This window comes from Lissotriton helveticus, chromosome 7 (genome assembly GCF_964261635.1).
Source record: "Lissotriton helveticus chromosome 7, aLisHel1.1, whole genome shotgun sequence".
Classification (NCBI taxonomy): domain Eukaryota; kingdom Metazoa; phylum Chordata; class Amphibia; order Caudata; family Salamandridae; genus Lissotriton; species Lissotriton helveticus.
The window spans coordinates 368,363,282-368,651,639 of NC_136068.1; the positions used below are offsets into that span (position 1 = coordinate 368,363,282).

The 288,358-nt window shown below is 43.7% G+C and overlaps 1 protein-coding gene across 1 annotated transcript; it reads left to right on the top strand.

Moving 5' to 3' along the window:
* The first annotated feature begins 30,577 nt into the window (after window positions 1–30,577).
* Window positions 30,578–212,835, top strand: LOC144769096 (vomeronasal type-2 receptor 26-like). The gene is made up of 3 exons (XM_078653095.1): window positions 30,578–30,586; window positions 33,542–33,665; window positions 211,937–212,835. Exons 1-3 carry the CDS (start codon window positions 30,578–30,580, stop codon window positions 212,833–212,835), a joined length of 1,032 nt encoding a protein of 343 aa, XP_078509221.1.
* The last annotated feature ends 75,523 nt before the right edge of the window (window positions 212,836–288,358 follow it).

Here is a 288,358-nt window from a genome sequence, read left to right on the forward strand (position 1 = left end):
AGTTTAGGGCCTTGTCAGTTTTGATTTTCCAAGCCAGAATTATTCCTGCACTTTCTCCAAACTCAAATTGGGAAGATTTACTCGCTTCCCACCTTCTGTTTATTCTCTCCTGCAGAGTATATTCTAACTCCGCTTTCAACTCAGCCATTTGTTCTTGTTCTTCAGCTGTTCTTAGTGGCAAAGCCATTTTTAACTCTAAAGTTTTCATGTCTTGTTCTATTCTTTTTATCTTGTCAAAGTATAACTTCCGCCTATAGGAGGCTCTGTTGGTAATTTGCCCTCTTAAAAACACTTTAAATGTCTCCCAGATGATTGTTGGGGTGGCTGAATTTCTATTTAGGTCAAAGAAAGTTATAGATTCCTTAATTAAGAAGTTGATTTCCTCTTCTTCAAGTAGGAGTGTCCTATCAAAGGACCATGAAGGGTGTTTGACAGAGGTTTCGGACTTAAGAGTAAATTCTAACGCCGAGTGGTCTGACAGATGTGATGGTAGATATTCTATTGATTCTAAAATATCTTTTAGGCAATAGCTGAAAAGGCATAGTCTATTCTGGATTTATGTTTAAACCTACTATTCTTATAGGACACCCCAATCTTTTTACCCACTTTTTCCCTCCAAAGATCAGCCAGACCCATATGCGTCATAATTGCTTTAAGTGTTTCTCTGGATTTAATCGAGCCAATATTTTTATATCTTGTTGATTTATCTAATTTAGGATCGAGCACAATATTAAAGTCACTCATCCAGATTATTGGCTCTTGCACTGTTAGTAGTTGATTCCTTATTGCATCTAGATATGAAGGGTCATCTGAATTTGGACCATAGTAACCCACCAAAATTCTAGTATGACTATCAAGCGAAACTCTTATCATTAGCCATCTCCCGGATTGGTCTTCCCTGCTCTCTAATATTTCTGCCTTTGCAGATTTTTTAAAAATGAACACTACTCCTCTTATATTAGCGTTGTGGTCTGTGGAACAAAATTTAGCAATCCATCTATGTTTACTTAGTATAGTATTTGCCTCTATTTTGAGAAGGTGTGTTTCCTGTAACACAATGACCTGCGCCGGTGAGTCTCTCAAATATTGTAGAATTCGCTCACGTCTTCCTCTCACGCGCAGACCATTTACGTTCCAGGACAAAAATTTAGTACATGTCATAGTTTGTATCTTCCCCTAACGCCGCTCGTTTTTTTTTATATTTATATGGAATTTTCTTAGACCTAAGATGAAAAAGAGCCTGTTTTAGTAAAATTCGTGATATTAGATATTTAAGCCAACAATTGAGGAGCACAAATGAGGATTTTTTTTTCCATTCTACCCCCCCCCCCCTACCCTTACCCTGGGAAACCCCCCCATGTTTACTCTGGCTTGGTCTTTGGCCAGGTTAACGCCCGCCTACAGCCGATCCATAGGCTACTACTGCTACCTGTTATTATAGGAGTATATTGGTCTATGAGGAGGTAGGAAAAAGCAAGGCCTTCCCAAAAAAAAAACAGAGAAAAAGGAAGCTTGTTTTCCCTTATTTTTATTCTACCTCTTTAAAGTACTCGTAGGCGGTAGTTAAGAGGGAGCTTTAAGTGCTATTTTCTTATCTATACACATATATATACATATATATATATATCTATATGTGCATGCATTGTTTTTTTTTTTTTTTTTTTTTATTATTTTTTTTTAATTTTTTAATTTACTTTTTATTTTTTTCTCCCTTTTTTTTCCTTCTCTCTTCTTTCTTTTTTATTTATTTGTTTATTCATTCCTGCCTATCCCTGTGTATAATCTCCCGTGACTATCTACATTTATTGTGAGTATATATTTTTTTCCTTTTCCTCCTTCCTCCTTTCCTCTTTTTCCCCTTCTTCCCCTTTTTCCCTTTCCCTCTTCTCTTTTTCCTGCCTTCATTTTCCGACTTTTTTTTTTTTTAACCGTTTCCCTACTTAAGTATTAAGTTCCTCCTTTTTCATTTTTTTTTTTTTTTGTATAAGGTTGGTTTCTACGCCTTGTGATGGTGAGCCTGGTCGTGGGCTTGGGTTTGGGCATGATCTCGAATGGACTCTAACAGCTCATCTGCGTCATGTGTAGTGCGAACATTATGCATTTTGTTATTATACATGATGCGCAGGAATGCGGGGAATCTCATCTGCACCGTAGCCCCATAAGATCTAAATTTATCCATGCGCTGCCCCAATTCCCACTGTCTGTCCAGTGTGGTTTTTGAAAGGTCAGAGCGGATTTGAAAAGAAAAATCAGGACCTTTTATTGTTCCAGCTTTCAGAGCTAGGTTTAGTATTTTCTCCTTGAGAGTATACGTCAGGAAGTTTACCAATACTTTCCTCGGTTTGGTCCTTGCTGGGTTCAAGCGAAATGGGTCTCTATGTATCCGTTGGATGTCCTTGCCAAGTTCTTCAACCGTCTCCTCCAAATTCAGTGCCTCTTTTATTAGTTTGGTTATGTACCCCTTGAGATCTCCACTTTCCTTCCCTTCCGGGATCTTCAATAGTCGAATGTTGTTTTGTCTGGAAAATTTTTCCAACACTTCTATTCGCTCTTTCATGTTTTCTCCCTCTTTTTGAAGATTGTATATTTTTGACCTGGCGCCCTCCAGATTGTCTGTTAGTAGACCCACAGAATTTGCTAGAGTCTCAGTCCTCTCATAGATTTCATCAACCTTATGACCTAACTCCTCACAGGTTGTTCTTATTTCATTTTGATTAACTTTAGAGACTACAAATTCCTGTTTAATCTCTTCTCTCATTGTTGCGATGGAGGAGACTATAGCCTCAAGCGATTTACCAAGGTTTAGAACTATGTTTTGTTCAGCCTCCTTTCCACCTGATGCATCCAGAAACATCCCCTCTTGTGATAATGTGCTATGAGCTCCCTTCTCTGCAGGGGTTTTTGAAGCCAGAGGTGTGGGTGGAATAGCTAAAGCTAAAGCCATAGCTTCAGTCCCTCGTTCCTCATCTTGTTGCATCATAGGTCCACCCCCGGTTGATAGTGAGTCAGGGTTGCTCTGCATTTGCTTATTGCTCTCTAACGCAGCTGCTGCCATATCTTGGGTAATCTGCAGGACTTTTGGTAAGGCTCTAAAATATGAGCGCAATGATGGTGTAATATCACCCGGGGCTTTCAAACTCTTATTCTTGAGTTTATTCTTATTTCTCTGGTATTTTTTAGTGTCTAGAACTGATTCAGATTTTTTTTTTAATTCCTGTGCTTTCTTGTGAACCTCCCCCCAAGTGCACACTGGGTCCTGTAGTTCTTTTCCTGAAAATTTGGCCTTGCTCCTTGTTACTCTCACTTGAGATTCCTTGGTCTGATCCTCCCTATAGCCTCTTTTACAATCGCTATTTGTGACCCCCCTTGTGTTAGTTAACCCGACCTTACTTGGGCGAGTGTTGGTATCACCTTGATCCTCCAGTTCGGCCGGTTCTTTTTTAGCTTCTTTCGTTTTTCCGTCTATTTCAGCATCTATCTCATCTTCTACCGCATCTATTGCCTTGCGGTGCTTTTCCTTGCTCCCTCCGCCGTTCTCTGCCACCGTGTGAAATCTCCGTGCAACGGCCACCCGGCCGCGCCTTATCTCCGCTGCCGCCAGCCACCAACACATTACTTATTACACAACTATCCTTTGAGGCACATGAATGCGTCCTGCCACCTGCAAATTGGATTGTGGGCACTAGCACTGATTAACTTGTGGGGAGGGGTAACACACGGGGTCTGAAAGAAGGGCGTATTTGGGACACTTGATAGCTTGTTTTCCAACTTTTCCTATTGGTTAGCTTTATATGCATTGGGAGTATATATTGTAAATATGTGTGCTATAAAGGATTGTGCGGTACAAAAGGGGGTGGTGATGGACGGAGCATCTGAATCAATCAAACACTCACGCCCAGTCAAAAGATCTGGGTTGAATCCATCACCATTCTTTAGCCAACTCTGCCACCCCAGTTCATACATGGCTATATGCAAATCAGTCTGACCCTGTGCCTCATGGGAACAGTCCATTTAACGACAACAAGGGACCCCAAAATAAGTCAGCAGGGACCATGGGGAGCATACTTTTATACAACAACATCGGTCCCCAACATTGAGGAATTTAGCACAAGAATAAAATATAGACAGAGTCAATCTATATTTTTAGAAAGACATGTCCAGCCGGACAGTGGTCTTTCAGAGATTTTACTCAGAGTTTATGTATTAAGATCACATAGAGATACCTTCCAACAATCAACCAGTGTGGACCACAAGCCTGTGTCCAGTACTAACAGAGCAGGTACAAAGGGTTGATGTAGACAGCAGAGAAGGGCTTTGTAAGGCGAAAACACATTACTCTATCAACAGTACAATTGTACAGAGTATAACAGTCATGCACTTGACATTCAGTAGTAATCACAATTAGGTTCCAGTGCATTTAAGGTCGACGGCGTTTCGGACCCCTATTAAATCTCAGGGACCATCATCAGGACAAATACAATGAAAAGCCTTAGGGTAATTAAGTCTCTAAGGGCCAGATGTAGGTAAAATTATTTTACCACCTCTTAAATACCGAATCATACCGATTCGGTATTTAAGAAGTGGTAAAATATAAGTACCGAGATGTAGGTAAATACAGATGTGCATTTACCGAATCGGTAAAATTCGGTATTTACCGATTCGGTAAATACCGACCGGTAAATGCCCATTCATTCCTATGGGCTTTGAAGCCCATAGGAATGATTGGGCATTTACCGGTCGGTATTTACCGAATCGGTAAATACCGAATTTCACAAGGGTGCAGGGGGTGTCACTTTGACACCCTCTAGCACCCCCAAAACGGGTTCAGGTGCCATGTGGCAGGCATACCTGCCCTAAGGGCAGGTCTGCCTGTCATATGGCACAGGTGTGCATGCACACATGTGCATGCACACCTGAATCGGTATTTTACCATCAACTTGTATTTGATGGTAAAATACCGATTTTGTAGGGCTTGTGGGACTCAGAAGAGTCCCACCTACATCTCGATTTTACCGATTCTGTAAAAATACCGGTCGGTAAATTTACCGACCGGTATATTTACAGATTCGGTAAAATTACCGAAATGGCCTGTTTTCAGGCACCTACATCTCAAAAGCCAAATACCGGTCGGTAACGGCCGAATTCGGCCGTTACCGACCGGTATTTGGCTACCTACATCTGGCCCTAAATGCCTAAAGGGGGGAAAAGGAGATATTCAAAATAAGTACAAGAACAACGTTAGCATGATAAGGAACATAGTAAGGAAACAGTGACTTGAGTGTGACCAGTGAGCGGCACAGTACCGGTCAATTATATCAAGTGAACTATGGTGATCGGTGCATGAATATTTAAGACCGTGATCAGCGCGGAGGTACAGTAAGTACGGCAGTGAAGGTGTCCAGTGAAGGCGGAATTGCAGTCAAGTCCGTCGTGGCTCACAACAATACCGCAGTGACTGAATTGGAATTATCTCGCAGTAAGGGAGTGACGACTGGTGACAGGAGAGCAGGCGGTATCTAAAACGAGATGCGTGATAGTAAACAGTTAAACGAAGTGGACGGCGGGGGCCAAACTAAGCAGAAGGTCAAGCTGAGGATTTCCCAACTTAGAAGCCGTATCAGGTGTAAAACACCCAACGCCCCTTTGGTGGAACATTTCTTGGAGAAAGGACACTCGGAGAATGATATCCGATGGACTGTGATTTCACAAATCATCATCTCACCCAGGGGTGGTGATCTCACACGCCTCTTGAACAGGGAGGAATTGAAATGGATTTTGAAGACTGACAGTCTTAACTCTGGGCTTAACCTTCAAGATGAATGGACTGCCCTCATTTGATACTTGCTGCTGTTTGGAGTCAGACCTACTTTTCTGTTGTAAATATGTATCTGAATTGCAATATTTATGTGTTTCCCCTAAGCATTCATCAAGAACTGGATGCTTTCTGTAGTAAGACCCGTATTCTATTGTAAATATGTATTTTAACTTCACCACTCACAGGCTTTCTTTTAAGCACGTCAATGTCTTTTCGCGTCACCACTTGTACCCTTCACATCCACTGTCCTAAGATGGCGCCTATGGGAGTCCGTCATCGATTTTCATGCCCTACCTTGGGACCAATCAGAAGCTAACATATTGCTTGCTGAATCACTCCGCTCTGAGCACCCCAGGAAGTGTTTCTTCAGACCGACTAACCCGGTAAGCGGAATCCCTTTACCCTCCCTACCCGTGTTAAACTACCGGTTTTGATACAGATTGGTAACTCGTTCCCCTTCCACCAGGTACCCTGGCAGCCGACGGATTTCATTCGATTCCGCGGCTCTCGCCACCCGATTTTGGTAAGTGAGACACTCCCACCTTGAAGTCTTCGCGCTCTGTTTTTACTGTTACGAAATTGTTCGCAACTAATTCCTCCGCCTTTTCAGGGTGATCGTGTGCCATTCTGCTTCCCGAGGAGCAAGCCTCTATACCTTGAGGTGCCCCGGTGAGAATTGGTCCCATTTTTGACTCCCGCCGTCCACTTCGTTTAACTGTTTACTATCACGCATCTCGTTTTAGATACCGCCTGCTCTCCTGTCACCAGTCGTCACTCCCTTACTGCGAGATAATTCCAATTCAGTCACTGCGGTATTGTTGTGAGCCACGACGGACTTGACTGCAATTCCGCCTTCACTGGACACCTTCACTGCCGTACTTACTGTACCTCCGCGCTGATCACGGTCTTAAATATTCATGCACCGATCACCATAGTTCACTTGATATAATTGGCCGGTACTGTGCCGCTCACTGGTCACACTCAAGTCACTGTTTCCTTACTTTGTTCCTTATCATGCTAACGTTGTTCTTGTACTTATTTTGAATATCTCCTTTTCCCCCCTTTAGGCATATAGAGGCTTAATTACCCTAAGGCTTTTCATTGTATTTGTCCTGATGATGGTCCCTGAGATTTAATAGGGGTCCAAAACGCCGTCGACCTTAAATGCACTGGAACCTAATTGTGATTACTACTGAATGTCAAGTGCATGACTGTTATACTCTGTACAATTGTACTGTTGATAGAGTAATGTGTTTTCGCCTTACAAAGCCCTTCTCTGCTGTCTACATCAACCCTTTGTACCTGCTCTGTTAGTACTGGACACAGGCTTGTGGTCCACACTGGTTGATTGTTGGAAGGTATCTCTATGTGATCTTAATACATAAACTCTGAGTAAAATCTCTGAAAGACCACTGTCCGGCTGGACATGTCTTTCTAAAAATATAGATTGACTCTGTCTATATTTTATTCTTGTGCTAAATTCCTCAATGTTGGGGACCGATGTTGTCAAGGGAACAGTCCAGCCCGAACTGCCAAGCCATCTCTTCCCTGGACCGGAAACAAGCTTCCGAGGACCGGTTTCTGGCATTCCAGCCGTCTTCAGCCCGGCTTGCTTGAATCCAGTGGCAAAGTGAGCAAGGGACTCACGTCTGAGCATACCCTGCCACACTTATGGCGGCCAAAAGCGGTACAAAAGGGGGTGGTGATGGACGGAGCATCTGAATCAATCAAACACTCACGCCCAGTCATAAGATCTGGGTTGAATCCATCACCGTTCTTTAGCCCACTCTGCCACCCCAGTTCAGACATGGCTATATGCAAATCAGTCTGACCCTGTGCCTCATGGGAACAGTCCAGCCCGAACACCCAAGCCATGTCTTCCCTGGACCGGAAACAAGCTTCCGAGAACCGGTTTCTGGCATTCCAGCCGTCTTCAGCCCGGCTTGCTTGAATCCAGTGGCAAAGTGAGCAAGGGACTCACGTCTGAGCATACCCTGCCACACTTATGGCGGCCAAAAGCGGTACAAAAGGGGGTGGTGACGGACGGAGCATCTGAATCAATCAAACACTCACGCCCAGTCAAAATATCTGGGTTGAATCCATCACCGTTCTTTAGCCCACTCTGCCACCCCAGTTCAGACATGGCTATATGCAAATCAGTTTGACCCTGTGCCTCATGGGAACAGTCCAGCCCGAACTGCCAAGCCATGTCTTCCCTGGACCGGAAACAAGCTTCCGAGGACCGGTTTCTGGCATTCCAGCCGTCTTCAGCCCGGCTTGCTTGAATGCAGTGGCAAAGTGAGCAAGGGGCTCACGTCTGAGCATACCCTGCCACACTTATGGCGGCCAAAAGCTGTACAAAAGGGGGTGGTGATGGACGGAGCATCTGAATCAATCAAACACTCACGCCCAGTCAAAAGATCTGGGTTGAATCCATCACCGTTCTTTAGCCCACTCTGCCACCCCAGTTAAGACATCGCTATATGCAAATCAGTCTGACCCTGTGCCTCCTTGGAACAGTCCAGCCCGAACTGCCAAGCCATGTCTTCCCTGGACCGGAAACAAGCTTCCGAGGACCGGTTTCTGGCATTCCAGCCGTCTTCAGCCCGGCTTGCTTGAATCCAGTGGCAAAGTGAGCAAGGGACTCACGTCTGAGCATACCCTGCCACACTTATGGCGGCCAAAAGCAGTACAAAGGGGGTGGTGATGGACTGAGCATCTGAATCAATCAAACACTCACGCCCAGTCAAAAGATCTGGGTTGAATCCATCACCGTTCTTGAGCCCACTCTGCCACCCCAGTTCAGACATGGCTATATGCAAATCAGTCTGACCCTGTGCCTCCTTGGAACAGTCCAGCCCGAACTGCCAAGCCATGTCTTCCCTGGACCGGAAACAAGCTTCCGAGGACCGGTTTCTGGCATTCCAGCCGTCTTCAGCCCGGCTTGCTTGAATCCAGTGGCAAAGTGAGCAAGGAACTCACGTCTGAGCATACCCTGCCACACTTATGGCGGCCAAAAGCGGTACAAAAGGGGGTGGTGATGCACGCCACGGAATGAAGTGGCAGTCTCCTAAGAACCTACCCTTGTACTTCTTGGATAACTGTGCTTAGCTGCAGCTAATAAACCTGATTTTCTACGCCTAACAGAGTGTCTTGTGTCTCTGTCTGACAAGGCAGGTGAACCCGGAGATATTAGGCGTGCCCTGCGCCGCTCGGCCCATAAGGCCCGGTTCTCCAACTGGCGCCACACATGTGGGCGGCTTCAGTGGTAGCGGTTCAGCTCGAGGATCGTGAAGAGCCTCGCAAAAATTTCTGGAGGATTCGCGAACCACGTCAAGCGACCCCTGCATGTCGAAGTGGACCGAAAGTCTTTTGCAGCGTGGCTATTCCTTCCCGACAACTGTTGATGACTGCTACCCTGACTGCCGCCCTGCCTTGGCCCTCTGGTGATGATTGGTATCGCGAGACGTTAGACGGACATCTGTTGGCGTGAGAAAACACTTAGTTAAGTATTCGTGGTTAGCGCCCACCCTTTTGTCTTGTTTTTGTTATTCGACTTTTGCACTAGTCGAAGCCAAGGGGTAAGTACGTTTGTGCTGTGCTCATTGCTTTTAACCCCCTTGACGTTTGTGAACAGTCCAGTTCGTTACGAAATGCCTGGGCTCAGTAAGTTTAGGAAGTCTTGCTGTTTTGACTGTAATAGGGATTCCCAGCTCGAGGACTCTTGTCCAATTCCTCCGGTTGGAACTCCTACTTATGAGCTCTATTCGAAACATGGTCTTGGCCCTATTATTTTTAATGAAACATGGATCCGATATATGAAGAAAGATGGTGTTCTGCAGTGGCCACAAAACGGTAGTTTTGAGCCTGACATATTAGATAACTTGGAAGCAATTTTGTTTAAGAGAAAAGCCCGACCGGGAATGTCTGACTCTTTCCGCCTCTGGCGTAAGGAAGCCAAACAGAAAGAAATTAAACAAGCAAAAAGAGATAAGAAAGCACAAGATATGACGATTTTACAGGCTGCTCAACAGCTTGAGAATAATGAGACTGATCAGATGATTGAAGTCTCAGAAAGACAGCATCGTATGGCAATAGATAGATGTTATCCTGTGTTGCCTACTTCCACACAGAATAAGGATCTTGATGAAGATCCCTTAATGTCCCATTTGATGAGATTACCTCTGCCTTATGTACTAGGTGCTAATGCACCCCCATTACAACCTGTTGGCCAGCAACCTGTTGTTCAGCCAGTTGTTCCGTTTCTTCCACAATTGCCTCTTCCAGTATTTCCACCTCCGCCTCCTTTGCCACCGACTTCTGTACCTCAGTCTCCTTTGCCATCAGTTCCTCTCGTCACTGTTGGCTCTTCTCCTGCTGTGATTAATACATTGTCTCCTGTTTTACTGTGAGATTCTCCTACAGCTCGTAAACGATTAGTCGATACTGTTTCTGGTCTTCTCTCACCTTTCTTTGGGTCTCTTAACTTGACTCCTGTTTTGGCCCGAAGGCAATCCCGTAGTCAAATTCCAGACTCTGAAGAGCGAGTTAAGTTGGACTCTCTTGCACACAATTGGATCATGAGTGGTCCGCAGTATAGCGTGCGCGATATTTTGGACACTTTTCTTCAGTGGAATGCGCCTACGCAGAGATATGTTTTTAAAGAGATGTGTGATACTCTTGTTAAAGGATGGGGAGATATGGATTTGGATTTACCTCCACAGGGTTTGTTTGACATACAGGCCAAATTTGATAAAGGACTTATTGTGGATTCCGAAGTTGAGGACGCCATAAAGGCACTTGTCACTTTTAGGTCTTCCTTTTTCTCTCAAGTGGAGAAGTGTGGCTCAATGGTTAGAGCGGCAGACCCTGATGCAGAGGTCTAGCCCGGGACCAGGGTTCATTTCCCAGCCTCGGCGGGTCTTGGGCTCAAAATTCCACGGACCTGATAATTCTCGCCTCGGTGCCTATTCCAATCATGGAGTCCCACTCTGCAACTCTGAGCAATAACTTGCTTATTCTCCACAACGGCCCCCACAACGCTAAGGATGCCTTGCCTCCACCTTGGGGGTGCCCAGAAGTGGGCGCCTCACAGGGAAAGCCAGGATGGGTTCCACAGCGGTATTCGTACAAGCGCCTTGAGACCCTTGCGGGTAAGTAGTGCGCTATACAAGTATCAATTTACAGCTTCTCTATAACCTGATCCTGCGGTTCGGCATAAAGTTAAACACTATCCTATGCGAGAAGTTCCTCCGGTATGGAGAGATGCGGTTCCACAGGCAGGCAATATTCCGGGTGTCCCAGCTCATTTCCAGCGTATATGGGTACATGTCCCTTGGAAACAATCGGAAGTCTTGGCGCTCAAACAGTCTTTACCGGACCCTCGTAACAATCCTGCTGGGTATTATAAAGAGCTGTCCCAGACTGATGATGCGTGTATTATGAATTTGGCAGATATTGATTTACTGATGGTAAATGTAGTCCCTCAGGCATTGTGGGCTCGGATTCGTAGGGAAGATCACAACCAAGCTCTAGGTGGTAATTGGGCTGCTATAACTGCTGTGGATACAGCACAAGTAGGTGGTGCTAAACCCGATGATTTGATTACTCAATTGCCTGGTAGAATAATAGCTCTAATGAAAACGATGATGCCCGCCTTGCGCGTTAATTGGGATAAGTTAGCTACGTGTAAACAGAAGAGAGATGAGAGTGTCTCCGATTTCTTTACCCGTTTTTGAGGAGACGTTCATCGACCACAGTGGTCAAGATATGAGTATTGAGGGTGGACAGCGATTTTTTGTGGATACATTTGTATTCAATTTACTTCCAGAATTATCGCACAAATTGAAGGACTCCGAGAGTTTGTGGGCCATTTCTTCGTCTGCCCAGATATTAGCTACTGCTCAGTATTACGAGAATAGGGATAAGGAGGAAAAGGAGAAAATGGAGAAAAAGACTAAAGAATTAAAAACTAAGGCTCTTTTGCAACAAGCTTATCCCCCTCGTTCTGCTCAGCACCAATTGAAACAGCCTCCACAATTTCAAAGACTGTTACAGAAACCCGCACCTTTTGTTCTGCGCCCTTTGCTGGGTCCTAATCAATGTGCCTATTGTAAGGAGGAAGGTCATTTTAAGAGTAGTTGTCCGGTTTTATTGCAGCGTAATGGTGGACTGCCAGGGCCACGAGGCCGTGGTGGTTTCCAGTCAGTACCTAGGGGTAGAGGGTGAGGTGCTTTGTCTCAGGGACAGCGTTCTTTTCCCCTCACAATTCTATGAATTATTTTGATCAGCAGAATTCTCAGTCTGCCCAATATTACAATGACGATTATTGTACTGAAAGTGACAATCAGGACTTTCATACTAGCTAGGACAGCCATGGACAAAGCAAGGGAGTCGTTTCAGATCCAGTGGATCAGGATGGACCTTATGTTAATGTTGTTGCATTGGGTGTTTCAGAGCCATTTCTTTTGGATACTGGTGCAATGAGAAGTTCTATCATTCACTCCAGACTCCCTGGGGCACCTTTGTCTGGCTTAACAAATGTTTCTGTAGGATTCTCTGGCGACCCAGTTCGCAACCCGGTTTCTTGCCCTTTACCTATATCCATTGGTCCTTATAATTTGGAAGCTCCGCTCATTTTAACGACTGGTTGCGGCGATAATTTGTTGGGTCTGGATTTATTGAAACGTCTACATGCAACATTGTATTGATCCCCCTCTGGTGTACATCTCACTTTAGGTGATAAATTGGTTTCTCCCATGTATTTGTTTAAGGATCAATTGCCACTTGAATTCCGTTCACTTCCTGCTACGCTTTGGGCCACGGGTCCGAATGATGTTGGTTTGCTCAAAATTCCACCTTACGTGATTACTGTCAAGCCTGATGTTAAATTACCACGCATTCCTCAGTATAAGATTTCTAACGATGGCGAAAGAGCTCTGTTGGCTATTATTTATGATCTAGTTCAGAAGGGTGTGGTTGAGGAAACAAGAGGAAATGTTTGCAATAGTCCTGTTCTGCCTGTTCTTAAACGTACTGATCCTTCTAAGCCTCCTGTATACCGTTTTGTGATCGATCTTCGAGAGGTCAACAAAATTGTTGTCCCTCAGTTTCCTGTTGTCCCGGATATCACTGCTTTGCTCACAATGATACCTGCTTCGGCTGTTTGGTTCTCAGTTATTGATCTAAAAAATACTTTCTTTAGCATTCCTATTGCTGAGGAGAGTAGGGATCTCTTTGGTTTCTCTCTTGGAGGCTGAAGTTTTCGATTTAAGCGTGCACCTCAAGGTTATTGTGAAAGTCCCTCCATTTATAGTCAGGCTTTGAAATCTCAGCTTGACACTTTTTCTTTGCCTCCAGGTGCTACTCTTATTCAGTACGTGGATGATCTGTTAGTAGCTGCCGATTCGGAGGGTGTTTGTAAAAATGCGACTGTTTTGCTTTTGCGTCATCTGTCTGATTTACATCATAAGGTGTCACCTTCTAAATTACAATATTGTCGCCAAGAGGTTACCTATTTAGGTCATCTCTTGTCGAAGGAGGGAAGGCGATTGACCCCAGAACATATTCAAGCGATTGCATGAATGTCTGTACCATCCACACAAAGGGAGGTGCGTGCCTTTCTGGGCATTACCTCTTATTGTAGACAGTGGATTCCAAATTTTTCTTTGTTGGCTAAACCTTTGCCAAAAGATACACCCCAACCTGTTCCTTGGACTGATGAATGTCAGAAGAGTTTTTCTGATTTACGTACTGCTTTGTGTTCTGCTCCTGTGTTGGGTACTCCAGATTATAGTAAACCTTTCACACTCTATGTACATGAAGGAGAAGGTTGTGCATTGTCAGTTTTAACGCAACAATTTGGAGACAAACAAAGGCCATGTGCCTATTTTTCAGCGAGACAGCCCAGAAGGACGTCTGGAGTACCGACCGGAAGTGCGGGGCTCCATTTACCTGCGCTGTGGCCAGGTGGGGGTGGAGTTTTCTCTCCTTCAAATTTGAAGCGAGGAGAATGAAGATCCATTAAATACCCAGGTGATAGTTTTCCTTTTCTTTCACCGTTTTATTGAGCAGTCGCGATCATGGTCCTGAAGAAAGCAGCAGGATACCTTATAGGCTCCACTTTAGTCTGCAAAAACATGTTGACCGCACATAAGAATTAGTGGTTATATGTTGAAGCCACCATTATCGCACACATTTTATTGATTTGGGAGTACTAAGGTGTATAATAAAGTTTCTCATCCTTTCTACTACCCAATTTTATTGATTCACATCACAGTTCACTTTTCTCACTCTTTATTTGCACTGCTCTACAGTTGTCTGTTCATACCCTTGTACATGATAACACTCACTGGGTCCCACTGGCTAGACAAATTTGTCAGCTTTGGCTGTCTACAGTGGGTACTCAAATCCTACCTTCCCGTTGTGAAGGAACCCAGATGATGAAAAGGGCGGCAAGGATCGACAACTGATGGGTATTTTTCCACACAGGAAAGATACTGACATGTAGATAACATCCCTACACGTAGTTTGAGTTTAGGTTCACTATCTTCTGTTGGGTGTCACATTTTTCAGATGCATAATTTGAGTTAGTTAGTTAATGACCCACTGCTACTCTTTGTTTGTATACCTATTTTTCGGCTACATTGGACCCAGTAGCCAAGGCATTGCCTAGTTGTCTCAGAGCAACAGCAGCAGCAGCGATCTCCATTCGTCAATCTGCTGGATTGGTGCTGGATCACACTCTTGTTGTTGTGGTACCACATTCAGTGGATACTCTCTTGAACAGAACGAAAACGCAACATCTCACGAGTGCTCGCTTGTCTGGGTATGAGTTGACGCTTTTGGCTAGTCATATTCATATCAAGCGATGTAATGTTTTAAATCCAGCAACTTTGTTACCTATTCCAGAAGAGAAAGATACACAAGAACAGCATGATTGTTTTCTCCGTACAGAAGAGGAAACTAAAGGCAGAATAGATTTAAAAGATACACCACTCGTGGACCCGGATAGGATCCTATAGGTAGATGGGTCTTGTTTCAAGCTTCCTAATGGCGAGACGACTGCAGCCTATGCTGTAACTACTTTGTATACAGCAGTAGAGACTGCACGCATTTCACATACTTCCGCTCAAGCAGCTGAGTTGATTGCATTGACGAGAGCGTGTGTGTTGGCAAAGGGAAGGAGAGTGACTGTTTACACTGATAGCCAATACGCCTTTGGCGTGGCTCATAGCTTCGGTCGTTTGTGGAAGGAAAGAGGATTCTTTACTTCCCATGGGACCAAAATACAGCATGGTCAGTTGGTAATTGACCTTCTGGAATCACTTGTCTTGCCTACTCAGATAGCAATTGTGAAGTGCAGTGCACAAAAAAGGATCACTGATGATGTGGGTCGTGGGAATGCTTTTGCAGACGAGGTAGCATAAGAAACAGCGAAAGATGTTAAGAGTCGTATGTATGTTGCAGGTCCTGCAAAATGGGTTAGAGAAGTAGGTATGTGTGAGGACACAGTAGAAAGTGTGAGAATGATTCAAGAAGAAGCAACAGAGAAGGAATTAAGTAAGTGGAGAGAGAGTACGGGAATGTTGGACGCGACAGGATGTTGGACGGAGTTGTCAGAACATCAACGTTGGTTGTTACCGGATGCCTATGTACTGCCTGTAGTTACTATGGCGCATGGTCCAGCTCATATCAGTGTGAAAGGAATATGCAAGCTTCTGGCCTCAGTATGGCAGAATGAAGGAATTCCTAAATGTGAGGAAAATGTGGTGAAGCATTGTATCGTTTGTTTGATGCATAATCCAGGAACGGGAACCACAACTCCGGCAGGTCATTTTGCTCCCCCTGCGTATCCTTTTGAGGTGTTACAAATTGATTACAGTCACATGGAACGTTCCAATAACCTTGAGTATGTTCTGGTGGTGGTCTGTGCCTTTTCCAGATGGATAGAGGCCTACCCCCTAAAGGATAATACTGCTTTGTCTACTGCCACAGTTCTCTTGAAGGAATTCTTCCCGAGGTTCGGTTTGCCGCGCATTGTCTGGAGTGACAATGGAAGTGAATTTGTAGGCCAAATTATGCAGAAGGTGTGTGCGGGTCTTGGTATTAGGCAGAAATTCCATGCGGCAAACCACCCTCAGCCAGCGGGTTTGGTAGAGTGCTATAATGGTACTCTCAAGCTCAAATTAGCGAAGATTCAGGCCAGCACGGGTCTTGCTTGGCCCAATGCTTTGCCTTTGGCACTTTTCTCTACGAGAACAACTATACATTGTCGTTTAGGACTCAGTCCTTATGAGGTCGTTTTTGGGTGCCCAGCTAATGTCTGGGGAGTCCCTCGACCTAAAAAGTATTCCGATATTCCATACCCATTGTTGGTTGATTACTTGCATGACCTCACCACTAAATTACGTGTTATTCATCAACAGGTTCAAAACGCTTTGTCGGAGGCTTCCTCAGATCCAGGTCATTCCATTCAACCCAGAGACTTTGTCTGTCTGAAGAATTTTCAGAGGAAGAAGAATTTGGAACCTCGTTGGGGATCACCGCGACAGGTGCTCCTCGTCACACGTACAGCAGTAAAGGTCATTGGAAAGAAATATTGGGTCCCCGGCGTGCACTGTAGTAGGGTACCTTTACCTTTGCCCTACAACCAGTGGGTCCGAGAAGGTGTAGGTGACAGTGAGAGTGGAAAAGTACCCCGATTTGTAACTTTCAGTAGTGCACGCCTGGACTTGACAGGTTCTGAGAAATAAGATGACGACGTGTTGCAAGAAGCTGTACCATCACATTTGCGATTGAATGCAACAAACCCAGAGACTTTGTTTCGAGACCAAACGGTACCTGGCAAGACACGGTACAACCTAAGACCTAGGTTGACTAAAGAGAATTGAACTTTTTTTGGTTACACTTTTTGAAAGACATTCCTTTTTTCACTATTCATCAAGTTGTAGGGTCACGGTAGGAGTCTTAGGCTGTGACCTGAGTAGTGACATAGGTCTGCAGGACTTTCAGTGTCATAGGACGGCTAATAACCACAACTAAGTGATCCAGGAAGATTAGAGTATGGATAATAAAGTGGAAGGGAATGATAGAAAGGTTCAAATGAAAAATAAGTATAAGAAATTATTGTTCAGTCGATGTGGCGTAGCATTGTGTATTTTAGTATGTTTATGTAGTTTATTAGCTTGTGTGGGTTGGGTTGTCCACACAATGCAGCAAGCACCTGTTCCCACTTCTGTTTCTGTACCTTTTTCTACTACTACCTCCCCGCATAAGTTCTATACGCTCCCAGATCATGAGCAAATTAGGAGAAAAGAATATTTTAACAATTCATTCATCCAGTTGTTACATCAGCATCAACTGGTAGTCAACACTACTGACTGTTGGGTTTGTGGGCTTATGCCCCATAACGCAGAGAAAGGGATGCCATATTTAGTCCATCCGTTTTCTTATGAAGGTTCCGCTTGGACTTATTTGGCTATGTTTTCTAATGCATACCAGAATCAACTTCGATATTCTCCTGGTGGTCCATATAATGGTGGAGCAGATTTTAGTCATAGTTCTTTGATAAAGGGAATAGTGACTATGGCTAAAGTTGCAGAAATTGGTAAGATTCCCGTTGATGAGAAACGAGCATATGATGATTGGAACGTGACTCGTTACGTTACTAGCCTCACTGATAAGGCTAGACAAAGAAGATCTTTGCCAATTTTGACCATACCTCATTGAGGTAACTTATGTCTGCAGATAAATGGTCAGAATAATAAGAACAAACAGGAAGAGAGTGTTTGTTCCCACACATACATCTATTCGCCCCTGATTTCTTCACCGTTGGTACCATCTCAAGGTACATATTTTGTTTGTCATGATAGAGCCTATACATGGCTTCCCACTTATTTCTCAGGAACATGTTATGTGGCTTTTCTTCTTCCCCCGACATATACAGCTCCTTCAGGTCATCACAGAAAAAGATATGGCAGAGGGAATATTGATTCTAAAGACACAGCTGGACAAGAGGGAGGAGACTTTCTTAAAGGGTTTCTTCCTTTTTGGGGCCCAATGGCCAATAGCAGAAACATTAGACAGTTGGTTCGTGTTGTTGAGGCTATGATAAATGTGACTTCGGGAGCCTTGAGTAATCTGACAGCCGAACTTCAGGCGGATCGTCTTTTGACTTTGCAAAACCGAATGGTTTTAGACATTGTCCTTGCAGATAGAGGAGGAGTCTGTAAATTGATTGGGTCTAGTTGCTGCATTTATATTCCTGATAACGCCCCTACAGTATACCAAGCCATCTCTAAACTGCACGCGATTTCCGAGTCTATTCACCAGGAAACAGGAAATTGGTCTGTGATGGGATGGTTTTGGGGACTACTGTCCACATGGGGATAGAAGGTATTAACCTTCCTAGGAATGGTTTTGGCCATCATTTTCTCTTGTTGTCTTTGTTTACAGTATGCCCCCTCCATCTGTGGTCTTTGTGCCACCTTGTTTGTCCCAAAGCCTGTGTCACAGAAAACAGAGAACATTAAAATGATGATGCAGCAACAACTCAATGACCTCATGACCATTGACATTGACTCAGACTAACTTGAGTCCTTTGTGGTTTGCCTGAGTAATGGCAAAAGGAGGGCCTGAGGTTCTGTGGTTTTCGACTTCGCTTTATGCGGCCGCCATTTTGTGTCCAGCCGCCATTTTGTGTTGCCCTCACTCAGGCAGCACGGTGAAAGAAGTGTTTTTGCCTGCTCCAGCTGCTACGTGTCTTTCCTGTTAAAAAGTAATTCCCTGCCCTTGTTTACGAAACCGATGTCAGGGTCTGGCCGAGTCTACTAATCCATGTCTAGGCTGATTGATCCCTGTCTCGACTGACTGTTTGGCTTTACCAATTCTTCCCTTACTCTATCTCATCCGACTGGCCTTCGCTATTCTCTCTGTGTATTCTCATATTACACAACTATCCTTTGAGGCACATGAATGCGTCCTGCTACCTGCAAATTGGATTGTGGGCACTAGCACTGATTACCTTGTGTGGAGGGGCAACACACGGGGTCTGAAAGAAGGGCGTATTTGGGACACTTGATAGCTTGTTTTCTAACTTTTCCTATTGGTTAGCTTCATATGCATTGGGAGTATACATTATAAATAAGTGTGCTATAAAAGATTGTGCGATACAAAAGGGGATGATGGACGGAGCGTTTGAGCAAATCAAACACTCACCCCCAGTCAATTGATCTGGGTTTAATCCATCACCATTCTTTAGCCCACTCAGCCACCCCAGTTCAGACATGGCTATATGCAAATCAGTCTGACCCTGTGCCTCATGGGAACAGTCCAGCCCGAACTGCCAAGCCATGTCTTCCCTGGACCGGAAACAAGCATCCTGGGACCGGTTTCGGATTCATAATCCTCATCTGCCAGGCTATCTTGAATCCAGTGGCCAAGTGAGCAAGGGACTCACGTCTGAGCATACCCTGCCACACTTAGGGTGAACAAAGTGATACAAAAGGGGATGATGGACGGAGCGTTTGAGCAAATCAAACACTCACCCCCAGTCAACTGATCTGGTTTTAATTCATCACCATTCTTTAGCCCACTCAGCCACCCCAGTTCAGACATGGCTATATGGAAATCAGTCTGACCTTGCATGACCTCACCACTAAATTACGTGTTATTCATCAACAGGTTCAAAACGCTTTGTCGGAGGCTTCCTCAGATCCAGGTCATTCCATTCAACCCAGAGACTTTGTCTGTCTGAAGAATTTTCAGAGGAAGAAGAATTTGGAACCTCGTTGGGGATCACCGCGACAGGTGCTCCTCGTCACACGTACAGCAGTAAAGGTCATTGGAAAGAAATATTGGGTCCCCGGCGTGCACTGTAGTAGGGTACCTTTACCTTTGCCCTACAACCAGTGGGTCCGAGAAGGTGTAGGTGACAGTGAGAGTGAAAAAGTACCCCGATTTGTAACTTTCAGTAGTGCACGCCTGGACTTGACAGGTTCTGAGAAATAAGATGACGACGTGTTGCAAGAAGCTGTACCATCACATTTGCGATTGAATGCAACAAACCCAGAGACTTTGTTTCGAGACCAAACGGTACCTGGCAAGACACGGTACAACCTAAGACCTAGATTGACTAAAGAGAATTGAACTTTTTTTGGTTACACTTTTTGAAAGACATTCCTTTTTTCACTATTCATCAAGTTGTAGGGTCACGGTAAGAGTCTTAGGCTGTGACCTGAGTAGTGACATAGGTCTGAAGGACTTGCAGTGTCATAGGACGGCTAATAACCACAACTAAGTGATCCAGGAAGATTAGAGTATGGATAATAAAGTGGAAGGGAATGATAGAAAGGTTCAAATGAAAAATAAGTATAAGAAATTATTGTTCAGTCGATGTGGCGTAGCATTGTGTATTTTAGTATGTTTATGTAGTTTATTAGCTTGTGTGGGTTGGGTTGTCCACACAATGCAGCAAGCACCTGTTCCCACTTCTGTTTCTGTACCTTTTTCTACTACTACCTCCCCGCATAAGTTCTATACGCTCCCAGATCATGAGCAAATTAGGAGAAAAGAATATTTTAACAATTCATTCATCCAGTTGTTACATCAGCATCAACTGGTAGTCAACACTACTGACTGTTGGGTTTGTGGGCTTATGCCCCATAACGCAGAGAAAGGGATGCCATATTTAGTCCATCCGTTTTCTTATGAAGGTTCCGCTTGGACTTATTTGGCTATGTTTTCTAATGCATACCAGAATCAACTTCGATATTCTCCTGGTGGTCCATATAATGGTGGAGCAGATTTTAGTCATAGTTCTTTGATAAAGGGAATAGTGACTATGGCTAAAGTTGCAGAAATTGGTAAGATTCCCGTTGATGAGAAACGAGCATATGATGAATGGAACGTGACTCGTTACGTTACTAGCCTCACTGATAAGGCTAGACAAAGAAGATCTTTGCCAATTTGGACCATACCTCATTGAGGTAACTTATGTCTGCAGATAAATGGTCAGAATAATAAGAATAAACAGGAAGAGAGTGTTTGTTCCCACACATACATCTATTCGCCCCTGATTTCTTCACCGTTGGTACCATCTCAAGGTACATATTTTGTTTGTCATGATAGAGCCTATACATGGCTTCCCACTTATTTCTCAGGAACATGTTATGTGGCTTTTCTTCTTCCCCCGACATATACAGCTCCTTCAGGTCATCACAGAAAAAGATATGGCAGAGGGAATATTGATTCTAAAGACACAGCTGGACAAGAGGGAGGAGACTTTCTTAAAGGGTTTCTTCCTTTTTGGGGCCCAATGGCCAATAGCAGAAACATTAGACAGTTGGTTCGTGTTGTTGAGGCTATGATAAATGTGACTTCGGGAGCCTTGAGTAATCTGACAGCCGAACTTCAGGCGGATCGTCTTTTGACTTTGCAAAACCGAATGGTTTTAGACATTGTCCTTGCAGATAGAGGAGGAGTCTGTAAATTGATTGGGTCTAGTTGCTGCATTTATATTCCTGATAACGCCCCTACAGTATACCAAGCCATCTCTAAACTGCACGCGATTTCCGAGTCTATTCACCAGGAAACAGGAAATTGGTCTGTGATGGGATGGTTTTGGGGACTACTGTCCACATGGGGATAGAAGGTATTAACCTTCCTAGGAATGGTTTTGGCCATCATTTTCTCTTGTTGTCTTTGTTTACAGTATGCCCCCTCCATCTGTGGTCTTTGTGCCACCTTGTTTGTCCCAAAGCCTGTGTCACAGAAAACAGAGAACATTAAAATGATGATGCAGCAACAACTCAATGACCTCATGACCATTGACATTGACTCAGACTAACTTGAGTCCTTTGTGTTTTGCCTGAGTAATGGCAAAAGGAGGGCCTGAGGTTCTGTGGTTTTCGACTTCGCTTTATGCGGCCGCCATTTTGTGTCCAGCCGCCATTTTGTGTTGCCCTCACTCAGGCAGCACGGTGAAAGAAGTGTTTTTGCCTGCTCCAGCTGCTACGTGTCTTTCCTGTTAAAAAGTAATTCCCTGCCCTTGTTTACGAAACCGATGTCAGGGTCTGGCCGAGTCTACTAATCCATGTCTAGGCTGATTGATCCCTGTCTCGACTGACTGTTTGGCTTTCCCAATTCTTCCCTTACTCTATCTCATCCGACTGGCCTTCGCTATTCTCTCTGTGTATTCTCATATTACACAACTATCCTTTGAGGCACATGAATGCGTCCTGCTACCTGCAAATTGGATTGTGGGCACTAGCACTGATTACCTTGTGTGGAGGGGCAACACACGGGGTCTGAAAGAAGGGCGTATTTGGGACACTTGATAGCTTGTTTTTTAACTTTTCCTATTGGTTAGCTTCATATGCATTGGGAGTATACATTATAAATATGTGTGCTATAAAAGATTGTGCGATACAAAAGGGGATGATGGACGGAGCGTTTGAGCAAATCAAACACTCACCCCCAGTCAATTGATCTGGGTTTAATCCATCACCATTCTTTAGCCCACTCAGCCACCCCAGTTCAGACATGGCTATATGCAAATCAGTCTGACCCTGTGCCTCATGGGAACAGTCCAGCCCGAACTGCCAAGCCATGTCTTCCCTGGACCGGAAACAAGCATCCTGGGACCGGTTTCGGATTCATAATCCTCATCTGCCAGGCTATCTTGAATCCAGTGGCCAAGTGAGCAAGGGACTCACGTCTGAGCATACCCTGCCACCCTTAGGGTGAACAAAGTGATACAAAAGGGGATGATGGACGGAGCGTTTGAGCAAATCAAACACTCACCCCAGTCAACTGATCTGGGTTTAATTCATCACCATTCTTTAGCCCACTCAGCCACCCCAGTTCAGACATGGCTATATGGAAATCAGTCTGACCCTGTGCCTCATGGGAACAGTCCAGCCCGAACTGCCAAGCCATGTCTTCCCTGGACCGGAAACAAGCATCCTGGGACCGGTTTCAGATTCATAATCCTCATCAGCCAGGCTATCTTGAATCCAGTGGCCAAGTGAGCAAGGGACTCACGTCTGAGCATACCCTGCCACACTTAGGGGGAACAAAGCGATACAAAAGGGGATGATGGACGGAGCGTTTGAGCAAATCAAACACTCACCCTCGGTCAACTGCTCTGGGTTGAATCCATCACCATTCTTTAGCCCACTCAGCCACCCCCGTTCAGACATGGCTATATGCAAATCAGTCTGACCCTGTGTCTCATGGGAACAGTCCAGCCCGAACTGCCAAGCCATGTCTGCCCCGGACCGGAAACAAGCATCCTGGGACCGGTTTCGGGATCATAATTTGTTCAAGCGCTCCTTCCATCATCCCCTTTTGTATCGCTTTGTTCGCCCTAAGTGTGGCTGGGTATGCTCAGACGTGAGTCCCTTGTTCACTTGGCCACTGGATTCAAGATAGCCTGGCTGATGAGGATTATGAATCCAAAACCGGTCCCAGGATGCTTGTTTCCGGTCCAGGGAAGACATGGCTTGGCAGTTCGGGCTGGACTGTTCCCATGAGGCACAGGGTCAGACTGATTTGCATATAGCCATGTCTGAACTGGGGTGGCTGAGTGAACTAAAGAATGGTGATGGATTAAACCCAGATCAGTTGACTGGGGGTGAGTGTTTGATTTGTTCAAGCGCTCCGTCCATCATCCCCTTTTGTATCGCTTTGTTCGCCCTAAGTGTGGCAGGGTATGCTCAGATGTAAGTCCCTTGTTCACTTGGCCACTGGATTCAAGATAGCCTGGCTGATGAGGATTATGAATCCGAAACCGGTCCCAGGATGCTTGTTTCCGGTCCAGGGAAGACATGGCTTGGCAGTTCGGGCTGGACTGTTCCCATGAGGCACAGGGTCAGACTGATTTGCATATAGCCATGTCTGATCTGGGGTGGCTGAGTGAACTAAAGAATGGTGATGGATTAAACCCAGATCAGTTGACTGTGGGTGAGTGTTTGATTTGTTCAAGCGCTCCGTCCATCATCCCCTTTTGTATCACTTTGTTCGCCCTAAGTGTGGCAGGGTATGCTCAGACGTGAGTCCCTTGTTCACTTGGCCACTGGATTCAAGATAGCCAGGCTGATGAGGATTATGAATCCGAAACCGGTCTCAGGATGCTTGTTTCCGGTCTAGGGAAGACATGGCTTGGCAGTTCGGGCTGGACTGTTCCCATGAGGCACAGGGTCAGACTGATTTGCATATAGCCATGTCTGAACTGGGGTGGCTGAGTGAACTAAAGAATGGTGATGGATTAAACCCAGATCAGTTAACTGGGGGTGAGTGTTTGATTTGTTCAAGCGCCCCGTCCATTATCCCCTTTTGTATCGCTTTGTTCGCCCTAAGTGTGGCAGGGTATGCTCAGACGTGAGTCCCTTGTTCACTTGGCCACTGGATTCAAGATAGCCTGGCTGATGAGGATTATGAATCCGAAACCGGTCCCAGGATGCTTGTTTCCGATCCAGGGAAGACATGACTTGGCAGTTCGGGCTGGACTGTTCCCATGAGGCACAGGGTCAGACTGATTTGCATATAGCCATGTCTGAACTGGGGTGGCTGAGCGAACTAAAGAATGGTGATGGATTAAACCCAGATCAGTTGACTGGGGGTGAGTGTTTGATTTGTTCAAGCGCTCCGTCCATCATCCCCTTTTGTATCGCTTTCTTCGCCCTAAGTGTGGCAGGGTCTGCTCAGACGTGAGTCCCTTGTTCACTTGGCCACTGGATTCAAGATAGCCTGGCTGTTGAGGATTATGAATCCGAAACCGGTTCCAGGATGCTTGTTTCCGGTCCAGGGAAGACATGGCTTGGCAGTTCGGGCTGGACTGTTCCCATGAGGCACAGGGTCAGACTGATTTGCATATAGCCATGTCTGAACTGGGGTGGCTGAGTGAACTAAAGAATGTTGATGGATTAAACCCAGATCAGTTGACTGGGGGTGAGTGTTTGATTTGTTCAAGCGCTCCATCCATCATCCCCTTTTGTATCGCATAAAAGATTGTGCGCCACGGAATGAAGTGGCACTCTCCTTAGAACCTACCCTTGTACTTCTTGGATAACTGTGCTTAGCTGCAGCTAATAAACCTGATTTTCTATGCCTAACAGAGTGTCTCGTGTCTCTGTCTGACAAGGCAGGTGAACCCGGAGATATTAGGCGTGCCCTGCGCCGCTCGATCCATAAGGCCCGGTTCTCCAACAGAAGGTTCTAAAAAGGTTCAGATTGGCGTAGAACTGGAATATGCCCCTGCTGTTGCGGGCCAAGGTCCATGTTCTATCGCTCAAAGCAGAGAAGCCCATCAAGGTAGTGATTGGTCTACCCCGTGTTTTGGCTGGAAGGGGGTTGTGTTGAACTTGGCGCTTTTTGCAGGGGCATCCCTGAACTTTTTGCCTTCCTCCTGTATTTTGTCTGACCTGTTTTTGTTGGTTTTATGACTCTAGGCACTTTACCACTGCTGATCCGTGCTAAAGTGCATAAGATTTCCCTATTGTAAATTGATGTATGGATTCGTGACTCCATGATTGGCTTATTTGATTTACTGTCAGACCCTAGACCCTAGTCCATCTGTAGTGCTGTCACTGGGTTACTGTAAGTGTTCACAAATGCTTTACACACAGCCTCTGAGATAAGCCTATCTGCTCGTGCCAAGCTACCCAGGGGGTGATCAGGGTTTATTTTAGGAGTGTACCCCCTTACCCTGACGAGACGCAAGGGTCCCTATTTGGTCAAATGTACCTACCTCTGCCAACTAGAGACCCCAAAATACAGTTTTACATAAAGATCTACTTCAAATTTCGAATTACAGTCTCTAATTTCGATATTAAGAAACTCAATCTTGTGATTGCTGCTGTTGGGGGTAAATTTCAAATTTTTATCACAATGATTGATACACTCAAGGAAGTCATTAAGGGTGTCTAGCTCTCCGCACCGGATAAAGAAAATGACATCGATACAATGTGACCAATGATTAATGGACTCAAAAAAGGGAACTATTTCATTAGAGATAAAATTCTGTTCAAAGTGGGCCATGTAGATGTTAGCTACTGCGGGAGCACACAAGGCTCCCATGCTAGCTCCTTTAACTTGTCTGTAAAAGTTGCCATTGAACTCAAATGTGTTTTCTTCTAACACCACTCGTAGGATGTCTATATTGAAAGTAGCACAACAATCTAATCGGGTTACGGTGTAAGGCATGGCCTTCTGTATGTATAATGATAGATGCCATCTCATTGGCTTAACAGCACAGTCTGTATTTCTAATTCACCACTTTGCCTTCATTTTCTGGTAAGGTTAAATTTCTTAATTGGAGTTTCTTGGGTCTCTTTCCTTCGCAATTGATATTATGCTGGGTATATGTGTTCTGACTTTCAGAGGGACTATCTATACTACTATTATAAAGAGAGAACACAAACCTTTGAGCCAGGTAAACTCATAAAGTACTGCACCAATCACTACACCCAATACACCATTTGAAAGGGGAGATGTAGCAGAAGGACATAGGCTATAGATGTGGACACCATATACATTAAAAAAGCAAAAACGCCAAAAGTGGGAAAGTAGTCCCTTGTGGGCGTTAGCGTGGGCGTGTCAAAGAAAAGATGTGGGCGTTTAGAGGGGCGTGTCAAACAAAAGCTGTGGGCGTTTACAGGGGCATGGCCCAAAGTACAAACAATAAACATATGCCAAACGATTTCACTGATTTCACTGTGCAAGGCACACACTTCACCACACACTTCAATGTGCATAGCGCAAATGCGATTTCAATGATTTCACTGTGCAAGGCACACACTTAACTGTGCATCCCGCGCATTTGCAAAGGGCCGCCTATCACTCGCCTTGACATTCGCGCATTCGTCGGCGTTACCCTTCAAACATTAACGCCTTCGTGGGATGACATCCAAAAAGGTGCGCGCCTTCCATAAAAATACAGTGCCACAGGGGGCAGGCTTACAAAAAGGGGCGCCTATCATTTGCATTGCTTCGCACAGCCCACCAATCACGACACACAATGATTAACACACACACGAGTTGCGATACAAAAATATAACAAATGTTTAACCATTTGACAAACGACAACTTTGTCACAGAGGGAGGAACGTAAACAAAAGAGGCGCCCATTTCTTAGACAAGAAAGCCAATCGACGGAACATGAACGAGACTTTACTCACAAGGCTCCGAATAATTACGTATGCTGCGGACAAAATTTAAAACTTACACAAACACTTGCGAATTTCAAACACTCTGCGTTATCAGTGGAACACTGCCAGTAGTTGCGCCGATAAAAATGAAAAAAAAAGACATCAGTAAAGGGATCGAAAACGTAAACATGGAAAGCCCCTTTCACAAACACAAACAAGCAATTTCAGGCAAAAACATCTGAGCGACCACTGTAACACTTGCTGCACTTGCGGCGCAAATTACAACATTTGGGAAACAACAACATTCGCACACAGGGGGAACACTCTCAACAAGGACAGCAAAACAAAATTAGGTGTGGCTCAATGAAAACCTGCGGATGAATTAAACACACATTACTACGCAAACAAAAAGTAAAGGCTGAGGCAACACTGTACATCGGCCATCCCCGTACAACGTCGGGATGGGCTGCTAGTATATATATTTTTTTTTTATCCACTGATAATATGAAATTGTTATATGTGGCTTTTTCTGATTAGACACTTCTGTGCCGAAATGTGCGAAGATACCACCTGGGTTCCAGCCACTGACTGTTGCTGAAATGAATCATTATTAATCAGCTTCTGACTGTTATTAAAACCGAATTAGGCTTCCAGTCATTCATGATGATATCATATACCATGTAGACAAAATAGACTATTAGGATTAAATATCATTATAAATGAGAAACTAATAGACATTCTTTTGTGAATGTTGTCATCGTTTATGTCTATGTATTTCTCATCTCTATTTACAGAATGATGATAGAGTGAATGTTGATACAACTGAAGTATGCCTGTGGATTGTTTTTGTCTTTCATTTTATTGTATTACTTTAATAAAATTAACTTTTGTATTTGTTTATAACGTGGTGTTTGTTCCTGGAGCCAGCAATGTAGATTAAGCAGGATCTTATGAAGTTTGGTTCTCACTTTCCAGGCAAGTTCCTATCTCAAAAAGATAAACTATTTGAAATAGTGGGAGGTGTCGTAGGTTATAATCTAAGATTAATTCAGCTGTTTCTGAATGAAAAGTGGGGTGTGCAGGGACACCTGACTTGATGCACCCATTTAATGATCTCAACCCCAGGTGGTACAAATTATCCACATGAACCTGACCTCTGACGTCCTTTATTTGTGTTCACGGGTGAAGCAAAGGGATTTGCCACATCTGGCTTTAGATGTCCTGCAATTGTTCATTCTTAACTTCCTGCTGCAGATTCATGTTAAACTTGCCTGTCAAGATAATATGCGGGATTGGTTGACATTTGATCTGTAATAAATGATAATAGTTGCGCAGTGGTTTCCTTCTCCTTTGCAAGTGTGGGATGCATGTAGAAACTTAATATCAGCAGGGGGATATTGGTGTTGTTGAAGAGTTTAGATTGTCACACAGCTTGAATCTTCTATTTTGGCGTTGATGTCATCCATTGCATAGATGGCTAGGCCCCCAGTAGGTCGTCCTAGTAAGTGAGTTTTTACTGGCGGTTTGTTGAATCCTAGGAAAGCCGGTATTGTCAAGGAGGGAAAATAAACACGTTTCTTGAAAAATTATCAGATGGAGGGACTTTATATAAGCTAAGAAGAATGAGTCATCAATTTTTTTTGCAGGCCCTCCTTGTTCAATGTGCTCGACTTTTCCTCGATGACATGTCGGGTGGAGGTGTTTCAAAGCTCATCATGTTTGGCAGTAGCCTACTCAGGAGCCATGCCCAATCATTTGGAACTTGACTGATCGGCCACTTCATATTGTCCTTATTGCTGATGTTATTAGCCTTGGGGCTTTCAGTTGAGATTGATTGACACCTTGCCCCACTGAGGTCTGACACAGTCTGGGGATGGCCATGGAGTGGAACAAAAGCCTTTTGTGAGCTCTTTATTCTAAGTGAAGTTGTGAGAGACTGCCTTTGATCGGGCAGCTAGTCATTAAGAATTGAGGATATAATACCTCCACACAATGTCCCATTTCCCAAAAGTCAGTTTCTCATTCCAGACCTGCTCGACAAGTGATTGGTTTGCCCAGGTGATTACAGTGGATTCGTCTGTGTTGGTTGTAGGACTGCAGCAGAAAGTGACTGTGTGGATGTCTGTTGTTTTGATGTGCCATAAAGATAATATTTCCTGGAGCATGTGGAGCATTGTGTCTCTATTAATTATGTCAAACTGCCCATGTAATTTATATAATGTAGTGAAGGTTAATTTGCATAACTTCTCTGGTATTTTGTGGTCCTTTAATTCTATTTTCTTGCCAGGTTGCGTTCTGTCCTCGAAGACTGGTACAGACTTAATAGTTACTAGAGGGTCAGATCTCATGACAGCAGACGTCTCTGTCACACCCTTTAGGGAAAAAGGAGAGCCATCGGTGACGGATTAATCTGCTGTCTTTCTCTCTTGAGTGTTTGACATGAATAGTTAATTCTGCATTCTTCCTTTTGAGGTGACATAGGCCTGCTTGTGAGAATTGTGCACCTATAAAGGTACTTCTTGTGCCAGAGGGCTTCCTGCCTCATCTAGAGTCGATGTGCTAGCTGGCCTGGTTGGGGGCTCTTGATCTTCCGGCTTTACGGGTTGGTTTATTCTTGAAGTTGAGGGTTTTCTTTTGCTCAAGAGTGAATCTGGCTGTGTCTGTGTTGCCTTTATCTATATTGTTGGGTATTGTTCCACCAGACAAATTCCCTTCAAGGTCTAATGAAAACCCCTCTGCTGGTGAGTCATTGACTATAGCTTGTTCTTAGAGGCTGGTCTGAAGATAGAATATATGTGTTCATGCTGTATAGTTGACACTCCTTTTGTAGGCTTGTTTTTTTCTTGGAAGCACTGTTAGAAATGGGGTCTCTAGTTGGCAGAGGTAGGTACATTTGTCCAAGCAGGGACCCTTTTTCCTAGTCAGGGTAAGGTAGTTACACTCCTAAAATAACCCCTGCTCACTCCCTTGGTAGCTTGGCACAATCAGTCAGGCAGTGTAAAAACCATTTGCACATTACCAACTGTAATACAGTGAAAACACTACAAACTGACAACACACCAGACCAGTTAAAAAATATACAATACTTTGTATGTTTTAAAACAATACCAGAACAATAAAAATCCAACATAAAGGCACTTAAAAAAAAGTGAAGTTCCTTAAAGTCGGTAGCACCGTCCAGTGCTACTGCGGTACTAAAATTAAAAGATTTCAACAGTTCTGTCTGACTGCATCGGTCAGGGGTGTTGGCAGACTCGTAACTAGTACTTTTTGTGTTGCAGCTGACTCATTGGGGCGGGCTGGTCGAGGCAACTGTCGCGGTTGCGGTGTGAAGCATACCAGTGCAGCATGATGTGCCCTCAAAGTGCAGTGTAGGCAGTGGCTTGGTGACGATCTTCCAGTGGCGTCAGCCAGACAAGGGCTGTCGTGCGGAGTGAAGGTGGTGCTCGATGTGGTGCTTACAGATCACGGTGTAGGCGGCAGAGCCGACTGTGGGGAGCTGGCCTTCGGTTGGTCCGGACTGTGGTGTCTGACAGGGCAGTGTGGATTAAGACTTACGAGCGGTGCCCCAAAGCCACGATGTGGTCACAGAGGCTGCGGTCAGTGTGCAGCGATGGAGTCGGTGAGTTCAGGGTGGCAAAGTGAAGTGAGGCAGTGCAGAGTGCAGTGCCCACAGCTCAAGGTGCAAGCAGAGGCTTGCTGGAGGCGGTGACTGTCGATGAGACCAGGGTTGCGGTGCAAGATGTGGGTGTGCCCTCTATGGTGCCTTCAGGACACAGAGTCATCAAAGGACTCGGTGACAGAATCGTCTGCTATACCCCTTCTGTGGCAATTGAAACAACAGTTCTAGAAGCAGTACCCAGAGGTCGGTGAAGACTTTGCTGTTCCGGATGTGGAAATAACCTTCTGCTGGGATTGCCACTGCCAAAGCTTGTTGGTAGTCAGTACGGCGACCACCCCCTTTACTCAACACTGCTTCTCAAGGGAATGCAGCACAACCTTCATCCAAAGTCAGCAGTGGCTTTGTTTAGTTTTTGCATCCTGTTCCCCACCAGCAACATGTAAGCAGTAAACCAGCTGCCCCGCAGCTCCCGCTTCCGCCCCAAGGACAGCCAGGACAACTCTGCTGCACCCGGGCTTTTCGAACCAGGTAAAATTGAACTGGCTGTCGTGGTTTGGTCTCAGGACCGGCATCACCTGTACCCTCCTTGGGTTCCCCACAACTCAACGTGCAAGTGACCGATTGTCACTCGTGCTTTTTACCATTGACCACAATAATAAAGTTTTGCAGTGCTGTTTTGCACTGATTTAATATTGCTTCTAAAATCCATACCTCCAGTTATACTTATCTAATTTACTTCATTTTGGTGTCTAAATTTACAGAACAATCTGCTTTATTGTTATAAATTTGTGTTGTATTTCTTTTGAGTCGTGTCAATTAGTTATTGTCCATGATGGTACCTTGAAATGCTTAACACATGTTCCTCTAGTAAAGCCTGACTACACTTTGAGACTCAACCAGGATTGAACTAAGAATTTACTATTATGACTCCAAGGACCATCTTTGGGGTATTGTTAGAGTATTGGATGGTGAAGCATAACCAGCATCGCCACATCATACTCCACCTTCCTACATAGTCCAAAACCCTATTGACCTGACTGAAGCCCCGCTGGTGACATTACATTTTACAGAAAGCTTGAATCATGACAGCCTAACAAAAGAACACTGAACATTCAACAACCCACACACCTAGACACAGGGCATGAAAAACAGGGTGATGGATAGAATACTTGAATTAATCTCAGCCAGTGGTGATCTCTGTAGGCCACATCCCAATCCATCATTTATCGCACACCATGAAACCTCAGTTTAGAGCTTAGCAAATTAACATACTCCATAAACTTTTACTGTTTATGCACCTGCCCATGATAAATCAGAGACTGAGTAAAACCAAAACAGTACACATTTCTAATGCACTAACTTTATACCATAAAGATGGTATATATATGTACATTGCAATAGTGTTTGTTTTTATTCTTGAATTGAAGATTTATGTGTGGCACAACCGCTTTCCATAAAATACACAGTATTCATATATGAAACTGGATTCAATTTTATTTGAAGGGGTCATGAAAGGAGATGAGAGACTAAAAAAGAGATGCATACTCATAAATTGGCTAAATAAAAGATGTTCAAATTGTAATTTCTATAATTTAAAACCATGATAGAATACAATAAATGTATTTAGTTGTTTTGAAGTGACTTGAAAACTGCTGTTAGCTCCCAGATGCCAAGAAGGTCCCATCACTGCATGTTTTAAACAAAACAGTTGCCACACGGACACCCAATGTGAAGCATCTGCACACAGACACACATACATACCCAACACAGTCACACATGCATGCCCACACTCAAGCACTGGTGCAAGTGACATGTTTTATATGACCCAATGTTATTTCATTCAGATCTACAAGGCACAGGCTAGGGGTGCGACCATGTACGGGGCGGAACTGTGGGGACACATATCTTGTCGCAGTCTGTCCGTAACGGAGAACAACTTTATTAGACAGATAACCGCACTTCTGCCCAGCACCCCTCTTCTTCCTCTGAGGCTGGATCTTGGTCTGCGACCAATAGCGGACGAATTAGGTCTGAGACCCATAGCTTTCTGGCGGAGGCTATGGAGCAGTGTTGATCTATCTGCCTATAGGGCGGAATTGAGGGAGCTACTGACCCATCCAAAAGCGCTCCGAATCCCCTGGATAAAACACATCCAAAATACTTGTATGACATTGGGGTTTCCTGAACTTTGGTCCAATCCCGCCAACGCCTCACTGACTATTTCTAAGAGAGCCCTGGCCAATGCATATCACGAACAAAAACTAGCTATGACTATAGACAGCCAGGGTGAAGGGTCATTAGCTTCTGCATTTGTACAAAGCAAGGACCTGTACAGGTTTGAGACTGTTCTGGATGATATTTCCCCTGTGTTGTCCAGGAAGCTATTTCTCCAATGGAGATATGGCACGCTACCCATACGATCTTTCTCCAGCTCCTGGTCAATACCCCCCTCCACTAAGCAGTGCCCGGCTTGCACTGCCGCGGAGGAAAGCGACTTGCACGTGGCCTTGTTCTGTCCAGCCTATAAAGCAGCGAGGAAGTATTGGCTTCTCCCATTGATTAGGAATTTGGGTGGTAGGAAGTATCTTCCTATGTACAGAATTTTAAAAACTGATGCCACAAGCTTAACTGTGTTCGCACTTGCAAAATTCTTTACCAATGTTTGGCATATTCGCAACCGTATTTTGAAAATGCAGGCTCTATTGTAACTGTAAAACCGCAGTTTTTAAATGAGATTTTTAGTATCACTACTGGAGATTTTATACTGTTAACTGTGTATTGAGTGATTAAGAATGTTGATTTTATAGTAATTGTATGTATTTTAATGCATATCTTTGATGGCCTACGGCCGAAATAAAGATTGGATAATAACAGAATATTTCATTAAACACCTTGGTCTATTAAAATGTTATATGAAATTTTGGAAAGCAATTCTTTAAAACATTGTCCCCTCAGGTTCCTCGGTCTGTGTGCAGTGACAGCTGCTCTCCTGGATATAGGAAGGTTCCTCGACAAGGGCAGCCATATTGCTGCTTTGACTGCATTCCATGCACTGAAGGAGAGATTTCAACACAGAGAGGTAAGAAGAGAAAATCATTGCTAAGAATTGTGGGTCACAGGAGTTGATTAATGCCAAAATTCCAAGTGTCCATAGCGAACTGTTTCAGGGGCTTAAAAAGTTATTCACTAAGAACATATCTAATCGGGGCAGGAAAAGCACACCAAGAATTGCTACTTGGTACGATGAGAAGTGTAGTCAGTCCCAAGGAGAACTGTTCTTAGCAATTAAATCAAAAGCTCACGGTCAAATTCGAATCTGTAGAGCTGCTTACAAAGAAGCACAAAAAAAATGCTGAAATAAAATGGGATGAGGATCGCTGGAAGGCCCTCACCGAGGCGTGTGGTGGTAGAAATATGCAACAGTTCTGGCATCTCCTTAAATGGGGTAAATGCCTAGATGACCGACTAAGCTCCACTTTCGTGGACCAACAGCAATGGGTAAGCTTTTTTGAAAAACAGTTTAGGACGAATAATGATGCTGTGGTAGTTTTACCCCCCACCCCCAAATTTTGATGAACCGCTCATATTTACCCATTCTGAGGTTAAGTATATTTTGAAATCTATTCCAAGTGGGAAAGCCCCAGGCCCTGACTGTATTCCTGCTGACCTTTTTCTGCAGGAGCAGGACCTCTGGGTGCCTTATATTACTATCTTGGCTAATGCCCTAGCATCTGGTGTGCAGGTCCCCGATTCTTGGTACGGGGCAGAAATGTTACCGATTTACAAGAAGGGCGATCGTTCTGTCCCGTCCAATTATCGGCCGATCAGCCTTATAGATGCGGTGCAAAAAATAACTGCCCACCTAGTTTTGGGACGTATCCAGTTATGGATTACCAAATTTGATATTCTGATGTAGTGTAGTTCCTATATTCCCAATAGGCTCTGCGCATTCGAATAATATCTTCAGTAGTGTAGACGTAGGACAGAGGTTAACTAGGTCTCTACTGACTATATTAGACTTAAGTTTTCTTTGCCAGCTAGCTCAGAGTTCACTAGAAACTTTCTCGAATAGGCTAGGAGGAGTTTAACCTCCCTGGATAGACAAGAAGGGATTTAGTTTCTGACAACCATAGAACATGACAACTTTGCTCTCCCTGATTAAGAGTGTATCTCTAGAGTCGTGTGAAAACAAAAGACAGCTATTTCACTCAGTCAATAAGTGCGTACTTAGTTTCACCAGATTGCAGAGAAAAAGAGAGACGGGCGTTTTCAATAAAAGGTGTTATTTATTGAGCAGTCTCTTTTCTCATACAAGAGAAATTAATCGCTACAATTGCAATACGTATAGTAAAGTAAAGTGCATATAGTAAAAGCAGGATTATGAAATAATACTGTAAAAGCATGGATATGGTTTCTTAGCCATATGATACTTTAAAATGGATAAAATAGATACATACATATATATATTGACTAATCGTACTCAACTGGTGCTTCTAACTACGCCTACCCCGGTGTACCTGACCTAAGCCTAATACGTGGGAGGGAGTAAGTAAGCAGCAGTTTAAGTTAAGTTTGTTTTACTCAAGAATTCTCTGTAAGGGTTTAGTCAGTTCAGTACCTGGGTATTTATTTATTTATTTATAGGCTTATATAGCGCTCTGAATAAACTCCCAAGGGAGTATCTCCGCGCTGTAACTGCCGGTACAGAACTAAAAAAAGGAGCAGATCATTAAAGTACTGTGAGCAAGGAAACAATTAAAATGAACCAAACAGAAATGTTTTTAAATGTTTTCTAAATTGACGGTGGTCATTACATTGCCTTAATGACAACGGAAGTGAGTTCCATAATTTGGGACCCACGACAGATAAGGCTCTACCACCCAACCTGGTTTTAGTGATCTTGGGAACATTTAGTAACAATTGGTCACTGGATCTAAGGGCACGGATGGGAACATAAGGAATAAATTTGTTCGCCAAGTACTCAGGTCCCAATTGGTTGAGGCCCTTATGGATAGTACAACAAGTCTTAAACTTCACTCGTTGTTGTATTGGCAACCAGTGGAGCTTAAGAAGTAACGGTCTAGAGGGAGATCTAGGGGGTGCATTTAGCACCAGCCTGGCTGCCGTATTTTGCACCACCTGCAAACGGTCCAAAACCTCCTCACTTGCACCTGCCAGGAGCCCGTTACAATAGTCAAGCCGACTGATGATCAGAGCCTGAACAAGGGTTTTCCTATGAGAGTCAGGGAGGAAAGGAAAGATTTTACGAAGAAGGCCAATCACATGGAAGCAAGATCCTACAGTGATGTTAACGTTTTGCTTCATGGTTAGCTCTGGTTCCAATCTGACGCCCAAGTTCTTGACTATTGTTTTTGGCACAGGGACCGGCCCCAGATCAGAGGGCCACCAATCAGGGGACCATTGAATCCTGGCTTCACCAAAGAGCATCACCTCTGTCTTTCCAACATTGCATTGTAAAAAGTTGGATGACATCCACCTTGCAACTGCCTTCATCCCATCGGAAAAGGATTGTAAAATTTCCGGGGTAAGAGTTTTAAAAGGGAAGAGCAGCTGCGTATCGTCTGCGTAGGACACTGGACAAAAACCAAAAGCTCTAGTAACACCTGCCAAGGGGGCCACATAGGTGTTAAATAGCGTTGGGCTCAAACATGAGCCCTGTGGAACCCCCTTGGAAATGTTAACTTCCTCCGATTTAAAGTCGCCCATGGTGACAGATTGGGTGCGATTGGAGAGAAAGCTTCTGATCCAGTCCAGTGCCCTTCCGCCGATTAGAAGGCAGGAGGGCTGGTATCTCTCTCTCAGGACTCGGTATCCCAGTCACCCACAAAGGTGGGCTGGAAACGCCGGAGGCTGGATTTCTTGGCAAGAGAAAAGACAGCGTCTCTCTCAGCGCGTCAAAAGGGAGGGGCAGCGTCCGTGGGCTCTCGCATCAGCAGGGCTCTTCGGAAGTAGATAGCTGCTCTGCTCCAGGATTACCACCGTGTGTTTGCTTAAGGCAGCGTTGGTACATTTATACCTGAAAGGTGCCGGGTTTGACGTAAGGATGGACATAAGACGTCAATAAAGATGTCACTAAGAACTGGTCGTTCTTGCAGTGCTTTACATGAGTTCTCGGACGAAATCAAAACAATAGCAGGCGGGGATTTCCCAGGTTGCTGGAGGCTTGGATTTGTTTAAGAACTCGTTGTGCTTTCTAGGGGGCTGGAGGAATAGTGCTTGCTTAATGTGACAGCATGCACTATGACTGAATTTATGAAAAGGGTTTCTATGCCGTTGTAGGGATATTATTGATTTATAACCGGACAAGGGCAAAGAATAGGAATATCGATACAGGTACCTAGATAAACACACTACACCCACTCCACGAATTCATGTCCATAATTACTAAAACTAAGCAATAGTAAACATATCTAATGGTGCATGTGTATACCGATCCACCCCAAAAATACATTTTTTGCATTTGAAATGGTATATGCAAAATACACGAAAAATCAGTATAGGTACAGTATTTCAAGCAGAGTAATCATTCATTAAATAGGATGCATATATCAGCGGAATGATTTTGTGAAATTACACATGAAATGGCTCTTAATACAGAAAAAGTGCGAGACCACTTCATCACATATAAATACAGTTATTTGTAAATATGCTAGAGGCTGAGGTAATATATTGTCTCTAGAGTTCCTAAAAATAGAAGCTCTGTTCTCTAAGAATAGTTCTACTTTAAGCAGAGGATGAGTGCCAAAAAAAAAAAGTAAATATTTTGGAATCGGGGAAAAAATAATTTCGTTTTCACGGGAAGAAGAAAAAACAGTTCCAAATATTTCCAGTAGCTTTTGTTTGTCAAAGCTGAAGGCCAAATTCAGAGTTCAGGGAACGCTGTGTGCTCGTTTGCTTAAAAGTTATTCTTTTTGTTCGGGTGAAAATATAATTTCAGACAGACTATCAAAAAAGCAGTTTACCGCTTCAGGTGAAAGTTCGACCAAGTTGGAGAATGTCGCTATCATGCAGTCGTGAGCATGATCGCTTTCATCGATGTTTTGATCAGCATTGCTTACAGAAGGTCGTACCTGGTTGATGCTGCTCTCATCTTGTACTTCACTACCCTTCAATCGCAGTGGTGAAGTTTCCACGAATGCCGTCATCAGGATAGGTAACCACTGGGGACAACACGATGCATGAGCCTTTACGGGACTTGGCAAAGTATCTGTATCCAATGGTACTTCGGATTGTAGTGTGAGACAGATGTCCAACATGCATTCTTCGCCGCACAGCATACATCTTAACACAGGTAAGATACAATTCTGCCATATGGGTCTGAATGAAAGAAACCAGGTCATATTCAGATCTCTTAGCCGGGATAATCCAAGGACTTTAGTTTTGCGGTCCCGATAGCGTATAGCTAGGATCGTTTCTTCCATTGTTGCTGGAGTCTTGTCTGTGACATGGCTTGTCATAACGAATCAGGAGTATCAAAAATAAAATGCCTGCTACGAGTCCCAACAGGAGTGGAAGTCCGCCAAAGATCGAATGGACAAAATTAGGAAAAATGCCCAGGACTTCTTTAAATGGTGTCAACAGGCCCGAAAAAATTGTCTTAAATACACTAGGGATACCATTAGTATCAGAAATGTTTAAGATTCGGTTTAGCATTTCTGCGAAATGAAGGGGGCAATTTGTTGATAATAATGCATGTATCTCTGTCGTCCTTGCAACTTGGAGATCATACGTTTCTTTCGATGACGTCAAGGGCACAGGCATCTGTAGAAGAACAGACTTCATTCTGCTTAAAGTATCAATTCGAATAGAAGAGATTTTCAAACTGGGCCAAATTCTTCCCTCCCTGTCTGGAGTGTCGTTCGGAAACAATACTTGCATACAACAAGTGACCATGGATGAAACGCTTACTAGATAAGCTTTTCCTGGCACCAAGCCACAACATCTGTGGTGCACAATTAGAATGTAGCTCCCGTTAGAAAGCCGTCTAAAGAATGGCTCTATTCAAATTGCAGGTGAGCCAAGCTGGTGACATGAAAGGTTATTTGAAGTCCCCTCACAGGCCCCATGTAAATTTTTACCCTGACACAGAAGTATACCACTTAGTGATTTTTCGCAATTATTACCACTAAGAAATACACTCTGTCCTTTTTCACTATAACATGTGTGTGTGTAAGGTAATTTCCATGTTGACTTAATGTATCCTTTACCCAACCTTTCATACTGGCCTGCCTGTATATACTTTTGGCAGTATCGAAATTGGAAAGTTGTTATCGGAATAGTTATGATTCTGTGTATTATCCTTTCAATGACAGGTCGTTCTGACATTGTCCATGGTAATCTCTTAAGTTTTTCAATGCTCAGAATTGTATATTCTGCTCCCTTTTGTGCCAAGCTGATTTGTGTATCAGTAAGGTTAAAGATAGAGAATAATGACGTTGTGTTGATTAAACGCCAAGGCACGTAGCCTGAACGCAGATTTTGTAACGTCCAGCCAAGCTGTACAATAGAACGCAATTGGGACGGACCGTGTTGTAACATTAGTAAGTCCTGCTCTATTATATCGATTGCAGATGATACAATACTGTCCAGTGAATATATTCTGGAAGACAGAGTCATTAACCCATTGTCCACAACAGAAAGTGATTTTTCCAAATTAATACGGTCAATTTCCCGTATTTTCTCTGCTGTTTCAATTTGAGTTTCTTTCCAAGCTTCGTTGTAAGCTGCATATATAGAGGCCGCTATGAAACGTTTTTGACGCTGTTTGCGCGGTCCCATTATGAAATCACGCAAGTCAGCACCTTCTTTAAGTAAGGTCAAGTGTTGATTAATTTCTGCCAGTGTGGATGTCTGTAGCCATTCTAGGCAGAGTTTTCCTTCACTGTATGATGTTACAATCCCTGGATGTTGTTTCTGGGAGTATCTAGGGTCTGGCCTGGTCAATTTGAACCCCTGTATTTTGTTCAGGAATCTATCTTGACAGTTATTTGTGTCTGTGGGCCAGATCAACCATTTCTTCCAATCAGGATGTGTTCTGTTTTGGTTTAAAATATGGGATACGTCTATATCAACATCTGTAGTGCTATTACTGTCATGTGTTGGCTTTGGAATAGACGGTTTGTTTAAGTCTTTAATTTTGGCTAGGCCAAGACAGGTTGTCTGTTGAATTGTGTCATTCAAGAATATAATTTGTTCTGGGATCATGCAGGCTCTGAATAATGATTCTATACCTTGGACCTGCCAATCTTTGGTATCCCAGATGGTTTTTGTTTCAATATTATTGTTCCAAAAATCAAAACCAAATGTATTCATTTTTTCAAAAAATGTTTCTGAATAGATTAATTTTGTGTTTGTCAGCATGGTTTTCATTCCTGTCTTATTTAACAGTTTGAAATAAAACGTTTCTGCATCACTTGTGTTAAACCCTGAGAAGTATGGGAATTTATCATAAAATGTTTTTGAACTGCCTTTTGGTGGAGTTGCACAATGTTCCCATTGATTATAATTAAAAACATTTCTAGGTTGAGCAGATTTATGCAAATAATGGTTAGCATAGTGATTGTAACAGTACATCTGGTCATAATTAGACGAACCCTGTAAATAATCATGTTCTGTAAGTTTTGCTGACATAACTAAGTCTGACATCATATCATTAATACTTTCAAAGTCCCAATCATCAGAAAATGTGCTCGGTTTTACAAAGTCACTTAAAGAAATCTTAAATTGGTGAGGATACTTCAAGAGTTCGACCGGGCCATAGATTTCGTAATCAGTTTTGTCCCAAGCTACCCCACCGGGTCTTGGATTGGCTGTGAAATTTACTGAAGAAAGTTCTCTTTTCTCGATGTGTGAAGACTTGTGTGGCTTTAGGACCAAGTTGATATTCTGACTTGCTGTGTCCATTGTAACATATTTTCCCTCAATGAAATGTCCCAAGCATAGTACCATGATGAGCCAAAGTATGAGGACAAATACACCTAGCGCCACCCAAAATTCAATCCATGGAGAAATCAGATAGGTTGCTTTGAGTTGATGAAAGAGTTCTTTTGCTTTGTCTTTAAGGGCCAGATGTAGGTAGGGTTTTACCGGTCGGTAACGGCCGAATTCGGCCGTTACCGATCGGTAAAAGGAATTTGAGATGTAGGGGGCAGAATCGGTAAATTTACCGTTCGGTAAATTTACCGATCGGTAATTTTACCGAATCTGTAAATATACCGGTCGGTAAATTTACCGACCGGTATATTTACAGAATCTGTAAAATCGATATGTAGGTGGGACTCTTATGAGTCCCACAAGGCCTAAGAAATTGGTATTTTACCATCAAATTCAATTTGATGGTGAAATACCGATTCAGGTGTGCATGCACATGTGTGCATGCACACCTGTGCCATATGACAGGCAGACCTGCCCTTAGGGCAGGTATGCCTGCCATATGGCCCCCGAACCTTTTTTGGGGGTGCTAGAGGGTGTCAAAGTGACACCCCCTGCACCCTTGCCAAAAATCGGTATTTACCGATCGGTAAATACCGACCGGTAATGCCCCATTCATTCCTATGGGCTTCAAAGCCCATAGGAATGAATGGGGCATTACCGGTCGGTATTTACCGAATCGGTAAATACCGATTCTTAACGATTCGGTAAATGGAACATCTGGATGTTCCTACATACCCCCACTTCTTATTTACCGATTCTTAATTACCGAATCGGTAAAATTCGGTAATTAAGAATCGGTAAATAAGTTTTACCTACATCTGGGCCTAAGAGTCTTTGAAGTTGTTGGCTGTTCCTCAGGTTCGCTCGGATCCTCAGAAAAGTCATCGAAATTGATGAAGTAGCCTGATGCAGTTCTGTCAATTGTTTCAATTGCTTCTGGATTTCCTTTTGCTTTTGGAATTTTCTTTGTTTCATTAGCATAGTCTGTGGCTACATCATTGTAGACTGGTGTTTCTTGATGCATTATTGTAATTTGGGTTTCAAGAGGCTTAAGTTCCATGGCTTTGTTGCATAGTCCTTGTTGATTCACTGTAAGTTTATCAAATGTGATTAGTCTCTCAGTTTGAACCTCTTGATTTGTAGCAAACTTTGGTGTTCTGCTATTTATTGGGAGTCCACTTGGCCTACTACTTATTATTGGCCACATGATTGTGGTTTAACCAGATCGATGGATACAACTCGGTTCTCCTTTTTACCAGCAAGGGGCGGTAGTACAACTGATCTTGTTCCGTTGACAGCTAAGACAGGTACTGTTTTTCTGTAAGAAGGCCCAAATTCCTTCTTCACCGCGATTTTCTCTCTGACCATATCCCCAATCTTTGGAATCCAGACAGGCCTTGCTGGGACAGGTGGTTTCTCTTCAGTGGCTGTTGGCTGTTGTTTCAACTTTATGTTGCTCAGGTTTTTCTTTTTTCATTTAAGTCCTGTAAAATAGCCAAACGATCTTTGATCTCAAAGCATTTTCCTTCTACCACTGAAGTTTGACTATCGAGGTCCTGGATTTGCATTCTAGTCCCAAGCAATAGTTCGTACGGACTGAAACCTTTTAGAGAATTTCTTGGCAGATTGTTAGGACTACGTTGGACACTTATTAAATGTTTGACCCACCCAACACCCGAACCTAATACCTTTGCCGTTATAGATTGCTTTATGTCTCGGTTTTTTCTTTCCACAATCCCGTTTCCCTCAGGATGGAAGGGACAAGAGTACTGCAATACAATGCCCATGCTGGTCATGGCCTCCTTATAAGCTCGAGAGCTAAAAGCAGGACCCTGGTCAGAATGTAGCATGCCAATTGCGTCTATGCCGCTATAGACTCGCAAATCTTTATATAACAGTTCAGACGTCAGCCGAGAGCTGGGGTCTACATTTCAAGTGAAACTAGTCTCTATTTACCTCCGCGTGACACGTTTTTAACAATCTCGCATGTGGCGTTATAGGCTTGCTTTCCCCAAACTGAGGGTTGTGCGTATCCATCTGTATATATCACACAGGCGTACTGTTGTATGGGCAGAATGCCGATTGGCAGAGGATATTCTCTTTCATATTCTAGATTTTTTAATCTTTTCATGTTCGGGCCAAAATAGTATTTCACTTTGTCTGTAGCAAGAGAATTTTCCCATTGTATCCATTTTGGATTTAATGCCATGGTAGTTAAATTACATGGGCTTGTTAATGCTTCAAAGGCTGATTCTGCTGTTATAACAGTAATCTGTCTGCCTTGGGCTTGGTCTCTTTCTTTTGCTACAGCTGTTTGAACCGCATGTACAATGTTTTCCTTAATACTGTATGTTTTTTCAGCTTCTGTGTACAAATGTGATTTGTATGCTATTGGTACCGTTTCTCCCTCATTAGAGGTTAGGTACGTGAATACGCATCTTCCTGGGATGACTCGAATCACAAGGTTGCGTGTGTTATCGCGTGTTTGCAATTTTGTTTTAGCTAACATGTCTGTTTGCAATGATCTCAAAATGTCTGTGTGTTTTTGAGTCCAATTGATTGTTTTAAAATCTGGTTTTATTAGTTCATAGAGTGGTTTAACCCTCTCTGCATAATTTAGAATGTAAGTTCTTCAGAAATTCAGGAAACCTAGAATTGATTGTAAGTTTTTCAGCGTTCTTGGTGCTTGGATTACAGCACATTTCTCTAAGAAATTGTCTGCCAGGCTTTTGCCTTCACTTGATAGTTCATATCCTAAAAACAGGACAGTTAGATGGGCAATTCATGATTTTTTAAAGTTGAATTTGTAACCCTCTGCTGCAAGCCCAAGTATTATGGTGTTCTCTCTTTTCAAGTGAGTATCCAAGGCATCATCTGTTAGATAGATGTCATCGACATAAGATAATGCCTCATCATCATACATTTGTAGTAACTCTGTTACTCTTGCTGAGAATAATCCTGGGCTGTTCTTGAACCCCATTGGGAGTCGACAGAATTTTCTGCGAGCCCATTATTAAGAAAGCGGTTAAGTATCTGCTTTTAGGTGCTATGTTTTGACAAAAAGAATCCATTAGAGATGTCTAATGTTGTTTTGTATTTTTTGCGCACTATGTTATTCATTAGTGCTGCACTGTGTGAATTTTGTACTGCAAAATTTTTGCCACATGAGTTTAGATGTCTGTAGTCCAAAACTAGACGATATGAATCGTCTGGCTTGGAGACAGGAAACAAAGGATTGTTCATTTGTGAGGTGCAAATTTCAATCACCCCCTGGTATTCAAGTTGATCTAAGATCTCCTTGACCTGTTTTTTAGCTTCTTGCTTAATTGGGTACTGTCTCTGTGCAGTTGGTTGAGATTTTAACTGGATTTTGTGAGGAGGAGAGTCCTCATCCCATCCAACATGGTTTTTATATAATGCAGGAGCTTGGGCTACTGCCCACTTTCTTGCATATAAAGCTTTTTTATGAATTGAAATGTGATTCGAGAAGGCAGGCATAATCATTTCTTCGCCATGAGGGCACTCCCTGACAAACTCCGGTGGCCAGTCTTTTTCAGCTAAAAGGATGTCATAGCCTTTGGAGAGGTTATCCCAAAATAGACCCCTTATTTTCCTAGTCTTATCTCCCTCTATACGTAATGTTATTTCGTATATTTTATGAGGTTTGCTAACTCTGGTATCTGCAGTTTCCACCTGAATGTATTCATTCGTGTCCACTGTCTCCAGATGATTCATCAGGATCTTGCGAGCTATGCTCACTTCTGCTGAGCTGTCTAGCATTGTCTGAGCCCACTCTCCGTTTTTCAGCTGTGTCCTCAGTATCCTCGGCATGTTTGATTACTTTAATACTGGCTACCTTCTTTTTTGGAAATTGTAATTTTTTACTTTGATGAGCAGGTTCCTTGTCTTTGGACTTGACATGCTCTTCCCTGTGTTCTGACCGTCCTCTTCTTTCCGATTTCTGCGAGGAAGTCTGAAAAGATCGAGAGGGACGTGTATCAATATCTTGATATCTATCAGGTTTCTTCAAATTATCCCTATTTCTAAGGTTGTATTTTTTCTCAGAGGGCTCCCTCTGGGGAGACTTGTGTCCTTGTTCCGGAGATCTTTCTCTCCGCCGAGGAGACCTTCCTCTCCACTGGAATCTTTTTTCTTTGGGAGTGGATTGTTTATTTCCATCCCAGCTCTTTTTTTGAGTGTTTAGATTATTTTTAATAAATATCTTTTCAGGATTTTTAGTTAGTTGGGGTTTTACTGGTTTCCCACCCAAACTATCTCTTCCTAGTTCTTCATAGGATTTTTCTATGATTCTGGCAAGTTCAAATGGTTGTTCTGCAATATCTGTTTCTTTCAACTTCTGGCAGATCGCCACAGATGCTGCTTCTCCTTTTATGTTGGATAACAATAAAGCTGAGACCTGCTTGAAGTCTTTCAGTAATTTCATACCCAGAGTTAAAGCAGGTTCTGGACCGTATTCATTTTGAATCTGTTTTAGCACATCTGGTATTACCGCCATAGACGGAACACCATGTGTTTTTGTGTAGATGGAAGCAAAGACTGTGCCCCAAGTGTCACAGTCCTCCACATGTGGTGCGATCCCCATTGGAAGACAGATAGTCAGAATTCTGTGTTTCTCAACCGGGGTAGTATCCGGAAATACCGCCTCTATTTGAGTGATTTTTTTGTGCTAACCAGAATGGAATTTGTTCCCGTTTTATGGATACTTTACCTAGACATGACTGTATGTTCTGTGGTGTGATTTTATGTATGTTCCCCTGATGAGGGGTCTGCTGTGGAATGTTAATAGCTGGTTGGACTGTTGAAGTCCGCATTACATATTGAACTAATTGTCTATGTATTTTAATCAGTATTTTTAGCTGTGCTAAAAGATCTGGTATTGACATTTTTTCAATGTCTGGATGTGGTGTGTAGCTGGCTAGAACCGGCCATGTTGCTCCTGGTATACCTAGTGGACCGAGCCTGGTGATGTGATCATTATGTTTTAGGGCACCTTTAAACCAGAGCAGGTGCTCTTCGTATTTTAATGGGATTTCCACCTCCTCGAAAGGAGTGTACTCATCCGGAGGTTCCCCTATTTTGTAATAGTGGAATTCTTTTGTGACAGCGTTTGCTGCTGGAAAGTTTATCCATGAATAGAATACCTCTGTCTGCCGATATTCATGTGCCTCAATTACGAATATGACTGTACCACCTCTTGGTGTTAGTCCATTTTCTATAAGTTTAAGTGTTATAGTTTTTCTTATGTTGACCGGGATGAGTATTGCGTCCGGGTCAGTCTGCAGGAGACTTGTGTCATCCGCTGGGAGTTGAGCTGCTATTCTAGCTGCCTCCCTTTCTCCTTCGTTGTCTGACATTTTACTGACAGGAAGGTTTTTTGTTGCAGATCAAGTTTCAAGGAAACAAAGATCAGGTGCACAATATTTTGGAACACTGTATCCTTCAACGTTGAATAAACCAAAAATTATACATAGAAATCTCTTCCTACTAAGTTTCGGCGGATTTTGAACTTTTACCCACTCCAGACGTCTTTGGAGTATTTACGGGAGAAAGGGTCTGTGTGAAAAAGCACGACTGAGTTACTCTAATGCCTTGCGTTAGATTTATCGCCTTACCAAACCGTTGGGCGCCATGTAGTGTAGTTCCTATATTCCCAATAGGCTCTGCGCATTGGAATAATATCTTCAGTAGTGTAGACGTAGGACAGAGGTTAACTAGGTCTCTACTGACTATATTAGACTTAGGTTTTCTTTGCCACCTAGCTCTGAGTTCACTAGAAACTTTCTCGAATAGGCTAGGAGGAGTTTAACCTCCCTGGATAGACAAGAAGGGATTTAGTTTCTGACAACCATAGAACATGACAACTTTGCTCTCCCTGATTAAGAGTGTATCTCTAGAGTCGTGTGAAAACAAAACACAGCTATTTCACTCAGTCAATAAGTGCGTACTTAGTTTCACCAGATTGCAGAGAAAAAGAGAGACTGGCGTCTTCAATAAAAGGTGTTATTTATTGAGCAGTCTCTTTTCTCATACAAGACAAATGAATCGCTACAATTGCAATACTTATAGTAAAGTAAAGAGCATATAGTAAAAGCAGGATTATGAAATAATACCGTAAAAGCATGGATATGGTTTCTTAGCCATATGATACTTTAAAATGGATAAAATAGATACATACATATATATATATTGACTAATCGTACTCAACTGGTGCTTCTAACTACGCCTACCCCGGTGTACCTGACCTAAGCCTAATACGTGGGAGGGAGTAAGTAAGTAGCAGTTTAAGTTAAGTTTGTTTTGCCAAGGATCTGACTCGAGAATTCTCTGTAAGGGTTTAGCCAGTTCAGTACCTGGGTATTAGAAGGCAGGAGGGCTGGTATCTCTCTCTCAGGACTCGGTATCCCAGTCACCCGCAAAGGTGGGCTGGAAACGGCGGAGGCTGGATTTCTCGGCAAGAGAAAAGACAGCGTCTCTCTCAGCGCGTCAAAAGGGAGGGGCAGCGTCCATGGGCTCTCGCATCAGCTGGGCTCTTCGGAAGTAGATAGCTGCTCTGCTCCAGGATTACCACTGTGTGTTTGCTTAAGGCAGCGTTGGTATATTTATACCTGAAAGGTGCCGGGTTTGACGTAAGGATGGACATAAGACGTAAGGATGGACATAAGACGTCAATAAAGATGTCACTAAGAACTGGTCGTTCTTACAGTGCTTTACATGAGTTCTCGGACGAAATCAAAACAATAGCAGGCGGGGATTTCCCAGGTTGCTGGAGGCTTGGATTTGTTTAAGAACTCGTTGTGCTCTCTAGGGGGCTGGAGGAATAGTGCTTGCTTAATGTGACAGCATGCGCTATGACTGAATTTATGAAAAGGGTTTCTATGCCGTTGTAGGGATATTATTGATTTATAACCGGACAAGGGCAAAGAATAGGAATATCGATACAGGTACCTAGATAAACACACTACACTGACACCACTGCAGGCGGGATTCCACAGCCACTTGTGCACCATTGACCAAGCATTCCGGTTTGTGTTGCTTTACTGGAAGTCAGTTTTTATTGGGGGGGCAAACTATATGCGGCCTTTGTGGATCTTAGGTCCGCTTTCGACCTTGTCCCGAGGGCAAAGCTGTTTGGAATGTTTACTGAAATTGGGTAATTCGTGTGCAAGACTTATAATTGCCAGAGCTTGGATTCAGAAAAAATACGGCAACTGTTATGGAATGGTGGAGCTTTGTTAAAGAAATTTATGCTATGGAGACCACTCTTGCCAATTCAAAGGGCCTTCGGGCTAAACAAAAAACGGACAAAATCTGGGGAACATTTATGTCTTAATTACTGGCATCTTTTTTTTTCTTTTTCTTCTTTTTCTTTTCTTTTTACATGACCGTATTTTCGTCTGTGATTAATGTAATGCCTAAATGTGATTTTTGTATATTTTTGACTTGGTCTTTTTGTTTTGGTGTACTTTTGATGCAAATAAAATATAAAAAAAAAAAATGAAATTGGGTATGCCAGCTGAACTGGTGAGGCTCTTGGTGAATCTCCATGCCCAAACATTCGCACAAGTACGCTGGGGCAAACCTGGAGAGGTGACTGATAGATTTGCAGTGGCAAAAGGTGTAAGACAAGGGTGTGTATTGGCCCCTACCCTTTTTTCTTTATTTAATAATGGGGTCACAAATTACTTCTTTAATTACCCTACAGACGCCCCAACCCTGGCAGGGATAAAAATACCATTCCTCATGTTCGTGGACGATACGCTGTTAATATCGAAAACGAGACAGGGTCTACAGTTGGCCCTGTATAGGTTTGTATTGTTTTGTCGAGAGCATGAGTTAGAGGTAAATGTATCCAAAACCAAGTTTATGGTTTTACGTGGGAAGAACTCTGTCACAGCCAGGGTAACAATGGGTGGAACCACCCTTGAACAGACCTCTCTATTTACATAACTCGGCGTAACCTTTAGTGAGAACCTTAGCTGGATCCCGCAGATTGATCTTCTAGCCCTAAAACATGCTCAAATTGGTGGAGCCCTACTAAAAGAACACAAAAGCTCCTATACAAGGCCTATGTCTCCACTTATGAAGATCTACGGCTCAAAAATGTTACCTTCAGTGCTGTATGGTGCAGAGCTATGGGGCTTTAGTAACTTAGACCCCCTAAAAAGTGGCCCAAAACAAATTTCTAAGGGCGGCAGTAGACTACCACAATCCACACCACGTATACCCCTTCTTTATGATCTAGGGTGTCAACCAGTGGAGGATACAGCAAGATATAGACCCATAGCGTTCTGGCGGCGCTTGTGGATTACGCCAGAACTATCGCTTTATGCGAAAGCGTGTCTGGAAGTTAAGGATCTCCAGGGCTCCCATAAGATAGGCTGGTTGAGAGACCTAAGAACTACCCTATATGACATGGGGCTGGGGGAATTGTGGTCTGACCCGGACACAGCTACTTTTCCCACGAAAAAAGTGTTGAGAAGCATGTACTGGGAGTGGATTGTTTGTAAAAGGCATTCCATAATGGCAGATGGTTCTCTTACGGCATCCTTTGTGTTAGTGAAGGATGCCAGCCAGCTGGAAAACTATTGGGATGGTATCACTAGGCCTATTGACCGTAAGTTATTCCATCAACTTAGAGTTGGGTCACTTCCGCTTAGGGGCCTAACTAGATCTTGGGGCCATGGTGGTGTGGGCCACTGCCCACTGTGCTTAGGGTTGGGCGAAACAGTCGATCATTTTCTTTTTGTCTGCCCTTTGTAACACGCACCGAGACAAAAGTGGTTACGCCCAGTATGTAGAACACTGGGCACACGTTCAGCAAAAACAGCCAGTAGAATTTTAAAAACAGATACATCATCACTGGTTGTAATTGGGGTTGCGAAATTCCTGGGCTGGGCATGGATCCTATGGGCAAGGCTGATCAAGTCTCTTTCGACTGCTGCGTAAACTGCTGGCTGGAACAGTAGTCTGTTGTGCCAATGAATGATATTGTCTCTTTTTGAACTGTTTTTATAACTGGATTTTTATTATGTTAATGAAGTCTTGACACCTGTGATTTAATACTACTCTTAGCTTGTTCTTAATTGTATATTAATTTATTGTCTTAACACACTGCTCACATTCTTTTATCTGTACTTTTTAGCTGTAATTTTGATATATTATTGGATATGTAGCATGTTGTGTAGCATGTATTTTATGATGAAATATTGAATAAAGACTTCTTTGACTTGACTTGAAAATCATTGCAATATGGCAGTAGAGTGAAAAACAGTGTATATATCACATTTACTGTGAAAACAAATTGTGGAGTTGTCTGTGACCATCTACAGCAAAAAGTCTCAGAAGAATTTCCTTAATAAAATTAATCTAACCCTTGATCAGAATTCCATCATGGACGACACAAGAAAATCATGCTTTGAAACCCTGGACAAAGGAGCTCAGCTTTTCAAAAAGGTAGTGAAACCCAAGATGTCCCACAGTGCGGTGCGTTTCCATGTAGTGGTGTAGAAAGCAACAACAACAGATCTGCCTAGGACTGAATGCCTATTACACATGCTGAGAAGGTGAAGCAGCAGTACTTCCATCAAGAGCGCCTGATCTGGATCAGTCCTTATAATTCTTGAAAGTGAATGGTACCATATTCAGGTAGGGCCTTCTCCCAATCTAGAACTGCCAGCAATAGTATGAGTAACATTATCAGAACCATGACCACCAACATCTCTGTGGTATCTACTACCATCACCATGTATTAAAAAGTCACCAATCCTTAATTTGAGCCAGTTGTTGCAGGTGGGGGCCACCTGCACTCATTTTTAAGGACCAGGGTTAGTTTTTGATCATAAGACTTTGACCTAGAACAAAGAAAAGAAAAGCAGAAAAGGGGGAAAGACAACAAACAAAATGGGAACACAGTAACACATGGAGAAAGCAGGGATGGAAAAGAACCTGCAAGTATGAGAGAAAGGTACAGGGAGAGTATGTTGTTGGATTAAAGAGAGATGAGTTGGAAGCTAGACTAGGCAGCCTTGGTATTTGGCAACCCTGACATCTGGGAATGCCAGTGGTAGGCTTCTGAAAAACTTTTTGGGCCCTGGCCCATAGGGCCTGATCTAGATCTTGGCTGTAAAGCCCGCCTTCACTTTTTTGATGGATACACCCCCCACCTACTTAGCAGTCCACCCGCCTACTTTATTTAGATGTTGGCAGGTCCATGGACAGAAGACCGCCAGAGTCCGATCCGCTCTGCCACGAATACTCACCCGCATTGACGGCATCATAGGCAGAAAAAGCTGTCGGCAGGAGTACAGTCAAGAAGACCTCCAAACTAATCACGATTTGGCTTTCCGTCAAGACAACTGTGGCAGGAATTCCTCCTATTTTAATGAAATGAGGTAAAAATGTACCTTTTTAGTTGTTTTTTACTTCTATTTTTGTCTTGGACCATATCGTCCATGTCCTTTCTTTACTGGTGCAACACCACCACAATGCCAAATGACTCCATTGTCTCCGAGATCTAAGGTAAGCCACTTTTACAAATGTCCTACTGTAGGAAAGTGCCTCTTTTGACATGGTTAGCCCCGACCATTTGTCTGGATCATAATGTAGTTTCGACAGGAAGTGCACAGGGTCCCTGCCAAACAGGTCTCCTGTGCCAGACTCCTTCCCAAAACTGTACCTTTTGTTTCCACAATTGGCACCCTTTTAGCTCACATATAAGTCCCTTGTAAATGGCAACTGTGGTACCAAGGGGCTTGTGATTAAAGAGGGTCTCTAAGGGCTGCAGCACGAATTGTGCCACCCTAAGGGACCTCACGCCAAGCACATGCACATTGCCAATGCAGCCTGCGTGTCCTGGTGCAGACAAAACCGAAGAGTGAACACGGCATACATCCATGTGTGCCATGCCCATCGACACTTCATGAGATATAGGTTAGACACTCCTGTAGCAGGCCTTAGTCAAGGTCAAGGTCAAGGTCAAAAGGTAAGTTTATTTAGATCATAATCTTTAAACCAATACACAGTGCTTGCTTGCAATAAAATATCATCAGTCAACAAAATTCATACAAAATTATCATTAAATTTTATTCCTTTAAAATGACGGTGTAAATGGACCTTCCCCAGGCAAATGACAATTGACACCAGGTACACATATTATCAACAATTCCAATGGTTTTCCTAATAAAACTCATAAAACCAATTATCTCTAGACAATTCTATTTAAAACATTAAAATCTATAACTGATTTATTATAACACTATGTACACTTTTTAAAAATGTCCCAAGTGCGATTGTGATATCAATGCTTGGAGGTTCTGTTATTAGCTCAAGTGCTTGTCTCCTGTTCTTTATATCATATTTTATAAATATTGGGCGCAGCCAAAGTTTACGCTGTTCTAAATTATTTAAACAGTCTAGCAAAAAGTGCACAATGTCCCCTTTTGTGCCCAGCCTGCATTTGCAGTGCCCATTAGGGTCGAACATTTTGGTTTTAAATTCTTTATTTGATATCCATGGGTTGATCCCAATACGTAATCTTAGGATCTCTTGTCTAAACCACGTGTTAGGCAATAGATCCAAGTAAGGGAACCAGGATTCCTTTGCCCATGCCTTCATCATGAAATCCACTGATATTTTCTTCCCTAGATATTCCCTATCCATACTTCTTGTAGACATTTGTCCATTAGTACGTAGTTCCTGTTTTGAGCACTCTATAGTTAGCGCCTCACAAGACATATCCACTTTTATATTTTCGCAGGCCTGTAACATTCTCTTCTCACACATTTTAGCCCATTTTAGGTCACTTCGTTGTATTTCGTTCCGGCACCAATGTGCAATTTTTTGATCGTTTTCTAGGCGTTTCCAGAAACAAATTACTGCACATTGCGCCTGAACTCCCCAATCTGTTGTCCCTAGCTCTGTTCTTATGGCTTGTACCATTGCCGATGTGGGTAGGGATAAGAGCTTTTTCATGCATTTTCCTTCCTCTATGTCCCAGGCTCCCTTACCGCTCAAATAAAGGACCTCCGCTCCATAGAGGACTTGTGGTGGAATCATTGCGTTAAATGCTTTCAATAATGGCCGATGAGACTTATCCCCATAATCCCGGTTAAACATTTTTAAACCAGCGTTTGAGGTTTGTGACTTCGCTTTTTAGGCTTCAAGGTGTGTTTGCCAATTTAAGTTTTTTATCGAACCACACACCTAGAAATCGGTATTCATTTACGGATTCTAGTTTAAGATCCCCTAAAAACCAATTAAACTTGATCGCTTTTTTCCCAAAGCATAAGGTTTTTGTTTTGTCTAGATTTACCTTTAAAAACAACTTTTTACAATATTCATTAAAAGAATTCAGTTTCCTTTGAAGGCCAATTTCTGTTTGATCCACTATCACTAGATCATCTGCATATAGCAGACACGACACCTTTTTGCCATCCATTCTTGGACTGGCACTACCCTTTACTTCGAGGTATTTCGGTAATTCAGATAGAAAGATGGAGAATAACTGGGGGGCCAGTACTCAGCCTTGCCGCAGGCCATTTCCAATGGTGATTTTTGGCGTTAGTGTCCCCTCCATATCCCTGATAACTTGGGCCCAATTTTCCCGGTGCAATTCTTTTAATACCGTCAACAAGTCTCTTGGGATATTTTTCTTAATTAGTATTTCCCAGAGACAGTCCCGGTCCACCGAGTCAAATGCGGCTCGGAATTCCACGAAGCAGCAACAGAGTTTTCCATTCTGTTCCGTCGACTTCCTCGCCATTGCCCATAGGGAGAAGCAGTGATCTATTGTTGAATGACCTGCTCTAAACCCTCCCTGTACGATTGGTTTTATTGAGTACTCCTCCACCCAGACATTCATTCTGTTAAGGACAAGTTTTGAAAAGTCTTTTGCCCCTATGTCCAGGAGATTTATCAATCTGTAATTTTGCGGTTCCCCTGGGCTACCTTTTTTGTGGATAGGTCTGATTATTGCCCCCTTCCAGTTTGATGGCATTTTTCCCTCTGTTAGGATTAATTGGAAGAGGTTTGAGAAAAACTGTGCCCACCATTTTGTTTGGGATTTAAGGATTATAGCTGGGAGATTATCCGGCCCTGCTGCTCTAGTTAGGTTCAACTTCTTAATTATTTCTCCAATGTGGTCTTCTGTGAAATCTAATTTAAATTCGTCTGAGATTTCCTGCCACCCTGGTAGTACTCTTACTCCTGAGACTAATCTTGCTTCATACAGTTCCCTTATATATTTGTCCCAGGCTGCCTCACTTACGACACATATCATTTCTCCCGCAGGGGGAGACGATGCTGCTTTTATCAATTTCCAAAATTGTCTCAAATTCTTATTTTCAATTGAATCTAGCAGCTCTCCCCAGCATTTCTCTTTGTACTCCATTTTTGCATCAAGGGCATCTTCTTAAGCTCTACTTTTAGAGAGATTATATATTTTTTCCTCTCTAGGTTAAATTATTTCCTTTGTTTTCTAGCTTCTGCCCTTATTTCTCTTTTTTTAGTTTCGCAGTCCATTGAGAACCATTTCAGACGGCTGGCACGATTTATTTGACCTTTACTTTTATTATTCTTTAGTTCTATCCTAAGACATTCGACTAATTGGGCAATTTTCTCCTCGTACCATTTTAGATTTAAGTTTTCTAGGTTTACCAGTTCTATCTTTTGTTGGAATGATTTTACTTTTCCACATAATCTTCGGTTACTATGGTTGTTGCCCTTTTTGGGTAATCTAATTCTTGGTGAATCACCTTTTCCCTTGGTTCCAACCTTCCCCATTTTAAACTTACCGAGAGCAGATTATGGTCGCTACCTTCACCATGCAGTACTTTAAAGTCCTGCACTAAGTGGAAGTTCCAGGCTGGTATAAAGACATAGTCAATTGGAGAGTTTTGTAGGCCTTTTTAAAAAGTCTTCTTTGCAGGGCAGTCTGATTTAAACCTGCCATTTAGGCAAAAGAGTCCCTTTTCCCCCAAATATTTGACCGATTCCCAATCCAGCTTTGAGGGGTCACATGTTGGAAACTTTGCATATGTTATTCCATAGGCGTCTAATAGTTCTGTGCACCAACGATCGGTCTTCCTTGGGTATAGTTTATGATTAAAATCCCCTAAAATTAACAATATGTCTGAAGTGTACCTTTCAAAAATATGATCTACGTCCTGTTTGAAGTTTCCCATCTCTCTTGCATAGTCATCTACATTGTCCCATTGTATATATACATTTACAACAATTATCTTTGCTTATGACTTATCCAGGCAGAGATGGTTTATCCTACATGCCAATAACCATTTACACTTTACTTTTAACATTGTCACATTTCTTAGTATCTTTGTTGAGATAAGCGTCATTATTCCCCCCGAGGGGCGACCAAATCTTTGTCTCGTTGCCGGTCGATTTAGTTGATAATATCCCTCAAAGATGGGGGTTTCGCCGAATGCCCAAGTCTCTTGTAGGCAGGCAATTGCTACTTCGTTTATACGAAGCTTTATCTGTTCCCTTTTTAAATCATTGCCTAGCCCGTTTATGTTCCACGTTAAGAGACTTAGGGATTACTTTGACCTTTGAACGTTGCTGCTTACGCACCTGCCTGCTGCTGCCATCGTTTTCAGCCCTTCTGCCATAGGGGTTAATTGACACTCCTCGCAGCGCGGCGTCTTTACAGGGGCTGCTGCTTCTGGACAGGCACACCTACTGTCGACCGGCAGGGCTGCGAGCTGGTAGCAGGCACTCCGTGGACCAGGAGCCCCTGCGAGCCTCATCGTCATCAGCTGGGCTGCTCTCCCTGCCGGCCCCGCCCACAGCCCACGGAATATAACAGGGGGGACTCTGAATCTGCAAGTGGAATTACTTTGACCTTTGAACGTTGCTGCTTACGCACCTGCCTGCTGCTGCCATCGTTTTCAGCCCTTCTGCCATAGGGGTTAATTGACACTCCTCGCAGCGCGGCGTCTTTACAGGGGCTGCTGCTTCTGGACAGGCACACCTACTGTCGACCGGCAGGGCTGCGAGCTGGTAGCAGGGACTCCGTGGACCAGGAGCCCCTGCAAGCCTCATCGTCATCAGCTGGGCTGCTCTCCCTGCCGGACCCGCCCACAGCCCATAACGTTCCTCGTTATTTAAAGACCATTGCATACCCGCTGCGCGGGAGCACGCGGGAGAAGCCCGGGACAAGGGCGGGACTGTCTGTGGCCGTCCGGGGCCGCAGGAGGCCGGGCTGGGCCTGGTCTCTGACATTTTGCCCCTTGTACATTAATACAATGTGATCTGCGCCTGTGGAGTTATAAATTGCGAGGTTCTTAACTGTTATTGTTTCTATCGAGTTAGATATGTCTAACTCTCTTCCATCCAGTGTTGGTGTATCCCTTCTTGGGCCTCTCGATAAATATTTCGAGAAAGCCAGCAAGGCGATAGACAAAGAGTTGTTACTAGCCGAGAAACGGGCGGTGCGTCGCCGCTCCATAGAACATCTAAAAAATTTACCACTGCCTATCCAACCTGATTAAAACATTTTACCTGACACTGCCAACACTGGCAAGGCGACAGGCGACACGGATATTTTTAACATCGACCAAATCCCATGCATTTTCCGGCCTTCAGATATTTCCCTCCCACTCTCCGTAACTAGTAGCGAGGATCACATTTGTAGCCATTCCAACGCCTCTATTAGTCTTATTGATCTTAATTTTACTATTTTGCAGACTACTACGCACAACCCCTTTTTAATATCTACCAACCACTCAGTAGGTGGTGTTGGTACAAGCGAAAATAACCGGCTCCCCACTACGACTAGTGTGTCTGGTACCATGGTTGAGAATCCTAAGAGGGGTGTGAGTTCTCCCCCAAGGAAAAGGAGGAAAAGGGGCTGTGCTAAAAGGAAAAGAACTAACAACTTAGTTATTACACCGCCTATAGTTGCCCCGCCTCTAGATACTTTAATTTCTCCAAATAGGGTACCTATTGTGTCCGCGGACCAAGTAGCGACTTCTCCACTAACATCCCCCTCCCATGATAATGTAAATGGGCAACACAAGGAGCTATTCGAAATGTTTTAGAAACTTCTCAAATCATATATGCTCCCATTGCTAGAGAGGGTAAGGATCTTGGGAGACAAGTTGGATTGCATCTCCGGTACAGCTGTAACACCACTGTTAAAGAGTTCTTCTTCTCATCCCAATTCACAAGCCATAACTAGTGTTAATATAGCTGGTCTTAGCAACTTACCCAAGAAACATAGTCAATCTAACAACATTATTAATAAACCAAATGTCCCACAACTGATACCAAAACCACTGAGTTTAAACACCCCCATTTTAGTCAAGCCCGTGCCAGTTTCAAATAAGCCATCTCATACGGGAGGTATTCATGACGCTAAGCAAGTGATTCCTAAATCCACTAACACCACTTCTGGATACAATAAAACCCCTAAGAATGTTGTAGACCTTCCCCCAGACTCAACTAGTTTTGTCATTGTATTGACGGGTGTGCCCCCAATTTCAAGTGGTAAATGGGAAAATGTTACTAATTTAAAAAACAAAGTGATTTATTGGCTGAAATCTAACAGACCAATCCCAGCCCACTTAAATGGGGACATTATCTCAGTCAGAAGATGCGAATGGGTGGGTCCTCGTCCCAAGGACATAGAGGGTGACATTGTGATTATTAATTTTAAAGACCACAGAGTTGTTACCCACATTAGTGATTGGCATCTGGGAAATAACGTGGGTGGCATATCGACACGGAATTTAACATATTTCTATCCAGAGAGTCTGATTAAACCACACGTTCACCCACGTATTAACAAGACATCTCACCCCCTGAATTGGCCTACTTTTATGCCCAGCCCCCCAGGACCATCTGTAAATATGGAGGCTTGGCATGGACCCTATATCCAAGCTAGTCATAATTGGTTAACACATGCTCCAAACATGGTCAATTACAACCCTTTTTATCAAGAATACCCTTCAAAATCTATTCCCCAATGCCCGCGTCAGTATAATGGGTGGAACACCCTTCCAAATCACATTGCCAATCGATTCCAAATGAACCCGTATTGGAACATTCCTTTGAGTAATTTTTACGATCCTCTCTCGGGGTTGGACCACAACGATTGACCATCCACTTTACATCCAGATGGTAAGGGAAACATAGTTTGTTTGGGTAATGCTGTAATCCCAGTTGAAGCACCCTGCCACTGTGATGAACCTGTGGGCCAGTTTACTAAGAGTATTAATGAATGTCCTATTGCTCTGAGTGCTTTGAGTGGGAGTGGGGATTCTATCTTAGTATCAGATCTGGTGCCATGTGTTGACCCAACTGCTGAGGATGCTGTAAGGGTGCCCAATGTTTTGGGATGTCCTGCTCGGTCCATTGACAAAAGGAATGTTGATGTTACAGTAAACGTTGTGCACACGTTATATATTGCCTCCTCTCCCCCCAAAACCAACCCTAGTGCCTTGGCTGGTCCTACAGTCAAATCTAGTGTCATGGTTGACCCCAGTGGTCTCAAGTTAGGTAGTTGGAACACAGCGGGCCTTGCCTCCCGCATGTGTAACCCGGACTGGGTGATTTTTGTTGAGCGAGTTGACATATGGTCCTTCCAAGAAACCTGGGCTCTTTCACCATTGTTCCTCCCAGGTTACTTGAATTTTAGCAAACCTGCCAGCAAAGGTCACAGAGGACGAGCTAGGGGTGGTTTGACTGTTTGGGTTCGCCAGCAAGAGGGTGTGACAGCTGAAGAAATGTTTATTGACAGTCCTGATATTTTATCTGTCAAAATTAAATCTAGAAGTGGATTGAACATCTTACTAATTAATATCTATGTTAGGGGTACTCAGGGTGGTAGGGTTTCGCCAACACTTTTAGTATTGGATGACTTTTTAAGTGGAGCACCGTCAGGATGTAATAAAGTTGTTATGGGTGATTTTAACACTTGTTTCGAACCATTGAGTGTGGACGATGGTCTAATAACCGAGGCTGAAGATCAGGCATTTGGGATTCCCCAACTTGAGCTAGCCCCGATAAAAAAATGGACACAAGCAGCTATCTACATTAAAGGTTTGTGTTTGGATCAGGGTTTGCGTGCCCTTAATGGTAGAGTGCGCTCTGACAGGTCAGGTAGTCACACTTTTAGCAACGGTAGATTCAGCAGCCGAATTGATTATATACTGATCGATGTTACAATGTGGGCGGTTGTTTTGGATATGGAGGTTAAGTCCCGCCCAGAAAGTGATCATGATCCTCTGGTGGCGGAACTTAGGGATTTTAGTTTTTTGGGTCAAATACAAAGCCCGTCAAACATAATTCAGGATGAAGTAGTATTAGCCAATGATATGAGAAGGGTTTGTTGGCCTAAAATTGCTGCAGATGTTGAAGCATGCAAAATGATTAGATCCCTGGTTCTCAACTCACTTGTTGATATTTCAAAATGTGATTCCAGGGAGGGCCTAAATGCTGCTATTACAGATATCCATTTAAAACTCTTTACCGAATTAAAAAAACTGTTTATAAAGTCTATTTCTAAACGGGGTAATAGGGGGAAAATGAAAAGCAATAATTGGTTTAACGACGATTGCCGTCGAACCCATGAAGACCTGTTTAAAGCACTAAAGCTTAAGAGCCTCATTTTAATCAGGTCTTGTAGGAAGGCATTCAACGCAGCTAAACGCAATGTTAAGGCGAAATGGGATGAGGAACGATGGGTTTCGCTGACAGAAGCATGTAGTATTAGGAACTTACAACAATTCTGGCACCTCTTAAAATGGGGTTCCTCGCAGGAAGATCGACCAAGCCCAGCTGCGGTGGGTCAAAGCCAGTGGGTCCTATATTTTAAGGAACAATTTAGGTGCTGTGATAGTGCATCTGACCCTACCATCTGTCATTTGCCCGGCGACCCTCTTGAGTTCACTGCAGGAGAAGTTAAAACTGTTCTGCAATCCATCCCAAGGGGTAAGGCACCAGGTCCAGATTGTATTCCAGTCGACCTTTTTCTTCAGGATCTGGACTTATGGGTTCCCTATTTAGTGCAATTGATCAACGCTCTGGCCACAGGAGCAAAGGTCCCAGAGTCCTGGGTAGGGGCTGAGATCCTGCCAATATATAAGAAAGGCGATCGGTCTGTTCCATCTAATTACAGGCCGATCAGCCTTATAGACGCGGTACAAAAAATAGCAGCCAGTCTTGTACTTGGCAGGACCCAGGACTGGATAGATGAATTCAATATCCTTACCCCGCTCCAAGCCGGTTTTAGGGCTCATGTGAGCACGTTAGACCAGGCCTTCCGTTTTATACTCCTTTATTGGAAGACGGTGCTCCTTGGCAAAGGTATCCTTTATGCAGCCTTCGTGGACCTTAGGTCTGCATTTGACCTTGTCCCGAGGGCTGGGTTGTGGAAATGTCTAGTAGAGCAGGGCATGCCAGCTCCCCTTGTACGTTTTCTTGTGAGCTTACACACAATACCTTTGCCCAAGTACGTTGGGGCAAACCCGGGGAGGTAACGGACAGGTTTCCTGTTGCCAAAGGTGTTAGGCAAGGATGCGTACTAGCACCTACCCTTTTCTCTTTATATATTAATAGGGTTATTAAGTACTACGATAATTCCCCGACGGATGCCCCATCATTAAACGGTATGAAAATCCCCTTGCTCATGTTCGCTGACGACACTCTTCTGATCTCGCAGACCAGACAGGGTCTCCAGCAGGCGCTGACGAGGTTTGAATTGTTTTGCAGCGAACATGAGCTTGAGGTGAATGTTTCCAAGACCAAGTTTATGGTTTTAAGAGGTAATAAACCAATTTCTGCAAGGGTTACTATGGGGGGTACCCCCTTGGAGCAAACAAAATTGTTTACTTACCTGGGAGTGACCATCAGTGAGACCTTAAACTGGTCTCATCAGGTTGATATTATGGCCCTTAAGCAGCTAGGTGGAGCACTGACCAAAGAGCACAAAGGCTCACACACCCGGCCAATTTCCCCGTTAGTGAAAATATATGGATCTAAGATACTTCCCTCTGTTCTTTACGGGGCTGAACTTTGGGGATTTAGCAAACTGGACCCATTGAGAACTGCCCAAAATAAATTTCTCAGGGTAGTAACGGGATTACGGCAATCAACATCAATGATCCCCCTCCTGTATGACCTTGGGCTTCAGCCTGTGGAGGACCAGGCAAGGTTTCATCCTCTAGCATTCTGGCGTCGACTATGGACAACGCCTGAACTCCATCTTTATGCTAGCGCTTGTTTAGATGTTATAGAGCGTCCGGATGCACATGATATAGGCTGGTTTAGGGATCTAAGAACCACTTTGAACTCCATGGGGTATGGCGAATTATGGTCAGACCCTGTAAATGTAACATTCCCACCTAAGAGGGTTTTTAAACATCGCTATTGGGAATGGGTGGTTCAAACAAGACATTCAAGATTGAGCTCCGGCTCTCTTGCTAGTCAGTTTGTGGTCATTAAGGATGTCTCTATTTTGGAGAAATACTGGGACTCCATAACAAAGCCATTGGACCGTAAACTATTCCATCAATTCAGATGCGGTTCCTTGCCTTTGTAGGTATTCACTAAGCAGGGGGGCTCAGGTGGGACCGGGTACTGTCCCAGGTGTCCGGGTCATAGTGAAAGTGTAAGCCACTTTTTGTTTGTTTGCCCTTTGTATGATGCCCCCAGAGCAAGATGGTTGAAACCGGTTTGTAGAACCCTGGGAACGACGTCGGCGGGTACGGCTAGCAGAATACTAAAATCAAATGTGTCACCATTAATTGTAACCGGCGTAGCAAAATTCCTTGGTTGGGCCTGGATTCTTAGAACCAGGTTCATTAAGGCTCCCTAGGTGGTTATTATACACATTAATAAATTGCTGCTTGATTTTCCTTGGGTAGCTGTATTATGTATGATATGTGTTTATACTTATTTTATATTTTTGTATGAAGTCTGTATAATGCAATTTAATATGGTTTTAGAGGTTTTATTCTATTATCTGTATTTTTTTTTCCGTTTTATCTAATTGTATGTTATGTAATGTACGTCTTTTATGATGAACTAATCGAATAAAGACTTCATGAATTGAATTGACTTAGGGCAGTCGGCGACCCTTTCTCCTATTCTATTTCGCTAAGTCTCCCGTCTACCTCACTTTCCTCCAAATCGCACTCGATTGAGTCCCCTAGATAGCTGCATTGACTCCAATTGCCCCACCAATCCTCTTTCGCTGTGTTATTTATCACCACCTTTAGACGGTTATCCCCTTCCTCTTTACCCTGGTGTATTCTCACCTGTCTCTTTCCCAGACCTGCGTGGCAGCTTAGGAAGTCCCTTCCTGTGAGTACTTTTCCCCTTAGGTCTTTTTCAGTCAGTACTTTTACTCCTTCTTGGAGAATCTCACTGGCTGCCCTCAGAATTGCCTTTTTTACCAGATCTGAGTGTAACAATACTTTTGTTATTTCCCCACCTGTGGCGCTGTCTATAAAGCCCACCTGTCTTAAATCTTTTGTATCAATCTCACTCAGGCTTACACATTTTGAGAAGATCGCCAAAATTTGTGATCTATTTAGGGGGTTTATTTTTCTTGACTTCTTACCCCTTTGGCCTTCTTCTGCTGGTTCTAGGTAGACCCATTTATTGTTCCCCTGATCATATCCTTTCTCTGGGAACTCTATAGTTTTCTGTCTTGGTCCTTTCATCCCTGTTACTCCCGTTTCTATCTCTTGTGGCTGGGAAATTTCTTCCAGGTTCCTGTGTCTCAGGGGGGTCTGCCTTTGGCTTTTTAATGAGGGGGTTATTCTCTGGCTTATGGGTTTATTCTTTTGTACTGTCCCTTTTGGGTCCTTGCCTATCTGACTCTTTTCTTGTATGTTTTGAGCCTTCCTTAATGTTTCTATTTCCGAAGGTCTGGTCGGGACAAAAGCCCGAGCCATAATGTTTAGTGCATCTCCGGTTTCTTTTCCCTTCGTCTTCTCCTTTGGCCCTACCTATGTGGCCTGCTTTTTTCCCGCTCTACCTTTGGTGTGAGTTATTACATGGTCACATCTCCTTCTTAGCAACATTGGGAGCCTAGAGATATAGACATTATCTGGAGGCTCTATCCGACTATTTTCCAAGCTTTGTTCCGTAGCTTGGGGGGTTCCTACTGGTCTTATCAGGGTAGACATTTGGCCTTTGATTCCAGTCAACGCATCCTCTGTCTTCTTTAGGTGTTGCTTTTGGGAATTCAGAACTCCATTGTTCAGCAATGAGACTTCGAGGATCCCTTGCAGAGTTTTTTGCAACATTAATAGAAGGTCCATCATTGAGGTGGTAGGGGCCATTGAGAGATCAGGGTCATGTTGACTATTTCTCTCTGGGATTATGTGGCTTCTGATTTTCCCAGTATTCTGCAAATTTGAGTTATTTCCCCTTTCTTCACTCAATGGTACTCGGCTGGGGGATGCCTCCCAAACAATGCTTGTCTCCAGGCTGACTCTTCTCACTTGGTCTTCGTTCCCCGATACTTGGGGGGAGACAGTTTTGGGGATGAAGATAGCCGAGGTACCAGCAAATTTGAATTCTGACTGTTTAGTATTAGATTTATTAATAGGGGATCCTCCCGCTCTTCTTCCTGTTCTTTTTCTGGCGTTCCTCTCCGGTTTTGATCCACTTGAAGCACGTTATCTGTTTCTCTATTTGTTGTCTCGGGGTCCTCCTCCTCATCAGAGTCCACATTAATTGTCCTTGGCTTTTGGATTTTATAGTGTTTACGTAAGAAGTCCTTTACTGGGGTTGAGGGCTCTGTAGTCTGTTTTTAAGGGATGTTAAAGAGCACCCTTTTTTTACTTGCGGGGCCTTTTTTGGTCCTTTTTTACATTTCCCCTTCTTGCGTCTCTCCACGGAGATATCCTCCTGGGAAGTCAGACTCTCTTGGCTCTCTTCCCTTAAACTGGACTCAACCGGTTGTTCGCTCGTCTCCAGGCTGGAGTCTTGTGCCTCCTTCCGCGCTTTCTTTCTTAATTTGCGGCCCATACCCTTTTATAGGATTAAACTGGTGGGGCTTTGTTTTATCCCTGCTAGGCTTGCTTTCTTTTTACAGTACAGTGTGGGTTACTAATCACCAATTAATATTCATATATTCTGGCTTAAGCATACACTCCTCCACACTCCTCTGCACTGTAGCCAACTTACCTCTGTTGAGCACTATCCACCAACCTGCCTTGCCAAGGATTAATGATGCAAATCTCTTCCTTTATCTCCTTCTCTGGGGGTGTTTCAGTATTTCAGTGTTTCAGTATTTTCAATGTTTTCCCCCAGTTGGGGCGCCCAGAGGCTCACTGGTCCGGGCTTAAAGGTCAACTCTCGGGGGTCCCAAGTATCCGTTTTACAATGCTCCCCCTAGGGACACAGTTTGCCGCTTCTCGTGCCTTTCTGCGTCTCCCGGTCCCAGGTTTCTCTGGCCACGACCAGGGGTGCCCAAAGCTTTGCCGACTTGGCTTCACCCAAGAGGCGCGGAAGTGAGGGTGGGATCGATTGCTTTCACCACTCCGCTGTACCGTGCCTCGCAGCACAAACAGTCCAGACAGCTGCGGGGGACACACCCCTCGGCTCGCGTCTCCAGTCGCACAGAGCGCGGCGCATCGGCGTCCAAAGACAGAGCATGCCTCCTGGTTTCGCTGGGCGTTTTTCGTCGCTTTTCTCCGCGACAATCCCTGGTACGGCTCCCGGCTCCCAGCTCTGAGTTTCCGCTACGTCCGCAGCGTTTTCGCGCCGTTTGGTCCGGCGTCTATCTCGTGATACTCCTCCTCCTCTGGAGCTTCAGGCAAGGCGAGGCGGGGCGTGGCGGCAACAGAGGATCAGTGTACTGCAGCGCTAATCACCCAGGCATTAGTCCTAAGGCAGGGTGCACTATATCCCCTGTGAGGGCATATCTGCATGAGCTGATGCACCCCTGCAATATCTTTTTGATTCAAGGACATGGGCTGGACACTTGTCATTTTGAACTCCCCAGCTCAATTTTGGCTTCACTGAAATATGGGATGTTAGGTACCAAACATCTCAGCATAATAAACCTACACTGATTTCAGTGTCAACTTTATTGAAAAGTGCACACAGAAGTCCCCTTAGAGGGTTCTCCTGAAACGTGCCAATCAATAGTGTGGTCACCGACTGGCCTAAGCCCACCTGCTACCACCAGACAGTGGTCTGATCACATGGGGAGAGTGCCTGAACACTCTGAGGCTGATAACAATGCCTTTCCTAGGTGGAGGTTGGTCAGGAAGAGCCATCCATGGTGGGGAGCTTCAAAACCCTTGCCACCTTTGTAATGCAACCCCAGCCTCTCCTGTTAGAGGGAGCAGGACCCCTTCCTGTTCTCATCCCATTCATGGTGGGAGGACAGGCGGGAACAATTAGAAAGAATAGGTGGCGTGCCGCCCTCTGTCAACTCCACCTCTCAGGTGCTGGAGGTGACGTGAAGTACACTTTTTAGTGCCCATCACCTTGAAGATGGTGGGTCTTACCCAATCATGGCTATGACCCCCTCCCACAGGTGGGTATAATAGAGAGTGTAGATACCACATATAAGGGGCCCATTGATCACTTCATGTCACTCCCTTGTAATGACCCTAAATTTAGTATTTAAGTGGCATCCTCAGATCCTGAACTTCAGTTCCTGATAAACTAAGATAATCCAGACACTACAGAGTTGCACCAGCAGAGAAGACTGCAGACACCAGACGGCTTGGCCTCAGCCCTACTAGCCTGTCAGCAGCCCTTGATGATCGTGCCCCAAAAGATGACCCGTCCTTCATCCCGGCAACCTGCAAAGCCTTGCAACAAAGATCAAGACTCCCGAGAACAGCAGACCTGTTCACCCAGCGGCCATCTTTAAAGTAAAGAATTTGTGACCTGAAAAACTGCCAAGCCTGTCCCTCATTACAACTCTGAACCTGATGCCTTTGGCCTAAGTCCAAGTGATCGAATGATTCCACCATGACCTGACCTCTCCTGAATACTCCTCAATGTCGCCTGCAACCTCTGCACAGAAACTCCCCCAACCGTGACCTGCTCTGGTAAGCTATTTCCAACACCACAAGACACCCCTGCACCTGTCCGTACTGGGCCTTGGTGAAGAGGAGACAAGTTGTCTCTCCATCTCCAAGAATCGCAACTAACCATTGCAGCTGTAGGTTGTCTTCGACTGGCATCCTTTCCTGAGTATTCAGCCTGTTTCCGATGTTGACTTTCTCCATTGCTTTGCATAGGGCCCCCGATGCTCTGTACTGTGTTGGCACCCTGAACCCAGCGGCCCCTGTGCTGCTGGCGGTGTATTGTTAGTGCTGCCTTGGATAGGTCTAGTGCTTGCTTCAACCCCCGGAGACTGGCCCCCCAAGCCACTGCTACTTACCTGTAAACAGCCTCTGACTAATTGCCTCCAATCTCTATTGGTTTGTATCAGTTGCCCAACCTTGAACTTGCACCCTGCACCCGGCTGCCCTTGTGCCGTTGGTGGTGTACTGTTGGTGCTGAACTGAATCTTGCCCGATACTTAGCTCAACTTCTGAAGACTAGTTTTGCAAGTTGATGTTAGCCCTATGCATACTGAAAGTTTTCTTCATCTCATGGGTTAACATTGCAAAATCGCACTGTGTCCATTTTTTTAACCGAAAAAGTATTTATTTTGTAAAATGTATTTACCTAGTTCTATGGTTCTGCACAATAAATATAACCAAGTTCTATTTTTAAAAAATTGGTCTCAAATGTATTCATTGAGTGTGTGTCTCATTTGTTGCTGCCTTGTGTACAACACTGCCCTCTAATAAGCCTAACTGCTTGCCCACACTACCACAAAAGAGAACATTAGTATTATCTACGTTGGCCCCTGTTAAGCCTCTGGGGATCCACTGACCTATCTGCAAACTATATCTTATTATGGTATAGTATATAGAGATCCAGCATCCTACAATTACAGTTAATAGTGTGTTGGTAGTTGCTGTAGCCTCGTTTATTTTTGTATTGCTCTTACATACAATTTTTCTTAGGTGTAATGCAGTAGTGTTCATTTCCCAACTTATCAAGGCAAACCTATATTGTCACTTAAAAATATATTGTTTTGCTGTGGTTGTGGGTGTTGTGCTTGTGGTGCATGTGGGTGTGCATTTAATAGTGAGTGTATGTTGTTTGTATAGCATGCAATATGTAACAAAAAGGGCCATAACACATTACTGCCATATGTATTTGAGGAAAGTAAAACATATATGTGTATTGACGGAAAAATAAGTTGTTCTTACCAGTCTCAACGAGACCGGAGACTCGCTCATCAGAAAAACACCATTAGGACAACACCAGCACAACAGGGAACTCTAAATCGGTTCAGCACAAACCCTCCTGCTTGATGACAATGTAATAATGTAAGCCATCAATGGAGCTTGCCGCGTCGACTAACTTTTGCCGCTTACGTGATGGTAAGCCGTCTGTCGATGCAGATGGTGGTGCAGCCAGCACACATCTAAATATGGTGGGCAGGACTCCATCAATTCGAAGGAGTACTTGAACCCGCCACCAACGAGGGACAGCTGAAGTACTGCCAAGATCTAAATCAGGCCTTTAGTCTTTTACACCTCCAGCTTTTTCTGACTAAGTTTTTCCTAGCTTTAGGAATCTGGGCACTTTGCTACTGCTAACCACTGCGAAAGTGATTGTGCTCTTTGCTTAAAACACAGCAACATTGGTTTATCCACAATTGGCATATTTGGTTTGAATATAAGTCCCTAGTAAAGTGAACTACATGTGCCCAGGGCTTAGGTACAAGAAAAAATATCCTTGCAACTACCTTCATAATTGAACAAAGCAAAAGCTCAAAGAAGAAATTACATTTCAGCTTTGTTGATCATGAAGCCGCTTTCAAATATCAGCAGAAGGTCACTCTGAAACAAAATAAGGAAATGGGGAATTCCCTCTAAGCTGTTTGAGCAATAGAACAGCTCTATTCAGAATCTTGGATTCAAGTGAAAATTGGTGATGCGCAACAATATCCAGGAAAATACCAACCAACCAAGGATTTAAGCAGGGATGCGTATTCCTGCCTAATCTTTTTAATCTATTCATGGCAGCTCTTTCCCCAGCCGTGAATCAGGTAAATTCTTATCCGCTCAGCTGGGTCTGCTCCACCTCTCTCATCTGTCTGATGCAGACAAAATCCATCTGCTCAGCATAACAACAGTGGACCTACAAAGATTAGAAAATGCATTGGCCACGTATGTCAATAGCAACCATTTAGAGGTAAACACAGCAAATCCAATCTCTATCTCCAACCAAGCAGTCTTCCTGACTAACACTCCTCTGGAAGCGGTAGGCAGCTACAAGTACTTACTTGGCTTTATACAGGGACTCAAAGGGCAGCTTTTCCCACCACAAAAAAAATATGGCAATGAAAGGGAATGCCCTAACCGAAGCCTTCAGTACGTTAGTGAAAAAACTGGTTGGTCCCTCCTTTTGTTCGCTTTTAGCAGTAATCACTGCCAAGTTACTCTCAACAATCACATATGCAGATGCAGCCATGAGAGGACAAGATGCCGTTTTACTGGATGAACTGCAGACCATTGCTTCTAGGATAACATTTTCCTTGCCTCGAACATCATCCCCAGCACAAATCCACATTGAGTTTGGACTCAAAAATGCAAGACCTGTATAGAATATTAACTACAATAAAAAGCTGGTCAAGATACGGCAAACACCAGACGCCCTACTAAACAGCGCCCTATGGAAGCCTGAAAAGTGACCTGCAGACGACCTATTGTAAATACTTAGCAAAAATCCATCAAACAGTTGTACTGAATTATGTGCATGAACCAGTGATATGATATTATTATAAGGGTGACAAGCAAAGCTGTAAAATTGCAACCGAGCCTGGCAGAAAAAAATAAACTACTTGCTCAACCCCATGTCTGGATGGTGATTTAACACTTTGGTGCCCTGAAACCAGTGGCGTATCTTCCAAGAGGACATAGAACACAGATTAATGGCCCTGCGCTTTGGCAAATTATCAGCATTGTCGAGTCGGCCAACATGTTACTACAGCGCACTCACAGAATGCAGACACTGTAAAGCTAACAACAAGGAGGACTTAATCCACCTGGCCTGTATCCATCCTAACTGACACACTCTTCAATCACTGTTATTGAAAAAGGCCTTTAAGGACAGAGAAATTCGATCATGCAGAGCGATTCTCAAGCCTGACGACTAGCAAATTAAATTTAAATTCCTGAAAATGGCTTCCATCTGATACACCTCTAAATAATGGCTTGCCTTAGTCCTGGAGGCAGAGGGATTGATGGGGAGGTTAGTTTCTTTTAATGTAATGTGCATGTGGTTTTAGGTGTTTCTCTTTGATTCATAACTTCTAAGAGAAGTGAGTCGGCACGTCATTATACCCAGTTGCACTTTCACTCATCTTATTTTAGATTGCATTTGTAATAACAAACTATTGTTATAGATTTAATTAACTAAAACAATAACAAACGCTTTCATTTGATATTTAATTTACCTATAACTCACTGGTAAAGTGCATTAGTTATGCACAGGGGCTATAAATCAAATGCCACGAGTGAGCCTGCAGCACTGCCTTCCACTTAAATAGCCCTTAAAAGATGTCATAGGCCTGCCACTGCAAGCCTTTGTGTGCAGTTTGAAACTTCCATGTCAACCTGGCATTTTAATCTACTTGCCCATCCCAAACCTTCCTTTGCAGTATATATAGGTCACCCGTCGACCCCGAGCAGCCCATGGGCAGGGTGCAGTGTATTTAAAAAGTGGGACATGTATTTTTGAGTTTTACATGTCCTAGTGGTGAAATACTCTTAAATCTGTGGTTCACTATTGGAAGGCCTATCTCTCCCATACTAATAATAGAAGCTATTTTCTAAGGTGTTGTGGAGGATTTTTACAGTGTTTTCCTTGTATTTCTGTTGGAAGTGTTCTACAAATACTTTACACATTTCCTTGAAAGTTAAGCTTGACTGCTTTGAGACCAGCTATTAGAGGGTGAGCACAGGTTAATTTGAAGTGTGTTACTAACTTACCCTGACTATGATTTTGGTTCTTGGTTGGAGAGGGTACATACCTCACATCAGTCGGGCAGCAACTGCACCCAATGATTCAAAGATGGCCACTGCCTTAGCCACAAGCAAGAGAGCTGCAGCACTCCAGTTGCTCAGCTGAACGTCATGGGGCCGCTGAAACAAGCCGGCACCAGAAAGGAAGTAGCACCATGCTTTGGTTGTGTAGGCATTTTGGGGGTGGCAAATCCCGACGTGTGCTGCAAAGGGAGGATGGAGAGGGCGGACCAATACCTGCAGGAGGGGAACATGGTAGAAGATGCCAAGAATGGGTGTGGATAGGACAAAGAAGGAGACACAAAGGACAGGCGTGAAGCAGACCTGGACGAAGACACCAAGGACAGGCGTGGTTAGGACAGAGGTGGAGAGGGTGGAAATGAGAAAGCGAGCTGTATCAAGACTGCTCCCAAGTCCAGCGGTCCAAAGTAGGAGGCGGACACTGTGGATCTAGTTGCCACGTCCATGTAGTGCAGTGGCTTCAGACAAGTCCCGATTTTTCATATATATGCTTTGAGGATATGTTAGACCAGTAAATGTTCTCTGCAGCAGAGTTACTTAGGAATGGAAGAGCACTTATAAAAGGAGGCAGCACCACTTGTTTCACAGACATGGTGATGGTACAGGACTTAATATACCTGAAAATGGCATTGGCTTTGTCATTGATTTTGTTTCCCTTGTATGGTTTGCTTTGAGGGCCACAAGATGCCTCAGCTTTGCACCTGGAAAGGATAGAGAGGGCAGAGAGGACTTGGAAGGTCATACAGGACCTACTCAGGATAACCACAGTTCCAGAAGATAAAACAGAATGAGCCAGGGAGGAGAACCTTGCCCTTTTATAGGGAACAACCTCAGAGACTGTGCTAGCTGCTCAAAAGGGTGGCAAATAAGGAAACTAAAACCTTTCCACGACTGGGCATACCTCTAGTAGGGAAGGTGGGGTATAGGAGAGTAGGGTCTGCTATCCTATGGTCACCCCAATTTTTGCTTTTTGCTTCACTAGTTTTCGACTTAATGTGGCTGTGGACCTGCTAATCAGACCCACAGCCTGCTGTTCTCTCTCTAAATTCACAGACATGTACTATAGGTACATCACCAATTTGGTACTGGACACCTTGTCAGCCCCTGTACCATGCACTATAGGTGCTCAGGGCATAGGTGCATCCAAGGCCTACCAGGGGCTGCATCATATCTTTTGCCACCCCTGGCTGGGACTTAAATCGACACAACAGGCTGTTCACACAGCTGGGGCGAGGTAGTGTACTCACCCCTTGCTTAGATATAGTATACCTATGTCTAAACCTATATACACCTATAAGTCACTCCTATGGCAGGCCTTTACAATCCTGGAGGCAGAGTGCTTGGCTTTATGTGAGATGGTGCTCTAGCATGAGCTGAACCTGTCTGCAGTTTTCAGAACCAATTCCTTACTGCTGTTCCAGAGATACTGCCATACCATATACTCTTAAGTGCATTATAATCCTCACGGTTAATGCTAACTTTGGTTTGGCTTCATCAAAACATGTCGTGTTTGGTGTCATACACTTTGGAATACTACCCCCTCGCCAGTTCTGGCGACGGGGGTAGCATTCCACCCTTCTAAATGGAGAAGACATGTTACTTTACTTAAAACGCGGTTAATCCTAACCAGAGCCTCAGCATCACAAAATGGATGCTGCTGCCCCCACACAAGTCTGACCTCCTGCTGCTGACCGAAACTTGGCAGGGGAGGCCTGGACAAAGGGTTTCCTGTCACAGGGAGGTGCTACACCACCCCAGACAGGAGATCGTGGATTGGAGCAGGGAGGGCTGAAAGAAACTAGACACTGCCTGGGGCGCACAAGGTGTCCCAGGCAAAATCCAGTCAAACCCGGTTCTGGGGCACTCCAGCCCCAGCTCTGGCATGAAACTGGACAAAGGAAAAGGGGTGTGACCACCCCCTTCCTGGGTCCCACCCATAGGAGGGACCTAGCAGGTAATCCAACCCCTTGATTTGGAATAAAGGTAGGAGCTGTGCAGATGCACATCAGATTATCCTGACTGAAACTTATGAAACGAAACTCTGGACCCTTCGACATCCCGCTCGACGTGGAAGACTGAAGAATCTCCTTTGTGGTCAACGAGTGCCCACCCTGTGCAAACAGGCACCATCCAGCACCTCAATGTTTGTTTTGTTGCAGTTCCCGCCGGAACTCGAGCAACAGAGATCAACAAGACCCAGCGTGCCTGGCTTTTAACAGCTCGATACACAGCCCCTGCAAAGCTGAGACCCGTGGAGGCGACCTGAAGCGTGGGGACGGTCATCTTGGAAAAACTACAAAGTGCTGACCGTGCAGCACCCGAGGCTCCCTCGAAGCTGTGCATTGGAGTTTAAGAAGCTCCAGCCCCAGGCAGCATTTGCCCTGAAGCTCACCCCTCCACACTCATCGAGTGTTGCGTGGGGCCCTTTTGCATCTTCCTGCTTGACGCGTTGGTCCGGTCGCTTGCCCATTGGCTAGTGGCCCCAGTACAGATGAACCTTTAAATTTGCTCTGCTAGTCTGGTTGCTCCAGATTGGTCCTCGCTCCCCTGAAAAAGAGCACCCGCTCAGACCTTGCTGGTTTGAGTAAGAAGCGATCTTTGAATCCTGCATGGGTTGCATTTGCCAAGGCCTGTTGGCTCCAATCTTGAAGCCGACACCGCCGACAATGAGAACCTTTGTGGAAAAGCTTGAGATTCACTCCAGGACATCCTCAGTTCCCCAGAGACCACGTGGTAGTGGAGACAAGCTTCACAACAACCACCTGATTGCGCCCGACATTGCCTGGTTCCTTCCTGGTTCCTTCCTGGTCACTGGCTAGTGACCCAGACTCTGTCCCCTCTGCTTTCAGGTACTCTACATCTTCGATCCACCTTTGGATCACACCGGACACTTCTCTTCTGGACGCCTACAGCATCTTCATCTCCAGGCACCATAGATCTTCGTGACGAAACCCGACACATCTTTGCACCTGTGCACCCGCTTCCTGTGGGTGAGGTAACTCTTGAACGCCGGTGCTCCTGTAGTTGTTTACACCTCTAGTGTCTAAGTCTAAAGTTTTGTCCTTCTAGTCCGGTCGGAAGACTCTTAAAACTGTAACTCGATAACTTTTACGCACCATTGACTTTGCATTGGTGCATGCGTCTGCTTTTAGCGCTGCACCCGAATCCCGCGGGCTACTCCCGTCCTAACTGCTGTTAGTCCAGTGTAGTCCCAGCGATTCCCAAGGCCCTAGGCCTTACCACTGATCGAATAGTGATACTTATACCACTTTTTTGATATATGATTTGAGTGGCCACCGGCCTCATCCATAATTGTGCAACTTTCATATGTTATACTGTGCTTTTGTTTAAACGCTTGTGCTTCTATACTCATAAAGAGTACAGGGGATTATTCTGAGAATAAATACATATATTGCTATAATATATAACTTGTGTGGTATCCTTTCATTTGATATTACAGGATTGCATATGATAAAACAGCTGGCTTCACATGTCCTCTTGAGTTAAGCCTTTAGGCTGCTTAGTCCATGCTACCTCTAGGATAGCTTGTCTTTAAGGTTGACTTACAACCACCACCATTAGGGATTGTTTGGACTGATATAAGGTGCCCCCAGAATTGGAGACATCATACATCAGGCCAACTTCTCACATTGGTGAGCTGCGGTACGGATTTGAGCTTGCTGTTGTTTTACCATTGCAATCTTTTATCAAATTGAAAGATCACATTAAGTACCATAGGTACATATAAACAAAGCTTAGCATATTTAAGTTCTACTGAACTTAGTAGTTGTAGGTAGAAGGGCTTAGAACACCGTGACTACAATCACTAGCAAGGTACAGTAGGAAAACACTTAGTGTAGGTAAGTGCATCACTTACACCAAACTAGAGTCATGTCTGGCACAGGTGAAGCTCCAAGCTCTCTACCTGTGGTGGTTGACCCTCCACAGGCAACCTCCAGCTATGACAAATTCAGCCACAGATACTTGAGTGCCTTGTGCACTGCAAGGAGGCTGAAAAAGGGTCACAACCCTACCATTCCTGTCCTGATAGCCATCCAGGAGAAGGATGTTCTTGAGAAAGGAAGAATAGTTCCCTCAGGGTCAGGAGAAGGAGTGAACCCCCCAGATACTGAGAACACCGCCCCAGAAGTAGAAGTAGAAGGTGAGGAGGTGGACCCTGAATCAGAAGGTGAAGAGTCAGATCAGGATTAGAGGGAAAACCAGGTACCAGTTGGAAGGCTTAGCCAAGTCATCTTGGTCCTACATGGGAATGGAGAAGGGAATCAATTTCCCAGACCCAATGGCAGACTTCTCCCAGGCAATAGAAGAGAGAGATCTCCTTCCAAGGATTCTCACATTTCTAGTGCATCAAGAGAATCTCAGAGAGGAATGACTTCCCCTCAGAGGAAAGAGCATAAGGCCAGGATGAGAGCTGTTAGACTCCAAATAGAGAGGGAGGAAGTAGCCCTGGCCCAAGCTAGACTTGCTTTGGCAAGAGAACAGAGATTGAGTGGGGAGACTCCCACTGGTGGCAGCATTATCCCTAAGGATAAAGACAGGTCCTATGAAAATAGAAACCTGAGTAAGATTGTGCCCCCCTACAGAGATGGGGATGATATCCATAAATGGATAACTGCTCTGGAGAGGGCCTGCATGGTACAGCACGTCCCTCAAGATCAGTGGGCAGCAATCTTGTGGCTCTCCTTTTCTGAGAAAGGGAGAGATAAGCTCCTCACTGTTAGACCTGAGGATGCTAAAAACTACTCTGTCTTGAAGAGTGCTCTTATTGAAGGGTTTGGCCTAACCACTGAGCAATACAGGTTGTTGTTCAGAGACACCCAAAAAGCACAGACTCAAGACTGGACTGATTTTGTTGATTGTGCCACTAAGGCTCTGGAGGGTTGGTTGCAGGGAAGTAAAGTCTCAGACTATACAGGATTGTGCAATCTTATAATGAGAGAACAGATCCTTAATAACTGTCAGAACCAGCAATTGCATCAACACCTTATTGACTCAGATCTGACCTCTCCCCAAGAATTGGGTAAGAAGGCAGACAAATGGGTCAGAACAAGGGTTAAGCAGAAACCCCAGAACCAAGGAGGTGATCAGAAGAAAGCAGACCAGAAGGGTGGAGATAAGAAAGAAAAATACCAGAAGTCTTCTACAGGCCCCCAAAATAATTCTAATAAGGAGGGTGGTTCCCAAAATGGAAACAAGAAAAAGAAAGTTGATGGCCCAAGGAAACCTTGGTGCAATACTTGTAAGTCCTCTTCCCACTGGGGGAGTGAATGCACTAAGAGAAATCCAGTTCCTACCACTGCAGCCCCTAAGGCACATGCACCCCCTAGTACAGTTAGCAGTGGTAGTGCACAACCCAAGGGGATAGTAGGGTTAACCCTGGGGACTGAGATGGAGTCTGGCTTAGTCAGAATCCCTACTCAGGCAATTCTGATCTGTGATGGGGACATAGCTATGTCCTCTACTATACGTCCTAATACTTTGGGCAAGTACAGGCAGACGCATTTAATCAATAAGAAACTGGCTCAGGCCTACAGGGACACTTGTGCCAGTGTCACTATGGTGACACCTAACTTTGTGGACCCTGAACAGATGATACTAGGTGAGAAATACCTAGTGACCAATGCTAGCAATGCCACTACTACACATAGTGTGGCTGTTGTTAATTTCTCCTGGGGAGGGGTAACTGGCCTCAAGAAAGTTGTTGTTAGTGCAGACCTCCCAGTTGACTGTCTTTTGGGCAATGATCTTGAGGAATCCTTATGGTCAGAAGTGGAGTACAGGACTCATGCAGAAATGCTAGGGATTTCAGCACATGTCCTTGCTGTAACCAGGTCCCAGGCTAAGAAGAGCCTACCTGAACCTGTGGTGGATCTTTAAACAATAGACCAACCACAACCCAAGAGAAAGAGCAAGAGGGTCAAGGCAGTGCCTTCCCACTTTCCCCAGGTTGAGGATCAGACCTCACAGGAGGGTGATTCTGAGATTCAAGAGGAGACGGTCCCAGAAGGGCTTGAACCTGATCAGGTTGAGTTTCTTGGGGCAGGGGGACCCTCAAGGGCAGGCTCAATTAACTTGCCCTTCTCTTGAACCCCTCAGACAGCAAGCTGCTGCTGAGGCTGCTGGGAATGCTCAAGGTACCCATAGAGTGTATTGGGATGATGGGCTCCTTTATTTAGAGGCTAGATACCCCAAGCCTGGTGCAACCAGGAGGTTTGTTATACCTCTGCAATTTAGGGGATTCCTTCTAACCTTGGCCCATGATATTCCCCTTGCAGGACACTTAGGCCAGAACAAGACTTGGGACAGGCTTGTCCCTCACTTTCACTGGCCTCACATGTCAGAGGATACCAAGGGGTTTTGTCGCTCCTGTGACACCTGCCAAGCCAGTGGCAAATCAGGTGGCACCACAAAGGCCCCCCTTATACCTCTACCTGTGGTGGGGGTGCCCTTTGAGAGAGTTGGGATTTACATTGTTGGACCAATGGATCCCCAAACAGCATCTGGGCACAGATTTATCCTGGTGATAGTGGATCATGCCACCAGGTACCCAGAGGCAATTCCCCTGAGGACCACAACAGCTCCTGTTGTGGCAAGGGCCTTACTTGGAGTTTTCTCCAGAGTGGGCTTTCCAAAGGAGGTACTTTCAGACAGAGGTGCCTACTTCATGTCTGGATACTTAAAAGCAATGTGGAAAGAGTGTGGAGTGAACTATAAGTTCACCACACCCTATCATCCTCAGTGCAATGGGCTTGTGGAGAGATTCAACAAGACCCTAAAGAGAATGATAAAAGGATTACCTGAAAAGCTCAGGCGTAGATGGGATATCCTTTTACCCTGCTTACTCTTTGCTTACAGAGAGGTCCCACAGAAGGGGGTTGGCTACAGCCCTTTTGAACTTTTGTTTGGCCACCCTGTGAGGGGTCCATTGTGTCTTGTGAATGAAGGATGGGAGTTACCTCTCAAAAAGCCTAAACTTGATATTGTGGACTATGTACTTGGTCCCCGCTCCAGGATGGCTGAGTATATGGAGAAAGCATCCAAAAACCTGGAGGCCAGCCAAGAATTACAGAAAGCTTGGCATGACCAAAAGGCTGTCCTGACTGAGTACCAGCCTGGACAGAAGGTGTGGGTGTTGGAGCCAGTGGCCCTAGCAGCCCTCCAGGACAAATGGTCTGGACCCCACACAATACCTGAGAAAAAGGGAGAGGTCACCTACTTGGTGGACCTTGGCACCCCTAGGAGCCCCCACAGGGTGCTCCATGCAAACAGATTGAAACCATATGTGGACAGGGCAGACATGGGTTTACTCATGGCTACAGATGGGGAACAGGAGGAAGAGAGTGACCCTCTCCCAGACTTGTTATCCCAAAACCCTGATGATGGCTCAGTTGATGGAGTAGCCTTGGCAGGCAGCCTCTCTGACCAGCAACAGATGGACTGCAGACAGGTGTTGCAGGCCCATAGACATATGTTTTCTTTTACACCCAGTCAAACTAACTGGTGCACCCATGTGGTGGACACTGGTGACAGTCTGCCTGTGAAGAACACGATCTACAGGCAACCTGACCATGTCAGGGATTGTATAAAGGCTGAGGTGCAGAAAATGTTAGAACTTGGAGTGATTGAGCCATCAGAGAGCCCCTGGGCCAGCCCAGTAGTCCTTGTGCCAAAACCTCATACCAAAGATGGAAAGAGAGAAATGAGATTTTATGTGGACTATAGAGGTCTCAATGCTGTCACTAGGACAGATGCGCTCATCCCATTCCAAAGGCAGATGAGCTCATTGATAAATTGGCTTCTGCCAAATATCTGAGCACATTTGATTTGGCAGCTGGCTATTGGCAAATCAGGTTATCTGAGGAGTCTAAAGCCAAAACAGCATTCTCTACCCCCAGTGGACATTATCAGTTTGTGGTGATGCCCTTTGGTTTGAGGAATGCACCTGCCACCTTCCAAAGGTTGGTGAATCCAGTCCTTTCTGGGTTGGATGACTTTTGTGCAGCATATCTAGATGATATTGATGTATTTAGCTCCACCTGGGAGGATCACCTGATCCACCTGAAGAAGGTTCTGGAGGCCCTGCAAAAAGCAGGCCTGACTATCAAGGCTACCAAGTGCCAGATAGGGCAGAGCAAGGTTGCGTACTTGGCCACCTAGTAGGAGGAGGCCAAGTTTAACCATTGGAGAGCAAGATCCAGGCCATACAGGACTGGGCTCCTCCAACTACCCAGACACAAGTCAGAGCCTTCTTGGGCCTGACTGGGTATTACAGGAAATTTGTAAAGAACTATGGGTCCATTGTGACACCATTGAATGATCTGACATCCAAGAAGATGCCCAAAAAGGTTCAGTGGACAGTTAGCTGTCAAAGGGCATTTCAAGACTTGAAGACTTGCTCTGCACCAATCCTTAAGAGTCCTGACTACTCCAAACAGTTCATTGTTCAGACAGATGCTTCTGAGTTGGGGGTGGGAGCTGTGCTTTCTAAGCATGGGCGGATTTTGCGGATCCACGATTCGCGGATTTGCGGATTCACGGATCGTGGATCCGCAAAATCCGCGGATTATGCGGATCGGCGGATTTGGGGGCGGGGCTTCCTCGAGTGTGTGGGCGGGGCCAAACGGACGGGGCTTCCATGCGAGCGCACATGCCGCTTGTGTGTATAACAGGTCAGAGACCGATCAGAGCAGCAGATTAAGAGACAGAAGCTCGGGCGGGGCCAAACGGACGGGGCTTCCATGCGAGCGCACATGCCGCTTGTGTGTATAAAAGCCGATCAGAGCAGCAGATTAAGAGACAGAAGCCCCTGGTCACAGGAACAGCACGGGGATTCCGCTCGTCAAAGTCAAAGATGCAAATGCCTCTGGCCAGCATCACAGCGGATTTTCGATGGTATATTTGGGAACAAGGCACACCTGCCCAGCCTCCACAACGCTCACGATTATTTATTTTTGGGCTGATGAATGAGTCACTGCATTTGCGCTTCAACTAGGGCACATGCTTTATTGATATCTGTTGAGGTTTATTTTTTGTGCCAGGACCGTCGTGCCCGAATGAACCCTGCCCTTCATATTTATTCAAGAAGACACCACCATTTAAATAATTTACGATGGCGCCGGCAAGCTGCCAGCGCCATCCTGCAAAAGTTACTTAATTAGCTTCTACAGGAAGCTCCAACTGATAAAATAAAGCAGGCGCTCGAGCCCTTGCTTTATCTTATCTGTTAGAGCTTCCTGTCGAAGCTAATTAAGTAACCATTTGAGGATGGCGCTGGCAGCTTGCCGGCGCCATCGTAAATTATGTTAGGCTTGAACTTTTGACCGCAAAATCCGCTCCGATCGCGGATTGCGGATTCTCGGTAAATTCGCGAGAGTTCGCGGATCGCGGATTTACCGAAAATCCGCAAAATCCGCGATCGGAGCGGATTTTGCGCTCATGCTTAGTGCTTTCACAACTTAATGTAGATGGCCAAGACCAGCCCATTGCTTTCATTAGCAGAAGGCTGACCCCCAGGGAGAAACGTTGGTCAGCCATTGAGAGGGAGGCCTTTGCTGTGGTTTGGGCCCTGAAGAAGTTGAGGCCATAGTTGTTTGGTACTCACTTCCTAATTCAGACAGACCATAAGCCCCTCTTGTGGCTCAATCAGATGAAGGGTTAAAACCCCAAACTACACAGGTGGTCCATTTCCCTACAGGGGATGGACTTTACAGTGGAGCACAGACGAGGGACTGACCATGGTAATGCAGATGGTCTCTCCAGGTACTTCCGCTTAGAACATGAAGACTTATCTGGTCAAGGTTAAGTTTAATGTCCCTGCGTTTGGGGGGGGGGTTGTGCAGGAGAGTAGGGTCTGCTATCCTATGGTCACCCCAATTTTTGCTTTTTGCTTCACTGGTTTTCGACTTAATGTGGCTGTGGGCCTGCTAATCAGACCCACAGCATGCTGTTCTCTCTCTAAATTCACAGACATGTACTATAGGTACATCACCAATTTGGTACTGGACACCTTGTCAGCCCCTGTACCATGCACTATAGGTGCTCAGGGCATAGGTGCATCCAAGGCCTACCAGGGGCTGCAGCATATCTTTTGCCACCCCTGGCTGGGACTTAAATCGACACAACTGGCTGTTCACACAGCTGGGGCAAGGTGGTGTACTCACCCCTTGCTTAGATGTAGTATACCTATGTCTAAACCTATATCTGGACACATATACACCTATAAGTCACTCCTATGGCAGGCCTTTAAAATCCTGGAGGCAGAGTGCTTGGTTTTATGTGAGATGGTGCTCTAGCATGAGCTGAGCCTGTCTGCAGTGTTCGGAACCAATTCCTTACTGCTGTTCCAGTGATACTGCCATACCATATACTCTTAAGTGCATTATAATCGTCGCGGTTAATGCGTGTTTGGTGTCATACACTTTGGAATACTACCCCCTCGCCAGTTCTGGCGACGGGGGTAGCATTCCACCCTTCTAGAGGGAGAAGACATGTTACTTTACTTAAAACGCGGTTAATCCTAACCAGAGCCTCAGCATCATAAAATGGATGCTGCTGCCCCGACACAAATCTGACCTCCTGCTGCTGACCGAAACTTGGCAGGGGAGGCCTGGACAAAGGGTTTCCTGTCACAGGGAGGTGCTACACCACCCCAGACAGGAGATCGTGGATTGGAGCAGGGAGGGCTGAAAGAAACTAGACACTGCCTGGGGCGCACAAGGTGTCCCGGGCAAAATCCAGTCAAACCGGTTCTGGGGCACTCCAGCCCCAGCTCTGGCGCGAAACTGGACAAAGGGAAAGGGGTGTAACCACCCCCTTCCTGGGTCCCACCCATAGGAGGGACCTAGCAGGTAATCCAGCCCCTTGATTTGGAATAAAGGTAGGAGCTGGGCAGATGCACATCAGATTATCCTGACTGAAACTTTTGAAACAAAACTCTGGACCCTTCGACATCCCACTCGACGTGGAAGACTGAAGAATCTCCCTTGTGGTCAAGGAGTGACCACCCTGTGCAAACAGGCACCATCCAGCGCCTCAACGTTTGCTTTGTTGCAGTTCCTGCCGGAACTCGAGCAACAGAGATGGACAAGACCCAGCATGCCTGCCTTCTAACAGCCTGATCCACAGTCCCTGCAAAGCTGAGACCTGTGGAGGTGACCTGAAGCGTGGGGCCGGCTATCTTGGAAAAACTACAAAGCGCAGACCGTGCAGCACCCGAGGCTCCCTCGAAGCGTTGCTTTGGAGTTTGAGAAGCTCTAGCCCTGAGCAGCTTTTGCACCGAAGCTCACCCCTCCACACTCATCGAGTGCTTAGTGGGGCCCTTTTGCATCTTCCTGCTTGACGCGTTGGTCTGGTCGCTTGCCCGTTGGCTAGTGGCCCCAGTACCGACGAACCTTTAAATTTGCTCTGCTAGTCTGGTTGCTCCAGACTGGCCCTAGCTCCCCTGAAAAGGAGCACCCGCTCAGACCTTGCTGGTCTGAGTAAGAAGCGATCTTCGAATCCTGCGTGGGTTGCATTTGCCAAGGCCTGTTGACTCTGATCTTGAAGCCAACACCGAGAACCTTCGTAAGACAGCTCGTGATTCACTCCAGGACATCCTCTGTGCCCCAGAGACCACGTGGCAGTGGAGACAAGCTTCACGACAACCACCTGATTGCGCCCAACATAGCCTGGTTCCTTCCTGGTTCCTTCCTGGTCACTGGCTAGTGACCCACACTCTGTCCCCTCTGCTTTCAGGTACTCTACATCTTCGATCCACCCTTGGATCACACCGGACACTTCTCTTCTGGATGCCTGCAGCATCTTCATCCCCAGGCACCATAGATCTTCGTGACGAAACCTGGCACATCTTTGCACCTGTGCACCCGCTTCCTGTGGGTGAGGTAACTCTTGTAAGCCGGTGCTCCTGTAGTGGTTTACACCTCTAGTGTCTAAGTCTAAAGTTTTGTCCTTCTAGTCCGGTCGGAAGACCCTCAAAACTGTAACTCGATAACTTTTACGCACCATTGACTTTGCATTGGTGCATGCGTGTGCTTTTAGCGCTGCACCCGAATCCCGCGGGCTACTCCCGTCCTAACTGCTGTTAGTCCAGTGTAGTCCCAGCGATTCCCAAGGCCCTAGGCCTTACCACTGATCGAATAGTGATACTTATACCACTTTTTTGATATATGGTTTGAGTGGCCACCGGCCTCATCCATAATTGTGCAACTTTCATATGTTATACTGTGCTTTTGTTTAAACGCTTGTGCTTCTATACTCATAAAGAGTACAGGGGATTATTCTGAGAATAAATACATATATTTTTATAATATATAACGTGTGTGGTGTCCTTTCATTTGATATTACAGGATTGCATATGATAAAACAGCTGGCTTCACATGTCCTCTTGAGTTAAGCCTTTAGTCTGCTTAGTCCATGCTACCTCTAGGATAGCTTGTCTTTAAGGTTGACTTACAACCACCACTATAAGGGATTGTTTGGACCGATATAAGGTGCCCCCAGAATTGGAGACATCATACATCAGGCCAACTTCTCACATGGGGTGACTACAATGGTGTCAGCAGTGGTATATCGTTTCATCTGTAACAATGACACAACCCATAACAATGGAGGCAATGGTCACCCAGATAGGAAAAGGTTAATGTCACCTATAATTTGTACTGGGCAGCAGTCCCAAAACACCCAAAAAGAGAGGCTTTTCAGGTGGCTTTAAAGGACCAGACAATTTTGCTAGCTACCAATCAGCAGGTCCAGGACACAGCTATTTCTGTCTTACAGATGCAATCTCTAGTGCATGAGTGCAGCCCAACTTGACCTGGGAGTATGTTACAAAATTCCAGGAAGGGAATGATATGGACTATTTTTTGGTGAATTTCGAAAAAGGTGCCTCTACAGCGACCTGGCCTCCCGAACAATAGGGCCAATACATGGCCTTTCTTTTGTCTGGTAAACTGCAGGCCGCATAGCAGGTAGAAAACCCTGCTTGAGTGACAGCATATGCTGACATAAAAAAGGCCACCCTGGAGAGTTTGGGGTGTCACCTAGAGTATTGTTGGAACTGATTCTGAAAAGAGAGGTGCAACACTGGGACAACCCGAGGGCCTTCTATTATAGAAGAAGGGACCTGGGAAACCGATGGCTTTAACCCACTACTGCAACCATTGAGGAGATAACTGAGAGAGTTTACTTAGAACAATACCTCAAGGCCTTGCCCACCAACATCTGGTCCTGGTTGAAGAAACATTTCAATCGCACGGTGCACACAGCAGTTGAACTAGCCTGTACATATCACTGTTCCCCTGAGTTTAGAACACCTCCCCCTAGATCTCCTGTAGTTCCGACCAAAACACCATCAAGGGGTGAGGGAGAACAGGGTGCCTACTCAGTTGAGGTGACCAGTAAAGACACCTACGAAGGGTCTGGACAACATCAGGTACCTCAATGCTTCTATTTTGCTGAATGGGGACACATAGCTCGTCACTGTCCCCTTCAAATGACCTCTATTGAGCCCATGCAAGTTAGGTACACCAGGGGTAGGATCCTGGTTACTGGTGGGGAGCCTGAGCACTATAAAAAGAGGATCCATAAAATGGCAGAACGATGGACGCATTTATATTTGGTAAAGTGCGGTCACATAACCCCCTTAAGCGTTTCAAGGCACTGGAGGCTGTCGGGGATATTAAGTGAGCTATTTTTCCAGAGTCGCATGATGCTGAGCTGATGCGGGTGCCGGGGATTGAACCATGAGCCCCACGCTCTGGAGTCATCCACTCTGGCCACTGGCCAAACTTCTCCCCTCCTCGATACAGGATGCCATTATATAGTGGTCAGCAAAGAGTTAGTATCCTCAACCCAAATCAGGAATTGGGAATTTGAACATGTGTCCTGTATACATGGAGGTGTAAAGTCCTACCCCTTGGCTGAAGTTCTGATTGAGGTGGACAGCGACCCCCAGGTACATAAAGTAGGTATTGTCCCCTCACAGAACAAGAAAGTGCTCCTGGGATCAAACTTGCCTCGGTGTGATGAGTATTTGTCCAAATCAACATTCCATAAATCTATTTAAGGATGGCTCTGGGAGGCTCCCTTCTGCATGACAGAAATAAAAACCCACTGGTGAAGGCGGTAAAAGTACAAAGCAAGAAAAATAGGAAAGGGACAGGGCATTGAATGGTATTCCAACATGCTGTTGCTTGTGCTCTTTCCTCTCCAGCGGTTAGCCAGACTCCTTCAAGGAGTTTTCAGTCAGCCGAGAAAGATGATAGTGCCCTGATACATGTGTGGGAGCAAGTAAAGGAGGACGAGCATGATCAGGTAGGCCCTTTCTTTTGTGTTAAACGATGTCTGTTGTAGAGGGTCACTCAGAGACACACACACCAAGCAGAATAATTACTAGCTACCCCTAGCCTTCTAAGAGCAGACCATGCATCTCACTCACAGTCAGACATGGGGTGGCCACATACGGGCAGGAAAATACCTTGAAATACTTACTTGAACATTTATTGGCCATTTGTGTATCCTAAAGTAGCAAAGTACTGTGCAGCCTGGTATTGGGTGACTATGAGACCCGCTATCCTGAGGCAATACCCTTGGCCAGTATAAGCACCCTGATTGTTGCTGAAGTTGTGGTGTCCTTCCTTTCCTGAGTGGGTTTTCCCCAGTAAATACTGAACAACCTTTGGTACCCCCTTTATGTCCCACCTAAACTAGCAGATTGAGCTATGAACTGCCATCAAAGAGCTGCATTCAACCTGCATCTTACAAGTTAGTTAGTTATGTTTTCTCTCAGTCTTTGATTATACTGATGCCGCTAATAAAGGTTTATTTGGGTAGAAATAAATTCTCATTATTAACGTCGATGCTAACCACTATGTTATGTTCTGAATCTTGAGTTTGTGCTTCTCCAGACCAAGTACTCCTAAAAAATGCCTACCTGTGTAGATGACATGTGAATCCTACACCTTGAAGTCCCCTTTGCCTTATGTAACATTTTCTTTACACTGATTTACACATGTATGATCCATTGTCTCTGCCATACCCTGGTATGAGAGATGTTATAAAACAAATGCAATACATGTGACAGAGGGGCTATGGAGAGATAAGAGGCACTGTTGGAGGGTGATAGTGAGGGAATCCTTGCAGAGCCCTAACAAAGATTGTTGTATCCTGGTACACAGTAAGGTCATCATTTACTATGCTTTAAAAGCTAATACGATTCAATATATAATAACAAATATAGGTGTAATGCACCATTTTTCTCTAATTTATTTAGATGAAGAGTCCCCCAAAGCTCTGTTTGCAGTAGTCGGGCTCACTCACTGTACTTGCTACATGACGTACAGCGACTGGTCTGGCAACATTTGCGACGGCTGGTTTGGGTTTCCAGTATGGCCCTGGAGCCATGTATTGCAAAATAAAAGCAAACATTGAAAAGTTAGTCGCTGAGGTGCAGCACCAACCTTATCATTAAAAGCTCAAGAGACCTTCTATAGTTTTATAATACATAGTTCCTAGATAGGGAGGGTGCTTTAAATAGGCGCTTTTTATCACCTGTTTGCACTATCATTGTAACATGATTCCTCCTTTTGTATTTTATGGAATTGTAACCATGCTGTCCGTATCATTATTATCCATATGTATGCTGATGTTGATTAAAATACTGCGCTTAAGATCACTTTGTTAAAATAAACTTTTTAACCTTACCGTGTCTCTATTTTACTCCTGTTGTGGACTGGTATGAGCGTATAACAAGAGTGTTCTCTCTTCCCACCATTCATGAAATGGTCCTAAGTCGTATGTTCTAGGTTGTCTAATCATTGGTTTCTTTGCTATAGGACGAAGAGATAATGTGACACTGATTGCTAGTCTAGTAGGGGATTTTGGGTACTAGGGTGAGTTTTGGCACACCCTAATTTACTGATGTCCTAAGTCTCTGTGCACAGTTCTGTATTTGCGCAGAATCCCTGTTACAGAGCAAGGGCCCTCACACACCCCGAGGGGCTGTATGCTTCATCATACGGCAGCTCGTCGTTGGGCCGGTGCTGCAATGCCCAACGGGCCCCGCAGGGGGGCTCTTGCCAGAGGTCATCTCGGTTTTGACGTTGTGAAGCTGAATATTGTTATGTGAGGGGAGACCTATGTGGCGTGGGTATGGTTTAAAATTGGCTCCTTGAGTCTCCAAAAAAGAGTTTATTCGAGGAGTACCTGGGCCATGAGTAACAACCGACTGAAAAGTCATGAACTGAGAGGGGAAAATTAGACCTGTGTCAGTTTACCATCTAGCTTCACAACGGCAAAACCGAGAAGACCTCGGCAAAGAGCCCTCCTGCAGGGCCAGTTGGTCATTGCAGCACCCGCCTAAGGCCGCCTAAGGAAAAGCTGCCCTATGATGAAGCATGACACCCCTCCGATGTGTGAGGGCTCTTGCTCCTTATTGGAGCTATCCCTGGACGAGCACTAACTACCCTGTCCTGCCGTGTGCTACAGGGGAAGGATGGAGAGAGCGGATCGAGATGTGCAGGAGGTGAATGTGATAGGAGACGCCAAAGACAGGCGTGGAGAGGAAGAAGAAGAAAAGATCAAAGATGGACGGGTAGCAGACGTGGAAGGAGACGCCAAAGATGGGAGTAGAGAGGACTGAGGTGGAGGAGATGGAAAGAGTGCTGTAATAGCACTGCTCTGAAATCCATCAGTCCTAGAAAGGAGGTGGACGGTGTGGCTCCATTCACCACGACCCTGGAAGGACGTGGCTTCCGGCAAGTCCTGGTTCTTAGGGGGTTTGCTTTGAGAAGGTAGTGGGGGGGTATACAATCACCTCAGCGGGATCACTTGGGAAGGGAAGAGCACTTATAATAGAAGGTAGATGCTGCTTGTTTAATGGGCATGGTGGTATCTCAATTCTTAGGGTCCTCGAAAAAGTTATTGGCTTTGTCATTGATTTTGTTTCCCTTTTATGGTTTGCTATGAGGGCCACAAGATGCCTCATCTCTGTACCTGGAGAGGATGGGGAGGACTCAGAAGGGGAGGCAGGACCTACCTGGATACCCACAATTACAGAGGCGAAAACAGGACGAGCCAGAGAGTAGAACCTTGCCTTTTTGTAAGGAACAACCTCAGATTATGTGCAAGCATCTCAGATAAGTGCTGAATAAAGAAACTAAAACCTGCCCTAACTGGGCGCGTATCTAGTAAGGAAGGTGGGGTGACCACACTCTGCCAACCAGAAACCCAATTTCTTCTAACACGCACCAATTTGGAAGATTTGGTCCCAATAAGTAACTGTTCAAAGCCACTCCTGGTTAATATAATCACTATCCCTAGGTAGAGGCTGGAGGATTCCAGTTCACTGCCGCCATGGCAGGACTTTAGCCACACAGGAGAAAGCCAAAATCTCCACTACACTTAGAGCAGACTGGAAAGGTGAATGTTTTCCCCCTTTATGGAGCAGAGTATAGGGAATGCTACAACTGCATCCTTTTCTGGTTTCATAGCTCAAGTAATAAATAATATGTATTGACATGGACATACACGTGGGTTGTTATCGCATGTGAAGCTTTAATAAAGAAAGTTAACAGAACAAAAAAAGAATACATCATACACAATGAATGAGTTGTCTGTATTGCCAAACACATTTATTATCTATTCTATACTGCCCTTAGATATTTTGAAAGGTTTTCATTTGTTCCCAAACAGCTGATCTATTATGCCCTTACATACCCAATGTTTCTAATGTATCTCTCTCCTTCAAATATAAATGTTAGTGTTATTCTATATAGTAGACTCGGAGTTGACCAACAACTTGTAGCAGGAGACCAATTAATGAACAGAGCTGATATTACTGGGTCTTTCTCAGCAGTGGGCGTGATTTTATGTTTATATAGTAGATCTGTACCGGTGATGAAGCCTAGTATAGCCCTCTCCAATCGCACCCAGGCCTGTGGGGTTTCTTGGTGCGACAGGGAATTTCTCAGTTGTGGGAGTTGATGTGCAATGTATTAGCTTTTCATGTGTGGTAGCCTCAGACTACCCCACCTCTGCTTCTGCATGTACATGCAACTTGGTTGGTTTTGGCCTCATTTTCAAGCCCCTTTTTACGTCTTTCTCTGTGCGGTTCAAAATTTTCCTGTGGACCAGGGGAGGTAGCATACCAAAAAAGATGATTATAATACAGCACTATAGTTATTTTAATCATATGTATTCTCTTCTCTAAGGAACAAACTGTTTCAAACGGAATATGCAATTTTGTGCTTTGAACATAAGGGGTTCGTTCCTGATTGTCTATTACCATATTTTCCATTCCAGGATTTGATTAAATTCACAAATAGTTTTGACCTTTTGGCCTCCATTTTATATTATTAATAGATATGCTTGCTTTGGCAGTCATGTAGGAGACTGGTAAGGCCTCGCACTTGCTCCGTAATATTTTATAATCGAGAATCAGGAAAAAAACACAAGTTCATCTTATAATAAACATAAAATAAATGCACAAGGCATATGTCAGAGCTGTAATTCTCAGTAAAAACTGCCAGGAAGTGAACAAAAATTGCCTTAGAGGTGTAGCAGAGGAAGAAGCCTTCATACACACGATATGGCAATGTGAATGCCCGATCGATAACAACTTCTGGGGCCACATTATCAATACACTACAGTCTGAGAAGTGGGTCCCATCTTGGCATTAGAACAAAAACAATGGGGCTAGAACAAAAACAATGGGGCATATGTATAAAGAAATGGTGGAGTGAGGCATTACCCATCATGGCTTAACGCCTCACTCCGCCACTTCAGAAACACAAGTCATGGAAGTTACAATTTTTTTTTTAAACATTGTTCATGTGCAGGTAGGTGCACCTTCCTACACAAAAACAAAACAAGGCATTTTTCTTTTGTTCAGATTTGCTGCACAAGGCAGCACACATGAAAAAAGCAAAAACTAGGAGAAATAAAGCATTTCTCCTCATCTTGCCAAGTTAAGACCGGGTTTTCCATGGTGGTAATTTTGACACTGCCTCCTATTTATGCCACCCTTGTAAACATGGGGCAGCGTCAAAATCAATGGGTGTTGCGGTGGAACCCCCACCGCAGCACCTATTGCCCACCCCTTTCACGCTAAGCATTGAAGGGGGCCTTATTTACAAGGCAGCGTTAAGCCACCTTAAGTGGCTTAATGCTGCCTTTTAAATAAGGTGAAGCCCCTATCCCCACAGGAATGACTTTCCTGTGGTGATAGGGGCTTGTACATATACCCCAATGTATACAAGGCTACAGCAGAAAACTTAGAAAAACGAAGTCTTATTTTAATCTAATCTTAAAACTGGTTTTATCTGTAATTTTAACCATTGTAAGTATGAAGACAAATGAAATCAATAATTCATGTCATAAATTTGCAATCAAATCTTTTGCTGTTTTAAAAAATCTGTATTGTATTGTATTTTGTCCTTTTATGATTTTTACAAAAATCGAATAAAGTGTATTTTGACTGAAAAACGAATGCAGCGCTGACTGGTGGCACTGGGATTGGAATTAGCACATAGACCAATAGTGATGCATTGAAATATCCTTACGGATGATAGACATTGCAGAATCGATGCAAGCAGAGGAAGTCTGAATGACATCTGTCCGGGACAGAACACAAACTAGACAAAGATCTGCAGACTTGGAAGCAATTAATGAACTCACTCACTCCTCAATAAAATCGAAATAATTCCAATTAATCGATAACTATGTCTAAATGCCAAAAATATCAAATTCTGAAACATGCTGTGATAGTACTTAATGTAGTCTGTAATGATAGGAAAAGAGTAAGAAATAGGTAAATGCTGAATCTGTGGGCCAAAAGCACACATATTGTTAGTTTGAAGTAAGGTTGTATTTGAAATCTATAATGAGACTAAAACAAAAGTAATACATGAAAAGAGATTTACAAAAATCTGTTGTTTTGGGTTGTATATGGCATAGAAAAGACCTATTGGCCACTTACAAGTTATTGTTATAGACAACAATTAGAATATGAGCAGACAACTAAATTAATGTGATTTAGTCAAATTTGAGGTATAAGCTTGAAATTGTGGCATGTAACTGAAAAAGCAATTCAACCTAACTACATATGAAATCATTCGCAAGGACAAACTGATTTATTATGTGGCATGTGCTACTGAAAGGCAAGTCAATGAAAAGGTTAGCAGGTTTTCTGATGTTAGGGATAAAAAAGAGTTGTTACCATGTGAAATCAGTATTGTCAGCATACCCAAAGAAGAGGCAACTAGTAATGTATTTGGTATGTCACAGAAAAAGGTGTTGTAGTTTCCAGAACTCATAAAAAGAGGCAGTAGAGTTTAATTGTGGTCTAAAGTTTGTTGTGTGCACCTCATTTGTGGAGGCCAGGAAGCTGCAACAGAGAAGTTTTCAAGTTTTGGAATGTAGATTTTCCACAGCCTTGGTGGCCTGAAAATCTGGATTTAATTAAAGACATAGGCTAATATTATGCAATAAATCGTGTATTGCTACTACTCAGCAGCATGTTAAAAGCTTCTGGAATAAAGAATATAGAACTTTAAACAAACATTTCACATCAATAAAAGTCCCCAGCAACCATCTATCTCCCTTCCTTTAAGGTCTGCGAAATGAAAAACAACTAAAAACTTAAAGGAAAACTTAAAGTCTTTAACAATCCAAAAGGATGAAAAATCAGCTTCTTGCTTCGAAAACCTTGATGAAGATAAGCTGATAAACTCCAAGATGCTTCATTCAGCTTAAGCTTGACCTGTACAAATAAGAAACAGATAACATCAGGGTTAGGAACACAAAGGGAGGGTTAATATTAGCCTCCGTGTATTTAATAAAATCCAGATTTACAGCCCACCAAGGCTGTGGAAAATCTATATTTTATGTCAAGACCCGGAGACCAATATTATGCAAATTGAAAGCATATTGACCAAGCATCTTGCCGCATTATCAATGGGTTTGAAATAAAATCGGCTAAACAAAGAATCAGAAGACCAATCACCACAACGAATAATGTCCTGCTGGCTTCCACCCATGACACATGCTTTAGAAGCAGCCGCACCACGAACTGAATGTGCTCCAAACATACTAATATCGATACTAGGTTTCTTCATCAACTCTTTTACCCATCTTGCCAGAGTTGGAGAAGACACAGCCTTATATGGATGTCTAAAAGAAATGATCCATTGTTCCACACCAGGCGGTCTCAAAGACACCATCCTGCGTTAATACTCCTTGAAGCAACGCACAACACAAAGCTTCTCCTTTTCATTCAAGTAGGAATAAAAAATAGAGGAAGAATTTGTTTTAGTTCTTTGTTTAATATGGAAACAAATACCCTCAGGAGTGAAACACCTACTAAAGACTTCTAAAGCTCAAACATCAGAGACTCTACGGAAAGAAAGGAGGCATAGCAGCATAGTTAACTTGAAGGACAAATCCTTCAAATTCAACCCTACATTATCGTTCCAGGATTCCAGAAAAACAAGAATATGAGAAATATCCCAGAGAGTTGAATATCTAAAACCTGTAGGTTTAGCCAACCTAATGCTCCTCAACAACCTACGCACCATAACATCAAGGGCCGGACTGGGAACTGAAAGCAGCCCCCATCAGGCGCGTAGCGAGCAAGCGCAGCGAGCGAGCACGACGGCTACTAGGGGGGTTTGAGGGGAATTCTCCCCCCAAGAACATTTTGGAAAAGACAGACCAAAATGGTGAATTTTAAAGCACATTTTCCATTACATATTCATTTGTATCAACTTTCAAAGCACAGTAAATAGTAGATGATGACCTTAAAGAGCACCAGGTAACCCACCCTGTCACATTATGTACCCATAGACATTCTTTCAGAGAGCACCAAAAATAGACACGAGTAGTGAATCAGAGAGAACAAAGAAAATGTGAGACCAGCCCCCACATGGTGTCTAGCGAGCAAGCCTGACGACTACTAGGAGGGTTTGGGGGGGGTTTCCCCAAGAATATTTTGGAAAAATACCAAAATGGTGAATTTGACAGCACCTAGGCACTGACCCAGGCCTGGTCACACCAGGCCAGAAAGCATGGAAACCTCACACATAAGCACCCAGGCCACTAATCATGAAAATGTCACACATGAGCCTCCAGGTCACTGAGGCCAGAAACTATGGAAATAGCACACATAGGCACCCAGGTCAGAAAGAATGGAAACATCACACATAAGCACCCAGGCTGCCTGAAGTCATGGAAATGTCTCCTATGATGCACCTAGCAGAAAGCATGACAAATTCACACAAAGGCACCCAGGCCAGTGGCACTGGAACACTTTTCAGAGTGTTGGTGCTACCATCAATGTTGCCTGTACATCACTGAAGTGTGAAAAATTAAAGAATCACACAAAGAATAAGGGTAGCAATTCCGCCTTGCCTGTTGAGGGACATATAAAACTTAAAATTGTATGCCAAACCATTGAAATACACTGCACTCTGCATACTGCACCCTGCCTTATGGAAAGGGCTTGCGCTAGTGGTGGCATCCTGGTGACATATGTGTAAAAGGGAATATATTGAGGCCTGGCAAAAGGTTCCTTTTGCCAGGTCAAAATGGCAGTTTTACAACTGCACAGGCAGACTACAATGACAGTACAAAAGGGGGTGGTGATGGACGGAGCATCTGAACCAATCAAACACTCACACCCAGTCACAAGATCTGGGTTTGATCCATCACCGTTCTTTAGCCCACTCTGCCACCCCAGTTTAGACATGGCTATATGCAAATCAGTCTGACCCTGTGCCTCATGGGAACAGTCTAGCCCGAACTGCCAAGCCATGCCTTCCCTGGACCGGAAACAGGCTTCCAAGGACCGGTTTCTGGCATTACAGCCGTCTTCAGCCCGGCTTCCTTCAATCCAGTGCCAAAGTGAGCAAGGGACTCACGTCTGAGCATACCCTGCCACACATATGGCGGCCAAAGCGGTACAAAAGGGGGTGGTGATGGACGGAGCATCTGAACTAATCAAACACTCACACCCAGTCACAAGATCTGGGTTTGATCCATCACCGTTCTTTAGCCCACTCTGCCACCCCAGTTCAGACATGGCTATATGCAAATCAGTCTGACCCTGTGCCTCATGGGAACAGTCCAGCCCGAACTGCCAAGCCATGCCTTCCCTGGACCGGAAACAAGCTTCTGAGGACCGGTTTCTGGCATTACAGCCGTCTTCAGCCCGGCTTGCTTGAACCCAGTGGCAAAGTAAGCAAGCAAGGGACTCACGTCTGAACATACCCTGCCGCAGCGAGCGACCACGACGGCTACTAGGGGGGTTTGAGGGGAATTCTCCCCCCAAGAAAATTTTGGAAAAAGACAGACCAAAATGGTGAATTTTAAAGCACATTTTCCATTACATATTCATTTGTATCAACTTTCAAAGCACAGTAAATAGTAGATGATGACCTTAAAGAGCACCAGGTCACCCACCCTGTCACATCATGTACCCATAGACATTCTTTCCGAGAGCACCAAAAATAGACACGAGTAGTGAATCAGAGAAAACAAAGAAAATGTGAGACCAGCCCCCACATGGTGCGTAGCGAGCAAGCCCGACGACTACTAGGAGGGTTTGGGGGGGTTTTCCCCAATAATATTTTGGAAAAAGTCCAAAATGGTGAATTTTACAGCACCTAGGCACTGACCCAGGCCTGGCCACACCAGGCCAGAAAGCATGGAAACCTCACACATAAGCACCCAGGCCACCAATCATGAAAATGTCACACATGAGCCTCCAGGTCACTGAGGCCAGAAACTATGGAAATAGCACACATAAGCACCCAGGTCAGAAAGAATGGAAACATCACACATAAGCACCCAGGCTGCCAGAAGTCATAGAAATGTCTCATATGATGCACCTAGCAGAAAGCATGAAAAATTCACACAAAGGCACCCAGGCCAGTGGCACTGGAACACTTTTCAGAGTGTTGGTGCTACCATCAATGTTGCCTGTACATCACTGAAGTGTGACAAATTAAAGAATCACACAAAGAACAAGGGTAGCAATTCCGCCTTGCCTATTCAGGGACATATAGAACTTAAAATTGTATGCCAAACCATTGAAATACACTGCACTCTGCATACTGCACCCTGCCTTATGGAAAGGGCTTGCGCTAGTGGTGACATCCTGGTGACAATGTGTAAAAGGGAATATATTTAGGCCTGGCAAAAGGTTCCTTTTGCCAGGTCAAAATGGCAGTTTTACAACTGCACAGGCAGACTACAATGACAGGCTTGGCCTTGACACATGTTTAAATAGGCTACTTACGTGGGTGGCGCAATAAGTGTTGCAGGCCCACTAGCAGCATTTAATTTGCAGTCCCTGGGTACATGTAGAATCACATTTCTAGGGACTTACATGTAAATTAAATTTTTCAATTTGGTGTAAGCCAATTTTACCTTGTTTGAAGGAAGGAGTACAAGCACTTTAGCACTGGTTAGCGGTGGTAAAGTGCAGTGAGGCCTAAGAGCCAACAAAAATGCCCTTAGTTTTTTGATGTAATAAAGCAGATCAAACCTGAATTTAATTTGGAGGAATCGGAGGCCGGAAAGGACTTATCTAACCATGTCTCAGCAGTCAGTATGAAAAATATGTATCTAAAAAACACTTCACAAGGAAGGCCTGCGGAAGACTAGTGCTATTGCAGCGTACCATCCTTGAAGAGCATCTCCCCATGAAGCCCCAGTATCATTTTGAATGTTTAACACAGGAGAGAGTTTAGGGATGCACATTCTTCAAAGTTATTTTAAAGTATTCTGAGTGTTATGTGAAGCAGATTAGCAGATATGTTTGTCCATTTACTTTAAAGAGTTAATAATTGGCATATCCCACTGCCGTTGTATCAGCAGCAAATAGTTACAGACCCTACCACCAACCATTTAGCCCAACCGTGAACATGAAGCATAGGTTGTCCTCAAGGGCACTTATGTGACAATTCACTTGTGTGACAACTTGTAGGATACTTTATGACAGGCATGTGCTTTACCTGTGCATCGCATGTGCGCAGCCTTTTGAATCTCAAAAGAACCTGGAGGGGACTATGAGAGAGTAATCCCATTTAAATGGATATATATGGATGGATAGATGAATGAATGGATAGATGGATGGACGGATGGATGAGCTTTGATGATAGGACTAAGATGTCTGCGAAGGACATTGTAAGAGTTAGGCCTGACAGCTTTATCACAGTATATCTAAGATAAAGCCCTCACAGATTCAAAATACAAACAGTGCACCATCATATATTATAATCGCTCTGCCTATGCACCCATTATGTTAATGCAGTCAATTAAAAAATATGGGTTTACAATCCGGCATATATCTGTTCCGTCTCCCACCCGTACAAAGAAGATTAAAAGTGTAGTAACCATCTCCACTTCTTATTAGGGCAGACACTAGACACAATGCCTGTGCGCATCAAATCAAAAATGTTAATTATGATGATTGTCACATTGCCAAGGTATTTAAAATGATCATTTGCCCTTACAAGGGTAGACACTTCCTCTACGTCTGTATGTTCACCTGCTATCAGCTTATACATAATTTTTTTCCCATTTAAGTAAGAATTCAGACATATCCCCTCATATATCCCATACATGTAAGGAAATGTGGGCAAAGATTGTCTTTGCTTATTAAAATATTATCCACATTTAGCAACATCTTGTTTCCCTTGAATGACCCTTCACCTAAACAAATGATCTACACAATTGTAACACAAGCCTTAATAAATGCACCAAGCTGTAAATGTGCCGACAGACGTCATTTGCCAAGTATCACAAACATAAAGCAATCCTTTCTTTTCGATTAAGCAATAATAAAGTGCCCAGAAAGCATTTAAAGTAAGGGTCAAGGGACTTTCCCAAGCAGTTGTCTCTCTCTCTCCCTCTCTCTCTCAGCAACATATTTAAATTCCCAAAGATAATTCTACAAAACAGAAAGAGGCAATTTACAAGCAAAACAAGCTGGAAATGACACGGAAGTGAAATCTCTCTGGGTGAATTCCAGCGCCATCCATCTTAACAGAAGCTATTAAAACTTCACCTTATCTCTTAATTCAGCACAACTTTCAGGAGTCCTTTTTCATACCTCCAATGGTGAATTTATGACTACCTACTTATCTCTGAATGCTGTTAAAAACAGATGCTTTTTGAACCAGCCTGCCCCTGCTTTGGTCCTGTGTGGAAACCAACACAGGCGAGGGAGCGTCTCAAACATAAATGCAATTCATTATAAACTTAGCACAAAGCTTCTGCTTTACACATCTCTGGAATCCGTTTCCATTACACAGTGAGACTGGAGAGGCCTACTGCCCAGTGCTCCTACTGTAAAAGGGTCCAGGTCGGGTGATCACACAAATTGGCGCTGGGAAGAAGGGGAGGATGGCTCGTCGTCTATGTGTGACATGGCTTGCCATGCTGATTGAAGGCCGGGAGCTGGTCAGGGTTCAGGGCAAAGCAGAAGGAAAAGGCAACCCGAGTTCACAGAAGCAGACTGACGTACATGCAGTGTGACGTGGTGGATCTGTGATTCACATATCCATCCACCACGTCACACTGCATGTACATCAGTCTGCTTCTGCTGGCACGTCATTCACACCCTGCACTGCACTCCATCACTAGCAGCAATCAGGCCTGGCGCTGGAAGCAATGAAAGTCCCAGATGCGCACTGCTTTATTACAAGTGTGTTCTGTGACTGTGACGCAGTCAGTAGTGTGTCAGTAGTCGAAGTGGGGGTAAATAGTAGGGGAACTGTGGGCGGAGAATCAGAGGGTGGGAATAACCCGTGGATTAGGTCAGAGGTATGGCAGAAAGAGCAAAATATCCCAATTTTTGTATTTGTTTGCCATTTCACTAACCGGTTCCAGCTTATTACGTTTTTAATTTAACCAATGGATTCACATGTTTATTTAAGGTTTAATATGAGTTATTGACATTAAAATACATTCACAAAGTGGGATATGTTTCCAATCACAAAATGTCCCAAATATCCTTAAAAGTGGAATCGCATGCCATTTGTCTCCCAGCCATGGAGTTTCTGTCATCAACATTTCTCCTTCCTTTTTCCACAAGAGCAGTTCAAACATGAATGGCAAAATATCCTAGTTTTCAAATGTTTTCCAGGTAATTATGGCTCTGCCATATTTGACACATAATACATCATCTGCTGCATAATCTGACCACTTTAACTAGTAAATTGTTTATGGTTCAAACGGATCAAAAGTTCCTAAAAAATGTGGCTTGTGCTGCTGTGAAGTGGAGGGCCCTTTGCAAAGGTTGACTGGTCACCTTTCTCATTGCTGCAGTTGTATGTTCCACTGGTACTAATAAGGAACAATCTTTGCAAAGACTTTTAGCATGTATAAAAATGACAAAATAATGAAGTATCAGAAAATTGACAGCACCACTAGTACCAGTGTAGGGTGTCAGAGCATTTTACATCACACATATTATACAGAGAAAATCAATCATACGTGTGTAAATCACTGTATAGGAAATGTTACACAAGACAAAGGACTACAAGGTGTAGGAGTCACATAACAACCATACTAGTAGGCATCATAGTTTAATAGTGATTGGTCTGGAGAAACACAAACTCAGAATTTAAAACGTAATACCATGGTTGGTGCTTCTCTTTAATAATCAGAATTGATTTCTACCCAAATGAACCCTTTTTCTGCAACATTAGGATAATCAAAGACTGGAGGAAAAAACATAACGCTCTAATTTATACATTGCAGTTTGCATGCAGCTCTTACATGACAGTTAAGCGCTCACTGTTCTATGTTAGGATTTTAACGTATTAACTGCAAGTAGCAATAGGGTCTGGTCTCTCTGACAAAAGCAGTAACCCACTGACCTATTTACATTATGTGCACTTTATGATCTGCATTTTACATGTTGTTTGCAGCAGGTACATTAACCCTCTGCGTTTCCTTTCCATGAGTCAAAACGTCCACTAGACAAAATACCATCTCTCTACTAAGAACATTAATCACTGGAGTTATCATGACATTTTTATTGTGGCCGATATTTGTTGGAGGCCAGGAAGGAGGCAGCAAGTGCTTTTAAAACCATTTCATACTTGCAAACACGACGCCCCCACCTGAAATCAGCGCCAGCCGCGGTCCATGCAGGTAACAGCGGTGGGGAGGTGGGGCCGGGTATGGGGAGGGATTTTGACAGACGATGCAGAGGGAAAATCAGTTATTTATTTAATTTTCCCTCTGCATCGCCCCTCGAAATCCCCCCTCACCCGGCCCCTCAACCCCAACGTTGTTACCTGCACGGACCACGGCTGATCAGCGCCTGGTGCGGTCGCACTGCCCTAGAGCCACCCTGTTCAAGGGTCCTGTGACCTCAGTGACAGAGTCACTGTAACTCTATGGTGTGCTGCTTCATAGACCTTGTGTTTAGGTGTTAATAAATAATTCTGGCCAACTTGCAAACACTCTGTCTTGCTTTAGTTAATTAGTTAGTTATTTTTCATATTTTGAATGTTTTATTTCACTGCACCCCGAGGCTGCACTTAAAAATTGAAAAATGGCAGAAAAAGACGACGTTTTTAGATCCATTTCACAGGGGAGCAAAGAAACGAAAAGAGGAAAGAGAAGGTAATACCGGTTTTTTGAAGTCTCAGTTTTCACTATATGAGGAGGAGCGAGACAAAAGAGAGGGGAGAGGGGGAACAAAAGGGAGGGGGCAGCTGCCAACGGCAGGAGAACTGTACACTGGCATCTCCTTTGGACAGGAAAGCAAAGACAGTCCTTTTCCTTTTATGCCCGTTTTGCCCTCCCCCAAAAGCCGAGCCTTAACCATCGGCCTTGGCGATTTCTGCCGTCCGGGATGCATGCTTCAAATAATAAAGTAGGGGCAGGCCTCGATGAAATTAAGGAAGTGGGGGCACAACGGCCCGTGCCCGGCCGATCCCGCCCACTGGTCACTCAATGCTGGTGCGGGTGCGCTCGGAGGATAATGCCGGTTAAATACAAACGACTAATGCGAATTGCTGGCTGGCTGGTCCCAAATAAATGGGAGGTGATGCGACAAATGATTTACCCCTGCCATGGATCGTGGGTGGCCCGTTGTGTAACCCCAGTTGCCTAGCATTGCATATATGATCTGGCATCTGCTGTGCGTGCCGCTCGCTCCGACCTCATAGTATGAGGCTCATAGGCATAGCCTCTCAGCCACCACCACCACCTCACTCCGCCAGCAGTCCCCTACTCACAACAAATCCTTAATCCACCCTGCGGTCGAGGAACTGGGCCGGGGCCTAACCAGGCTTTTGCTTTTAATTCCGGCCTGGGCACGACGCCCCCAGACAGTGCCATAATCAGGGTGAGATAAGGATTGCATGCAAACCATGACTGTCTCTCTGGACAGACACTCAGGAGAGGAGAGTATATATATATAGACTCACCTGCGGGCGCCGGGCGGCAGGCACGGGGGCAGTGCAGGCTAGAAATAATGAAATTGTGGGGTGGGTGCCTCCAGCCTCTCTTTCACTTTCTCAGTCGACTCGTCTCTGGCCAAATGCCTGCCTGCCTGCCTCCTCGACTTCACCTCGCAGTCATGCGCACTTGTTATTGCGCAACCCCCAATGCACGTGATTCTGTCCAAAGACCCCACCCTAACTTCCCTAACTGTGAACTGTACCGTGGCGCGCAGACGCGGCGTCGAAGAGTAGTAGACATCACTGCGCGCTGCCTTGTGCAGGCAGCCAGCCAGGTAGTGGATTTTTAATGAATAATAATAGCCTAAATAAAATCGGGTCACTCACGGAGCAGCAGCTGCATTTTATGCAGATAGTTGATTATACTTGTTTGCTTTAGTTAGGCCAGGGAGGGTTCCTTTTGTGACAGGGGGCCAGTTTTGTTGCTGGGGCTGAATTGGAGTCCAAATCGTCCCCAGCAACAAAACCGGCCCCCTATCCCAAAACGGGCCACCACCCCATCCAGCCTACCGGTGTATTCCACGGTGCCCGGAAGTACCAGTCCGGCCCTGATAACATCCTGCCTAACAGTAAAACCGTTCATCAGAACATGACCAGCCGAAATGGCTGATCTATATAAATGTACAAATCTGTAAGCTAAACCCTTATAAAACAGATCTGTGAAACTGAAACACCTGAACTATATCCGCTGATACAGGATCCAGGTCCCTTTCCATACACCAACCATTCCATCTGTTCCAAGATGATTTGTAAGCCTTCCTAGTTCCAGGTGCCCAGGATTCTTCAATGAGTTTTGAAGCCTCTGATGAAAGTCCTGTCTTTCTCCAAACACCGCTGAAAGTTTCCATGCCACTAGTTGAAGCTGACCTGATTCTACCAGGCAATGAAACTCTCTTAGAGGACCCCGTAATATCCCTTGAACATGGGAAGAAGTACTGGGTAATACACACTCTTCTCTAAAAACATAGGGTACCAAGCTTGCAAACTTCAAAATGGGGTGATCACTACCACTGTCTCTCTCCATTTGCGAATCATCCCTGTTACTCTGCTGATTATCGCAAAAGGTGGGAAAGCATAAGGATAAAGACCCCCTCCAATCCTGCAGAAAAGCATCTATTCCGGCCGCCTTTGGATCTGGGTGCCAACTGAAGAACCTCTCTAGTTGAACGTTGACTCTGCTCGTAAAAAGGTTTTCTTGAAAAGCGCCCACAGAAGATTCAATTTCGAGAAAACTATTCTGTCTAAGGTCCAATCGCTGGAATCGTAAAAATTCAGAGAATACCAATCTGCCACCGAATTGGACTTGCCTGGAATGTGTTCTGCTTGCACATAAATGTTCCTCTCCATTAAGTACTCCCAAAACACTTTAGCTAAGTCTGCTAGACCCTTTAAACGAGGTCCACCCAATCTGTTTACATACCTCACAGCAGAAACATTTTCCATCCTCAAAACAACAGAGCATGCAGTCTGATGCCCAAAACATTTTATCGCAAAGGAGCCTGCCAACAACTCTAAACAGTTTATATGTAGCTTCTTTTTCTGCTCAGTCCATCTTCCGCCAGTAATCTGCAATCCGCAGCTTGCACCCCATCCTCCAAACTTGCATCCGCTTCTACAAACAGATCCGCATGCATTCCAAAAATTGCACGCCCATTCCAGGCTTCCATATTTCTTAACCACCAAGTCAATTCCTGTTTTGCTTTTAGAGAAAGACAAGCATTCTCTGAATATTTTAAACCATTCCTCAAATGAAAAGCCTTTAATATCTACAAGGCCCTGTAGTACAAAGGCCCCAGAAAAATAGCCTGAATTATGGATGACAGAAGTCCAACAATACGAGCTAACACTCTTAAAGAAACACAGTTCAACCTGAGGACATTCTTTATTTTCTTTTGGATTCTCTTTAATTTCTCCCTGGGTAACTTCAACACTCCTACCTTTGTATCTACCACAAAACCAAAGTATTGTGTCTGCTGACTTGGTAAAAAATGACATTTTTTTCCTGTTCACCACAAAACCCGGGGATTCAAGTAAATCTACAGCTAGTTTTGCATGCGAAAGAAGAGTCTTCCTGTCTTGATCCATAATCAGAATGTTGTCAAAATAAATTAACAGACACACACCTCTCTCTCTTAGATACACAACTACCAGCCTCAGAACCTTCATAAAATACCCTGGTGCTGACGATAGGCCGAAAGGCAACCAAACAAACTTTCACATCTGATGCTTCCATACAAACCTCAAAGACCTCTGATGATCCATGCAAATTGGAATTGTCAGCTAGGCGTCCTTTAAGTCCAAATGTGTCATGCAATTGCCATTCTACAACACATCCTTTATCAAGTGTATCCCCTCCATTTTGAAATGGTGGTACACCACCCAATTGCTCAATTCTCGCAGATTTATCACTGGATGCATACCTTTCTCCTTCTATACTACCAAAAATATGTTGCTCACAAACACACTGACACTGTCTCTCTCTTTTACTACTGCCCCTTAGTTTATTAATTCTTGTACCTCTACATCTATCAAGGTCATTTGATCCTTTGGGAAAACTAGTACTCTTGGTAGTACATTTTGAACAGGATAAGCTATAAACTCTATCCGAAACCCCTGTACAGTTTCTAAAACCCAAGGGTCCCTTGTGATCTGAAACCATACATGATGAATTTGGGAAAGTATGCCGCCCAATTTTAAGGGGATAACAGAAAGGTCTAGACTTACCAGACTGTCCTCTGAACCGCATGTCTCCATGATTATTTCTTCCCCTTGATCTTTGTCTCGGGGTAAAATCAGCCACTGCTGAATGATTGTTGGCCCTGGTATCCTCTGAAGCCACATGAAAAGGAACCTCTAGTGATGCCTTTTCCTCCGCCGGGGAACCAGTTCCGCGTTCTCCTGGCCGACCCAAATACATGATCATTAAATACTTTTTTTATTTCTCTCTGAGATTTATGAAGTGAGCTAAAAGCTCCAACAAATCTCGAAAGGTCCTTTATAAATGCCTCTCCAGAAAGGAGACCATTCTCTGCTGGCCCTTCTTCCTTAGAAGTCAAATCAACCAATTTCGGATCTATCTTCAACCAAATTCCTTTACATCTTTCCATAGAAAGTGCAGTAATAGTGCTACCTAACAAACAAAACGCTCTTTGTATCCACTGTCGCATTTCCTCAACATCAACATTGCTCTTGCCAACATATGCTTTCTCAGTCATTTCAAAAATCTTAGCCAAAGGACCAACTATATCCAACAATCTGTCCTGACAGGTCTTTTTCAATCCCCTTCCTTGGATCACCACCCCCTTTAGCAATAAATTCAATGATCTCAGAATCAAGCTTTGGAGTCACCAGCACTTTATTCTCAATTGTAGGTCTTGGCCACTCCAACCTGAGTCTAACACGCACTTCCTTAGGAATTTCCTTCCTGATCCAGTGCTGAATATAATCAGCCACATGTTCTGAAGGGGTCCATTCAGTCGACAGGGACGGACCTATTTTGACCCAGAGAGTCTAACAGCACGCCAGTTTCCTTAGTCACATTGTCTTACTTAAACAATCTAATATTGTATGAGGTGTCATCCTCAGAGTCGAAATTGGAAGAACAGCTAATTTCTACATCCCCACATCCGGAGGATTGTGGTAAATAAAATATTACCCTGGCTTAATTTCTAGGCATTAACAATTATCATGCATCAAGTGAGAAGCAGAGTCCGTGGTATCTGAGTTAAAATGGGCTTTATTCCAATAACTCGAGTCAAAGGGAGAATATGTTCCATCACCTCTGAGGTTCAGGAAGAGTCTTCTAACATTTAATAACAATGAACAGAATATATACATTTTACTCCTTGTACATAGGGAGGAGCGCTCCAGGCAGAGCAAGAAAGAAAGAGATAAGAGCATGTGGGCGTGTATGAGGTTGCATGAGGGTGTACACTTGATGAGTCATAGGTAGGTGATAGGTAGGTGTCATAGGTGGGTGGGTACTTAGAGGAGGAGTTTGCATGACCAGCTGGAACTCTGCCCTAATTGTGCAACTTGAGCATGGCGTGCAATTGACGTGTAACTGGGAGGAGAGCTGACTTCCAGCCTAGCAGAGAAATCTCTTGTGTCAGGGCGAAAAGCACATCTTGTACAATCTGATATGATAGGGGATGTATTGTCTGAAGCAAAAGGTTGTTCACCACTAAGAATCAGAAAAAGCATATATTTCTCCGTTCATTGCATGGGGGCTGAGACAGAGAGCTAGGCCTTATCTGTCGCGGACGGGTTCTGTTTACATTTCCTCACCGGGCAGGGATGCCACTCTGTACAGCAAAACAGATAACTGTTATTCATAACACTGTCTTGGCAGGCTTCTTGCTGACGTGACTGCAGTTTTCAGTGTGCCAGGAGTCATGAAAACAATATTTCAGAAAGTGGTTTCAGGCTCAACCACAAAAAAAGGGCTCAGTACGATATTTATTTAAAAGTGCACAATGCAAAATGCAAAATACATTGGCCTTCATTTTAGCTTAACGTTTGGGAGACTTTGATGACTTGACTTGCAGAACATGTTTGTAGAGGCCTAGTGATTCAGGCCACTACGAGAAATATGCATGGGTGACATGCACATATATGTAACATAGGGTGTATGTAGTGGACATTTTTGGTCAGGCAAAATATAATTTTCCTCATTCCCTCCTTGTCTCCTACAAAACCCTTTAGGATACATCTATATTCATGAGACCGTATAGCTGATCATACAGAATCATTTCTGCATCTTTTCCCCTTTTCACATGTGGATGGGGAACACAGGCAGTGGCACAAAGGCCGCAAATCGCCAGGCCACACTGCAGACAGAGATAGTATCATGGCAAACTGCTCCTGGATCAAGTCGCCAGGGCAGATGCAGTCACATTCACTACTGCTTCAAGGGTTCTTGTTAATTTGCGTATCAGTTTACTATTTTGGACGGGGCCAACAAAGAAAAAGAAACCTTTGTTGAAATCTGTATATTGCTCCCACGCTGTTTCTGTCTGCTATATACCAAGTCCCACCCCAGTCTAAGGGCATATGTACATAGGCTGTCTGACCGCAAATGAAATAGGTATGGCGTGATGTTTTGAAAGAAGAAAGTCCGTCTGAGAGTGACGTTCCTTGTAAATAGCTCCTTGTAAATATGGTTTATGAAGAGCATGTCATTATTATAACTTGTTGAGTTTCTTGTAAATATGGCTTGTGAATAGCGCCATGTGGATATGGTTTGTGCAGAGTATGTTGTCATTACGTTAGGCAGGAGAGAGCTGGATCTCTTTCAAGTGCTTGGAGAAAACGTTTTGAAGATGTGCGTACGTGTTATGTGATATCGTGGAGAGATGAGTTCATGACTTTCCCATGTACTGCAGTCATTGGGGAAAGATTGTGCTTCAGCTGCCACAGAGGGAATCTCTTGTATTGAGAAGGCAGTATTTGTTTTAACATGCTGTTTAACAAGGTGTTGAGGGATTTTGGCGTTGTTTGGCGTTTGCGGGGGGCGTGTTTTTGAGCGGAAATTCGTACCCGTTCCAGTGGAGGGATTTGGTTGCTTTTTGGTGAGGATGTAGGGAATCGCTTGCACTACTGTGATGCCAAATTTGAAAAGGATCTGAGCTTATTTCGGCTGAACTCCCTTTGTTTTCTGATAAGGGGGTAGTTGGCCACATACCCAGCAATCAGTTGCATTGCTGGTCTGGTGAGAATGGTGTAACATTTGAATAAAAGTATCGTTACGCAAGGCAAGTCGATATGACAATTCATGAGGTGGCAGGTCACTAAATGTATGCATACTGGATGAATGTATATGTGAGGAAATGGGAAAGAAAACATGTAGCAATAAACTAACACCAATTATAACAATGCACAGGATAAAAAGAATGATCAAGGTAACAATACATCTACTGCGTAATGTCTTGCAGTATTTTTCCTTTTCTTGCTATTCTCATATGTGATCTTATACATGTCAGAAACCAGTCTAACCGATTCACCACCGGGTGGGCTTAAACAATTAAACTACGTCTGACGTACTAGATCTTAATTTGGACCTATACTCTTGCTGAGGGGTCTTTTCAAGCAAAGGCGGCACAAAGTCTGTATTGTCATTAAAGTCAATGTTCTTTGCAAATGTTCCACATTGTCCAAAATACCGCTTAACGTGATGGGCATGGATCAGCGCGGTCCTCGTGGTAAGAAGCACCAATTTCGGGGTCTTCCAGCGCGGCTCGAGGGGGCTGGAACGATCAAAATTCCGGATGCACACAAAGTCCCCTGGGACTATGGCGTGTTCCTTGACCTGGGTGTTGTCAGGGAAGGCGGCAGCAACCTCTGAACGACAAGAGAGTAGTGCAGACATCAAGGAAGCCAGGTAATCTGTCAGCATGTTACTGTCAACATCAGTTATCTTTCTGGGCATAGGCGTACCCCACATATTTGGCGGTCTACCGAAAACCACTTCATACAGAGATAGGCCTGTTCTGGAATGTGCTACCATACGCATGTAAAAGAGGGCAACCGGCAAGGCTACCATCCAATCCACGCCTTTTTCTGCACAGACCTTTGCTAATTTCGTCTTGAGGGTCTGATTATGTCTTTCTACAAGGCCTGCTGCTTCTGGGTGTCGGACACAATGGAACTTCCATGTATAACCTAACAGAAGAGACACTTGTTTCATTAATTCAGAAGAGAATGGCTGGCCGTTGTCTGAATAGATCACCCGAGGTAATCCATACCTGGGGAAGTACTCGCGTACTAACTGTCTGGCTGTTGTTACAGCAGTATAATCTGGAACTGGATAAGCTTCTGTCCATCTAGATAGTGCACACACTACTACCAAGACATACTTGTAACCTCTACATCTGTCCATTTGGATATAATCCATCTGTAGAACCTCAAAAGGGTGGTCAGGAGGATGAAATCCGCCTTGTTCCACCGGGATGCCTTTACCTGGATTGAACTGACAACAGATCATACATGTTCGTACTTTCTGCTTCGCTGCTGCACGCATGTGCTTGTTAAACCAGATGTTCTGTAAGCTGTCTAACATTGCTTTTTCTCCTAAGTGTGCTGGACTATGGGCTGTATTTATGGTTACTTGTACCATGGAATCTGGGAGAAACCACGAGCTTTTTCCCTTAGTCATCCAACCTTGGTCAGTCTGGACCCCTCCTTGTTCAGTCCATTTCTTTATCTCATCTGTGGTGGCATGTGTCTGTATGTCAAGTACATCTTGTGTGGGATCCCTGACTGTCATACTTGTTGTCAGTAATGGTACCTCTGTCTTTGTCGTGTCTGTTGGTGTCTGTGCTGTAAGTTTAGCTGTTCGGTCTGCCAGGTCATTACCCTGGGAAATGGTGTCTGTAACTTTGGTGTGAGCTTTGCACTTCAGGATAGAAATGGCTGTAGGTAAATGTATGGCTTCTAACAGGGCTTGAATAAGCTGGCCATGCTGAATCTTGGTCCCATGAGAGGTCAGGAAACCTCTCTCCCTCCATAAGACCCCGAAATCATGAACAACGCCAAAGGCATATTGTGAATCAGTATAAATGTTTACTTTCAGGTGCTTAGCTCTTATGCAGGCTTGTGTCAGAGCGATGAGCTCTGCTGCTTGTGCTGACAATGTGTCTATTTTCTGTGTCTCTATGACCTCTGTAGCAGTGGTCACAGCATAGGCTGCTACTAACTCTCCTGCACTCGTTCTCATGCATGATCCATCTACATAGAGCGTTAAGTCTGGTTCTGGAAGTGCAATATCTGTCAGGTCTTGTCTTGGCTTTGTCACTATATTCATTATTTCCACACAGTCATGTGGTGGTGCATTTACTGTACTTGAGGGCAAAAGTGTTGCAGGATTCAGAATGTTACAACGTCTGATCTCTATGTGTGGCTGAAATATTGTCAGTTCATATCCTGTCAGTCTTGCTACAGTCAGGTGTTGTGTCTGTGTTCTGTTTAAGAGAACCTCCACTGCATGTGGAACCTGTACTGTCAGAGGGTGACCCAGCACTATGGAGTCACTTTGTCTTATGGCTAGGGCTGTTGCTGCAACTGATTTCAGGCATGCAGGCAGAGCCTGGGCCACTGGGTCTAGCGTGCTAGAAAAATAAGCACAAGGCTTGTGTTTTCCTGCTTGATCTTGTGTGAGAACAGATAACGCTGTTCCTTCTCTTTCAGTTACAAAAAGCATAAAAGGTTTGCTGTAACATGGAGTCGTTAAAACTGGCGCTTGACATAATGCTCTTTTTAATTCCTCAAATGCCAAGGTGTGTTCTTGTGTCCAAGGGAGGACAGTCCCCCCTGCCTCCTGTGTAGTTAACTGTATGAGTGGTTTGGCTAGAAAGGCATACTGGCGAATCCATTGCCTACAGTATGAAGTGAGGCCAAAAAGGCACGTACTTCCTTTTGTGTCTTGGGTTGTGAAAGGTTAGCAATGAGCTGTATACGGTCTTGTGTTAGCTGTCTCCCCTCTTTGGAAAGCAAGTGTCCTAGGTACACTACTTGCTTTTCACAGAATTGCAGCTTCGAAGGCGACACCTTGTGCCCCTTGTCTGCCAGAAAGTGTAAAACTGTCAATGAAGCATTTTCGCATTCTTTTTCTGAACGTGCTGTAATTAGGATGTCATCTACGTACTGGAGTAGGGCAGTGTTAGTAGGCATGTGAACACTGTCTAGCTGTCTTTTTAATGCCTGACTGTAAATACTAGGGCTTTCTGTAAAACCTTGAGGAGCTCTTGTAAAGACAAAGCTACGACCTTTTAATGAAAATCCGAACAGGTACTGGCTGTCTGGATGGATGGGAACACTAAAGAAAGCGTTCTTTAAGTCTATGACAGTGAAGAACGTGGCCTCAGAATCAATGGCAGTCAGTAATGAAGAAATGTCTGGAACCACTGGATATTGTGGTACTACACATTTGTTCAAATCTCGTAGGTCAATAATTAGTCGGTACACTGGCAGTACACTAGGGTCAGATCTTTTAAGGATAGGAATGACAGGTGAGTTACATACATTTGAGACTGTCTCTACCACTACTCCTCGTGCAATAAGTTCGTCAACTAATTTCAATAAGGCTGTTTCGGCGTCAGGTGGTAACTTGTATTGTCTAATACGTGGAAGTACTACTCCTGCTTTGAGTGTGACATGGTGAGGCGTAATGTCCATGTAACCTATGTCAGTCGGTCCTTGTGCCCATAGGATCTGTGGCACGTTCTTGAGTCTGTGGTCAAAATCAGTCAGTACATAATGTCCCTTAAAATCACGTAAGAACAGGCGTACTCCTTCTGGAGAACAGCAGATAACTGCTCCTAGATCTTTTAATGTCTTCATACCAAGTAAGTTTTCTGGACATGACTTAGTAAGTAGCAAGTCAGTGGTACGTGACAGTGGACCAACCCCTAGGGAGACTGGTTTTGATACTTCATTAACAATAGGCTTTCCTGAAAATCCCAGGGAAACATTCTGTGAGCCTGAGAGAGGTGCCCCTGGAACCTCGTCATGACTGATGGTAGTTCTGCTCGCCCCTGTGTCAATCAGAAACTTTCGATCCTGACCTAGAACACGACTATGTACATATGGACCCTCTTGATCTACAGGAACCTCAATAAGGGGCAAGCCTACTTCCCTCTCGAGGCTGTTTCATGAGAACTGTTGATATTCTGGATAGTCAGACTGTGTGTACTGATACATTTGTGGTGTGGCGTTAACAGGCGGTGGTGGAGGATAATTCGCTACTGTCTGTTGCGTGTTATTCTGTCTAGGAGTGTACTGTCGCTCCTTTGTCTTGCCTGTAGCAATGTTGTGTTTCAGAACAGTGCAGTCCTTTACAAAGTGACCTGGTTGTTTGCAATAATTACAGTTCCCTTTGACAGGTGTCGTGTTATGTTTGTTTGAAGTCGCCGGTACCGTTTGGGCAACCAGCACCGTCATTTTGGTCTCTTTCATGCGTCTCTTTTCATGATCCTGCTCTTCCCTAATCCTGTTCTGGTGATACTGTAACATCTGTAACATTTGTGAAGGGCTGTTTGCTTGCCAAGTACTCTCAACCTTCAGTACTCTACTCTTGATCTGGGGTAAGGAATTCTCTACTAATTTGCTCACAAAAAGATGTGGAAATGACTCACTACCTGGCTTAAGGCCACTATTAATAGTAAAACATTTCTCAAATCTAGAATAGAAATCACTTGTGTCCTCGTCTTGCTTTTGTTTACATGCTGAAATAGCATCCCAATCTTCCTTTTTAGTAATCAATAATCTTGGCAAAACTTGTATCAGGAATTCAGGTAGTTCTCTAGCTCTATCTCCAAGACCAACTCCTGGGAGCCTGCCCTTCTCTTCTGTTTCCATTGCTTCCCAACTTAACTTTTTCTCACCCACTTCCCAGTCTTTTTCCTTAAGCTTTTCATAAATCCCTGCAGGTAACAGTACTTTTAATAGCTTCAGAATGTCAGCGTACGTATAATCTCCTATGCGGAGGATGTCTTTTAATTCACGGTGAAATCCCCCATGGTCTTTATCATGGCAAGGCAACATCTTTTTCATTTCTAAAATCTCTAGTTTCGTTAAGGGGGTGTAAACATACACCCGTTGTAACTCATTGGCCGCATTCTTGACGGGATGAACCTCTCGTAGGGGGTTCTGTCTGTCTATGTGTACGTTATGTCTGTCATGGTGTAAGACTGGAGGCATGTATGTAGTCAGAGAATCTATGTACTTATGTCGTTGATCCAGGATTACATTAATTAATTCAGTACCTAAACCTGTCCATCTATCTAGTAAAATGTCATCAAGTATTTTATGCAAGTGACCAGGATCAGAATGCTGACTTTTATACAACGTTATCAAGTGTTGAACCATGTAAATACCAGCCAAACGCTGTTCGTTCGGTGGAAGGCTTAAGAAAGTCTGAGCCACTATATCACTTCTATATATATTGGCATTGGACACCCACTGGGTGGCTGACCGGGCCAACTCTATTTCGTGTTGTGTGGGAGGTCTCTCACTCCCTATCCATTGTTTCAGTGCTTTTTCAGTAGCCTGGAATAGAGCTTCAAGGGAATATCTTTCTTTTATAGCTGGCCCTTGTTTACAGTAATCAAGGCACTTGGGTCTGTCAAACTGTCGCGCTTTTCCTACATAATTAATCTTGCCTTTCGGATCCTGACGATCCTCTACCTCTTCCGCTGATGACTCGCCCTTCTCGTCAGACTCTTTTCTGTGCCTTTCTATTATTTCCTTCCGTATTTTCTTGTACATGGCATCTATCTGTCCCTGTTTCTCATGTCTACCGGCATCTATGTGATCACTCCATTCTATCAATCCTGATTTTACATCTCCGTCACCTTCGTCTTGTTCCCTTATCAGGCAGTTAATAATAAAACGTAAGACATGGTTCTTAACCCCTACTTTTCTCTGTGCCATGGCTTGTGCTATACTATCTGGTCCCTCCCCCGTTCTAATAAAACGATACATGCTATCTAGGTGATCTTTCATGTCTGGTAATATCTCTAGATATGCAACAGCTTGTCTTAGTCTACGTGAAATCACGACCATTGAACCCTTTCCTGGTTCTGGATCATATACACAAAATGGAATGGCTGCATCTACAGTAGGCACCCCTCCCACTGCCCCGGGACCTACGTCATCTTTTGCTAGCTGCTGCTGAAGTTGCTGGAGCTGATCTGCTGGTGGGGGTGGAGGAAAACCTGCATTAACGTAGTCCGGGAGGGAATCGTCTAGATACGAGGAAATGAATGCTTCAGATGCTGTCGGCTTTATTCTATGTACTCTATATGGTACAGGTGGTGGCGTTCGCGACCTACTGGGTCTCTCTGAGGTGTTCACTGTAGCTAGTTCTTCTGACAGAACGGGATAAATACCATTAATGACGGCGTTTCTTTCCCTATCAGTCTGTTCTGTTTTGACACGTTCCCCCTCCTCCCGCAGTTCCTTTTCTCTGGCTTTTTCCCCAGCTTGTCTAGTTCTATCTGCTTTATTCAATTCTTTCTCTGTTCTCCTATGTGACTCTTTGCGCCACAATTCAATGGCATCTTTCTGAGAGGGTCTTGACTTCTTTTTCCATAGCGCTTCCTCTACTCTCATAATGCATTCAGAATCCCATGTACCCGAGACAGGCCATCTATACTTTTCCTCCAAGTCCTTGGTGTAGTCTACCCATAAATCTAAAAACAAAATGGCGTCTAGCTCATGCTTATTATACATATAATGACCAGGTGTGTCTCTAGGCGGGATGTTAACTGACTCTTCTAGTATACCTTTTCTGGTCCCTATCTGACGTAATTTTGAAAACAGTGGCATGTTTGAAACCAATATTCACAAAAATAGACTGAAACAATCAACAATCATTCACACACAAACAAATATTAAACACTAAAACAGTTACAACCTAAACTGATACAGAGAGCTAAACATGTACTTGAAAAACTTTATGCACTGAAATACAGTACAACCATACCGGTCTCAAAAATGAGACACGTCTTGACCGTTCCCACGTTTAACCGTGGGCCCGTCTTTACCGGTCTCACATGAATGAGACACGTCTTGACCGCGCCCACGTTTACCATGGACACGTCTTGACCGTTTTAATTTAAAATGAACCCGTCTTGAATCTTGATGCATTCCCCATAGTGGTACTCACCGTGAAGCAGCAGAACTTGAAACTTGAAGGCCTCGGACTTCTACGCATGCGCCTTGGAACAGGTGGACCTCTGGAGACCTCGGACCTTGCTCTCTCACGGGCTGGGCTCTGGTTTGAGACGATCCGCGTTCCTCACCGCCTCACATGGATGCCTGGTCGCAGTCCGTCCTCCTCCTGGGCCTGAGGGAGTAGCGGGAAATCCCAATGGCGTGTACACTTTAAAGTCCGTCACGGCTGTGGAAGGGGGCAAAGACTAGACCAACAACTCCGGCGAGTGGGGAAAGGGACATGTGCCTGTTCGGGCGCCAATTAATGTGGTAAATAAAATATTACCCTGGCTTAATTTCTAGGCATTAACAATTATCATGCATCAAGTGAGAAGCAGAGTCCGTGGTATCTGAGTTAAAATGGGCTTTATTCCAATAACTCGAGTCAAAGGGAGAATATGTTCCATCACCTCTGAGGTTCAGGAAGAGTCTTCTAACATTTAATAACAATGAACAGAATATATACATTTTACTCCTTGTACATAGGGAGGAGCGCTCCAGGCAGAGCAAGAAAGAAAGAGATAAGAGCATGTGGGCGTGTATGAGGGTGCATGAGGGTGTACACTTGATGAGTCATAGGTAGGTGATAGGTAGGTGTCATAGGTGGGTGGGTACTTAGAGGAGGAGTTTGCATGACCAGCTGGAACTCTGCCCTAATTGTGCAACTTGAGCATGGCGTGCAATTGACGTGTAACTGGGAGGAGAGCTGACTTCCAGCCTAGCAGAGAAATCTCTTGTGTCAGGGCGAAAAGCACATCTTGTGCAATCTGATATGATAGGGGATGTATTGTCTGAAGCAAAAGGTTGTTCACCACTAAGAATCAGAAAAAGCATATATTTCTCAGTTCATTGCATGGGGGCTGAGACAGAGAGCTAGGCCTTATCTGTCGCGGACGGGTTCTGTTTACATTTCCTCACCGGGCAGGGATGCCACTCTGTACAGCAAAACAGATAACTGTCATTCATAACACTGTCTTGGCAGGCTTCTTGCTGACGTGACTGCAGTTTTCAGTGTGCCAGGAGTCATGAAAACAATATTTCAGAAAGTGGTTTCAGGCTCAACCACAAAAAAAAGGGCTCAGTACGATATTTATTTAAAAGTGCACAATGCAAAATGCAAAATACATGGGCCTTCATTTTAGCTTAACGTTTGGGAGACTTTGATGACTTGACTTGCAGAACATGTTTGCAGAGGCCTAGTGATTCAGGCCACTACGAGAAATATGCATGGGTGACATGCACATATATGTAACATAGGGTGTATGTAGTGGACATTTTTGGTCAGGCAAAATATAATTTTCCTCAGGATTCATCACAAATCACAACTTTATGTCTACGACCCTTCTTTATTAATTCTTTTTGTGGGCCTTTTGTTTGCCCATCCTTGATGCCCATGGCATCTTCCTCTTGCCTGTCAATACAGCAAACGTGCTCTACAGTAGTAGACCTCTTTCTCTTAGACAGTAGGATACTAGAAGCCACATGCTTCCTTTTTCTATAAACTTTCTTTGATCCATGTGCATGCTCAGATTCTGGCGCTGACCAGAAACATTCTTCTTCCATCCTAAAAGATTTAGCCAAAAGTTCTAATTTCTTTTCCATTCTAAGTGACACCTCACTTGTAATTTTTTCAATAGCCTTATTGAGCTCATCTTCAATGGACCCCTCGCCTGGTTCCATTCAAAACAATCAATAACATAAATAATACAACATTTGACATGAAATTCCTTAAAACAACCAAATTAAATAATATAGGGGCAGGAAACTGCTGCTAAAATGGCGATAATGGGCTTGCTAATATGCGTTGTAAAATTCCAATAGAAGCCCAGGTTAGATGTGCACTTACTAAAATAAAAAACCTTTCTAAATGTTTTAAATATTTAAACCACTTTTGTACAAAAGTAATTCTGTTTCAATTCTATTTAATCAAAATCTCTGTGAGAAATCTCCAAAAGGACAAACAATGTGCTTTAAAAGTTAATCTGACACGATAACACTCATCAGTCAGCCGATCGGTTGTTGACCGTACTCCGACAGAAATCTCCTGTCAGAGGACTGACGTTCTAATTAACCACTACGGAAACAGCATTCAAACAAAATATTTCCCCATTGTCAAAATCAAAACAAAACGCATGCACGAACAGCGTCGTCATGCACACAATGCAAATGGATAATACCAACTTTAGAGCGAGAGCGCTCTACTCAGGAACCAGACTCCGGACTCTGTCACAACCTTCAAAAACTGTGCCAGCTACGAATGATGCAACAAGGCAAAGGTGAGGAGACAATGGCTTGTGAAGAGGTTTCCATGGGAACCGATCCGCGAGCTCCCTCTCATGAAATACAACCAGAAATGAAAGTTTAAAAATGGGCCTCCTAAAGTGAAAAAGGCTCTGTTTTTAATCACCCGCTTTCACCAAAAATTCCTGAAATTGCCAAGGGCAGTATTTAAAAAAGGCACAAGGCTATCCCCAAAATACTTTTACTCTAACAATATTCGACAAAAAACAAACAGGCCCATATGTAAATAACTGAAACTATCTAGCTAAACTCAAGACAGATATAATCCTGCTACAGAAAATGAAAGTCACCCATAAAGAGCTGTGTGAAGAAGTACAGAAGGCAGGTGGATGAGCTGATTAACACCTTTATTCAAGTATCTGGTACAGCAACGTCCTATCCACAAGACACCCATCAGAAACTGAATGTTAGCACTTAGTAACACACACAAAGCTCTATACATTTAGAGTCCACGTAGACAGGGTTCTACAAGGAAGCAGTCAGCTAGTGCACAGCAATATGTAGTGCAAATACCAAACCTTCCCCCAAACCTAAAACACAATATGTTAACCCAACAAAAGGAAAGAGAAAGTTAATACCAAAGAAGCATAATCAATTCAAAACATAGTTGCGCAGAATCTCTCTGGAGCTTTGCGTGTGTGAGAGCTCCTGCGTAGAGGAAAGACAGCTTTGGAGAAAGATTACTGGACACTTTTATTAGAATAGAGGATAGAATGCATGGGAGCAATCCTACCCAAGTTCCAAATGCACCCATCCTCAAGTTTCACAGCATTGTGAAACAGCGTGATCACCCTAAAGGGAGAAGGGACTCTCACTCCAGCAGTCTTCTGAGGAAAACGCACCTTGACAAGGTCACCCACACGGACCGAAGTTTGAGAGGCAGAATACCTGAGATCCAAGTTGGCCTTCCTCTTGGCAGACTTGAGATCTTGTAAAGCCCACCACTGAGGATCCTCACGAACCTCATCATCAACACCTTTCCCTCTCATCCAACTCTGGAACATATAAGTGTCTGGAGTGCGGCCCCTAAACAACTCAAAGGGGACTTTTTCAGTGGTGGAGTGAGGAGTCAAGCGGTAAACCATGACTCTCTCGAGTATTACAGATCTCCAGTTGCCTTGTTGTTTGGCCAATTGAATTGACTCTTTCAGTACATGATTGAACTCCTCCACCATACCATTACACTTAGGATAATAGAGGGAACAAAGCTTGCGCTCAATCCCTTTATTCACAAAAAACTATTCTATTTCCCTGGACACCAGCGGAACACCATTATCAGTGAGAAGAGATTCTAGCTGACCCTCCCTGTAGAAAATGTCTTCCAAATATGTGGTAACATCACTGGTCTCTATACTCTGAGTCACTTTGACTTCAGGCCATCTTGAGTGCATGTTAATAAAGACAAGGACATAAGATTGTCCCGCCTTACTTAAAATGGTAGGCAGACAAAATATCGAATTTTTAATATCGACCTACAATAATATCAATGTTTTAAAATCGAAGGGACAGAATATAGAAGGTAAGTAATATCGAATTTTTTAATATCGAAGGGACAGAATATCGAAGGTAAGTAATATTGATTTTGTTTATCGATGTAAGTGATATCGATGTTACTAATATTGATGTTAGTAATATCGATGTTACTAATATCGATTGTTATATGATTTTTATGTATAATATGTATTTAATATGGATTTTTTAAATGTAATTTAAGTAAATTTTGTATTTTAGTACCGTAGCGGGTTGTGGGTTTATAGGGGTATAGGGCGGAAAGTAATTTATTTATACTAAATTATTTATTAATTTTTAGTAATGATTAATTCATTTTAATTAATTGGTAATTCATTTTTATTAATTGGGGATTTATAGGGGAATAGGGTGGGAAGTAATTTAATTATAATAAACTATTAATTTTTAGGAATTATAAATTAATTTTAATTAATTGGTAAATAATTTTTATTAATTGGTAAAAATGTTTAATTAATTGATTAATTGATAATTATGTTCTGTAGCGGGCTGTGGGTTTATAGGGGAATAGGGTGGGAAGTAATTTAATCATACTAAATTATTTATTAATTTTTAGGAATTATAAATTAAATTTAATTATTTGGTAATACATTTTTATTAAGTGGTAAAAATGTTTAATTAATTGATTAATTGATAATTATGTTCTGTATTGGGTTATGGGTTTATAGGGGGATAGGGTGGGAAGTACTTTAAATGTAATTGAGTAATAATTTATTTTCAATAATTGTGTTTGCTAATTATATTATCTTGAATTAATTATTAATTGGTAATTAATTTTTTATTAATTGGTAATGAATTTTTCTTAATTGATTTATTGATAATTATGCTAAGTGTATTATTTTATTATTGGCGTTTGTTGTGCGTTTATAGGGTAATAGTGTGTAAAGAAATTGATATGTAATTAAGTATTTATTAAATGTATAGTTGTGTATTAATAATTAATTTATTGGATATTAATTATTCATTGGTAATTATGTTTTACTCATTATTTATTGATATTTGTAAATAGTTTAGATATATTTAATAATGAATTTATTAAATATTTATTTATTTATAAGTATGTTATTTTTTAACTTCTACGCTAGCCAACACTTTCCCTACTGTTGCACTCTCTGGAGTTGGAATAGCAATTTTTACCCCTACGCTATCCAACACTTTCCCTACTGTTGCCCTCTCTGGAGTTGGAATTGTAAGTTTTACCTCCTACGCTATCCAACACTTTCCCTACTGTTGCACTCTCTGGAGTTGGAATAGTAATTTTTACCCCTATGCTATCCAACAGTTTCCTTACTGTTGAAATCTCTGGAGTGGGAATAGTCATTTTTACCCCTTCGATATCCAACACTTTCCCTAGTCTTGCACTCTCTGGAGTTGGAATAGTAAGTTTTACCCCCACGATATCCAAAACTTTCCCTGCTGTTGCACTCTCTGGAGTTGGAATAGTAATTTGTACCCCTAAGCTATCCTACACTTTCCCTACTGTTGCACTCTCTGGAGTTGGAATAGTAAATTTTACCCCTACACTAACCAACACTTTCTCTACTGTTGCACTCTCTGGAGTGGGAATAGTAATTTTTACCCCTACGCTATCCAACACTTTCCCTACTGTTGCACTCTCTGGAGTTGGAATAGTCATTTTTACCCCTACGCTATCCAACAATTTCCCTACTGTTGCACTCTTTGGAGTGGGAATAGTAATTTTTACCCCTACGCTATCCAACATTTTCCTTACTGTTGTTTTTTTGGGAGTTGTAATAGTATTTTATTCCCTCTGTTATTTAATATTGTTTGTATTGGTTTAGTTAATTTAGTATTTAATTAATTTAAAAAATATTAAGAGTACATTTTTTTTTTATTTGTTTGCATAATTATTTAATTTGTATGTTAATATTTTATGTGTATAGATGAATTTGTAATTTATAATATTTATAATTATGCATACGTTATTATAATAATTATTAAAATTGATTATTAAGTATCTATATTACATCTTATATGTAAATGTTTAATTAATTATGTAATTACATTTTGTATATTACTTAATTTTTAAATATTTAAAAATATTTGTAACTATGTTTATTATATTTTTAAGTATTATATACTTTATTTTACATATTTTGTTTAATTAAAAAAATGATATTTAAAAAAACGATATATTTGACATCAATAATTTTTTTCTCGATATTTTTGTACTTACCATGTTGTAGATAGGATGTCGATATTGTTGACATCGATATGTTTGCGCCAATATTTTTGTAGGTCAATATTTTGTCTTTCTATATTTTGTCAGATATTCACTTAAAATAGGCCCCAAGAGATCTAAGGCTACATGCTGCCAACCCTGCTTGTGAGCATCTTGTATAACCATAGGTTGTGCCCTAGTCTTACAAGCCATATCACAGGAGTTGCACTCCATGCAGTCTCTCACCTTTCTTTCCATCAAGATATCAATACCCGGCCCCCAGAAATGCAAACAAACTCTTCCTACATTTTCAAGATGCCCTGGTGCCCCTGGTGAGCCAAGTGAACAATTTTTGCTCTAAGAGATAACGGAGGAACCAAAAGTGTGCCCCTCAAAATTAAATCACTATCCACGGAAAGCTCATCACGAACATTCCGGAATTTCCAGACATTTTCAGTCAGGGTCTTGATATTAGTCCAACCTTCAGACACCAACCAGCACACCTCTTGCATACCAATATCACTCTTCATAGCATCTTTCATTCAGCCTCAGAAACTACACCTTCCACTATCTTGCATACCTTGAAATCATCAATTTCCCAAGAATCTTCATCAAGTGAGGCTTCCTCACCCTGTTTAGGCACTAAATGAGTGAGACAGTCGGTGACCTTGTTATTCGCCCCAGGTATATATTTTACAACAAAATCAAAATCTTGCAGTGCAATCACCCACTTACAAATTCTAGGGGAAACAGCGTTTAGAGCCTTTTTACTGAACAAATCCTTTAAAGGTGTATGATCTGATTGAACCACAAATGAGCTTCCCCAGAGGAACTTTTTCAATTTCTTGAAGGCCCAGAATATACACAGTGCTTCCTTCTCAATGACGGAATACTGAAGTTCTGGACCAACAAGAGCTCTGTAGAGAAACATATGGTGACTTCCTTTCCATCCTTCTCTTGCTTGAGAACAGTGCCTAATCCCTTAGAACTGGCATCAGTAACCATGATAGAGTTCAAAGCAGTGTTGAAACTCTGGAGGGAGGGAGCTGAACTCAGAGCCTTTTTGACATCCTCTAATTCTGATTGACACTGAGAACACCAAGAGAACTTCACACCTTTCTTCAAGAGGGATTTCAAGGTGAATACCAGGCAAGCAAACCAGGGAACAAATTTGTTGTAGTACTCTGCCGTCCCTAAAAAAGTGACCAGTTCATCTCTAGACTGCGGGACGGGAAGATCCTTGATGCTCCTCACCAGACAATCCCTATGTCTGACTCCACCCACAGTTAGACAATGACCTAGGTAATCGCTCTCAGAGAGGTTAAATCTGTATTTGTTTTTACGCAAAGTCAAACCTCTCACACTAAAAAGTGTCCAAGAACGGTCCTCAGTCTCACATCATGTTCTTCTTGAGATGTACCATGGACCAAGACGTCGTCTTGGTATATCTTGACTCCCTCCTCACCATTCAACACGTCTTCCATGACCCTTTGGAATACAGGGGCGTGAAGTCCAAACCGTAGGAAGACAAGTGAACTTATAAGTTCCAAAAGGAGTGATGAAGGCAGTGAAATTCATGGACTCGTCATCAATTTTAACCTGATGGTAGGCCGTCTAGTGTAGAGAAAATGCATGTATCTCCCAATTGGGCCAACATCTCATTGATGTTAGGGAGAGAGTACTTGTCAGCTACAACTGCACGGTTAAGAGCACGGAGGTCCACACACAAACGTAATTCACCAGAGGCCTTGCGTGCAAGCACGACTGGAGCCAACCATTTACTGGCCTCCGTCTTCACAATGATCCGTTTCTACTTTCATTTTTCAAGTTCAGAGGGCATTGACTCCCTCATAGACAGAGATACGCTGGGCAATTTACATGTCACTGGAACAGCATCAGGTTTTAGCATAATTTTATGAGTGTACCTCGAGAAGAAATCCAACTTCTCGCTGAAGACTTCTTTAAACCTAGCACGTAAAGAAGAGCTATGCACAATTTCACTTGTAAAAATACTTGTACCAACCTCGTTTGAAACAACATTCAAAGGAACTGGGCGTGGAGAGATGTCTCTGAGGACAATAAAGGGATCACCACCAGGAATCAAGGAAACACCCAGATCAGCCTGGTAAAACCAGCTAATTATGCTATCACCTCTAAAAGATATATATATATTCCCAGCAGTTAGTCTCCCATTATACTCAATATCCCCTATGAAATACCCAAACAATATTATGGGTTGACTACCATACGCTAGGGACTTTATATCTGGTTTGTAAACTTTCACCTTCCCATGCAGCTTTGTGTCATAGAAGTCCTTGGGGATAAGAAAGATTTTTGCCCCTGAGTCAAAAAACAGTTTAATGTTGCAATCATTCACCTGCACCACATCAACAGGCCCTTTACCCTTTTAGTGACCATCAAGTATTTAAACCTCCCCACAATGTAACTCATCATAGTATGAGTCACTTCCACTCTCAAGTGAAACTTCCTTCACCCTCTTGCTCATCTTATTCTTTAGTGCTCTGCAAGCCTTGGCCAAGTGACCAATCTTCCCACAATTGAGACATTTAAAGGAGATAGCAGTGCATAACTTGTCATTGGCGAGATGACCGAACATGTCACATCTGTAACATTTTATTTTATAGCCGCCCTTCGGTTTAGAGCTAGAATAGGAACGAGTAGGTTCACATTGCTTCCAAACGTGCTTAATGGGATTTTTAGAAACAGAGTGAACCTTCTCCTCCATGATGCTCTTCTCTTTGTAAATGAACTGAACACAAGGGAGAGAGTGTTCAATCCTCTTGGCTATTGTAACAACATCATCGAGCTTGGGATCATCTTTTTGCCAAAGTTTGTTTTAAATGTTTTCAACATTTCAACCAAGCATAAACTGATCACAGATGCGTTCTTGCAGAGACGCATCAAATTTACAAGTGGCACCCAACTTACCCAAGGCAGTAATGTATGTCACAACGGACTCTTCATGTTTTTGCACTTGTTCCCAAAATGATATCGTTCCAGGATGGTTCTAATTTTCGGAAAATAATGCTTATCAAGTTTTTTAGATAAAGTTCGAACTCATGAAGACGATCTGATTAGCTGTTGTTAAGGTCTAGAAGAGGTTCAAACACTTCTGGTCTCTCTGAATCCAGACAGTGTAATAGTAAGGCAGATTTTTCCTCTGCACTCAGTGATACGCCACAAACCCTTGCATAGTTAAGAAAAATCTTTTAAAATTTTGACCAACGTAACACAGGATCAGCAGGGTTGGAAAGAAAGAAGGGAGGAGTAACATTTTGCATTGTGAACTATGTTTTAGAAATTTTGAATGGGCTTATAAAATAAATATTTAATTTACTTAATGTCCCACTTTGTTGTGCACTTTATGCAAAATTAGAGTATACATTTCAAGTTGTGTGCGCCAGAGATGAGGAGATAAACACACCGAGATTGCACACAGTACAGAGAAATAAAAAAAATGAATGGCTAATTGAGTGACTAAGCTGGTCAAAGCTGAAAGAGAAAGCTTCAAAATTAGAAGAATGTTGTGTAAAATATATTATATGCTGTGCGTATCAGCGTAGCTAAGCAAAAGGTGAAGACACGCAAAATGCTGTGCGTATCAGCATCGTGCAGAAAATGAGGAAATATCTTGTATGTTGTGTGTATCAACGTGTTCAAGCAGAAGATGGACACACACAAAATGCTGTGCGTATCAGCATGATGGTTAAAACTGTGGAAACATATAGTATGCTGTGCGTATATTCGTAGCCAAAGAAGAGATGAAGAAACGCAAAATGCTGTGCGTATCAGCGCAGTGAAGCAAACCGTGTGAACAAAACTTGTGCTGAGCGTATCAGCGTAGACAGAAGTAAATCAACATTTTAGTCTTTATGGATTGACACACCAAGTGCTGTGCGCATCAGCGTATAGACTTAAATCCGTAGTGAAGGACGTGAAAAATATCCGTCAATAGACCCTGGTTGCCTAGCAACAAGGTTGAGTTTTGGGTTTAGAAACATTGGACGTCATGAGGATGATGATGACGGTCTGATTGAGAATGGCAGACACGTCGGCAGAAGCGAGGACAGCGTTCGCTGTATGCACCAGACGAATGCGCGAGCAGGTAACTTCAGTTTTGAATAATGCTCTTAGTTTTGCTCTAGTAATGAAGGTGAAAAGAGCAAAATCAGTGAAAGAGCTGCAATATGTGCGGTGTAATGATATCAAGTGCTCTAAATGAAGGGTGCCTGCAGAACGTGTGGTGCTTTAAGGAGGTAACGGGGTCATCAAATGATGATAGAGACCTGCAGCGTGTTAATTGAGGAGAGAGGTAGCAGGGTACAACGCTTTGGCAGAGTAATAGACGCACAGTAGGCTTGACAGGCTATAAAGTCTTGAAGAGTAGCAAGCCCACAGTACCTTGAAGTGTCACAGAAAACGTATCCGTGTTAGGACATTTGCTGTTAACCGTATAGTAGAGTTCTTCTTCGCTTGTATTAAGGTGATGATGATAGGATGCAGTCTTCTTCGCTCGTCGCCAGTGTGAAGAAGTACAGGAGGCAGGTGGATGAAGAGATGAACAGCTTTATTCAAGTATATGATACAGCAGCGTCCCATCCACAAGGCTCCCATCAGAAACTGAATGTGAGCACTTAGCAACACACACAAAGCTGTATACATTCTAGAGTCCAAGTAGAGAAGGTTCTACAAGGAAGCAGTCAACTAGTGCACAACAATATGTAAGGCAAATACCCCAGGCTGACTACTTTTGAGAAGAGTTGGATCAGTGACGTGCTCTACTCCCATGCCAATAATAAAAAGGGAGGTGTAGTCATGTTGCTATGTTTGAGTCAATGGCTTGACCATTGACTCAAACATAACTGATGATAAAGGAAGATAGGTTTTGTCGAAATTCTCCAAAATTGCCAAGTCCCTCGACTTTCCTAATGTGTATGGTCCAAACTTGGACGTCCCAGAATTCTGGGACTCCTTCCTCCTTTCCTTAGGTCAGATCCCAAGCAACAACCTTATTATCTTAGGCGGTGACCTAAATCTCCCTTTGGATATAACCATTGAAAGAGAGTCCAGATCTCCCCTACAGCGCTCTAGGTCTCACAAATCAATTCACTAACTATGCACCAGATTCTGTCTCCTTGATACTTGGAGATTAAAATATCCTGACACTAGGGATTATACCTTTTTCTACAACCCTAACAATTCCTACTCCAGGATTGAATTCCTTCCGATCTCAAAAGCCCACATTCACTTAACTGACCAGACAGATATACTGCCAAGATTAGTGTCTGACCACTCTGCCATTACTCAATCTCTCACTGGCTCAAGTATGAGAACCAAGCAAAAACAAGGAGATGATGGACAGAGCGCTGAAACTTTTCCGACACTCACACCCAGTCACTGTTAGATCTGGGTTGAGTCCATCATTGTTTTTTAGCTCACCTTGCCCCCCCAGTTCTGACCCAGCCATATGCAAATCAGTATTGACCCTGTTTCTTAAGGGAATAGTCCAGTTCGAACTGCTAAGCCAGGTCTTCCCTGAACCGGAAACAAGCATCCTGGGACCGGTTTTGGGGTAACACTCCTCTTCAGCCAGGCTAGCTTGAATTCAGTGGAAAAGTGAGCAAGGGACCCACATCTGGCAACACCCTGCCAACCGAGGGCGAACAAGGCAAACACAAGGAGATGATGGACAGAGGGCTGAAACTTTAGATCTGGGTTGAATCCATCATCGTCTCACAAATCAATTCACTAACTATGCACCAGATTCTGTCTCCTTGATACTTGGAGATTCAAATATCCTGACACTAGGGATTATACCTTTTTCTACAACCCTAACAATTCCTACTCCAGGATTGACTTCTTCTGATCTCAAAAGCCCACATTCACCTGACTGACCAGACAGATATACTGTCAAGATTAGTGTCTGACCACTCTGCCATTACTCAATCTCGCACTGGCTCAAGTATCAGAACCAAGCAAACACAAGGAGATGATGGACAGAGCGCTGAAACTTTTCCGACACTCACACCCAGTCACTGCTAGATCTGGGTTGAGTCCATCATCGTTTTTTAGCTCACCTTGCCCCCCCAGTTCTGACCCAGCCATATGAAAATCAGTATTGACCCTGTTTCTTAAGGGAACAGTCCAGTCCGAACTGCTAAGCCAGGTCTTCCCTGGACAGGAAACAAGCATCCTGGGACTGGTTTTGGGGTAACACTACTCTTCAGCCAGGCTAGCTTGAATTCAGTGGCAAAGTGAGCAAGGGACCCACTTCTGGCAAAGCCCTGCCAACCGAGGGCGAAGAAAGCAAACACAAGGAGATGATGGACAGAGGGCTGAAACTTTAAATCTGGGTTGAAACCATCATCATCTTTTAGCTCACTTCGCCACCGTAGTTCAGACCCTGCGATATGCAAATCAGTCTTGACCCTGTTCCTCATGGGAACAGTCCAGCCCAAATTTGATAGTGACTGGGGTGAGTGTCTGAAAAATGTCAACGCTCTGTCCATTATCTTATTATATTTGTATTGTTCAACTTAAGTTGGCTGGGTAGGCCCAGACGTTTACCATCCCTATACAAAGACGACTCAGATGCTTCTGCAGCGACCTGTAAAGCCTATTTACATAAAAACCTATCTTACTATCATGGGCCAGGAGAAGGAGAAGCCCTTAGAAAGATTTTACCTTGTATCCCCATTGCCCTTATTAGATCTAGCGGGGGTCTTCCTTCCATTTTTTGCTGTTGCCTCTTATGTTTTTGCTGGTTTTAGATGGTTTTGGACACTGTGCCACTGCTGTTCAGTACCACAGTGCAAGTGCTCCCTATGGTAAATTGATGTATGGATTAGTGACTCCATGATTGCCTTGTTTGGTTTACTTGTCAGACCCTAGTACAGTGCACTGCATGTGCCCAGGGCTTGTAAATCAAATGCGGCTGGTGGGCTTGCAGCACTGATTGTGCCACCCACCGGAGCAGCTTGTAAAGTGTGTCTCAGGTCTGCCATTGCAGAGCCTGTGTGCAGTCTGGTACTGCCATGTTGACTGGGCAAGTGTACCCACCTGCCAATCCCTGAACCTTCACTTATGTACATATTAGTCACCCCTAAGGTAGGCCTAAGAGCAGGGTGCATTGTAGGTAAACAGTAGGACATGCCCTGATGTGTATGGCATGTCCTAATAGTGAATTAGCCATTTCCGTTTTTCACTATTGCAAGGCTACCTGTTCCCCATAGGCCAGAATGGGCAGTTTGATTATGACATATTATAGTTCTAACTGACTCAGGGAACTAGGTAGAAATTAAAGTTTAGTATGCCTGAACTCAGAATGATAAAATACATATTTTAGTGAAGTTGGTTTTGACATTCTGTGTTTGAAAATACCACTTTTAGAAAGTAAGGTAAAACTTGTAAATTAAAACTTTATATGCATAGTTACTTAAAACCATTGCAATACATACAAACAATAAAACCATGTTTAAAATGTTCGTGGTCCCTCATTAGCGTCGCAGCGTGAATGTCTAAAAACACTTCTGTGTCCTTACAGTTATAGCGTCCCAACTGATTGTGCCTTTGCGACCTATAAGGAAGATGCGATCCGTTGTCACAGTTAGTCGACCATGTAATAAGATTACCCCCGTAAACAGATACCCTGCACCTTAAGAATCAGTTTGGCATTTTTGCCCGAGCTGCTTCAAGGAATTTGACTAGCCTTGTGTTCAATTGTGGCGATGAGGGATCAAAGCATGCCAGAACTGCTTGTCTCATTGTCCTGATCCCTCTTTGATTAAAGGGAATTTTTAGCAGCTGCCTCCTTTCTTGACACATCTCTGTGCAAATGCAAATGATGTGTGTGATGTCGCCCTAATCCTTTTTGCAGAGGCTGCATAAAGAGAAAGCCTGCACCCTTTGCCAGGGATGGAGCAGCTGCGTGGCCTAGTCGGAACTTTAAGAATTTTAATTTCAGTATTTTTGGATATCCCAAATTGAAGTAGTGTTGAGGGGCTAGGGACATATATGTGGCCAAAGTCATCCAGGCGTGCGCTCTGACAGAAAAGGTCGCCTTTTCCGTAAGCAAAGAGTGTATCTTCAGTGTCTTCCACACTGTTTTTTTGAACGCTGAATGGAGGCAGTGTGTGTCCCATAAGGGGGAAAGGCCTGTGATTGTCAAAGACTCCTGGAGATATTGACCTGCCGGTGAGTTCTGCCTCTGTTGGATTTCTTGCCAGAGGAGATGGTTTAGTGTGTTAGGGTTTGCTGACCTAATCTTGTGCCAGCAGTTGATGAAAGCTCCATAGCTGGCCCAGGTTTGCTTCACGAGACCAAACTCCAATCGAATTTGTGCCGGTGAGGTGTAGGTCGGGAGGCTGAACATTGTTCTATATGCTTTGACAAGTGTTTTATCCAGGAGGTTACTAGCTCTCCCACTTAGTGCCTCAGTACCGTAAGTAATAGTAGGTAGTATTTTAGCCCGGGCTACCATCAAGAGTGGGCTCAGAGTAGGGCCGAGCAGTTTAGCTGATAAACCTTTCAAAGAAAGTGCAAGGATCATCCCTTTCCTTTTGATCTCCTCTTGCTGGCGACTAAATAAACCTTGTTTGTTTCTGTACATTTCTAAGTACTTGTAAGCCTCTGCTGTTTCAATGTATTTGTTACCCAGGTACCAGTGATGTATTTTTTTTCGTTTCTTGTTGATTGTCATGGTCCTTGTTTTGCTTAAGTTTATAAAGAGACTGTTTTCTTCTACATAGACCTCTAGGCAATTCAGGAGATGTTGCAGGCCCACTGCCGTGTGGCTGAGTAGGACAACATCGTCCGCGTAAGGTAAATTAGATATTGGGGAGCCCCCTAATCTGGGTGCATGCGAATCGCAGTTATTGAGTGAGTGCCAGGATTAAGTCTGCCATGAATAGATTGAATAACATAGGGGCGAGGACGCAGCCCTGTTTGAGACCTTTCATGTTTTAATTTTTCTTGAGAGATGCGTTCCTGAGTCCAGTTTGACTTGAACCCAGGTGTTGGAATGTAGGAGCATGATCATTGTTAAAAGGTTATTGGGGATGCCCCATCCGGCTAGCTTAGACCATAGTTTGGGCCTCTCCACATTGTCAAACGCGGCATTATAGTCAATGAAGCAGACATGGAGCTGAGTTTTCCTGAGTTTTGCCATGTCCATTAACAGTGACATTGCCATGATATTGGTTATTGTGCCGCAGCTTTTTTTTAATCCTGTCTGGTTTAGCGGGATTATTATGTTATTTTCTGCCCAGCTTGACAGCTCCTCCAGCAATGTGCCCGCAAAGTATTTTGTTTCATTATCAATCAGAGCTACTAACCGGTAATTAGCTGGTAAATTCTTGCTGCCCGATTTGTGTATTGGGACGATAGTCAACCCTTTCCATGAATCTGGAATTATGCCCAGATGTCGTACTTCCTGAAATAGTGAATGGAGTATTTTTGCCCAGTCCTCCGGCTTTTCCTTAAACACTGCTGGTGGGATTCCGTTCGGCCCTGGCGCTCCCTCCTTTTTTCCCTTCTTGATCTGTTTTTTGATTAAGAGCTGTTCAGTGGCGGGTGAGCCTTTGTCGCTGTGTAGCTTTCCTCCGGCTTGTTGAGATGTGCTGATTGCCTTTAAACATAAACCTGCTTCGGGGTTTGAAGGAGGGGAGCTACCGCTTTCCCTGCTCCAAATGATGGTATCAACTGCATCCCTGGCTGTTTTGTTCTTTACCGGCATTACATCAATGACACTTTGGCTATTAAAGTGGGATTTTAGATAGCTTGCCCATGTTTCCTCTATTTTGAAGGAGGTGAGGCCCCCATGGTTCGGGTGTATTATCTTATTTACTGTTTTCCAGAATTGGTCACTGGCCTTATGCTTGATCTTGAGAAAGAGTTTAGCCCATAGGTCCTGTTCGTTGTTGTTGTTAATAGTCCATTTCAACCTCTTCAATTTGGTTCTCTGTTCCCGCACATTAGAAATAAGCGATAAATTGCCTGGGTCATGGGGTGAAGATCTTAGCAAGCCATTTATTGATTTTTTAAGTCCTTTTAGTTGTAATCTTTGACTCGTAGATAGTTTATTCTGTTGTGACTGTCCAAGAGAGAACCTTGATTTTATAACTGTTGCCTTTAGAGGGCTGAGGTTGGTTGTGAAATGTTCCCAGGAGTGAATCTGGTTCGTGCCAGGTGATTGGACAGATATGAGATTGATTGCTGTATCTGTCAAGGTCTTTATGGATTCTGTCGAGAACGTAATCCTCTTATAGTTTGTTGTGTAGCTTGTGCCTAATTGTAAAGCAGGAAAGATGCTATGCGTAGTCGTGCCCGCTAGAGTAGCCTCCTGTAGGCGGTGATCACTATCCCCTATATCGCCCATTTTGAGGCCTGTTACGTATTGCAACAGTGAAAGGCTGACAAAGGTATAGTCTATAAGTGAGCTTGTAAGCTCAGTGTCGTAGCTTGCCGCTGGGCGAGTGTCATTGACTGTCCTTCCGTTAAGGGCCCTCAGGTTTAGGTGTTCCAGATCTTCCAAGAATTGTCGGTTTAGCTTGTTCGGCCTCCCAGGCATAAAGGAACCTTGCTGAGGTAAATTGTAGTGTGTTGATTGGAGACAGACTTCCTTTGACTCAGATGTTCCCATTAGAAATAGGTTCATCTCCCATGATAGAATAAAGTTTGAGGCTTCCGAGCAGTCTGCATACGAACTTACTAGTTCAGTTATTTTTACTGTGTCAGTTGTTATTCGTTTCGGATGGAAGTAAACATTGAACAGGATTACTTCGGCCTTTGCCTCTGCCCATGGGAGAGTGAGTTTCACTGCAAGTGCTACATCCATTTCCGGCCCTGTTACTTCCGCTGTTTGTAAGGATGTTATTGAAATGTAGGTCGCCAGCCCTCCTGAAGCGTGGCCCATTTTGCTGCCCTTGGTGGCGGGACGGGCGAAACAGCGAAATCCGTGGATGTGCCGTGGTACCGTGAGCCATGTTTCCCGTAGCATGATGATGTCAAAGTTGTTAAGATTTTGAAGGAAGTCTGGATCCTGGGTTTTTGTTGCCAAACCATTTACGTTCCACGAACGAAGGTGTATCATTGCTTCTTTTGGCGCGACTTTATCCTGGTCTGCGTAGTTATTGTGTCATTGGATCGCTGTTGCAAGGATTATTGTTCTAACACATTGGTCGGCAAACCCGGAGCTCCGGCTGCTTGAAAATTCCGCCCTTAGAGGCGCAAATTGTTTAGCTTGGTTAAAAGCCCTTCTAGGCTCTGAACAACTGAGAGCCCCTTTTAGTGCCGAGGTGGAGGGCCGAGAGCATTTTTGTGATACTTGTCTTGGACTCATGGTTAATAGTGGTGCCGGATAAGCTGGCAAATGATAGGGGCTGATTTGAATGCCCCAGTCTTTAAAGGTGGTATAGTGATTTAGTACTCTTTGCGCTGTAGCCGCTGATTTCCATAGTGCCCTTGTTATTTCCGGATTTGCTGGATTGTCTGCGGGGAGGAACTCAATTGCAAGCAGATCAGAAGTATTCAGGTCATTCAAGTAGTTTTAAAATATTCCCGCGATTCAGCAGATCATGGCGACCTTTTGTGGCATACTCTGGTTTGAGCAATATATAGCTCTGATGGTGCATCCAATCATTTGATGTATAAATTATGCTTTCCCAATACCCTAGTTGGTTGGCAGCGATTTTTAGCTGTGATGGCCAGTAGGGCACTTTCTGGTCTTGGTGCACAGCTTCACATTGATCATTGGGGCCTTTTCCTGTGAATGTTGTCAAGGTTGGAGTTCCCGGAGGTATCTGAGCTTGCCCAAAAAGAGCAGGCTGTAATAGTCGGTCGGGGGCTATCCTCACTTGAATCCCCTCCGTACAGAGTGCCACTGCCTGGGGTATCCAGGACTTTCTCTTTGCCGATTCATTGTTTCCGGCTGGTGTGGATGTTGTGCCCGGCTGAGTCTGATCGTGCCGGAGGAAAGGGTGCTGAATCAGCTGGTTGAGGGTTGTCCTTGCTTGGTTCCCTTCTGAAACGGATGCCACTCTCTGGAATGTGCCAGTCTTCTTCTCTCCCATTGCTTCATTGCCCACTGGGTAGTCAATTGTTTTTTGCCCGGTTGCTTGCCAGGTGCTCATGTGGGGAGACTCCTCATCTTGGGGCGTTAGTTCAATTTGCCTAGACAGACCCGCTTGGCTATGTATCTCGAAGCTGGTGTTAAGAGGCGGAGGGCCAAAAACAGTTGTATTGGATGTTTTTTCATTTGCTGAGCCTAGGTCTATGTCTTCTTGCTTAAGAGGGTCTTCTTTTATTCCTTTTGGCTGCTGACTGGGTTAAGGAGTGCTGCTGTGTGAGGATGAAAACCTGTGAGGGTCGTTTTTTCTTGCCTGCCATCCTCTTTGGAAGCTGTAATTAAGTTTGGGCTCTGTTTGGTGAAGATTGGGTAGGTCTGTGTGGTGAAGATTGGGTAAGTCTGTGCTTGCTTGAGTGGCAGTAATTTCTGATTGCGACCTTTTCTTTTCAGCTGACGGCGTTGTTTTGCGTTCAAACACCCATAGTTGCTGTTGCTACCTTTGGAGAGTCGCCGCTGCTGTTCAGAATGCTTACCCTTTGCAGTGAGCCAGTAGCAATTTGTTTGCAGGGTTTCTCAATTTTTATTTCTGCTCTCGGGAATGCGTTGCTGTCGTTAGTGGGGTAATTGACCCTAGCAGTGCCGGCTGGTTTTTCCTTCAGCTCATTGAGCACGGTAGAGAGCATTGCCGGGAGGGTTGATAGCTTGTCCACATATTGACTGCACCTGCATTGAAGATATGATGCTGTTTGTGCCCTTCTTATTAGTGAGCTGAGATCCCCTAGTTTTTCGTCAATCCCTGATGTAAACACTGCCAGTGTGTTTAATAATGTGAGCTGTATGTTCATCTTATCAGATTGATATTCTAGTGCCTTCACTGACAATTGCATAGTTTTTAGGAGGGAGGCCCAAGCCCCTCCATTTTGCGCATTTGGGTCACCTCGCTCCTAAAGCCCTCTTCCCTCGTCCCCCGGGCGACTGAGAGTCTGCTAATCGAATCTGTTGGCGGTTCAGCTTCGGCGAGAGAGGGACCTGGTGTTGGACTGGGGAGTATGCTGCCAGCATATCCTCCCATTCCTGAGTTCCTAAGTATGACAAAGCAGTCCTATCTTCCTCCTGCATTAAAGGTTTTGAGTTGACTGGCGGGGGTGTGGGCTCTGGGTGATTTAGGTGGTGGATCAGATGTCGTCGCTGAGTGTAACGTTCCTTTCATCATTGTGATCCTTAGAATCCTCGTGGCCAAAGGCCACCCCTTCTGTGGCCACAGGGGAGTCCTGTTTAGTCAGCTTGTTTTCTAGACTGAAGGGTGCTGAACCCGGCTGCTTTCTATGGTTAGCCTGTAGGTTTATTTCCTTTAGCAGTGGCTGACCTTCTCCAATTGAGGGCTTCGGGGCCTGAAGGGATTCAGGAGTTTCTGCTGTTGTCGATAAAGTTGTTGCCAGTGTGACGCTGGTTGCTGATAGTGAGTGCTGTGCTACTAGTTGCAGAGATGGCTGAGGCTCCTTGGGTCCTAGCGCCTTTGTTAATGCCTCAGGATCACTTTGGGTTGAACCAGTAGGTTTTGCGTCTCCTGTAGATTGTGTGAACTGCGCAGTGCGATGCACTGAAGGACTGACTAAAAAGTTGGTTCTAGAGGTTCCACTTTATATTGATTTGAAAAGTTCTCAGTGCTGATTTTGGTTGGAAGCCCTTCGTTTTTAGAAACCATCATTATAGGTGAAGTTGTATTAGCGTGCAGAACAGTTGATAAATGAAATGCGGGGGTCTCCATCTTGTCTGGCACGACGTAATTATGAACTTGATTGTGCACTTGTGCAGTAATTTGCTGCTTCTGCTGGGTTTGTAAAGTTGACTGGCTTCGCTGCCCTTGCGGTGGTACTGGATCTGGTGCTTGGTCTGATAATAAGGGCATCTGAAGGCTTTTCTCCATGTTGATACTGGAGTACAGGGCGGCCCCTACATCCTTTATGAAGTTACATTTTTTTAATATTTTTGGTTGGACCAGTGGTGCTTTAGGCTTCGCTCTTTGTGTCTCTCCTGCACTTGGGTCGCTTACTAATGAGATTAAAGCTGATTCCTCGCTACTTCAATAGGAGGAGTCCAAAGAGGGGCCTGCTTTGCCCTTTTTTCTCCGAGCTTCGGGCTTCGGGCAACTGCTCACCCGAACCCAACCTGACCTCATGGTGAGCAAGCAGAAAGACTTGCTACACAGGCCAGCTACTATCTGGGAGCCAATGCTGCTCCAAATGCCCACTACTCTTAAACTGCCCCCCACTTGCTACCACTGCAGATTCGGAAGAAGCAGTGTCCGCACAGAGGTCAGCGCAGAGGTATGTATTCATGGGGCGGTGGATGTGTGCTTTTCTGTAGAGCAGACGAGTGGGGCACGCACTGCAGAATGCAGGCTTCTCCCGACCTAGTCAGGCCACCTCAGCAGGATCTGCCACGGGAACACACTTACTGCCTGCCAACTAATAACGGCCGCGCTCGCCCAGCCTACCTTGCTCACTGGCTCTCAGTCCTGGCCGGTGCTGGTTGGGAGGTTAGAAGGCTGAAAGGCTGGAAGGCTCCGCTGCGCCCCCCCCCGGTGAAAAGCGGCACAAGTCCCGGTAACCGCGCCGGCTGTTCAGCCCTCAGAAGCCGGCATGTCATGGGGGACGGGAACTGCAGGACACCGGCAAGAAGGGTCACAAAGTGAGCTGCCTCGGGCTGGCTGTGAGCTGTGCAGGCCGTGGGGGGGAGTGGCGGGGGGGCGGGCAGCGGGCAGTACAGGCTCACCCCGCCTATCGGTCCCGCCTCGCCTCGCTCGCTCCTCCAGCACGCCTCGTGCACGTCCCGCCTCGCTGCCTCACTACCTCAACTGGAGCGGCTGAGCAGCTGTGAGCAAGACGAAAGTCAGGTCGAAAGTCAGGTCTGGATTTTCCTCAGCCTTGTGTTTGTCAAAATCGAAAAGATGAGGCCAAAACTTTTAGAAAGTAGGTATTTTCTTCCCTAACTATACAAGCCTGCCTCTGCTAGGTTGTGTATTCCTTGTCTAGAGTTTGAGTGACAGGGGCTGGAGGATTCCAGGAGACAGAATGAGTCAGCACAGGGCTGAATAGAGAGATCTGCATGCTGATGGGAGGCAGGAGTTGCACCTAGAATTTGAATAGGGCTGTACCTTCCCTCCACAATGCTGGCTCCACCTCCTGTGGTGCGTCTGTCCCTGGCCTACACTGAGAAAGGAAAGAAGGAGTCTTGTCAACAAAGTGCTCCAGGACTGACCAGAACTGGTTTGGACTATGCAAAGACTTCTCTGCCTTCAGAGTACAAAGGGAAAATGAGTATAAATATTGGGACACAGACCCAATAACTTTTGATCACTTCTGGGAATCAAGACAAACCTTTGCTGAGGAGAAGAACCAGGAAGCTGAGGAGGAGACTACCCCTGTGCTGTGTGTTTGGGAGGTGGCTTGCAGTGGTTGCTTCATTGCCAAAGAAAGCAGAAAAGGACTGAGTGTGCTTTTTATCAACTTGAAGAAGAATCTCCAAGGGCTTGAACTAGAACTTGCAACCTGCCTGAAGTCTCAGGGATACTAGACTTCACCAACCAGCTCCCACCTAAATTCCCTTGCTGGGAATTGAAGTGCCTGCTGTTTAGCTGGGGCTTCTTAGAAACTGCATGTCGCTGGGAGCTGGAAGTGTGACGCAACAATGAGAAGCGTGTCGCCGCCGCAACAGCTGTCATCGCATCGCCAAATAAGCGTGCTGCCGCTGTCATCATCACACCGCTGAAGCGCGGTGCATCACCGGAGAAGTGTGCCACCGCTACAGAGGTCTCCGTTGCATCACCGGAGAAGCGTGTCGCAGGGCCTGTCGTGGCTCCAAAGATCATCGAGTCGCCGCACGGCCGTCGGGCGTTCACGCATTGCACCAACATTGTTGCATCGTAACCAAAATCCCATTTTGTCGCATCTCACCAGAGAAGAGTATCACATTGAGGTGCCATCTTGTTGCATCTTACCGGAGAGCAGTAATAAACCGACGCATTACCTCCCCACACAGTATGGAAGCAAGCATCAACACCCCTGCGCAGCAGTAAGGTAACCGATGCATCCACTCCCCTGCGTGTAAAGAACTGACGCACCACCTTCCCTGTGACCCTATTGTTTTCTTTGCGTTATGCATTCAAGGTGCATTGAGAGTAAAGTGTTGCATTTACAACTTGAGAGAACTGAGCTATTTTCTAATATTTTATAGTCTGTTTCTGAATACAGTATTGTGGATTTTTAGCATTTGGTCTTGTGTTAAGTCTGTATAAAAATACTTATTTTTATAATACAACCTGTATTACTGTATGTGTTCACAAATGCTTTACATATTGCCTCTGAGATAAGCCTGCCTGCTTGTGCCAAGCTACCAAGGGAGTGAGCAGGGGTTATTTTAGAAGTGTAGCCCCTTACCCTGACTAGATGCAAGGGTCCCTATTTGGTCAAAGGTACCTACCTCTGCCAACTAGAGACCCCCAAATCTAACAGACCTCAAAGAGAGGGTTATTACGGCCTTGAAAATGTCTACAATAGATGTTTGTAATGCTCTCTATTTGGGAGCAAAGAAGAGCGTGATACGTAAATTACAGACGCTACAAAATGCAGCGGCACGTTTACTTCTTAAAATTCCAAAGTTTAGCCCCAAAAGCCATGCCATTCGAGACCTGCAGTGGCTACCAGTACAGGCAAGGGTTCACTTTAAATCTATGTGCATTCTGCATAAGATTATCCATGGGGCTGGCTCAGCCTACCTTAATTCACATATCAGGCGCTACACACCACAACGGGAGCTTATGTCCGCAACCGCCTCTCTGCTGGTGGTTTCAAGGATAAAAACATTAAAGTAGGGTGACAGAAGTGTTCTACATCTGGCCCTAAAACTGTGGAACACGATGCCTATTAATCTCAGGAAACAAACCAATCTGTTAATGTTCAGAAAGGCATTGAAAACATGGCTGTTCGCTCACATAGTTAAGCCCACTAGCCCGACTCCTTGCACAGACACTGGACAGCTAGCGCTAAGACGCCACAGCAAACACGAGCTCTATAAAACCCCTCATTTTATTTCAAGATGGATATCTGTGCCCCAGTTACGGCAGAGAAACTGGATTCAGCCATTAATTAACTAAAACCACATAAGACACTGGGCCTGGATGGCTACACTCCCCTATACTTAAAACAATCCTATTGACCCTATACCAACACTATGCTGACTCAGTGAGGCCACCATAGTGGTAATCCCAGAATACAGCAAGGACCCAAAGCAGGTGAAAAATAATAGACCAATCTCATTCTCATCAAAAATATAGTGTAAGAGGCTTAAACAACTACTCCCACGCCTGATTGACCAAACACAAGTGGGATGCCTGAAGAATAGGCTATTGAATGATAACACCTGCCTCTTTTGTTACATCATGGAGATAGCTAAAGGGGGCGTGGCTTGCCAGTCAAGGTGGAGGACACAAATTAACTCCTGGAATCATGACAATACTAAACTATCAGCAGCTGTGGGAGCTACTCTGAAGCTACCCACCTTGAAACCATGGGGGATCGTATCTACGGTCCCGCCCAAGACGGCACAGCAAATAGTGGGACTCCAGCTCAAGCCAGACGCCTGAATCCTGGGGGTGCAATGTTCAAGCTGCGGGTCAGTTCTGTAGTGGACAGAGTGCGGCTGCATCACACTGTCAGGAACTTTCCTGCTTAAGGAGGTCTGGTGCCTGGGGAGCTTCAGCAGCACTGAATTTAAGGCCTGGTGGCGCATGAACACTCAGGGCCACTCCTAGGCCTTGCAAGATGGTAGTGTGTGCTGCACTGGCTTGCTGTCTGATAGTTGGCAGATCGAGGCACACAGCTGGAATGCGTCTGAGGGCTGCGCCTTGTACTCGGCCTGCGACACCCACTCTTTGCCCCTGGTTGGGGACAGTGATGCAAGTTACCAACGCCCTAGTGGTGCTTGTTGCTGAGATCGATAGCCTGGTGACGTTCCTGCCATCCTGAGGCGAGTCACCTGCTGTGTTTCTCCTGCTTAAGACCCGGGGTTGGTGGGCGGGGGCCTAGAGGCCGGTTCAGGCCTAGGCCCCTGCACCTAATGGCTACGCTTGCCACAGATGCACCGGCAGGGCCCTCTTTCACCAACGCCTGGGGCTGCGAGTCCCCTCTAGAACCAACCATTACCTTAGACAGCAGTGGCCCACTCAACAACACATCCTACAATGGAGGATGCCACGACTCATGCTACACATAGACTGCCTCCTTGGCTACTGGCCTTGGTTGGTCCAGGGGCGACCCGGGGGGCCGTGTCTGGATTAGGGCGCCCCATCCATTATCTGCTGGCATCAGATATGGCCCTGATTGTGCATACCACCCTTCCTATTTTCCTTCTTGCTTCCCCCCTTCTGCAGCAACCTACTGGGACAACTCACACTCTTCCAAGCTAGGTACACCCAACCGCAGCAACTCGCGACATCCACAGCAGGACAGTGCCTGAGTATCTTGGCCTGGTGCATGCCCCAGGTGCATTGACATAAGGGGCCACACTGGAGTGCACTCCCCTGTAGGTCTCCACATTGAACCAGCCCCCAGATCAGATCACTCTACAAAACAGAGCTGCAAGTGGATACTTATACGACATTTAGCCAATGTCAGCCTCCCCAGTTATTATAGGGATCATAGCCACCCCTTTAACCCAATTATCTGCATTGCCTGTTTGTTGACAAATCTGATGCCCCCCCTGGAACAGCCCTGTACCCACTTGCTAAAGCCCCCTGCACAACCATCCGTCATGGGTCACCTACGATCTAAAAATTGGCATGCAGCGGTGCACCCTGAGCCAAGTGACGCACCGCAGACAGATGGTGACAGACCCCAGAGCTTGATCACTCAACACTGGATACCAAGCTGGACACACTCTTGGCCGCTGTTGAAAAAATAGGCATGACTTTAGTAATCCTGGGCGGAGTTAGCGGAGTTCCCCCACGTGGAACTCTGCAACGTGTAAAAAACACACTGCTGCACTACGCGAAGCTCAGTGAGCAGCAGAGTGCGGTAGATAAATGCTGTTTCAGTGCTAGGTGCTTGTCCGCACTGTTCAATGATCACGAATGGCACCATGCACAGTGCAAACAGGCACTGCTTCCTTTCTGCTGCTCGAGTTCATTTTTACTCGAGCGGCAGCTTTCTCAACATGAACGGACGGTTTCTCAATGTGAGGGGTCGCGAGCATACGCAACCACTCGCATTGATAAATCTGACTGCCTACGTTGAGAAATCTCGCTGGGATGTTGATCTTCCATGCTTGCGCTCTCCAACTTGATGTTGACGTCTTGAACAAGGAAAAATCTCGCCGGGAGGTGGATTTTCTTCGCTTGCCAACTTGACGTTAACGAACAAGAGCGAGGAAAAAAACTCTGTTCCGCCATGCAATGCAGAGTTTTTCAGAACTCTGCGAACTCCGGGTAACGCAGAGTGCAGAAAACTCCAGAAACTCAGTGAACAGAGTTCCCCACCCAGACCTAGACTTTAGACCAAACGCGCATGTCACTGGAGTAAAAAATTGATAAAGTTGCATCAGACTTCATGCTCCTGAAGGCTGACCATCTGAAGCTTGCTGAGAAAGTCCATGCCAATGAACTTGTTTTATCAGATTTACAACCCACGACTCACACCCACACAGCTAAGCTAAAAGAACTGCTGGACCGTGTCTGCACATTGGAAGACAAGCTTGAAGATGAGGAAGGATGTTCCTGCTGCAACAATATGAGGGTGGTAGGCCTACCAGGGGCACAGAGGGGCAGGATCCGGTAGCCTATGTGGAGCGCTGGTTGATGGAACTCCACCCCGTGAGGGCGCTTTTTCCTCAATTTGTGGTAGAACATGCACACAGGGTGCCAGGAGCTAACCCGCTCCCTCTCTTATTCAAGCTATTGAATTTTAGAGACAGGGACACTATCCTGAGAGAAGCTTGCAAACTAAATGACCTCAAAGCTTAAAATATCCCAGTTATGCTGTTTCCTGACTATACCACCCAGGTACATAAACGTCAGACTTCGTTCAGTGCTGTGAAGCGTTAGCTCTGTGAACTGAATGCATGTTCCTCCCTGCTGTGCGCAGCCGGCCTACTGGTGGAAGCAAACAGCCCCACCTCTTTCTTTGACGCACCATCACACAGTGACTCTCTGGCACTGAAATGAAACAAAAAGGCCAACGTAAGGGCAGAGGAGGTGGATCGCACCCTGTCGTTATCAGCTCCTGACCACAAATACATTCTTATGGAAAGACGAGTGGGCCTTCACACGGCAGCATTGCTCCTCTTCACAATTCATTCAACGGACCAAGAGGTGGAGTCCCTCAAGTCACTCAGCAAAGATGACTCTACCCGCGTGTGGTCCGGGGACCTGGACTTATCCCGCCCTCTGGCCGTCACTCCTCAGACATCTGACGATATAATCTAAAAAATTGTAAAAATCAAACTATCAATACCCTGCCCTGCAGAGTACACCTATGTGTTTCTTAAGGGATGACTATCAGCCGGACTCGTACATGTTGTGCAAGTGGGTAATGGTGGGCCACTCTATTAGGGGGGCTAGGATATGTAGGGAACTAACACTGGCACTACCCTCCTATCTGATATAGGCCATGTTAATTTCTGTTACTGGGTACCCTTGGTATTGATCCCAGCTTTTAAGGAGTGGACAAACAACTATACTATGCAGCGCACCACCCCCACAATCAGATGCTGATACATGTAATAGATGTCATGGTTAAGTGCTATTATTTGGGCAAAGTCCTGCTGCAAGTTTGCTCTTATGAAGTTACCCACAGCACACTTTTGACCACCATTTTCTTTTATAGCCCCAAGTAGCACCGCTCAATCTCCTGCTCCCATACTACATATTTGCATCACCTGTCGACCACAAACACCACTACTATCTAAAATTGCGCACGCAAATGTTATCACATGGAATGTGAGGGGCCTACCTTACTGGCGCACAGTTACTCTATTTACTCCTATCTGAGTCGTAGGGCCACTAGCATTGCTCTTCTCCAGGAAACTCACCTGACTCTCTTGGAGGCGGACTGTCTCCGCTGACACCGGAGAGGGCAAGTACATAGTACTAATTACTTCTCCCAAGCTAAAGGGACCCTGATATGGGTGAAGGCAGCAGTTCCTTACAAAGTAGAGGAGGTTGAAACAGATGCAGAGGGTAGGTACGTGTTCATTAGAGGTAGGATGAATGGCCAAACCCTCCCCATGGGCTCCATTTAGGCCCCTAACGTGGAGCAAAGCTAATTTCTTTGTAAGTTGACTGAGATACTTGTGCACTGGAGCGGTATCTCCTGGCTAATAGGTAGTGACTTCAATTCAACAATTGATGTATTGCTTGATCGTTCATTCCCACCCCCGTCAAGCACCTTGGCTGCCTCCAACACAAAAATATTAACATAATGGCCCACCCACTGGTCCCTGATTGACATATGGCATGCTCGCTATCGCAACACATGCATATACTCCTACTACTCTTCAGTCTATGAACTCCATGAACGATTAAATCACATTGTAGGGTTTCCCTCCCTGCTTCCTCTAATCAGCTGTATTGAATACCTGGGATGGACACACTCTGATCATAACCCACAACTTCTAAAGCTTAACTGGGAAGTAGGAGGATCAACAGTTCCTACTTGGTGCCTGCAACCAGTGGCGTTAGAAGATCAGCCATTCCGGGTGTCCATGGGAGTCATGACTACTGAATACTTTGAAATAAATAACAACTGCACCGGTGTCACACTACTAGAGTGGGAAGCTTTCAAGATGACTATCAGGGGGCACTGCCTAGGACTCACATGGAATATTTGCAAACAACTGAACAACTCACTCAGTGCCATAAAACATGAGCTCCTATGTCACGAAACAGATGTTGCCACACATCATGGGGACATAAGACGATTGGATGAATTACGCAGTGACCATGTAACATTACTGGACATGCTTCCTGTCCTAACTATCTAGCACATTCAGCTCGCACAGACACCACATCTGACAGAGCAGGTAGATTGTTGGCTTGGCTGCTGTGCCAGGAGCTTCCTCACCGGCCCATAAATGCCATACGGGATGACACTGGACACATGCTATACATGCAACACGAAATTCACGCAGCACTGAGAAGACACCATGCAACGTTTTACAAATCCTCAGGTTGCAGTGAAAAAAGGCGGCTGAGCGCCTTTCTGGATTCGGTGAACCTGCCCACTATAACCCCAGAAACAGTGCATGGCACTCAATGCCCCAATCAAACTCGATGAAATACACAATGCAATCACTGCACTGGTGACAGGTAAGATACCTGGACCCGATGGGCATCCAGCAGACTGTTATAAAACATATGTCACCACTCTGACTTCTTGCCTGCACGTCCTTTATACAGCTGTATTAGAAGAATTGATACTACCCGCATCGATGCATGAAGCTAGCTTAGTATCCCATTTGAAACCTGATAGCCACCCCAAAGACCTATGATCCTATAGACCACTGGCCATACTGAACCTGGATTACAAAGTGCTGCCAAAAATCCTCGCAGACCGGCTGGCACTTCACATACCCATCCTAGTTCACTCAGACCAAAAATGGGTTTGTTTCCTCCCGCAGGACCTCCCTAAATCTCTGGTGTTTATTCAGGGTCACCGCATATGTGATATATCACTGGCCGCATTTTGGATGTTTAATACTAGATCTGGAGAAAGCCTTTGACTCCCTTGAAGGGGACGGTCTGGGTGAAGACAGGCCCAGACATCATATCAGTGGGATGGGGAACCAGACTGGGATGCCTATTATCCCATATTCTCTTTTCCCTAACCATGGGGCCCCTGACGGAGGCCATTCGCACTAAGGTGGATGTTGGTATTCCCCTCGGGGACAGACAGCACACAATCTCACTACATACTGATGATATCCTGATGTATGTGAGAGACATCTGATCTATTTCCTCATCGCTAGCACATTTCCTAGGAGAATCTGCTGACCTGTCTGGGCTAAGGGTCAATGCGGCGAAAACCTGCCTATACCCCTTTAGCGCTGCCTGCCAGGACCAGTATATGTCCTGAATAGGGACAATAGAATGCCAAAACCTTCCACTACCTTGGCATCTGCATTTGACACCAGGAAGCGGACCTCTTAGATGGCAACCTTGGTACAGCATTGACTGCCATCCTCTCTCAAATCTCCTTCTGGAGCACACTCCCATTATATGTGACCAGCAGGATTGCCCTCACCAAAATAGTTATCCTGCTGCAATTTGTATATTACTTTACAATCTTGCCCTTGTGCCTCTCTCTGCCCTTTTTAACACACTTGATAAGACAGTCGGGATTTTAGCTGGGGCAACTCTCGCCATCGAGTGGCCATTAAAAAACTCTACCTACCTACAGACCGTTGCTACCTTGCAGCACCTAATATGGATCATTACTATCTCACAGAACAGCTACAGTAGGTGACCAGATGGCTAGCTTCCAGCCAACTTTGTGACACGGCAACCACATGTCCATTCCTGTTTTTAGCCTTTCTGCTCCACTTATTCCACCCATGTCAAAAACCCATTGCACTTGAGCCTTTACTTCTTAGAGTGGCGTAGGAGATGCTACAGCAGATGCTTATACATTACCCAAAACATGGCACAATATGCACCCACCATACCACTCCTAGGAACACCCAGAGCTCAAGTAGTCACTACAGCAGTCGAACTACACAGCTGGGGTGAAGCAGGTATCCAAGACATAGGAGACCTGTACCGAGATGGAGCCTTGATACCATATGCTACCTTAGTTGAGGAGGACGGGATACACCACGTCCAATTCCTACTTCATCATTCACTCCTGGCAGCTCTCACAACCCGATGGGGAGATTTGAGTAACGATCCTATGACACACTTTCCTATTCAGTACTTGCATGTGATGGGACATGGAGGGCACCTCACTCAGGGGTTGCCACTTCCCTTCGATAACACTCTGCGATCACATTGGCACCACTATGGCTCTGCTGAGAAGGGGACCTAAACCGCCCGTTCACTGACCCCGAATGGGTAGCAGTACTAGAGAGCCCTACACACATCCCAGAAACATGTGCTTCCGCCAGATTCAGTATTATATTACACATAGAGCATGCCTATCCCCCATCTATGATCAACAGATATTTCCATCATATCAAGGCTGCTTGCCCTCATTGCAACTTTGTTGATGCAGACCATTTACACATGTTGTGGGAATGTACAGCCCTTCAAAAATATTGGAGCACGATTGCAGATGCCCTCTCCCGAAGCACGGAACGTGACATCCCTTTCCAATGGGAAAGTTATATCCTACACCTTTATAGTAAAAACAAGAAGCATAAACAAACATCTAATTTCCTAGACTTAGGCCTGGCAACAGCTAAAAGACCCTGAGCCCTCATATGTGCTAGCGTGGCGTCTTACCATACTGATATGGGCTAAAGCAGAAAGCATTGCCCTGCATCGGGAGGACATGCTGGCCATTTGCAGACTCCCCATAGTGACAAATTAGGATACAATAATGGTTGAATTACAAAACATACACAATGTTGAGGTGGATATGTCAGTTTGAGAGATGATGCAGCCCCTGAACATGCATGTACGGGCTTATCCAACACTTGGTGCGGCTGTGGTGTGGTGCACTGGTGGGATTACATGCTTTGACATGATGCAGAGCAGGAATATCGACGTAGAAATATCGAGGGACCTAAATATTGCTGTAAAAATGTTGTGGAGAAGAAATATCGACAACAGAAATATTGTGGACAAGAATATCGACTGACAGGTAATTAATATTGATTTCCAAAATATTGATGTACCAAATATCGTTTACAAAAATATAGTTGGCAAAAATATCTAACTAGTAATAATGTTATGTATTTTTTGGTGTTAATGAGAATTGTTAGTCATTTTATTGTGTTTTAAAATTTTAGTAGTTATTAATTTATTTAAAGTTTCATTTTGTGTTTTTAGTTCTGTAGCGGGTTTATAGGGGAATAGGGTGGGAAGTAATTTAATTATATAGATTTAAATAATAATTTATAGTACTTAATATTTCTTTTGAATTAGAATTTTGTGTTTTTAGTTCCATAGCGGGCTGTGAGTTAATAGGGGAATAGGGTGGGAAGTACTTTAATTATATAACATTTATAGAATAATTAATGTATTAAATAATTAATAAAAGTGAATAATTAGTTGTTAATTAATTTCAATTAACCAATTAATAATGAATTATGTTAATTGTTTAATTAATTTTAGATGTGTGTTGTGGTATTTATATGTGTAAATGGTTTGAAGGGTGGTAAGTAATTAATTGTTATTGACTAATTATTAAATATTTAGGAATTAATTTCTATTAATTAATTAGTCATTAGTAATTGTAATTGTGTAATTAATTTTAGGTGTGTGTTGTGGTGCATATGTGTGTAAATGGTGTAAAGGGTGGTTATTAATTTTTATTGATTAATTATTAAATATTTATGAATTAATTTCTAATAATGAATTCCTGATTATTAATTGTAATTGTGTAATTAATTTGAGGTATGTGTTGTAGATATTATAGTGTCAATTAATGTGTAATGAATACATTTGTATTCTCTTTGTTGATAATAATATATTTAATTTTATATATTTATTATGTTAATATTCGAATTTACATTTAATAAAAATGTTGATGTTTTTCATTTTTATTGTTTTGGGATCCAGAACTTTCGCTACTGTTGCACTCATTAGAGTGGGAATAGTAACTTTTACCCCTATGCTATCCAACGCTTTCCATACTGTTGCACTCACTGGAGTGGGAGTAGTAATTTTTACCCCTACTGTTGCACACACTGGAGTGGGAATAGTAATTTTTACCCCTACGCTATCCAGCGCTTTCCCTACTGTTGCACTCACTGGAGTGGGAATAGTCATTTTTACCCCTCCGCTATCCAGTCCTTTCCCTACTGTTGCACTCACTAGAATGGGAATAGTAATTTTTACCCCCTTGCTATTCAACGTTTCCACTACTATTGGGTTTATTTTTTTATTAAATGTATTTTTTTTAATAGTTTAATGTGTTAATTAAATATAGAATATTTTATTTCATTTTAAATTATTTATATATTTGTATATTTTATTTTTATATAATTTAAAACGTTTATAAATTAAATAAAGATAATAGTTAATAAAATATATTTAAGTAAATACATGTATATGTACACATGTTTGTGTGTTTATATTTATTAAATTAAGTTTATTAGTTATAATTAGTTAACATTTATAGTAAATGTATTTGATTTGGTTAATAATATTAATATTATTTAAATAATTTTATTTAAGTTATGTAAGTTTTTTTAAGTCAATATTTTTTACTTCTATATTTGTTACATTGATATTTTTGTGTTGATATTATTTTACTTACCTGTTTATGTATAGGAAGTCGATATTTTTGTTATCGATAATTTCACATTGATATTTTTTTCATCGATATTTTTAACATTGATATTTTAACATGGAACCCTTCTCCATGACTGTGCATATCTTAGAGTAAGCACTGAATAACTTACAGGGCATAGATGGACCGGTTGGGAGGGCGGTAAGGGTAATAAGAAAGTGCTCCAGTTCCATTTGCAAACCCTACATTGTGTTTAAAATTGAAGTTACCTCCTGTAGTCAACTGTGATATGATTCTACTTTCATGTTGCTCATGATTGCATGCTGTTGGACATAGACACTTGTTGACATGTCTTCTTCATATCTGTATCACTCTTTGCTATCCATCAATGCTACTTACATCATATGTCGGGGGCAGACAGTGTGTTATGCTGAATACTTCTATGTTCTTAATAAAAAAATAAAAAACACATTCAAAGAAAAAAATCACGGAGATTGCCAAATCTGCAACCACTGAAACAGTTGTGGTTACCCTAGATGCTGAGAAAGCATTCAATAGGGTCTCCTGGACATTTTTCTGTGAACCCCATCTGAGATATAACTTAGGTGAGACCTTCACTAAAATGCTCATGGCTCTGTATAGTGGTCCCTCTGCCAAAAGGGAAACCTGGCGGTCGGCTATCGCCTGCCTTAAATCTGGAAAGAGGTACTAGGCATGGTTGTTTCCTCCCCCGCTTCTCCATTTATCCCAAGCCAGGAACCTTTACTCCACAAGATTAGAAATAATCCTTCAATCACCAGCATATCTGTTAATAACAGCATTGTAAAGTTAGAGGCTTCTTCGATGATATTTTAATTATGAACAAAATGCATCCCAATCTATTCCCCTCTTACTACAGACAATAGACGGATACGCCTGAGTTGCGAGCTATAACGTTAATAGGGAAGAATCTGAAATCTTGGGCCTAAACAATCTCTGTACCAGCGATCTCTTCAAAACTACTGGGCTGTCCTGGGAACCACATTTTATAAAATATTTAGGTCTTGAGTTTAACTCAAATGTATTATTATCACTTCACAATAATATAGACCTAACTCTGAGAAAAATAGGGTCTTTATTAGAGGGTTGGAGTCCCAAATTCGTCACTTGTCGGGATCGTATCAAGATGTTTACGTCGATACCTCATTTATATCTTACCTCTAGTATTATCCAAAGAATTCCTCCTGTAACTCGACAGGCTGCTAAACAAGTATATTTGGCAAAATAAATGACCTAGAATCTCAACTAAAAAAATTATGCTTATCTGTACAGCTAGGAGGTGTTCATATCGCAGACTTCATTACATACTGTGAGACGGTGCCCCGGGCCCCACTGAAAGGAAGTCGCCCTCCCCCACACGTACCTCCTTCCTTTTCGCCACGACAGCAACCCCAAAGACACAGTCCCGCTCCAGCGACGGGACGCGAAGCAGCAGCCATAACCCACAGACCCCCGCCCTTTTCTCTATTGCAGGGACCAACCAGAGCCCTGATACCGGAGGAAGTACATCCCATCAACCCCGGAAGTCCCGCCCCCACGGCAGCGCCAGAACAGGGAAAAGCCGACCCCAGGAAACAGAACGCCGTCGGAGCATCGTGGCAGGACACTCGGACTGGACCTGGAGAAGGAGAGGAGGCGTGCGAGGAAGAAGTGTGGACCGAAGAGTGGTGGAGCCCTCAGGAGGTGGCTGAAGAGCGGCCGTGACTCACTGGAGAGTTACGGCGGACCGCGTGAGTACCCTAGAGTCTTCTTCCCATAGCTCATTAGGAGCCCGTTGTATAGCCCCTGTAAATATCTCCTTACTCAGTAGTCTCACATCCCTTGCACTGTAGTATACTTGTAAAGCACTATCACCGTGTACAGAGCCTTCCACGCCCGACCGAGCAACACCCTTTTCTATCTGCCGTCCTGTCTTTCCTCCACCCCGAGTCCTTCCTTATCTCACTGGTTCCTTTCTGTCCCCCTCACTGCCCGGGTGACGGTGTTTTGGTACTTGCCTGCCCAAAGGCTCAAGACAGGACTAACGGTCCCTTGTTTTTTCTCCTCTTGCTGCCCTCCGTGGATCCTCCCCACTACCGGAGCCATCGACGGACGTCCTGAAGATCCGGACCCGATCCCAAGAACCGGAACGTACAGCGACATCCTCCCCTGGACCTCCTTACTTCTTTTTGGGACTTTGTTTTCTGTCTTGGTGCAATAAACGAACAGTATAGCCCACTATATACGGCCTCCTTGCCTGCTTTACCGGCCTGCGACCGACCCACCATCACACATACCAAACGACCTTTCTGGTAAAACAAGGTACTCTTTGGTTTTCCCTGCAACTGGGTTATACCACCACATGGTTATTAATTGAAAAGGAAATTCTAGGAGATGCCCACCCAATAACTCTGTTGACTAGCAAAACAAAACCCCCTTTATCGGCCAAATATATTGCTAACAATACCAAAAGTGCTCTGCTGAAAATTAACAGGCTCCTTGAGACCCTGATTACCCAATCTAACATGATCTCACTCTGGGAAAACCCCAAAATCTAAATCCATGGGGAACACGTATTTGGGGGCATTTAGGCAGCTAAGGGCATCCAGTTTTTAAAACACCCTTGCTCCCCAAGACACCTCTCTAATTCAGAGAATTATTACAACATTACAACCTGCTAGACGTAGACATTTGCGACTTCCTTAAACTTAAAGTCAGCTAATCTAAGATCAAGTGCTCTGTAAGAGATCCCTCTCTCCTCAGGACCATACTGTCCTTTACCAAAACTAGCCACCAATCTTCTAATTTCTATCACCTCTTAAAACCAATGTCTACTTACCTGACCCTGAAACTTCAAACAAAATGTGATTCCACAGAGTCTATCACTCCAGACTCATGGCAGCTAATTTGAAAGTCAGTTGTCACCCACAAAATGTTGCCCTCCCTCTCCCAAACAAAAGTCTTGCTCTTTCATAGGACATTTTGGATTCTTTCCCATCTCCATAAATTGTCCCTTAGAGAGAATCCAATGTGTTGGAACTCTAACAAAGATATGGGGGACCTCCCCATCTACTTTTCCACTGCAGCAAGGTCTCCCCATTCTGGGATTGCACATTTGACTTCATCCATACTCTGCTCTGAGTTCATCTGAAAATAATTTTTCTTTCCCTAATTCAGAGATTCCTAGACCCACAAATTATATCAGACAATGATAGACTTCTCTTAGACATTCTACTGATTGTGGCCTGTAAGTCTGTGCTTGCAAATTGGGAAAATACAGCGGCTACCTTGTTTTGACCCTGGTTGAATTGGGTTGCTTACCTGAGAGGGGCAGATAACATCTCTTTTCAAAGCTCTACATGGAGATCTCGTAACAATGCCACTACTTTGCCATTACGAAACCTCCATAAACTCCCCATATATGTTTTATGACTTGCTAATTATTTGTCTGATGAAAGGTATCTGGAAATTTCTCAATATGTATTTTATTGGAGCTTTATTGGCAATATGTACCAGATTGTATGCTTTTAGTGCCCATTGATGGAAACCGCATGAGCCCACTACCTGTTTATTTATCACCTCATCTGTTTCTCCTTCTAGAATGTTTTTGATTGGATTTGATTTGGTTTTCTTCCCTTCCTTCTTTTTCACTTTACTGCCTATTTCCCATGAACCAAACCTGTACAATAAATCTATCTTTGTTATTGCATTTGTTTACTATGTATACACAGTAATGTTTTTGTGTTCTTTTTGTTGAAAACCCAAATACAATTATTTGAACTAAATCATGTCATAAGTCCCTTCTTTAGCATTCCTAGTACATCATTCACTACTTTTTAAGTGTGAGTCTCCATAATATTCCTGGCACTAAAGCCTTCTTGGTAGTTGATCAGTAAGTCATATTCAGGGAGAAGACCAATGAGTTTAATAGCAATGCATTTCTTTTGTTTTATTCAGAAGGAACAAAATGAAATGAATTCAATGAAAAGTGCATGGGTACCCGGAGGCATCCCAGCGCTGTAGCAGTAACCAAAGAGGGGGCACATCTCGATGTGAAAAGCCAGGTCTTTAAGTGTTTTTGAAACATGAGGTGGTTGGGTTCTTTGCGGAGATTCGGACGGAGGGCATTCCAGAGTTTAGCGACATTGTAGGAAAAGAGCCATCCACAGCTTCTGGCTTTCTTGGTCTTGGGTGTTACTGCTATTTGAAGCTCAGCAGAGTGTAGTCTTCTGTTAGCTCTGTAGGGGCGGATCAGATTTTTGATAATAGGTAGTCCGATTCCTCTCAGAGACGTATGAGCTACACACAGGGCTTTGAAATGGATCCTTTCCTGCACCGGGAGCCAATGGAGGGCACACAAAGAGGGTCTCGCTGAGCATCGATTGGGGGTTCCAGTAAGCAGCCTTGTGGCCGAGGTGTGCGCGATCTGTAGTTTCATAACTGCTGAGTTGGGGGCGCCCAAGTAGAGGGCATTGCTGTAGTCTATTTGGGACAAAATGAGAGCTTGGACGAGCAGTTTTTTGGCTTGGCTGGGTAGGAGGGTAAGCACCTTACGTAGCATTTTTAACAGCCCATAGCAAGATGCTACCGCCTCCCTGGCTTGTGTTTTAAATGATAGTTCTTGGTCTAACCAAATGCCAAGACTTTTGATATCTGTTTTAGGGGGTGGTGCTGGACCCACACAGGATGGCCAAATGTTATTTGATTTAAAATGTAAGTAGTTGCCTAACAGCAGCAGATCGGTTTCGCCACTATTGAGTTTTTGATGAGATAGGCTCATCCATTTTGCTACTTCTTCGAGGCAAGAACAGAGGTCAGTAGGCGTCTTGTCACTCTAGTTAAGTGCAATGACAAGCTGAGTGTCATCGGCGTATGTCACTGTGGGGATCTCGAAGGGGGATGTAATATCCACCAGTGAGGACATATAAATATTAAAATGGTTGGACTCAGGGAGGAGCCCTGAGGGACTCCACACTGGAGGGGGACGGATTTAGAGCAGGTGTCGCCTTCAAAGACCTGGAAACATCTGTCTTTTAAAAAACATTGGAGCCATAGTAAGACGGTGCCAGACACACGGATGCTCCTGAGATGGTGCATCAAAGTTTGATGGTTCACCGTGTCAAAGGCTGCGCTCAGGTTCAGGAGAATTATGGCAGCGGTGCCTCCTGCGTCCAGTATCTTTCTTGATTCTTCCACAACTGTTTACAGGGTGGTCTCTGTACCCTGGCGGGGGCAAAAGCCCATTAGTGAGGGGTGGAACAGGTTGTGGGACTCAATTAATATGGAAAGTGGATAATTTACATGTTTATTTGCAATTTTGCTGATTCCTGGGAGCAACGAGATGGGGCGGTATTTGCCCAAGTCCGCAGGATCCAGGTGCGTTTTATTTGCAGTGCATTTATCATCGAAGGCAATTGTGGGTACCACCAGTTTTAAAATATTGGGGGCCAGATGTAGGTGTCCAAATACCGGTCGGAAACGGCAGAAAATACTGATTTTCGGCCGTTTCCAACCGGTATTTGGACATTGGTATGTAGTGCTTTGAAAAACAAACAGATTCGGTAATTTTACCGAATCGGTAATTTTACTGAATCGGTAAAATTACCGATTCGGTAAAATTACAGATTCGGTCAATTTTACAGATTCGGTAAAATTACCGATCGGTAAAATTACCGAATCTGTATTTTCTTATGTAGGTAGCACTTTAAACGGTGCTACAGGGCCTTTAGAATTCGTTATTTACCATGTAATACTATTGCATGGTAAATAACGAATTCCTGTGTACATGCACATCTGTGCATGTACACCTGTGCCATGTGACACACATACATGCCCTTAGGGCATGTATGTGTGCCACATGGCACACAAGCCAGAAACAGGGGTGTAACAGGGTGTCAAAGTGACACCCTGTCCCCCAAGCAAATTCGGTATTTTTACCGATTCGGTAACTACCGAATTGGTATTTGCTATTGATTCCCATGGGCTTCAAGGCCCATAGGAATCAATGGCAAATACCGATTTGGTATTTACCAAATCGGTAAATACCGAATCTTACCGATTCGGTAAAAAATACCGAATTTTTACCGACATCAGATTTACCGATTCTAAAATACCGAATCGGTAAAATTCTGTATTTCAGAATCAGTAAAAATGATTTACCTACATCTAGCCCCAAGTGACACAGGGTCTAGTGGTGATCCAGATTTAAGTGAGGAAAGAATGGTTTAAAGGGACTCGTTAGTCAGCAAAGCATAGGATTCCAAGTGATGTTCATTTTGGCGCTAGCTAAGGTCTGCGGGGAATGTTTTTGAATCACTATGTGTTTGGGGGAGTTGCTTGAGGATACTCTGTACTTTAGTGGAAAAATATTCTACAAGTTTGTTGCAGCGGTTTGGTGCTGTTGGGGGATTGGGAGCTTTAAGTAACTTTTTAGCTATGAGAAAAGTTTCTTGCAAGGAGTTCCCAGTGGATGTAATCTTTTCCTTGTAGTGGGCAGCCTGGGCTTTCTTTATTCTGCCTTGTATAGGCAGATGGATGTCCTATATTCTTGTTTTTTACTGGGTGAGAAAGCTTTTCTCCAAATCCTTTCAAGCTTTTTACATTGCTGTTTTTGTCTGCTTAATGTGGAGGAGAACCAAGCAGCCTTATTAGATCCCAATTCCTTGTGAATGGTTTTCTTGGAGAGTACAGTGTTCAGAGATCCCTCAATACAGTCAACAACACTTTTGTTAGCTGTCACAAGATTGGGATCAGAGTATGGTTTAGTATTTTCAAGTTCCTGTATTCACCGCTCCAGGGGGAGTTGAGGACAGGGATGAATGAGCCTGCGTGTCAAATGGGTAGCTGATACCATAGAGGGAGGGGTACCCTCAGGAAGGTTCTGGAGCTCCTTCCTATCAAAGCCCGCCAAATACTAGTGCATGCACTAGTCACGTCCAAGATGGACTATGGCAACCTGCTCTACCTGGGGACTCTCGAGAAGAATCTGAGCCGCCTGCAGGTTTTACAAAATGCCGCAGCCCGGTTGGTTCTCAGACTGCCCAGAAGATCAGCTTCTAAAGCCGCGCTCCAGGCCCTGCACTGGCTTCCGGTGAGAAGCAGGGTGGAATTTAAAGCATTATGCACCTGTCATCGGATCGTCAACGGCAGGGCACCTCTTCCCCTACAGGGTCTGCTGACACAATACGAGCCCTCTCGTTCCCTCAGATCCTCTGGCTCGGGGCGCCTGTCCATTCCTAGGGTGTCCAAAGCAAGGATGGGCGGCAGATCCTTCAGGTATCTGGCTGCATCTAGCTGGAACAAACTTCCTGTGGCGTTGCGCCGGGAACCCTCAGAGCCCATTTTCAGAGCCAAGCTAAAAACATTTCTATATGCCCGGTAGTGGGTTCCCACCTTAGTACCTTCTCCTGCTAGCGCTCGCATCATAGCGCGGGGACACGCCGTTGTGCGTCACCAAGCGCTTTACAAGACCCCCTATTAATATTATTATTATTACCTAGTAAAAGGAATAAGAAAGTGGTCTGACCGCGCTATAAGGAGGGGGGCTTTCCAGGTTCGAAAAGATAGGGTCCAGGAGGTGCCCTTTGATATGGGTGGGTTCCGAAACTTTCTGAAGCAGTTGGCAGACTCTGAGATCGAGAGTTAGCTCATTCGCTGCTACTGCCAGGGGGTCATCAAAGTGCATGTTAAAGTCTCTGAGAAAAATAAAATTAGCTGAAGTGCTGGCAAGATTTATGGCTGTTTCCAGCAAGGAGTTGCAGAATTGTTCCATCGTTCCTGGTGGACAGTGGATCAGAATGCCGGAATGTGACGAAGAGGGAGTCAGTTCAAATGAGACATTAATGTTCTCAAAATCTGATAAGGGACTGCCTAGTAAGCGACAGGTCATGTAGTCTTTATAGATAACGGCGATTCCTCCCCATAGCTCAGTAGTTCGGTCTTTCCTCTGGATTGGGTACCCAGAAGGGAGTGATTGTACAATATCTGGCTCAGAGTTCGTTGTGAGCCAGGTTTCTGTCAGAAACAGGGCTTCCGGGCCTGTGTCTTCTAGCAACGTTAGGATCTCAGTCTTATGTTTGGGTAGGGAACAACAGTTTAATAGTAAAAATGTATGAGGTTTTCTATTGGGGCGACGGGGGGTGGGTTGTGGGCCGAGATTAAAAGGACAGTGAAAAATTGCAGTTTGTTGGGTCAACATTTTGTCTCTTCAAGATAATTTTTCCCTGGCACTGCATTCATTTATTAGGTATTTTCATATGAAACAGGAAAAGGGTTGTCATGGGAAGATAGTAAGGGTGTAAGCGTTTTCCCTATTTTTTGCATGAGGACTCTGGTATCCAATCAACTGAGTTAGTTGAGGGATTTACATACAACATGTATGAATCAGTCAATTGATTTAACAAGGTTTTTTCCAAGGATCACAAGTAAGTAAATTATATTTTGAGTTAATAGTATTGGATCTATGATGCCGGACATGGGAGGGATTTGGTATCTGAGGTGAGTAGTTCTTAAATAGGGACACAGATGTTTGGGTTGTGTGTTTTACAAGCAAACAAAGCTTTTTATAGGTATAATTTTGGTGGAGGCCTAGATGCCCTAAGAGTACAGAAGATAGCTGCTTTGGAGCTGTGGATATAAGTCATATATTTGCCTTTTTTACCTCTTAGCTTACTTAAATGGTCTTTAGCAGAGACGGTACATGATTTTACATCATCTCATTCACATTCCTACAGAGCCTTTCATTATGTGATAAACTTGATTGAATACCACTGAGAAGGCCTGTTTAGCATTTTCTTTTTTAAGTGGCATGCAACTAAAAATGGGCAACAACTGAACATACATCATAATGATCGTTATGTCAGCAAAGGGGGATAACGAAGAGTAGTCAGATCAATATTTTTGACCTCCCATACTAACACTTTTTTACTCTCTTGCTAGCCCTTTGTCTAATTTTTATCAGTGTACAGAAAGAAAGCGATACATCAATTGCCAAACTATTCCACTGGAAAGAAACTTTGGATATGGAAGGCATCTGGTTTTGAGATAATAAGGTTTAAAGTGAAACCAATGCTGTGAGTAGTTAAAGGCAGGCAGTGCTCGGTTCGATATATGTTTTTTATCTGACAGAATGATTTACATTATTTACATATTTTATATCTCATTACGAGAGTTATCTCCCAAAGTATTCATTAGAGAGTGTTGGTCTAGCAGGTGAATGAGGGCAAAGTAAGTATTGTAATATGATCAGTATCATGAATAGAAAACAAGTACATATCTAGGAAGACAAGGCACTCATACTCAAGGAACAAGCTAAACTTAGCCAACAACAATGCAAACTCCCCGACAATAGTGGCCCATTATATTTTTTAGATAGCCTTAAAACATTGAGGACTCACTAGTGGCTGCTGCTATTGCCAGACACAGGATTTTTCCAGCTAATATATATTTAGGATCAGAACATCATTCTCAGCCTGTTCCATCTTGGAGCAGGTGAGGTTGGTGACTGACATGTCTCCTACTAGTTGCGAGAGTTGCATCTTGCCTGCATCTCATGTATATGTTATATGTATAGGTGCTTTACCCCTCTTAATTTTGTATCTCATGTGTCTATGACAGACCAGAAATATTAAACTGATGATCAACAGGTGTAGAACGTTGTTCTTTGCCAGTAGAAGCAGAGGAACCAAGAGTGAAATGTATGCAAGTCAGATTCTCACATAAATCCTTCACCATTTGCCACTGTCAATGACCATTGATGCTCAGCGATTTCACAAGACAAAAACATTAGGGCAAAAATAATGAAGGAAAGGATAGAGCACCAACAACTAAAAGAGCTGATATACTGGTGACCACTGTTTCCTAGATGCTGGACAAAATTCCTCTTTCTATCTTGTTTTGGAAGTATCTAGATCTCATCTGGTGAAGCAACTAATTGCTTCTTGATGGTTGAATGAGGAATCCACAAAATACAATTTCTTTACAGCTGCGACCATACAGATTACTTGCATTAAGCCATATTACTAAATGGGTGAAGCAGAATTGCCATCTGGAATTCGGCTCAGCATGATCACAAATGGCCTGATGTTTCACACCCAGTTTTAAACACAAGTAGAAATATTGGAAATGATTTTACTGACCAGAATAACATTTTGGCAAACTATAACAGCAGCCAAACCTCATCACCTGGTCTGCCGGACTACCTTGTCTGTCATGGGGTAAGCATACAATGCCCCCTCCTGTCAGGAGACTTCATATCATTCTCTTCACTACCTTGTCCTTCACTTGACATTCTCCCTGTATGGAAACACCTTCTCCCATTTGCCACCATCTTAGAACAAATGGGACTGATAAAAACACCATGGAATTAGTAATTCAGTGCTGTTTTATGCCCAGTGAATTGGAGTCTGGCATTTATTCCCAATTCCATGGGGGCTAACTCGTAAGTGTATAGTAATGATGGGGTGTTTTCATACAGTCTTGCCATTGCGGGTGCAAAGTTAGCATTCCATCAAGTCCTGTGCAAGTCCTAATGAGGGCCTTAGTTGCACACTCTGTCACTTGGTTGCTCCCAGTTGTTTGCGCGTCGTAGAGAGAAATATATAGCATTATCAGAGAAGACATAAAAAAGGTATGTATGAAGAAAAGAAATTGCTGCATGTAACAGGTGGGCCGTAATGTGAAAGGTATACACATATGTATTGCAATGTGTGCGATTATATTTAATATTTTTTCAACTCTTATCCAACCAAGGAGCACAACACAAAGCTCCCTCCTGATAGTCTCTTTTTTTTTTTATTATTTGTATTGGTTTTTTTTTTGGCAGAGGTAAAAAACATACAAGGACGAAGCAAAACATTGGATATAAAATAAGTCTTTACAGATACAGTCATTATTAAATTTAGATCCAATTGTCAATAGGGGACCATAGCTTCCGACCAAAAATCTTCTTTTTATGTCCCTTCAATTTGTAGACTGCTTTATCCATTCTATAAAGATTTAACAGCTTTCCCAGCCATTGTTCAAATGTTGGTGGATCTATATCCAACCATCTGGAGGTGATACAAGAACGGTATATAGACATTCCAATAAACATAAAGTATTCTTGATCAAGAGATAGATTCTCAGAAGGAAAATAAACACCAAAAATAATGACAGAAGGATGAAGCGTGATATGAACATGTAGCAAATTAGTCAGAAACTTTTCAATCTTATCTATATATACCGCAAGTTTAGAGCAGCTGTAGAACATGTGACTAGAGTCTGCTGCTAGAATTCCGCAGCGACTACAATTAATGCCTCTTATAGTTTTCCATTTGGCCAGCTTGGCAGGTGTATAATAAAGATCTAGAGTAGACATGTAATGTCCCTCCTGATAGTCTCATTGCATAATTTCAGTAGTATGTGAGACAACCTGGGATGACTGATCTTTCCAGTGAAGCAGATTTCAGTAGATTTGTGAGAGAAGGACTATAATCAGCAGCACGTGTGTTGGTGATCTGTGACAGCTATATTTGCACATGGGCATCTCATGTCAGACTTCCACTCGGATCGTGTGCAAGTGTACTAGCAGTTACATCTGATTCAAGCAATGTCACTTGATGGTAATGACAGCATGCTGGAACTTACAATGCAATCTCTTAGTAAAGTTGTCAAAGAATTTCACCTTTAGTTGTGTAGACCGTAGTTGGTTAACATGTAGCATTTGAAGGGACAAAACTTCAATAATACATGTCTACCTTGTGAAGCCAATGTGACTCCACAAGACAAGGAATCACCGAATATGGTTTAAGGGTTTCACTTTGTATTACCAATCAATCCAGTATATATTCTTACCAAAAATAAGTTCAGTAGTTACAGGAATACAGCAAATAAGCTGAAATATCTCAGTAGATTGAGTGGCAATACAGTGAGATACAGATTTGTGAAAACCATAACTATAAAGAAACACATTAAATCAAACAGGTGTTCCATAAAGAAATGTTTCTTATGTATTCTAAACATAAATCGAATATAGTATCATCTATCATGGGCCTCTCTTTTGAGAGCATGTGAAGTATCCGCATAATCAGACCTCAGTAGAAGTTTTGGAAAAGGGAAATTCATGTTTTGCATAAAGCTTCAAACTTGCATGAATAAAATAAATAGAGAGATCTAGAGCTCTCGAACTCTAAAGAGAATATCTCTTTCCGAACTGAGAGACCAGTACCAGGAGATACAGAAACACCCTTATCTCCTTTCACACCACCAGGAACCAAACAAATCATTACTCAAGTGCGTCTGCAATATACCTTCAGTTTCCCATCTCACTAAAACTTGGACTATAGTTCCTAACATTGAACATCCTGGTACACGATGAACAGAAGGCCTTTTTCGGCCATTAATTCTCCATGTTCACTGTCAAGTTCTTCCCTCCAGGCCTCACTATCAGCAGTCTAATACAAACGAAAAGCCTTTCTCTAACTAAAGAGAATCATGATAATACACCAGCAAAGAAAAAAAAATATGATGGCAAATCAAAATGCATTTTAATTGAAACCATATAGTTAGGCTAGGTTTAGCTGAGCATTTAATATGACCTGAAATACGTGATTATATGCACATACATAACTTTAAGAATAGGTGTAACACGTGAGTAAAAGTGTACATGTTTAAACTGAACGTTAGTGTACACATATATAAATATTTAATCCCTACAATGAATACATTTCATTTATACATTTAAATGCTTCACACATGTTAATTAAGTTAAGGCACACAGTGAATATAATGTCAGATGTAAGTATATAATTGCATTTCTGTGACGTGTAAGGGTTGAGCCTAATATGTGCTGCTCCAGTAATGAATAATTATTAATATTATATGGCCTTGGATTTGTTTCATTTCATATACATGGAAAATACATGAAATGCACGTGAAAATAGTCTTTACAGTACGCCAGGCACAGGCCATGTTCTTTCTCATGGCTGCTGCCATGTAATAAACATGCATTGGTAAAGCCAGTCAGTCTTGCTTGGGCGTGAGAGAACAGATGGCTTGAGAATATAATAGAGCTTTTTTAAGTCTTTATCAGTAATACTGGTCATAATATTTTATGGTATGTGCATTGTATTTTTAGTAAGTTAATATTTGAAGCTGAATGTATAAAATGTTTGTAAAAGTTCTGTTAATTGATCATCACAAAAATTATATTACGTTAGTTAATTCGATGATAGTTGTGTGTAATAAATACTTTGCCTGCTGTACAAAGGAATGCTACTTGCATTTGGTGTTATTTTTTATTTAATCATTGTATTGTGTTACTGTTCCCGTAATAAAGAAACTGTTTTTCTACACTATTTAAACCAATGCTGCTGTCGAAAAAACTAGTTTGCAGATTCAACCTCATGTATTTTGTCTACCACCCTACACTTCCTGCTCTTGATTACACTCTTGCTGTTACGTTTTCACCTCTGCTTTCTCCCATTGTCACTGTTTTTCCATCATCTCTTTCTCTTTTTTCTCTTCTGTCTTGGTCTGGGTGAAAGTTAGATCATTAAAATGAAGTTTTAGAGCCCAATAATTAGTACTGGTGGGCCCACCTGCAACCACTGGCTCAAATTAGGCACTGCTATTGCACTGAAACCTGCAGTGCTGCTAAGTGAAAAATGACTTCACAATGCGTTAAAAAACACATATCCCCAACTATTCAAATATTCTATGTATTTTATTTTTGAGTTGTGTTTTTAGTTTATATGGAATAATGAAACATTCAAATAGTAGATATAGCAGGCAATACAATATTGCAATCAAGTATATTAAAATGTGTAAAGTATAGAAGAGACAGTAAAAAATCATTGCAGTAAAAGAGAATATTACTTTATATAAAAAACAGGAGTAGGAGGAACAAGAAAGAAAAGAGAGAAGTAGGAGTCACATAGGAAGCGAAAATGAGAAAAGATAGTGATTATAGGAAAAAAAGATGGAAGGGATATCAATTAAGATAACATTGAATGCAAAAATAAATATGTAATAAAGGGTACATTTTATAAATCTGATTTAAATGTATGGTGTACAGATAGAGATGAAATAGTATATAGTCTATGTTCATCACAAATAAAATGGCACAATGTGAAATGAAGGGGATTTAATGTATAGAGCCTTGTGAGTGATACATGCCAGTTTAAGTTGGATTCTGGCCCAAAAGGAAGCCAGTCCAGAGCTTTCAGATGTGGTTGAATTTTTTTTAACCTGTTAGGAGTTTGGTGGCAGCATTGAGGCTGGCTTACAAGGGGGCTAGGGATTTCTTGGGTAGACCAGAGAGGGTAGAGTATCCATATTCGAGTCTGGAGACAACTAGTGCCTGGACTGCCATTTTTAGGTCTGGAGTGTCAAGGAAAGGTTTTAGTTTTCTTAGGTAGCTCAGGTGAAACCTGGCGGTTTTGGCCATCGAGTTGATGTGGTCAGGCATATTCAAGCTGCAGCCTAGGGTTATTCCAAGGGAATTGGAAGAGTCCACTCTAGTCGGTGGGCAGTTAAGGCTGTGATCTGCTTAGTCCATTCCTGAATGTCAGGGTTGGTTTTGGGTGGGGGGATTAGAAGAAATTCAGTTTTTTGTGCATTTAGTTTGAGCTGGTTAGAGGTGTGCCATTGGACAGTCAACTTCAATTCTTCATACAGAAAAACAACTTGTCAGGAGAAGAGATTTTGATGTAGATCTAGGTGTTATTGGCATATATGTGGTAGGAGAAATTGGCGTTGCATAGTACTTCTGTTAGTGGTTGGAGGTACAGGTTGAAGAAGCTAGGAGACAGGGTTGATCTTTGGGGGACTCCGACCATAATCGGAGAGGGAGCGGACAGGTTCCCGTTGATTAAGAATCTCTGGGAGCAGTTCTGGAGGAAGGACCTAAACCATTTGAGCACGGAGCCATCGAATCCTATCCTGAGTTGTAGGCATTCAAGGCGTTTTTTGTAATTGACTGTATCAAAAGCCGAGGATAGATCTAAAAAGATTAGGAGACAGGTTTTGCCTTGGTCAAGGGCTTGGAAGGCATCCTCCATGATGTGGAGAATGGCGGTTTCAGTTCTGTGCCTAGGCCTGACCCCGAATTGGAAATCGTCTAGTAGGTTGAAGTTGGTGATGTGTTGGCTCAATTGCAGTTGCACACATTTCTCCAGAACTTTAGCTAGGAGTGAGATATTGGATATAGGTCTAAAGTTGTCTAGAGAGGCACGATTCAGCATAGGTTTTTTTAAGATGAGGGTGACTAAACCAGCATTTAGAGAGTCAGGTATTGACCCCTGAAGAAGGGAGTATAAGTGAGGGTGGTCCCAGTATTATAACATCAAAGAAGTGTTAAACAAAAAAAAAATTATCATAGTAATTTGTAATCATGTAAACACAGTGATCTGGTTATACCAGTGGTATTTATTCACACTGAAATTAGTCTGTCATTGTCTCCATATTCAACATTTTTTCAAACTGAACAGTGCCCCAAGTAGGAGAGGAGAGGGGGGATAGGGAAGAGATGGTGGCTTCAGTGGGGAAGTGAGAAGAAGTTTAGAAAAAAAGGAGACAAAACATCATCATAAATAACTCTGGCATAGTTTCCTTCAGTGCCTGTAAAACATGTGATCAAGTACACATTCATGGTATTTCACAAACCATGTCGCAGAAGCAATCACAGTAACTGAAGTACTGTTGAAGAGGACTGGCAATGTTCAAAAAGTCGACGTTTCGACCCCAGATGTTGTGTAGGTGAGTGTCAGCCTTACGCAGGGGTCTTCCTCAGGACAGTGGTGGTGGGTGAGGGGGGACGTGGAGAGGGACAAGTAGTTGAGTGTTCTGGCCAAGTACACAAGCAGAAAAAATCAGACACAATCCCAGAGGCTGGGTTGTGGTTATTAATAGTTACCATGAGTGAGGAGGAGGGACACACTACTGAAGAGTGGCAAGGGAGGGGGCTCCGTTGCTCCCCGAGTAGTGACGGCAGGAGTGAGAAGGGCACCTGTGGAAATAAGGTGACTATCAGAACAACATTCCACAGTCATTGGTAGTAAAGGGGAGGGGTATCTAAGTAAATTAATACCTCTCTAAGCCGATCCAAGTGAAAAAGGAATCAATCCTGTGTCAATATAGTCACAAATCCTAGGAACCTGAGTCAATCAGGAAATGATCAGAGTGAATCTGAGGGGAAATATACAAAAAACCAGCTGAAAACACGAGCGAAGCTAATGATAGAAAGTATTTAAGAACCGGTATGTAGAATGTATCAATTGAAAAATGACTAAGCGTATGTTGAATATCCAGCACATGGGGGAGGTCGAGGTACGGATTAAAAGGGGCGGTGCCCCGGATTAATACATATTAAACTAAAGACCACTATGTTAGTTCGATGTGGGAAAACGCTTAAAAAGGCACAGAAAAAAATATATATATGATGCGACAGTGGTCGGACCTCAGACTGGGAAACACAGAATGGAAGAGTCTACGGGTCGGCACGTACCGCGGGAGCGGCCGTGGTTGAAGTTGCAGACAAGCACCTAAAAGCTTGACCGGGATCTAGCACTAAGGTCTGAACAGCTTAAGTAAGGAACCTCGAGCTGTATGGAATAGGCATAAAGTGCAGTCAATAAAACCAACAAAGTGCATTACGTTCAATATCGCACAATAGCACCAAGTTAGAAAAGGTCGATACCATGGGGTTGAGCAAATAAAACAGACACGGGGGCGGGCAGACTCACCGGTAGAGCGAAGACGCAGCGAGTCTGGCAGCAGGGAGCCCGTACCGCCGTTATGGTGTTTATAAAGAGACTGAGGTGCCGCGGGAAGCGAGCACGTTGGAAGGTCAGCGTGACGTGAAGGCGCTCACAAACGCTCGGAGAGGGCAGAATCGGGCAAGGGAAGAAAGACTTGTAGCAATGTTTGTGTCTGTATGCGAGCACATATTTACATTAGAAATGGTTCAAGAATGAGGAGGACTCAATTTCCATAAAGAAAAAGGTAAAAGAACGGCTACTTCTGTTCTGTTAACACCGCAGTACCTAACTCCAAATGTAATACAAAATGAACAACTATACATTGAATAGCCTAATTACAATTAACATGGTTTAAAGAGAAAAGAGCCTTTGATTACAATTGTAATTACATGATTGGATAGTGGAGCATGAGAGCCTTCATGAACACAGTCTTTCAATATGAAAAATAGAATGCAGCCAAAATAAATAGATACAAGGTACAATGTTAGGAAAAAATAACCATTCATTGCGAGTCACAGTTCATTGGGATCAGAAAGGAATGTCACTATTACCTATATATGGTGAAATACATATATTTAATACGTCTTTCTATTCCCTAGTCAGGCAGGCTAGTTGGGCAATGCTAGTGTCAGACTCATTGAGTCCATTGTTTATCGTGTCTAGGCGTACCATCCCTTTGGATTCACGTACATTGAGGATGGAGCCAATGTCACCCCCTCTGGGTCATAACTCTGCTTTCTCCAGCACCATCCATTGAAGTTGTTCGGGTTTGTGGCCTTTGGCCGAGAAATGTTCAACAAGTGGAGCACCCAGGACCTTGCAGCGTATCCTGCTCTGATGCTGTAGTATCCGGACCTTGACCTTCTGCTGCGTCTGTCCCACATACATGAGTCCGCATGGGCAGATGATACCATAAATCACACTCGTAGAGTGTCAATTTGTAAAGACTTGTAAATTAAAGTATTGTTGTCTGTATATAAAATTCTGTGTCTGGCTACTGGTGGCACAGGCTTTACATTGACCACATTTATGTTGTCCCTTGATGGGTGGTAGATTCCACATGGATTGGATTGTAGGGCTTTTTTGCATCTCTAAGAAGGAGCTGATTACATGGTCTTTGACGTTTTTTGCTTTCTTGAAGGCATGCAAAGGTGGGATTGCTTGTTCTATGTCCTCAGAGACCAGGTTCCAGTGCTTATTAATCACTTTCTTGATCGCATTGCTTCTCGTTGAAAATGTAGTCACACAGATAAGTCTCTGCTTTGAGATATCTTTGTTTTCTTTAGGGACCAGCAAGTGTTACCGATGGCTGAACCATGCTCTCTTTTGTGCTTTCCTCACCATCCTTCTAGGGTATCCTCTGGACAATAGTCTAGCACAAAGATCATCAGACTCCCTCATGTAGTCATCTTTTTTGGAGCAATTTCTCCTAATCCGTTGTAATTGGCCTACTGGCAAATTGTCCCGTAGTGCCCTTGGGTGGTGACTACTGTAGTTGAGTAGTGAATTATGCTCTGATGGCTTCCGGTACAAGGTAGTATAAAGTTCATTATTGTCATGGCAGATTTTGATATCCAAAAACGCAATTTCTGTCACATGGAATTGCAGTGTGAATTTGATATCCTGATCGCATTGATTTAACCATGTATAGAACTGATTCGATTCTGGCTCTCCTCCTGTCCATATCATAATGATATCGTCAATGTACCTTTTCCATAATTCTATCCTCTCTTGGAAAGGGTTATTATTGAAGATGAAGCATCGTTCGAAATTGTCCATATAGATAATGGCCAGGTCCGGGGCAAAGGCTGCCCCCATCGCCACACCCTTTGTTTGAATGTAATACTGTCCTTGGAAAAAGAAAACGTTTTTCTTCATTGCTATTGTTAATAGCTCAATAATAACATTCGTTGGTACCTCCACCGGGGCGGGTCGTTGGTTGAGGACCATCCTCATCAACTCTAGCGCAGGGTCTTGAGGAATACTTGTATGTAGTGCTACAACGTCGCACGTCACAAGTAGCTGTTTTTCGGAGTTGTAGGTCTGTCCATCCATCAGGTTAATTGTCTGCATAGTAGAGAAGAAGGGAGGCATTGATTATTGCAGTGCAAATAGGAATGATAGATTGGGAGGCAGTGGCCAGCTAGTTGGAGGGGAGTGGGTCATTAAAGTGGTTGTTTGGGTTTACGGAGGATAGACTTTCGAGACGGAATGGTTGTCATAAAGTTTGAAGTTGGACCAGTGTGCTTGGTTTTTGGGTGATATCTCGGGAGCAGCGCGGAGAGATGAGGCAGGTCCAGAGGGGGTTGGGAGTAGATAGAGGATCTAAGTTTGTTTCCTAGGGCAGTAATTGTGTCAGAGAAGAAGGAGGAGAATTCCTCACGTGTTATTAGAGATTTAGGGGTTTTTCTGAGGTTTTAGCTAGTTTATTAAATTGGTGTTTGACCATTTCGAAGAGCTTGCGAGGTCTGTTCTTGGCACTCTCGACTTCTGATCTGAAGAATTCTTTTTTTGAATTGAGAATGTTGCTATCATAGGCATTTCTTGTCTGACAGAGAATTTATAAGTGGGAGGCCAAGGGGTGCTCTCTCCAGTTTCTTTCTGTCTGCCAGAGGGTTCTCCTTTCATTGTTGAGGACTCCGTTGAACCAGGCGTTTCTGTCTTTAATTTGGGCTCTTTTTAGCTTTAGCGGGGCAAGATAATCAAGAATGTTAGCCATAGTCGAGGTATAGTGCTCTGTGAGGATGTTGGCCATTGTGATACATGGGGGGGGAGGTCAAGCTTGCAGTGTGCAGCCAGTTTCACGAGATCTAGGTTCTTTGTGTCTCTAACCCAACATTTTGGATTGACAGGTTGCGGTGGCTTGTCTCGTAGGTGCCGGGTCAATATAAGGTGATAGTGTGGTGATTAGACCAGTCACATGGGTCTATAGAGATACGCTTGACCACTGATTCCTTAGCAATGATCCAATCTAGGGTGGCCCTTTCATGTGTGTTGGGAGTGTGCAGGCTTGGGTAAGGCCTTGGTCGGCCTGGAAGTCTTTGATGGTGTTGACCTGAGAGTGCTTGAGGTCATTCCAGCGCAGATTGAAGTCACTGAGGAAGATGTCTTTAGAATTGGGGGGAAACCATGGCTGTGATGATTTCCATTAGGTGGTCAGTGAATGTGTCATTCATACCAGGGGGTGGTAGAAGATGCGCAGTCTGCACAATTGAGTGGCATTGTTGCATATGGAGAGAGCAAGGTATTCTCAGGAGTCTGTGGGATCTGCATGCAGTTCAGTTACAAGGAGGTTAGAACGGTAGATGCAAGCAATGCCTCCCCCCTTTTTTGATTGTCTGTCCCGCCTTGAGATATTACAATAAGAAGGGACTAATAGGTATAGCCAAGGAGATGAGGGGTCATTGAGCCAAGATTCGTTCAGGATTGCTATGTCATATTTGTGGATCAGGATGAGATCTGCAACATCAGAGGCGTGTTTATTGCTGGGCGGCAGTTAAGAAGCCGGAGAGAGGGTGGGTCGGGTGTGTGTCATGAGTTAGGGCAGAAATGGCTACTTGCGCTAGGTTGTTGTTAATAACTCCTGGGTTGCGGAGAGTAGTTGATCTATTGGAGTTCATTGCAACCGTATGGATAACGTGTTCGTTAATCAGGTCCAGTGGACTTGGGGTTTCAGGGCAGACTTGTAGGTAAGGAGGAGGGCTAGAATTTCCTCCTCCGAGAGGTAGCTGGGCTGCTTGCGAGGGCAAAGCTTTCTCAGGATAACGGTAATGGATGACTGAGGGGCTCGGTGAAAGGGGGGGAGTAATATTAGGTGAAACCAAACCCTACGATACTTCATTTTAGATGGGCACCAAACAAAATTAGTAGTCGCAAACATATATTGATAGCAAGAGGAGTTAAGTGTCTACCCCGACATGTTTGTATATATTTCTACGAGTTTCTATCACACCAATAAGAAATATTAATATACAGTTCACATGTACAGTTGTATTGCAATAATAACACAATAGATTATTCCAGGGGTCTTTAATGTGTGGTATCTTGGAATGCTTCCCGCCAGTGATACAACTGTACATGTGAACTGTATATTAATATTTCCAATAATTTAGGAGCAAAAAAGATGAAAGAGAAAAAAAAATTCAAGGGAAAAACCATCATGGCCTAGTGCCTTAGCACGCTTAAGGGATTTAATGGCATCTGTACTACCTTGAATGTGATATCATTCTCTAATTCTGCAAAATTATTAGAAAGGGAGGGGGCTTAGGAAGAGTGCTGAAAACATCTGTATATAAGGGTCTGATGGAGTAGTGTCTTCCGTATATAATGATTGAACAAAGGATTGGAAACCAGAGGAAATATCAGAGTCAGAAGATGCAGTTACATTAGTAGACTCTTTGTGAATGGGACCAATAGTTTTACTCTCTGATTCAATTTTTTAAAAACGTGCTAATATTTTACTAGCCCTTATGTTGACCTCCATGATACAGAGATTTAACTTTAAGTAGAATGTTAGAAGCAGGTGTAGTTGCAATAGTGTTAAGTTTAGATTATAATTAATTCATGCAAAACAGTGGAGGATTTGGAGGTAAAATGTGTGTTCCAGTGCTTTAGTTTGCTGAAGTAAAGCAAGGTATTGGGAGTTAAGCTTATTTGTACTTGTAGCAGAAAAAGCAATGGTGAAGCCCCGAAAATACGTCTTTAAAGCATCCCAATTATTAGGAATAGAGGTGTCAGCGGATTCATTAGTTTGAAAAAAATATTGTAATAAAAGCAGTGGTTGCTATTATAAAATTAGGAGAATACTAAAACTCCAACAACCAGTTTTAGAATTACTAAGGGAAAAATCTTAAGTAGACAAAACAGAGGCATGCTCTGAAATAAAAATAGAGCCAATGTCTGATGCTTGTATAGATGATAGCAGTGATTTGGTAATAAATATAATGAATCCTGGACATGGCATGATGAACATTAGAGAAAAACATAATTTCAGAAATGTCAGGGTTACACATTTATCAGACATCAAGCAATGGATGAGTGGTAATGGCGGATTGGACAGATTTATAGGATTTGTCTGGGGTATATTTACACTTAGATCATTTTGTTAAATCATTTAGACACAGTTATAAAAAACAGTGAAAGTAAATAGAGCAGTAGTGTACAATAGACAACAGTAAATATTGTAAATATTGACACATTTACTAATTGTAGATCCATGTTTGAAATCCCAGGAAATTAGCAAACAATGATTTTAAACAGTACATATAATATGCAGAATAATTGAGAGGGAATGCATATTTTAAATAATCTTGTTGAATCAGGTCAGTCATAAATAGTGAGTGCAATATTTTTGGTCTGGCTAGGCCACAGTACATACTTAAAAAAATTCATAATAAATGACAGTACCCAAAAGCGTTCTCTGGAGGTAACCCTCAACAGTGCCTCCCACTGCTGGTGCTCCACATTGTAACTACTTGCATGCCTATATGATTTTTTCCTTTGTCTGACAGTTCCTATATTGCCCCTAATACAATTTATAGCACTCTATTGATCCTCCACTAGATTTCGAAGCCTGATAGGAATGCCAGTAAGTACATTATGTTTTGCCGCATATCTAAAAAAAAAAGATTTTATTTTAATTTATAAAATGCGATGAAGGCATCTTGGCACTGTACATCTACTATGGATCCCCTACACCAGGCCTAGTCAAAAATTGAAATGAGGGAGTGAAAAGTCATGTTTTCACCTGTTTCCTAAATGTCTGCAGATTGTCTTGTTCTCTCAGCATCTCAGGTATGGAATTCCAGAGCTTCAAATTATGGCACACAAATCCTCTGGTGCCCCAAGAGGCTCTATAAATCCTTGGTACTATTACTTTCTTTAAGGCAGCAGATCTCAAGTCCCTCCTGGCTGAGTACCAAGAAAGTATTTAATTAAAATATTCAGGACCAGCCAGATAAAGAGCTTTATGGGCCGTGAATGACTTTAAATGATACCCTTTTCCTAACAGGGAGCCAGTGAAGTTCAGCCAAAGTGGTGGGGACGGAATCAAATTTCTTAATATTATTCACCAACAGAGCTGCTGCATTCTGAATCCTTTGTAAATGTTGTGCTACATGCCCAAATAAAGGGTATTGCAGTAGTCTCTGAAAACACAAGAGTAATGAAGTCTTATGCTAGACACACTCAAGAAACTCAGATGGTAGACTCAATAAAAACAGACTGAGTACATTTGGTTTTATAGGTTTTGAACTAAGAGTATGCCTTTTGATGCCATTTGCTTTGCTACAATGATATCAGTTGACTCACATGATTAGGACTAATCCACTCTACTCCTTAGTTGCTTCCTTTGTCAGGACCTCACATTTTCAAGAAACTGTTGGTTGGCAAAACATGTGCTGGCAACTGGGTAATCTTCAAATAGTGGGAAACTTGTTTTGGTAATGATAATTTCCTTGAATCATCATGAGGCACTACACTTGTTTGCAATAACCCACATTTTTGAAAAGCACAAGTTGTCTATGTTAGTATATGAGGACAAAAATATTTCCATAGAGGCTTTCCTTTTGAAGCTCAGGAAGGGCTGAGTACAGCCACCAGAACATCCTGCTCAGGAAAGCTACACCCTACCCTACACCCAATGTCCTTTTGTCCCCTGTCTAGAAGGAATACATATTACACAACAGGAGAGACCTTTACAGTCATGTGACCCTGGATGCTGGCAGCTAGGCATATTTGGCCTAGGTTGAAAAATACAAACTATTTAAAGTGGTATTTTTAGAAGATCACCTTAAGATTAGGCCTGGCCATCAAATTCCGCTTTGTTCATGGAGTAGAGCACAAAATTCTAAAAAACTCCATGTAGCATCATGGAGCCAAGTTTTCCCTCTCCCGCAGCTTGACAATGTTAAGTGGGCTAGCGCCAGTGAGGAACATTTTACTGAAGAACACCTCCTAGTAATATTTCTCAACGTGGGTGTACCGAGGAATGGGAGGCTGGAGGCAGGAAGTCTTCAGTTTAAAGTAGAGACTTTTATTTAAGTCTTGTAAGCATTTATAACGGACCCACAACAGAGCCGTCCATCTCAGTAGCAGAGCAGATAAGAATGATAGAATAAGAGTTCTAGAATAGAAGGGACAGAAAGAGTAGGATAGAAATAGAAGAAAGAAGAGAGAGACAGTAAAAGAGAATATTACAGTGGGCCGTCACAGCTGGTCATTATAGCTCATGGTGAGAAATCTTCTGCTCCCATTGAGGAAGCTGCCGCTCAAGTAGAACATTTAAAAGAACAATGAAGTTATGCCATATCTCACCAGATATGTCCAGATGTGAGTCTCGGGCTTACTGTGTCACTGGATTCAAGCTAGCCTGGCTGATGAGGGGTGATGCCCCCAAATCATCCCAGGATGCTTGTTTCCAGGCCAGGGAGGACCTGGCTTGGCAGTTTGGGCTGGACTGTTCCCATGAGGCACAGGGTCAAGACAGATTTGCATATGGCTGGGTCCAACCTGGGGTGGCATGGTGAGAAAAAGAACAATGGATTAAAAACCAAGTTCTCTTGGCTGGGGTTGAATCTTTGATTTGCTCTGCATTCTGTCCAGCATCTGCACGTCTATTGCTTTCTCGAGCTAAGTGCGCTGGGTATGCCCAGATATGGGGCCCGGGCTCCCTGTGTCACTGGATTCAAGCTAGCCTGGCTGATGAGGAGGTGATGCCCTGAAACTGGTACCAGGATGCTTTTTTCCGGAACAGGAAGGTCCTGGCTTGATAGTTTGGGCTGGACTGTTCCTATGAGGCACAGGGTGAAGACTGATTTGCATACGGCTGGGTCCAAACTGGAGTGGCATGGTTAGCAAACAAACAATGGATTTAACCCAGATCAATTGACTGGGGTGAATGTTTGATTTGCTCTGTATTTCTTCCATCATCTGTACACCTTTTGCTTTCTCACCCTTATATACTAATATACAAGCCTTTGCAAACAAGTGTTATCATTACTAAAATACGTTTTCCAGCATGTTAAGATTACCCAGTTGCCAGCACAAATAATTTTGGTCAACCAACAGTTTCTTGAAACTGAGAGGTCCTCACAATGGGAGCAACTAGAGAGGAGGGTGGATGAGCCCTAATCATTTGAGTGAGCTGATATCATTGTAGCAACGCAAGTGGCAACAAAAGGCGTACTCCTATTTCACAATCCATAAAAACAAATGCACTCAGTCTGGTTTCATTGAACCTACCATCTGACAGCTTCCTGTGTGTGTCTAGCATAGGTTTTCTTTTCATTTCTGATGCTAGGCATGTTAAAATGTCATGAAGTTTCTAAAAAGGTGGGGCTGTGCTAACTGCTGTGAGGAATGGTTGTTCTGAGCTCTCTGCTTCCCCGAGAGTCTTGTGGCCCGTTCTGCTGCTTGGGCCCCCTCCTTTGCACATAAGAGTTGCCCTGCCCTTCGCTGAGGAGCTGGTGGGCTGCTGCTGTGAATCTGGGGACTTCATTGCTGCCCATGCTTTACCTTTTTGTGGACCGTGGCCACTCATGGGCAGATCATCTCATTATGGCAGCTGCTACCTTAACGGAGCCCAGAGAGGCTAAAGCGGCCAAGGAGGTCCTGCATGGAAATGTTGTCAGTCAGGTGGGAGTCTGCGTGCCCATCCCAGCTGCCTTGTGACAGCCGTGACCAGTGCACTCCTACAGTAGGAGTTGAGCATGGCCCATGGCTTGCGACGGCAGACTTGCAGCTTGGACTAAGGAACCGCTCGAGGGCTACTGCATCTCTTCACCCCCGGCTTCTTGCTGCTCCCCGCTGTGAGACTGAGGCTCTACATTGTTGGGAAATCAGTATCCCAACTTCCTACAGTCAGCGTTAATTGTGGCATTTTATTAGCACCCAGGCATGCTCATCTCAGAGCCTGATCACCCCCCTTGGAGAGGAGAGTGGATCCCACCTCTGCAACATAGGGGCCCACACTGAGGGACAGTGGCAGGGCTGGGTGGTGCTTGTGAGCGCGTCCTTACCTTTTAAACTGAAATGTTTGCCGACTCCCCCTGATGCTTCGAGACCATTGACCACCTGACCTGTTGCCCCTCTTAAGGGGAAAAAGAGCTGGTGTTTGTGACTAGAACGCCTGGACCTACATGGGCTCTACCCACTGGCCCACCTTCCTGCCAACCCATACTGAGTGTCTCCTGTGACTCCTGCTCTTTCCAGACCATGGCACAGAAATCACCACACTAGGCTCACCACTTAGCAAACTTCCTGCTACCCTATTGGGCTACGTTCTTCTTTCTGCAAAGAAGGGTGCACACAGCAGCTAATGGAGCACGATCTAAGTTTCCCTCAACTGGAGAAAGTATTCCAACTTCACAGGCTTCCTCTATGGCTGCTGGGGTGAGCCCTGAAACCAGAGACAAATTGCACATTATTCTGCGGCCATTGGCTCCATGAGGAAAGTCTTAGAGAACAAAATTGATTTCTTGGTGATAGACCTCAGCATCTCAAGAGACGATGACCATAAAATGACTAATTAGGTACGCATGCTAGAAACTGCTGTTTCTGATATGGCTTCAGTGACAAAAGAGCACACATATAGCTCAGTACCATAGCTGAACCCATAATCGTCCTTGAAACCAGGATTGAGGATCAGGAGGGCAGAATCAGGCGCAACTATACTAGACTTGTTGGATGTACCAGAGAACATCAAAGGGGGCTCTGTGGTCGTATTCCTTGAGTACCGGCTGCAGGAGGTGGCCACCCCGAGGGCCTGTCTAAGTTCTTCTACCTTCAAAGAGCACATAGAGTGCTGGCTCATTCTTCAGCACCTGGCACACCCACATGGCCCACTTCATTTGCATCCTCCATATCCATGACCAGGATTTCCTGCTCTAACAGCAGGCCCCTTCCAAATGGAAAATGAGAAGGTCTAAATTGTTCACTAATAATTCTGTAGCTGTGCAAGGGCATAGGGCAACTTTCCTGGATGCAAAAACTGTGTGAACTATCTAGCCTTTATGCTATACTGTTTCCAGCCACATTTCATGGGCAGCTCGATGAAAAGTCCATGTTTTTTTTCACTCCCAAATGAGGTCTGGAACTGGCTTGATGCTTATGATATCTGCTACTGTCTGGATCAATCGCAGGACCCTCCTGCACCTAGGAGGCACAAAAAACTCATTTGAAGAGACGCAGGGGGACTCTCCCCACAAAATGACAAGCTTGGGCCCAAAGGGTTCAGGCCCTGGCTGCGTTGCACTAGTGGGGTTCAATATTGGAAGTAAGAGCTATGGTGCTTCCTCCGCTGAGGATTCTGGCTCTGTCACTGAGAGCTTCCCAAGCGCCAACTAGTATTGTACCCCCCCTATGGTCACAAATTGACCTGCTAATGACATTATCAAGAAACTTCACCCCTCACCAGCATCCACTTGGAGAGGATCCAGCCCTCGACCATTTTTCTGCTCACTTAGTGGACTGGGCTTAAGTGCCCACTTATCTTTAGATGTGTTCAGTGTTTATGTTGGGAGACTCTGGGGCAGGGAGCTTGATATCCACACTGTGTGTTTCTCCCCTCCCACTAACCTTGAGTGATCGGTCCACTGTGACGTCACGGAAGGTGAAATTTTGTTAGGAGTTATCACGGTTAGTATTAGTATGAAGTGCTTTGATGCAACTGTCCTTGGAGGGGTTCTGTTGGGGTGCTTTCTTGTTGTTAACCCAGTGGAGTGGGTTGTTGATTATTTTTTCCACTGGGGTCCAAATTCCCACGTACATTGTTCCATATGACTGCATGGACTGGGTGGCAGTAGAGAGGTCTCACTGCTTTGGGCTCTCTCTTTTTTCCCACAGCCAGCACCGCTCCTACCCTGAAGGTATCTACTTAGAATGTTCATGGTCTCAATTACCTGAACAAAAGGTACAGATTACAAACATTTCTTAGAAATGTAAGGTCCAGACAAAACTCCACCAGGTAATCTACCTCTCTAATGTAGAAAGCAAGGCAATACAGAAGCGCTGGTTGGGGAAAATTCACACTTAATTTATGTGTTCCATGGAACTTCTTTTCTATCCCAAATTGAGATCGCTGAGCCGGAGCGTCGGTACATAGTGCTAGAGGGCAAACTGGATTGGAAAGATATAGATTTCATTCATGTGTACACCCTAAACACAGATCAGCTGCTCCATTTCACCACACATCACCACCATACTGCATTATCCACTACTAGTGGGTAGAGACTTCAATTTCAAAGCTGAAATTAATCTCAATAGGTCATACCCCCTCCCTACTTCTCTAATAAGAGCTTTTTATTCTTTCATCATTGGAAAGCAGAGTAGGTTCTCATTGATTCCTGGAGGACTCACAAACTTAAAGTCATAGAATACTCCTACTACTCTGGCATGCCTGACCTGTCTGTCAGCGCTGATACATTACTATGCTCCATGCAACTCCCTGACTGGGTGGTATGAACTGAATGCCTTGTGAAAACCAGCTCAAACCATAATCCACTACTTTTGACCTGCACCTGGGGTGTTACTAGGCTCTGCGTATCAACCTGAAAGTTGCCACCCTGGATGACCTAGTCTTTAAACCTGGCTTAGGGGACACAATTTGCAACTATTTCACTGAGAATTAGGACACAGCTTAATTTTCCCGGGTAGAGTGAGAGGCATTCAAGCTGACTATCCGGGGGCAGTGACTTTGTATCAGAGCTCAACTGCATACTGAGATCACCCAATAGGAGGACCTCCTGACAGGGCTGGAGCTGCATAGCACAGGCTTCCCAGTCCCCCAATTCCCCTTGGATAGCCTCAGGTTAGAGAGGAAAAAACATCTGCCAATGAAGAGTGGCTCTAAACCTAATAGTATTGAGTTCATACTGTACGGGCTCATGGTAAGAGGGACAAGGCTGGGAGATTGTTGGTTTGGCTAGCTGACGCTGGCAGACTGGGCTTCCTGGATCATCCAAATGTGCAACCTTAATGACAGGTTGGTATATATGCAATCTGATATCAATAGGATTTGTTTGAGCTTATTAGCCTTAACACTATTCATGATAGGGGTTAAACCACGCCCAGACCCTATATGACTATGTTATTACTGCAGGGACAAAAAGGCCTCCTGGGAGAGGAATAATGATTAAGGAACTGAGGGAGGCATTAAGGCGTTGGCCAATGGCAAAATACCTGGCACAGTTGGTCTACTCATCAATTTCTATTCAATATATGTTTATACCCTTGCTAAATGATTAAATAAGGCTAGGTCCGCTAGTTGTCTCTCTTCAACACAGCAGACGGCCTTACGCGCATGGCCCGCAGTGCCTGGATAACCTCACAGGAAACTCGTCACGCTTTATAAATCCTGACTGATTGATTGATTGATTACTCAATTCCCTCCTAAAGATGGATAAAGCAGATGATCAAGTAACCTCTTGTAGACCCATTTCCATCCTCATTACAGATTATAAGTTACTGACCAAGGTCACCTCCTATAGACCCCTTTGCATCCTTAATGTGGACTATAAGGAACTAAGCTACGTATTGGTTAGTAGATTACTTCTGTCAACTTGAGCTCCTTCCTCGGGATCTGCTTGAAGATTGCTTAGTCCACCTCCAGGCTGCTCTAACTCAGAAAGCTATAACAGCACTGGGAAAGTTCAAACACACACAGAAATCATACCATTAAATATGTAATTTAGTAATTTCTTAAGTTACTCTTATAAACCAGGGAATTCACAATTGGTGTGATAAAAGAGAAAACGCATGCTAATTTGATAACTCAAAGGATAAGGTCCTAGACCTGATTAAACACTGTGTCTTGAAATGAGGGCTATGCTGGATAATGCTCCTTGTGAATTTCCTGCCAGTTAACAACAACGGAAATAGGATCAATAGCGTGTGTCACCAAAACAATAACTTTCATCATTGGAAGTTTGTTAAAATCACAACCACAAATATCTCACATTTAACGTAGAATAAAAGAAAACAAACAGTTATTTTTCAGCAAGGCAATAACGCTCACACACTCGTACCACCAAACACATATTTTTAACTCGCCAAGCTTGAATGCTCGACCGCGCAGCCAGCGGTATGCAGGTCTAATCTTTGAAAGTAAAAGGCTTTCCTTGACAACCACAAGCACCGCGCTGCCCAGCAGACAGCCGACTCGTGAACCCGACCTCACGGCAGAAGTGATACTGACTAGCGAGCGATTGTGTACGGGCTGACGTCCTCTTATAGGCGCGCGCTCCATCCAAGATGTCCACCGCACAAGGCTTCTGTGACTTGTAGTCCCCTTCAAGAACAAGCATTTACAATGCAATGGTCTCGGCATCGTTAAAGGTAGAGCTATTGGCATTGCTCATGACATATTTTTTTTCTTTAAATCATAAATAAATGGCATTGTCATTTACATTGTCAATACACACCACTCTGCACTCAACTGCACTCACCTGCACTGCACTCAACTGCACTCACCAGCACTGCACTGCACTCACCTGCACTGCACTCAACTGCACTCACCTGCACTGCACTGCACTCAACTGCACTCACCTGCACTGCACTGCACTCACCTGCACTGCACTGCACTCACCTGCACTACACTCACCTGCACTGCACTGCACTCACCTGCACTGCACTCACCTGCACTGCACTCACCTGCACTGCACTGCACTCACCTGCACTCACCTGCACTGCACTCACCTGCACTGCACTGCACTCACTTGCACTGCACTCACCTGCACTCACCTGCACTGCACTGCACTCACCTGCACTCACCTGCACTGCACTCACCTGCACTGCACTCACCTGCACTGAACTCACCTGCACTCACCTGCATTGCACTCACCTGTACTGCACTGCACTCACCTGCACTGCACTGTACTCACCTGCACTGCACTGCACTCACCTGCACTCACCTGCACTGCACTCACCTGCACTGCACTCACCTGCACAGCACTCACCTGCACTGCACTCACCTGCACTGCACTGCACTGCACTCACCTGCACTGCACTGCACTCACCTGCACTGCACTGCACTCACCTGCACTGCACTCACATGCACTGCACTGCACTCACCTGCACTGCACTCACATGCACTGCACTGCACTCACCTGCACTGCAATCACCTGCACTGCACTGCACTGACCTGCACTGACCTGCACTGCACTCACCTGCACTCACCTGCACTGCACTGCACTCACCTGCACTGCACTGCACTCACCTGCACTGCACTGACCTGCACTGCACTGACCTGCACTGCACTGCACTCACCTGCACTGCACTGCACTCACCTGCACTGCACTGCACTCACCTGCACTGCACTGCACTCGCCTGCACTGCACTGCACTCGCCTGCACTGCACGCACTGCACTCACCTGCACTGCACTCGCCTGCACTGCACTGCACTCACCTGCACTGCACTCGCCTGCACTGCACTGCACTCACCTGCACTGCACTCACCTGCACTGCACTCACCTGCAGTGCACTGCACTGCACTCACCTGCACTGCACTCACCTGCACTGCACTGCACTCACCTGCACTCCACTGCACTCACCTGCACTGCACTGCACTGCACGCACCTGCACTGCACTCACCTGCACTGCACTGCACTCACCGGCACTACACTCACCTGCACTGCACTACACTCACCTGCACTGCATTGCACTCACCTGCACTGCACTCACCTGCACTGCACTGCACACACCTGAACTGCACACACCTGCACTGCACTCACCTGCACTGCACTCACCTGCACTGCACTGCACTCACCTGCACTGCACTCACCTGCACTGCACTGCACTCACCTGCACTGCACTGCACTCACCTGCACTGCAATCACCTGCACTGCACTGCACTCACCTGCACTGCACTCACCTGCACTGCACTCACCTGCACTCCACTGCACTCCACTGCACTCACCTGCACTGCACTGCACTGCACTGCACTGCACTCACCTGCCCTGCACTGCACTGCACTCACCTGCACTGCACTCACCTACACTGCACTCACCTGCACTGCACTCACCTGCACTGCACTCACCTGCACTCCACTCCACTGCACTGCACTCACCTGCACTGCACTCGCCTGCACACCACTGCACTGCACTGCACTCACCTGCACTGCACTCACCTGCACTGCACTCACCTGCACTGCACTGCACTCACCTGCACTGCACTCACCTGCACTGCACTGCACTCACCTGCACTGCACTCACCTGCACTGCACTCACCTGCACTGCACTCACCTGCACTGCACTCACCTGCACTGCACTGCACTCACCTGCACTGCACTGCACTCACCTGCACTGCACTGCACTCACCTGCACTGCACTGCACTCACCTGCACTGCACTGCACTCACCTGCACTCCACTGCACTCACCTGCACTCCACTGCACTGCACTGCACTAACCTGCACTGCACTCACCTGCACTGCACTGCACTCACCTGCACTGCACTGCACTCACCTGCACTGTACTCACCTGCACTGCACTCACCTGCACTGCACTGCACTCACCTGCACTGCACTCACCTGCACTGTCACTCACCTGCACTGCACTCACCTGTACTGCACTGCACTGACCTGCACTGCACTGACCTGCACTGCACTGACCTGCACTGCACTCACCTGCACTGCACTCACCTGCACTGCACTGCACTCACCTGCACTGCACTCGCCTGCACTGCACTGCAGTCACCTGCACTGCACTGCAGTCACCTGCACTGCACTGCACTCACCTGCACTGCACTGCACTCACCTGCACTGACCTGCACTGCACTCACCTGCACTGCACTCACCTGCACTGCACTGCACTCACCTTCACTGCACTCACCTGCACTGCACTGCACTCACCTGCACTGCACTCACCTGCACTGCACTCACCTGCACTGCACTGCACTCACCTGCACTGCACTGCACTCACCTGCACTCCACTTCACTCACCTGCACTGCACTCGTCTGCACTCCACTGCACTGCACTGCACTCACCTGCACTGCACTCACCTGCACTGCACTGCACTAACCTGCACTGCACTCACCTGCACTGCACTGCACTCACCTGCACTGCACTCACCTGCACTGCACTCACCTGCACTGCACTCACCTGCACTGCACATACCTGCACTGCACTGCACATACCTGCACTGCACTGCACATACCTGCACTGCACTGCACATACCTGCACTGCACTCTGCACTCACTACTCTGCACTCACTACTCTGCACTCACTACTCTGCACTCACTACTCTGCACTCTGCACTCACTACTATGCACTCTGCACTCACTACTCTGCACTCACTACTCTGCACTCTGCACTCACTACTCTGCACTCTGCACTCACTACTCTGCACTCTGCACTCACTACTCTGCACTCACTACTCTGCACTCACTACTCTGCACTCACTACTCTGCACTCTGCACTCACTACTCTGCACTCACTACTCTGCACTCTGCACTCACTACTCACTACTCTGCACTCACTACTCTGCACTCACTACTCACTACTCTGCACTCACTACTCTGCACTCTGCACTCACTACTCTGCACTCTGCACTCACTACTCTGCACTCACTACTCACTACTCTGCACTCACTACTCTGCACTCACTACTCACTACTCTGCACTCACTACTCACTACTCTGCACTCACTACTCACTATTCACTACTCTGCACTCACTACTCTGCGCACTAACTACTCTGCACTCACTACTCTGCACTCACTACTCTGCACTCACTACTCACTACTCTGCACTCACTACTCACTACTCTGCACTCACTACTCTGCACTCTGCACTCACTACTCTGCACTCTGCACTCACTACTCTGCACTCTGCACTCACTACTCACTACTCTGCACTCACTACTCACTACTCTGCACTCACTACTCTGCACTCACTACTCACTACTCTGCACTCACTACTCACTACTCTGCACTCACTACTCACTACTCACTACTCTGCACTCACTACTCTGCACTCACTACTCTGCGCACTCACTACTCTGCACTCACTACTCTGCACTCACTACTCTGCACTCACTACTCTGCGCACTCACTACTCTGCACTCACTACTCTGCACTCTGCACTCACTACTCTGCACTCTGCACTCACTACTCTGCACTCTGCACTCACTACTCTGCACTCTGCACTCACTACTCACTACTCTGCACTCACTACTCTGCACTCACTACTCACTACTCTGCACTCACTACTCTGCACTCACTACTCTGCACTCACTACTCTGCACTCTGCACTCACTACTCTGCACTCACTACTCTGCACACTCACTACTCTGCACTCTGCACTCTGCACTCACTACTCTGCATTCTGCACTCACTACTCTGCATTCTGCACTCACTACTCTGCACTCTGCACTCACTACTCTGCACTCTGCACTCACTACTCTGTACTCACTACTCACTACTCTGCACTCACTACTCTGCACTCACTACTCACTACTCTGCACTCACTACTCTGCACTCACTACTCTGCACTCACTACTCTGCACTCACTACTCTGCACTCACTACTCTGCACTCTGCACTCACTACTCTGCACTCACTACTCTGCACACTCACTACTCTGCACTCACTACTCTGCACTCTGCACTCACTACTCTGCACTCTGCACTCACTACTCTGCACTCTGCACTCACTACTCTGCACTCTGCACTCACTACTCTGCACTCACTACTCTGCACTCACTACTCTGCACTCTGCACTCACTACTCTGCACTCACTACTCACTACTCTGCACTCACTACTCACTACTCTGCACTCACTACTCACTACTCTGCACTCACTACTCTGCACTCTGCACTCACTACTCTGCACTCTGCACTCACTACTCACTACTCTGCACTCACTACTCACTACTCTGCACTCACTACTCTGCACTCACTACTCACTACTCTGCACTCACTACTCTGCACTCACTACTCTGCACTCACTACTCTGCACTCACTACTCTGCACTCACTACTCTGCACTCTGCACTCACTACTCTGCACTCACTACTCTGCACACTCACCACTCTGCACTCACTACTCTGCACTCTGCACTCACTACTCTGCACTCACTACTCTGCACTCTGCACTCACTACTCTGCACTCTGCACTCACTACTCTGCACTCACTACTCTGCACTCACTACTCTGCACTCACTACTCACTACTCTGCACTCACTACTCACTACTCTGCACTCACTACTCACTACTCTGCACTCACTACTCACTACTCACTACTCTGCACTCTGCACTCACTACTCTGCACTCTGCACTCACTACTCTGCAGTCACTACTCACTACTCTGCACTCACTACTCACTACTCTGCACTCACTACTCTGCACTCACTACTCACTACTCTGCACTCACTACTCACTACTCTGCACTCACTACTCTGCACTCACTACTCACTACTCTGCACTCACTACTCACTACTCTGCACTCACTACTCTGCACTCACTACTCTGCACTCACTACTCTGCACTCACTACTCACTACTCTGCACTCTGCACTCACTACTCTGCACTCACTACTCACTACTCTGCACTCACTACTCACTACTCTGCACTCACTACTCACTACTCTGCACTCACTACTCTGCACTCACTACTCTGCACTCACTACTCTGCACTCACTACTCACTACTCTGCACTCACTACTCACTACTCTGCACTCACTACTCTGCACTCACTACTCACTACTCTGCACTCACTACTCACTACTCTGCACTCACTACTCTGCACTCACTACTCACTACTCTGCACTCACTACTCTGCACTCACTACTCTGCACTCACTACTCTGCACTCACTACTCACTACTCTGCACTCTGCACTCACTACTCTGCACTCACTACTCACTACTCTGCACTCACTACTCACTACTCTGCACTCACTACTCACTACTCTGCACTCACTACTCACTACTCTGCACTCACTACTCTGCGCACTCACTACTCTGCGCACTCACTACTCTGCGCACTCACTACTCTGCGCACTCACTACTCTGCGCACTCACTCCTCTGCACTCACTACTCTGCACACTCTCTGCACACTCTCTGCCCACTCACTCTGCACTCACTACTCTGCACTCACTACTCTGCACTCACTACTCTGCACTCACTACTCTGCACTCACTACTCTGCACTCACACTCTGCACTCACTACTCTGCACTCACTACTCTGCACTCACTACTCTGCACTCACTACTCTGCACTCTGCACACTCACTCTGCACTGTGCACACCACTGATATCATGGAATCTTCCACCACACTTTCTAAAACTCTATAGTCCGAAGCATCATAGGCACAGAACCAAAAGAAGGGTAGACATTGCTTAAAATAATCTTATTGTATTTATGAGAAGCAAAAGCGAGACTGTGAAATGAGCTGAATATCAGTTTGTTACGAATCAACAGAGTGGAGTTAGAGAACCAAGAAATAGTAATTTAGAATCCGGGTTAGAAGGAGTAGTAATCACAAGCTGAGGATCAACGGGCGCGAAACAGCGTGGTGGGCGCGCAGGAGACGCAGCGTGAGCGTGCACATCAGCTGAAGATCGCTGGAGAAGACACCGAGTCTGCCTGCTGCCGTGACTGACCCGCTGCAGAGGGAAAGAGCCCGGTGAGTGGGGGTAGAGGGGGGGGGCGGCAGAGAGGGAGTGGGCAGAGAGGGAGGGAGGGTGTGTGTGTGTGTGTGCGTGCGTGTGTCTGTCTGTGTGTGTCTGGTGTGTGCCTGCCTGCCTGGCTTTGTGTGTGCGCGTCCACAGACCCTGGTCGGCTCGTGCACCGCTCTGTACTCCCTTGCGCGCTTACTCGGTGACAATAGTTCTCGTTGCCGAGACCTAAAAAGGACGGAAAAACACAAAAGTCTACAAAAGAAAACAAAAAGACAACATGTACATAATGTAGCATTATGTCCACCCCGAACTCAAAACATTTCCAGTCTTAAAAAATACAGACATCACCATATCAAGACCCCAATTGCCTATTCCAGCACCACCACCAGCGAGACAGTTTGAAGGGGGGATGGATCTTCCCACACGGTACACCCTGCATCTGGTACCTAGTGCAACTCAGAATTTGTGTCCTAACGGAAACCCATGATTCTGAGTACCAGGGAGCAAAAGCGGTAGTTGGGTCTAGGCTCAGTGAAGCTGAAGGGGTGGTTGGGGCGGGCGCTAAATTGCGAACCGTCGCACTAACAACTTTTCCATATAGCTAAACTTATCTATAAGGATTAATCAGGCTTGATACCCACCTGCAGTACAGTACCCAATATCTGACAACGGATTCACGTAAAGCATACCCTGTTTGTTGATTACCCGAAGGCCCTCACAATCACCATGGATATTGAGAAAGCCTTAAATTCTTTAAGCTGGGCCTACCTATACATTAAAATGGCTAGGATGGGGTTGGGCAGCGGATTCCTTGGCTGGATGTTCCTGCTATACCCATCCCCAGTGGCTAATTTAAGACCTGACCCTGCACTGCTTCTTGCTGTGCAACCCAGTGGCAGATGCTCTTCAGCAAGCATGAGGTAGTGAGGGACTGAAACTTCCTAAATACAACTGTCTAAGGAATATTTGTACCACGTCCAGACAAGAGTGGGTGATCCCTCTCCTCTAGAGCATTGGACCTCTACCATGAGCCAGGCATTCATTGCTGATGACTGGATCAACACCCATTGCATCTCCCGCAGCGCCCAATACAAGCTGATTTAGTATTATTACCTCCATGCCTTATACCTGACCCCCAGGAGCATCGGTAACATGCTATTGAAAGCGCAAGAGGCCTGAAAAAGATGTCAGTTGGAAGGGGCAGATTTTCATCATATGGTATGCGACTGCTGACCCTTATGCCTTACTGGATACTATCTTATACCTCATTCACGTTGCATCAAGATGGAATTTGGATAGGACTCTGATGGTCTGTCTTCTGGGGTTGTTCTCCCAATCCAAGATAACGAACACTAATTTTTCTTACTTTACTCTTGTCCTAGCTCAGCAGCAATTGCCCACACACCATTGTCCTCCATGGGTCCTACCCTCCGGTGGACCAAACGGTCTGCATGTGAAGGCATTCTGCTGAAACTAGAGATGCAGAGAGTTCGACTCAGTCCCAAATATAAGCATACATACGATCTTATATTACAGGATTGCCCACTCATCAGTGAAGATGGTCGATTGCTCTCCCTTTCAGGTGAAGAATCCTCGATAACTCTGATAATATGCATGGTTAAATCACAGTGATCTTGACATTGGTCAAAAGCGAAAATATAAAATGAGCTGTGCCACAATCAAAAGAAATTGGATGAGGTTTCATTATCAAAAATAATGTTGCGTAATGAAAGGCTTATTTATGACTCTTAATAAGCATCAGAAGAATGAAATATGGAATATAAAAATTGATTTAAAATTGCGCTGTTTTGAATTACATCATTTAAAAAAAATTGGGCTCATGAATAATAATGAGTTAATGTATTTTACGTACCGGTAACATTTTATAAAACCAATGTTACCAGATGGTACAACAGTTTGCTTTGTCCTTCTGTTAACAGTGATTTGAAGTGATGGAAATAAAAGAGGCACAAATGTGGGAGCTGATGCAGGCAAACTGCCGAAACGCGTTTTGAAGTGAAGTATGAATAAATCCTAAATGGATTTCACTCTCCTGTGAGTGCTGATCATTTACTCGCAGCATTAAGATAACCACAAACCTGTCCATGATTTTACAGAGCACCTACTAATGAGTGGGGCAGCACTAGGCATGGTACCGAGCTATGAGATATATATATTACCTACTGGCGGTGGCCAGTAGCTAGCCGTAGTTAGAAGCTAGTTTCCATAGGAAAAAAATGTTTGACGAATCTTCGCAAAATTCTCCCAAAAATCCGTCTATCCAGGTCAACTCCTATCCTGAAAGTTTGGGGGTGATTCGTCAAGCGAGGGCTGAGAAAAAAGAGGGGTACAAAACACGTTTTCCCCATGTTAATTTCCATAGGAAATTTTGAGACGGGCAACAGCCCGAACTGCTGAACGGAATTACCCCAAATTTGGCAAAAAGGAAGAGATTGGTTCAAAAAGCAACCTTTTTTTAAATGGTGTAAATCCGTTCAGTAGTTTTTGAGAAATTGAAAGTATAAGAGTAAAAAAATCAATTTCCCATGGAAAATTTGGGCAAGGCTACAACGGAAACTATTGAACTGAATTACCCCAAATTTGGCAAAAAGGTAGTGCTTGGATCAGAAAGCGACCTTTTTTTTAAATGGTGTAAATGTGTCAATAGTTGTTGAGAAAATCAAAAAATAAAAGTTCTGATATTTGGGTGGAGCCTAACTTCCGAGCATGAGCTTCACTGTGATTGGCTGCCAATACTCCAAAGCAGGAAGTGTGGGCAGCCATCTTGTGAAGCGCTAGAAGCGAGTCACCAGAAAACAGAGAAACAAAGATATAAATCAAGAGAGGGGAGCAGGGTAGAAACACCCAGACCCCCTAGGCCAGCTCAGAGGGTCCCAGAAGGACCCCCAGGGCCATGACAATATATATATATATTTTTTAAAATTTCGGCGCAATACACGCTGGGCTCGCAAATTCCCCCGAAATTGTTTAAAAACAATGAAACCGGGGTTCCTGCGTTCTATTTTAACGAGGCCCCCGGGTGGGCTTGTTCCCCGGGGCATTTCTTAAAAAATGTTAGTGTGGGTTTGCAGGGGCCCCTGCTGCTCCGGGGACCACCACCTCATTGGGGCTTCACTCATGTTGAGAGGGGGGCGGCACAGCCGTCTCCTGGATCCAGTGATGGCCCGTGGGACCGCCACACCCCAGGGCCGGCTCCTGCGGTGTCCTGGGATGCCCACCCCTGGACAGTGCTGTTGGCAATGACAGGGCGGGAGCAGTTCGGCTCCCGCCCTGTCATAGCAAACTTGCTTTGCATTTTGGATGCGAGAGCTGGGAAACCTGCTCTCCCCCAAAATCAAAAGCTGATTGCTTTTCCACATGGGGAGGTGCATGTCAGCAGCTCCCCATGTGGAAAAACAATGCCAGCTCCCAGAGGACGCGGGGAGCCGGCAGGACAGCGGGGGCATTGGGGCTTCCCCCACAGTCCCCAACGATGAGGCCAGGCCCAGGGGGATGGGGACCTAGGGCCGGAATTGGCCTCAGGCGGGGGACCTACGTGGCCCTCTTCTCATTTGCTTTTTTAAAATAATGAATATGTTGGCATGCTTCGGGGCATGGGGTGTAAATTAGTGAAAGTGGACGTTAAAGAAAAAATGGAGTTACGGCTCTCAGCGCAGCGCCTTGTGTGAAAACGATGGTTGTCCGGCTCTCAGCACGGCACTTGAGTACTTTTTAAGTCTTTCAAACACCGAAAGGTATATTCTCAAGGACACATCACCGAGTTAACAACACTTTATCACAACCAAAATGGTGATACAATTAACGCACTATTCACAAGTTGGAGCAAACAGCTCATATCACCAGTTTACCAGCAATAGCAGCCTCAAAAACCATCGTCACGGATGACCCCTGCAAATATTGCTAATGAGATGTAGAGTAGGCGTTCCCATGCAAAAAGCAGCGAATACATCACTTTGCAAGTTTCTCAACCACCAGCAAGATTGTCGAAGAGAGTGCGAAACAGGTGATAAGGAGCATTTGTAGCAGGAAATTTACACCTGCTCTGAGCTGGTGTAAAGTCGGACTACCACCTGCAACATTTATTTATTTATTTATTTTAATTTCTTATATAGCGCAGGAATAGACTCCATACGGAGTATCTCCGCGCTATGCTCGTAGAATGTATATAGAGAGGAGGTGTAATAGCAGAGCTGTGGTCTGGTAAGCAGAACGATCCAATTATTCCTCTTGGAATAGTAAGGTTTTTAATTTTTTCCTGAAGGTGAAGTGGTTCAAGGTTTGCCTTAAGCTAATGGGCAAGTTGTTCCAGTGGGTGGGCCCCACTAAGGAGAAGGCGCGTCCACCTTGTCTGGTCTTTTTTACAAGAGGTGTTTTCACCAGCAGTTGGTTACTTGAGCGTAAGGATCTTTCAGGTTTGTAAGGATGCAGTATTTGACTCAGATATTTGGGGCCATTTCCGGACAAGCATTTGTGAACAGTGCAACAGGTTTTGAATTTGACTCGTTGCCGTATTGGCAGCCAGTGGAGTTCTCTCAGTAAAGGCTTGGAAGGGGTTCGTGGAGGGGCATTCAGAATCAGTCTGGCCGCCGTGTTCTGTACCACCTGTAGATGGTTTATGGCATCCTCGTTTGCTTGTATCAGGAGTCCGTTACAGTAATCGAGGCGACTTATTACCATAGTTTGTACAAGGGTCTTTCTGTAGTTGTCTGAGAGGTAGGGGAATACTCGCCTCAGCAGTCCGATGGTATGGAAGCATGCCCCTGCGATTGCATTCGCATGCTCTTTCAGAGTTAGATTTTGATCTAACTTAACTCCCAGGTTTTTTACTATGGATTTGGGAGAGGGTACAGGACCTAGGTCCAGAGGCCACCAATCAGGGGACCACAGTATGGAGGATTTTCCAAAAAGCATTACTTCCGTCTTTCCGACGTTACATTGGAGCCGGTTAGACGCCATCCAGTTGGAAATGGCCCTCATTCCTTCGGCAAAATTATCCTTTACATTGGCACTGAGAGAATGGAAAGGGTAGAGGAGCTGGGTGTCATCAGCATAGGACACCGGAGTGAATCCGTATTTCCTCACGATCTCTGCAAGGGGGGCCACGTACACATTAAACAATGTGGGGCTTAGGCATGAGCCCTGTGGCACCCCTTTCGTGAGCACCCTTGAAGAGGAACGATAGGGTCCCAAGCTGACGGATTGTGAGCGTCCGGACAGAAAACTCTCCAACCAAGAAAAGGCCTGTCCTCCAATGCCCACTCCCTTTAGACGGCTCATGAGAATTTTGTGGGACACAGTATCAAAGGCAGCTGACAGGTCCAACAGCACCAGAATCATTGAGCCTCCTCTGTCCTGTGCCATCTTGATGTTGTCGGTCACGGAGAGGAGTGCTGATTCGGTGCTGTGGTTGGGCCTGAACCCAGATTGTGAATGGTCCAGGCCCCCTGTCGCCTCTGGAAGGGAGACAAGCTCAGAGCCACACCTGAAAGACAACAGATGCAATGGAGCCAATGATCATGCAGCTTGGACACCCAACACTGCTCCGACACCCCCTGCCTCCAGCCCCTTGTCTGCCATCCCCCCTCACCCCCACAAACAAATGTGACAGCAGCCTTAGGAAATCTGTAATGCAACAAATTGACTGATGTTGCACAATTATAATTAAGAAGATGCATGTGAGGTTGGACAGATTAGAATCAGTCATGTATTGATTTACATATAAAACATTTTATTTAAACAAAACAACAACAAATAAAACTATTTACAGCCATGTCGTGTCATCACTGGACCATTTGTGAATCACAGCCTGCAAGACAAAAAGCAAAATAAGATTGTGCGTCATGCGTCTATCAAAGGAGAGATAAAGATTGGGAGAGAGGAAGAGAGAGACAAAGAAAGAGTGAGAGAAAAAGGAAGACAAAGACAGAGATAGAGAAGAAGAGAGAAAGAACGAGAAAGAGTCAGATACAACGAAGAAAGAGAAATTTAGAGAAACAGTGTGAGAGAGAGGAAGAGAGAGAGAAAGAGTGAGACCGAGAGGAAGAGGGGAAGAGAGAGAGAAAGAGAATGAATGAGAGAGAGAGGAAGAGACAGAAAAAGAGAGAAAGAGTGTGAGAGAGAGAAAGGAAGCGATTGAGAGTGAAAGAGAGAGAAACAGTGAGTGACAGAAAGGAAGAGATAGAGAGGGAGAGTGAGTGTTGATACTGTGGAGAAAATCCTCACAGCTAACCTATCTGCCACTGGTGTGTCTCCAACCTCGTGCCGGAACATTGTACAGCCCTCAAGTGTAGTCATCTGAAACATAGTATAGAATCAGTAATGGCAGAGTACATACAACTGTACATGCCTAATTCTCTGTTTCGCCCCTGCGCACCCAGACTGTGCACCCCATCAACTCCCGCCACCCAGAGATGTCTGCCCACCTCTGCGCACCCAAGTGGCTGTTTCCCATCCACTGCCACTGCCCTGAGAGGTCTGTCCGCTGCTGTGCAGCCAGGCTGCTGCATCCCATCCACTCCCACTGTCGGGAGGTGACAGCCCATTCCTGCTCACCCAGACTGGTACACCCCATCCACTCCCACTGTCAGAGTTGTCTGCCCACTCTTGTGCACCCAGGCTGAGAGAAAGAAAGGGAGAAAGAAAGAGTGAGTGAGAGAGAGAGGAAGACAGAGAAAGAGAGAAATAGTGAGAGAGAGAGAGGAAAACAGAGAGAGAAAGAGCGAGATACAAGGAAGAGAGAGAGAAAGAGAGAAACAGTGTGAGAGAGAGAAAGAGTGAGACAGAGAGGAAGAGAGAGCTAAAGAGAAAGAATGAGAGAGAGAGAGGAAGAGACAGAGAAAGAGTGAAAGAGTGTGAGAGAGAGAGAAAGGAAGAGATAGAGAGTGAGAGAGAGAAAGTGTGTGAGTGACAGAAAGGAAGAGATGGAGAGGGAGAGTGAGTGTTGACACTGTGGAGAAAATCCTCACAGCTCACCTTTCTGCCACCGGTGTGTCTCCAACCACGTGCCGGGATATAGTGCAGGCCTCAAGCTTAGTCATCTGAAACATAGTATGGAATCTGTACTGGCAGAGTACATACAACTGTGCACAAAATATACATAGGAGGGTCCCTGCTATGTGAAAAATGTAAGGGGAAAACCAGGAAGAATCAACCTATTATACAACACTAAACCCCTAATAAAATAATCACACTCTACATTGATTAATAAGCATGTGTCCCACAGAGGAAAATTACAGATTATCTTTCAAGTTTATATTTTTTTAATCAAATTGATGAACATATATTATGGTTTTCCTTTAAATTTTCTCTTATATAGATATATTATACATCACATATATTTCATTTTACATATACAATACTTTTCTTAAAGATTAGTCCCAGACTAAGGAGCCCCAGTACTAATTTTTAAGAAAAATATTGTATATGTGAAATGAAATATATGTGATGTATAATATGTCTATATCAGAGAAAATTTAAAGAAAAAATATAATATGTGTTCATCATATAATATGTGTTCATCATTTTGATAATGAAAATATAAACTTGAAAGAAAATCTGTAATTTTCCTCTGTGGGACACATGCTTATTAATCAATGTAGGATGTGAGTATTTTATTAGGGGTCATGCGTTATGCGTCCATCAAAGGAGAGAAAAAGAGAGAGAGAGAGAGATTGCTGAATGCTGTGCACGCTGCTCGCTGCTACCGCGTTGCTTTGATTGAATAAGGCACGCGTTTGGACAAATTGAAAGCTGAATTTGTGTGAAACTTTTTAAAACTGTGTGTATTTTAAAATTTGCCACCTCACTCACCTTCCTCTTCGAATAGCGATCCCTAAGCTCTTGCTAACACTCCCCCCACTCACTCCCCTCAGGCCTCAGCCAATCGGCCTTCAAGGGGCGGAGCCTGGAGGTGGGACGTTAGATAAAAGCCAGCCCCCCGCAGTAAGCCGGCAATTGCTGAATGCTGTGCGTGCTGCTCGCTGCTACCGCGTTGCTTTGATTGAATAAGGCGCGCGTTTGGACAAATTGAAAGCGGAATTTGTGTTAAACTTTTTAAAACTGTGTGTTTTTTAAAATTTTCCACCTCACTCACCTTCCTCTTCGAATCGCGATCCCTAAGCTCTTGCTAACACTCCCCCTGCTCACTCCCCTCAGGCCTCAGCCAATCGGCCTTCAAGGGGCGGAGCCTGGAGGTGGTACGTTAGATAAAAGCCAGCCCCCCGCAGTAAGCCGGCAATTGCTGAATGCTGTGCGTGCTGCTCGCTGCTACTGCGTTCCTTTGATTGAATAAGGCGCGCGTTTGGACAAATTGAAAGCGGAATTTGTGTTAAACTTTTTAAAACTGTGTGTTTTTTCAAATTTGCCACCTCACTCACCTTCCTCTTCGAATCGCGATCCCTAAGCTCTTGCTAACACTCCCCCTGCTCACTCCCCTCAGGCCTCAGCCAATCGGCCTTCAAGGGGCGGAGCCTGGAGGTGGGACGTTAGATAAAAGCCAGCCCCCCACAGTAAGCCGCCAATTGCTGAATGCTGTGCGTGCTGCTCGCTGCTACCGCGTTGCTTTGATTGAATAAGGCGCGCGTTTGGACAAATTGAAAGCGGAATTTGTGTTAAACTTTTTAAAACTGTGTGTTTTTTCAAATTTACCACCTCACTCACCTTCCTCTTCGAATCGCGATCCCTAAGCTCTTGCTAACACTCCCCCTGCTCACTCCCATCAGGCCTCAGCCAATCGGCCTTAAAGGGGCGGAGCCTGGAGGTGGGACGTTAGATAAAAGCCAGCCCCCCGCAGTAAGCCGGCAATTGCTGAATGCTGTGCGCGCTGCTCGCTGCTACCGCGTTGCTTTGATTGAATAAGGTGCGCGTTTGGACAAATTGAAAGCGGAATTTGTGTGAAACTTTTTAAAACTGTGGGTTTTTTAAAATTTGCCATCTCACTCACCTTCCTCTTCGAATCGTGATCCCTAAGCTCTTGCTAACACTCCCCCCGCTCACTCCCCTCAGGCCTCAGCCAATCGGCGTTCAAGGGGCGGAGCCTGGAGGTGGGACGTTTAGGCCAAATGCAATCGTCCCCACGGGAGCGCAGCACGCGTGCCGGTGGCACGCCAGCGGCGCGCCAAAGGCAAGCCCGTCTGTGCCCGTCCGCGCCAGGCCGGGCCCAGGGTCAAGGAGCTCTGCGCAACTCCTCTCCTACCCTGCTAAGGTACTCAGAGAGCTGCAGGCCTTCCATATACCGCTCCCCCCAGGCGTGGCTGAGCAAATCCTGTCCTTGGGTATTCCACGCAGTTCCCCTGCCAGCAGTAAGTGCGAGGCTACCCTCCCTCCCCCTAACACCCCGCCACAGGCACCAAGGAAAGACACATCTCTCCGGGTACTGTACCTCAACACGCGCTCTATGGTAAAACACCAGCTAGATATATTCATCTGAAAGACCAGATGTGCTACTGGTCACTGAAACATGGCTCACTCCAGACTCTCACCCGGACATTCTGGCGGCCCTCTCCCCAGACTACTACATCCTTAACGGCAATCGATCGTCAAGTCGTCCTGGGGGTGGGGTAGCAGCTATCATACAGAAAAACCTCAAATTTATCGCCACTGCCTCTCTGGCTCTGCCAGAGGTGGATAACCTAGTATTCAACTTTGAGACCGACGCAGGTGCTCTTGCGCTTATACTCATTTACCGTCCCCCTCAGCCTATGCCCTCATTCCCCATCTCCCTGAGCGAACAGATGGTAAACCTGATAACGTACCACACCAGAGTTGCTCTCTTCGGTGATTTCAATTACTGGTTTGATGATGTCCGAGCTGGACCGCACGCCACGGAACTATTCGAAGCTCTAACCAGTCTTAATCTGGCTCAACAACTTTCTGTACCCACTCATATCAAGGACCACATTCTCGACCATATCTGGACACATAACCTAGTACTCTCCAGTCAAATCATCTCCCAATGTATCTGGTCGTACCACCACCTGATCGATGTCACTATCATAGTCGAGGGTAGGGCCAAGGCCCCTATCCTGGCAGGTGGGCTGTCAGGTAAATGGAGCTCCTATGACTCCCAAGATTTCTTAGATTTCCTGGCCAACACTCGCCCCACTGTTAACTTCTACTCTAGTGTCGACTCGATGGAGGGAGACATTGCTAATTGGCTACAGACAGCCAGCGATAGGTTAGCCCCCCTCACTAAAGTTGCGCGTGCCAGGCATGACAACTCACATAGATGGTTTTCTAGTGACCTCAAGGCACAGAAACTGAAGCTACGCCAACTAGAACGGAACTGGAGACGCGACTACACCAACCCCGATAGACTGCTGTTTGTTGCGGCCCGCACAGAATATAAAAACGCGATCTCCTTGGCCAAATCCACACATGTCTCAGACAGAATCCTCTCAGCCCGCAATAAATCCAAAGACATTTTTTAAATCATGAAGGATTTCTCCTCTGATGACAGAATTCTCCCTACCCAAGTTCCCACACAGGAGACATGCAATGTGCTGAACACCTTCTTTATCGAGAAAATCATGGATATCAAGAACACCATTCTCCGCCCCACCTCTATCAGTCCGTCGGACTCTTCCCCCTCTAACCCCCTATCCTTGACTCACTTCCCCGTCATCAGCTCTAGCATCCTCTTAGAGCTCATCAATCGTATTAAATCAACGATTGCTGCCCCCCCCTGTTTTCAGGGATGTATTTTCTTCCCTACCAGACAGTATCCTCCCCTTCTGAATGCATCCCTTAGCACAGGCACGGTTCCCAGCTCGTTTAAGGAGGCTATATTAGTCCCCTTATTAAAGAAACCGGGGGCAGACCCCGTCAACCTTTCCAACTACCGCCCCATTTCCCTTTTGCCCTACCCATCTAAGCTCCTCGAGGCCCATGTAACCATGCGCCTCTCAAAATTCATCGAGAGCTCCTGCTTTCTCGAACCCAATCAAGCTGGTTTCAGGCCGACACATTCCACTGAGACAGTTATCCTGGCAGTACTAGATGCCCTGAGGGGGAACGCAGACAAAGGGGCCCCGCAAGCAGTAGTGCTCCTGGATCTGTCTGCCGCATTTGACACGGTGGACCATAACATCCTCCTACACCGTGTTGGACAGGCTGGCATCCAGGGCCCCGCCTTCGAGTGGATTAAGACTTTTCTCTCGGGCAGAGTGCAAACGGTCCGTGTGGGTCCCTTCACGGCGACTAAGGCACACACGACATGCGGTGTCCCCCAGGCATCCTCCCTTTCACCCTTACTATTTAATTTGTACCTTCGGCCACTGATCCACTCGCTAAAGAAGTGGAAGATCACTGTGTTCAATTATGCAGATGATCTCCAGATCATCTTCCCTCTCGATTCCCCCGATGCCTCAACAGAATTCCAAGCAGTGATGCTCCACATACAGTGGTGGATGAATCCCAACCAATTAAAACTCAACCCAGGGAAAACGGAACTCATCCTGCCAGGCAACAGCGTGGCATACTGGGGCCCTCAGTTCTGGCCTAATGAGCTGGGCCCATCCCCCACACCCTCTGGCTCGGTGAAGAGCCTCGGGGTGATCATCGACTCCGATCTTTCCCTCAAGGCTCAGGTGGGAGCAGTGATTTCATCTAGCATATTTCAGTTGCGAAAAATCCGAAAGATCTCCCACCTACTCTCGCACGCTGCGCTGGTACAAGTTGTGATCTCCCTGGTACTATCCCGTCTCGACTTCTCCAACTCCCTCTACCTAGGCCTACCACAGTCATTGCTCCACTGCCTTCAAATCGTGCAAAATCAGGCAGCAAGACTAATTTACAAAACTCCGAAATGGCAATCAGCTAGACCCCTGCTGCGTAAACTGCACTGGCTACCAATCGAACAGAGGGCCGCCTTCAAGACGGGTTGTCTTATTTTCAAAGCCCTCCACTGCAACAGCCCAGACTTCCTGAAAACCCTCATTGTGAAACACTGCCCGGCTCGCAATCTCCAGTCGGCTCACCTTCACCTACTGGTCACCCCCACTATCAAACTCAAAAAGCTAGGAGGTCGCAGATTTGCACACTTGGCACCCAAGCTGTGGAATCCCCTCTCCTTGGCGATCAAGACCAGTAGTACCCTATTGAATTTCAGAAAGACCTTAAAAACCTGGTTATTCGCCAGGTCCGGTTAGCCTGCTCTGCCACATCTTCTGCACTTACTCTCAGCGCCAGGAAACTTATGGTGTCAGTGCGCTTCACAAATTCAAAGATAAGACAAGATAAGAGAGATAGAGAGAGAGAGAAAGAGAGGGAGAGAGAAAGAGTGAGAAAAGAAAGAGTGAGAGGAAGACAGAGAGAAACAGTGAGAGAGAAACAGTGAGAGAGAGGAAGAGAGAGAGAAAGAGAAAGAGAGCAACAGTGTGAGAAAGAGGAAGAGGAAAACAGAGGAAGAGTGAGAGAGAGTGAATGAGAGAGAGAAAGAAGAAGGGAGAGAAAAAGAGAGAAAGAGTGTGAGAGAGAGAGTGAGAGAGAGGAAGAGAGAGAAAGAGTGTGAGGGAGAGAAAGGAAGAGGTGGACAAAACCCTCACAGCTCACCTTTCCACCACCAGTGTGTCTCCAACCACGTACCAGGACATAGTGAGCCCTCAAGCTTAGTCATCTAAAACGTAGTATGGAATCAATAATGGCAGATTACATACAACTGTGCATGCCTAAATCGCTGTCCCGCCTTTATGCATCCACGCTGCTGCACCCCATCCACTTCCACTGCCCAGAGGTGCCTGCCTGCCGCTGCACACCCAGGCTGCTGCATCCCATCCACTTCCACTGCGCAGAGGTGTCTGCCCCCACTACGCACCCAGGCTGCTGCACCCCATCCACTCCCACTGCCCAAAGGTGACTGCCCGCCACTGCTCACCCAGGCTGCTGCACCCCAACCACTCCCACTGCCCGGAGGTGACTGCCAGCTGCTGCGCAAACAAGCCTCTCTGCTCACCACCGGCATGTGTCGAAGAGGGTCAACCACGTGCCAAAGCAACCTCCTCAGCCGTGCATACATGCAGCCAAGCCAAGCTCACAATTCAAAGTGGGTGTTGATTGCTAGGATGGCCACACATCATCGCAGGCTACTGACCCTTCATCTCTGGTGGCTCTAACTCAGTGGAACAGAAGTCATCGCCTCGTGGCGGGAGGTCTGAGTCATTGGGGGTCATCAATCTGTAAATCACAGCCTGCAAGATAAAAAGCAATACAAGCATCCATCAAAAGAGAAAGAGAGAGAAAGTTTGAGAGAGAGGAAGAGAGAAAGAAAGAAAGAAAGAATGAGAGAAAGTCAAAGAGAAAGAGTGAGAGAAAGAGAAAGAGAGAGAGAAAGAGTGAGGGAGAGAGAGGAAGAGAGAGAAACAGTGTGAGACAGAGAAAGCATGTGAGGGAGAGACATAAAGAGATGGAGAGGGACAGTGAGTGACCACACTGTGGACAGAACCGTCACAGCTCACTTTTTCGCCACAGGTGTGTCTGCAACCATGTGCTGGGACATAGAGGAGCCCTCAAGCTCACTCATCTGAAACATAGTGCAGAATCAGTAATGGCAGAGTACATATGACTGCGCACACCTAAATCTCTGTCCCATCTTTGTGCATCCAGGCTACTGCACCCCATCCACTTCCACTGCCCAGAGGTGTCTGTCCACCACTGCGCACCCAAGCTGCTGCATCCCATCCACTTCCACTGCCCAGAGATGTCTGCCCGCTGCTGCGCACCAGGCTGCTGCACCCAATCCACTCCCACTGCCCGGAGGTGACTGCCAACGGATGCGCACCCAGTCTGCTGCACCAAATCCACTCCCACTGCCCGGAGGTGACTGCGCGCCACTGCTCACCCAGGCTGTTGCACCCCATCCACTCCCACTGCTCGGAGGTGATTGCCTGCCGCTGCGGAAACAAGGCTCACTGCTCACCTTTCGCAACCTTTGTGTAGAAAAGGGGGTCTACCACGTGCCGCTGCAAGCCCCAAGCCAGTGGCCCGTGGACAGGGCACCCTGCATATCATGCAGCCCCACTCTGGAGGCCACCAGGTCTCACATTTGGTGCTGCATCTCGATTTTACCATGGCAGAGGAAATACCAGTGCACCCGCTATCATCGCAGGTTGTACACCTCCTCAGCCCTTGCAGCGGCACTAACTCTGTGACCAGCGAGGCCACGCGACAGGGCTCAGACCTACACTGCGGTCCAACGGGGCACATAAAACCTGACCTCTCTGGACCGGGACATCATTGCAGGCTGCAAACCCGCTCAGCACTTACAGTGCCCCTACCTCAGTACACCGAAAGTCACTGTCCAGTGGCGGTGTGCCTGTGCCGGCCGCAGTGCATTCAGTGCCACCAAGTCTGAAATAGAAATGGCATTGAGCACGTGCACCCGGTCCTTTTTATTGACAGGGTCACGTGTCATGTGACGCCTGTGGTTGATGGTTGTGGTGCGGGTGTAAACCAGCCGTCAGGGAGTGGCTGTGGCATACTGACAACTAGACCTGTGAGCAGCCAATCACTACAATGAAAATCTGGGCTATGTAGCGTTGTTGTTCCTCCCTGTATGCGTAAGCGGAGTGGGCTGGCCTGGCGTATGCCAGTCCTGCATGAGGCTGTGAACAATGACTCCAGAGCTCTGGGCGTGGTTCAGTTCTGAGCTGTATGAGGAATCAACTGATCCGGGTGTCCCTGTTGTAGTGCTGCTGCCACCCGGGCAGCAAGCGCCAATGTGTCACCCTGTCACCCAAGACCCAAAACATGGCCAACATGAAGGTAGGGGGAATCACTGACCCTACATTCATCCATACTTCCACACATGGAAGATCATGCACATGACACATCTGTGTGGATATTAATGTTTATTGCACATTCAGTGGAGTGTTGCAGCTGTAGCAATACAGGACCATGCAAATCCCAAATTTCCGTTTTTGGCACATGGAGGGCAGCCAATTAGGGCCAAGCTCATGCTTGGGGGTTAGGCTCCACCAACATATGTACTTATCCAATCACTCCGCCAATTCCAAAGCACTTATAAATTCAGTATACACTCTCCTTGCAGTACTCTAATGATACAGTCTCTACCTATGTACTTATACAATGATAGAGACAAAGTTACATAACCAAAGTTTTCCCCACTGCCAAAGGTAACATAGTTGCAAGCACTGTGCACAGCAGAATGTAATACGGTAGGGCCCAATGCATCATGCAGACATAATGAACACACAGACACAGTTAGATAGTGGAACTGGCTACGGGCACATGCGCTCGGCCCCTTGTTATTACCTGGGTCACATGTCTAGTGACGTCTGTGCTGGATGCGTGTGGGGTAAGTGTAAGCCAGCCCTCAGGGTATGGCTGGTGCTGGCAACAAGTACAACAGTAATCATCGGATCACACACAGACATTCAATCATAAAGGGTTCATGACTTGTGCTGCACTAAGTTAGGGGCACCAGATGTGAAATAATACACAAAACATTCTATCATAAAGGGTCCATGAGTTGTGGTGCACTGAGATAGTGGCATCAAAAGCATTGCGCGTGTGCACAGATAGCGATGATGCGTGGTCCTGGAGGGCCGCACTGGTAGCAATGCCTGTTGCCTACTGGACTGCGTCATCTGCAACCGCACCTCGATCTGATTTGTGAGCCCTGCAGTCCGCAATGTAGCTGGTGCCGGTAGTCAGCACAGACATCGAGGAATGCTTTTTGTCACTTCCTCTTGACAAAATCGGAAGACATAGAGTACAATTCTGTCTAAAAGTAATAAATCAAGACTAAATCCAAATTGTGCGCTCAGCTGACCGCAGTGTAGGTAACTAAAAATGAAATATGTATGGAATACATTGTCAAAAAGTGTAGGTTTTGGGGATGTTATAGTTAGTTGCCTACTGGACTCTGAAATTAATGAATGAAGACTGAATTTGAATTGTGAGCCCTGCTGACCACAGTGTAGGCCAGAGGCAATGGTCAGTAAAGGCCCACAGCCACGTGGCGTTGACTTTATCTGCACAGTTTGGGAGAGTTTGGTTTTCGTAACAGATTATATTCTCGTACACAATTTGCATCTGTACTAATCTTGAATTGTGAGCCCTGTTGACCGCAGTGTAGAAAGGAGGCAGGGATCAGGAAGGGCCCACAGCCATGTGGCATTGACTTCAGGTGTATAGTGTTAGTGGTAGGTGTGGCGCTCAGCGTGTGCGCAGCAAGCAATTATGCGTGGTGTGGTGGGCCGCACTGGGAGCAATGTCTCTTGCCTACTGGACTGTGTCATCTACAATCTTGACTCCATCTAAATTGTGAGCCCTGCTGTCTGCAGTGTAGATCGAAGGCAGTAGTCAGCACACACATCGAGGGATGCTTTATGTGACTTTCTCTTGAGAAAATCCAACGACATAGAGTACAGTTCACTCTGCAATAAATAAATCTAAACTTAATTCAAACTGTGAGCTCTGCTGTCCACAGTGTAGACTGCCATTCAGTGTTCATTTGGACTTGCAAGATGAATGTGGTTATTGTACTAAAGCTATAATTGGTATCAAAGAAGTTCTTGAAGCAAGGATACTAAAAAGGATAATATGTAGGTTTTAGGGACGTTGTAGTTAGTTGCCTACTGGACTCTGTAATTAATTAATCAAGACTCAATTCAATTCAATTCAAAATTACTTTATTCGGCAACTGATAAAGTTGACCATAAAACTTCATATACCTAAATCAATACAATTTAAAATACCAGTTCCTAAAATCATTAAAAACCATATCAAAAACGTTACAAAATAGATTCGTGATATTTAAAAACATGTTTTAAGAATGCAGTTACAGAAGCGATAATACATTCATTGTCTAGCGACTGCAAAAAGCGAAACGCTAGTTGACATTGTATCAGACCTGATCTTTTTAAAACTGGAATGATCCACATTTTTCTAGGGTTAAAATAAAATTTACAAAAAAACATTACATGTAATGTCGATTGGGTCGAGACATCGTCACGGGGACATTTAAATAAAATTCTTGACCAATCGTTTGGCTCAGGAAAACTCAAGCTTCTGTGTAAAATATTCAATCTAAACCGAATCAACAAAAATCTCTCATAATCATTTGTTATCAGGGTAATGTATGTTTGTATAGCAGTAGTAGTATAGGTCATAGAATATATTTCTATGGTGTTTCTAATTTCGTCCAAGTATTGTATACAAATTGCTTTAAAATCTTTCCTAGATACAGTTAAAAATGTATGTGGATCTTTATAGTACTCGGACGGCCTAATTTGGTCAAGAATGTTCTTACATATTCTAGCCATCTTATCCGCCTGACTCCTTCCAATGCCTGGGCATCTGTTATAATATGGCGATTAAAAGCCGTCTCCTCTGAGGTCCAAACTTTATGCCATAGGAGGATAGGTTGGATCTTAATTAAGTCCTCCAGATAGAGCATACCCAGTTCTTGGTGACATATGTATTTTGATGTACAATCTGGGACCCCCAAAAGTGACCTGAGAAACTTATTTTCGGCGGATTGCAATATGTTTACGATTGCGTAGCCCCATATTCCTGTTCCATAAGTGCCACACACTTTGCTCTATGAATCTGTAACATTTCAGGAGGGCAGCATCTGCCTAGTTTTCTGCTGAAATTTTACAGGGCCATCAGGGATTTGATATATAAAAGTCTTCTGGCCTTAATTGCCTGGGACCAAAGACCTAAATGGTTGAATACAATTCCAAGATAGGAAAAGGTTGTAATGCTATCTATTGGCTTGGATTGTATAAAGAGGGTTTATGTCTTCCTTTTTAGACCTGCCCCGCAATGCATAGTGAAAGTTTTCAAACAGTTGATTGTAAGTCCCAAACTTGACATATAATTAACAAACGTGTTGACAATGTTCTTCAATGCATTCGGAGTGCGGGCCATGAGGATTGCATCATCCGCATACATGAATGTGGGTATGGGCTGGGACGAAGCTGCTGGTAGATCCTTGCACTCCTTAACCAGAACAGTTTCTCGATTGTTTATATAAAGTGAGAAGAGAAATGGGGCTAAGATGCACCCTTGTCTTACCCCCCTCATCACATCGAAGTGCTTGGAGCACTCAACCCACCCTTCCATACCAAACCCTATCCCTTGCCCTGAGTATAGCTGCCTTAAAAAAGTGATTATTAGGGCATCTACTCCCACCTCCTCTAAAACCAACCAAAGCTTCTCGTTATTAACGCAGTCAAATGCCGCTGTTAAGTCCACAAAGGTTAAATATCAATTTTCCCTTTTGGCCTTTGTATACTTATCTATAAAAATGTGTAGGTTTAGGCCCTGTTCGATTGTACCCAAGTCTTTTCGGAAGCCGTATTGGAGATCGCTTAAGATTGACTTCTCTTCCGCCCACAGCTGTAGCCTATCTAGGAGGACTTGCCCCACTATCTTAAATGTGGAGTCCAACAATAAAATTGGGCGGTAACAGGCTGGGTTTTCCCTATTGCCTTTTTTAAATATGGGCACTATTATGGATTCATACCAGGTCAGTAGGAAGCCTCTTGAGCAGCAAGCATTGAAGACCTGCGTTAGTAGCGGGCCACAGAATTCTACATTAAATTAAAAAAGATCTACTGGGATCCCATCAGGCCCCGCTTCCTTCCCCCCTTGACTTGAGTTAATGGCAGAGATTACCTCACTAAGAGTGAAATGTAGCTGAAAATAGGAGGGTGGTCGATTTCTACCTCAGTTACCGGATTGTCCTGATCTGTTTGGATCAAATTTCCATATAGGCTTGAATAATGAATAATCCAATCATGCTCAGTTATTGCTGTCTCCATTAAAACATTTTCAATTCCAGCCAGGAAGAGGCATGTACGGCCTTCCAAAAGGCTGATGAGTCACGGTTGATCGAGGCATTGTGTAAGGCTTGCCAAGCATCCTCTTTTAAGGCAGACTTTCTTGCCTTTAATTGGCTCTTGTATTCATGTCTTGCCTTTCTAATGTGATCTGGATCTTTCACTTTAGCATTCAAGGCATTTTTAAGTTTTTTAAACAATCAAGACAGGAGCTAACCGGTTGCCCCATTAGTTTAGAAAATTTCGTGAAGTTTCGTCAACCGGCGCCAAAGATATTGGCAAAACAAAAAATGATTTTTGAATAGAAAGGAGGTCCTAGCTATAACTACTTACTGGCGACCACCAGTAGGTAATATATATATATATATATATATATATATATATATATATATATATATATATATATATATATATTACCTACTGGCGGTCGCCAGTAGGTATATATAGTTAGGATTTTTTCTCTATGGGTTTTTTGAAAATTCTATGTCTAATAACTTTGGCGTTTGTGGACGGAATTGGCTGAAATTTTCAGGAAAATGGCACATTTTGTTTCTGAGCAGCCCCTGAAAATTGGGGGGGGTTTCGTCCAGGGGGGGTCGAGAAAAAAGGGGGGTCCCAAAACGTGTTTTTAACATTGAGTTTTCCATAGGGCGGTTGGCCTCACTTTTAGCCCGAACGGCTGAATGGATTTGCACGAAACTTTGCAAAATTGAAGGGACTGGTAGCCCGATGTGCCTTTTGTAGGTCTCAATATATGTGCTCCAGTGGATTTTGAGAAATTAACGTTTAAAAAAAGATATATATCTGTAACAGCGGACCGGGCAGCGGCCCAGGACGCGTACTTTTCGCGCAACGGAGCTTTGTGAAGCGAAGCTGATTGGTTCTCCGGCGTCTGTCAACATTCCAAAAAGTCCGTAGCGGCCGCCATCTTGTCTCTCGGTAGGATCGAGAGACAAGAGGAGGTCAAAACAAAGGGGGAAATAACTATAAGGGGGCATAGTAGATCCTCGCTGACCCCCTAGGTTTGATGTGGAGGTTTTAAAAGGGCCCCGCGGGGCAAAAAAAAAAAATAATAATAATAATCGAACGGCTGAATGGATTTGCACGAAACTTGGCAAAATATTAGGGACTGGTAGCCCGATGTGCCTTTGCTAGGTCTCAATATATGTGCTCCAGTGGATTTTGAGAAATTAACGTTCAAAAAAAGATATATATCTGTAACAGCGCTCCGCTTCGCGTAACGGAGGTTTGCGAAGCTGATTGGTCATTCTGTCACTGGGCTATAGTTGGGCTACATCTGGCTGATATTTGGGCTACATTTGTTTTTTTGTGTGTCTGGCGGCCATCTTTGGGCTACATTGGGCTACATTGGGCTTCATTGGGCTACATTGGGCTACATTTGGGCTCCAACATATATATAGGCCAATGTAGCCCAATATATATTTTTCAAAGTTAATTTTCGTAAAAACCACTGGAGCATATATCTTGAGACATAGCAAAGGCACATCGGGCTACCAGTCCCTACAATTTTGCCAAGTTTCGTGGAAATCCATTCAGCCGTTCGAGCTAAAAGTGAGTCCAACCGCCCTATGGAAATGAAGGAAATGAATGGGTAATTTGTAATTAGCAAATAGCTAATCGCAAACTAGGAATGGTAAAGAATCGCTATTTATTCCTTAAAGTTCGCTATTTAGGAAATGCAAAAAACTTTGATGATACATATGGCGGTTCATCTCTAACAAGATAAGAAGCATAGGGATACATTTATGATGACTGGCGCATCACCAGGGATGTGTTAGTCATTCTGTGCCGCTGTTCCGTCACCTATGGTGTGCTGCATTTACAATGCGGCGCATCATGGGGCAAAAACAGCACAGATGCGTGATGTATCTGTGCCGTAAAGGTGGCGCATTGCTGGAGTTGTATCGCAAGTGTGATGAAGCTCCAGCAAGGGTCGGGGGTGCCCCTGTCGCAGGGTTTCTGTTCTCACACAGAACTGTGGACAGAGGATTGGAACCTCGGCGAATTAGGGTGTCCCAAAACTCACGTTAGTAATCAAAAACTCCTTAGCAAGCTAGGTACAGTGTCACATTGGATATAACAAACTCTCAATGTTTAGACAATCCAGAATATGAACTTATAGTACCTCAGGATACGTGGAACTCATGAACAGTCGGTCGTTATATATTTCTTAGAAACCAGAACATGGAGTTAAGAAGAACACATGTGTATTTGAAATGTTTATTTACTAATGCCGTCTTCTCAGGCGTAGTATCTTAGATAATACAAGTACACATATTATCAGTAGCAAAATTACCAGCATAGTTACTAGTACATAAAAAGCGAATGGTGATAGTATGTTAACATGCTGTAAATGAATAAGAGTTAGCAACACTTATAAGCAGCCGCGGGCCGTGGAGGGAGTTACGGTGAGGCAGGGAGGCGGGGAGGGGGAGAAGCAGGGTGGAGAATACAAGTACACATATTATCAGTAGCAAAATTACCAGCATAGTTACTAGTACATAAAAAGCGAATGGTGACAGTATGTTAACATGCTGTAAATGAATAAGAGTTAGCAACACTTATAAGCAGCCGCGGGCCGTGGAGGGAGTTACGGTGGGGCAGGGAGGCGGGGAGGGGGAGGGGCAAGGTAGAGAGGGCTCCACCCTGCTTCTCCCCCTCCCCGCCTCCCTGCCTCACCGTAACTCCCTCCACGGCCCGCGGCTGCTTATATCTCACCCTCCCTAATACACATATTATATTATTTGCTAAGAAGGTCTCTTTGTGTTGGTTTAGGGCGTGCCCATACTTTAGTGTCTTAGATTTGAAGGAATCACATCAGCATACACCAGCTCTCTCTTCATGTGAACCGCATCAACTGTTGTGTATGTGTGTTCGGCAAAGCAATATAAAACCCGCCTCATGCCCAGAATTGGCAGAAGTTGCACTTATGTTATGAGTATGAAGTCGTGGAGATCAGACCTCATAACAATTCTGTATCGTGTTGTTCTTGAAACTTTAGCACTCGCTGTACAGATATAGTTTAACAAGCAAAGCAGATAGTAGAGCAATAACATATTATTCTCATGTAAACCACGATGAACTACTAGGTGGAAAGCTAAAGCAACAACTAAGTGTCGTGTGCAGAAGTTGCAAAAAAGGAAAAATGGCGTTTAAACCGGTAATGAGCCCATGCTAACTTAACACGGTGTAAAGATATCCAGGACCTAGATGACACCTCCCCATGATCCGGAAACGAACTGAATAAGATAATAGAAGTGCCATCTCATGGGAGCAGATTGCAAGTTTATATGTGGACGGTCCGCAAGGTAAAGCATTAAAAACTAGGAAAATTTAATGCTAAAGAAAAATAAAACAGCCAAGTACTTTATCGAGTCTTAAGCCAATAGGCAAGGTAAATAATAAAAACTTGACAAATAAGTCAATGAATTGTCAATGAAATGCTAGTACTCAGCATATCAAACATGAAAAAGGTCTATGACATAACTGTGTATGCAAAATAAGCTGCAACAGCCTCCAATAGGAAGTCACCGTCTTCATCCGAAAACAGTTCAGCCATCCAATTTAAAAGCGGAAAAGAACATACGTGCTCTCCCAGCACCGGATCCTCTATCACCATCAGAGGACAGCTCGGTGGGTTTTCAAGAAAGCTCTGTTCCAAGAAAGACTGTGCTGCCGCCAGTAAATTCCAGGGACCAAGTAGTCCATGCATCAATGCCACAGCCATAATCCTTTCGCCAGGACAAACCAACTCGTGAGTAATGATAGGAGTCATCAGCTGATTAAAGTCGACGTCAGGAGAAACCGGTCCGCAGAGACACAAATCAATGGCCCAATCGAAATCACAGGTCAGGCAGTGAAATACAGGCTGGACACAGGTGAAGTAGGAGAATCGAGAAGATAATCCATATGCCGTGCTTAATATCGCCAACGGCATTGTGCCATAATATTCTAGCATGCGATTGCGGAACAGTGTCAGCAGCTGCAGGGTGGGAGGTTGCATAGGAGGGACATCCATATTTAAAAATGTAAAAAAGCACAAGAGCGTCCGCTGGTAATGCAAGTAAAAATGCCAATCCACGAACCAGAGTGGAGAAAATAGAATGAAAGGAAGCAGGGATGACTCCAAAGATTTTCTCAAATGAAGTCACGAGACCACTGGTAACAACTTTAAAAAAGTGCGCCAGGGCCTTTGTGGAGGATGCGTTAAAGATAGTCGGAACCATCTTGCTGAAATTGAAAGGCAAATCTGAATTGAAAAGGGTTGCACCTCTGTACGGGTGTTCGCTATGTGAAGCACGAAAGTTTCACGGGCCGAACTCAAGGCCACCTCTCTCTGAGACAAAAGAGCTCTTATTCTTGCCATGCCGTTGAAATCTGTCCCAAGGTTGGTATTTGTGGCCAGATTGAAAACTCCCTATGTTCATGTGTGGGAGGAAATAGAACATTTCTGCAGCAAATAACCCGTTCACTTACTGTTACGATAAAAGGAATACTTTTAATTAACTCAGAACAATCTTCATTATTGAGCATCAAATAACTACCATTTGCCAACAACTTGAACGTGGGGATGATAGCAGGAACTGGCGTGCCTTGCAACACGCAAGCCATATTTGGTCGGTGTTTGTTGCATGAACCGTGTAACTGTATGTGCCTACACATTAGTGAATGATCTGGCGTCTCAGTGCATTTCTCTCCATTCAGATAAACTTCTTGATCATCTTTGAAACATCTGTATGTGTATGGAAGCGACCAGACCTCATGAAGAAAAGCACTACCTAAAGGTTCATAACGACCTATTGGTATATATTTCATACAATTTGAAAACTTATATAAAGCAAAAGGCAGCGTTATTAAACCGTGGATAAGGCACGTTGCCAAAAAACCCGCAATCCTCTGCTGATGATGTCACTGAGCATGTCATGAATGATGTAATATGTGACATCATCAGCAGTGGATTACGGGTAATAGTATCTCTAGTTTACTCCCCTATAGCTGTCTTTCTTTTAACATAAGTGTCTGTTTCCTTCCCTTATACTTACTGTTTTTGGTTCGCTTCCGGTTCGCGTACCGGCGAGCGAACTGGGAAGCGAACTAAGAGAAATAGAGGTTGGCACAGTTCCAAATATTGTACCAATTTTTTAATAACGGGGAGGTAGTTCTGAAAAGAACTTTTTTTTTATTGTTTTTGTTGTTTTATATTTTTTTTATTATTTTTCGGAACATTTTTTTACTTTTTTTGAATTTTTCTGAACAGTTTTATATTTTTTGGGGTTTTTCTTGGAGGGGGCAATGAAAACGATTCATTGTAAAGGGCTCAACAGGAGCAACAAAACAAAAAAAAAGTATTTATTATTTTGGGCGTTTCGTACAAACTTGCATATGATAGTCAATAGCTCTGTTGATCAGAGTGATGCTTCTTTCTCCGTAGCAAATGAATCCATCGCAATATACGCAGGTGTGTTTTACTTCACCAAATCTCATTTGTATATTTGGCACCATCTCCCTGCCCTCTGGTCCCGTTACTTCCGGTACAACAGATCTTCTGGCCATAATAGGGAGATTATCTAGGTCGTTCCGAAACTGTGCAGCACTGTAGTTGTTAGGATGCCACCTAGTCATATGGCGATGCATTGTTTAGTTTCCGAAACTGTATTTTTTCTCGGTTCCTCTGGACAGTCTATCTTGACATATAAGGCAAGTTACGTATCTTGCATTTACTTTTTTCTGACCTTTGGGAATTTAAAAAAATTGCCAAATGAAGTTTTCTTTCCGGTGAGACGTCCTGGGCTGCTCAGGCAAAAACTGCCTCTCTTCGTGCTCGTCGTCCTGTTCCTCTTCTTCCTCTTCTTGTTGAATTATAACTTGAGCAGGTGGTCCACTCTTCCTTGGATGTGGTGGAGGTGGTGGGGAAGCACCAGCTGAAGCTACTAAAGAAGCCATTGCTCAGTGATCACAAAGGGTCTTTCTCTCACAATGATGAAAGTCAGAGTGAGGAAAGAAGGAGGGATTTTCATCATTTGGGAAAAACAAGAGTTCTCAACCAATCAAAAGTGTTCATTTTAGATTATATGACCTAGTCTTACATCATTAGGAAACCAAAAGTGAAATGAACCAATGAAAAGTGTTATTACCAAGTCACATGACTTGCTGTGTTTACGTTAAGCGCTTTGCAGGGCCTCCCGGTTTGCTTCCAGAAACCTGCGCTTTGCGACTCGCTTCGCGTACCAGTTCGCTAACGTAGCACGTCATATGACGTATCACGCGAGAACGTGAAACGTCATGCGGACGGGAGGCGTCACGATGTTGTTTTCTAACGCGGCACTTGCGGTAAAGAAACGTTTACCAGCTCGCGGTCTATTTCGCGGCATCAAGGTCAGCTAACGGGAAGCTTCCCGATTCGCGAAGCGGGAACGAAGAAAAAAAAATATTTTAAAAAAAAATTATTCATAAACATATAAAATATATTTTTGGATTTAAAGAAGAATACATTTTACAGCTACAGATATTAGCTGTTAAAAAACCAATGAAATTCACAGAAAAAAACCATAGGTTATAGACCATATATAGTTAGGAATTAGCATTTACAAAACCTTGAAAATTCACTGAAAAAACCATAGGTTATAGACCATATATAGTTAGGAATTAGCATTTAGAAAACCTTATTTTACTCACACAAAACCATTGAAATTCCATATATAGTTAGTTGCACTAACTATATATCGCGCACCCGCAATCCACTGCTGATGATGTCACATATTACATCATTCATGACATGGTCAGTGACATCACTGATGACATCACTGATGACATCTCAAATGACATCACTGATGACATCACTGATGACATCTCATTTGACATCAATGACCACATCACTGATGATATCATTCATGTGACAATACAATGCATCTCCTCACATTTTAATATAACCTCTGTTTCACCCAGTGTTAAAAAGAGTATAATTTTTGAAACCATTGACACACCAATACTAGTTACTACATACGCACTCACTGATTGCTACGTCTACACACACCTTCACTCATTCACCCATACAATCATTCATACATACAATCACTCATCTTTACAACACTATCATATGCACTCATACACCTATACAGACACTCACAGTCTGCCACTCATCCATGGAGTTACTTACACACCTAGTCAGTCCTGTAAAGAATCAATGAGACTTCCATTTTCTTGTCTATACAGTTAAACATAGAGCACCTTACATTTTCAAACATGTACTAACACATACTTACTTTCTTATACAATCATTGATACAAGTACAGATTGATCTGCACAGAGTCACACACCTCCCAGCTAGCCACACACACACTCAGTCTCCCATACAAGTACTTGGGCAATCAATCAATAACCCATATAGTTACTCATATAGCTACTGATCAACACATGCAGCAGTTTACAGAACAACAGACATAATGATGCACAAATTAAGACAGTTTAGTCACTAACCCATGCACTCAGTGAGACACATTTAATCAGTCACTCATACATTCAGTCATGCACCTACTAAATCCTTCGTCCAGACACTTATACATCCACTCATTGTTCAATATGTAAGACATATTTTAACTTTACAGAATTATACAGTCACTGGATGTTGTCATCAGTGATGTCATCAGTGATGTCATTTGAGATGTCATCAGTGATGTCATCAGTGATGTCATTTGAGATGTCATCAGTGATGTCATCAGTGATGTCACTGACCATGTCATGAATGATGTAATATGTGACATCATCAGCAGTGGATTGCGGGTGCGCGATATATAGTTAGTGCAACTAACTATATATGGAATTTCAATGGTTTTGTGTGAGTAAAATAAGGTTTTCTAAATGCTAATTCCTAACTATATATGGTCTATAACCTATGGTTTTTTCAGTGAATTTTCAAGGTTTTGTAAATGCTAATTCCTAACTATATATGGTCTATAACCTATGGTTTTTTCTGTGAATATATATATATATCACAGTGCTTGAGCAGCCCTCACAGCTCACAGTTCAATGATATATTAAAGATTAAACAACCATGTTTTCAGAGATTTCCTAATTGAAGGTAGGTCTGGACAAGAACGTAGCTTTAGGGGCAGCTGGTTCCAGTATTTGGGGGTCAAGAAAGAAAGAGCAGACCCCACGCCTAGCTGTACGAACAGAACTAGGACGAAACATGAATAATTCACTAGATCTAAGTTGACAAGGCAGGACATATGACTGCATCTTGTTTTTCAGATAGCACGGACCATTCCCATACACAGATTTGAAAACTAAACAGAGAAGTATGAAAAAGGCACGCTTTTTTATAGGAAGCCATTGACGGGAATGTAATAAAGGTTCAGAAGGAGACCGAGGAGGAATGTTGCAGACAAGGTGTGCAGCCGTATTCTGCACAACCTTGAGGAAATTCCCATAGTGCAGCCGTCTTACTGTCCGTGCCTCGGCTAGTGTTTTCCTGGTCTGCAAAGTAGCATAATGAAAGGCTTTTCTGAGCATGCCCAGCACAGAAAAACATGTGCCAGGGATTGAATTGACATGCTCTTTCATGGAAAGGTTGTCATTTAAGAATACATCTAGGAGAGGAGGTAAAACCGTTTTTTGTGGTCGCAAACAGAAATTTGGCCCGTTTGCTACTGCAAAATTGGTCAGCCCCTTGTACAAACCTTATTTTGTGAGTCACTAACCTATTAGCGACCTTGAAAAATATGGTTTGTGACTCTCTATTAGGAAGGGGCGTCCCTGACTAGTAGCTAGTCTGATTATTTTGGGACTGCTATTGCAGCTGTAAAACACTCGCAGTTTACCATCCTTCTCAAAAGGGTGGTAAGGCACTCGCAAATGGGAAGGGGTCCCCAGGGGGTGTGCAAATATCTTTTAAGAGTGGGCAGTGGTCCCAGTGACCACTGCCTGCCCTTAAAAAATTCAACTGAAAAGTGCATCCCGTTTTGCATTAATGAAAACGGGCTGCATTTTTTTTTTAAACTGCTTTATTGGAAAAGCAGTCACAGACATGGTGGTCTGCTTACCCTAGCAGGCCACCATCCATGTAAGTGCTGGTCATTCCCAATGAAGTTGCAAATTTTACTTGGCTCATGAATATTGATGAGGCATACAATTTGTGACCCCAATGGGAATCACAAACAGTGTCTGAGTCAGTGTCGTACATTGCTAAGAGTGTGTCGCAAATTGCGGGTTGCAATTTCACGTAATTTGCAAATCGCTAAATGCAATCATCGTACATCTGTCCCCTAGATTTTAAGCCATTCTATTGGGAGAAGGAGTCGTTCCTAATTCAGACAGTCATTAGTCGATGGACCAGACTGCATCAGCCGTCCCAAAGAGTAGAATTTCTATTTAACTGGAATTAAGCTGAAGAAAATTGCTCGAATTCCAGGAAGCATTTGGCCCCATAGTGATGACAAGTTGGGTGTCATTAACATATGAAATGGCATCAACACCGCATGACCTGATAACCTTAGTCAGGGGAGCCACATATATATTAAAGAGGGTAGAACTTAAAAGGTGCTACCCTCTTAAAATTGATCCCTGCAGAACCCCTTTATCCAGGACCATGGTTCTGGAGTTAAAGATGTCCACTTGTACTGTGTGGGTTTGTTCCAGCAGAACGTTTTTCAGCCATCTCAGTACTATGCCACTGACACCGATCAACCCAAATCCCTGGATTGGGGTTGAATGAGAGATGGTATCAAAGCTGCCGAAAGATCCAGGAGAATCAGCATGGCAGAGTTCCCCTGATTTTCGACAGGGTTTTAATAAAGTAAACTTTTTTAAGCAGCCTGCTTTCCTTAAAGTAAATGGTTCTTCATCAGAGAAAATGTTTACTTTTTAAGATTTGTTTTAAATTTGAAAATGGCTCACCACCTCAACTCCAGAATCAATATGTTGTCATTCTTTACAACTGCATTTCAGTTGCAAAACATTGCTAATAGTCATACTGATTTGCTATATGTCACTTGAAAATATCAAATCGATATTGGGTTGTAATACCATTTTAGGAGTAAGTAAAACTTTACTGTCCCCTTGATCACAAATAATGAACTCGAGTGTGCAAACATAAAAATGCTCTGTATATCTGGCCCCTAAATCATGAAACCAAAGAGAGACGTGCTTCCTGTGTTGGGCTATTATATTCTGTGAGCCTTTCTAAGTAGTGGCATTAGGAGTACTTGCTGTAGGAAAACCAGTGCTAATGTGACACGTCACAAAAAGTTATCTTCTTGTATTAGCCAGACATTTTTATTTACTTTTTAATTCATATTAGCTTTAAACACTTTTTTAATATCGACCTTCAGTCACATCTTCTCCTTCATATTGAATATTAACATATCATCAAGGAGAGTGGAGTTAGAAGAATTAAGAATAGTAAATCTATACTTCCCTATGTATGTTTACAGTGGCAATATGTTTGCAGTGATATTCTGAAGTTGATGAAAGTGCAGGCCAATATTATTGTCTAAAATTTTCATAGACAGCTATTTTAAATATGGATAGTGTAGAATATCGAAAAGATACAGAAATGCTGTAGAGTACAAATGAGCCTCAAAATATAGTGCTGCTGTAGGTTACACTATGTATAGCAAGCATAGCTGTACAATAGGAGTATTCATAGTAGCTATTTATTCAATCTTTTGTAACTTTTTTAAATAAGTTACAGTGAGAAAGTGTAGCAATAGTGTTGGTGGAAGGGGCGTTGCAGGTTGGATATATGAGGTGATTGTTGGCTGGCTGAACCAAAGGTCCTTGGTTCGAGTGTCGGCTCCAGCAGGAAGTTTGAGCTTATCGATGTGGAAGGTGGGAAAGCTTAAAGTGGGCAAAGTTCGAAATCGCTTCCCAAGAAGGCATTGTTGTTGTCATTGTCGAGGTGCTGCTTGCCATTTGTCCCAGTAAAGTCCTCTACGTGCAGACTTAGAACTTTTCAGGAAGTCAGGATTGTTTCAGTGGTGCAAACCAGCAAGTTGAGACTAACCAAAAATTCAACATTGTCAGCCTGGCAGCGCTCTGGTTGCCTCCTATGTTTTTTTTAAAGAAAAGTTCAGAAGAAGTATCTAAGTGCCCAGTTTTGTCATTTGAAAGGTGAAAAGAGTGCACTTTAACACCGCCCAAGGGCCCGGATCCTTTTGGACATCCCTTGGAGGTTAGGATTCACTTTCCCAAAAGTCATCGGCAGGGTCCACGGCAAATCCAGTTGGAACTTGTCAGCTGGACTCATCTGAGATAAAGGCTTCTTGCCACGTTTGTGTTATCGGAACTTAATAGGAGGGTAACCAACTAGTCCTTGGAAGCAACTCTTCTGTCCTGGTTAAAAGTGAGAGCAGGTCCAGCCCTTGAGGTTTCTCTCCACAGGTTCAACAGTGGGTTCAGTCCTTCTTCTGACTTCCTCAGGTCCAGAGGTGTTCTGAAGAGGGCACAGAGGGTGCAACCATGATGCCCATTGCCAGCTTCTGGGTTCAGAAAAATCCTAGCCTCTCCATAATCAATGGGGTTAACATTCTCAGGGGTGCTCCTACTCTCTTTTGAAACACTTTCTGTGTGCCTTACTGTAAAAGTTCCCTCTGTGCACCATTCTATCCAAACAAATATGGTGGAACCTTTCATCCCTTGAACAGAGCTCTAGGCACACCCAAGATATGTGCCTTAGGAAAACGATAAACTCCCCCTGCAAGCTAGTTCTGGATTACGCTTTCCTACCAATGATATTGGTGCAACTCTGCCTAGTTGGACGATCTATTGGGCAGGCGTATGGGTGAGTTACAACTGCCTGCAACAGGGGATACCCCTTAAAGCTTGGAAGTGAGTTAATCAGTCACAACACTATCTTTGCTACAAACTGCAACTAATCGTGATCCACATTAGAATGTTTCTCTATCTACTATGATAGCCAATACAACAACAAATGACCACTCCCCCTCACAAACGCGCCAAAGTTCCAACATAAAACAAACAAACCTGGTTTTACATTTGAAAGTTACATCAAATCAATGTTACCAACTTACTAGACGTATTAATTACATAGTATGAAGATACATCTTTAGATCCTAAAGGAATAGATAGAATGATGAGGAGCGAGGTACACACTCTGCGATTGTTTTACATGCAGCATGATACTGCTTAATAAAGTCTTGATGCAAATTCTTTGAATTAGGAAGTGCAAAAATTGAGTATGTTAAAATGTGTAGTAGGAATGTTAGAGATGGATTGCGGTATATTTTTATGAAGGAAATGTATATCATATGAAAATGTTTGGAAAGGTCTTCAATTTTGTTTGCTCAATTCATCTCTTTTACAGATGCCATCAACTGTGATAAGTGTCCAGAAGACCACTGGTCAAATGCTGAGAGAAATGAATGCATCAAAAAGATTCTGGAGTTTCTCTCCTTTGATGAGCCCCTTGGAGCAGGCCTAGCAGCCATTGCTATTATGTTGTCTCTTCTCACTGCTGCGGTACTGACAATATTCATTAAACACAGAGAGACCCCAATAGTCCGAGCTAATAACCGCTCTCTCAGCTACATGCTCCTCTGCTCGCTCATGCTCTGCTTCCTGTGCTCCTTGATATTTATTGGACGACCAGTCAAGATGAGCTGCCTTTTTCGGCAAATGTTCTTTGGAGTGATATTTTCCTTTTGTGTAGGGTGCATCCTTGCTAAAACACTATTAGTTGTGATTGCCTTTAAAGCCACAATGCCAGACAGTAAATTCAGGGGATGGTTTGGGTTCCAAGTGCCTACTTTTATTGTCCTAGTGAGCTCTGTTCTTCAGGTTATTATTTGTGTAACATGGTTGTGCCTGTACCCTCCTTTCGTGGAAATGAACATGAAATCCTCCATCGGAAAGATTATCCTCGAATGTAATGAGAACTCACAGGCTGCCTTCTACAGCATGTTGGGCTTCCTGGGTTTATTAGCCTGTCTAAGCTTCCTAGTTGCCTTTCAGGCAAGAAAGTTGCCTGACACCTTTAATGAGACAAAATTGATCACCTTCAGCATGATGGTCTTCCTCAGTGTCTGGACATCCTTTATCCCAGCGTACCTGAGCACTAAGGGGAAGTTTATGGTCTCAGTAGAGATATTTGCCATACTGGCCTCAAGCTCTGGATTACTCTTCTGCATATTTTTTCCAAAGTGCTACATTATTATACTGAAGCCTGAAATGAACACAAGAAAGCATCTACAAGGCAAAACATGAACCCTCTGGAACTAAACAAATGTATGAAAATGTGCACATCCACATATGGCTGTAACAATAATTTACATGGACACTGAATTTAAAGAAGTCTTATTATTTGAAGTCCCCAATTATTCTGGCTTGTGAGAAAAGCCAAAGAGGGGACTGCTATCTGCAGATGTAACTATGCTTCAGACATTTCATATTCTAACACTAGAACATATGAAAAGTGCAATAAGAAATTTTGAAGGGAACCATTTAGTGACAATAGAATGATGTAGTGTTTATGATTTTTTGTTTCTGTCAGGGGTGCCATGCTTAGTTAATAGGTTTTCACTTGAGATGTTGTGCACTATTCTAACCCATTTAGACTGTGTCCAAGTGTTTGCCCCCTGCTCTGAGCCGCCACAACTGAATATACTATGTAAGTAAGATACACAGGAAGCAGGTTGAAGTCAATACTGACTCGGGTGCATAGTGTAAAAACAATTTTTGTTTATATAAATTCCTATTTATCCAGCCTCCTGATTCTCACAGCTTTCAGTCCCTTTATTCTCTCATGCTGTACCTGTTTTCTGCCTACATTACTCTCTACTCTTCTACCCTTTCGATTCTTTCCTATTCTCTCTATACTTCTAACTGTACTTTCCTTCTTTCATTACTCTTTCTCCCTCTTTTTTCTTTTTTTTTTTTTTTTTTTTTTTTTTTTTTTTAAAAACCTTTATTTGAGTATGCAGTAAAATACAAGGATGGGCCTACAACCACACGGGCCAGCCGCTAAAGAGGAGAAAATACACAATATACACTGTCGTAGCGGTAACGATCAATCGTCAATGCAATACTCCATATAATATACAGGACAAAAACAGATTTTGTTTTATAAAGAACAGACACACAAAAAGGCGAAAGTGTATTACTGAAGGTCAGCCCAAAGGACGGGAGGGGACAGCAACAAAAATGGAATCAAAGCTATAAGCTCCAGAGAGCCCGGATGGTGGGGGGGGACGGGGCACGAAGGAGAAAAAGAAGGGGGGGGGGAGCCGGAAAACCAGCACAACCCCTATATGCAAGGTTCCAAGAACGCCCGCCTAAGGAGACCGGGAAAGCTCAATGTCATCAACAAGGGGAGGAGTACAGATGGCACCACGATATTCATTCCATTGACCCCACACCCTAGTCCATGCCCTGGGTCTGCCCCTAGCCACGTAGACAGTCTTCTCGCGGAACATAGACCAATCCATGTTGTCTTCCCATTTCGATAGTTCAGGGGGCTTGGAGGCCCCCCAAAGTTGAGCAATATCTCGCTTCGCAACCATATAACCCAGGGTGGCCCACCTAGTCTGGGCCACCGAGCAATCAGTGGGCTCCCAAACATTCAAAAGACAGCGACGAGGTTCCGGACACAAGGACACCCCTGTCACCTCAGCCATAACCTCAAGCACAGCCGTCCAGTAAGCAACCACCATCGGGCATTCCCAAAGAACATGTAGGAAAGTCGCACTCAAACCACATCCACGCTTACACAACCCATCGGAAGAAAAACCCATCACAAGCAAACGAGGTCCCGTAACATACACCCGATGAAGGATCTTCAATTGGACCAAACGGAGACGAGCCGGGATAGCCACCTCTTTAGGAGAAGAGAGGGCCGACTGCCAATCTTCGTCATCAAGCTCCAAACCATCACGAACCCACGCCTCCCGGAGTCGGACCAACAGATCAGTCCGATTATAAATCAGTTTCTTATAAATCAGGGAGATAGTGCTATCAGGAAGATGTCCGTCAAGGACACGGTCCTCAAGGGGGGAAGAATCAGGCGGAGTCTCACCAGGAGCAAATACAGCGGTCAAGGCGTGCCTAACCTGTAGATATCGAAAGAATTCCCGACCACTCAAGCCATATTCAGCCTGGAGGGCCTGAAATGTTCGCACAGAGCCCTTGGAGTACACATCTCCCACTTTAGAAATTCCAATCATGTCCCAGCGATCGAAACCCTTGGTAGACCAAAGACCGCCCAGACGTTCAGAAGCATAAAGCGGCGTGGCTAACGTCAAGCGATCCTCCCAGCCCAGGCTACGAGTCGCGGCCCGCCACACCGCCAAAGCAATCGACGTGGGACCCACAAGATGGCGCCCAGCAGGGCGAGAGTAAAGCACTCTGTTAAAGTCACCTCCCGGAAGCTGAAGTCGATCCATCTCAAACGCCGGATTACTACCCGGCGAGAACATGATGTGGTTGATAGCGGACAAGTGTGAGGCCCAATAATACCTCTTAATATCGGGGAGTGCAATGCCACCGTCATACCAAGGAATGGAAAGCTTAGCAAGAGCAATACGCGGGCGTCCATCCCAGACAAGTTGTCTCTGAAGGGTCTCAATCTCCCGAAAATAGGACTGAGGGACAGGATCATAATAATTCTGGAGAGCGTAAAGAAACCTCGGTAATGACATCATCTTAAACAGGGCTGCCCGACCAAGGGGAGACAAGGGAAGTTTGCGCCAACGAGCAACATCCAGACGCAAACGAAGCAACGGAGGAAGGAGATTACGATCAAAGCGAAGAGACGAGTCCAGAGTAACGAAAACTCCCAAGTATTTGAACCCATCCCGGGCCACCTGAAGAGGGAGCCTGCTCGGCAACGGAGGCAAGACACCAGACAAAACATACACACAGGACTTAGTCCAATTGATTACGAGGCCCGAGTTAGCACCAAAGGACACAAGAACATCAAATAGAACAGATAAAGACTTACGAGGGGAGGTAAGATATAAGAGGATATCGTCAGCATAGAGCGAGACTCGGTCCTCGAAGTCCGGGGCCCAACGGATCCCTTTAAGGGACGGTTCCCAGCGGAGCCAGGCCGCCAACGGCTCAAGGGCGAGCGCAAACAGTAGCGGGGACAAGGGGCAACCCTGGCGGGTGCCCCTGCCCAGGGGGAAGGGAGCAGACACCCAACCATTCACAACCACCTGTGCCAAAGGTTCCGCATACAATAACTTAATCCAGTTAATAAACTCGCACCCGAAACCGAATTTCTCAAGAGTCGCCCATAAATAGGGCCACTCCACAGTATCAAAGGCCATGGAGGCATCCAGGGACGCCAAAATGGCCGGTTCAGTCAGTAGCCCCGCCCTCGCTATCACACCATGAAGACGACGTAGATTCAAAGCAGTGTTGCGATGCGGGATAAAACCAGATTGATCCGGATGAACTAATCTCCCTCTTTTTTCAATTCATTTTGTTTTTCTACTCTCTCATTTGAGCATCTCGGTGGCCTCTTCGCAAACGTAAATTGGCACATATATATGTACTCAAATGTAAATTTATGCTTGTGCCTAGTAGTAACTTTATATTTCTCACTGTTAATTTACTACTGAATGCAAACTAACATGTCTCCACCCTGTGAGTAATATTTTTGCGTTTTAGTTCAATTTTAATATTAATTATTTTACTTTAATTTACAATTTTATTTTGTTTAATATAAATACTTTTAAATTAACTCTCTCTCTATATTGTATGAGATTAAGGGCAAGTGTTGCCCGTAACGCGTCGTTCTGAGGAGCTAAAGAAATAAAGATCTTAGTGCCAAAGATTTCGGTGGTTCGCGGATTCTATGTTCGCCTGTCATGGATGTGGAGGTGTGGAGAAACCAAGTTTGGTTGTGTATATATAATAGAAGGATTTCTGATCAATTGAAATTGTGGAGAGAGCAAGAATTGTTGGAGTACCATGAATATATGTATTTATGTTGCAAGGATCCCAAAATCCCTGCTTTGTATCTCCTACCCAAAATCCACAAAAACGCCACTATTCCACCAGGTAGACCGATTGTGTCATCTAGGGGTAGCACATTGGAAAATGTATCCAAATATGTGGATTACTTTTTACAGCCTTATGTGCAAAACTTGCCAGGGTACATCAAAGACACAGGTGACTTCCTAAACAAAATCAAAGGAATACAGTGGCAAGAAGACTACCTGCTCCTTAGTATGGACGTGTGTAGCCTCTACACCAGCATTCCACAAAGTGCTGGTGTGGATGCTTGCAGACACTTCTTGCAGGACAGATCGTTGTCATATTTGTTACATACCGAGATGGTATTAGATATGATTTCGATTTGTTTGAAAAATAATTTCTTCATCTTTGACAAAATCCTGTACAAACAAACCCAGGGGACGGCAATGGGGACCTGCTTCGCCCCCAGCTTTGCAGGTCTTTACCTCGGCTGGTGGGAGGAGCAGGTGGTCCGGAACAACTCACTGTACCAAGACCATGTCGTCCTCTGGGCCAGGTACATTGACGACATTTTTTGTATTTGGAAGGGAGATCAGTTGGAGGCAGATGCCTTCCTCCAAACACTTAATGTGAATAGCTTCAATCTTCAATTCACCAGTGAGAGCAGCAAACAAAAAATCATTTTCTTAGATCTTGAAATCTACATAGAGAAAGGTGTCATACACAGCAAACTCCACAGGAAAACAACCACTGGTAACAGCTTGTTACTCTCACAAAGTTGTCATCCTAGAAATTTGGTTGCTAGCATTCCCTTTGGCGAGCTTTTGCGCGCCAAGCGGAATTGCAGTTCACTCAAGGATTATCAGGAAGAGGAAGAAATAATGTGCAACATATTCAGGGACAGAGGGTACAAGGAAGAGACTATCCTAGCAGCAGTGGACAAAGTGAAGACTCTCAATAGAGATGAACTTCTGGAGAAACCAGAGGAAAAGAAGGAAACAGATAACAAACTTAGATTTGTTACAACTTATCATAACCAGGCATGGGAGGTCAGAAAAAGTTTAAACAAATTTTGGGAAATATTGAGAACGGATGAAGATCTAAAAGAGTATGTAGGCCCTTATCCTTCAGTTACTTTCAGACGCTGTAAATCACTAAAAGACAATCTCACAAGCAGCTCCATAAAAGAAAGGAAACGAAAGAACCAGGTTGAAGGCTTTTTCACTTGTATGAGATGTAAAGCCTGCAAGTTTAGTCAGAACTGCAAGACCATAAAAATAAGAAAGGACAAACCAGCTTTTAAAATTGCAAAACATTTTTCCTGTGATACCCAATTTGCTGTGTATGCTCTGAGATGCCCTTGTGATCTTTATTATATAGGGAGCACCACCAAAAATGTTAAATTATGTATCCTGGAGCATCTCAGAGCAATTTCTCACAATGACAGGCAGTACCCAGTAGCTCACCACTTCCACCAACTTCACAACCAGAACCCCAATCTCCTCAAATTCTGCGTATTGGATGCAGTGCCCCCAAGGGAAAGGGGGGGAAACCGCACTATTGAGTTGAGGAAACTTGAGTCTAAGATGATTATAAGATTCAATACCAAGATGGCCACAGGGCTAAATTATGACGAAGAACTAGCAATACATTTAAGATGAGATGCTATATAACATTATTTGTCTGTTTCCGTACCTTTGCGTAAATTTACCCTTTAGATGAATTTTTATCTGATTGTTTTTAATTCACTAAGAGAGAGTTCCATGGTATTAAAGCAGAAACCTATTGTTACTTCCTTTACAGAAAGAACGTCATGAATTCTTTGAAGATCCGAAGATTGAATTATGTTTTTTGCTCACTTGAGCGGGACTTTATAATTTTTTTTTTTTTTTTTGTATTCATGAAGGGTCAACCTAAGACACCACTTTAATTGATGTAATGCAATGAATTATGTTTTTGTTCACTTGAGCAGAACTGTATTTGTTATAAAAATGGAATGTCAATGTTAGACTCTTCTTAAGCAGCGTATCACAATAAGAGCATTATCTAGCCCACTATGGATTAATTGTGTAAATATCCACTAGGATTTATTATATTTCAGTATAATTATCTGTTAGTACGCTATTGCTTTAATACATTTAATTCTTTTATTTTGGAGAAACTTCAATGGTTTCAAATGTTAGCTACGGAAGTCTTTTGTTGGTTTCTATGAATCTAAACCGGAACGAGTCTCTGTTTCTTTAAATGGATACATTGTATCAGTGAAAACCTTAACCGTGATCAAGCTGTGATTTCAACAGCGAAACGCGTTGGGCACCCGTTGCTGGTAATCGAATAAAGCGTTTATTCAAAGAGGCCACGGCACCAGTGTGAAATTATTTTTGCGTAACTGGACTGGCTTTTGATATATATATATATATATATATATATATATATATATATATATATATATATATATATACACACACACATATATATATATATATATAACCAATAAAAAGAAAACAAAGGTTACAGAGAAGTTAAAGTTAGGAAAGAGAATTAAAAAAACGTAGAATTTATGAAAAAAATGTAGGTTACAGGGACGCTAAAGTTAGGTTCAGATTTTACATACACAAAATCATAGGAATTCAGCAGTTATAGTTATACCTATCTCAAGAAACTATAACTCATACCCTAAGGTAACAATAACTCGCGCCCCCACCATGCACAGTTTTCTCATCAATAATTTTATTGCAAATATTGCAGTGATATTATCAATGCTGTTGTAGAAGATGTCTTGACTGACATGTAGGGTAATATGTGGTGCATGGAGAGAGTGCCCGTCCCCCTCCTAAGCTAAGGCCGGGCTCGTGGCCGGATGCAGCCGGTGGAGGGGGACCCCTTCCCCTTACTAATATCAGCCAGGCCCCTTGGGATGTGGTCCCCTGCTTTGGCCTAGGGAGTGGGGATCACACATGCCCCCCTCCCCCAAAATCTAAGTCCCGGAGGATGGCCCACCCGGAGGCATACAATAACAATTGCAGGAAACTGCACTTGTTTTATTTTTCCATTTTACCGCAGATTCACAAATCTTCTGCAAATTTACTGTAAATTACCCCATGAGGCCTAGAGGGTCGGTGTCTTCCTACCCTACCCCCTTATGTATTTATTTCTGCATTTTCTTGGGACTCGGCTGAATCTTCCTCTTTGAAGTGTTGGTTAATAGTCAGATCTTACCATGAGATCTGTTGGATCTATGGAGGATTTGCATCCCTAGATATACATAAAAAATCTTTTTTCTTTAGTAATTCAAAAACTTCTGAACAAATTTACACCAAATCACAAACAGGGCTCTTTCTAAACCAAGCACTAGCTTTCTGTCAAATTTGGAGTGATTCCATTTGGGGCTTCAGGCTGTAGGGATAGTAATATCGAAAATCCTTATGAGAAATTACATAGGGCAAACTCGTTGTGGGACCCCCTTTTTCTCAGTCTGCGCTTGACAAATCACCCCAAAACTTTTCTGACAGCTGTTGAAGCGATTGCCATACTAGTTTTGAAAATGTTGTGAAGATTCATAAAATGGTGCCAAAGTTATTAGCAAAACAAAAGATACTTCATCTATGGAAACTAGGGGGCATATTATCAACAACTAGCGATATTTATTGCTAAATAAGCTTAGCAACCATTTTTCTATCTCTGTGCTTCGCTGGATTTTATCACAGAGATAACGTGCTATTAGCAACGTTTATCTCCAATGCGATAAAATATACGGCGATAGTGGCTTAATGTGTGAATATCGCTGGAAATCTAGGGATATTCAGGCATTAACGCCAATAGGGTCTTAACCTGAATATCCAACTCCCATTGGATATACAGGTTAGGAAGTGGTCTGAACAGGCGTTCGTTTTCAGCGATATTCACGCTTAGCGCAAATTTTTTCATCGCTACGCCTGTGTTGATAATAGGTGATAGCGATGTTAGTGACTGCTTTCAGTCGCTAACAGGTTTGGTACGCCCACTTTGCATGTCATAAACGATAAATATCGCTGACATGCAAAGCGGGCCCCAAACCGCTCGCTATCACCTAAAAGCTGTTGCTAACGGATGTTAGCGACAGCTTGCTAATAGGGCGATGAAATTATCGCCGCTTTGCGTAGCATTAGCTCAGTGCTATCCACGCCGAGATAGAAACGGACACAATCTTTTGCCATTTCGACGGTCTTTAAGCATAGTACTAACACAGTGCTGTTCATGCCATGCTGTAAAATGACAAAAGCCAATTACCACTCCAGGCACAGTATTACAGCTTTGAATTAATAACATACCAACCAAGCCAGGCTGAAATTAATAAAAGCCAACCCTGACACAGTGTTTCGCTCTAATTAGAGCTCTCCACAGAGGTATAACTTTGTACAGACACAAGGGAGCACCCAGTATAGGTCAAAATAATACTCTTTCAGGCATAGTGATGCATAAGTTATGCAAAAAAGAATCAGAGAACTCTGGGTAGCTCTAGAAGTTTAGGTGGAAAGCAGCTCCTGTATAGAGCACTCTCAACACCAGCGACATTCTAGATCTGCTCACCTCAAATGTCTGCATTTCTTTCATGGATATAGATATATATCTACATATATATATATATATATATGTGTGTGTGTGTGTGTGTGTGAATATATATATGTGTATATATATATATATATATATATATATTGAGAGAGAGACAGAGAGAGAGAGAGAGAGAGAGAGAGAGAGAGCGAGAGAGAGAGTTTGGAGTAGTTCTGATGGATAAAATGTGTCAATACTACTCCAAACAGCGCAAGTGCAGACAAAGCTTAGGACATAAAAAATTGAAGCGAGTTGAAGTATGGAAGTGGTGGGAAGTAAAATCGCTGAAGAGATATCTGGCAGTAGGAAGAGTACCAAGGGGTTTGAGAATATTAATCGCCCGACTTTTGAAAACTCTGACCTTGAGATGCTCCAGGAGTGGGCAGTAAATAGTGCACAGGGAGAAAATCCTGGATAAAATAATAATTGTGGAGAAGGAAACAGGTAAAATATCTAAACCGGAAGAACTCATAAAATTTGTAAAAGAACTAGATGAGAAATTGAGAAAGCAAGAACAAACCATCAGGGACAGGAAGGCCACGAAATGCATCAGAGATCGGCTTGATTATGAGAGAGGTCGGATATATATTTTTGCCCGTCGACTTCATAACCTACGCCGCCAATGATTGTTAGGTAGCATAGGACAGAACAGAAAAACACGTGAGCAGCACTCCATTACTGAATATAGCTCGGAAACAAGCTCCAGTGTGATCTCAGATGCTGAAAAAGAATGGAAGAGTAGTGCTGGGAACAAAGGAAGAAGCATGGAACCCCAAGACCCCCCATCGGTCATAGACGAATTGCCTTTTTTATGCTTAGACAGGAATCTCAGCATACAGTGAAAGCCTCAACGGAAAGTAAAAAAGCAACAAGAAAATGCAAGAAATGAAGGGGAGGGTTTGGAGTTGCGTTCAGGTGCCAGAATCAAGGACATGTACTATAAGAAGTAGAGAATGATCCAGCAACAGTGATTAATTTTTCCAATTTACATTTCACAGAGGATGAAGAGAACACGCTCTTATTGGGATTATCCTTTTGCACTAGAACAAATTTTAGACTTCTACAAATATGTGGGAAATCTAAAATTAAAAAAAGTATTTCACACTCAATCAAAAAATGAAACAGCAATAGAACCAGAAATAGCAGACAGAATGTCCCTTGAAGCAGAGGATTTGAATCTCTCCATGAATTGCACCTATTAGAGATGGAGTGTGAAGGCATGAAACAACCAGAGTCCGCAAAGGAAGCCACTGATATGATGGCCCTGGACATCTATCACAGTATTAGAACCCCATTCAAACTGAAATCCACCTTTGTCCCCATGTCCTCATGACATCAAAGGGCACAATAGATGTGTTCACAGACTTAGTTGTGAAAGGTAGACCTATCATCTCTGCCATAGGTAGTTTACTTGAAAGCACATCTAGATGTTTTTTTTTTTTTTACAAGAGTTTATGAGGAAACTGCCAGCTTATATCCAAGATACAAGGGACTTTCTTAGACGGATGGAGAATATAACATGGAAGGACACATTCATCTTAATTACATTGGATGTGTCAAAATTATATACAAGCATACATCACGAAGATGGGTTAAGGGCAATCAGGTACTATCTAAATAAAAGATCTATCACATTATACCAACACTCGGCCATGCTAGTGGAAATGGACAGACTCTGTCTTGAGCATAACTTTTTCATGTATGGTACTGATACATACAGATAAGTGTGAGGGACTGCAATGGGTATCTACTTCACCCCCAGCTATGCAAATTTGCATATGGGCTGGTGGGAGGAGCAGGAGCAGGTGCTCAGGGTGCAATTTGTAAAGGAATGGGACACTAACATAATTCTATGGACTAGGTTCATAGATGACCTTTTTGTAGTGTGGGATGAAACCAAGGCCACTGCATAATTGTTCATACAGAGACTGAATAGCAATTCACTAAACATGGCATTCACCAATACCATCAGTAATACACAGGTATGCTTTTTGGATCCGGAGGTCTATGTCAAGGGCAGCATTCTTCACACAGGTGCCTATAGGAAGCCAATACGAAACAGAGGGAAAAGGAGGATTAGAGAGACCAGGTCATCCTCCAAAAGACTTAATGCATAAGTAGGGATCCCACGTGAAGGATCCTGGGACCTAGCTCTAGTGTAGGTGACTGACTCACTTAATCAGTGTAACCTTCAAAGAAAGAAAAATTTCTTTCTAGTGTCCCCTTACTCACCGGGGTTGCCCCACGGTGACATGCTTCTTCATTGGGGCCATCCCAGTTCTCTACGAAAAGGGGCGTGCTGCGACTCACGAACTACGCAGGAGCACTTAAGGGTGAAAGACTATGTGTGGTGCAAAAAAATTATGTGGTGGAGTGGATGTAAGTGAATTAAAAATACCGTGCTTAGTGGGCCTCACCAGATTTATTTAGCTCCTAGGCAGGTACATTAAAAGTGGGGTTAGTGTCACTGTAGATCAACCTTTAATGTGGTCAATTCAGTGAGCGAATACGGTCAACATGTTTCATGCTACTCCTAGCATTTCTTCAGGACCATGCAGGGACCAGCCCTCCATTTGCCACTCCTATGTCCCTGAATTTAGGAGCAATGAATATTTAAAGTAATACACTTAATAATCAGAGCATGCGTTCATACTAGAAATACATACGTTTGTATCTGATTGATGGTGCTGAAACATTCAACCCTTCCTTAATGGAAGGGACACATAGTGTATTCTCATGCCGCTCACATTCCGTGATTTAAATGATGGTTGCACCATATTGGTACGTGCAGGCTTGCCAATGATTGTCCAATATAATTGTGTTGTGTGTTCGTGAATTCATACATAGAAACAAGACAGGACTTGATGTGACCAGGACGTTAGACACACATAACATATAATAAGTACATAAAAAAGGGGTTTCGATATTTACTTATTAAAGTGTATAATAACACTTCATGGTCTCGCTGGGGGGGTCGATTTCACTTATGGGTCTCACTGCTGTGCATTGATGCAGAGAGAGGGAGAGAATATGATTAAGGTTAGATCGATAATCAGATGATTGTAAAGGTCGGGCACATTGCCTTTAACAATGTCAAAAAACGGCTTGTTCCCAATGAGACACAGACTGTTTACTTACTTCCTAGCTGGTGAAATCGCTCGATCATACCTAATGGGTTGCCTCCCCTGGACCGCATCTTACCCGTCTGTTGTTCGTGTGCCATTTAATCCACACGGACTTCCGGGTGCTTCCTCTATGACCGATAGACCGTACGTTTACGGCGGCCATCTTGGGAGTATGTATTTTGATGGTATAATAAAGTATTGAAAGGCTAATCCTATTTGGGGGTATTTAGAGCAATCGTTACGTTTAATGACTGTGATTAAAAATGGCGGAATGCGGATAGAAGTTCTCACGGGGCATTGTGATTTTAATCAAATTATTGATGAGTGAATTCTTAGAGGAAATTATGGCTCACACTGTGTGAATTATTAAGACCCACTGTATAGGGTAAATCCACAGAAATTGTACATTCGGCTTAAAATTGGTGGAGTTAATAAAAATTATGGGACTTCAAACGCGGAGACTAATAATTATTAAGCGCTGATGACTAGCAATTATAAAGAGCGGATGGAGTACCATCACTAGTGCAGACACAATGTCTGTCACAGTTGGTTATTCATACTGTCACAGTTGATATTTAGTTTAAGATAGAGAGAGGTACCCCTTATTGGCCAGGGGAGATTGGGTAAGTTACCAGTGTAAAGGGGATGTTCCCAGGGCCCACAAGTTAAGCACAGAAAATCTGACTATTGTACAAACATTTCATTTATTAAGAATATTTTCTGAATAAAACCGCAGTCATTGCACAATATTATCAACAAAATTATAAAAACATTGTATAAAAACAAAATTTAACCAAAAACAACAGTTATTGTAAAAAAGAATTCACAAGGGAAAATAGCCCACACAGTTGATGACAGTTAACAAGATATCATTATGACCCGCATAATTGTGACAGACAGAAAACTATATGACATGAAATTCATAAATTCCTATTTGTACATCCCATTTTTACTCTGAGATCCTGTTTCTTATACACAAGAAATTTATATTTTGAAACAGAAGATTTGTTGAAGGATTGTACTACTGGTGCGTCGACGCGTTTCGATGGTTCCTTCTTGATTATACCATCTTTATCAAGACAATCTTATTTGTTCTGTCTTCAGGTACAAATACAATTTATTACCCTCTTGGGTTGGCAATTGGATCTTTCCTTATTGTTGTTGATTTAGAAGGATAAAATAAACCCGATCTACCTTTAAAAAATCTGTGGAATTCTCACATTTATTCTAAATTCGATTGTGGGGGAAATACTTCTATTAGAGTCCGTTGTTACTTCTGTTTCACTTGCAAGAGTCTAAGTGATCTCCAGGCTCCCTGTAGGGCAGTAATTCAAAGCTGTCACCTCCAGTGGGAGTCGAGATGGTTATTGGTACCCTTTATAAGTATCCGGCTGGTCTGTTCTCTACCGCCGTGTTGTATTGCCGCCTTGCTGGTCATGAGTGAATTAAAAATACCGTGCTTAGTGGGCCTCACCAGATTTATTTAGCTCCTAGGCAGGTATATTAAAAGTGGGGTTAGTGTCACTGTAGATCAACCTTTAATGTGGTCGATTCAATGAGCGAATACGGTCAACATGTTTCATGCTACCCCTAGTATTTCTTCAGGATCATGCAGGGACCAGCCCTGCATTTGCCACTCCTATGTCCCTGAATTTAGGAGCAATGAATATTTAAAGTAATACACTTAATAATCATTAGGACAAACAATTTAAAAAGAATTGGTCTCTTATTTCATGGCACTGTACCAGGGACTGGTTAGTGCTCATACTAAAAACAGCAGCCCGTCTCTCAGAGACACTATTAGAGGAAATCCACAAATTAGAGGTACGTCTAAAATCCTACCAAACTCCAAGTGAACTAAAAAAGAGACTTGATGAACGAAACAAAAGCATGACGGAGTTCGAAATCTCCTTGAAAGACACAAAGTACGATAAATTATCAAAGGACAAAAAATTATTTTCCCATGAGAAAGTCTATCCATATATAAAAGAGGATTACAAAGTAAGTAACAGGAATCCGGGATACAACACGGATAGTGACGGATCAGACTCGGGATACGATAGTTCGGGATCCTCGTTTAACCACAACTACTCCACAAATAGAAGACAAAGAAGGGGAAGAGGAAACTCGGGAAGATATAGGGGCAATCAACTCCCCCCCGTGGCCACCATATCAAGGTCCCCAGCAATTTGGTCCCCCTTTTGGCCCACCTCCACCGGGACCATTTTACTATGGCCCACCGATGTACCCTTAACAACCGTTCCCGAACTGGGGAAATAATCAAGGAAATCAAAGCAACCCAGGTCGTCCTTTTTTAGGCAGGGGCAAAACCCAACAACGGGCGAAAAACAAAACAGGACAACAACTACAGTGGGCGCAACCTCTAGTGACCGAAGGACGTCATACCCGCAGCAAGGGCCCTCTGGAACCATCCACGAGCGAGCCCCAGATTTAGTAGTCAATCTATCCAACATTGAACTTACACCAATCCAAATACAAGTTCTAAACAAAGGCTTGGACTTCGTACCTACCCCTAACACTGACAAATTCAAATTATGCTGTGAGCGCAAGGAGTTTTTGAGAAAACTGAAACTCCTAGTCTTCTTTAAAGACAAGAAAAACAATGATCAAATTGAATCAGACACTGGATTTAAGAAAAAGTCGACCTTTGTTCCACCTCCTGGTAACTTACCAGTCGAGATCCTAACCTTCGAGAAGGCAATCATGAAGGAAGTGAAAGAACTGGATCCACGCACAGTGAAAGTATTCCAAAATACGAGCAACCTGGAATTCCAAGCAATACAGGAATTATCCAAACAAAGTTCCTTGACTATAAAACCTGCTGACAAGGGAGGAGCCATTGTCCTACAGAATACATCTGATTACAGAGAGGAGTGCCTACGACTTCCTGCAGATACCAGGAATTACACCATCATAAAACAAGACCCTACTGAACGATTGAGGGTCTCTATTGCATATCTCATCAAAGAATCTTTGGCGAATGACTGGATGAGCAAGAAAGAAACGGAATTCTTAGTAAACAACAAACCAGTCACTCCCTATTTTTATACAATCCCCAAGATTCATAAACGCTTGGACAAACCACCTGGAAGACCTTTAGTCTCAGGCATAGGATCAATCCTCGAGCCCCTTTCTAAATATGCTGATGCCTTCTTGAGACCACTGGTACAGAAAACAGATACCTACTTACGAGACACAAAAGATGTCCTTTGCTTATTGAAAGAACAGACTTTTGACCCCACATCAAGCATTCTTATAAGTCTTGATGTGGAGAGTCTTTACACCAGCCTCCCCCATAAAGAAACCTTGGAAATCCTTGAAGAAGTTCTTTTTGATTCCCAATGGGATTACAAAACACCGAGACATGTAGTACTGGAATGTTGTCGCTTGGCACTCACCGAGAATTTCTTCCGGTTTGAGGAGACACTGTACCGCCAACAACACGGGACAAGTATGGGCAGCACCTTCGCGCCGAGCATAGCAGGACTATATGTGCACCATCTAGAGAAGACAAGAATACTGCACGATGATAATCCTTACAGACATCACGTTATGGAAACGTTACATTGATGACGTGCTAGTAATATGGAATGGCAATGAGAATGAGGCCCATGACTTTTTCAACTGGTTAAACCAGCAGGACAGTTTCCTCAAATTCACCAATACCTTAACTAGGTCACATCTGATTTTTCTAGACCTCAACATTCTGGCAGAGGAAGGATGTCTAAAAACAACGACGCACTTTAAGGCCACTGCAAGAAACTGTCTGCTGACCTACGATAGTTTCCATCCGAGACACCTCAAACAGAACCTTCCCTTTGGACAATTCCCAAGGTTAAGGAGAAACTGTACCAGCAAACAGGACTACCTATCACAAGCAGATGACCTAAGCAAAAAATTGCAAGCAAGAAATTATCCGAACAAACTAATAAAAATGGCAAAAAAGCGAGCAGGAAATAATCACAGGGATGCACTCTTGGAACCAAAAGTAAGACAAACGATTGAGAACACACGACCCATCTGCATTACTACATTCAATAAAGTATCGGATCAGGTAACCAAAATAGTAAAAAAACATTGGCCAATTGTCAATAACGGCGAGCTAAACATACCTATCCCAATGTTCAGCCACCGCCGAGGGATGAATTTAAGAGACCATTTGGTCCATACCCGTCCCAAAGTGACTAACACAACCACCAGACAGCAACCCTTGCCCATGGGCCACTACCCGTGTAACAACTGTATTGTTTGTCACCTGACAGCTAGTACCAAGATGGTGGTTTTTAACAACGGAATCACATGGGAGCTGAGACAGATGTCTAATTGCAATACCAGTGGAGTAGTATATTTGATTACGTGCAGCTGTAATTTACATTACATTGGAATGACCACACACAAAGTCAGCACCAGAATAGTGGAACACAGGAGCACCATCAGGTGCAAAAGAGCAACAACACGGATGACGAACCATTTCATTGAAATTAACCACACACCTAATGAGATGAGGAGGGTGGTGTTGGAAGTCGTCAAATCCAAGGAAAACCAAGAAAAGATACTGCATGAACGTGAACACAGATGGGTGTTCAAACTGCGTACGGACTCCCAAGGACTCAATGATGACATCCCGTGGGGTGCATTTATAAAATAGGCCCTCACTAGGTACGATGCGAGATCTCTAATACTGACCTAACCTTTAATCGCTGTTTCTGAGAGAAACTAGTCTTCGTTTGGAGTGAGTTTGTAACACCATATTGATATTCCTGATCAACAGCAATAATCAATATAGAGCAGTAAGAGGACCAACTGCACAATTGTGACACCCCCTGTAGTGCATTTTTATACATTAGGTACTTACAAAGTAAGATGAGAGACCCTTAATACTGGTTCTAAAAGAAATTACTCCTTGTTTGAAGTGATCTTGTAACATCATATTATTATTCCTGACCCATAGTAATAATCAACAGGACCTTCTCCACAAGTATAAAGAAAGAAGGTATACATCAGCGAAAATAGCCAAATTGCACGAAATTTTTTGCTGATGGAAATGCTTAAATATCAACTGTGACAGTATGAATAACCAACTGTGACAGACATTGTGTCCGCACTAGTGATGGTACTCCATCCGCGCTTTATAATTGTTAGTCATCAGCGCTTAATAATTATTAGTCTCCGCGTTTGAAGTCCCATAATTTTTATTACCTCCACCAATTTTAAGCCGAATGTACAATTTCTGTGGATTTACCCTATACAGTGGGTCTTAATAATTCACACAGTGTGAGCCATAATTTCCTCTAAGAATTCACTCATCAATAATTTGATTAAAATCACAATGTCCCGTGAGAACTTCTACCAGCATTCCGCCGTTTTTAATCACAGTCATTAAATGTAACGATTGCTCTAAATACCCTGAAATAGCATTAGCCTTTCAATACTTTATTATACCATCAAAATACATACTACCAATATGGCCGCCGTAATCGTATGGTCTAGCGGTCATAGAGGAAGCACCCGGAAGTCCGTGTGGATTAAATGGCACACGAACAACAGATGGGTAAGATGCGGTCCCGGGGAGGCAACCCATTAGGTATGATCGAGCGATTTCACCAGCTAGGAAGTAAGTAAACCGTCTCTGTCTCATTGGGAACAAGACATTTTTCGACATCGTTAAAGGCAATGTGCCCGACCGTTACAATCGTCTGATTATCGATCTAACCTTAATCATATTCTCTCCCTCTCTCTGCATCAATCCACAGCAGTAAGTCCCATAAGTGAAAACGACCCCCCAGCGAGACCATGAAGTGTTATTATACACTTTAATAAGTAAATATCGAAACCCTTTTTTATGTACTTATTATATGTTATGTGTGTCTAACGTCCTGGTCACATCAAGTCCTGCCTTGTTTCTATGTGTGAATTCACGAACACACAACACAATTATATTGGACAATCATTGGCAAGCCTGCACGCACCAATATGGTGCAACCATCATTTAAATCACGGAATGTGAGCGGCATGAGAATACACTATGTGTCCCTTTCATTAAGGAAGGGTTGAATGTTTCTAACGATATGCTTTATTTTTCAGCACCATCAATCAGATACAAACGTTTGTATTTCTAGTATGAACGCATGCTCTGATTATTAAGTGTATTACTTTAAATATTCATTGCTCCTAAATTCAGGGACATAGGAGGGCAAATGCAGGGCTGGTCCGTGCATGGTGCTGAAGAAATGCTAGGCGTAGCATGAAACATGTTGACCGTATTCGCTCACTGAATCGACCACATTAAAGGTTGATCTACAGTGACACTAACCCCACTTTTAAAATACCTGCCTAGGAGCTAAATAAATCTGGTGAGGCCCACTAAGCACGGTATTTTTAATTCACTCACATCCACTTCACCACATTATTTTTTTGCACCACACATAGTCTTTCACCCTTAAGTGCTCCTGCGTAGTTCGTGAGTCGCAGCACGCCCCTTTTCGTAGAGAACTGGGATGGCCCCAATGATGAAGCATGTCACCGTGGGGCAACCCCGGTGAGTGAGGGGACACTATAAAGAAATTTTTCTTTCTTTGAAGGTTACACTGATTAAGTGAGTCAGTCACCTACACTAGAGCTAGGTCCCAGGATCCTACACGTGGGATCCCTACTTATGCCTATAGGAAGCCCACAGCTGGAAACTTCTCGTTACACGCTAGGAGCCTCCACCAACAAAAACTTAAACAGCATTAAATATGAGGAGCGCCTTAGAATAAAGAGGTATTTCAGTGAAACATCTACCCGGGAGACTGCACAAAACAATCTCATGACCGGATTCACACAGAGAGGCTATGATCCACAGTTACTTGATCAGGCACTATGCAAAGTGAATACAATGAAAAGAATAGATCTATTACACCCCATTCCAAAGGATAGAGATATAAAGAGAAGCAAAAACATAAATGAGCCATGTATGATCACCTCTTACAATGCCTACCATAGCAGGGTTAGAGCCTGTTTGAGTAGGCATTGGCACCTGATCAAGAGGGACCCAATATTGAGAGATTTAATCTCCCATAGAAACCGTTAATTACCCTCAGAAGGGCAAGGTCCTTAAGGCAGGATCGAGTCAATGTTAGCCCTGAAATAAGAAGTACAGAAGGGTGGATGAATGCAGGCGCAGGTTTCTACAAAAAACAGATCACATCTCCCCTATTAAAAAGCCCATGGAACATCAGAACTCACTTTAATTGCAGAAGAGAGTATGTTGGTTATATGTTGCAATGCACATGTCCCAAAATCTATGTGGGCAGTACAATTCACATGGCTCATGTGCGAATACTGCAGCTTATGAGAGCTGTTACAAATAAAAAAAAAGCTACCCAGTAGCAAGACATGTGAATGAGGTGCATGGGGGTAACATCCAGGAGCTTGTGTACTTTGTAATTGACCAGGTGACAAAAAGCAGAAGGGGTGGGAATCAGGAACGTAGGTTACGGCAACTAGAGTCCAAGTACATCCTACTATTCAACACTAAGATCCCTTTTGGGCTTAATTCAGATGAAGACCTTTTTGTGCATTTAGAAATCTAGACAATCCACAGATCAGCTCCCCAGGTTTTAGATGATTTTTAATGTGCCTACGGAACCATGGGTTATGAAGCAAGAATAAACCGGTGAGAAACTATGATACAAATGAAGTGTGAAGTCAACATTTCCTTGAGTCAAAGGATTAACACAACAAACTGCTCGAAAAAATGAATCATGTATTCAATTTATGAAAACGAGATGTGCAATAGCATATTAAGTTTACAAAAACTTGCCACTTGGCTGGTATTATTTAACGTGGTTAATGACAATAGAATGATAGATGCGCTAGCAAGTATATTGTTTATAGCCAAAATGTACTGAATGCTGAGGTCACAGCAATATGAATCTTAGGGAGTGGAAAATGCATCATGCACTTGCACTTTACTCTGTAAATTCATTTAGTTCTAATCTGAATGGATAAAACCAGATATGAAAGACTTCAAGGCAGAATCATGTATATACAAATACAAAATTAAGATACCGAATGAATTTTGTTAAAAAAATAAAAAACAATATGAACTGATCATGAATTACAAATATATCTGAGTTTATGATGAAATATAAAACTATCCTAACATAGCATGGGTTTAGATGAAGTCTGTTTTCAGTGGCAATGAAAATTCCAGCCACGTGACTGCAGGTTTCCGAGGGTTTTTAGGCAACACTGATCAAAAAAAACATTTGATGTGTGACCATGCCTGCGCGGTCAGGCAAAACATGTTACACAAAATAAGAATAAAGCGCAAATAAGAAAAACATTGGCATGTCATACCTGTGTGTTGGGATCCAATTCTCATCGGGAAGTTGGAACTGGATTGAAAGAAAAAATATATATGTCCATATGTGTGCGTACATATATATATAAAAAAAGATATATATAGAAAGAAAGAGAGAGAGAGAGAGAGAGAGAAAGAGAGAGAGAGAGAGAGAGAGAGAGAAAGGGATCAAGAGAGAGAGAGAGAGAGAGATTGGAGGACTTCCGACATATAAAACATGTCACTACCACTCCAAACAGCACAATTGCAGAGAAAGCATAGGACTTCGGAAGGGTAAAATATACCATTCCCACTCCAGTCTGTGCAACAGCAGGGAAAGGGTTGAACTTTGTAGGAGGAAGAGTTACTATTCTCTCTCCAGTCTGTACAACAGTAGGGAAAGCGTTGGACTTTGGAGGGGTTACATTTACCATTCTCACTCCAGTCTAACTAACGGTAGGGAAAATGTTGGACTTCTGATGGGTTACATTTACTATTCCCAATGCAGTCGGTGTAACAGTAAGGCTAGCGTTAGAGTTCATAGGAGTAAGATTTACTATTCACACTCCTGTCTGTGCAACACTATGGTAAACGTTGTACTTTGGAGGGGTAACATTTATTGTTTCCCCTCCAGTCTGTGCAGCAGTAGAGTAAGAGCTGGACTTCAGAATGGTTCAATTTGCTATTACTACTCCAGTTTGAGCAATAGTAGGTAAACTACTTCATACAATACATATGTGAATAACCCTCCTAATTTGCATCTGATATATTTAACTATAAATGTAAACATTATTACTTAACATAATCTAAATATAAAATTTAAAAAAAAACAATTGTCCAATTTACAAAATTCATAAACATTTTATTAATTAATTTTCAATTGAAAAGTAATGGTGTTTACATTTTTACTTACTTGACTTTCCAGCCTATACCCCTGGAAACCTAGCAACCCCCACCCAAAATGTAATGAAATTACAACACAAGTTACATAATTGATAATCAAATATATATTTAATTAACAATGAATTATTATTAATGAATTATTAGTTAATTAACTTCCAACCCTACAAGCCCAAGAGCGCACACTAAACTTATAACTAAAATATATAATTATTATACATTTCACTTATTTATTGATTAATTAAATATTTAATTACACATTAATGATTACTTTTAAAATATATATGAAAATTGAGAATGAATAAACAACATGTATCCAATTTACAAAATTCATAATTACTGTAATTAATAATGCTCAATAAATAAATTAATGGTTATTTAGTTTTTACTTAATTAACTTCCCAACCTATGCTCCTACAAACCTAAAAAAAAGAACTAAAATACAAGTAAAATAAATCAGTATTATGAAATGTACAAAATTAATACTCAATTAAATATTTACTCCGGATTCATTATTTGCTAATTAATTAGTACGTAATTAATTCCCACCCTTTACCCCTACAAATGTAGCAACCCACACCTAAACTATAAGTACAATAAATCAATAATGCATAATATACATAAAAAAGATCAAGTATATACTTACTTAAAAGAAACATATACTATTACTTAACTAACTTCCCTTCTGATCCACCTAATATCCCAAAAACGTTGCTATAATGCTATATATTACTATTACTAAATTCTGAATCACTTAAAATTGAAAACTATAATTAAAAATATTTAATAACTATTATGCAAGTAATACTAACACATAAAATTAACATATACACTAAAACACATTAAATTCATTAAAAACTGATATCCTTTACAATAATGATAGTACGTACTTAAAAAGACAGTGCCCCTAATTTTGTTTTGTTCACCCTAAGTTGTCAGGGTATGTCCCTTGCTCACTTTGCCACTGGATTCAACCTAGACGAGCTGATGAGGGGTGTTACCCCAAAACCGGTCCCAGGATGCTTGCTCTGATCCAGGGAAGACCTGGCTTGGCAGTTCAGGCTGGACTGTTTCCATGAGGCACAGGGTCAAGACTGATTTGCATATAGTTGAGTCTGAACTGGGGTGGTGAAGTGAGCTAAAGAACGATGATGGATTCAATCCAGATCTGTGATTGTGTCTGAAAAGTTTCAGTGATCCATCTATCTTCTCCTTGTGTTTGCTAATTACGATGGCAGTCGGTTGGGCTGGCAATCACCATCGCATTGGGCAGCAGACTGTCGGACAATGAGTTGGCCGTCCCACCTGTTATATTACGGTCAGACCTCAATGAAAAGGTTGGCAAAAAGGGACATCCTAATCCCTACGGTGGTGCCCACGCAGACACTGCCTCCATTTAAGGGCTAGGACTGACTGTCATCCCAACAGGATCGTGGATCCTGTCGGAGTCGGCGGTCATTCCTCCGACTACTGTGCTCAGATCACCTGCATCGTAATGTGGAATTGGGCCTAATGGTCTGGATGTCGGACAGACTGCAAATGATGACCTGTTGTTGGCGGTCTGCCCGACATCGTAATGAGACAATATTTTTTTGACAACATTTCTGCATCACAATATTTTTGTATCACAATATTTTTTTTCTGTTCTTTCTGTCTCCTGAATATTATTGTGGGAGGAGGTGAAGCATCCACCATTGCAATGGCACAAAAGCTACTTTGATGTCCTCCTGTTCTAAGCAAGAGGGACACAAAAGGCTTCTTTATATTGAACCCACACCTGGAATCAGCCTGAGTGAGTCCTGACACTCCAGGTGATGTCCCTCTAGTCCTTAACCCTAGGAAGTGGTGCTAAAGATGCCCAGATAGACAAAATCCCTGCTCTGAGAACTAGGAGGAGACTGGGACAAACCTGCTTGCCTACCCGTCCAAAGTGAATAGCTGGTTGGATTGACTTGGCGGCTTCCGCACTACATTGTTCTCTGTAACAGCAAATCCGTTTTAGCGGCCCTTCGTCAAAAGGGGGTCTGGCCTCCTGGAACTGTCTTTGGCTACAACCCTCTGCCTCGTCCCACTGGAGATTTTCAACTTCCATTTCCTAGACTAACTCCGACAATAGAAATCTAAACCATGGCTTGGACTCAAGGCTATCTGGCGATGATGCTCACTCTTTGGACTCCTCCTGCAGCCTTGCCCTACTAAACTTCACCTTCTCGGAACACTTTTCTCATTCATTTTTCTAAGTGCAAAGGTAAGCGCTGGCCTAGCCCAATCCACTTAGTTTACCTGAACCGTGCTCCATAGTGATTGGCCATAATTCTCGATTTTGACCCTGTCTCGCGTGACTAAATGTCCACGTTTGGTGCTTTGTTCCTTTAGGCGTGGGTTATTACGAAAAACTTCTACTGATTGGATTTTTGTCATTTTGGGGTCAAATACTTGTTTTACATTTTCTTGTGTTGTGTTCTCACTTTATTACTGTTTGTGAGCTGCCTAAGTAATTTACATAGTTCCCCTAAGTTAAGTCTGACTGCTTTTTGTGCAAAGCTGCCAAGGATTAAGCACAGGTTAATTTGGCAATGTTTTGTTGTTTACCCTGCAAGGGATTGTGGCTGTTGCTTGAACAGGCCTCACACCCCAGTAAATCAACAACCCAATTTCTAACAGCAGGCATTGAAGAGAGGCTTAAGATATTTAATGTGTCTTCATAACACTGATTGGCAAAATTGGCAATGCTATGATTATATTTATCCTGTTTAGCTACAGTGGGGTTGAATCGGCTGACATATCTCTGTAAGTGCAGATGTTATCTGTGTCAAATATTTTATGGTTTAATATTTAGTTTAAAAAGACATATTTTTATTACCGTTATCAGTTTACTAAATCTATATCCGTATGTACTGTGTTTGAGAATTGTTATTCTGCTTAATTCAATTTTAAGAATTAGATTTTTTTAAATTATGCCATATTTTGTTTTATACCTTGTTTTAATTGCATTTAATAGTACATAATCTAAGCGGGAAATGCTAATAAACTTACAAAAAAGAATTCCCAATGCTTCTGATGGAGCAGGGTTTTGCAAAAAGAAACCTGCTCAAATTAACACCCCCATAATACGTACTAACAGTAAGTAGTAATGGAAAACTAATGTGCACCTTGCATAAATATGAGGGAAATAGCTTTGCGCATGTATGCACTAATGTGAAATAATATATGAAAGAACTAACATCGTATTTGCAGTGAGTTCGGAAAGAAATAAGAAATAATGCATGACTAGGCCGCATTTGCATTTAGTAGTTTGCATGTGGCATCTTGCTTTGAAATAATAAATAACGCTGCTTTCACTTAAAGCTTTGCTAGGTAAAACACTAACAGGGAAAAGTGCAAGGGTCGGTGGTACACAGTGAATCTACATTATCTTATCACATAATTAATGAATGTTCATTTTCTGTTTGCTACAGGTAGCTGGATGAGAAGCCATTTTCTCTTAACTTGTCCGAATAAAGAAGGGCAGGATAAACTAGTGAAATTGATCTGTCAAAGGCACACTGAAGCGCTGAGCACAGCAGAAGTGTAGGAGTTGAATGCCTATGTGATGATTGCCTGTCAAGTGATGTGCCTGACCGTGGGACAAAATAACTCTTTCCGCTGACATTGATTTAAATTATGTGCAATTGTAACATGAATAAAAATGTGTGAATAGAACAAATATGAAATCATAGGACTGGGAGTAGAACAATGAATATGTCCAAACTTTGAATGAAGTCACTGTGGTGTGACAGAGTCACCTCCTAAACTCCCCAATCATTTGTCTAGTTTTGAGAAATGTTGCAACTGATGTAGGACGGACATGTAGGTTTTAGGGTACAGCTGGGGTACCTTTAGGGGTGTGGTTAAGTTAGGCTGGCTACAGAGAGAGAGAGAGGGGAGATGCGTCACTATCAGAGAGGCCTAGCTGTTCTTGTGCTGGCCTGTTCCTCTCCATGTAATCTTTGTTCCCTGACACTATTTCAGGGAACCACCACCATCCCTTTGGCCTGAGGGGTGGTTTTCTACTGATCCTTTAGATTGGTATTATTCTGACTTGTTCTTGAAAATGTACCTGCAAATTTATTTTGTCTCTGAAACTTTTGCCTCTTCATCTATCCACTCCATCTTAGGTGCATTGAACGTATTAGTTATTGTCTCTTCATCTATCCCCTCCGTTAGCTATATATATATATATAGATATATATATATATATATATGTTTTTGCATTTGATTTTGCTGAAACTGATGTCTCTTAATCCATCCACTTTTTCATGCACAATGTTATTATTTGATTGATGAGTTTGTCTCTATCTGATATTGCTGATGTTTTCTCTCCCTTTGGTGAATTTCATTATTTGCATTTGTGACTGTATGCCTTGATCATTTTTATCAATTAATTTGAGATAAAGCTTTATTAACCTTAAGAAGAGATAACACTGGTCGTTATTATTGCTTGCAGTGTAAGAAAATTTTCTTTGAAGAATGAAGACTATTTCTTTATTTAGTGGAGCAGACCATATTTTGTGAAGGGACGGTCAGTAGAAAGAGTAATACTGACGTCAGAAAAAGCCCTGCTGGCTTTGGTCAGGCAGTGGGCGTGTTCTGAGCTGTGATTGTTTGGTTGGTGTGAGCCGCGTTAGTATTGCTTGAGACCTTGCTTACGTAGCGGTGCTCTGATTGGATGGTTGGTGTGAGTCAGACTGGTAGAGGATGAGAGCTGACAAATAGAATAAGTAGAATTATGGAAGGATTTTTTTGTTTGTTTTGCTGAGATACATTAGCGTAAGAAGTAAGAAAAATGAAGTTGTTTAAGAAAATAAAGAATTTCTTTAACAAAGATAAACCGATTGTGACCAGAGAGGGAATTCCGATTCCACCTCCAAAAACGCCTGCATCCTATGTGAAGTTAGAGTGAGGATATCATACGTGTATGTGGTTAGAGAATTTGGTGGAATATACAAATGATGATGGTGTTATACCCTTTCCACAGTATGTTACTTTTCATGTAAGGATATTGCAGAACTTGAGAAATCGAATGAATTCAATAGAACCAAAACCTAAATTGACAGAGTATGAAGTTTTAGAAGAATGGGAAGTTGAGGCATTTGAACGAGAGAGAGATAGAAGTAACAGAAGTTACAGTAGTATGATGTTTACATATCCTTTAGAGAGGAGGGAAAATATGCTGAAATGATGGAGGAGAGCTGTGGTAACAGAAGTTCTGTACCCAGTCTTACTTGCTGAAGATTAAATAGGAGGCAAGTGTAAAGAGAAAAAGAAAAATATAGAAACTTCAAGCTTGAAGTATGATCCAAATGATTTTGAGGATGATGAGTTGTTAGAGGATGTAATGACTAAAAGACCTCCGCCGTATGAAGAAAATTCAGGAGAGGTGAATACCAGTGTCCCACAATTGGGAACCCTATTGACTCCCTAAATTATTGAAATAGCTAGGGTAGTGCAAGAAAATGAAGTGAATTTGCAGAATATGGCCAGACAAGAGCAGATACAGAAAATAAATCAGTTAAGTCTGAATACAGAAACATTGACAGTACCAGTAACTATCGGATCCTGTAGCCCCACTGTATAGAGAGAAACAGAATTTATCGCAAGTACATACATTGGCAGTTCTAAGAAGTAGTGTCAGGAGTGAAACAATGATGGTAGCAAATGAGGATAGACAGGCTGACCTGAATACTACATTGTTAGATCTTCAGGTCGGTGAATTGATAACAGAGAACCCTAGAAGAAGCACACGAATTGACCTAAGAAAAATATGGGCGAATGTCACTCCAGTAGCAGGGAGTTCAGCAGGTCCCTCACCAGAAGAATTAAATAATTGGATAAGAGAAATGGCAAAGCCGAATCCTCAACCCCCGAATATAAATGTGAGCCAATTAAAAGCAGATATGGAAGAGATTATTATTGGTACAATAAGTCCAGGTAGATTAGGGACTAACCGTGATGAAGTGCTGTTGTTTTTGTGTAAAAGCATTACTTGGAGAGTGAAGAATCTTCATGAGAAAATATCTGAAGCTGCTAGTGAGCATGGAATAGACATAGAGAAGTCAAAGGTGTTACAGAAGTCATACAGATTGGCCTTTACTAAAAATTACTTAGAGAGTTTGAATGCGCCTGGGAAAAGATTGAAATTAAAAGAATTGATGAATATTTTGAAGAAATGGGGAGATGTAGATAGATGGAAAAATAGATGGATGAGAAAGAAGGAAGAAGCAGCTGGTAAAGGAGCAGCTATGTTTCCGTTGAAAGAGACAGAACAAGTTGAAAGGACGTGTCCGATCCCATGAGAGAGGTTCCAGGTGGTGGATATGTTCACGTACCTTGGACTAGACAGGATATATTGTCTTTTATGAATGATTTTCCCAGGTTAAGAGAGAAACCTGTTGAGTAGTATAAACAAATAGGAAGGTTTGTGAAGGTTTCACAGGTTTTGTTAAAGAATCTAGATGGATTGTTTGAGAGTGTTGTTCCTGCTGATTTATGGACAGAGTGTAAGATCACTGTTGACTTGCCACAAGACTAATATCCTAGAGACCCTAAAACAGATGCACCATTAGATGAGGTAATGAAAAAGTATAATCAGGTGATCACTTTTTTAAAAGGGAAAGTTTCCCCTAAAGAAACATATTGGTTTAAAAATGACAGAACGGCCCAAGAACCAAAATAATTGATACATGCCTATTATGAAAGGTTGTTGCAGGTATTCAAGCAGTACAGTGGGTTTGAGAATATTGGAGACAAAGATAGGGGACATTTTGTGTACCACTTTATGTTTGGACGGAGACCAGAGATCAGCAATATGACACAGCAGCATTTTATTTGTTGGCAGAGCAAAACAGTTGATGAAATCCTAAGGTATGCAAAGTATTGTAGTGACAAAATTGATACCAAACATAAAAAGTTGAACGAGAAAATGATATGGGCGCAAGAGAAAGTGGCAGAGCAGCAAGAAAATAATAATACTCAAGTAGGTTAATAGATGAATGGTCAAAATCAGAATGGTCAGGTACTCAGTGGAGGTAGATGTAGAGGTAGAGGTAAAATGATCAAAAAGGAAGCTATGAAGAAATTTCCTTGTCATGTGTGCGGAAAGTATAGACATTGGAAGAATGAGTATACATCTGCTAAAAAGAATAATGGGGCAAATCAAAATTTAATTCCACAGATGCAGAATGAGGTGGGTGTAAACCAACAGCAGCAGCAGCAGCAGCATCAGGCAGGTAGTTACTCCACAGTTACAGGTACCACAAGCTCCCATGCCAAATATTTAAATGCTCAAGTGCAGAGGTACAGTGCAAATACTATATTTCACGAAGGTGACCAGATTGGTAAGAATAAAACTGGGCAAAAGGTTCCGCAGTATGGGGTGCAATGCAATGGGAGTGATTCAGACTCATCTCAATGAAAGTGCCTGAGGGGGAGGAAGAGTGCGTACTTGGTGCATCCTTGGCGGTAGATCAGTCAGGTCCATTTCTTGATGGAAAAGTGGAAGGTAATGATATTACATTCTTAGTAGACACTGGTGCTACCTGTTCTACTGTGAGAGCAGCAGAAATTCCAAACCTACCCCTCTCGGGAGAAACTATCCAAGTTGTTTGGAGTCTCGAATAAGCATATTAGAACACCAGTCACATATCCCACAGAAGATCATATTGGAAACTTCAGAGACATGCATCAGTTTGTGGTATGTGACTTGAGTCAAGTAAATCTTTTAGGTAGAGATTTATTATGCAAGATGAATTTCACCATCTATTATACACCGGATGCTATTGCATTTCAGACTCCTGATGAGGATGTCGAATTTAAGTTTAAGATGATGCTAGCGAAGCAAGGGGCAGAAGTGGATGAGTTGTTTTCACTTCTCACAGAAGAAAATTTGCCTGAAGAGTTAAAAAGTGTGGTAAGATCGGATGTATGGGATTTTTCAGAAAAGGAAATTGGCCCAACGACAAATGTAGATCCAATTCAAGTTACAGTGAAAGAAGGTGCTGTATATTTAAAAACACCTCAGTACAAAATGAGTCCAGAAGTAATTGCTGGAGTCACTCCTTATAGATAATGAGCAGTCCTTGTCATTCACCTATTATAGGAATTAAAAAGCCCAGTGGAAATATAGAATAGTGCAGGATTTGCAAAAAATGTATACCTGTGTAGTACAATGTTGTCTAGTAGTGCCAAATCTAGCGGTGATCCTTTACCAAATTCCTTGTGATGCTAAATGGTACACAGTGATTGATTTGTGCAAAGCATTTGTCTCAATTCCTTTACATCTGGAACGCCAATATTTTATGTTATGTTATGTTATGTTATGTTATGTTATGTTATAACAATTTATAATGCGCTCAGCGACCCCAGCGAAGGGGCATCCCGGCGCAAAAGACAACGGAGCAACACAACATAACAGAAAACAGTGCCACGGAGGGGAAGCTAGAACAAGAAAGTCTTAATGGCTCTACGGAAGGACAACAAGTCCTCAAGCAACCGGATTTCCACTGGGAGGGAGTTCCAAACAAGTGCTGCTTTCACCCTGAAAGAGCGACCTCCCATCCTGCTGAGCCTAAACCTAGGAACAACGGCAAGAGCCTGACCTTGAGACCGAAGATTACGGGTAGGGACATAGAAGGAGATGGATTTGGCCAGAATCTCAGGGCCTATGCCTCTTAGAATTTTAAAGGTCAAACAAAGGACCTTGAACAAAATACGTTTCCTAACCGGGAGCCAGTGCAGAGAGCGGAGGACGTTGGTCACCGGAGAGAACTTAGGCAAGCCAACGATGGCTCTCGCCGCAGCGTTCTGCACCCGCTGCATGCGGGTTAGCTCAGCCTGGTTAGCCCCAACCAGCAAAGAGCTAACGTAGTCCAGACGAGAGATGATAGTTGCCTGGACTACAAGCTGTCTTGTAGGGGCATCAAAGAACCTAAGCACAGGCCGTAAACCTCTTAGTAGTATTTTACATTCAGGTTCAGAGACTGTGTTTTGTCATGGTGCTGAGTTCCTAATGGGTACACTGAAAGTCCCTTCATCTTTCATCAGATCTTGAAAAAATGGCTGGAGTCTTTAGTCATGCCAGTAAATTCAGTTTTGGTTCAATACAATGATGACCTGCTAGTGGCATCAAAGCCATGAGCGACATGTGTGACCAATACAGTTGCCTTATTGAACCATTTGGCCGAAGGAGGACACAAAGTGTCCCCAGCAAAATTACAATTTTGTAAACAGGAGGTCCAGTATCTTTGACATAAAATAGAAAAATGATTTAGAAAAGTGACACCAGAAATGACTAAAGTGATCAGTCCACCCAAAACTCAGAAGGAAGTTCAAATGATTTGGAAATGGTTGGATACTGTAGGCAGTGGATTAGTGGTTTTTCACTGATTGCAAAACCTCTACAGAGGTTAACACAAAGGATGTGAAAGATCCGATTGTTCTGGATGAGGAGAGTATGGAAGCTTTTACTAAATTCAGAAGCAGTCTTTGTCAAGCACCTGCTTTGGGAATGTTAGATTATACAAAGGATTTTCGGATTTTGCGTTGTACTTCTGTGAGAGAGATGGGTGTGCCCAATCAGTCCTAGCTCAGAAACATGGAATGGCATGACGTCCAGAAGCATATTTTTCTGCTACTTTGGATTCAGTGGCTGCAGCGTTTCCAGGCTGTTTACAAGCAGTAGCTGCCACATGTGTGAGTGTGGATCAAAGTGAAGCGAATCTGACATTCTGTTGAGATTTTTTTAACTCGCACCCGGGCGCAGTACCTGACTTCTAGTTGGCTGACTAAGTAGGAGACAGTGATTCTGGGTGCTGAAAATGTGACTGTGGTGTGGTGCACAACCATAAACCCGGCAACTCTGTTGCCAAATTCTCATTGTGAAGAAGTGAGAGAGGAAGTGGAGCATGATTGCTTGAACATGACAGAATTGTGCACTAAACCCAGACCTGATATAGAGGATTTTCCCTTGAAAGAATCAGATTGTGAGATATTTGTGGATGGGTCATGTCTCACAAATGAAAAAGGAGAAGTATGCACTGCCTCCGCTGTTTGCACCATAGCGGGAGTTCTTGAAGCATCCTGTCTAAAAGGGGTAAACTATGCTCACATTTCTGAATTGATAGCTCTGATTAGAGCGTGCAAGATTACCAAAAGCCTGAGGGTGACTATATTCACTGATAGTCAATATGGGTTTGGGGTTGTTCATGATTTTGGACAGCTATGGATGCAAAGGGGATTTCTGACTTCTTCAGGTTCCCCTATCTGAAATGGCAGAACTGTAAAAGAATTATTGGATGCTTTGCAATTGCCCAAAAGAAATTGCAGTGGTCAAATGTGCCGCACATAAATCAGGAGATGATTATGTGGTGAAGGGCAACAGATATGCCAACCAGATAGCACGTTTCTGTGCACAAAATGTGATGGCCTTAAACAGAGCAATTGAAAGGGAAAATACCAAATGCCATCTTATGTTTACAACCACATTTGAAACTTGGGATGAAATTAGGCAGATGCAGGAAGAGGCAAGTAATGAGGAAAAGGAAAGATGGAGTAATACAGGCTGTAGAAAGAGAGCAGAAGATGAAGTGTGGGTCTATTTTGACGAAAGACCAGTCTTGCCAGATTCATTACTTTCCCATATGACCAGGATGTACAGTGGAATTGCGCATATTGGAAGCGATACAATGATCAGACGCTTCAAGCAGTCATGGTATAACCCGAAGTTCAGTGTCATTGCAGAGAGCCTTTTCCAGATGTGCAACACCTGTCAGCAGGAAAATCCAGGCAGAAAGACAGTTGTTAGTCAGGGACAAATTGGAAGAGCAGGAGGACTATTTACCGGTCTCCAGGTGGATTTTATCGAACTTCCCCATGTAATGGGCTGATGTACGTGTTAGTTGTTGTCCGATTGTTCTCTCATTGGGTGTAAGCCTATCCCACAAGGTGAAACCACAGCTTCACTGTCGCAAAGCTGCTTTTGAGAGAACTGATTCCTTGGTTTGGATACCAGTCACTTTAGAAACAGATAGAGGGACCCACTTCAACAGTGAGATAATTCGGAGGATTTGTGCAGCATTAAAAATTGAACAAAGATGCATTGTGCCTATCAGCCTGAAGCATCTGGAGTGGCCGAGCAGATCAATGGCACTATAAAATCTAGGTTAGGGAAAGTGTGTGCATCCACAACACTGAAACGACCTGATGCGTTACCCCTTGTATTGATGAGTCTTAGAAGCATTCCTGACAAAAAGACGGGATTGAGTCCTCGCGAAATTCTGATGGGAAGAGCAATGAGACAAGCATACATAGCGGTGTACAAACTGATGAGTATATCTGATGATCTAGCGCTTGATTATTGTAGAGGATTGGCTGATCTGGTGCATTCTGTGTCTCACCAGGTTGGAGAAAACGCCACTACAACACAGCCCGAACCAAACCCATGATCTGAGTCCTGGTGAGTGGGTTCTTATCATGAAACATGTGAGGAAATCGTGTTTAGAACCCAAGTTTAGAACCCAAGTGGAATGGTCCTTGCCAAATCATTCTGGTGACGACCATAGCAGTGAAATGTGATGGTTTTCCAAACTGGATTCATACAAGCCATACCAGACGAGTCCTAAGTCCACTTGAAAGACAAGAAGAACTGGCAAATCAAAGTCAAAGACCAATAGTTGAAGTGTGTGAAGCTGATGAATCTAGAGTGATAGATACTGAAGAACAAACAGATAATGAACAGCTGAACACAAGTCAAGTAGGGTGGGCACCAAATAATAGGTCTCAAGAAAATGTTGTTGAGCCAGAAGAAAGTGAGTTTACTGTTGAGCCAGAAGAAAGTGAGATCACTGTTGAACCAAAAGAAAGTGAGTTCACTGTTGAGTCAGAAGAAAGTGAGCTTGCTATTGAACCAGAAGTCAGTGAAATTACTGTTGAGTCAGCAGAAATAGAAGTTGCTGGAAATCAGGAGGAAAAAGCAGATCGAAGAAAGGCCAAATAAAAGAACCTGTGAACTAGATGCAGATGTTGAAAAAGTAGTTCAAACCAAGAAACCAAGAAAAGGTGACGATTGGCCATGTGGAGTCAAAGGACTAAAATATACTCTTGTGAGTAGAAAGTGAAACAGAAGACCAGAGCAAAGTAATGAGATCTCAAGTCAAACAGAACAAGAAGAGTCAGGAGAAGAATTAGTACAAAAAAACAAGGAGAGTAAGAACCCCAAGCATGAAATACAAAGCACCAGAAAGAACCTACATCATTTTGTGGGAAATTGAAAGTTCAGATCCAAGTGAAGAAAAAGACAGTTCTGATACTGAGCAAGTTGATAAAAGCAAATTAAGACGGCCTTAAGAGATCTGCGACAAGTTAAGGTGCAATATTGTCAATTGAAAGAAAACAAATTGAAAGACTCAGAAAAATCTGAAGAAAGAAATAAAAGAAAGGGGTAAAGAAGAAAGCCTTGAAGTATAGGATTGAACTACTATTTTTTAGAAATCTTTGAACAAATTAGAGTTTGTAGGTTTAGATAAATGTTTATTCTATTTATTATAGAACACAAAAATGGCTAAAGCAGAAGTGACTGAACATCCGAAATCTAGTCTAAAATGTAGATGTATTAAAAAGTGCTTATGTAGTGTCTTTCTATTAACATTCATGTGGATATTATTAACTGTCCTTGCACCTATTCACGGGTACCACCGTAGGCTTTTAGAGAAGGAAATTATGAGAAGGGCGAAACATATGCTGCAATGTTACTGGACTGGCACCAGAAGAGAAAAATATGTTTGCTTAGAACAAAAACTAACTATAACAATTATTTCATTGATAATAGTGATTGTGAGCATACTTTCCAAATTACTGGAAGTTGGGGGTTGAAGGTGGAATTGATCCTGTCTTTCCAGGAGTCTATTATGTGTGTGGTAAGAAAGCTTACTAATAGGTTGCCTGCACACAGGTATGGTAGTTGGTATTTTGCCATTGTCTTTCCGAAGGTCTATCCCATTGACCGAAACAACAAACTAAATGAAGTAAAACAAGGACTAACACGTAACAAGAGAGCAAGTTTCTCAGAAATAATAGGTGATATTTTTGGTGCACTGATACCCTCAGTTGGAGTTGTTCTGAATTCACACAAAATTTGAAAATTGTCCACAGTGGTTGATTGATTATCAAGAGAAACTGCTGGTGGGTTCTTGATGATTAACACAGAAATGGTTGCAATCAGAACAATGGTTTTGCAAAATAGACTTGCCCTTGATATTCTATTGGCAAATGAGGGTAGAGTCTGTGACATGCTGAAAGTTTAACACTGCTGTAGAATATTACAAAATTACATGAAGATTTTACCCAACTGGAGATTGACGGTGTTTGGGAGAAACTTGGTAATACTTTCTCCTCTATAGGCAAATGTTTTTTTACCTTAGGAAGTAGTTTATTAGGAAAAATAATAATGCCAATTGTTTCAGTAGCCACAGTAGCTTTAGTAATAATAATAACATATAAGTGGAAGAGTGGAAGAAAAGTAGTGACAGTATCAAAGAATCAACGAAGAGCAAGAAAAAGAAAAAGAGATGAGATAAAATTAGAAGACATGAGAGGAGAGTACTATGATATGATGAAGGATTTAGATGAAAGTGCCATAAAAATAGAAAAGAGTACTACATTTTATATAAAAGAAGATGGCACTCAGTATCGTAGGTATTTTATGATGGCTCCAGGAAGCCATGAAACGGGGGAGTGGTGGAGCAGTGTTTCGCAAAAAGAAACCTGCTCGCATTAACACCCTATAATATGTACTAACAGCAAGTATTAATAGAAAAATACATGCACCTTACATAAACATGAGGGAAACAGCTTTGCGCATGTATGCAATAATGTGAAATAATATATGAAAGAACTAACATAGTATTTGCAGTGAGTTCTGAAAGAAATGAGAAATAATTCATGACTAGTCGGCATGTACATTTTGTAGTTTGCATGTTGCATCGTGCTTTGAAATAATAAATAAAGCTGCTTTTTCTTAACGCTATGCTAGGAAAAACATTAACAGGGAAAAGTGCAAGGGTGGGTGGTACATAGTGAAAACTACATTATCACATCATTCATGAATGTTCATTTTCCATTTGCTATAGTGAGCTGGATGAGAGGCCATTTTCTCTTAACTTGTCTGAATAAAGTATGGCAGGATAAACAAGTGAAATAGATCTGTCAAAGGCACACTGAAGCGCTGAGCACAGCAGAAGTAGTGTAGGAGTTGAAGGCCAATGTGATGATTGCCTGCCAAGTGATGTGCCTGACCACTGGACAAAAGGACTCTTTCCGCGGACATTTGTGAACAAAACAAATATGAAACTTTGAATGAAGTCACTGTGGTGTGACAGAGCCACCTCCTAAACTCTCTAATCATCTGTCTAGTTTCGAGGAATGTTGCAACTGATGTGGTATGGACATGTAGGTTTCAGGGTGTTAATGGGGTGCCTTTAGGGGTGTGATTAAGTTAGGCTGGCTACAGAGAGTGAGAGGGGAGATGCATCGCTGTCTGTCGGTTTGCAGAGACGCCTAGCTGTTCCTGTCCTGTCCTGTTCTTGTCCCTGTAATCTTTGTTTCCATGACACTTTTTCAGGGAACACCCACATCACTTTGGCCTGAGGGATAGTTTTCTACTGATCCTTTGGGTTGGTATTATTCCGACTTGTTCTTGAAAATTTACCTGCAAATGTATTTTGTCTCTGAAACTTTTGTCTCTTCATCTATCCACTCCATTAGATATATTAATATATTTGTTTTACATTTGATATTGCTGAAACTGATGTCTCTTAATCTATCCACTTCTTCATGCCTAATGTCATTATTTGATTGATGAGCTTGTCTCTATCTGATAATGCTGATGTTTTCTCTCCCTTTGGTGAAAATAATTTTTTGCATTTGCGACTGTATGCCTTGAGCATTTTTATCAAATAATTTGAGATAAAGCTTTTTTAACCTTACACAGAGTCTGTGGTTATTTAGCTGCCTGAATAATTAGTTAGAAAGTAATCTCATTACCATCAACTATTCAACTAATTGGTTCATCGACCAAGTAAGAGAACAGTTGATGTATAAGTCAGATCAGTATTCTATGATGTCACACATGAATAATAGAAGGAAAAGAATTGAACGTATATATATTGACACCAGCTCATCAGGGATTTGGGTGAATGAATGTGTATGGGCCATTGTTCTGTGATATTATCGAGTATTGATCCCTGATCAGTTATTGGCCTTGCGCTGAATCACTTTCATTGTACATAAATATATCAATCAGTACATGTGAGTATAGTTGGTGTATCTGCAGGTATACATTATATTACAGTATTTCTACAAGTATGTACTTAAAAAAGGAGCCTATTTCTTAAAGCCAATAGCTAGCCACAGGTAGAAGTAGAGTACTGCTGGGAGGAGAAAAAAACACTAGTACCTTTTATTTATTACATTATTATTTCGATAGAAAATGTATGTGTCCACAACTTAGCCAATAGGGCAATAGAGAGTTCCACATAAAGCAGATATCGAGAACAGAGCTACATTGTACTTTAAAATGGAGGCATTACTCACTTAAAGAGGAGTTGCTGCAAAATCTAATTGTGCTTTTTATATTAGGTGTTGAAACTCTGTTATAAGACAACCACTTTTTTTCAATTACTTTACAGAGTAATTGAAGCTTCAAGACCAGGCTGAAATTAATTGTGTCTTCAGGGTCAATTCTGGTTTTCGTCACGTTAAGGGGTGAGTTGACTTGACTGGAATGATGAAGAAATGATTCCTAAGGTGAATGGGACAAAGTGGGCCAAATTCACAGAGTCTCCACAGTCATGATGGAGGCTCAGCAGTGGTGGAGGAGTCTCCTCACTCGTTGCAAAACCACTGCATGGAACACTGCATTGAGTGTACTGTGAGGAGATTTCACCACAAGTGCAGACTACAACATGAATGCAGAGCTTCCACCAGGTCTGCAGAGATTATTTGCAAATTGGGCCCTACGTATTTTCAGGTGAGTAAGATTCCTAGTCCCCAAATACTTTATGCGAAATGAGGCTGGAATATGGCTATGGATGTAAAATAGTCATTGAATGGCTGACTGCATACAATTTAATTTCAGGGATGCAAAGTAAGGAACATTTCAATATCTCACTGAGCATTTTGGATGTGCCATGCTGTGTCAATGTTAGATTTTTCTGGGCAACATCCTGAAAAATGACTCTGTAACAATGAGTTCCAGAGTAACGGAAGCCGAACAATGACTTGCCCGAAAAATGACTTAGCATTAACCACGCATGTGCGTGGTTAAGGCTTATTCAGTCTAGTGTTCGAGCAGGGCGGAGTTCAGAGGAGCGTCAAAGAGGAAAAGGGAAGAGGGGTTAATTTTTAGGGGGGGTTAGGGATAGATTTTAGGGGTTGAGGTTTAGTTTTTAGAGGGTATGCGTGATCGTATTTATTTTTAAGGTGGCAGGAATTAGTTTAAACGGGGTTGGGTTTGTTTTTAGGAGGTGGGGTGATCGTGATTATTTATTAGTTTTTAGGGGTAGGGGTTTGGGATTCATTTTAGAGGGTATGGGTGAAAGTGTTTGTTAATAGGGTGTGGGTGGAATTCATTTTTATGGGGCAGGAGGGTTTGGGGAATCGTGACTAATTTTAGGGAGGGGGAATTAGTTTTATGGTGGTTGAGATCGTTTTTAGAGGGTGGGGGTTTGGGATTCATTTTATGGGGCTATGTTTGTTTATATGGTGTGAGGGGAATTAGTATTTAATGGGTTGAGTTCATTTTTAGGAGGTGGGGGTAATTGTGATTATTTTTAGGGTGGGAATTAGTTATAAGGGATTGAGCCAGTTTTTAGGGGGTAGGAGATTGGGATTCATTTTTAGGTGTATGGGTGAAAGTGTTTGTGAATAGGGTGTGGAGGGAATTTGCTTTTATGGGGCAGGAGGGTTTGGGGGATCGGGGTAGTAGTTGAAAAGCATTGTGTTTAAAACACATTCTTTTAAGATGAAAAATCATGGTAAAGGAATGTGTGGTAAAACAAATTGTGGTTTAGACGAGAATGTGGTTGCACCCTCGTTAGGGAAGTTGTGGTTGTGGAACTTTTTGTTCCAACATACAACCAATTTCTCTGTCTCAGTTAAAACCCTCAAATCGGGGTTTGTTGCTGAAAACAAACAAGCCCATGGCCCTCACACACAGGGAATTTTATCCATGTGCATGGTGCCCTTGAGTAATTTCTCTGCCCTGGACTACCATACTTCTCCCAGGGAGAGAAATCTAGATACTTTGGTTGGGGTGCTCCTTGGCATGGCAAAGATAGCACCCGGAGTAGCTGTGTTTTCTTAAGTTCCACTCACCAAAAAGTTTCCTGTGGTGGGTCTTGTTCACAGTCATCCTGGTTCTGGTGGCAGCCTCTTGTGGTCCACCTGAGGCTTTAGCGGACCACACAACCTTCTGTACTGACACTATGGCCTTGAGCGAGTAGCCTGGCCGCGGTCTCTGCAGAGCCACTGACAGAGGGGGAAAACTCTGGATGCACTCCGGAGGAGTACCAACTCTGTTCAGACACTTCAGCATGGCACAAGGAGCCCTACTTAGGTTAAAGTGGCTGTCACCATGACCTGGCAGTTCGGTGGCTCCTGGTCCACAATATCAGGAGTTTTCACCAGCAGAGGAGACTGAGACTCTGTTGACAGAAACCCAGCACTTTCCTCATATGTGGAAGAGCAACCTCAAGTTTGGTGGGCAAAATCCGTTTTGGAAGTGTCATTGATTTACAGCAGTGCACCTGATCAGCCAAATTCAAAATGATCTCCTTTGTCATTTATATATGAAAATAGAATTTTGCTATCAGCAAAAATAGTACCAGTGTTGACGTTTGCAAATGGGGTATAGCAGTTTTACTGAATGATAGTGCTAAAATGGACTTGTTCTGAAGATTAGCAAGTAAAGGTGGAAATCTCAATGTGCACTAATGGGTGTGCAGTCTAAATATCGAGTTATTTTTATCGACTGGACAGAATATCTAATGAGGAATATCGAGATGGCAGTATTATCGAGGTAAGAAATATTGAGGTATGTTTTATCAATTTAAAAAATATATATATATATCGAAGTGAGTAATATCGAGTAGTTAATATCGAGTGTTTAAAATGTCGTCGTTTTTGTTAGTTAAAAATATCGAAAGTTAAAATATAGAGTGTTAGAATATCGAAAGCAAAAATATAGAGTGTTAGAATATCAAAAGTCGAAATATAGAGAGTAAGAATATCGATGTTTGGAATGTAGATTGTTAATAATGTTTAAAAAGTTAGGTGTTAGTAAAAAAAATATATATGTTTGTTAATTAATAAAATTATATATATATATTTTTTATTTCCATTTTTATTAATATTTTAAATATTTTAATTTTTTTGTTTTTTTAAATGTTTTGAATTTTTTTTAATTATTTAAAAAAATGTTTAATACATTTTAGGAGCAGGATGTGGGTTTTTAGGGGAATAGGGTGGGGAGTGTTTTGAAAATGTAATATTGAATTTAAAAAAAAATATTTTTATTAAATATTTCAAATTTTTGAATTTTTTAAATAAATTTATAATAAATTATAGGAGTGAGTTTTTTTTAGAGAAAATGGGTGGTTAGTGTGTTAAATTATGTAATTTTTAATTTAAATTAAAAAAATGTAATTTTCAAAAAGTTTGAAAAAATTCGGGGTTTTTGGTGTGTTATTTATGTTTTTAGGTGTTTAGGGTGTGTATTTTTTCAATTTGAAATTTAATTTTTAATTAAAAAAAATGAGAAATTTAAATTTTGAAAATGTTATTTTTAATAATAAATAAAAGATGTTTCAGTAAATATTTATTAAAATAATGTAAAATATTTAATTTTGATATTTATTTTGGGTTTTGTGTGTGTTTTTTGTGGAATAGTAATTTTTTAAACAGAAATTTACATTTTAATTATTAAAAATAAAAATTTTTTTTTTTTTTTTTAAATTCAAATTTAAAATTTGGAAATATACAAAATCATTTTAATGTAAATAATGTTTTATGTTTGTAAGAATTGTGTTATAATTTTTTTTTAATTTGAAGGGAAAGTTTTGAGAAAAATAATTTAATTATGTATTTTACATTTCATTTTTTTTTACAATTTGCTTGGAATTAAGTAAAGAGATAGAAAGTATCTAAATATTATTTAATATTTTTAGAAATATTTTAGAAAATATATAAAAAATGCAAATAATGATAGAAAAAATTAAAATTATTGTTAATATTTATTTGTAATTGAGATTTTGGATGATTTTTAATATCTTAAAAATATTTTTGATGTAAGAGGTATGTATTGTTTATGGAGGTTCGTTATATGTGTTTATTGTATTTACTTTTTTGGAGTATATAATTGGTGGAGTGGGAATAGTAAATTATATGTGTTTAGTGTCCAGCATCTTCCCTGACTGTATACTTGGTGGAGTGGGAATAATAAATTATATGGGTTTTATGTCCATCACCTTCCCTGACTTTATACTTGGTGGAGTGGGAATATTAAATTATATGGGTTTTGTGTCCAGCACCTTCCCTGACTTTATACTTGGTGGAGTGGGAATAGTAAATGATATGGGTTTAGTGTCCAGCACCTTCCCTGACTGTATACTTGGTGGAGTGGGAATAGTAAATTATATGGGTTGACTGTCTAGCACCTTCCCTGACTGTATACTTGGTGAAGTGGGAATAGTAAATTATATGGGTTGACTGTCCAGCACCTTCCCTGAGTTTATACTTGGTGGAGTAGGAATAGTAAATTATATCGGTTTAGTGTCCAGCACCTTCCCTGACTTTATACTTGGTGGAGTGGAAATAGTCAATTATAGGGGTTTTGTGTCCAGCACCTTCCCTGAGTTTATACTTGGTGGAGTGGGAATAGTACATTATATGGGTTGACTGTCCATCACCTTCCCTGACTGTATACTTGGTGGAGTGGGAATAGTCAATTATATGGGTTGACTGTCCAGCACCTTCTCTGAGTTTATACTTGGTGGAGTAGGATTAGTAAATTATATGGGTTTAGTGTCCAGCACCTTCCCTGAGTTATACTTGGTGGAGTGGGAATAGTAAATTATATGGGTTTTAGGTCCAGCACCTTCCCTGAGTTTATACTTGGTGGAGTGGGAATAGCAAATTATATGGGTTTTGTGTCCAGCACCTTCCCTGACTGTATACTTGGTGGAGTGGGAATAGTAAATTATGTGGGTTTTGTGTCCAGCACCTTCCCTGACTGTATACTTGGTGGAGTGGGAATAGTAAATTATACGGGTTGACTGTCCAGCACCTTCTCTGAGTTTATACTTGGTGGAGTGGGAATAGTACATTATATGGGTTTTGTGTCCAGCACCTTCCCTGACTGTATACTTGTTGGAGTGAGAATAGTAGATTATATGGGTTGACCGTCCAGCATCTTCCCTGACTTTATACTTGGTGGAGTGGGAATAGTAAATTATATGGGTTTAGTGTCCAGCACCTTCCTTGACTTTATACTTGGTGGAGTGGGAATAGTAAATTATACAAAGACTTACTATAGGACCGTAGATAAAGCCAAGCGGGCATGGGAAGAATCGCACTGGCAGGAGCTCAAATCCGCCGCCCAGCTGAAGGACTCCACCTTATTCTGGGAGCTTATCAATGTTAGTACAAGAAAGGGAGATGCCCCAATCCCAAACCATATCACAGGCCGCCAATGGTTTGAGCATTTCAATGGCCTGTACTCAGGAGGGGAGGGGAATTCGACAATAGGGCAGGGGCGATGGTTGGTCTCCCTTGGGACTCCCGATGTGGGGGACGCCTTTGAACACAAGGAGGTTCAATCTGCCATTACAAGTATCGCGCCTGGCAAGGCGGCAGGTCCTGATGGCCTCCCTGGCGATTTATTACGCCATGACGGTGAGCTTTGGGCCTGCTTCGTTCTCCGGGTCCTGAATCGCATTGTGGGCAGCTACCCATTTCCAGATTCTTGAAGGGGTGCTGAGGTGGTGACGATCTACAAGAAGGGGAATAGGGAGGACCCTGCCAACTACAGGCCGATTAGTTTAATCGACGAAGTGCAGAAGGTGATTGGCAGGGTCCTCCTCATGCGATTGAGGTCCTGGATAGACGAAGATGAGGTTTTGTCCCTTTTCCAGGCAGGATTCAGACAGGGGGTAGGCACGATGGACCATGTCTTTAGGTTTTCCATGATCTATTGGAAATCGGTAACGATCGAAAAAGGCATTCTTTATTTGGCGTTCATTGATCTTAGAACAGCCTTTGACCTGGTCCCTCGTGCCGGTGCTTTGGCGGGTCCTGTCCGATCTGGGCATCCCCCCCCTTGATCTTGGATCTGATTGTGTGTCTGCATGAGGAAAATTACCCCACAGTGAGTTGGAGCCAACAGGGACACTTGACTGAGAGAGTTATGGTAGAGAGAGGGGTACGCCAGGGGTGCGTCTTGGCCTGATGGAGGATCCTGCCGACGCGCCAATCCTGGCAGGGGAAAAATCACCTACGCTGCTTTTTGCAGACGATACCCTCCTGATCTCTAAAAGCCCGATGGGCCTTCAAAAACTGCTGGATCGGTTCAGTCAGTTTTGTAAGTCCAGAGGCTTATGTATAAATACAACTAAAACTAAGCTAATGGCTTTGGCCCTATCTAAGTGCTTTAGAAATACCACCAAGCTGGATGACTCCCCTTTAGAACTAGTCGAAGCTTTTGACTATTGGGCGTACGGGTCAACAACTTGATGAAATGGAACTCTCACTTAATCATAAACGTGTGTCGGGGCAATAGCAAGACATCAGCGCCTCTCCCATAGCCGACCTGCTGCCCCTGCCATCAAGGTATATGAGGGGAAAGCCCCGCCTTCATCTCTGTACGGGGCGGAACTGTGGGCGTTCGAGAACATCACAGAGTTAGCGAGATCAGAAAACAAGTTTTACAGGGACCTGGTCTTGCTTCCCCTATCGACTCCTCTGGTTCCTCTCCGTCACGATTTTGGGAAACATTCAATCAGAGATATAGCAAGGCTCCGCCCTCTCTTAATCTGGGTACGCCTTAGAAGGACCCCCGAACTGTGTAACTATGCTTCTGGCTTGACTGAATTGCTTCGCATAGACACAGGCCGTAAGATACCTTGGGTTTCAAAATTGAGGCACTTGGTGGGGGACATTGGGCTAGCAGATGCTTGGGAAAGCCAGACTACGCCACCCAAGCAAGTAGTTAAGAAGACCTACTGGGAGTGGGTGTCCAACGAAGCAACACAAAATCAGATTGTTCTAAATCAGACAACATTATATTTAAAGTTTTAAAATCCCAATCATCGGAAAATGTACTGGAGGTAATGATATCACTTACGGAAATGTTAAATAAATAAATAAGGTATTTTTAAAAGTTCTGTTGGACCAAAGATATCATAATCCACCTTGTCCCATACTATACTATCAGGTATAGGAACTGCTGAAATGTTCACATAGGACAAGTCTCTTTGTTTACAATGTGATGAAATAGGAGGTGTCAGGATCAAGATTACTTTTGATGCTGCAGAGCTTTGGCGAAGATAAGTTCTATTAATAAGTAAGCATAAAACAGTCACTAAGCCTATTCGGAAAGGAAAGAACAGTATACTGGTGATTATCCAAAGTTCTAGCCAAGGTGATAAGAGGTATGTATTTTTCTGAAAAATTAAGAAGTCTTTGATTTGTTGTTGATGAGATATTTGGGCTTGTGTTATTTCAGGTTGACTTGAATCCAAGAAAAAGGTATCAAAGTCGAATAGCCAGATGCAGTTCGATCTATTTTTGGTAGCTCAGCTGGTTTTGTTGAACTTGTAGATGGCCCTTCTTGAGGCATATTGATGTAGACATTAGTGTTAGGTTGAATTGAAATCTGTATTTCATTTTGTATTTGAATTTCTTGTTCAAGAGGAATGAGTTCCATTGCATTGTTGCATAGTTCATCATTCTGTATAGGAGACTCTTCGAACGTGATCAGCCTTTATGTCCGAATTTCCTGGATAGTAAAAGGGTGTCTTCTTCAGCTGTTGTTCACAACAACTTAGGGCCCGATTCACAAAAGTAATCTAAGACAAAATCCTAACTTTACGACATTCGATATTCGGTTTAGTAGTAGTAAAGGTAGGAAATCTAACTTTATTACTACTAAATGCCTTTTGTGAATACCGAAAGTCATAAAGTTAGGATTTTGTCTCAGATTACTTTTGTGAATCGGGCCGTTAGTCTCTCTCAACAGTACAGTGTGTACAGTACAGACTTGCAGCAACTGTGTAACTATTGTCAATAAGTAAGGAATATAAGTATAATTTACCACTGCAGGCCATTGCTGCTGGCTCACCTACCCGTGCAGCAGCTGCCACATCTGCTCCCTCCTGGCTGGTGTCACCTGCCCCACCACTGGCCCCGGTACTGGTAGTCAGTATGCCTAGAAAAAACATTACACATTTTTTAGATGCCATATATGCCTCCCCCTATTAATTGTTTTTCACTAGCAAGATTGAGAAAATACAATACATACATACATATACCACATACATCACTAGTAAAAACCGGGTACTAGAGTAGAGTAGACAGTAGTATGTCCTATCCTATCACAAATAGTAAAATATCTAGTTGGGCATTTTGTTGATAGCAATTGATGAAAGGCTTCTCAAGATTAAGAGGAGGAAAACCCAAAGGACTGGACTCAGTGGCTGACCTATTGGTGAATCTGAGTTTCAAAAGTTTGAAAAAATAAAGAGTGGTGAACTGTACAAGCTACAGACAGACTAATAGTAGTACAGAGACAGAGGCAGTTAGAGTGATGTAAACAAACCAGACACTAGAAACAAATATAACTAAGTAGGTAGGTAATGCACGGATAACAAGAATTTAGAAACAGATAGATCAAAGAAGATTTGGTAAAAAAAAAGAATTAGGAAACGGAAATAATAGTTCAGAAAAAATAAGGTGCATTAAAAGTTAGGAAATGTAATAATTCATTTTTACAACAGGAAGACTTACTGGGGCCAGCAGCAGAACCCTCGGTAGAGGAGTGATCCTGGACCTGGGAGGCATCTCCAGCTCCGAGTCCCGCCTCAGATGACCCCATCATCCTCTTGCCCCTGGATGCTGATCATGTAAAATATAATAAACAGACCAAAATTGATTTGGTGTGAAACAAATAAAATATTTTAAAAAATGCTCTAAAAACATTTTTAGACAGGAAACAACAATTGCAATAAAAATGACTTATCTAATCTGATCGACTAGTAGTATTGTATTATTATATTATATATATAGTATTAATATTATTGTTATTAATATTATTATTATTATTGTAGTGTACTATAGTACTAGTATTATAAAAATATAGTACTAGTATTGCGTACCTTCTAGTTATTATTTATTTATCCAGTGTTCCGTTCCGATTTCAGAATCCTAAACCAGTAAATAAGTTCTACCAAGCCTAGCCCGCCTAGTCCAGAGTTACTGGAAATGAAGTCAATTGCCCAAATGTATATTTGCTTCTTTTAAGTTTCCATCTTATTCCAAATCATAAATGAATCAACCCCCTTGGACGGACCAATTGTTCACTAAGTCGCAATTTCCATTTATTTTAGTGCTCAAAAAACCTTTGATGGATGCATGCATATTGCATACACCGAATTGTTGGTTAGTTGCTTCTGATGTGCTGCTGAGGTGCTATATTACTTCATTCACTAACAAACTACAAAAGGTACTAAGGACTGGAGTCAGCAACACGTGACAGAGGATGAGTCACGCGACAGACCGCTAAAAAATTACCAACTAATACTAAGTGACGAAACTACCTACCTACCACAACTATTTTAGTGACAGGACAAAGGAAAAGAGTCTCTCTAGCATTACCTAATTTAAGTTCTCCAAACGCTCTTACATAATCAGCCCAAGCAAGGGCAAAGTTACAAACAAGTAAGATTAGTAGCACTGAGCACCTGTCTAGTGTCAAGAAGCATAAAAAATCATATAATATAAGATTTTTAAATGAAACTTACCTACATGTAAGCAACAGCATTCTTCCTGTTTGGGAAAAAAATATTATTCACAATAACACAGAATAGAACACATAACACTTCTATAATTAACTACTCACCAAGCCCCACAACCTCAACACGTAGCAGATCCAGCAGGTCCTGCTCCCGGGCCAACATGTTGGACCACCGGAGAGTCAGTTGGTTGTGGGTGCGCTGGACCTCAGAACCTCTTGGCCATACTACCCTTGGCCTTCCCCTTCTGGCTAGGCTTAACCATGGTTCTGGGGGCAGTGGCCGGAAAAGAAAATATAGATGTAAAAAATAAAGTCAGGAGAAGAAGTAGGAAATAAAAAAATGAATAAAAAAATTAAAGAAGCTATTAATAGAAAAGCAGCACCAAAACGCAACAAAAGTAGAAATTAAATGCAAAATATACATTAAGGGAGAAAGAGGGATACATAATAAATAAAAAAATCAGAAAACAGTGTAAGAGACACAGGATTAAAAATATTGGAGAGGGATAAAAAGCAGGCCCCAGAACAATGCAAAGACTAGAAAAACAAGATGGCCTCACCCATTGGTGTCTGCGTGGTGAAGTTTGTGCGATATTTCCCCCGAACACGCAATCGGCATTGCCGAACAATAGAAACGTCTCGCAAGCATGTGCGATCATGCGGGACAAGCAGCTCTGCATTCTCATGGAACTACATGTAGCGTTGCAGAGTTTTTTAATGCTTTGTGTAGGTTCACGTACCGCAGCTACACAAACTTCACCAGGGCTTAAAGAGATGTTGACCTAGTTTTCCATTTGGCACTCATTGCACTGCACTCAGTACTCCTTGTCTAAGTGGTAGGATCAGAAAATGAACAGAGCTTTAAAAGCCTTATGAAGTTTTTACAATCTAGTCCCTCTACACATGTTGTTATGGGTGAACGGATTATCTTTTTCAACATTTTTGTAATGTTGGTTACAATGCTTTGCTACTTCTGCCTAATAATATCAGCACACTCTTTCTATACAAGAATACGATTGTTTTGCTATATGTTTGAAAAGCCAGTTTGTATCTTTTTCGTGTTTACTTTGGGCATGCAAAGTAAACAACAAAAGGGTAGATCTGTTTCCACAATTTCCTTGGGGAATAAAGAGAGGACATGTTCGAGGTTGCTGATACCATCTGGAACCCTAGTATGTTTACGGGTTCAGATGGGGCACTGTGAGCTAGCTGGGAAGTATTAGGTCAATATTTCCTGATGATATGTGTGAACTGAGTTCCCATAGTCTGACGTTTATGTTGTCCAGATACATAGTCCTACTTAATTCCCAGGAACCGTACAACACTTTCTTCAACTTTTAAATGAGAAGAAGGCTCATCCCCAATAGGAGAAAAATAAGAGGCAAATTGAATTCATAATGAGACTATTCTATGAGGAGTAATTACCCATCAGCCATTGGACTCATGTATGGGCTTATCTAATCTGATTACACCTGCTTATATAATATTCATGATGATAACCCCACTGGAGGCTGAATTGGATGAAGAACAGTAAATTGTGTCCTGCCATGAGTTTTGAGTCAACTTTCTTTACAATTATTTAAATGATAGATGCAAATGTCAGGCCTTATTGAAGTGCTTAAATATACTCAATCCTTCAATTGATCCCAACAAGAACCTAGCTCCTGGATACCCTCGTGGGTGAGTAGCCGAGCTGGAGCCCGAATTGGATGAAGTACAGTAAATGGGGTTGTGCCTAAGCCTGGGCAGAGTTCAGGTAGTGGTGCTACGAGGAACCCAGCGAAGTTGCAAAACAACTCCGTCGTGCTAAGCGCAGCTCCACGAGCGTGCAGAGTTGCTTGTCCCGCCTGTTTGCGTGATGTTTTCACCGTATGTCAACACGGATCAGGTGGGAATATCACCCAAACTGCACCACAAGGTCGGTCGCACATGGACACCGTCATCTTGTTTCTTACCCTGTTTGTGGTGCTGGGGCCTACTTTTTCATCCTTCCTTAATCTCTTTAATCCTTGGCTTTTAAAACTTTTTTTCCCCATCTTTTAGATTTATTAACTTCCCCTTTGTCCTTCTAAGTGTGTATTTGTGTTTTTACTACTTTACTGTGTGTTTTTGGTGAATTTTGTTATTTATTTTTTAGATTTCCTACTTCCTTATTACTATCCAGTCTTTTCTTTATTTTCCCTGTTTCATTTCTTCTCTCTTTCCCCCCCAGCCCCATGGCAGATAAGGGCACACCAAGGTGCAGCCACATTCCTTGGCTCCAGGCAGGGGTGCAGCCCTGTGCGCTGGTTTCGAGGTGGAGGTGGCAGCACTGTTTTTTACATCCAGCACTACCTCCGCTCTACCCTGGCAGCAGGCGGTAGGCCTGGGTCCGGGTACGGTATGCAAGAGCGTCAGCAGTGCTGGGCGAGGGTGCACCGGGCAGTTTACTGCTTCTCTGGCATACCCATCAGCAGTTGGTGCACTGCTGGTCCAACATTCTGGACCGAGAGCAGGACCTGCTAGGAGTTGAGGTTGAGTAATTAATACAATTATTAATTTTTATTATTACCTGTGTTCTATGCTATAGCTTATATTTGTTTCCCAATTAATGGCAAGCATGCTGCTTACACACAGGCAAGTTTAGTTTTCAAATATTATGTAATATCGTCTGTCATTCTGTTATTCTAAACAGCTCCTTACTTAGCTTACTTGGAGCTTACCTAGTTATTGAATCGGACTTGTTGCCACTCGCTTGGGCTGATGTGATTAGTGATGATTATGTAAGATGTTCTGTAATTAGGTATTTGTAATGTAGTAACCGCATGGTGCATGCCATTGCCACAGGTGCAGGGATGTTTGTGAACAACATCCGTTTTCCAATGCAAGTTTCTGCTGAAGGCCTTTTCGGCCTGCCACACAAGCTTCCATTGACAAATGGAGGTTTGCGACCACCCTATGGCCTGTGGGTGGTCGCATCAATTCGTAGTAGACTAGTGCTGTCGTCGTGAGCACGGCGCCAACCTAAGGCCAGGCGGTTCCAGAACTACAATGGCGGCCGCCCAACATCATTGTAATCATTATAGTGATTAGTGCATTGGCCCGTTAAATGGGGATTGACATGAGACTGAGAGATTGCGAATGAGATTTGAGAAGAAGTAAACATGAAACATCATGATTTGTTGCAATTTATTATTAGTAATTCAAAAATGCAGTTAACTAAATTTGGAATAGGAATTGGACTAAGTAGGTAAATTTTGAATAGGATAGGACAGGATGTGATATACTACTACTACTAGTTGATCAGATTTAGAAAAGTTTAATGTTATTGTGATTGCCTTTGCCTGTCACATATATTTTGGGGAGATATTTATTATGCCACTAATCTTTTTTTGTCTTTATGTTTTACATCAGCATCCAGGGGCAAAAAGAGGGCTGAGGTGGGTGAGGGTCCAGGAGCTGGAGGTGCCTCCAGAGTTTCTAAGACGATGGCTCTGTTGGCCCCAGTAAGTCCTCCTGGTGTTAAAATTAATGTATTTATTCCTCTCGTTTTTACATGATGTGACTTCTACCCGTTAATAAATTATTTTTCCAAATCCTCGTCGATGTATCAATTTCTAAAATTCTTGTTATGCCTGCATTATCCTATTTACTTATTTTCTATATTTCAAGTTCCTCTACTTTACATCAAACTGTCTCTAGTTACTAGTCTGTCTGTAGCATCCTTTCTTCTGCTTTTTCAGTCTGCTTTCCCTCTACCTAATAGCGGTACTCTAAGACTCAGAGAACCCATTGGTCACATAGTTCTACTACTCCTCTACCGTGCAGATTGCATGCCCATTGCCTAAGTGAGATACTCTACACATGTAATAGATGAGAAGGCTTGTAATGACTAAAACAAAAGAGTGGCAACTGTCACGTTAAACACCCCAATGTTGTGTCTTCTTATTAGCTAGGCCTAGAAATATGTTAGCAGCAGTTGGTGAACTTAACTGATGACTGTGTACCATGTATGGGAGGAAGTACAAGGAGGACAGCTCCATTGCATTATACAACCAGGGTCATATGCTATTTTGTTCACAAAACTTCCTCAATCGATAGCTCCAGCCACTTCTTAACATCATGTATCTTGCAGTGACTTCAGGCTTTTCTAAAACTTTCCTAACAACAAAATGCCCATCTGATATTTTTTTTATAGAAGTTACTGTCATGTATCCAAAATGTAGTGAATGATGTGTGTGGTGTTTTTTTATATTGCTATAAAACAATTAATAGGGGTAGATGTATCTGGCACCTGAGAAATGTGTAATCTTTTTTTGCTAGCACTGACCACCAGTGCCGGGACCAGCATAGATGTTGTCAGCCAGTCTTCAGATGCAGCAGCAGAAAGGGGTGAGCCAGCAGCAGTGGCGGGTGGTGGTAAGTCATATTGCTTGCTTCTTATTGACAAATATTTGTAATTATAAGCTCACTGTAAAGGTGCAGTCTTGTTGACATGTGAACAACAGGTGAACACAGCAGGAGTTGAAGTTGAGCTGAGTAACTAATGGCCGCTCCAATCTTCAACTCAGCAGAAAACATTTCATGAACAAGATCTTGAACTATGGGTTGTTGGAAAAGGAAAGGATGGAAGGGGAAAGGTTAGATGAATTGTATTATATATGACTGAAAGCAAAGGATGTGTGGGTGAAAGAAAGAGTTGGATGCATAAATGGTACTACAGGTGGCTGATAGCTAGGATGCCTGGTTGGTTGAAGGATTTTATTTATTTTATTTATAAAGTTTTATATAGCGCGAACTTGACCTAAGAGGGTATCAGAGCGCTTGACATTTAGGATCGTAGTATTACAAGTTACATCAGATACAAGAGCATAGTAAGGTACAGTAAACATAAACAATGATTCAATAATTTGTAGAAGGGAGGGGAGGAAAGAGTAATAGCGGGGAGACGAGGAGGAAACAATGCCCAATGTCCGACTGGGTAGTTGACGGTCAAGGGGGAAAACCAGGGCCAATCTCCTCATTAGCTGTCAAGCAGCTCCACCGGTCATTAGCCATGTTCCACAGGTCTCAACGATCAAGAAACACCAGTTTATCGTTTATTTGATTTGCAAAGGTATTATAGCGCTATCTAGACCCCGAGGGATCAGAGCGCATATCCAGGGGAACGTTAAATTAGAAGGTACATCAGAAGGATTATAGGGTGCTGGCTAGACCCGTAGGTATCTGAGCGCTATAACAGAGGAACATTGCGTTTCAAATTACATCAGTTACAATAACGTAGTAAGGTACAGTAAAAAAACAAGGAGGTTGAAAGAATTTATAGCAAAGGAGGGGAGGAAGGAGCCATAGCAGAAAGACGAGGAAGTACTGTGTTCAGTGTCCAGAGATACAAATAGAGAGAGAAAGGGGAAAGGTAGAGTGAGAAGGGAGAGGATGAGAGGGAAGACTGAAAAGAGATCAAGGGAGAGTCAGCCCAAAGACCGAGTGGGTAGGTGACGGCCAGGGAGATAATCCAAAGCCAGTCTCTTCTATAGCTCTCAAGAAAGCTCTAACGGGCAGCGGTCCGAAAGCTGAAAATAAAGGCGACGAGGACAAAGCAGGGCGCCAGAAATACGATGGGGGGGGTGGGCGAGACAGGGAGAAGGGGAGAAACTGTGCCCAAGGTCTGGCTGGGCAGGTGACGGTCAGGGGATTAACCAAGGCTGATCTCCTCATTAGATGAACAGAGCAGCTCCACCGGGCATCGGACAAAATGCTCAGACTCCGCTGTCAGGGTAGAGATCATGTGTACTTCGGCAGGAGACGTAGAGAGGGAAAGGAGGAGTGGGGGAGTGAGAAGGGAATGGACGAGGGGGAAGATGGTATAAGAGATAGAAGGAAGGTCAGCCCAAAGACCGGAAGGGTATGTGATGGCCAGGGAGGAAATCCACAGTCAGTCTTCCCTATAGCTATCTAGGAAGGTCCCACGGGCATCGGTCATAAAGGTAGAAAGAAAGGAGACAAGAAGAAGGCAGAACGGCAGAAATGTGCAGAGGGGGGAGGGCGAGACAGGGAGATGGGGAGAAACTGTGTCCATTGTCCGGATGGGCAGATGACGGTCAGGGGATGACCAGAGCAGCTCCACCGGGCATCAGACAACATGCTCGCCTGCCACTGTCCGGGTAGGGGTCAAGAATACTCGGGGGAATGTCAGAATAGTGCGGGGGGAGCCATGGAACGAGAAAATTCCAGACGTCCTCTTGAGGTCAGGCACAGTTCTGGCAGGGTTTTGTGAGTAAGAGTAAAAGATCAGCAAGGGGGAAAAAAAGTCACCACTGTTGGCCGTGTTGGAGACGGGCATCCTGGGCTCCTTTTCCACACCGTGAGTGTGCAGAGAATGATAAAGGTTCACAGGGAAAGAAGGACCAGACTCCCAATAGTTCTACAAAAGCACACTAGGTCTCACCATTGCCCTCCACGGGGGGGTGGAAGGGGGTCTGACGAATTCAGACGATGTCAGCCTTGATTTATGTTTGGAGCTACTTTTTAAATTCTCGCAGGGAAGACAGGAGGTCCTCTTTAGTTAGCGCCATGGCCCTTGCTGATGGTGTCGCCTCTTCGCCTGGAGCTCCTGTGCCGGTGGAGCGATAATAATTGGAAGCCTTGTTGTTGGGTTTATTTTTGGGTGTCATAAGAGTGTCCACAGTGTGGTCCCCTCCAGGCCGTCCCCTCTGTCTAGTAGAAGCAGTGTGGAGAATTTGAGTGTATAGTAGAGTCCCAAATCACTTATCTATCCTCGTCAGGCTTCACCTTTGCTGATACGGCACCCACCCTGAGGGTCTCCCCACTGGCCACCTTAGGTGCCTCGGCATTAGGAGATATCTGAGGTCACCCTTTCCACCCTGGGCATGCCGGGGTACCTTTGTGATCCCTTGAAGAAGATTCTCTCTTCAGCTAGGCGGTCATGTTAGGGTCAGGCAATCAGCCTCTTTAGATCCTTCAGGTTGAGGGTCCCAGAGCGGGGCAGATTCTGCCTATTTAGTGATATGACCCCGCAGCTTATACACCTCTGCCCCCTCTTTATGCCGCACTTGCCTGTGTTGGGGTTATTGGAGCGGTGTCTCTTAGGCGTGCATTCTCACAGTCAAGACTGACCAGAGTAACAGGTTCTCTCTGCTGGGCTGCATACGTGGTCATTTTAGTAGCGCCGAGCTAGGAAGAGGACGTAAAGCACTCCACTGAGTGGCCGGCGCCTCTTCCAAATACGGGGATAGCACTTCCAAATATGGGTGGGAACAAAGCTTGCCTGGGTGGGCGAAAGTGTATGTGTGAAAGGATGCCTGCCAGGGTGGGTGATTAGAAGAATCCTGTGGTGGTTTCTTTTAGTTGAAATAAACTTAAGGACACACAGGTGGGAAAATGTCAAATGATAAATGTATGTTGCTGTGAGGTTTGTACTTGAGATCATGAGACTAGAGTGAGACAGGGAGCCATGTTTGGAACTTTGGATGGATGGCTATATGGATGGATGGGTAGTTTCAATGGTGAAGAGTAGATTAGGAGAATGTAAAAAAAAATGATGGTGATTAGCAAAGCCAAGGGTGAAGAATAAAAAATAAAATACTCAAAGAATAATGCAATGGTGAATGTAAAAATCCTTTGGAATGAGAATAAGGAACTATAGTGCACCTCTGTAGTGGTGTTAGTCTCACCTTTACATGCCTGGAATGTTTTTTTTGAGGTTTTTTTTATTCAAAAGGTTGTGGAGGTGGTATTTCAGACCTGGACTCACTGTAGTTTTCAAGTGCAACATTACGTATCCCTACTATCCACCCAGGATCAATCACACCCCTCCATACCCATACATGATTTTCTATGTGTTTTGCTAAGAGTTTAGTTTACCATTTTACTTTTTTCTATTGTGATATGTAGCTATGGCTGCTGCTTCACCGACCAGGCAGGAGATTGCAGCCCGGACTCGTCAGTAGAAAATGGAGGCCATCAGGGCCGAGTACCAGCGGTTGGTGGCCGAGGGTGACAAGGCAAATGCTCCTGCAGATGCCCCAGACCCCAGCCAGACCCCAACAACCACCCCACCACCACACCCTTGCTGCAATCCAATCGGTGCGTGCCGGCGCTGCCATCATTCCACCAGCAATGCTGCTCCCTCTGATTTCTGCCATTATGAGCACTGTATCATGCAAAGGCTGGCGGATATTGAAGCCAGGCAGGAACAGGTGAAGAGGCACCCGCCAGAAGCTCCTAACCCGCAGTTAATGCTCTCTTCAGCCCCTTTTCTAATCTGTTTTTGGCTGGGTGGGCGGGAGTTAGGGGATTGTGTTTTTTTCCTTTATTTAAGGACATTTCTTGGATACTGCTTGGACATTGGTTGGGGTTAGGGAGAAGGGTGGGCGAGATGTGGGTTTTGTATTTTGTTCAGGGAATAATAAACTTGTCATACTTGTACATTTTATGATTATGAATGAGTTAAAACAAATGTGGTGGGTTTATTCATTGTTTGTTTTACGTCTCAGTGCTGCCTTTGTCGCAGCCAGTTTTAAAAGTCTGCTGATAGTGTAAACAAACTAGTGATGTGGTACCCTCTATTTTCCTACTACTCTCTCCTCCTGAGCTCTGCAGTCTACTCTGCTCCCACTATATAATCTTATTAACCCCTAAGAACTGGGGGGGGATGGGAGTGAATTACCGTTGCATTGAATGATTGCCATTTAGCAATGATCAATCAACCACAGTTCACCTTTCTTACCTGATTAGATGAAGCAAGGGCTCCATGGTTTCCCAAGGTGCCATCATGGTGGCGGTAGTAGTAACAGCATGCATTGCTAGCGTTTCTTTTGATATTGAAGGCAAACTCATCAGAACTGAAGCGGAGTTCCACTCCCTCCTAGGCAAAATAAAACAGTGGAATAAGGACACGGAGAGTGGGGACTATTCATCGAACAGGAAGTTAACAAACTGAAATAAAAAAAAGTAGGTTAATGCCATTATTATTATGTGCAAGCTTGATGACAGTCACCAGAGACTAGACTACTAGAACAGACTCAGTCTCAGACACAAGAATAAGTATGATAAGTAATGAAAAATGTAATTAATCAGAACTCAGAACAATGTTGAGCTACTACGAACTGTATGACGTGGACAAGCTTAACCGGCTTAGAGGCAAATTAATACAATACCTGAATGATGATGCTGGCAGTGAGAGGTGTGTCTCTGAGAACAAATATCATACACTGTGCTGGTTGGAGTCGATATTGTATAATTTATACTGCCAGTGTGGGCTATATGAGCTTAGTTAGGAATAAGATCCTCCTCACCCTGCACTGAGTTGTTGTGTTGCTTTAACCACAACTGCCAAACCAAGTGTGTGATCAATTAATGGTGTACAAATTGTTAAATCACACAGGGAGGAACGGGGGGCTTGATAGGTCCAGTATACAAGCCCCAATCATGAGTTAAAGATAAAAGGTATGCTGTTCCTAGGAGGCTGGGGGAGAGAAGTAAGGCTATGTCAGTAATTGCGGATGTTAATAGGTGCCAGAGAGAGCAAGGGAGTTAGTGCTCGTCCAGGGATAGCTCCAAGTAGGAGCAAGGGCCCTCACACACCCCGAGGGGTGTCATGCTTCATCATAAGGCAGCTCTTTGTTGGGCTGGCTCTGTAATGCCCAACGGGCCCTACGAGGGGGCTCTTTGCCAGAGGTCTTCTCAGTTTTGCCTTCGTGAAGCTTGATGATATTATGTAAGGGCAGACCTATGTGAAGTGAGTAGAGGTGGAGCTGTGTGGGTGTGATTTTAAAACGGCTCCTGGATTCTCCAAAGGGAATTGTTTGAGGAGTACCTGGGCCATAAGTAAAAATAGACTAAAAAAGTCATGAACTGAAAAGGGAAAATAAGACCTGTGTCCGTTCTAGTGAGTTGTGCAGAAGGGTCAACATGTTTCTTGCCTATTGAAAAGTCCAACATGATCTCTGCAATTCATCATGACCTATAATCATCATCTACTCTAAAGGGGTGGCAAGTAGTGTAAGACGGAGGTCAAAGTCACATCCCCTTATGTCAGGATTCCTTAGTCCTCCTGCTGTGTGGAAAAATATTAATACTAAATCATAAGTGAGGTACAATTATACCTTCCGGAATATGTTCCCCCAGAAGAGTGAGGTAGTAATGCACCAAACAGGGGCAAACCGGTGGACTCGCTCAAGTCACGAGGGGGACCAACTTGGATACACGAGGTGCTCAATGCGGGACCTACCCATGGCCAGCTATTGTTAACTCACACCTCAAGAAATCACACAGTCTGGGGGAAAAAGGTTAGGGTTTTGATAAATGGTTGGGAAGGTGGATTAAGGGAAAGGTTTGACATAGACAAACACTAAACATGGACAACGCTCATCTTGGCAGCCGACTATCATAAATATGTTATGGGAGGAAAGGGAAATGCATGCATGCATGATGAGTGGTACTAGACAAGTACTGGGAAGTACATCAATTATGCAATTGTCTGTCTGCCCCCAGAGATACCCAAGTTGCATACATCATATTTCTGTTCTGTTGTACCCGGCTGAGAAAGATAGCAAATACAATTAAATGATCTGTAGGAGTAAAAAGCAAATATAAACACACTGCACACAGTCATAATGATTGAAGAGAAAAAAAAAGATATTATGTAAATTGGGAGTTGCATCTCCGCATTCCTTTTGGACTGTCCGCCCGTGAATCTTGGGTGCCTGGCAGATGCTGAAGTGTGAGTTGTTTTTCCAGTATGGCGCAGAGTAAAGGGCCTATAGATGGAAAAACAAAAAGGATATCTAAAAATCAAGGAGAAAACAAAAAGTTAAACTGCATAAGGAGGAGTGCAACAAGAAGACTTTCAGAGGAGGCGTGGCTAAATCAGACTCTGTTTAGAGTAGTTACCTCCAACAACAGGCCACCCCCACCCAAACTCCACTTAGCTTCAGATTTGAGCCAGACAGCACTGAGTACACATGCAAAGTATATGCACAGCAACATAGGAATTTCCAAATGAATTTAAAAAAGCAATGCACTGCTGTCAGTCACACCACTCTCACCTCACAACACCACTACACAGACATGTAGGTCTGGTCTCTGTTGTTGTTTACCTTTAGGCCACTTCAAAGTAATCATCAATCATCCAACTCGGTTGGTTTCAGTGAATGTGAAAAAAATCCATCTTCTTCTGGTGGCACACCCTGAGTTATTCCATCAATCATCTCTGATACTCCTGACCTGACTCTGACTGCGAGTATGGTGGTCATGGTGTCCAACTCTGAGTCCATCCAACAGTGTCTGACTCTCGAGTGAGTCCTCCAGACTCATCCGCTCCTAACTCAAAAAATGCAAAGGACCAGCCTGTAGTAGTACAATTATGTTACTGAACAGAAAGAAGGGAAAGGTTGATTTGTGTCACTTTGAAAAATAGACATTCACAACAAACACCAATCACTTATCGTGCAATGCATGCCATCATTTACCTGAGTGTTCTTCCAGGGCAGTACCTTTAGGTTAGGAACGGATAGATGGATAGTCCGGGCCCAGGGTTGGAGACAGGCACACATATGTTTGATTTCTCTATCCAACGTCTGGCTTGAGAGAAATGGCTTTTGAGTGAGTCAGGAGTGGAGTGGACTTTACTTCTTCATTGACTGCAACCATTTTCAACTCTGAGCCAGCAATAAAAAGAGTTAGACAGTGGGGATGGATTTGTGAACGAGAAAGACAGTCACACACACAAATAAATAATAAAATAAATATTGTTCCTTAGCTATATCTTTTTTTGCGGGGTTGCAAAGAAAGAAATAAAGTAATAGGAAAGTGAAAGAGCCTAGTTGTCAGGGAAGTAGAGCTCATCCTCAAACTCTGGTGGTTCGCCCAGAAGTAGGTCACATAATATACTACTTTCACCTGAGTCGCCATCATCATCTTCCAGCTGGTCTACTTCAGGTACGGTGTAATCCAGTGGTATAAAGTGCTGATTCATTTTGATCATGGTTAACCTCTTCACATTTTAGGGTGAGAGACTCGTCTTCCTCACTTTCAGAACAGCTCCGGCAGCACTGAAAACCCGCTCAAAAGACACACTTGCAAAAGGACAAGCCAGATAGTTTATTGCCCACCTGCTGATCACTGGTCATTGGCGCCTTTTTCCATACCAATGCAGCAATAAGTTTTGATCAATGTAGACCTCTATTGGGTCATCCAGATAGGCCTGGACCAACCGCTCAATGCTCAAGGGTGCTCTGCTTTGCATGGCCTCTTTTGCTTTTACCTCAGCACTGGACCTAACAAACCCTTGCTGTAGATACCATTCCTGTGCTGATTTTGGCTCCTGTTCTTGTTGTTGTTGATGTTGTTCTTGTTGTTGTTGGTGGTTTTGGCTGCTGTGAGCCAACCGCACTGCCATCAGGCTGCGCTGCAGTACTTGTTGTTACCTGGAGTAGCTGGCCTCTAATTGTCCGCCATTCTTTTTCTAACTGTCTGGCTTCCACACCTATCCAATTGTTATAGTTGGCAACATTCACTTCTGAAAAAGTAATCAATGTGCTCAATACTGCTTTGTACCTTGGATCCAGAATTGTGGCAGAAATGTAATGTTTGCTTGACACAATGTCTCCTTGCACCCTTGTATGTCCAGATAGGCGAAAGGTTCAGCTCTCCACCAACTCATATGCTTATTTTTTTTCCTCTGCACCTGCGTACATTGCAGACACCCCCTTCAGCTGTTTCTGTAGCATGTGAAACAATGTGATAGCTTGGTCCATAGTGTGGTCCTCCTTGCTGACTTCACATGTGAAGAGCTCGAAAGGAAGTACTATCTCTGTGAGGCATTTAATTAGGCCCTATTGGTCCAGCTTAATGATCCTGCCCTTCACAGCAGCATCCCCTCTTTGTATGACATATATTGTATTGTATTGTATTGTATTGTATTTATATTTGTAGAGCGCGAATTGCTGCCCTGAGGCGTCCAAGCGCTAATGATAACCAGAACCAACCGGAGAACACAGGAGGGGGACGGGGTTAAAGAGGTGAGTTAAAAAGGAAGGTTTTAAGCTGTTTGCGGAATGAGGTGAGGTTAGAGTTGGCTCTGAGGTGAAGTGGAAGAGCATTCCACGTCCTAGAGGCATTGTGGACGAAGGTCCTGCCGCCACACCTGGATCTTTTTATTCTAGGAGTCACCGTTAGAAAGGTCTGGCTGGAGCGGAGACTTCTATTGGGCGTGTAGTGAGTGACTAGGTTGCGAGTAATAATTGGACCAGTGTCCCAGAAGGCTTGATGGGCAATGCACATTGCCTTAAAAAGAATTCTTTGGCGAACTGGTAACCAGTGAAGGCTGGCCAGTCCGGCCCTTACTGAATGTCTGCGAGGAATATCCAGCAGTAAGCGGGCTGCGCAGTTCTGCCCTGTCTGCAGCCTGCGCAGAATGTAGTCTGGGGCACCGAGATAGAGCACATTGTTAAAATCAAGGCGTGATTGTATAAGCCCTTGTATAGCCACCTGTTTGGCTTCCATGGGGAGGAGGGGGAAGATTTTCTTTAACATCCTCATGATGCCAAAGCAGGTAGCTGACAGTTTTGTGGCCTGTGTATTGAATGATAGGGATCTGTCCAACCAGACTCCGAGGCTCTTAATGTTGTCTTTGGGAGATGGTGGAAGGCCCAGACACGGGGACCATAGGGCATCGGGGAGGCGGAGATCTGGGGGGCCTAGGAGCATCAGCTCCGTCTTGTCCCCGTTCAGCTTGAGGGATGAAGAGGACATCCAAGTCTTCACCTCTTCAAGGCACTCTCTGAGCCCGCCTGACGCAGGAAGGTTGTTATCCTGCGTCAGTGAGACCACCAGCTGCGTGTCGTCCGCATACGAGATGATCTTAATCCCGAAAGGGCGGACGACCTCAGCCAGTGGCCTCATGTATGGATTGAAAAGTGCGGGGCTCAGAGAGGACCCCTGGGGAACTCCACACTTCAGAGGTCCACTGGAGGAGATGGACTCACCCTCGAAGACTCTAAAGGATCTGCCCTCTAGAAAGGACTTGAACCATGACCAGGCTTTGTTCTTAATCCCGGCACAGGACATACGGTACAGCAGGGTGTCATGGCTGACCGTGTCGAACGCTGCACTTAGGTCAAGGAGGATCACTGCCACTGATCCTCCTTCATCCAGGATTGTTCTCGCTTCCTCAGTGACCATGAGGGGAGCGGTCTCGGTCCCATGTTTCGGTCTAAAGCCCGTCTGTGTGGGGTCTAGCAAGTGAAAACTTTCCAAAAAGTTTACTAGGTGATGGTTTACATGTTTCTCTAAGATTTTGCTCACCCAGGGTAGCAGGGAGATGGGTCGATAATTGGCCAGGTCAGTTGGATCTAGAGTAGGTTTTTTTAGTAGAGCTCTGACCTTGGCCTGCTTCCAGACGGCCGGGACCATGCCAGAGGTGATTGATGCATTTAGTACCTCCCTAATTATAGGTAGGGTAACCTGGGAGGCGGCCAATATTATGTATGGCGGGGCTGGGTCATCAGGAGACCTGGATTTGACTCTCTTTGCTAAGGATTCAAGAGTTGTGAGGTCCAGTAAGGGGAAGTGAGTCAAAGTAGCTTGGGGGGGTGGGGCGGTAAGGTGCTGTGGATTTATCGGGATGGATAGGGGAGGTAATGTTTTTGATAGGGGGGGAAGGCTGAGTAGATGGTGTTTACTTTTTGGTAGAAGAATTCGGCAACGTTGTTGCAGTGGGTGGTGGACTATTCGATCTGTACGGCAGGGGGAGGCTTCGTTAACTGTTTTATGATGTGGAAAATCTCCTTTTGTTTCGATTTGGCCATCACTATTCTATCAGAGAAATATGTGGTCTGGGCTGTTTTTACTTGCATTTTGTATTCGCTGAGGGATTCGCGGTAGAGGGTTTTATTGTCCGCCGCGTAATCCAAGCGCCAACGTCTTTCCAGTCTTCTACATAGACGTTTCTTGTCCCTAAGAGAGTCCGTGTACCAGGGGGCCGTTTTTTGGGACCGTTTCAGTGTAGTCTTCCTTATTGGGAGTGTGGTATCTAGGGTTTGCGTGATCCAGTTGACATAGGCCTGGTTGGCTAGGCCAGGATCCTCGTGATCACAGGGTAGAGTGCTAGCAAGTTTGGTAGCCCAGTTATCCACTGCGAGGCGGGACCAAGCTCGCATGACCTTGATAGTGGGTACAGTCAATGGAGGTTTGGCCGTGGTCCAGCTGAAGGGAACCAAGAAGTGGTCTGTCCATGGCAACGGAATAGGTGGGCCGGCTTGGAGATCAGGGCAGTTGCTGAAGACAGGGTCCAGCAGGTGACCCTTTACATGGGTGGGGGTAGTAACACGTTGGGTAAATTGCAGGGCCACTAGATCATCTGCTAAGGTAACGGCTATGTGGTCCAGTGAAGAGTCAAAATGCAAATTGAGATCTCCAAGCAGAGTGAGGTTGGACGTGGTGCTGATTCGTTCGGCCATGTTTGATGGTAGGTTACCGTGGAACTGCTTTGAGGGGCCAGGGGAGCGGTAGACAAGAGTTCCTGAGAAGCAGCTGTTGGATGAGAGTTCGATGTTAAAAGCAAGACTCTCACAGTCCGGGATGTTTTCCGGAGTAACTCTACAGTGATATTGTTCTTTGTAGATTATTGCCAGACCTCCTCCTTTCCCTTTGAGTCGGTCTAGCCGGCTGATTTGGAAACCTGACGGGAGAGCGTCTACAACCGCAGGGTCAGACTCAGATGTCAGCCAAGTTTCCGTCAGAAACAGAATATCTGGATTGTGTTCCTCTATTAACAGTGCCATTTCGGCGCTGTGTTTCGGCAGGGAGCGGCAGTTCATGTTCATTGATTCTTCTGTACTGCTGAAATAGACGTTAAAGCATGTAATAAGTTGACTTCCAACGTGTTGGCACCTCATGGATGAGTGCTTTAACTGGCATTCTATGCTCACGTTGAATGATCCTTAGCTGTTTCCGGGTTTAAAAGAACGGCTGAAATGTATGCAGATTCTTCTGCAGGTGGTCAGTAAGTTGCTGACTCAGTCTTCTTTCTTTCAGAAAGTCTTGAACAATGATGTTAATGCAGTGCGCCAAACACAGGACCCTGAAATAGCCACCATCGGCCATGGCTATGGCCATGGCCATTGTCCGTGGCAACACACCCAATGGTAAGCCCTCTTCGTCACATGCATTCAAAGACCTTGCTGTCAAAGTCTTCCAAAATGTTTGCAGCAGTATGAGATTTCTCCATGACGTACATGGCTACAGTTGTATGTTTCCGAGTGGCATTAAAAACTCAGCAGAGTCAACAAAAACCTGCTGCAGATATCTTTTCTCTAACCCCTACCTACAAAAAACATCCAGTGTGCAGAATTGCACATGTAATCAGTGGCTTGGTAACTGGTCCACATATCTGTTGTCAGGTGGATAGTGTGAACAGCACTCTGCTGCAAAGGTTGTCAAAGCAATTCCAGCACGTCCTGATATAGTGCTGGAACAGCAACTCTGGTGAAATAGAACCGACTGGGAACCTTCCATTTTGGGCAGATGGCTGTCACAAATTCAAGAAAACCCACCCCTTCCACAAAAAAGGGAGGAGGTCCAGCGCTAACATTTTAGCCAGCTTTGAGTTGTACAAACGTGCCATTGGGTGGTTATGTTCGTACTGCCCCTAAGACCTAATATGCTGAGAATGGTTGCCTGGATTGTTTTCTTTTCTGGTGCCGCTGACGCAGGTGGCTTCCTGACACCAGATGTTGTTTGGCTCAAAGCACGTTTTTTTGTTATGGTACTCTCTTGGCTGCGACCCTTTGGTGTCTCAGCCTAACTCTTGTGCCACTGCAATGTTGCTGATCAGGATGTGGATGGTACCACTGCACTGCTGGGGACAGGGCTACATTGTGTACCAGAGAAAATGCCTCTCTCTTTTTCACCTTCCACCAGGATCGGAACTTCTACTTCTTCATCCCCAGCAACAACAATGGGTGCAGTTTTTTGCCGCTAAGATGTGCCTCCAACTGGATCAAGTAGTGTTTTTTCAGATAGCTTGTTTGGCCGCCAGAACCATAGTTTGTACCAAGCTTATCCCGATGAACACTGTGTCCACAAATAGAGCATATAGCAAGGTTCACTTTCTTCCTAATAACCGAAAAGAATTCCCAAACTGGGGAGGTCAACTTCCTGGTGCTGCTGGTGCCACTTGCAATGCTGAATGAACTGGTAGGTTGGCATGATGGAATCTGGAGGTGGTGTTGGTCGTATCATCTGTGTTGGTGGAATCCATGCCACATCCCTCACAGCAATTTGGGAAGGGGTAATTTCAGTCTCCACTGGGGCAGGACTAATGTCCATGATGACTGGCTGGTCATTATCATCCTCCTCTTCTACATTTACCTCCAAGGCTTTCTGGAACCTTCCTTTTCCCTAGCTTTGTCTTGTGGTGTGTCTCACTCTCAGACTAAAGTGGCTTCCAAGTGGCGTTTAGATCATCAGAAGGGGGGTTTGCAGAAGAAGTTGATGGACTAACCCTCCTTTTCCTTGCTGGGGATCTGGAAGACAATGGATCTTCTGAAAGAGTGGCTTGCTCTTCTTCTTCCTCTGCAGGAATCTTGATCTCCTGAACTGCCCCTACTTCGGGAGTAACAACAATAATTGGAGGTGGTTGTGGCTGTTGTTACCCACCTATCAGAGTTCCATGCATTGATTTGGTACTTCTTTGCTATAACAATAAGTCAATTTCAACATCACTGCTCATCGGAGTTGGACTTGTGATTAGATTGGCTGCCTTTGCAACAGACATGGGCTAGAGCCTAGGTTGGTGGGGTGGGTCAACAGATGCAGGGGTGCTTCTTCTAGCTTGCTCCTCAGACACCACTGCTGCAGGCACAATTTTTGTTTTCCCAAAAAAGGTCTTGGGCGACATACCGATCTTGGTAAGTGGCAGTGCCTTCTTCTCACTGGCAACTTTCTTGGTACTGGACCTGGTACCTTTCTTTGGGCCCATCTTGAAAATGTCAGCAGCATGCAGTGGCACAAGTTAAAGAGATGTCTGTGGTCACATGTCACATGACCTTGTGCGCAGCAAAAATTCTGTCTGGCAGTACAATGGATGATGACGTCTCCTCCTCTTTTGTGCACCTAAAAGCAAAGAAGCAAGAAGAACATCAGTGAAATGTGGCATTCATTGTTGTAGTTCAATTAATACTAGTACAAACAAATATGATATATAAATTAGTGTGTGGTCACATTTGTTAGTGTTATTAAAATATTACATGTATTACCTCAGTTATTAAAAAACATAACAATACAGTGTAGACATTTGTGAGACTTTGACAAAAACAACGTCTTTGATGCTGGTGTACTAGTGTACAATACACTCAGGAAGGATAGAAAAGGAGAAGAACAAAAACAAAAATACAAATGTATTGGACCCTGTTTTGCATTGTGCATCACATGGGATTCAGCATTCAGGGAGATGCAACTGACAATGGATAAAAGCAATAAGCCTAGAGGAACAAAAGAAAGACATGCAGTCCTAATGTAGAAGCACACTGGCTGCTGTCACAACATGGTCACCAGCCACATGGCCAGGCCACAACAACAAGAGAAGGAAGACAGACAATTCAGGCCCTTTGCAAAAGCCACTGGTTTCCTTCACAAAATGGCTGCCAACCACATGGCTAGGCAGGCCACAATAACAAGAAACAGAAAACATACAAGACAGGCACATCGCAAAAGCAAAGCACACTGGCTGACCTCACAAAATGGCCGCAAGCCACATGGCCAGGCAGACCACAGCAAGATGCAAGAAGCCAGGAGGAACAAAGGAAAGAAGAAATGCAGGTCTATGGCAAAAGCACTACCATCACCCCAAAATGGCCACCAGCTACATGGTCAGTCACTCACAACAACATGCAGGAGGCCTGGAAAACAATGAACTCAAGCAGGCCTATATGGATACAGACTTTACAAAATGGCCCCTTGTCCCACAGGGAGGCTCAGCCAAGGCAAATTCTGGCCCACTATTACAAACACACTCATAAACTGGCCAAACAAAGGATGCATGCTGAATAATACAGCTTTAATGCAGCAATGCCAAAAAAGAAAATCCAGAGGGCTAAAAAATGTTCGCAAGTTACACTACACCCACACATAAAAAAGTGAAATACCCAAAAAACACATTTTGCTTTTCAATCCAATGCCATACATGCCGTAAATTATGTTGTTTAAATTCAACAGACACCACAGAAACAGCTGGTTCATGCACCCATGAATAGCTCTGGGCCTACTAGCTTTAATGCAGCAATGCCAAAAAAGAAAATCCAGAGGGCTAAAAATGTTTTGCAAGTTACACAACACCCTCACATGAAAAAAAGTGAAATACCCAAAAAACACATTTTGCATTTCAATCCAATGCCATACATGCCGTAAATTATGTTGTTTAAATTCAACAAACACAATAGAAACTCAGTTTCATGCACCCATGAGTAGCTCCGGACTTACTGGCTAAAAGGCCTATTGGCAGACTACTGGCCAGCTAGTAAATTAAATAAATATTGCAAATTGATTTCAAAGTTTTGAGAAAATTTAGTGAACTGTGCAACATGTTTCCTTTATAAAAGAAGAACAATTACTTACAAACAAACAACTAGGCCCCTAGTAAAACTACACACCACCCACCACAATATGAATGATGAAAAGTGAGGGCAATATGGCCGCTGACTAAGCTCACCGTAAGCAGCGCTGACCTCTCTCTCCTGCTCTGAGACCCGAGGACGCTGGATTCACGGTGGATTGACCGTCTTCCCCGCTGCGGGCCGATGTGAGTGCCGGACTCTGCTCAGACTGGGTCGGGGGCTGGAGTTGTGTTGAACTCGCTGTGTGCCGGGTTTTTGCTTGGACATTGATGGACATCGTTGGCCTCTGCCGGTGCTGGCTTCTCCCGGGGGTGCTCGGGTGGCCGGCGTGTACCATCAACAGGCCAGCAGCATCTGCGGAATCTACGCACCTCCGGCCATCCAGCTGAGGAGGTCTCCGGCAGTGGGTGTCACCGCCCCCGGCTTCTGTTGGTTTCTTCGCAGGATAGCGGTGTCTGCCGGGCGCTGCGGAGTCGGCGCACCCCCGGCCATCGCCGAGTCTCGGGGTAGGATTCAAGACAACGAATAAAAATACCCACTGTCAGTTTTGGTGAAATTATCAAATTACCAGATGAAAGAGCAGCTTTTTGGTGAAGGCAACAAAGTTGTTTGGCTCGTCAGAGGAGTCTTCCTTCCCGTTTTTTTCAGACATGACTGTGGCAGAAGCTAAGAGGGGTAAAGAAAAAATCAAAACTTGATGTACCCATTTTTTAAAGCTACAGGTGCACAGCCCTCAGTTATACGGCAATCCAAGCTGAATTCTGCTTAAACTGTGTCGGGGGCCGGATACGTGTTGGACTTGCCCTATGCTGGGGTTTGTTCAGACATTGCTGGCCTCTGTCTGTTCTGGCTCCCCCTGGGGGGGCATGGATAGCTGGCATGCACCATCAACAGGCCAGCAGCCTCTGTGGAATCGGCGCACCTCCGGCCATCCACCTGAGGAGATCTTCGGATGTGGTTACCACCGCCCCCGGCTTCTGCTGGTTCTTCACGGGATAGCGGTGTCTGCAAAGCGCTGGTGGCGGTCTGCTATGGCGCCGAAATCAAGTAAGGCGTTAAAGGACCAGATTGCTGGGAACGTCATTTTAGATGGCAGAGATAAGGGAGACAAGGAAGACGCTAAGGAAGTCACTAAGGAGGCAGCCCATGAGACCAGAGAAAAACGGGAGAAACGAGAGAGAAAAGAGAAAAAAGATCTTTTGGGGGGGGTCGGACTCCTGTGGGAACCTTGGTCAGATACGTTGCGGGGCCTCAAAAAAGAAAAGTGAGGAGATCAGGGGGCCTGAAGCTGGAGTGGCTGGTGAGACCAGACAGAAAACGGCCGCTGCTGGGGAATCTAAAATGCGCCAGAATTCAGTAGTAGAAGCATTCGGGGGCTCTAATGTTACAGGTACCGCTACAACATCAATACCAGTTAGTGGTTTGAGGGTTGCTCCTGAAGCAGTTCCCCCCCTGGACTTATGTGTCAGTTTAACTGCAACCACAGGGGCACAAGAGCCCTCACAAATAGAAAGTCCTATAAGCGCTATTCAGGTGCCTTGCCCCTTCACATCTGAACTGGTGCATTCTGGGGTAGGTAGTCCAAGGCGCATGATGTTCTCCCAGGGAACTGAATATTCTGAGGAGGGACCCGAATTAAGCAGAGGGAAAGACCGTCTGGAGGAAGAAGGGGGTGAGCCTAATGATAAAAGAGTTGCCACAAAGAATGTTGGGGGGACACTATACCCGGAAAGGGGATGACACAGGCTACCCCTCTGCAGGTCGTAGAAGGAAGAAGTATGGCTGATCGTGATCGTGATCTGTCTGTTAATGATGATACAACAGCAATGGATGCAGGAGAGGGGGTGGTACTCCCTCAAGCACTAGGACAGATGAACTTGACTGCTATGGCTTACCCAAATGCAGGGCTTGTGGTACCCCAAACTGAGAACACAGGTACTATCTCCTCTGGGCAGAAGGATAGTGGGATGATCTCGACATGGCCAAGCGCTCCCCTGCTCTCTCCGGATGCAGATACATTTTTCTCAGTAAACTAAGAAGCGGATACAATGCAATCTAGCGAAATTGAAACAACACAGGAGAGTATCAGAAGATGATTCAGGAGAAGAGTCCCCAGTTAACAGAAAAGACACAATAGTTACGCAGGGGCCTCTAGACACCGGGCCAGGATTAGGGGTGTTCCCATGAGGCACAGGGTCAGAGCTGATTTGCATATAGCCAGTGTCTAACCCAGGGTGGTGTGGAGTGCAAAAAAAGATGGATTTAGGCCCAGATCCTTGTACTGGGGTGAATGTATGACATTGTTCTACATTCTGTCCATCAACTGTGTTTTTTGCAATTTTCTCCCCGAGTGGACTGGGTATGCTCAGACGTGAGTCCCAGGCTCTCCACACCACTGGAGTCAAGCTATCCAGGCTGATGAAGGCTGATAGCCAGAAACCGGTCCTTGGATGCTTGATTCCGGTCTGGGAAAGACATGGCTTGGTAGTTCGGACTGGACTGTTCCCATGAGGCACAGGGTCAGAGCTGATTTGCATATAGCCAGTGTCTACACCAGGGTGGTGTGGAGTGCAACAAAACAATGGATTTAGGCCCAGATCCTTGTACTGGGGTGAATGTATGACATTGTTCTACATTCTGTCCATCAACTGTGTTTTTTACAATTTTCTCCCCGAGTGGACTGGGTATGCTCAGACGTGAGTCCCAGGCTCTCCACACCACTGGAGTCAAGCTATCCAGGCTGATGAAGGCTGATAGCCAGAAACCGGTCCTTGGATGCTTGATTCCGGTCTGGGAAAGACATGGCTTGGTAGTTCGGACTGGACTGTTCCCATGAGGCAGAGGGTCAGAGCTGATTTGCATATAGCCAGTGTCTAACCCAGGGTGGTGTGGAGTGCAAAAAAACCGATGGATTTAGGCCCAGATCCTTGTACTGGGGTGAATGTATGACATTGTTCTACATTCTGTCCATCAACTGTGTTTTTTGCAATTTTCTCCCCGAGTGGACTGGGTATGCTCAGACGTGAGTCCCAGGCTCTCCACACCACTGGAGTCAAGCTATCCAGGCTGATGAAGGCTGATAGCCAGAAACCGGTCCTTGGATGCTTGATTCCGGTCTGGGAAAGACATGGCTTGGTAGTTCGGACTGGACTGTTCCCATGAGGCACAGGGTCAGAGCTGATTTGCATATAGCCAGTGTCTAACCCAGGGTGGTGTGGAGTGCAAAAAAACGATGGATTTAGGCCCAGATCCTTGTACTGGGGTGAATGTATGACATTGTTCTACATTCTGTCCATCAACTGTGTTTTTTGCAATTTTCTCCCCGAGTGGACTGGGTATGCTCAGACGTGAGTCCCAGGCTCTCCACACCACTGGAGTCAAGCTATCCAGGCTGATGAAGGCTGATAGCCAGAAACCGGTCCTTGGATGCTTGATTCCGGTCTGGGAAAGACATGGCTTGGTAGTTCGGACTGGACTGTTCCCATGAGGCACAGGGTCAGAGCTGATTTGCATATAGCCAGTGTCTAACCCAGGGTGGTGTGGAGTGCAAAAAAACGATGGATTTAGGCCCAGATCCTTGTACTGGGGTGAATGTATGACATTGTTCTACATTCTGTCCATCAACTGTGTTTTTTGCAATTTTCTCCCTGAGTGGACTGGGTATGCTCAGACGTGAGTCCAAGGCTCTCCACACCACTGGAGTCAAGCTATCCAGGCTGATGAAGGCTGATAGCCAGAAACCGGTCCTTGGATGCTTGATTCCAGTCTGGGAAAGACATGGCTTGGTAGTTCGGACTGGACTGTTCCCATGAGGCACAGGATCAGAGCTGATTTGCATATAGCCAGTGTCTAACCCAGGGTGGTGTGGAGTGCAAAAAACGATGGATTTAGGCCCAGATCCTTGTACTGGGGTGAATGTATGACATTGTTCTACATTCTGTCCATCAACTGTGTTTTTTGCTATTTTCTCCCCGAGTGGACTGGGTATGCTCAGACGTGAGTCCCAGGCTCTCCACACCACTGGAGTCAAGCTATCCAGGCTGATGAAGGCTGATAGCCAGAAACCGGTCCTTGGATGCTTGATTCCGGTCTGGGAAAGACATGGCTTGGTAGTTCGGACTGGACTGTTCCCATGAGGCACAGGGTCAGAGCTGATTTGCATATAGCCAGTGTCTAACCCAGGGTGGTGTGGAGTGCAAAAAAACGATGGATTTAGGCCCAGATCCTTGTACTGGGGTGAATGTATGACATTGTTCTACATTCTGTCCATCAACTGTGTTTTTTAGGATTAGGGGTAGGCCATCGGAATCCCCTAAAAAGCAGCTGGAGTGGGACTACACAGCGTCAACATTGTCTGCCTGTACTACTAATGGCCCTGGGGGTTAGGCCTTAAGTGTGAGTCTAGGTGGAAGCAACAGGGTAGGCAGCACCCTTCCTGCGCAGACAGTGGAATAGTTATACGCAACCCTCAAACAAATGCAGGGGAAGGCCAGGCAGAAAAGCAAGTGATCACAATTGGCGACTAAGAAACTCCAGGGTGCCATTAGGAAAACAAATAAACTATGCTCTGATATGGCTGACCGAATTACGCATATAGAAGAACGAACAGTTGCAGTGGAAGAAGAGATCGAGAAACTGCATGTCTGTAAGGTTACCCAAGAGAAACACTCTTGTGACATAGATTGGAAGCTCGTGGATTTCGAGAACCGGCATTGCCGCAATATTGTACATCTTCTTGGCATAGAGGAGAACGTGGAGGGGGACAACATTCTCCTCTTCGTGGTGAAGTTATTGAAGGGCTCTTTTCCAGACTTGGCCCAGTGGAACTGGGAAACAGAAATACAACGAGCACATCGCTACCCAATGGTGCAGAGAACGCAGCCAAAGAATCAAGAAGGACGACCCAGAGCTATTTTGATTTTTGTCGGTAATTTTTTGTTAAGGAAGGCAATCATAGACCGTGCCAGACCAGACTCTAAAAAGACTTATGAGGGACATACATTCTTCGCTCGACTAGATTTTTGTCACACAACAGTCGAGCGGTGGTGGCAGCTACACCAGATGATCAATCCTTTTCAATCTTTGGGCTGAGAAGCTTTTCTGCTTTTTCCTGCACGACTTAAGGTTATTCACAGAGGGAAGGTCAGGATGTTTTTTTCTGAGATTAAAGCCCAGGACTTTCTAACCGTAATTACTGAATCATGAGGGGGAAGGCCTCCGGGTATTGTAGTGCGAAAGGGAGCCACAGGGAAGGAGTGATTTTGTCTGAAAGCTGGAAGTTAACTTTATGGTATTATGGGGTGGGGGGACCAGGTATCAGCTGGGTAATAGATGTGAGACGCTGAGGTCACCCCATTGGTGAAATTTGGTTTTGGTTTGGTACTGTCGTTATATGGCCTTTTTTTTGGGGGGGGGGAGGTTATTATAGTAGGAAGATGGGCTCACTGCGGGGGGAGGCTGGCGTTGGGGTGAAGCTAACTCAGTGGTCATACCTAGGTCATGCTTGACCTAATTGCCTGTATGGAAGGTAGGGGTGGGGGGTGGTGGTGGGGAGGTCTCTGGGGGGGTTTGGAATGACATCAGCACAGCAGGAAATATATCAAGTTGCGAGGCTACTGGAGGAATGTTTTTTATGGGTTCAAGTTGGTTCTATTCTTCTGTTTAGAGTGTTCTGATTTACTAGAATAAAAGAAAATTTGATGGGTGAGAAAGCAGTGTTGGATAGGCCTGAGCATAGGGAATTTAATAATTTGAGCCTACGGATCTTGACAGTTAATATATGCAAGCTCAATGATCAGCATAAGAGAAATAAGGTAGCATCTTGGTTGAAAACTCTTCGCCTAGATTTCCTTTGTGTCCAGGAGATGCATGTCGAGGGCTGTAGGGCACGTATTATAGATCAACTTGTGTTCAAACTCTTGGCATATACAACACAGGGTTCCCGTAATCAGGGGGTGGCAATCCTTACTCAGAGGAATGATGCTAAGGTTTTCAAAAAATCAGTAGATCAATGGGGCGATGGGCCATGATCGAATGCCAGGTAAATAACCAGAAATGTACACTTTGTACAGTGTACGGCTCAACAAGGGATGATCCAGAGTTGTTAGAATATCTAGATTCCACCTTAGCGATCTGGGCAGCTCCAATGAATTCTGTGTGGGGATTTTAACGTTAATGGACTAGGGGTACAATGGGGTGTTTCGGGAAGGAATTATTTAGGGAAAAAAAGCAAGGTAGGATTCGCCCTTTCTAATTTAGTCCGTAATAATGGCTTGATTGATGCTTGGGCTCACTTGAAACCTGTGGAAGCAGGTAGTACTTTCTTTTCTGCTCCACATAAGATTGTGTCTCGTTTAGATTATGTTTTTGTCTCTAATGAACTAAATAACAATCTAGGTATTGAGATGCACCCTTGCATCCTTTCTGATCATAACCCTTTCATTTTGACTGTTAATTTTCTAAGGATGGAAAGAAGGAATATTGGTTGGATGTCCGAACGAAGGCTGCTGTTTGACCCTGACTATGTTATATATATGAAGGCATGGATCAAGGAATTTGGGAATTTTAATCAGGGGAGCACCAGGCTGGGAATTGTTTGGGATGCTTTTAATGCGGAGTGAGAGGGGAGACATTAAGCTATAGCTTGCGACGTCAAAAGAGGGAGCGAGTGAAGGAACAGCAGGCCAGAGAGGAACTAAATAATCTGGAAGAAACGCTAGCCAGGGTCGTTGGTGCTGGGGAGAAGTAGACGGGATACTAATGTAGCTGGCTCTGAAAAAGGTGGAGGCAGTAGATCATTTTACTAAGAAGGCTGCTGAGATATATCTATCCAAAAGAGAGCACTGTTATGAATTTAATGAGCGGGTGGGGCACACCTTAGCCATAAGAGCCAGGCAAAAAACATCAGCTCGGGAAATCACTGAAATGTATGATGCTAGAAGGTAAGTTATTACAGAAGCATCAGAAATACGAGAAACTTTCAGGCTTTTTTACCAACAGCTATATGCTGCAGGTTCAGCTTTAGCGCTAGGTGGGGTCGGTGATTATTTGGATATGGTACCTAACAAGAAAGTAGACCCTACAGATAGGGAGGAACTTGAGAGGGCATTCACTAAAGATGAGATTATGGGGGCCTTGCGGGAGCTGCCTCCTGGGAAACTGCTGGCCTGGACCAGATCCCACTTGAATTCTATAAGATTTTTAGAGATTCCATCAAAATAGATCTAATAGAGGTACTCCTGCATCTTGGGCGAGCGCTGACATTGTTCTATTTATAAAAAGAGATAAACCAGCCAGAGAACCGGGGTCATACCGCCGATTACCCTTATGAATAGTGATGTTAAAATCTTTTCTAAAATTCTGGCCACCTGACTAAATGCCATCCTTTGGAAGACCATACATCCGACTCAGCATGGGTTTATTAGCGGGCGTGGTACATCCCAACATATACGCTGGGTGGTTACTCTCTTTGATGTGATGGAAATCTCAGGAGACCCTATGGCTGTTTTATTACTAGATGCTGAAAAAGCATTTGATAGGGTCTCCTGGGATTTCCTTTGGGGGACAATGAGATGGTTTGGGCTGGGGGAGGGCTTTACTAAATCTGATCAAGTGCTATATAGGGCCCCCACCGCTCGGCTGAAAGTAAATTGCAACTATACTCTTTTTTTAGTATACAGAGGGGGACACGACTGGGGTGCCCCTCCTCCCCTTTGCTATTTGCCATATACATGGACCTCCTCCTATGGCTACTTGAGACCAACAACGGAATTAGTCCGGTTATATGTCAGGGGTTTGAAACCAAAGTCCTCGCCTATGCGGACGACGTGGCTATCATTACTACTAACCCACATGTGGCGTTGGAATCGGTTGAGTCAATTGCTGCAGAGTATGGGTCATTTTCAGGGTACGCACTTAATAGGTCTAAGACTCAAGTAATAAAGAATCGGTGGGCTAGATGCGAAGATCCTTGCATAGTCGATTCAGCAGTATACCTTGGCATACGGATCACCACGGACCTAGAAACATTGGTTGACAATAATATGGAACCAGTGATCAAGAAGGCAAGGGCGGACTTTGATAGATTGAATAACCTCCACCTCTCCCTTGTCGGCAGATGTAATATTCTCAAGATGTTGTTTTTACCAGAGATTTTGTATTTCTTTAGGGCAGTCCCATTGGAATTCCAGAGAGCTTGGTTTGTTAAGTTGGAGGGTTTAGTTAATCGGTTTATTTGGGAACAGGGGAAACCAAGGCTGGCACTTAGGTTCATGTCATTATGTTGTAGGCTGTAATCAATGAGCGGAGACACCTTAGAGTTCATGGTAGTTTATTTAGCACAACACAACACCAGCGCGCCTGTTTCCTTCAGCCAGCGAAGCCTCACTGACTCTAGAACCAGCGGCGCTCACCTTCGAATGTTCAGCGTCGGGACATTCCACTGTGGCGCGGGGGTGCGACCACAGTGAAGTCACAACATACCCCCCTTTCCTCTACACGCAGGTAGGGAATTGAGTGGTAAACAATGAAAGTACAGAATTAATAGGAGACGGGAGCTGGGAAGTAAACAACAATTCAGCCAACAAGGAAATCATTCAAATGTGGAGGAAGTCTCCTGATCCATAAGGGTCTCTGATGGGCTTGGGCCCCATGAAGGTTCTGAGACACATCACTTGCGTTGGTTGCCCTTTGATCAGTGCCCAAGTTATCCCCACCAGGGCCTGGTGCCCTCACCTCTGTACCTGTGCGGGCATTGTCAAGCAATTGGCGATCCTGAGCTAGCATATACCCTGAACACGTATCTTTGGTGACTGCGTTTCTAATAAAGGTTTCAGGAGAATGTTCTACAGAGCTGTACTTTGCCACTCTACACAAGTTCCATTTTTCTCCATTCTCCAATACCACATAGAAGGGATGCACTTCCCTCACCTTGAATGGTCCAAGAAACTTACGCATACCTCTGACCCAACGTTCAGACCGGACCTTGACGCAATCACCAACCAGAATGTTAGACCAGTTTTTTTCTTTTCATGAACCTTCCTGGAATCATGCACGGGAAAGCTCACATCACGCTCACCACCATTCTTTCCATCAAACAAATCTCTGATCCACGGAGGCACCAGCTTTGAGGTTGGTTTCCTGCCCCGCATGGCTACAAAGGGAATCACACCAGTGGTTGAATTTTCTGTCGTGCGATAAGCCCACACAAACTCATTAAGAGTTCTTTCAATGTCAAGGTTGTTTGCGAGTGCCAGACTTATGGTGCCCTTGATCATGCGATTGGCTCTCTCTACAATCCCATTGGATTGTGGGTTATACAAAGTGGTGAACACGTGTTTTATACCACACTCACTCAGGAATCCCCTCATCTCATTGGAAGATATTTGGGTCCCATTGTCCGTGATAAGGACCGAGGGATAACCTTCCTCCTTAAAAATCTTTCGCAAAACTTTGATAGTAATGCGTGTAGTTATCTCAGGAAGAAGATAAGCAATGAGCCATCGGGTATGAACATCCATAACTACTAGACCAAATCTCTTGCTGGGGTGGACACCAGGCATAGGTCCAATAAAGTCAAGGCAAATACTATGCCACACCACACCTGGATCCTGAATGTAACTAGGGGTGGATTGGGGTCCCTTTTTAAGCCGCTTTTCAGATTCGCAGCATTCACCGCACCTCTCCACCCACTTGACCACATCACCATCCATTCCTGGCCACCAGAACTCGTTTCTCAGCCTTTTCTTTGTTATAGTTTGGCCCAGATGCCCTTCATGAGCCAAGTCAAAGAGTTTTTTCCGAACATCAACAGGGGGAATTAACTTATCTTCACGCATGATGATCTGATCACCAACGATGGATAACTCATCAATGACTGCATTATAGGATCGGACACTGATTGGCAAGGTACTTTCTCTACGTCTGCCTTTAGAGATGAGATTCTTGACATTGCTCAAAACCTCATATTGCGACATAGCCACATCCCACTCTTTCTTGCTGACCGTGCCACAACTCCACAGAACTACGTCATCCACACACAAGATAGCTCCTTCGCACTCCTTCTTCGACACTCCGATTTTGTCCACATCCTCCCATTTCAAAGACAAACGGGACATGCAATCAGCCTGAACGTTGC

What these genes read in the sequence shown, in the direction of transcription:
- LOC144769096 (XM_078653095.1), top strand. An exon ending in AGAGATTTCAACACAGAGAG is followed by an intron (nt 33,666 to 211,936) that starts GTAAGAAGAGAA and finishes TCTCTTTTACAG; the next exon opens with ATGCCATCAACTGTGATAAG.